The sequence below is a fragment of the Hemiscyllium ocellatum genome, chromosome 18, assembly GCF_020745735.1.
Source record: "Hemiscyllium ocellatum isolate sHemOce1 chromosome 18, sHemOce1.pat.X.cur, whole genome shotgun sequence".
Lineage (NCBI taxonomy): Eukaryota > Metazoa > Chordata > Chondrichthyes > Orectolobiformes > Hemiscylliidae > Hemiscyllium > Hemiscyllium ocellatum.
Window position 1 is genome coordinate 50,384,088 of NC_083418.1, and position 288,358 is coordinate 50,672,445.

Here is a 288,358-nt window from a genome sequence, read left to right on the forward strand (position 1 = left end):
TGTTAAACTTATTTTACACAGCTGAGTAAAAGGAAGAACATCGATGTAATGTAAAGATCTTCTCAGCAACTCTGGATAATTTCTCCTCCTGAAGAGTTTCTGCTAATAAACTCTACTAATCTAGTAGCGAACTGTGCCCATGTAATTTATGACCAGACTCTATGAATTTTTTAAAAAATGCTTAGAAAATGCCAATTTTATTTTGCTTTTCATTATTTAAATTAAGCTATTAACTTTGATTGTCAGTGTATTTTGATGTATTTAAGAGGGTTTTTTTGTACTCTTTCTGTAGAAATAAATCTGATCTGGTAATTTGTACTTTATATATTTGCCTAGCAATGTGATCCTTTCTGTCTTTGGAGGTGATAGAGGACTGTGGAGGACCTCCCAGTTAATAGTTTATTATGTTGGCAAGTTCATTGTTGTAAAGGCAAATACTAACCTGTGGAAGACAGGTAAGTGAAGTAGGGTCACAGCCAAGTTGAGAAAAGGTTTGTCTAGCTATGAGTCTCCAATCGAATGTTGAAGAAACGGCAAAAGCACAATATTTCTTGGCAATCGCTCTTCAACCCAACTCACATCAATTGCCTTGTTCTCCCAAAAAGCCTTTACAGAACTAAAATGTTTTCTGTTTGTCAGATCAATCTCCATGCTTTTAATTACTAGTTATTATGGCTGTTTCCTACCTGTTAAAGGGATCTTTGGCAGTAAGTATGTTCACTGTGTGGAATGAAATTCTAAACCCAATAATTACGAACAAGTTTTTGATTTCAGAGCTGGTGTAACAAGGTGTTAATGAGACCGAATGGATAACACTCTTATCCTTGTTCAGAGAGTCATGGGTTCAAGTTCACTTTAACTCTAACTTAATATAACTTAGAATTCCAAGTGCAGTGTACAGGGAATGCGGCACAAATCAAAGTTAGTTATTGAGTCAGTACAGTGCAGAAAATGGCCATTCAGTCCATTAACTCCATGGTTATGTTCAGGAGCAACATAGTCAGTCCCATTTTCTTTTTTTCCTAATGACTGGTAAGAGACATATTTTTACTTTTTTTTAGAACTATAAGCTGAAATTGATGTTGATTGCTACGTAACAAATACCAGGAGAATATTACAACGTGAAAATTAAGTTAAAAATCACACAATACCAGGTTATAGTCCAACAGGTTTAATTGGAAGCACACTAGCTTTCGGAGCACCACTCCTTCATCAGGGGATTGTGGAGGACTCAATTTAAGGCACAGAATTTATAGCGAAAGTTTACAGTGTGCTGTAACTGAAATTATACATTGAAAAATACCTTGATTGTCTGTTGAGTCTTTCATCTGTTCGAATACCATGATAGTTTCACTTCTTTCATGTGTAAATCACAAAACCTTTTAAAAAAATTGCATTCCCAGTTTAGCTGTAATAATTGGTGTTAGCTAGACAATATGTTGAAGGTGTTAGCCCCTGTGCTTTCTGTCCATGCCATGATGTTTAGATTGATTCTAACCTAAAAAGTGAGACATCAGAGTTTTACATGAATTCAATAATCAAACAGGCAAATTGGTCACTTTGGTGATCTCATTGGAATTTTACACATTTGGAAGACTTGAGCTAATGTGAGGCATGATTACTGGCACACTCTTCCCAGTTAAGTCATATTACCATAACCCTTGATATTCCCACGCAATTTCTTTTTGAAATCACAACTCTACTTTCGCCTTCCTTGTATTCAGTGAGTTCCAGGTTGTTAAAATTTCTTTGATTAAAAAGGTTCATCCCTTCTTCTCCTTTGCATTTCTTCCCCCAAACCTTAAACCTGTGTTCGATAGTTGTTTGACCATAACATGACAGCCTTCTTTCTCTGTGGGCGGCACGGTGGCACAGTGGTTAGCACTGCTGTCTCACAGCGACTGAGACCTGGGTTCAATTCCCGACTCAGGCGACTGACTGTGTGGAGTTTGCACGTTCTCCCTGTGTCTGCGTGGGTTTCCTCCCAAGTCCAAAGATGTGCCATGCTAAATTGCCCGTAGTGTTAGGTAAGGGGTAAATGTAGGGTATGGGTGGGTTGCGCTTCGGCGGGTCGGTGTGGACTTGTTTGGCCGAAGGGCCTGTTTCCACACTGTAAGTAATCTAATCTCTATCTTATTTAGGGCTATCATAATTTTGTGTATTCCCATCAATCTTTTTTACATCAAAGACAACAATTCCAGCTTTTCCAACTTAATGTATTAGCTAAAATTCCTTATACCTCTGAATCATTTTGTTGTCTTATGTTGACTAGTGATGTGCCACAAGGTTGGTGCTGGGTCCACTGCTTTTTGTCATCTATGTAAATGATTTGGATGTGAGCAAAGGAGGTATAGTTAGTAATTTTGCAGATGACACCAAAATTAAAGGTATAGTGGACACCAAAGAAGGTTACCTCAGAGTACAACAGGATCTTGATCAGATGGGCCAATGGGCTGAGGAGTGGCAGATGGAGTTTAATTTAGATAAATGTGAGGTGCTGCATTTTAGAAAGACAAATCAGGGCAGGATTTATACACTTAATGGTAAGGTCCTGGAAAGTGTTGCTGAACAAAGAGACCTTGGAGTGCAGGTTTATAGTTCTTTGAAAGTGGAGTTCCAGGTAGATAGGATAGTGAGAAAGGCATTTGGTATGCTTGCTTTTATTGAACAGATCATTGAGTATAGGAGTTGGGAGGTCATGTTGTGGCTATACAGGACATTGGTCAGGCCACATTTGGAATATTGCATGCAATTTTAGTTTCCCTCCTATAGGAAGGATATTGTGAAACTTGAAAGGGTTCAGAAACGACTTACGAGAATGTTCCCAGGGTTGGAGGGTTTGAGCTGTAGGGAGAGGCCAAGTAGACTGAGGCTATTTTCCCTGGAGCATTAGAGGCTGAAGGGTGACCTTACAGAGACTTATAAAATTATGAGGGGCATAGATAGGGTGGGGCAGTCCAGAACTAGAGGGTATAGGTTCAGGGTGCGACGGGCAAGATATAAAAGGGACCAAAGGGGCAACTTTTTCACACAGAGGGTGGTGTGAGTATGGAATGAGCTACCAGAGGAAGTGGTGCAGGCTGGTACAATTGCAACATTTAAAGGCATCTGGATATGTACATGAAGAGGAGGGGTTTAAAACAGATATGGGCCAAATGGTGGCAAATGGGACTACATTTACATGTATATAGGATATCTGGTCAGCATGGAAGAGTTGGAACGAAGGTTCTGCTTCCATGCTGTACAGCTCTTTGACTATGAGTCTACATTCTCAAGGATCTATTCATTCTTTCTAAAGTGTGGTGATCAGAACTAGATGCAGTACTGTAGTTGAGAGCCAACCAGCGCTTTGTTTAGGTTCATCATAACTTCTGTGACAAATATCTCTCTTTATGTATCACAAGATTTCATATGTTGTGCTGTCTCTCAAGATTTCTTGCCACATTCAAAGCTCCATTTGTCCTGTACATTCTTTAGGACGGTATAATTTAACCTATAATGCCTTTTCCTATCCTTTCTACCAAAGTGCATTATCATATAAATGTCTATGCATTCTGTTAGACTATTTATACCATGTTGCAGCTTCTTGTTCCATCCAAAAGACTGGATTCCTGATAATGCATTAGTCTTTCTTATTGATCCTTTGATAGTGCAGCACTCCCGCAGTGCTGCCCCTCCAACAGTGCAACATTCTCCCAATAGAGACCATGCAACCCGAAGACTGAACCTATGATAGTGCAATATTCCCTTTGTACTTCCTTTCCCACATACAGCCCTTCCTCAGTACTGACCCTCCACCAGTGTGATATTCATCAATACTGAACTCAAGTATCAACCTAAATTATGTGCAGAACTCTGTGGAATCGGAGTTGATCATATAACCTTCAGAATCAAAATCAACTGACCCCTGAATAATTGTTAGAGTGGAAACTTTGTTGCTGTTTCTATATTTTTCTTTCTAAGCTGTTCCCTGACAAAATTTTAATGAAAAGAAAACATTCCAAAGTCTCTGTTACATCATACTTGTTTTGTACACCAAATTGTTTCCAATGGTGGGAGGTTGGTAACAAGAGGTTACAAATTTAAGATAACTGGAGAAATAATCCAAGTAAAGATGAGGAAAACTTCTCATTTTGACTCCACCAAAACGTCTGCTGATTCTGACTCAACTCACAACAGAGCCTCTTCTGCTTATCAGTCCTGAGCTGGCTGAGCTAAACTGGCTTCTGGTCAAGCAGTGTCTTGATTTTAAAATGGCTTATTCTTCTTTTCAATCTCCTTCATGGCTTCTCGTAAGGTCTGAAAAGGTCATACTCATGGAATTTTACCTTAAAGACCTTGCCATAAGGTGCCTCAGCCTCAAAGTCACTAACCTGTATGTCTCTGCCTCTCTACCTTGTTTTCTTACTTCAAGATACTTATTAAAATCTACCAGGAAGTGAGATCCTAACATATTGTCACTGGACTAGTAATATAGATAATGTTCTCAGCTTTGAATCTCACCGCAGTGGAATTTGAATGCAATTTAAAAATCTGGAATTAAAAGATCAATGATAACTAGGAAAACATTATTGTAAAAACCCATTGTGTTCGCCAATGCCCTTTAGGAAAGGAAATTGTCACCCTTATTTGGTCTAACCTACATGTGACTCCAGACTTACTTTTAACTGGCTTGTGAAATGGCCTGGCAAGCCATTTAGTTGTATCAACTGCTAGAAAGTCTTAAGAAAGGAATGTAACTTGACAGACCATCTGGGCACTGCTGCCTCACAGTGCCAGGGGCCGGAGTTCGATTTCAGCCTCGGGCAACTGTCTGTGTGAAGTTTGAACATTGTCTGCATAGATTTCCTCCCACAATCCAAAGATTTGCAGGTTAGGTGAATTGACTGTGCTAAATTGTCCGTAGTGTTAAGGGATGTGTGGGTTAGGTGCATTAGTCAGGGTAAATGTCGAGTAATAGAGTAGGGGACTAGGTCTGGGTGGGATAAACTTCAGAAGGTCGGTGTGGGCTTGCTGGGCTGAAGGGCCCATTTCCACATTGTAGGGATTCTATGAAATATTACTGAAGGCTCTAGGATCAACATCAAACATAGCCCTGTTGCAAATGCACCTTACCAAACACCTTGGGACTGGTACCAAAAATGGGAGAGTTGCCTCATGGATTAGTCAAGTAGTAGTTTAAAAAGGTCATACTCATGGAATTATACCTTAAAGACAATATCCCAGACACCATCGCCATTCCTGTTAAAGTCCTGAATCACTGGAAGTTGGCACAGTGGCATACAGATTGAGATGGAGTTGTCTCGGAGTCATCAACATTGACTCCAGACCCCATGAAGTCTCATGATACTATGGACAAGGAAACCTCCTGATGACTACCATGTACTGACTCCCCTCAGCTGATGCTTGAGGACTCTTCAATTCTAAAAGAAAACTGAACGAACTGCAATAGTGTAAATCAGAAACAAGAGAGGAATCAGAAGTAATGTTTTGGGTTAACTCTGATTCCTCTCCACAGATGCTGCCAGCTTTGCTGAGTTTTTCCAGCAATTTCTGTTTTTGTTTCTGAATTTTAAGAGGATATAGCTGCTCGACTGGGTCTGCTGCAGTGGGTAAAGGAACCTAGAGGGAAAAGCATACTTGACCTCATTCTGCCTGCCACAGCTTCACCTGCCCAATAGTACTGGAAATATGCTTCAGAATTTGTTGTACAGTATCCCCCCCAGGTGATATGTTCCACGACCTAACACAGAAATCCAAATCCACGGAGAGGAGCAAAAATTTTCATTTCAATGGGAAATTTACCTTCCTGGCAGCCTCCTGTTCCCTGGTTCCAGAAGATTCCAAGTAGTTAGTTTGGCCCGAGGGAAACTGCAGGTAACTGAAGCTGCGGAAAACGATCCCGCAGATATTGCAGGGGTCGCTGCTGCCTGAACTGCTGTGCTCTTCCAGCACCACTAATCCAGAATCTGGTTTCCAGCATCTGCAGTCATTGTTTTTACCTCGTACTTCTAATGAAGCTTTTCTGGTGCAGCAACAACACTGACATCTACTGCACAATGTGAAAATTGCCCAGCTATGTCCTGTAAACAAATAACAAGACAAATCCAGCCTTGCCAATTACCGCCCCATCAGTCAGCTCTCAATCAGGGTGATCTGATCACAGTCTTCAAGATATTAACAGAAAAAAATGGAGTAGATTAAGATAAACTAATTTTAATGGTTAGGGATACTACAACTAAGTGGTACAGTCTGAGAATTAGGGCCAGAATGTTCAGGAGAGACGTTAGGAAGCACATCAACACACAAAGCATGGTAGATGCTTGGAACTCTTTTCCACAAATTTTACTGGATGTGGGACAGTTGTTAATTTTACAATTGTGATAGATCACTTTTTGATAAGCGAAGGTATTAAGGGATATGAAGTCAGGCCACAGATTCAGAGGGCATAGTCTCAGAATTAAGGGGCACCAGTTTAAAACTGTGATGAGGAGGAATTTCTTTACTGAGAGTTGTGAGTCTTTGGAATTCCTTGCCACAGATAGCTGTGGGGGTGAGCCCTTGGTGTACTTACTCAATAGGGGAATGAAGGGTAATGGGGAAAACACAGGAAGGTAAGTGTGAAGAGTGTTTGATCAGCCATGATCCTACTGAATGACGGAGCAGACTCAATAGACTGAATGTTTGCTTCTGCTCCTGTGCCTTATGGTTTTATAAGCCTGAAACAGTATGTTAATTGCACAATAGTTTAGGATATGTATAATTCAAATCATCCATAAAATGGGGTCTCATGGAATAAAAATATCACATTAGAAAAATAGAAAATTCTTTCCATGACCACTAGGTGTCTCAATTTAGTTTGTAGTCAATGAGATCGTTTTTTTAAAGCGTCGACAGTATGGTAATGCAGGAAACACAGTAGATAATTTGCACTTGGCAAATTCCCACAAACAGCAACGTGACAAAGGGAAGATAATTTGATTCTTCATTTTGTTTTGTTGTTGTATTATGTCTTGCAGTCAGTTTGTCAGTATACTTCTGAGAGACATGTTCATGACATCATCGCTGTCTTATTGCACAGGACCTGAGTATGAAATCCTCAGATCAACAATACTCTAGATCACTTGAGTTCCCCTCCAAGCCACTCACCACCTTGACTTGGAAGTACAGTATATCACCGTTCTATTCAGTGTCATTAGGTCATATCCTGAAACCCACTCCCCCACCACACACACACACACACACACAGGCATTGTGGTTCTACCTGCAGCACATGGACTCCAGTGGTTCAGGATGGAAGCTCACCACCTTCTCAAGGGCAACTGGGGACAGGTGATAAATGCTGGCTAGCCAGCAATGCCCATGTCCTATGAATGAATGAATAAAACAAAGCCACAACATACAATTGGAAACCTAATGCTCAGGTTATAATAGCTTATTGTTAGTTCAGGTACAATTTATAATAGTTGGCTGTAATAATGGACTCTTCAAAAATATTCACATCAAATTTATTAGGTTACACGGGATAACTTAAGCATTGCCACATCAGGTAAAGTACTTGTTGAAGGCAAACTTCACATCATGGTTCACAGTAGTGGCCATCTATTAAAATAAAACTCCAATATCTCAGTGGCAGGTGTATATATAAAACTACAGACTTTGTGGACAACAACTTTGGACATCAGTGAATTCAAACATCAGTTTTCTGTGAGGATAGACACTCATACAGGTCTGTAGATAAGGCATTGATCACCAAGAAGACAGAGCTAACTTATTTTTTGTGATTAGAATACATGTTCTTTCAAGATATGTTACTTAAAAATAAAAGAGCTGAAGTTGTAAATACAAGCAAATCTAAAGACTGCAGACCTTGTACTGAAGCACACAGAGACTAAACCTCCTTTTCTTTTTAAAAGGAAAGAGTTCAGAAAAGGTTTACAAGGATGTTGCCAGGGTTGGAAGATTTGAGCTATTTGAGCTGAACAGGCTGGGGCTGCTTTCCCTGGAGCGTCGGAGGCTGTGGGATGACCTTATAGAGGTTTATAAAATCATGAGGGGCATGGAAAGAATAAATAGATAAACTCTTTTCCCTGGGGAGGGGGAGTCCAGAATTAGAGGGCATAGATTTAGAGTGAAAGAGGAAAGATATAAAAGAGACCTAAGGGGCAACATTTTCACACAGAGGGTGGTCCATGTATGGAATGAGCTGCCAGAGGAAGAGGTGGAGGCTGGTACAACTGCAACATTTAAAAGGCATCTGGATGGGTGTATGAATAGGAAGGGTTTGGAGGGATATGGACCAGATGCTGGCAGTTGGGACTAGATTGCGTTGGGATATCTGGTCGGCATGAACAAGTTGGACTGAAGGGTCTGATTCCATGCTGTACATCTCTATGACTCTATGACTCTATGACATGGGGATGCTGATGTGACTTTTTGAAAAATAGCAGATAAATACTCTTGATTAGACCAAATTCAAAGTACTCTTAGAAGAAAATGTAGCTTAGAAACATTAAAAAGAAGTTTTCTACGTTATGAAGACTTATCCATGTCCAGATGTCAGTGACTCTACCATTTTTTTCCCCAAAATTGATGCAAAAATAACAACATGATGTCATCACTTTTTTTGATGCAAGTGCCAACTGTGTGCAGAAACACCATAAACCATCCTAACTTGGAACTATATTGCTATTCCTTATCTATTGCTGGGCTCAAATTTCTCGAATCCCTTCCTAACCACAGTGTGGGTGTTCCTGCACTCCAAGCACAGTATCAATTATACAGTCATAAAGTTATACCACATGGAAACATTCAGTCCAACTCATTCCCTCTGACCAGACATCCCAATATGATCTAGTCCCAATTGCAGCTATTGGCCCATATCCCTCTAAACTCTTCCTATTCATAGGACTGCAGATGCTGAAGATTAGTCAAGATTAGTCAAGATTGGAGGGCGGCACGGTGGCACAGTGGTTAGCACTGCTGTCTCACAGCGCCAGGGACCTGGGTTCAATTCCCGCCTCAGGCGACTGACTGTGTGGAGTTTGCACGTTCTCCCCGTGTCTGCGTGGGTTTCCTCCGGGTGCTCCGGTTTCCTCCCACAGTCCAAAGATGTGTGGGTCAGGTGAATTGGCCATGCTAAATTGCCCGTAGTGTTAGGTAAGGGGTATATGTAGGGGTATGGGTGGGTTGTCGCTTTGGCGGGTCGGTGTGGACTTGTTGGGCCGAAGGGCCTGTTTCCACACTGTAAGTAATCTAATCTAATTAGAGTGGTGCTGGAAATGCACAGCAGGTCTGGCAACATCCGAGGAGCAGGAAATTTCTAATGAAGGGCTCCTGCCTGAAATGTCAATTTTCCTGCTCCTTGGATGCTGCCTGACCTGCTGTGCATTTCCAGCACCATTCTAATCTTGACTCTTCCTATTCATATACCCATCCAGATAGCTTTTAAATGTTGTAATTGTATCTGCCCCCACCAATTCCTCTGTCAGGTTGTTCCATACACACAACACCCTTTGTGTGAAAAAGTTACCAGTTGGGTGCTTTTTAAAACTTTCCCCTTTCATCTTAAATCTATGCCCTCTCGTCTTGGACTCCTCCACTCTTGGAAAAAGACCTTGGCTATTCATCCTATCCATGCCTCTCATGATTTTATAAACCTCTGTATGGTCACCCCTCAGCCTTCAGTGCTTGAGAGTAAAAAAGCTCCAGCCTATTCAGCCTCTCCTGATATCTCAAACCCTCCAGTTAAAAGACATTTGGATAAGTTGCTGTGCTGTACGGCTCACCAATGGCCTCACCAATGTCCTGTACAGCCACAACATGACCTCCCAACTCCTACACTCAATGCACTGAGCATTGAAGGCAAGCTTGCCAAATGGCTTCTTCGCCACCCTGTCTGTTTGTGAGTCCACTTTCAAGGAACTATGAACCTGCACCTCGAGGTCTCTTTGTTCAACAACACTCTCTAGGGCTCTACCTTTAACATGTATAAGTCCGCCCTGGTTTGCCTTAGCAAAATGCAACACCTCACATTTATCTAAATTAAACTCCATCTGCCACTCCTTGGCCGATTGGCTCATCATTCAGAGAAGATCTCCCAGGAATATCCTCCCTAAGTATCACCATAATGTTATCCCAAACCAAAAATGCTACTTCCCATCTTTCTTGCCTCCCTTTCTATCCTTCCCATAGCATCTATAGCCTGGAACATTAAGCTGCCAATCCTATCCATCACTGAGCCACGTAAAAGCTATGATGTCCTCGTCCCATGCTGCCAACTATGCCCTAAGTTCACCTGCCTTACCTGTCAGGCATCTTGCACTGGAGTAAATGCAGTTTAATTTATCAGTCTTATCTTGTACTCTGCCAAGCTCTTGTCTGCCTTGATTATTAGACATACTCCCCTTATATTCTGGACACCCTCAGCTTTTTCTCACTATCACTTTGGTCCTCTCCCTCCATCTCTCCCCCACCCTCCATTAATCTAAAGTCTCCCGAGTAGCACTAGCAAATCTCCCCACAAGTATATTGGTCCTCTTCCAATTAAAGTGGAACCCCTCCCTCTTATACAGGTCATTTCTACCCATGAGGAGATTCCAATGGTCCAAAAATGTGAATCCTTGCCACCCCTTGTACTAGCTCCTCAGCCATGTATTCATCTGCTCTATCCTCCTAGTCCTGCTCTATCCTCCTAGTCCTACTCTCATTAGCACTTGGCATGGGTAATAGTCCAGATATTACTAACCTTGATGACCTACTTTTTAACCTCCTGCCTAGTTTTCTATATTCTCTCTGCAGAATCTCATCCCTTTCCCTATCTATATTGTTGGTATCAACGTGCACAATGACCTCCAACTGGTTACCCTTCCTTTTCAGCATTTTCTGCACCCTTTCTGAGACAGTATTGGCCCTGGTAACAGGGACATAACACACCATCTTGATATCTTGCTTCCAGCCACAAAAATGCCTAGTAATGCCCTGGGCTAGAGAGTCCCTTATTACTATTGATTGCTTGGGGTCTGACATACCCCTCATTACAGTCGAGCTAGTCATGAAGCTAGGTACCAGAAACCTAGCCGTCAGTGTTTTACATCCTAGAGATGCCATTGCTCTCTTTAGTTTCCAAAATGGCATACCTGTTTGAGATGGGGATAGCCACAGGAGACTCTTGCACTACTGGACTACCTCTCCTACCACTCCTGGCAGTCAACCAGCTACCTGATTGTATCTGTGGTATCTATACCTTCCTGAAACCACCATCCATCACACCCCTTGGTGTTGTAAACGCTTCATTGTCTCCAACAGCTGCTCCAACTGATCCTTGCATTCTGATAGGATTCGCAACCAAACATAGTCCCCAGGAACATTCAAATTCTCCATGAACTCCCACATCAGACAGCAAGAGCATATCACCCTACGAAAAGCCATTTTTGCCCCTTTAACAATCTACAGCCCCAGAAATGACCTAAAATCAAACACAACACACTTTGCTCAAAAACACTGTTAGCAGAACCTTTTTGCTCAAAACCGCTGCTCTGGATAACTTAATACCAATCTTTAATATTAAAAATCAGTGAAGAGGCAGATTTCAGTATTTTTTAAAGCCCTCAATTTACTCACTAGTATAGATTTATAAAACAAAAATCGATGTTTTATAAATCGTAAAACCAAACACTTAACTGATAACTCTCAAAAACCAAAGGTCGTCAAGCTTTTCCTGTAATTTCAGGTAGCTTTTTTTTAAAATCACTGAGACCTCAAGCTACACTTGAAGCTGAATGATTTGGAGCGACCCTCCGAAAGCTAGTGTGCTTCCAATTAAATCTGTTAGACTATAACCTGGTGTTGTGTGATTTTTAGCTTTGAACTTGGATGTTTAGACTTCCCAGGTCAGCTATGAAACTGCACTGCTTGTTTGTTATTTCAGTGAAACCTGATCTGGAGAGCCCTTGTGCAATTTCTCAGCTGTGAAACTGCACTTGTTAGCTGCGTCATAAAACGTCGATCTCTGGGCCTTCTGCTGTTCTCTCCCTTCTAGAAGACAGCGAATATCTTCTCTGGTGCATTTTGGGATGCGCAATAAATGTTGTACTAGCTAACAATACCCACATTGCATGAATGGATAAAATAAATCTGCTACTATAAACCTACAATTCTTGAAGGAACAGTTTTAAAGGGACCAAGACCAATTGAAGGGCATTTTTAAAATGAATAAGGAATGGAATGCAATAGGCCTCAATCCTAATGAAGGGCTTTTACCACTCTGATCTAGACTCTGATCTCCAGCATCTACAGTCCTCACTTTCGCCTGCATTTACATGGGGTTTAAAGTGGTGCAGTGCAAAACATCTAGAGTGGAATGATGGATAGCTAAAAATTTAGTGTCATTCTTCCTGAGTTGAAATTGTTAATACACCATATACAGTACTAGATTAGAGTGTGGTGCTGGAAAAGCACAGCAGGTCAGGCAGCATCCAAAGAGCAGGAAAGTCGACCTTTCGGGCAAAAGCCCTTCATCAGGAATAGAGGCAGGGTGCCTGCAGAGTGGAGAGATAAATGAGAGGGGGTGGGGGTGGGAGAACTACTTTACAGACCAAGCAATAGATAGATTTAATCCAAGAGCTCTGAAAATCTTGCTTGCTATTGATAAGGAAAGCCTTTACCAAATTAGCACATGCTTTTGTGGGCCTATCATGGGTGAGCAAATCTTTTTCCACACCTTTGATGATCTGAAAGACGCAGAAAAGATGCAGAAAATTCTTGAAAACCAGCTCAAGGAAAGGATTCACTTCAGGAAGAGAAGACTTCCAGCAAATGTCCTACAGATAGCAACATCAAAAATCTATTGACCAGTTTATCAGAAGACAACTTTGCAAATGGCATGATTGTGACTTTTCCAAGGAAGAACTATCAGAGAGGCTCATTGATTTAGTCATTGCTTCTACACCAATTGATCCATAACTTGAAAATATGAAGCCCTGGTGGCAGGCTAACAACAACTACATGCTTTTCGTGTAGCCAACACCTGCCAACAAAGTGCATCAAACCACCTGATGTTCAATTTCAGAAAATCTAGTACCAATGTACTAATCAATTCTCAGAACAAAAACAGGTAACCAACAAGATGGTACAACAACATAACACTGACAGTAAGAAAAGTATTAAGGTTCATCTAAACAAACAGATTGAGAAAGTTCATGGTCAACCAAGTGAAACGCAAATTTCAGAAGGTAATGAAGCTTTCCTTAAGTTATCCTCATATAAAGGTGATCAGAAGCTTTTTCAAAACATATTATCATATGTTCTGAAAAGACAGGATAATACCCCTAAAAACTAAAACTGACATGGAAGTTAGTGCCAAAATATGACAACTATGCAACCTCAAAGATGTGTATTTCAACAAATGGCATTCCGTGGTATAACTGACAAGAGACTATCTTGCAGATCACCAATTCCATGCATTGACAGAATCATGCTGCAGTGCCAGTCCACAAGCTCATTCCGGTTTGCCAAAATCTTTTTCTTGGTAATTACCAACAGTCCAGTAGTGGCAAGACTACCAGTAACCACAGATCTTGGTGTGGTCATAATTCATGAGATTCAAACCACATCTACTGGGGTGTAAAGGATCACACATGGCACAATCAAGTCAGTCAATGATCTAAACTTTCTGTCTCCTGTGTGGCATCATTGGCGATTTTAGCAATTGGCGATCTTAAGGTTGATGAAATCCATTTATTGATCCTTCAAGGAAGTGTATTGTGCAAACTCAGGAGATGCTTTGAATGAAACTGAACAGGGTGGAGCAAAATGATGTAATTTGGAAGGTTGACCACTATACAGATTGAAAGTGAGGATTGCAGATGCTGGACATCAGAGCTGAAAACGTGCTGCTGGAAAAGTGCAGCAGGTCAGGCAGCATCCAAGGAGCAGGAGGTGAAGGTGGCGGAAGAATTGTTCGATGTCTCGCCAGGTGTTGAACTCGTTAATCTGGAGGGATGGTGAAAATACGTCAGGGCTGGGAGCTAGGACCTGGACCTCCGTCCCCGCCCCCACTCCCAGCTCCAGCCCCACACCAGGTCCTAGATCCCAGCCTGCCGAATTTTCACCATCCCTTCTGAACTACCCTTCTCTGAGGATGAAAGATCAGTCCTCGCCAGAGGCCTCACCTTCATTCCCCTACGCTCTTGGATTAACGAGTTCTACACGTGGTGAGACATTGAACAATTCTTCTGCTGCCTTCGCCTCCGCGCCTACTTCTTCAACCAGGACTCCCGCCCACCCTCTGATGACTCCTTCTCCCGCCTCCAACACACCCCATCCACCTGGCCACCCCGTGCTGCCCTCTTACTTGCCCTCGATCTCTTCATAGCCAACTGCCTCCGTGACATTACCACCTCAACCTGTCCACCCCTCTCACCCACTCCAACCTCTCACCCTCACAACGTGCAGCCCTCCACTCCCTCTGTTCCAACCCCAACATCACTGTCAAACCGGCAGATAAAGGAGGTGCGGTAGTAATTTGGCGCACCGATTGTTACACCGCTGAGGCTAAATGCCAGCTCGTGGACACCTCCTCCTTGTGCCCCCTTGACCATGACCCCACCTCCCACCACCAAACCATTATCTCCCAGACCATCCATAACCTCATCACCTCAGGGGATCTCCCATTCACTACCTCCAACCTAATAGTCCCACAACTCCACACCACCCCTTTCTACCTCCTGCCCAAAATCCACAAACCTGACTGCCCTGGTTGACCCATTGTCTCAGACTGCTCCTGACCCACCGAACTCATCTTTGCATACCTTGACATGGTCCTGTCCCCCTTAGTCCAAGAACTCCCTACCTACGTTCGGGACACCACCCACACCCTCCACCTCCTCCATGATTTTCGCTTTCCCGGTCCCCAACGCCTTATCTTCACCATGGACATTCAGTCCAGCTACACCTCCATCCCCCATCACGAAGGACTCAAAGCCCTCTGCTTCTTCCTTTCCCGCCGTACCAATCAGTACCCTTCCACTGACACTCTCCTTTGACTGACTGAATTGGTCCTCACTCTGAACAACTTCTCTTTCCAATCCTCCCACTTCCTCCAAACCAAAGGAGTCGCTATGGGCACCTGCATGGACCCCAGCTATGCCTGCCTCTTCATCGGATATGTGGAACAGTCCATATTCCGCAGCTACACTGGCACAACCCTCCACCTTTTCCTCCATTACATCGATAACTGTATCGGTGTTGCCTCATGCTCCCACGAGGAGGTTGAACATCCTTCCACCTTCCACCCTGACCTCAAATTTACCTGGACCGTCTCAGACTCCTCCCTCCCCTTCCTAGACCTCTCCATTTCTATCTCGGGTGACCGAATCAACACGGACATTTACTATAAACCGACCGACTCCCACAGCTACCTGGACTACACCTCCTCCCACCCTGCCCCCTGTACAAACACCATCCTATATTCCCAATTCCTTCGTCTCCACCGCATCTGCTCCCAGGAGGACCAGTTCAAATACCGAACAAACCCAGATGGCCTCCTTCTTCAAAGATTGCAATTCCCCCCCAGACGTGATCGACGATGCTCTCCACCACATCTCCTCCACTTCCCGCTTCTCCACCCTTGAGCCCTGCCCCTCCAATTTCCACTAGGACAAAACCTACTGGTCCTCACCTACCACCCCACCAACCTCCATATACATCGTATCATCTGTCGTCATTTCCGCCACCTCCAAACGGGCTCCACCACCAGGGATATATTTCCCTCCCCTCCCCTATCAGCATTCCGAAAAGACCACTCCCTTCGTGACTCCCTCGTCACGTCCACACCCCCCACCAACCCAACCTCCACTCCTGGCACCTTCCCCTGCAATGCAAGAAATGCAAAACTTGCGCCCACACCTCCCCCCTTATTTCCCTCCAAGGCCCCAAGGGATACTTCCATATCCACCACAAATTCACCTGCACCTCCACACACATCATTTACTGCATCCACTGCACCCGATGTGGCCTCCTCTATATTGGGGAGACAGGTCACCTACTTGCGGAACGTTTCAGAAACACCTCTGGGACACCCGGACCAAGCAACCCAACCACCCCGTGGCTCAACACTTCAACTCCCTCTCCCACTCCACCAAGGACATGCAGGTCCTTGGACTCCTCCATCGCCAGACCATAGCAACACGACGGCTGGAGGAAGAGCGCCTCATCTTCTGCCTAGGAACCTTCCAACCACAAGGGATGAACTCAGATTTCTCCAGTTTCCTCATTTCCCCTCCCCCCACCCTGTCTCAGTCCCAACCCTTGAACTCAGCACCACCTTCCTAACCTGCAATCTGCTTCCTGACCTCTCAGCCCCAATCCCACTCCGGCTTATCACCCTCACCTTATCACCCTCACCTTTACCTCCTTCCACTTATCGCATTTCCAACCCCCCTCCCCCAAGTCCCTCCTCCCTACCTTTTATCTTAGCTTGCTTGGCACACTTTCCTCATTCCTGAAGATGAGCTCATGTCCGAAATGTCGATTGGATGCTGCCTGATCTGCTGCGCTTTCCCAGCAACACATTTTCAGCACTATACAGATTGACGTAGCTCCATCACATGTTTCAATAAAGATTACACCATGAGATTGCACCACTTGATCCAGGGTACTGCAATTTCTTACTTAAAAGATGTCTGCACAAAATGTTAAAGATGGAAGAATTCAATCCTAACTTTTCAGAGGCAAGAGTCTTTTCCAAGCCAGATGTGTAGCATGGATACTGGTCTATCAATTTATCAGAAGAATCGCAAGACATTAGGACACTGTAAGTCTGGCAGTTAATCATTGAGGCTACCAGTTAGCCAAGACATATTTCAGCAGCACATGGATGGAATTATTGAGAGCATGCCTGTGTGTCTTTGCATGGTTCTTGAGATTATGGTAATGGAAAAGACAAAGGCAGAGCATTATCTCAGTATTCACCTACTGATGACAATGCAATGACAAGGACTAGTATTTAATAATATAAAATGACTGGCCAATGTCAACCAGAGAAAGTTCTTTGGGTCCAACAATGAAGTTCATCCTGATCCAGGGCAGATGAAGTGTATTATACAAATGCCAATGTAATAGGATAAAAGGGAACTGCCTCAGGTTTGTAATTTTCTATGGTTATATGTTGTCTTAGCCAAAAAGATATGACACTGAGAGATTTCAAGAAGAATTACCTCAATGTGTGATAAGATGACAGATAGAAGCAGCCTGAGTGGGTGGGGTCAAACGCCCACAGAACCGAGATTTTTAGTTTTAGTTTTTCAGTAGCAGTTGCTGCTGGTGTCACTCATACAGCTAAAAGCTGGGAGTTCTCTTCCCTCTGCTAGAATTACATGTGAGACAATCTATTTTACTGAATTAGTCTTTGCCAAGAGTGTATTTATGGGATGTTACCATATTGGAACAGTTGCTGTTTAGTAGTTAAATAATCTATTATTCTGTTAAGTTTTCCAATAGAGTTGTTAGTCAAATTCTTCTTTCTTTTGTTGTATTTTAACTATAGTGTTTGAATAAAGTGTGCATTGTTTTCAGCCTGATGGATTGACCAATTGAATTGCATCCAGAGCAAAACACCTTTAAAATAAGAAAAAGGTTAGGCTATCTCCTTGACATATTTTGACAGGGTTTGGTCAGGTCCATAATTGAAGTGATTTATCAGCCAGATACCAGAATGATTTGCTTGACACTCAGAGCAGATTACCCAACCAACTAAGCAAAAGATATTCCTCTTGGTCTACATGTTGATGCCCATGAGAAATATATGTTTGACAGAACAAAAGGGGTAACACATCTAGTGTCTTCTAAATAGCACCATGTGTTCTTTGACAATCAACAACTGGATTGTCAGTTTAGTGCTTTCCTTAAGACAGCACCTCCAACAGGACAGCGCTCATTCAATGATGTCAGAAATAGCCTTTTTTTAAAAAGTTCTACATTCAAGTCCTATATGTAAATTTGTGATTCTGATAAGTGTTGCAAACCGAGTTATAGTTGTCACACTTCAAATAAAATTTTAACAAATGAATGTCCAATTGTACTTTATAATTTATTTATACAAGGTAAAAATTTATTTAACTGTTGACTGGTTTGTACAGAAGTTCAACTCTTTTCACAGGTGTCGCCCAATCAACATTTTCTGTTTTATTTCAGGCTCCTAGCATTTGCCATGTTCTGAGGAAGTGTCACTGGATCTGAAACATTAACTTGGAATAAGGGGGTGGCATAGTGGCACCATGGTTAGCACTGCTGCCTCACAGCGCCAGAGACATGGTTTCAATTCCTACCTCAGACAACTGTCTGTGTGCACATTCTCCCCGTGTCTGCGTGGGTTTCCTCTGGGTGCTCCGGTTTCCTCCCACAGTCCAAAGATGTGCGGGTCAGGTGAATTGGCCACGCTAACGGGGGAGAGGGGCCAGCAGGAGGTCATTGTCCACATTGCACAGGAGTTGGGAGATCATGTTGCGGCTGTACAGGACATTGGTTAGGCCACTGTTGGAATATTGCGTGCAATTCTGGTCTCCTTCCTATCGGAAAGATGTTACGAAACTTGAAAGGGTTCAGAAAAGGTTTACAAGGATGTTGCCAGGGTTGGAGGATGTGAGCTACAGGAAAAGGTTGAACAGGCTGGGGCTGTTTTCCCTGGAGCGTCAGAGGCTGAGGGGTGACCTTATAGAGGTTTAGAAAATTAAAGGGGCATGGATAGGATAAATAGACAAAGTCTTTTCCCTGGGATGGGGGAGTCCAGAACAAGAGGGCATAGGTTTAGGGTGAGTGGGGCAAGATAAAGAGACCTAAGGGGCAACTTTTTCACACAAAGGGTGGTACATGTATGGAATGAGCTGCCAGAGGATGTGGCGGAGGCTGGTACAATTGCAACATTTAAGAGGCATATGGATGGGTATATGAATAGGAAGGGTTTGGAGAGATATGGGCCGTGTGCTGGCAGGTGGGACTAGATTGGGTTGGGATATTTGGTCGACATGGACGGGTTGGACAGAAGGGTCTGTTTCCATGCTGTGCATCTCTATGACTCTATAAATTGCCCATAGTGTTAAGTGAAGGGGTAAATGCAGAGGAATGGGTCTGGGTGGGTTGCTCTTCGGAGAGTCAGTATGGACTTGTTGGGCCGAGGGGCCTGTTTCCACACTGTAAATAATCTAATCTAATTCCCTTCACAGATGCTGCTAGATCTACTGAACTTTCCCGTAGTAAAAAATGAGGTCTGCAGATGCTGGAGATCACAGCTGCAAATGTGTTGCTGGTCAAAGCACAGCAGGCCAGGCAGCATCTCAGGAATAGAGAATTCGACGTTTCGAGCATAAGCCTTGCAGCTGCTGAACTTTCCCAGCAACTTCTATTTTTGTTGCAGTAATTTATCTTGTTTAAAGTGGCATCAGGTTCTGTATGTTTATTTTTAATGCAATTTATAAAATTCTACTTGCTGAATTATTTTGAATAAAATGTGAATGTAATTAAAGTTGCCAAAATAAAGTTTAGGCTAAATACAAATTAAGGTTTTGGCTGTGGAGAGCCACGCCCCTCACTGAAGTGTTCGGTAATTGCCGGAATCACTCGGGTCAGGTTCGGCCTTACTCGGCCCGCCGGGAAGTTTCGGTCTCAATCGGGAGACTCGGGTCGTCAGGAAGCTTCGGCCTCACTCGGGAAATCGGGCTTGCAATAGGGTTCGGCCTCACTCGGGAGACTCGGGCCGGCGGGAAGGTTCGGCCTCACTCGGGCGTCTCGGGCCGGTGGGAGGATTCGACCTCACTTGGGGGACTCGGGCCGGCGGGAGGATTCGGCCTCACTCGGGCTTCTCGGGCCGGCGGGAGGATTCGGCCTTGCTCGGGTGACTGTGGCCAGTGGGAGAGGGTTCGGCCTCACTCGGGCCGGCGGAAGGGATCGGCCTCATTCGGGCGACTCGGGCCGGCGGGAGGGTTCGGCCTCAGTCTGCGACTCGGGCCGGCGGGAGGGTTCGGCTTCGCTCGGGCGACTCGAGCCGGCGGGAAGTTCGGCCTCAGTCGGCGGGACTCGGGCCGGCGGGAGGGTTCGGCCTCAGTCGGCGGGACTCGGGCCGGCGGGAGGGTTCGGCCTCACTCGGGCGACTCGAGCCGGCGGGAAGGTTCGGCCTTACTCGGGTGACTCGAGCCGGCGGGTAGGTTCGGCCTCACTCGGGCGACTCGAGCCGGCGGGAAGGTTCGGCCTCACTCGGGCTTACGGGAAGGTTCGGCAGTGGCCGGTCGCCGCTCGGCGAGAGGACGATGGAAGCGAAGGGAATCGGCATGGAGTCGCCTGAAGTGACGGCGGTTTCGGTGATGGGGGAAGAACAGATCGACATTGCCGAGCAACTGCCGAGTACGGACGAGGGCGGCTTCGCAGGCAAGTGCGGTTAGGGAGGGGGAGGGGAGGAGCGGCTGGATATAAATAAAAATTAAAAGTGCCGGCCGGGCTCTGCAGTTCATGAAACAATAAATAAAATTAAATGAAGCTGCAGAGGCAACAACCGGCCGTTTAGGCTCGGGAGGCGACATTAAAATCCGAGAGGAGCCGATCAGGCCCGAAGGGGCTCGGCTTAACAGCTGTCCACTCGATCCAAACGGAATTATTCTTGTTGTCTGTCTGTAGTTTAAAGGTGATGGAATCACCTAGCTGAACGAAAATAGATCATTGGCAGCAGGATGGGAGATATGGGGAAAGTGGTTGGGGAGTAAAGGTTTTGTGAGGAGGGAAGGTGTGTAAGTTGGAGCAGGGGGTAAGGGGGGGGTGCAGTGGGTTCTGGCTGTGATTCTGGGGTAAGGGTTGGGCTGCGGGAGATGATCGGGGTAGATGAGAATGTGAAATTTTGAAGCAAACAGAATGGTAATGATCTTATTGAATGGGGATGTAGTCTCGTGGGAGGGTGTGGGATAGGGAATATCAGGATCTGTGGATTGGGTTGGGCTGGGAGATTGAGGTTGAGTGGTTAGATCCCCCTGTGTTAAAAGGCTTATGCAAGTTCTTGCCTTGAGCTGTCATCATCCTTTTTTTTGAGGGACTGCTACACACACTAGGCTGATTGTATTGGTAGCAAAAAGCTTTGAAGTTGTCTGATGTCTATAATTCACTACCTCCCACAATTCTCAAAACTCACGACAGATTGAAGTTCCTTTGTTTTCTGGTTCAGAGTGTTTTCTTCACTCGTGACCCCGAATCGTTATTGCAAAATTTGCTGAATTGAATTTTTCCTGCCTTAACATTCCAAGGTGACCACCCAAACAACATTTAACTGGTAAAATAAAACAAAGAACAGAATTAAAATGTAAAACAGAGTTAACATTTTGAGTCCCAAAACATTCTGATGAAGGGTCGCAGCACTGGAAACATTAACTGTTTCTTTCCACAGATGCTGTCAGATCTGCTGACTTTCTGTAGAAATTTCTGTTATTGTGTGTTTCAACATTTAGCCAGACCTGTCACTGCTCAGCTTCTAAGATTGGCACTGAACTCTCTGACTGGTGAGGACGCTAAACACTGGACCAAGGAGTCACAGAAATTTGTTCAGATCAACAGCAATTTGAATACCTGGTCTGGCTTCACTGACTAACTGGAGTCACTGACCATTCACACAATCTTGACTGGTTGATTAGAAGTGACGAGAATGTTTTAACTGTATTTTACCACTATATAATCAATCTATTTTTCTGAACCAGAGAAATTGTGTGTTTGATGCATTCTCATGACAGAAAAGTATCCCAAATCTTATGGCTCTCAAATTGTTTTCATGTTAGTTCAATTTCTTTAGGTCATTAATGTCCTTTGAGAAAGATTAGCTACTATGCTTACCTGGTCTGAGCCTATATCTGACACAGCAGCCTGCTTGGGTTTTCACTGTCCAATGAGATGATTGAGCTCTCCACTTAGTTGTGTCAAACTCATAGTGATGACAACCATGCATAATCCTGACTAACAATTCAACACTAATGCCAAAGTTGGGAGGTCTGTCCCACGGATTAGTCATGTAACAGCTTGACATAGTTACTGTCACAGAATTGTCAATAGCCAATGCTCCAGTATCTTTCATCACCTTTCCTAGGTAATCCTGTCATACCAGCAGGGTTGACCCATCAGAGATGTTAGAACCCAGCATGACGGGAAAAAAAGTTTAAGTGTTTGCGACCATGTTCAACAAGAAGTGCTGAACGATGAACTGTCTCCACCTCCTCCTTAGTTTTCCATCATCACAGATGCCAGCCAATTTGATTCAGAAATGGTTGAATACACAAGGCCAGCAAAGCCTATAAGTTCCTGACCATGTCCTGACTCCAGGATAAACCATGTGCCAAGTCAAGCTATTCAGGACATCCACAACATTGGCATCTACTCAAAAATAGGAAAATTGTGGAAAGAATATACCTGGGTAAAAGAGGCAGAACAAATGTAGCTGGGTTAAAAAAAAGCAGGATGGTACGGTGGTTAGCACTACTCCCCATGTTTCACTGGGTTTCCTCCAGGTGCTCCAGTTTTCTCCCACAGTTCAAAGATGCGCTGGTTAAACGGATTGGCCACACTACACTGCCCTGCATTGTCAAGGGATATACTGGCTTGGTGGATTAGCCATGATATAGGGTTATGTGGATAGGGTGGGATGTTCTTCAGAGGGTCAGTGTAACTCAATGGGCCAAATAGCCTCTTTCCTCACTCCAGGGATTTCATGATTATATAAAATCTACTCTTGACTAATTACTATTATTGGTTTACTCTCAATCAGTAAAATAATGGAAGGTACATTTTTCCTCTCATCAAGTGACACTTATTTGGCAATATAGGGCAGCAGATGCATGGGAACACCAGAATCTGTAAGTTTGGCTTCAAACCACACGTTATCCTTTGTTGACACTCTTTGTCAGTGGGTCAAAATCCTGCAACCCCCTAACAGCACTGGATGTAGTTGCATCATATTGCCTGCAGACGTTCAAAGAATACAGTTCAAGAGCATATTAAATGTGTGTCCTTTAGTGATATCCAACATCACAAAAATGTATTAAAAATGGATTGTGCTGGCTGATCATTGTCACTGATTCCTAAGGTAAAAATCTACATCTGTTCTCGATTCTGAATTCATCTTGATCACAAATAGTCTCCGGCATTCACATTTCACGAAAGGTTGGAAATATCACAGAGAATGGAACATTTCATTTGTGTTTTGTTTAATGCACCCACCTTTTTGGGACTCTTCGGTAATTCTAAGCCCAGAGGTAGGTAAGTGCTAGGATATGGGGGCAGGTTGCTACTCTGTTTAGTTGATGTGTGGGGAACATAGCCTGTATGTTTCTTGTATAATTTAAGTGCTAATATTAAGTGCTAATACAATATAGATTAGGAAAGGGGAGAGGTATATGTCCTCCTACACCATTCATTAAATGTAAGCCAGTGAAGAAGACAAATGGTTTATTGACCTTCATAGTGAGAGGATTTGAGTACAGGAGCAGGGATGTCTTACTGCAATTGTGCAGAACTTTGATGAGATTACACCCGGAGTACTGGGTGCAGTTTTGGTCTCCTATTCTGAGGAAGAATGTTCTGGCTATGGAGGGAGTACACCAAAGGCTTACCAGACTGATCCATGAGACGACAGGACTGATATATGCAGAGAGACTAGATCAGATAGGACAATATTCACTGGAGTTGAGAAGAATACAGGGCAAACTTGTAAAACCTGTAAAATTCTAACAGGACTAGACAAGTTAAGTGCAGGAAAGATGTTTCTTATGTTCGGGGAGTCCAGAACAAGGGTTCATAGGCCATTTAGATCTGAGATGAGACATTTCTTCACCGAGGGAGTGGTGAGACTGTGGAATTCTTTGCCACAGGAAGCAGTTGAGGCCAAAATGCTAAATGTTTGCAAGAACAAGTTAAATATTGTTCTTAAGGCTAAAGGAATCAAAGGTTATGAATGGAAAGTAGGAATAGGTTGCTGTGTTAAATGTTCGAGTAAAAAGTGAGATCTGCAGATGCTGGAGATCAGAGCTGAAAATGTGTTGCTGGTTAAAGCGCAGCAGGTCAGGCAGCATCCAAGGAACAGGAAATTCGACGTTTCGGGCTAAAGCTAGCCCAAAACGTCGAATTTCCTGTTCCTTGCATGCTGCCTGACCTGCTGCGCTTTAACCAGCAACACATTTTCTGCGGTGTTAAATGACCAGCCTGATTCTATTGAATCAGTTTTGAAGAGCTATATGGCCTACTTCTGCTTCTGTATTGTATCAATGTTAAGATTCCCATGACTCCTGGCAACATGATATTCTCACAAGAAGGGGAGAAAGTCAGTTCAAGATGTGGGATGGGAAATGGAGAAGAACCTAGTTGTGGAAATCTCCCAATATTCCTGGGAGTGAGTTGGTCTTCTCTCTAGAGTGTGCTTGATGTTCTGATGGAATGGAATGGTTTGGGAAGTCCCAGGAGTTTGTCAGTAATACATGAGTTAGGGCATCCAGTATGTGTCAATGTTCTGCGGAAGTGGACAGGTTTGTGTAGCTCCTGGGAATATGTCAATATTTCAGTTGAAACTGACTTGACAGTACAGCAAGAAACAAGAAGCATTTCAAACTCTGAGATGGGATACACGGTGCACCATCAGTGTGGAATATTTAATGATTTCTGATACTTGGAAGAATTATGCACATTATTTTTACTGGTGGGGAAAACAGTTAATAGTTTATTTTCCCTGGTTTCTGGGTTCCAGAAGTGACAACGGTGACTGTGGGCAATATGACTGGACCTGCGGACAATGTTTTTACAACGTCTGTTGCGAATGCCTCCATATCAGAGCATGTACTGGTAAGTAGTTTCATTTACTCATATGTAGTCTTACATATCCCATTAGCCATGAGGACCATAAGCTACCATTTCTATTACCTCCAGTGAGATGTCATGACCAGCCATGTATTTCCTTCTCCTTCCTTGTCGGCATTCCACAGGGTCCATTCCCCAGGGACATCCTGGTCCATGCCTCCTCCACTCCCAACATCTTCCCTCAACCCCACAGCACCTTAAAAAGCAATCACAGAAGATGTAACACTTCTCTGTTTACCTGCTCCTTACTAAGGCCTCAGCAATATGTCCCAGGTGAAGCAGCGATTTACTCTGTTATGGACCCAGGCCAGACCCCCTCAAAACATTTCAAGAAAGTGGCCCAGACCCTCACTTTGCTGGTTCTTTTAAGTAGGTGTAATGCAGATATTACAGGAGTGATGCAGCTGGTCAACCACTTAGTTTTAAACAAAACAGAATTTGTTTACAATATTACCAAATGAAACGCGAACAAAAGAGTCATAGATTCCTAGAGATGTACAGCATAGAAACAGACCCTTCGGTCCAATCTGTCCATGTCGACCAGATATCCCAACCCAATCTAGTCCCACCTGCCAGCACCCGACCCATATCCCTCCTAACCCTACCTATACCCATCCAAATGCCTTTTAAATGTTACAATTGTACCTGCCTCCATCACTTCCTCTGGCAGCTCACTCCATACACATACCACCCTCTGTGTGAAAACGTTGACTGTTAGGTCTCTCTTATATCTTTTCCCTCTCACCTTAAACCTATGCCCTCTAGGCTGGGTGACTGCTTTGCAGAACACCTTTGTTTTGTCTGTAAAAATGATCCTGGGCTTCCAGTTGCCTGCCACTTCAACACACCACTGTGTTCCCATGCCAACGTATCTATCTGCTGCAGTGCTTCCGTGAGGCTCAGCATCTCATCTTTCACATGGGGATACTGCAGTGTTTAGGAATCAACATTAAATCAAATAACATTTGAGCTTGATTGTGTTCTATCATTTTTTTTTACCTACCCTAATCTCTGGTCTTGTGATGACATGGATTACTTTCAGCACACCATGCCCATTTTCTCCTCCTCTTAACTCTCATCACTTATTCAGATTCTCTTCTGTCCTGACTTACAATCAACAATTATTTATCTGTCTACCACTTTCATATCTCTCTTTTTCTATGTTTCCATCTATCCATTCAGTTTTTCACCTCTTACCCCTCCTCCTTCTGCATAAATACTACTTCTTCCAAGTTGCTATCAGTTCTGATGAAGACACTTGACCCAAAACGTTAATACTGTTTTCTCCCCACAAATACAGCCAAATATGCTAAGTTTATCTAGAAATTTTTGTTTTTGTGTCTTGCATATCCCATGTTTTTATATCAGTTTAAATCTATTGTGTATTGGAATAGTATATGTCACAATGATTCTATTTCTGACAGTTGGATTTCTGTCAATGTTAGCCATGGTTCAGAGATAGTACTGTTACTTCTGTTATCAGGAGGCTGTTGGTTCAAGTCTCACTTGAGAGACATAATCCAAAATTCAGACTGAAATTTTCAGTGTTGCCAGCAAGCGATGTTCACGTCCCACGTGTAAATCTTTTAGTGCGTATGGGGAGTCCTGCACCATCACAGGAGTCATACACAAGACTCTCAAAGGATCGATACTGAGGGAGCACTGCACTATCATAGGGTAATACTGCTGGAACATTAGACTCAGGTAGTACTGTGGGAATGCAGGACTTGGAGAGGCAATACTGAAGGAACACTGGACTCGAGCAGTATTTGAAGGAGTGCTGCAATGTCAGAGAGGGAGTATTGAATGAATGCTGTGCATTTTGAGTCAAGGTCTTTTTGATAGTTTGAACTGAAGTCTCATCTGCACTCTCAAAGGATGTAAAAATAATCTGGCACTATTTGAAGGAGAGCATAGGAGGTCTACCTAATGTCACAGTCAATATTTATTCCTTTACAAACTGCATTAAGAGCAAATTATTTGATCATTATTTCATTGCTGTTTATGGAATCTTGCTAGCCACAGATTGGTTAGAGACAAAACAAATTGCACTTGCTGGAATTAAAGACAGACCAGCAGGAGGCTGGAGGTGGCCATGTTTGCTATGTCATTGCAATTCTTGATTGGCTGTGAAATTGTTTTGGATGACATGAGTTTGTTAAAGGTATTAGATAAAATGAAGTTCTCTCTATTTAAATAATTGACTTGTTCACTTATAATTTCTTTATATACTGGTTTGGTCTCTATCTCCTCCTTGATATGACTACAAAGTTCTTGCTCCTATCTTGCTGCCTGCTTTATGGCTGATTCCCAGATTTAATTTTCATCTGCTCATCTCTCCTTCCCACCCGCAGAACTTTCACATTATTCGCATCTGGCTTAGGTGACTACGTTTCCACTCTTTTTGACATAGAACAAACAACTTTTTGTCCCAATGTTTTTCTATCGTTGTGAAGTGATTTAAATCCCTCCTATCTTAATCTTGACAGTCTGGATCCCAACAGTTTTCCAGTTACCTTGAACAGCATCACCAAAACAGGTTAACAGATTATTTATCTCATCAATGTGAGAGTGCTGTACATACTTTGGCTGTGTTTACCAAATTAGAGTTTACCAAATTAAGCTCTGGTGTACACTTTACATACTTCACAATTTCAGAATACAGTAATATGAATGCTTTTGAGAAACAGGAGAAGCGAATAAGATGAGGGGTGATTTGAACAAAGTGTTCAAAGTAGGAGGGATTTGACATGGTTGGCAAGCAGAAGTTGTTTCCAGTGATAGGAGGATCACTAACCAGATGTCATATATTTAAAATAACTTACAAAAGAACAAATTTCTTTTGATACACACTGAGTTGGTGTGACTTAGAGTGTACTGCCTGAGAACACAATAGACGAAAGTTCAATAATACTGTTTTGAAGGGAATTGGATAAATAGCTGAAGGAAAGAATTTTACTGTTCAGGGCAGCTAAGGAGACACAATAAATATCAATGATGATGATATTGTGAGAATAAAGAACTAGTGAAGAAATAAATAAGTGACAACAATCTAATTCATGCCAAAAATAGCAAACAGTGAAACTTTTTTAAAATGTAAAAGTTTGTTACCACATGGAACGTCTAGCCAGAAGTGGAGAAAAGCAATTTGGAAGTAATCTCTTGAAAGGCATTTGGATAAATATTTGAAAAATTTAAAATTTCAAAAGGTATCAAGTACAAATGGAGGAATTAATGACTTTTCTTTCTGCTGCAAAATTCTATGGCAGATGGCTGAAAATCTCTTGGAAATAGCCAAGAGGTAAAAAGGGATGTTGATATGAGACTAGGAAGAATTGTCCCAGGTGCAGTCAGGAGCCCCTGGGGAAGAGTACAGGGAACCTTGTTCTAGCCTGGGAGATCCTGATACTGATGCTGAATGTTTTACTGTCAGGCATCAATTATTCCAATACAGTGCAATGCAATTTTCATTAAAAGCCTAAAGGTCCAGTCTTAACAACCCAGACTTTGGACTGAGGACATGCTGTAAATCATAAAGAGTCACATTAGCATCCTCTCAGGCTCAGGACTTCGACATTTCTGGCTTTTCTTGACACTTAGACCATTAGATGTTAGCATTGGAGATTATATCCTTGAGGCTTCACAGAAAAGCATTCTTAAGAAAACATAGAAACCTGAACATCATGTCGGCTGAGGCCTATAAGACCATAGGACATGGAAGCGGAAGTAGGCTGTTAAAAACCATTGAGTCTGCTCTGCCATTCAGTGAGGTTATGGCTGCTGTGATAATCCTCAACTTCATTTTCCTGCTTTTCCCCATAACCCTTGATTGATTTACTGATTGTAAATCTGTCTATATCAACTTTGAATATACTTAATGATCCAGCCTCTTCGGCCCTTTGTGGTACACAATCCTACAGAATCACTACTGTCCTGAAGAAGGAATTTTTCCTCATCTCTGTCTTATATAGGCAGCTCCTTATTCTGTGATTATGCTGACTGGACCTAGACTCTCCCACAAGGGGAAATGACCTTTCTACATCTAATGTGTTGCTGGTTAAAGCACAGCAGGTCAGGCAGCATCCAAGGAATAGGAAATTCGACGTTTCGGGCCAGAGCCCTTCATCAGGAATGAGGAGAGGATGCCAGGCAGGCTAAGATAAAAGGTAGGGAGGAGGGACTTGGGGGAGGGGCTATGGAGATGTGATAGGTGGAAGGAGGTCAAGGTGAGGGTGATAGGCCGGAATGGGGTGGGGGCGGAGAGGTCAGGAAGAGGATTGCAGGTTAGGAGGGCGGTGCTGAGTTCAAGGGAATCGACTGAGACAAGGTCGGGGGAGGGGAAATGAGGAAACTGGAGAAATCTGAGTTCATCCCTTGAGGTTGGAGGGTTCCCAGGCGGAAGATGAGGCGCTCTTCCTCCAACCGTCGTGTTGTTATGTTCTGGCGATGGAGGAGTCCAAGGACCTGCATGTCTTCGGTGGAGTGGGAGGGAGAGTTAAAATGTTGAGCCACGGGGTGGTTGGGTTGGTTGGTCCGGGCGTCCCAGAGGTGTTCCCTGAAGCGTTCCGCAAGTAGGCGGCCCGTCTCCCCAATATAGAGGAGGCCACATCGGGTGCAGCGGATGCAATAGATGATGTGTGTGGAGTTGCAGGTGAATTTGTGGCGGATATGGAAGGATACCTTGGGGCCTTGGAGAGAAGTAAAGGAGGAGGTGTGGGCGCAAGTTTTGCATTTCCTGCGGTTGCAGGGGAAGGTGCTGGGAGTGGAGGTTGGGTTGGTGGGGGGTGTGGACCCGACGAGGGAGTCACGAAGGGAGTGGTCTTTGCGGAACGCTGATAGGGGAGGGGAGGGAAATATATCCCTGGTGGTGGGGTCCGTTTGGAGTTGGCGGAAATGACGGCGGATGATGCGCTGTATACGGAGGTTGGTGGGGTGGTAGGTGAGAACCAGTGGGGTTCTGTCTTGGTGGCGGTTGGAGGGGCGGGGCTCAAGGGCGGAGGAGCGGGAAGTGGAGGAGATGCGGTGGAGGGCATCGTCGATCACGTCTCGGGGGAATCTGCGGTCCTTGAAAAAGGAGGCCATCTGGGCTGTACGGTATTGGAACTGGTCCTCCTGGGAGCAGATGCGGCGGAGACGAAGGAATTGGGAATATGGGATGGATGCTCCCACGAGGAGGTTGAACAGTTCATCAACTTTACCAACACCTTCCATCCCGACCTCAAATTCACCTGGACTGTCTCAGACTCCTCCCTCCCCTGCCTAGACCTTTCCATTTCTATCTCGGGCGACCGACTCAACACAGACATCTACTATAAACCAACTGACTCCCACAGCTACCTGGACTACACCTCCTCCCACCCTGCCCCCTGTAAAAACTCCATCCCATATTCCCAATTCCTTTGTCTCCGCCGCATCTGCTCCCAGGAGGACAAGTTCCAATGCCGTACAGCCCAGATGGCCTCCTTTTTCAAGGACCGCAGATTCCCCCCAGACGTGATCGACGATGCCCTCCACCGCATCTCCCCCACTTCCCGCTCCTCCGCCCTTGAGCCCTGCCCCTCCAACCGCCACCAAGACAGAACCCCACTGGTTCTCACCTACCACCCCACCAACCTCCGTATACAGCGCATCATCTGCCGTCATTTCCGCCAACTCCAAACGGACCCCACCACCAGGGATATATTTCCCTCCCCTCCCCTATCAGCATTCCGCAAAGACCACTCCCTTCGTGACTCCCTCGTCCGGTCCACACCCCCCACCAACCCAACCTCCACTCCCGGCACCTTCCCCTGCAACCGCAGGAAATGTAAAACTTGTGCCCACACCTCCTCCCTTACTTCTCTCCAAGGCCCCAAGGGATCCTTCCATATCCGCCACAAATTCACCTGCACCTCCACACACATCATCTATTGCATCCGCTGCACCCGATGTGGCCTCCTCTATATTGGGGAGACGGGCTGCCTACTTGCGGAACGCTTCAGGGAACACCTCTGGGACGCCCGGACCAACCAACCCAACAACCCCGTGGCTCAACATTTTAACTGTCCCTCCCACTCCACCGAAGACATGCAGGTCCTTGGACTCCTCCATCGCCAGAACATAACAACACGACGGTTGGAGGAAGAGCGCCTCATCTTCCGCTTGGGAACCCTCCAACCACAAGGGATGAACTCAGATTTCTCCAGTTTCCTCATTTCCCCTTCCCCCGACCTTGTCTCAGTCGATTCCCTTGAACTCAGCACCGCCCTCCTAACCTGCAATCCTCTTCCTGACCTCTCCGCCCCCACCCCACTCCGGCCTATCACCCTCACCTTGACCTCCTTCCACCTATCACATCTCCATCGCCCCTCCCCCAAGTCCCTCCTCCCTACCTTTTATCTTAGCCTGCCTGGCACCCTCTCCTCATTCCTGATGAAGGGCTCTGGCCCAAAACGTCGAATTTCCTATTCCTTGGATGCTGCCTGACCTGCTGTGCTTTAACCAGCAACACATTTTCAGCTCTGATCTCCAGCATCTGCAGACCTCACTAAATACTCGAACCTTTCTACATCTACCCTGACAAGACTCCGTAAGATTCTTGAACAAAATCAGAAATTGATGGAGAAATTCAATAGGTCTGACAGCAGTTGTGGAGAGAAAGCAGGGTTGAAGTTTTGAGTTTTGAAATGATAGTAGCTAGGAAAGGGTGGTCTATGCTGAAGAAGGTGTGGGGAGAATATGAGTGAGCAGATATTTGGGGATGGAGCCCAGAAAGAGAGAGAGAGACACGTTGTAGGCAAAAAGATGAATGATAGTTTACCAGAGAGCAAGAAAAACTGATAATGGGGGACCATGCGTAGGTGAAATTGGGTTGGCTGTGTTGAAAGCAGTCCACGTTATCAGAGGGTCTTGGGTCTGAAAGTGGGTAAAGGAGATCTTCAAGCTCTAAAATTCTTTATTGTGACATTGGGACCTGAAGACTGCAGGGTCCCAAGAGGAAGATGAGATGCTATTGTTCCAGCTTGTGTGAAGCCTCACTGGAGCATTGCAGCAGACTTGTGACAGACATATTGCTCAAAGAACACTGTGATTTGTTGATGTGATATACAACTGGGGTCATTTCTACCCACCAAAGTGAACAACCTCAGACTTTCTCTCATTATGTTCCATCTGCCCAGTTGTTGCCCACTTACCTCACCTATCTATATATTTCTGCAGCCTCTTTGTAACATTGTCACCCACTTGTGCCTTCCCACCTATTTTTGTGTCATCCATAAATTTGGCTACAGTACATTTACTTTTGTCATCTAAATGATTAATATTGATAAATATTGTAAATAATTGTGCCCCTAGCATGATTCCTATGGCATTCCACTAGTTACAGATTGCTACTCTGTCATAGAAGGTAGGAGTAGAAGTAGGCCACTGGGCCTTCAAGCCTGCCCCACCATTCACTATGATCGTGACTGATCATCCAGCTCAATACCCTGTTCCTGCTTTCTCCCCATACCCTTTAACCCTAAAAACTATATTTGACTTGTTCTTGAAAACATTCACTGTTCCGGCCTCAACAACTCCAAAGATTCACCACTCTGTGGGCTTAAGTGTCTTACCCCATATCCTTAGACTGTGACCCCTGGTTCTGGACCTCCTGGTCACTGTTTTCCAAGTGTTTTGCTAATAAATCTTTTATATTTGGCTATAGCATTTTCCCTACTACTTAGGTCAAGCTAACTGACCTATAATTATATGCCTTTTTTCCCCTTTTTTTAATGTATGTAAGTTTTCTTGCTGAGCTGGGAAGTTCAATTTCAGATGTTTCATCACGATGCTAGGTAACATCATCAGTGAGCCTCTAGTGAAGAACTGGTGTTAGTGACCCGCTTTCTATTTATGTGTTAAGGTTTCCTCGGATTGGTGATGACATTTCCTGTTCCTTTTCTCAGAGGGTGGTAAATGGGGTCCAAGTCGATGTGTTTGTTGATAGAGTTCTGGTTGAAATGCCATGCTTTGAGGAATTCTTGTGCGTGTCTTTGTTTGGCTTGTCCTAGGATGGACATGTTGTCCCAGTCAAAGTGGTGTCCTTCCTCAAATGTGTGTGTGTGAGGATACTAGTGAGAGTGTGTCATGTCTTTTTGTGGCTAGAAAGACCCCATACAGACAACAAGCTAAACTAATGTCATTTACAAAATACCTTGCAAGAGCAGTAACAAACACTACATTGGACAAACAGGCAGAAAACTAGCTTTCAGTATCAGAGAGTCTTGAATATTGAGCAATCAGTGAACATTCCCACTTCTACCTGATAATGGAAGAAGGAAATTACTGAAGCAGCTGAAGATGGTTTACCCTAGGGCACTATCCTGAGGAGCTTTTGTAACAACCACAGTTATATTTTTTGTTCTCTGTATTACTACAGGCAGTGAAGAGTTTTCCCCTGATTTTTATTGCCTCCAATTTTCTTGGGCACTTTGTTGCCACCCTCAGTCAAATATGGCTTTGATATCAATGCCTGACACTTGCACCTCACCTCTGGAATTTAGTTCTTTGCTCTTGAGACAAGGCTGTAACGTAGTCAGGAGCTGAATGAACCTTTGCAAGTCAAAACTGAGTATCAGTAAGCAGGTTATTGCTGAGCAAGTACTGCTTGATTGTGTCAGTGATCCCTTCCCATCCTGATCAAGATTAGACTTGTAGCGCAGTATTTGACCAGGTAATATTTGCACAGCATTTTCACAGGACATGCGTGGGCGAACTTTCACATTGCCAGATAGATGCTAATATTTTATCTGCGCTGGAACATCTTGGCTAGGAAAATGGCTAGTTTTGGCACCCAGATCTTCAGTACCATGTTTGGAATATTCTCGGGGCTTGTAGCACTTTGCAGTATCCACTGCCTTTAACCAATTTTTAATTCACATGGAATGAATCAGATTGGTGAACACTTGACGCCTGTGATAGTGGGGGCTTCCAGCAGTGGTTGAGATGAATCATCCACTCTTCACTTCTGGCTGAAGGCCATAGAACCATAGAAACGTTATTCAGCCTATTGTGTCTGCACTGGCTGAATAAACGAGCTAGCCATTCTAATTTCACTTACTAGCACTGATCCAAGACCTTGGAGGTTACAGTGCTCCACATACAGATCTAGATTTCTTTGAAATGAGTTGAAGTTTCCACCCTCAGGCAGTGAGTTCCAGACATTCACCACCTCTCGGTGAAAATTTTTTCTTCTTGTGTATTCTCTAATCCTACTAGCAATCATCTTTAAATGTTTGTCCCTTAGTAATTGACAGTACTGCTAGGAAAAACAGGTCTTCCCTGTTCTCTCTATCAAAGCCCCTTGTTATTTTGTACACCTCGATTAAATCACCCTTCAGTCTGCTGTGTTTAAATGTAAACAAATCTATCCAGTTTTTACTCAGCCCACACCTCCCCCTTCATCTCCACCCAAGGCCCCAAAGGATCCCTCCATATCCAGCAGAGATTTTCCTGCACCTCCAAATACCTCATCTACGGTGTCCATTGCTCTCAATGTGGCATCCTGTACATTGGAGAGATAAGACGCCAAGCGGCGGAACGTTTCAGAGGACATCTCTAGGACACGTGCACCAATCAACTTCACCGTCCTGTGGCTGAACACTTCAACTCCCCTTCCCACTCCACTGAGCACATACATGTCCTGGGCCTCCTCCACTGCCAAATCCTAGCGGCCCGACACCTGGAGGAAGAACATCGTCTACCTTTGGACCCTTCAATCACATGGGGATCAATATTGATTTCATCAGTTTCCTCATCTCCCCTCCCCCCACCTTATCCCAGATCCAAACCTCCAACTTGGCACCGCCCTCTTGAACTATCCCACCTGTCCATCTTACTTCTCACCTATCCGCTCCACCCTCCACTCCAACCTATCACCATCACACCCCACCTTCAACTACCTATCATATTCCCAGCGACCTTACCTCCAGCCATACCCCACTTCCATTTACTTCTCAGCGTCCTTGGGACCCCCCCCTCCCAACATTCCTGATGAAGAGCTTATGCTCGAAACGTCAACTCTGCTGCTTCTCAGATGCTGCCTGACCGACTCTGCTTTTCTAGCGCCATGCTTTTTGACTGCAATTTTCAAATCCTGGCTGCTTTCTTGTAGAGCTGTGTGTAGTCTGTCTAGAGTAATTATATCCTTTGTACAATGTGCTGATCAGCCCTGTACACATCAATCCAGTTGTGGTCTGAACAGTTCCTTGTATAGTTTCAACTTTAAATCCCTGCTCTTGTATTTCGTACCTCATCTAATGAAGGAAAGCATCCCATATTTAGCCTTCACAACCTAGCTACCTCTGTGCGGCCATCTTCAAGGACTTGTGTAATGCAGCCCAAATTCTGTCACTTCTTGTACTCTTCTCAAAATCCTCCCTTTTGCTTTGTTTGCTCTCGCTAAATGTGTAACATTTCACTTATCCGGATTGAATTCCATTGTCAGTTTTCTACACGTTCAACCAAACCATTGATATCTGAATGTAGGTTTGCTCCCTGAGCTGAAAGTTTGTTTTCCAACGTTTCCTCACCATACTAGGTAACATCATCAGTGAGCCTCCAGGGAAGCATTGGTGGTATGGTCTGCTTTTTATTTATGTGTTTAGGGTTGGTGATTTCATTTCCTGTGGTGATGTAATTTCCTGTTCTTTTTCTCAGGGGGTGATAAATGGGATGCAAGTCAACATGTTTCTTGATAGAGTTCCGGTTGTAATGCCATGCTTCTAGGAATTCTCATACATATCTCTGTTTGGCTTGTCCTAGGATGGATGTGTTGTCCCAGTCGAAGTGGTGACCTTCCTTATCTGTATGTGAGGATACTAGTGAGTGTGGGTCATGTCATTTTGTGGCTAGTTGATGTTCATGTATTCTGGTGGCCAGTTCTCCACCTGTTTATCCAGTGTAGTGTTTGTTATAATTCTTGCAAGGTATTTTGTAAATGGCATTAGTTTAGCTTGTTGTCTGTGTGGGGTCTTTCAAGTTCTTTAGCTGCTGTTTTAGTCTGTTGGTGGGTTTGTGGGCTACCATGTTGCCAAGAGGTCTGAGTAGTCTGGCAGTCATTTCCAAAATGTCTTTGATGTAGGGGAGAGTGGCTAGGGTTTCTGGACGTGTTTTGTCTGCTTGTTTAGGTTTGTTGCTGAGAAATCGGCAGACTGTGTTAATTGGGTACCTGTTCTTTTTTAATACACTGTATAGGTGATTTTCCTCTGCTCTTCGTAGTTCTTCTGTGCTGCAGTATGTGGTGGCTCATTGAAATAATGTTCTAATGCAGCTTCGATTACGGATGTTGGGATGATTGCTTCTGTAGTTCAGTATTTGGTCCATATGTGTTATTTTCCTTTTTGAAGTTCCCCATTGGCAGTTTGTTTTACTGCGACATCTAGGAATGGCAGTCTATTGTTGTTTTCCTCCTCGTTTTAGTGAATTTTATGCCAGTAAGGGTATTATTGATGGTCTTGAAGGTTTCCTCTAATTTATTTGTTTCGTGAGCGGCACGGTGGCACAGTGGTTAGCACTGCTGCCTCACAGCGCCTGAGACCTGGGTTCAATTCCCGACTCAGGTGACTGACTGTGTGGAGTTTGCACGTTCTCCCCGTGTCTGCATGGGTTTCCTCCAGGTGCTCCGGTTTCCTCCCACAGTCCAAAGATGTGCGGGTCAGGTGAATTGGCCATGCTAAATTGCCCGTAGTGTTAGGTAAGGGGTAAATGTAGGGTTATAGGTGGGTTGCGCTTCGGCGGGTCGGTGTGGACTTGTTGGGCCGAAGGACCTGTTTCCACACTGTAAGTAATCTAATCTAATCTAATCTAATCTAAAAAAGAGGTGTCACCCATGTAGCATTCCCAAAGTTTGGGGTAGATGGTTGGCAGAGCTGTTTGTTCACCACAGGAAATGACATCACCAACCCAAGGAAATCTAAACACACAAATAAAAAGCAGCCCATACTACCAGTGCTTCCCCAGAGACTCACTGAAGATGTTACCTAGTATGGTGACAAAATGTCTGAAAACAAATCTTCCAGCTCAGCGAGCAAACTTACATCCAGAACCTCAACCTGAGCTACAAATCTTTTAAAACTCATTAATATCTCTCTGCAGTAAACAGTCATTTTTCAATATCAAGGCCAATTTCTGTGTTGTCTGTAAATTTCCCAACCATGCCTCCCACATCTAAGTCTCAGCATAAATATGTAGCACAGTCAGCAAGGGACCCAATCTTAGCATAGTGGAGCATCATTTGAAAAACATTCACTGACCATTTGCCTCTGTTTTCTGCCAATGAGCTAATTGTGGATTTGAATCGACTCATTCCACTCTATTCTGTGGAAGTGCACATTTCAGCCTTGTTTTTTTGTATTAGTTTGCTGGGTTCCCCATTGTTGAGAATATGTATATTTGGTTTAATAGTCCACCACCATTCACTGCTAAATGTGGGAGGATGTCAGAGCTTGGATGGGATCTGTTTCTTGTGACGTCAAGGCATTCCACTGATACTTGCATTACTTGGCATGGTTCAGCAGATTAACTGTTCATGTTTAGGAATATCTTTTGCTGGAATTCCCTCCTGTACCATTCATTGAACTAGGGTTATTTATGATTGGATGATAATGGTAATACAAGGCCATGAGGTTACAGATCGTGTTTGAATACAATTTTGGTACTGCCGATTGCTCTCAGTTCCCATGTGGATGTTCAGGTTTAATATTTTATGTAAAGTCTATCCTACTTAGCACTTTGATAATGCCATACAACTGAATGGAGGGTGTTCTCTGTGTGAAACATGGAACAAAGGAGCATAAATTGACCATTCTGCCTTTCGGGATTGCTGTGACATTTGAATATGATCATTGTTGATTATCCAACTCAATAATAGTCTTGTTTTTCTTCCATGTGCTTTGATCCTTCTTGAAATCATAAAATATTTTGGCCATAACTGCTTTCTATGGTTGCAGATTTTACTGGCTCATCACTGTCTGGGTGATAAAAGTTCTCCTTACCTCAGTCCTAAATGGTTTAGCTCATGTCCTTAGACAGTGACCCTGGTTCTGGACTCACTCGCGATTGGGAGCATCATTCCTGCATCTACCCTCTCTAGTCCTGTTAGAATTTTATTGGTTTCTATAATATTCTCTGCCTAAATCTTCTGCACGCTCGCGCATATAATCCTAACCAATTCAACCTCTCCTCACATGTCAGTCCTGACATCCCAGACATCAGGCTGGTAAACCTTTGCTGCACTTCCCCGATAGCAAGATCATTGTTCCTTATATAAGGAAGCCAAAACTGTACACTAGTGTAATCTGATCAAGGCCCTGTAAACTTGCAGTAAGACATCCTTGGTCCTGTACTCAAATCCTTGAGTGAAGAAAATACTTATTTCCTCAATAATGACTCTGCAGTTGCCGCTGCTTCTGATGCTGTCATGGGTAGGTAAATTGGCAAGAGTGATGTTATTGGATTTTCCCTTTTGTAACTTCCCTCAGCACCTGCTACAGGGCTATTTAATATCTACGTCCTTGAGAACTCAAGCCAATGTATTAAGATCTATTTTGAGCTAATCTTGGTGATACACATTTAACTTACCCACCCAGAGTACATTCTGTGTCCCTGGTATTTTTGTGGTTCTTCCACTAGGAGGAAAATTTGAAGAATATTGATTGGTCAACTGAAAGGGTGGTGTGGTAGGTGGTAAACAGCAATAAGGTTGTTTCTCCATACTTGCTGTAATGTATGAAACTTCAAGGCCTGGTGTCAATATTTAGGAGTCCCAACAGCAACTCCCTCCCGACTGTATGTCCACTTTGCCCTGTTCTGTTACGTCTGTCCTTCTGTTAGATTCGAACACTCACCCAGGGATGATGATAGTGATGTTGGTGTCTTTAAGGTATAATTCCATGAGCATGACCACATCAGGCTGTTATTTGACTAGTCTGTGAGATTTCCCTCTCAAACTTCGCACAGGCATCCAGAAGTATGCAGGGCTTTGCAGGATTAGACAAGGATGTTTGTTGCTGTGATTTCTGATGCGTAGACAGGGCCGAGTAGCCTATCCAGTTTTATTCATTTTTGCCATTTTAGTGTCTGACACAACTGAGTGACATGCTGTGCCATTTCAGAGGCAAGTTAAAAGGCAAGCATGTTGCTGTTGGTCTGTGTTCATGTGTGGGTCAGACTGGGTAAGGATGGCAGATTTCTTTCCCTGAAGCAGAACTTTAAACAGATGTTTTTAATAACAATTGGCAGTGTTTCTACATTTACAATAATATTTTATAATTTCAGATTTATTAATTGATTTTTATATTTCAGCTGATAGTGTTCAAACCACGGTCCCATTGACTACAGCCTCTGCAGTACTAGTCCAGTGCATTAGTATTATGACACTACTTCCCATTAGTTGGGACTGGTAGGTTTTAAGCAAATGAATAGGGGATGGGGAAGAAGAAACAAAATTAAGTTCTGTCATAAGATGGAGGGCAGGAGAAATGAAACACCAAGAGGCTTCTGAGTGCAAGACTAGAGAGTGTGGTAATGGGACAAGTAAAGAAACAATAGGAGTGTTTTGGAAAAGATGTGAATGGCTGAATCATGGGTGACCAAATGGCAGAGAAAGAGCAGGAAGACAATTCAGGTGTCCCCTGCAGTAACGTCCCTCCAAAATAGGTATACCATTTTGGATACTGTTCGGGGAAATGGCTCACCAGGGGAAGGCAGCAGTAGCCAGGTTCATGGCACTGTGGCTGGCTCTGCTGTTCAGAAGGGTGGGAAAAAGAGTGTGAAAGGGCTATACTCATAGGGGATTCAATTGTAAGGGGAGTAGATAGGCGGTTCTATGGTCGAAAACGAGACTCCCAAATGGTATGTTGCCTCCCAGGTGCAGGGTCAGGGATGTCTTGGATCAGCTGCAGAAAATTTTCAAGTGGGATAGTGAACAGCCAGTTATTGTGGTGCATATAGGCACCAATGATATAGGTAAAAAAATGGGATGAGGTTCTACAAGCAGAATTTAGGGAATTAGGAACCAAGTTAAAAAGTAGGACCTCAGAGGTAGTAATCTCAGGATTGCTACCAGTGCCATGTGCTAGTCAGGGTAGGAATGATGGAATAAGCTGAATGAATGAGTGGTTGAGAGATGGGCAGGAGGGAGTGGTTCAGATTTTTGGGACATTGGGACTGGTTCTGAGCGAGATGGGACTATTTCAAATTGGACGGTCTACAGACAGGAACCAGTGTCCTTAGGGGTGCTTCTGTTAACGCTGTTGGGGAAGGTTTAAGCTAATGTCATGGGGATGGGAACCAAATGAGGAGGTTAGTGGACAGGAAAGAGGGAGTAACTAAAGCTCATAAAGAAATAGATAATGTAGTCAGCGTGACAAAGGGGAAGAGTAGGCAGGGAGCAGATGATGAACGCAAAGGGACTGGTGGTCTGAGGTGCATTTGTTTTAATGCAAGAAGTATGGTAAGTGAGGCAGATTAACTCAGGGCTTGGATTAGTACCTGGGAGTATGATGTTATTGCTATTACTGAGATTTGGTTGAGGGAAGGGCATAATTGGCAGCTAATTATCCCAGGATATCGATGCTTCAGGCAGGACAGAGGGGGAGGTAAAAGGGGTATAGGAGTTGCACTACTGGTCAAAGAAGATATCACAGCTGTGCTGAAGGAGGGCACAATAGAAGACTCGAGCAGTGAGGCAATATGGGCAGAGCTCAGAAATAGGAAGGGTGCGGTAACAATGTTCGGGCTATACTACAGGTCTCCCAACAGCAAACGTGAGATAGAGGTACAAATATGTAAACAGATCATGGAAAGATGTAGGAGCAATAGAGTGATGGTGATAGGAGATTTTAATTTTCCCAACATTGACTGGGATTCACTTAGTGTTAGAGGTCTGGATGGAGCAGAATTTGTAAGGAGCATCCAAGAGGGTTTTCTTGAGCAGTATGTACATAAGTTTAGGGTGAGAGGGGAAAGATATAAAGGAGACCTAAGGGGCAACTTTTTCACGCAGAGGGTGGTACATGTATGGAATGAGGTGCCAGAGGATGTGGCGGAGGCTGGTACAATTGCAACATTTAAGAGGCATTTTGATGGGTATATGAATAGGAAGGGTTTGGAGGGATATGACCCGCGTGCTGGCAGTTGGGACTAGATTGGGTTGGGATATCTGGTCGGCATGGATGGGTTGGACCGTGCTGTTACATCTCAATGACTCAATGTAAATAGTCCATGCTGTTTCCATACTGTTACATCTCTATGACTCAATGTAAATAGTCCAACTTGGGAGGGGGGCCAAATTGGACCTGGTGTTGGGAAATGAGCCCGTCCAGGTGGTTGAAGTTTCAGTGGAGGATTACCTTGGGAATAGTGATCAAAATTCCATAAGTCTTAGAATACCCATGGACAAAGACAAGAGTGGTTCTAAAGGAAGAGTGCTAAACTGGGGGAACGTCAACTATACCAAAATTAAGCAGGAGCTTGGGAATGTGGCTTGGGAGCAGCTGTTTGAATGTAAGTACACATTCGACATGTGGGAGGCTTTTAAAGAGAGGTTGATTAGAGTTTAGGAGAAATATGTTCCTGTGAAAATGAGGGATAGAAATGGAAAGGTTAGGAACCATGGATCAAAGGTGAAATTGAGACTAGCTAAAAGGATAAAGGATGCATACATAAGGTCTAGGCGACTGAAGACAGATGAAGCTTTGGAAGAATATTGGGATTATAGGACCAATGTGAAATGAGAAATTAAGAGGGCTAAAAGGGATCATGAGATATCCTTAGCAAACAGGGTTAAGGAAAATCCCAAAGCCTTTTATTCATACATAAGGAGCAAGAGGGTAGCCAGAGAATGGGCTAGCCCACTCAAGAACAAAGGAGGAAAGTTATGTGTGGAGTCAGAGAAAATGGGTGAGATTCTTAATGAGTACTTTGCATTTGCATTCACTGAGGAAAGGGACATGGCGGATGTTGAGGTTAGGGATAGATGCTTGATTACTCTAGGTCAAGTCAGCATAAGGAGGAAGGAAGTGTTGAGTATTCTAAAAGGCATTAAGGTGGACAAGTCCCCAGGTCCGGATGGGATCTTTCCCAGGTTACTGAGGGAAGTGAGAGAGGAAATGGCTGGGGCTTTAACAGATATCTTTGCAGCATCCTTTGACACAGGTCAGATTGTAGAGGACTGGAGAATTGCTAATCTTGTCCCCTTGTTTAAGAAGGGTAGCAGGGATAATCAAGGTAATTACAGACCTTTGAGCTTGATGTCAGTGGTAGGGAAGCTGCTGGAGAAGCCACTGAGGGATAGGATATATTCATAAATGGAAAAAAATGGACTTATCAGTGATAGGCAACATGATTTTGTGCAGGGAAGGTCATGTCTTACAAATCTAATAGAATTCTTTGAGGAGATGACAAAGTTGATTGATGAGGGAAGAGATGTGGATGTCATTTACATGGACTTTAGTAAGGCGTTTGATAAGGTTCCCCATGATAGGCTGATGGAGAAGGTGAAGTTGCATGGGGTTTCTAGCTAGATGGATAGAGAACTGGCTGAGCAACAGGAGATAGAGAGTAGTAGTGGAAGGGAGTTTCTCAAAATGGAGACCTGTGACCAGTGGTGTTCCACAGGCATCTGTGCTGGGATGACTGTTGTTTGTGATATATAAACATAAATGATTTGGAGGAAGGTGTAGGTTGCCTGATTAGCAAGTTTGCAGATGACACTAAGATTGGTGGAGTAGCAGATAGTGAAGGGGACTGTCGGAGAATACAGCAGAATATAGATAGATTGAAGAGTTGGGCAGAGAAATGGCAGATGGAGTTCAATCTGGGCAAATGCAAGGTAATGCATTTCGGAAGATCCAATTCAACAGTGAACTATACAGTAAATGGAAACATCCTGGGGAAAATTGATGTACAGAGAGATCTGGGTGTTCAGGTCCATTGTTCCCTGAAGGTGGCAATGCAGGTCAATAGAGTGGTCAAGAAGGCATATGGCATGCTTTCCTTCATCGGATGGGGTATTGAGTACAAGAGTTTGCAGGTCACGTTACAGTTGTATAAGACTTTGGTTTGGCCACATTTAGAATGTTGTATGCAGTTCTGGTTGCCACATTGCCAAAAAGATGTGGATGCTTTGGAGAGGGTGCAGAGGAGGTTCACTAGGATGTTGCCTGCTATGGAGGGTGCTAGCTATAAAGAGAAATTGACTAGATTAGAATTATTTTCATTAGAAAGACGGAGGTTGAGGGGGGACCTGATTGAGGTCTACCAAATCATAAGAGGTATAGACTGGGTGGAGAGCAAGAAGCTTTTTCCCAGTGTAGAGTACTCGGTTACTAGGGATCTCAAGTTCAGAATGAGAGGGGAAAAGTTTAGGGGAGATATGGAAAGTTCTTCACGCAGTGGGTGGTGGGTGCCTGGAACGCATTGTCAGCAGAAATGGTAGGGGTGGGAACAGTAGCATAATTGAAGATGTATCTAGACAGATACATGAATAAGCAGGGAGTAAAAGGATACAGTTGCTTAGAAAATAGGTGGCAGGTTTCGATAGAGGATCTGGATTGGTGCAGGCTTGGAGGGCCGAAGGGCCTGTTCCTGTGTTGTAATTTTCTTTGTTCTTTTGTTCTTTGTTGATGCACAGATTTGCCCAAAAACAAAGAAAGGGGAAAGCAAAATAATAAATCTAAAACCAAAGGTGACAGATGTTTTTGATGAGTCAAATTTTGATACATCAAATTCATCGAAATTTATAAAATAGCAATCAAAAAGGTTACAGTTTCAGTAACACAACACCCATTTACTTTCAGCACTCACATGCTGTATCTGTTACTTTCAGTAGCTGACATTTTAAGTGATTTTCAATTTTAACATATGTAGTTTAATTATTTTTTATCCAGTTGCTGCAATGCAAGGGACAGAATTCCGTAGCGTTGCAGTTTGAGATTCCCTGCTCAAATGTTGTTTATTTTGATTTTTCTCAGTCGGGAAGAACTACACTTCAGATTGGAGAAGGACTCCCTACCGACAAAGCAACCCTAATAGTAGTTCACACGGATGGAAGCATTGTGGAAACTACTGGGCTGAAAACACCCAGTGCACCTATCACTCCAGGTAATGTCCTATGCTGCTCACTTCTCAGTAGAAGGAGTGCTTGCTGTGGGATTGATTTTCCAGGAGAACTGCATGGAAAGGTTAAAAATCATACACCAGGTTATAGTCCAACAAGTTTAATTGAAAGCACTAGCTTTCGGAGTGCTTTGACTTCATCAGGTGGTTGTGGATTTCACAATTGTAAGACACAGAATATATAGCAAAAGTCTACAGTGTGATGTAACTGAAATTATACATTAAAAAATACCATGAAAATACCAAATCATGCATGGAAAGGAGCACTCCTTGGAGATTATGATTTAAGATTAAATGTGATTGATTTCCTATTCATGGGCAGTACCTGTCTTTTTTTAAACAACTCAGATTTTATGTCTTCAAGATCACCTTGAACTACCTCTCTCTGACTCTGCAACTCATGCCCCCTTCATTACAAACTTAATAACCACTTGCATTTCTACATCAAAACATCCAGAGTTGCTTCACAAGAACATCATTGAACAAAACATTATTACCAAACACCACACAAATGATATTAAGAGTGTGCAAAACTTGATCAAATAGGTGGCTTTTAAGAAGTGGTTTTAATATTGGAGAGTTTAGAGGGTGAAATTCCGGACATTAGCGCCTTAGCAAATAATGGCATGATTCAAATCAACTGTGTGCAAATGGCCAAGTATCTCTGAGGATCATAGGGCTGGTAAAGGTAAGATATGGAGTAGCTACACCATAAAGTACCATAAATTAAGTTTTGGATCCACCAATTTTCACATATTTGTTTACAGCACTTTTTAACTTTTTTCCTGATTGTAAGCTTGCCATATGTTCTTCCTTGCTGTTTTAAAATGAAGATTTATCACATTCCTGTAAGGATATGATAATAAAAGGTACAAAACGTTATTTAGGCTACAATTAGAATACTGCATTTATGATGAGCTTGGGAACTTTTTTTATTAAAGGGAATTTTGTTTGACAAATCTGAGCTATTTTTGAGGATGTACATTTAGAACATAGAACATTACAGTGCAGTACAGGCCCTTCGGCCCTCGATGTTACATCGCCCTGTCATACTAATCTGAAGCCCATCCCACCTACACTATTCCATGTACGTCCATTTGCCTGTCCAATGATGATTTAAATGCACTTAAACTTGGTGCATCTACTACCATTGCAGGCAAAGCATTCCATACCCTTACTACTCTCTGAGTAAAGACATTACCTCTGACAACTGTCTTATACCTATCTCCCCTCACTTTAAAGTTGTGTCCCCTCATGTTTGCCATCCCCATACTTGGAAAAAGGTTCTCCCTGTCCACCCTATCTAACCCTCTGATAATCTTGTATGTCTGTATTAAGTTACCTCTCAACCTTCTTCTCTCTAATGCGAACAGCCTTAAGGCCCCTAGCCTTTCCTCGTAAGACATTCCTTCCATACCAGGCAATATCCTAGTAAATCTCCTCTGTACCCTTTCCAAAGCTTCCACATTCTTTTTATAATGCGGTGACCAGAACTGTACACAACACTCCAGGTGTAGCTGTACCAGAGCTTTGTACAGCTGCAGCATAACCTCCTGGTTCTGGAACTCAATCCCTCTATTAATAAAGGCCAAAACACTGTATACCTTCTTAACAACCCTGTCAACCTGGGTGGCAACTTTCAGGGATCTGTGTACATGGACACCAAGATCTCTCTGCTCATCTGCACTCCCAAGAATCCTACCATTAGCCCAGTACTTTGCATTCCGATTACTCCAGCCAAAGTGTATCACCTCACACTGGTCCACATTAAACTCCATTTGCCACCTCTCAGCCCAGCTCTGCATCCTATCTGTGTCTCTCTGCAACCTACTACGTCCTTCGTCACTATCCACAACTCCACAGACCTTAGTGTCATCCGCAAATTACTAACCCACCCTTCTAAGCCCTCATCCAGGTCATTTATAAAGATGACAAACCGCAGTGGACCCAACACCGACCCTTGCAGTACGCCACTACTAACTGGACACCAAGATGAACATGTTCCATCAACTACAACCCTCTGTTTTCTTTCATCAAGCCAATTACTGATCCAAACTCCCACAATCCCATTCCTCTGTATTTTGTATAATAGCCTGCTGTGGGGAACCTTATCGAATGCCTTGCTGAAATCCATATCCATCTCATCTACCTGTTTGGTCACTTTGTCAAAAAAGTCAATAAGATTCGTTAGGCATGACCTACCCTTCACAAAACTGTGCTGACTGTCCCTGATCAGATTATTCTTTTCAAGATGGTTATAAATTCTATCTCACATAACCTTTTCCAACACTTTATCAACAACTGAAGTGAGTTTATCACTGGTCTGTAATTACCAGGGTTGTCTCTACTACCCTTTTTGAACAAGGGAACCACATTTGCTATCCTCCAGTCCTTAGGCACTATTCCTGTAGATGATGATTTGAAGATCAATGCCAAAGGCTCGGCACTCTCTTCCTTTGCTTCCCAGAGGATCCTAGGATAGATCCCTTCTGGACCAAGGGACTTGTCTATTTTCTCACACTGCAGTATTTCTAATACCTCTTCCGTGTGAACCTCAATCTCTTCTAGTCGAGATGCAAGTATCTCTGTATCTTCCTCGCCAACATTTTCATTTTCTATAGTGAACACTGTCGCAAGATATTTATTTAGTGCTTCCCCTATCTCCTCTGACTCCACACACAATTCTCGTCATTCTTTTATTCCTGACATACCTATGAAAAGCCTTGGGGTTAATCCTGATCCTATCTGCCAACAACTTCTCATATCCCCTCCTGGCTCTTCTGAGCCCTCTTTTTGATCTTTCCTGACTTCCTTGTAACCCTCAAGCGCTGTAACTGAGTTTTCACATTTTGTCCTAACATAAGTCTTCTTCTTCTTCTTCTTCCTCTTCTTCCTCTTCTTCCTCTTCTTCCCCTTCTTCCCCTTCTTCTTCTTCTTCTTCTTCTTCTTCTTCTTCTTCTTCTTCTTCCTCTTCCTCACAGGTACATACTTATCTAGGACTTTTTCCTTGAATAAGCTCCACATTTTTATCGTGCTCAGCCCCTGCAGTTTCCTTCCCCATTCTACACTTCCTAAATCTTTCCAAATTGCATCGTAATTTCCCTTCCCCCAGCTGTAACTCCTGCTCAGTGGAGTACACCTATCCCTTTCCATCAGTAAACCTGACAGAATTATGATCGCTGTCTCCAAAGTGCTCATCTACTTCCAAATTTAATACCTGGCCAGGCTCGTTACCCAGTACTAAATCTAAAGTGGCTTCGCCCCTTGTAGGCCTATCTACATACTGTGTCAGGAAGCCCTCCTGCACACACTGGACAAAACTGACCCATCTATAGTACTCGTACTGTAGTGATCCCAGTCAATATTTGGATAGTTGAAGTCCCCCATGACAACTACCCTGCCTCTCTCACTCCTATCGAGAATCATCTTTGCTATCCTTTCCTCTACATCTCTGGGACTATTCGGAGGCCTATAGCAAACTCCCAGCATGGTGACTTCTCCTTTGCTGTTTCTAACCTCAGCCCAGACTACCTCAGTTAACGAGTCCCCAAACATCCTTTCTACAACTGTAATATTGTCACACCTCCCCCTCTTTTACCATCTTCTCTGTTCTTACTGAAACATCTGAATCCCGGAACCTGCAACAGCCATTCCTGTCCCTGTTTGATCCATGTCTCTGTAATGGCCACAATATCGAAGTCCCAGGAACCAACCCATGCTGCCAGTTCACCCACTTTATTTCGGATGCTCCTCGCATTGAAATACACACGCTTCAAACCAGGTTCTTGCTTGCCACTGTCAGATACTTGATTTGGGACCTCCCTACTCTCATCCTCTTCTGTACCTGTCCTACAATTTTGGTTCCCATCCCCCTGCTGTATTAGTTTAAATCCACCTTTAATAGCTTTAGCGAATTTCCCACCCAGGATATTGGTACCCCTCTGGTTTAGATGAAGACCATCTTGCTTGTAGAGGTCCCATCTATCCCAGAAAGAGCTCCAATTATCCAAAAACCTGAAACCCTCCCTCCTGCGCCATCCCTGTAGCCACGTGTTCAACTCCTTTCTCTCCCTATTCCTTACCTCACTAGCACGTGGCACGGGCAGCAAACCAGAGAAAACAACTCTGTTTGTCCTAGCTCTAAGCTTTCATCCTAGCTCCCTGAATTTCTGCTCAAGTCCCCAATGTGGACCACGACTTGGGGCTGCTCTTTCTCCCCCTGAAGGATCCCAAAAACACGATCAGGGACATCACGAACCCTGGCACCCAGGAGGCAATACACTAACCGTGAGTCTCTCTCGTCCCCACAGAACCTCCTATGTGTCCCCCTAACTATCGAGTCCCCAATGACTACTGCTCTGCTTCTCTTCCCCCTTCCCTTCTGAGCAGCAGGTGCCCCACTGCTTTCCCCTGGTAAGTCATCCCCCCCCCCCCCCCCACAGTATCCAAAATGGTTTATTTATTATTGAGGGGAATGGCCACAGGGGATCCCTGCACTGCCTGCCGGTTCCCTTTCTGTCCCCTGATTGTCACCCATCTTTCTTTTTCTTTTATCTGGCGAGTGACTACCTTTCTAAGTCCTGTCAATAACCCCCCTGCCTCCCGAATGATCCAAAGTTCATCCAACTCCAGCTCCAGTTCCCTAACGCGGTTTTCAAGGAGCTGGTGTTGGGTGCACTTCCCACAGATGTAGTCAGCAGGGACACTACTGGTGAGCCTTACTTCCCACTTTCTGCAGGAGGAACATTCCCACTGTTCTAACTCTCGAAGTGACTACTAAAAAAAAAATTAGGAAATAAACTATTTACCTTATCTTGTCAATCTGGCTCCCACAACTTTTTTTTAGGTTAGAGGAGGAGGATGGGTGGGAGACACTACCCGAGTAGTGTCGCGGGTAACACAACCACGCAAATATAACCTGTTCTACTTGCCCTTCCCAGAAGTCCTTTGCTCGCCCCTTCCTCGCTGGCCTGAATCTAAGAAATTTAAATATACTTACCGGCCTTCACGACAATCACCTCACACCAACGTCACCTCCTCCCGGCTCTCGCTGCTCCGAAGTAGGTGGATAAAAGAGCCAGCATTTCCAAGTGGCACTCAAAGTGCTATACAAAATAAGGAATGATGGAGTTAGAAATTTATATATTAGCATGGATGCAGCATTGGTTATTAGGGAGCGGAGAGTATGAATAGATGTTAATTGGTTTTAAGTTAGTCAGTAGTCAGTTGGCAGACTATAAGTGGTGGTGTCCTGCAAGGAAAAGTAACAGAGCTTCAACAGTTTACACTCTGTATCAATAATTTAGATGAAGTTATGGATCCATGTTTGCTGACAGTGCAAAACTAGGTTGAATGTACATTGTGATAAGGACAGAGAGGCTGTGGAGATATAGACAACTTGAGTGAGCAGGCAACAAGGCAGCAGATGGAGTATAACATGGGAAGTGTGAGGTTATTAACCTTATTAGTAAGAATGGAAAAGCAGACATTCTTTGAAAGATATGAAACTTTTAAATGTTTATAGTGAGAGACACTACTTTATGAGCTGCTAGGATCCCAACTGATATTACAGCTGAAATCTGTCTTGATTGATCAACAAAACAGAACATTATTACACATAAAGAAAGAAAAAGTAAAACAAAAAATAAATTGTGCTATATAAGTATAATACACTGTTTGAAAATTTTCAAAAATACTCAGCAAAATGAAATACTATCCCAACATAATCACTTTAGAGCTATTAATCAAAGTCCAGAGAAATTTTCCTTCCAAACTAAATCTGCAGCTTTGACTTAACGGCTTATTTCCAGTTCCTGTCCCAAGCTGTGAAGCATATTTCATGAATGCACAAACTTTGTCAGCTTTGAATAACCAATGCAGGTTACCAATCACTCATGATCTAGAAGTTTCACAATAGACTTTTAGACAGAGGTAATTTATCCCTTTAACTACTCTGAATAAACTGCTTTTCCAGGAGAAACTAAAGTTTTTTCTGACCCTAGTCAGGTGAGCATTGAACTGAACCCAAAAACGTCTATGGCAGCTAATGGCTTAAGTGTTTTCCCTCTCCTGTCAGAACAAAACCTAACATAAACAAACTTCCATTATCCCTTTCATGTCCTTTCAGTCATATCCTCTGACATACCCTTGTATAAAATCTTTGTTGCAGAAAGACTGGCCTAGTTAACAGTGCCCACATCCCATGAGTGAATTTAAAAAAAAAACCTGGTTGTTTCCTCTGGCTATAACATGGGAACAGAGTTTCACTCATTGAATTCAGGGGCATGGTTGAGATACTAAATTGCTTTCACCTGTCTTTGCCAAACTGCCACAGTTGTGGTGGAAGTGATTGTTGGGGTGCTGGCTGGGGTAAAGAGGAGATAAGGTTGATTAATCATCAGGACTCCATCCATGCTAAAATGCCATATGGATTCCTGAGTTTTATAGTGATCGCATCAAGTATAAAAGCTAGAACAATTTAAAACTGTAACTCAGTAATGGTAGCCCTCAGGTTTATGTCAGGAGACAGAGTGGAAAAAAAATCAAGCTCTTATTTCTTTAATATACCAAACTTTTATTTACAAAATATTTAAGGATAGTAGTTTTAAATGTCTCAACTTTTGACAGGTTGATGGTTCCAGTGAGCTTGACAATTTATGAACTTTTTGTGCATGTTCATGTTTACTTTTATTGATGCCAAAAAGAAGTTTACCACTCCCAAAGGTGTCCAGGAATTTTATCAAAACCTATGCCCTATTTTCTTGAAGGGGTATCCTGCAACACTCAAATATATGAAGCAGAGGTTGAACTCATCACTTAAAGTCCAAAAATCATGAGGAAAAAAAAAGCACTTACAGGCATGACCAATTAATCACTGCTTCAAGTTGAATAGAAAGAAAGGTTGAGGAACTGGTCTTCCAATTGTGGACCACTTCTTGCTGCTGATAGGCTTCTGAGTAAATGGGAGGGGGTGAAGAGCTGCCTTATTGTCCTCCAGGGATTGGGAGTGTGGTTGGAGGAATAGATTGCTGCATTGAGTCTTGGGGAGATTGGAGAATTGCAAGGAGAATTGGAAGACATGGAAGTCACAAGGGGGTTCTGTGGAGTTGGAGGGTAAGCCAGGGACATGGGGAGGGAGGACATGGGGCTGGGGGTATTGGAAGTGGGCTTTAGGGAATTGGGGGGAGGGTGCTGCAATGAGGCTGGAAGGGAGAGAAAGGGAGGCCTCAAGAGATGTGAAAGAGAAAGGCAGGCTGGAAAGTAGGGGAAGAGAGAGGTTGCACATAGAGAACTGTTTCAAATTTGTCAACAATGGAAGAATCGACTGATTAGGAGTTAGGAAAATTGAAATCAAAGAGGCAATAAATCACTTGCCATTGAATTTCTAACTTAGTCCTGAATATATGCAGTTTTTTCTCTGGGAAAAAATTGCAATGGATACTCTTGATAACTACTGCATCAATTGTTAATCTTAAATCTGACATGCAGTGAAAAGGATAGTAACTGTCTGTTTAGAATATTTGAGTTTTTTTTAATTTGTGTGGGAAATACATTAGCTGTGACCTCACTAGTCTGCAGAATTTTTTTGATGGAAATTTACAATATACTGTTATTATTTTTGCAGTCTTGGGTTCTGAAGTAGACATAAATTGGCTTTGGTTTTCAGTGTTGTGAAATTCTAATCTGTTTTGCTTCAAAGACGGATCAGAAATTTGTTTGGAACAGTGAGTTAAAGACTGGTTTCCTAAGAAATTATGTCGCTTTATCTAAATGACTCAATAAACACCCGGTGAAATAATTGTTGACTGGAGTGTTTGTGACACAGAAAAAGACAGATAACCAAGGGCCACAGGCAGATTGAGTTGAGAAGAAAACACTCATTTGAGCAGAAGGACAGTTTTTAGTTTGCAGGAGTCTTCAGATCATCAGACTTGGAAGAAGTCTTCAGCTAGTTGTCTCAGAGTAGTCCAATACAGATAAAAGCTATTTGAGTTAGTCTCCCAGTAACTCTCAGGGAAAGATAGTAACAAACATAATTTTTGGCGAAACTGCAGAAAGTTGCCAAAACAAAGCCCCTATGACCTTTTCAGTTCAGTAAGAAATTTTTACATAATGATGAGAATGATATCTCAATGGGGTTTATTGTCTGTAAAAGGTGTAGTCAGGAAAAAGAGGTTGAATCTTCTTTTTACTATTTATGATAAGATATTTCCATATATATATATATATATATAATAAAATTTATTATTTTCTTTTCAAAGTAAGCTTGTCTTTTTGTTACAAATAGATTTATAGCTTCGTGTGACTATATTAAGCAAGTAACCATGACGGTAACAAAATTACAGAAAGCAAAGATTGCATTCATCAGGATAATTTGCAAGAATACCAATGTAAAGGGAAAATCAGCATTTATATTGTAAGAATGGAGTGTGATGATTGGTTGGCAAATGCATTGCCATGGAGAATACACCAGTTAATGATGATTGACAGTTGACATGCAGGCTTTGTTTAAATTTTAAACCAGGCTGTAAAGTGCACAATATATGTACATGTTCTTTCTGTCTACAATGAACAGAGTCCATGTATTAATATATGAAGCTTTCTGTGCATGCAAACATACCCAAATGTAAATTTGACTGAAAATCCTAAATTTACTGTCAGTGTAATTATGCTCCTGTTTCAACTCAGCAACATTTGTGACAGGCATTCACTGATTCATCTCTCCGGGCAATGCATTGACCACTCAGTGTCAACCTGCCTATTTTAATATTTAACCAAAGCTTGTCAGTTAACTGTTGATCATAATAAACTGGTTTATTCTCCATGGTATTGCCTCTGTCACTTACCAACCAATAAACATTTTCCTGTCATACAGTATAAAATGGGATGTTTCCCTTACATTGGTATTCCTTATTGTAGATTGCACCTATTGGTGCAAGGGGGAAAATCTTTGACAAAATGTGCCGTTTTGCAGCAACAAGACCTATGGTGTATCAGGCCAGACTGCACTCTGGAATCTGATTTGTCCAGTAATACAATCAGCTGGATTCATGACATTGTGTTTTACATGATGGCATTTTGTGTAGAAGTCAGAGTACTGAGTACAGGAGTTGGGAGGTCATGTTGTCGCTGTACAGGACATTGGTTAGGCCACTTTTGGAATATTGCATGCAATTCTGGTCTCCTTTCTATCAGAAGGATTTTGTGAAACTTGAAAGGCTTCAGAAAAGATTTACAAAGATGTTGGCAGGGTTGGAGGATTTGAGCTATAGGGGGAGGTTGAATAGGCTGGGGCTGTTTTCCTGGAGCGTCGGAGGCTAGGGGTGACCTTATAGAGATTTATAAAATCATGAGGGGCATGGGTAGAATAAATAGACAAAGTCTTTTCCCTGGGGCTTAGGTTTAGTGTGAGAGGGGGAAGATATGAAAGAGAGCTAAGGGACAACGTTTTCACGCAGAGAATTGTCTGTGTTTGTGTGTCTGTCTGTCTGGAATGGGCTGCCAGAGGAAGAGGTGGAGACTAGTACAATTGCAACATTTAAAAGGCATCTGGATAGGTACATGAATAGGAAGGGTTTGGAGGGATACGAGCTGGGTGCTGGCAAGTTTGGATATCTGGTTCGCATGGATGAGTTGGACCGAAGGGTCTGTTTCCATGCTGCACATCTCTATGACTCTAAGTATGAGCCAGTTATTTTGAAAAAATCTCCTGCTACCTTTGTCAGTTTAAATACTGTGATATCTATTAAATCAATGCATTCCTTGTGTTTTACATTTAATGGGATTTATGCTCATTGAAGACATTGATGAATGCTTCTGATTCTGCTTCTTTGTAGTCCAAATACCGTGATTGTCAATGCTCATACATAATATCCTATGTGACTGTACCATCTAACATAAGAGTTAGTGAGAATAAAAAAGTAGTCCACTAAACAAAAAGGTAGTCCTCAAGGGGAGCCCTTTGGTTTTGGGTGGACATATTTTTTGCCCTGGTAGCTTAGCTATCAGCAAATATACAAAGTTCAGACCAGGACAAGTGATTCCACCCCCGGTTACCAGAACCAGCCATGACATGAGTAGTTGCTGATTGATATGGGCAGATGGCGTTGCAAAATCTGCTTGTAAAAAAGAAAATCCATTCACATTCCAACATTTGTGAAAATGGTAGGTGCCATATGAAAAGGTGAAACATCTGATTTTTGGCCTATTGCCAATTTTCTATTTTCACAGTGACAGAGGTTGTCTTTCATTGCGAAAATTCAGGCTGCTATGTCCAATGATCTGAGTGAATTCTTTCATTCCTGAGTCAATTGTGACATTTAAGAGGGAATTATATAAACTGTTATAATGCTGGCCAGATTTTAGAGTAGCTGGCTATGATATGGAGTGAGAAAAGACACACCGTGAGAGATTAAAGACCTCCCATGCTGTACTTTCCAGGACTGTATGATATACAGAAATTAACTTATTCTTAGGGATTCCATACAAGAGCTGATTGCTTCCTTTTAGAGTTTCTTTCATTATGAAACTGGCAGGCGTTGAAATGTTCTCTGAAACTTGTTATTTTCTGAGATCGCATTCTAATTTTTACTTGAATAGGCAATATTTTAATAATCGAAGAACAAGGATCCTTATATTTAATACTATTTCTGGTACTTTTCTTTAAAGGTCCACAGATAGCTTCAACTCCTCTGACATCAGGCCCGGACAAAGAGGGAACAAAATATAATTGGGACCCTTCTGTGTATGAAAATGAACTTCCAGTCAGATGTCGAAACACCAGTGGAATTTTGTTCAAAAACAAATTAGGTTCGGGTAAGAAAATCCAAATTTCCTAAGATGTTCTTCAGCTCGTGTAAAGACCTTTTGTAAACTAATGGATAATCAAAGATGGCTGTGCTTAGCTAATGATTTCTGGAGCTACCGGCAGAACAGAATCACAGCAAAACATAGAACAGAAAGAGGCCATTGGACTCATTGTGTCTGCACCAGCTCTTCAAGTGAGCATCATTACCTCCTGACAATTTCCTGTTTATTTCATTGGACACTTATTGGAATATAAATAATGTGCAAAAAACATTGGGAAAAGCAGAGAATTGACAGGCGATAATGATGTTCATTCCAACAGCTGTTGCAGTGCATTCCATACCTTAACTACTTGGTGTGTGAAAAAGTTTTTTTTGCATTATAAGAAGGTGGTTTGTTGTCAAGCAGTTTACATGTGCCTAGGTTCCAGTCCAGAACTCCTGATGACAATGTCTTAGCCAAAGGAAAACCAAATTTATGATATTTTTCACAGTGAGCTATTTCTACAACGTAACCTTAATGTTTTATATTTGGATCAGTTCATCAGCAGTTCTGTGATCTAAGCATGATACCTTGTGAACTAGCGTGGTTTGAAGATAGAGAGACTTGTATTGGTGGAGTTGGTTTAGATGGGAGGAAGTAGCTTGGATGGGAAAATCAGCTCTGGAAGAGCAGCTTTGGTGGAGGTGGTCAGTTTGCGGATCTGACTGCTAAGTGATGATATCGGGCCACTAAGAAGAAGCATTGGATTGGTGAGTAGATTCTGACATTTTAGAGGCCCTTGTCCACCATAATGACTGTTGTTGGATCTGTGGATATCAGTGAGCATCAAGGATAGTCTATGACTCCAGAAGTTGGAACAGAGAAAAACTGCGTTTGAATTCCTTTGTCACTATCTGTCTCTTCCAGGGAATTATGGACCATATTGACAGAAACAAAAAAAAAGGAGGCCATCTGGCTCATTGTCCCATCTCTAGTTCGTTAAAAGAGCCGGTTCCATTTCTCGGACTCCTGCAATTTTTCCCTTCATACACTTGCTTAATTTCCATTTGAAAATTGTTCCTGAATTGGTTTTCATCATGCTCTCAGGTGGTGGATTCGTTTGTCACAACTCACTGTTTAACTGCATTTTTATCTTTGGTCTAGCTATTTGGCTAATCATCCTTTTTGTGTCCTTTGGTTACCAATTCTCCAGCCACTGGAAAACTTCTCCTTATTTACCCTACCAAAACAAAAACTCATAATTTTAAGTACCACCAACAAATTTCCCCTCAACCTTTCAGCTCTAACGGTTTCAATTCCAGCTTCTGTAGTCTCTCCATGTAACTGCACTCCCTCATTGGCTAGTATATTAAATGCAGTCAATACGGCTTTGTGAGAGGCAGGTCATGCCTCACGGACCTTATCGACTTCTTTGAGAATGTGACTAGAAAAGTTGATAAGGGTCAAGCTGTGGATGTAGTGCATATGGACATCAGCAAGGCATTTGATAAGGATCCCCATGGTAGGCTCATTCAAAAGGTCAAGAGGAATGGGATACAGGGGAACTGAGCTGTCTGGATACAGAATTGGCTGGCCAACAGAAGACAGCGAGTGGTAGTAGAAGGAAAATATTCTGCCTGGAGGTCAGTGGTGAGTGGTGATCCGCAGGGCGCTGTCCTTGGGCCTCTACTGTTTGTAATTTTTATTAATGACTTGGACGAGGGGATTGAAGGATGGGTCAGCAAGTTTGCAGATGACACAAAGGTTGGAGGTGTCGTTGACAGTATAGAGGGCTGTTGTAGGCTGCAGTGGGATATTGGGAGGATGCAGAGATGGGCTGAGAGGTGGCAGATGGAGTTCAATCTGGATAAATGCGAGGTGATGCATTTTGGAAGGTTGAATTTGAAAGCTGAGTACAGGATTAAGGATAGGATTCTTGGCAGTGTGGAGGAACAGAGGGATCTTGGTGTGCAGGTACATAGATCCCTTAAAATGGCCACTCAAGTGGACAGGGTTGTTAAGAAAGCATCTGGTGTTTTGGCTTTCATTAACAGGGGGATTGAGTTTAAGAGTCATGAGATCTTGTTGCAGCTCTATAAAACTTTGGTTAGACCGCACTTGGGGAATACTGTGTCCAGTTCTGGTCACCCTATTATAGGAAAGATGTGGATGAGGAGGTTTACCAGGATGCTGCCTGGACTGGAGAGCTTATCTTATGAAGAGAGGTTGACTGAACTTGGACTTTTTTCGTTGGAGAAAAGGAGGAGGAGAGGGGACCTAATTGAGGTATACAAGATAGTGAGAGGCATAGATAGAGTCGATAGCCAGAGACTATTTCCCAGAGCAGAAATGGCTAACACGTGGGGTCATAGTTTTAAGCTGGTTGGAGGAAAATATAGAGGGGATGTCAGAGGCGGGTTCTTTACACAGAGTTGTGAGAGCATGGAATGCATTGCCAGCAGCAGTTGTGGAAGCAAGGTCATTGGGGACATTTAAGAGACTGCTGGACATGCATATGGTCACAGAAATTTGAGGGTGCATACATGAGGATCAGTGGTTGGCACAACATCGTGGGCTGAAGGGCCTGATCTGTGCTGTACTGTTCTATGTTCTATATCTAGTTAAATCACCTTACATCCAACCTAAAATGTAGTGCCCAGAACTGCTGGGTTTAACTATTGTTTTATAAGGCTTTAATTTAAATAGCTTGCTTTTGTAAGGTAGAACCTGAAATGTCATATGCAAGCAAATCATTGCCTTTCTGAAAATCTCTATTTTTACATAATCTTTCCTGCTTATGTCTGATGCCCAGCTCATTGTGATTCACAGGACGTTTTGTTATCCTAAATGTATCTTGTAGATTAGAAATCGTAATCAAATTTGTTTGTTGGAAACCAGATTGGCCACAGAAAATACAGTGTTGCAGAGGTAGGATGAGGGTGGATCTTGTGGAATTCTCTTCTGAAGGGTGGACCAAATGGCTTTCTTCCATGCTCTGGGTATTCTGATTATATAAGTGTCCGAATTGAGATACGTCTCCTTCAGCCTTTACTCTAGTAGCTAGGGAAGATAGTGAGAGTGACCTGTGGTTTTATTTCCAGGAGGACGGGGTCGTTGCATTAAACATGGAGAGAATTGGTACACTCCCACGGAGTTTGAAGGAATGGCTGGGCGAGCCAGTAGCAAAGATTGGAAAAGAAGCATACGGTATGCTGGACGACCCCTCCAGTGTCTGATACAAGTAAGGATCTTTTATTAATTGCAAATATCAATAGTAATGGTTTTTGGTAATCGTTGCTGCTTTAAACCATTCTGTATGTTTAATGTTCTGTTTATCTTAGTCAGAAGCTATCAAGAGGATAGAGCTCAGTATTATTCCTGTTGTGCTCAATTTGCAAATTATTGAAAAACAAGGCATTGCAAAACAGACAACACAAAAGATGAGAGATAAGAGAAACAGCTTTGTAATGCTGGCTGCTAATGACATGTAGCTTAAAACTGACAAATGCTTTTACAATCTGCATGCTTTCAAAGAATTAAGGATACTTGAGGAACAGATGGAGGCTATTTGAACCTTTGTGTCCATGCTGACTGTTTAACAGAGCTATCATGCTTTGTCTCAACCACTCCATTTTGTTTGCAACGCTGAGAGCTTTATACTAAAGTACCTATCCCATGACCTTTGAAAATAACTCATTGAATCAGTTTTTAAAATAGTTTCAGGTGGAATGTTCCAGATCTGACAACTCTTAAATGGGGAAAAAAAAACTATTCCATCTTCCTTTTTAAATGTTTTTTCAATGATATCAAATCCATGAGCTATGGTCAATAACTAACCCACCACAAGCAATAGCTTTTCTCTATCAACTCTTTCAAGAACTTTCATCATCTTAAAAAGCTCTTCTCCTTCTTTCTTTGAAGGAGATGACTCCTAATTTTTCAATCCCTCCTCATGATTGATGTTCCTTATTCTCCACAAAGTCTGAGTAAATATCTATTCTTTTGGTCTTTTCACCTTTGCTTATCTGAGCATTGGAATGACTGGGAGTTGGCATCAAATTCCCAGTGGTCAAAGAAAACATTGTGAGAAATTTTAAAGTAATATTTTAAACAAATTGGCCCCATAATTTGTCATCGGCAGCCACAAGGTGGAGAGAAAACTGCAGCTACAGTAAGGTGCCATCTCATCAAATTCAAATCTTAAATCAAACAAAAGGCAGGACACCTTTAACTGGCTGGGAGTTTGGCAATGGCTTTGATTTAAATTTTATTCAGAAAGAATAACATTAGTCTGAGTGCGATTACTGTGACTGGAGTTCAATTACTTAATTAAATACAGGGTTGGAGACCAAATATTTTTATGCAGTTCTACCTTAAAAGCCTTTGGGAAGCTGCTTGATAATTCAGCTGACTGGAGAATTGTGCAATGTACAAATGAGCTCAACAGGAAAGGAATGCTTCAGGCTATGGCTCCGATTCTGTAATCCACTAATTTCATCGCAGCTGCAGAAGAGCCAAAGCTGATAGTTTTAGTGTTCCTAACTTAGGGGAGATTCAACCAATATTTGTTACCTCGTGTTAGTAATTGTGTAGACAAGTGGACAGTCATCTGATGATGATTTGGAGATGCGGTATTGGACTGGGGTGTACAAAGTTAAAAATCACACAACATCAGGTTTTAGTCCAACAGGTTATGAATTTATGTAAAACTCTGTTATCTCACTTTTTACATTAGAATCAATCTAAACATCAGGTCATAGACAGAGAACACAGGGGGCTAACACCTTCAACATATTGTCTAGCTATCACCATTGTTAACAGCTAACCCGAGAATGCAACTTAAAAAAAGGGCTTTGTGATTTACACATGAAAGAAGTGAAACTATCACTGTATTTTTACAGATGAAAGGCTTAGACAATCAATTTTTCAATGTATAATTTAAGTTACATCACACTGCAAATTTTTGCTATAAATTCTGTGTTACAATCGAGCCCTCCACAATCACCTGATGAAGGAGCGTCGCTCCGAAAGATAGTGTGCTTCCAATTAAACTTGTTGGATTATAACCTGGTGTTGTGTGATTTTTAACGTCATCTGGTGAGGTCAGGATCAGATTTTGCCGTGAGGCTTCCACTTCCTGTAACTTAAACTATTATCCCTTCCTGCCAATGCTGAACATCTATAAAAGAGATTAAAACCAATTTGGTACAATTGGCAGCCCATTGTGCTCTTTACAACTTTAACAGTGTGTACTTCATGGCTGTTTGAGGTGCCTGCCACAGGCAGGGAGGAACTTCAAGTGTGGGTCTAGCCTGTTGGATGATACCTAGCCAGATTGATTCCAGACACCACTGAAGAAAGGGAAAACAAAATTTTCATAAATATTGCAGAAGACAAACATGACGTTGAAGCTTTTTGTTTTGTACTTATTAAGACCTAGATGTAAGAAACCAAACTTGGAAAGTGAACACCATAATGCAGCTCGAGAAAAAGATACTAATTGGTTGGACCATGGTTGGTATGGAGCAACAGAAACTATTAATTGTCAGTCTTAGCTGAAAAAACATCATGCCAGGCAGGTCGATTCAGATTGATCAGGGAGTTGAGGTGGTGAATCTAGCATGGATTGATAGTTGCAATGATTTTTTTCCTCAATGATAAAGGTGTAATGAATGGAATAATTCCTTTTACCTGTATACAACTGGGTCCTGTGTGCTCATACATATAGCTTCTAGCATGTGAAATACACCACACTGTTAATCTGACTGGTTTCCAGTGCAATTCTTAACATGGAATTATTTAGGAAATTCCAATAGCAGAGTAACATTTAATGTTTGACATTGTGTTCTGAGGTTTACAAGCATAGTAAGTCTTGAGTACATTTTGCATTCTGTCCACTACGAATAGTCAAAAAGATGTGTTGTTTGATACAGTCCACTAATCATTGGCATGTATGGCCTATATACCTGGCATTGGGCTGGCCCAGAAACTTCTGTATCATTTTACTCATTTGTTTGTTATGCAAAACATTTTTCAGATTTAAGGCAGTATTTTGTTTGTGGAGAAATTGTATCTCTTTGTTTCTGTAAAGAAGACATGGCAATCCATATCTAACTTCAGATAATTCTCATATAACATTGCCCTGTTTGCGGCCTAATCCTATTCTCCATGTTACTGCTTCCAACATGATTTTCTGTACCATTTCTGGCTGTCACCTCTCCCCCTCCAAGAACCCTGGCAATTGCTCCATTATTTCCTCTACCTTAGCATGTTTACCATTACCATTCAAGATGCATGTTTACACAGATGGATGTCACTTGTCCTTTCTCTATTCAGTCTCTCTCAAACTATTCTTGGACTACACTCTCTAGTTTCAAGCTACTATACTGACATGACCCTGTTCATTTTCCACTCTTCATTCTATCAAAGCTATTCTTGATTTTAGAAACTTTTACTAAATCTTCTGTATACTCGTGTATATCAGAGTGTATGCTGACAAATCTAGTTTCATCCATGACATTGCCAATATTGATTGTTCTTTGCAAAATTTGTGGAAGCCTTGGATTCACTTACTCTGACTTCACACTTTCAGAGGACAGTAATTGCGAATAAGATTTCATTGTGTAGGTCTTATAAGCTTGGACACATTTAAACTAACAGAAATTTGTACTTAACATAAAACAAAAATCAGGGGCATTTTCAAACCATGTTTAACACTGAGTCAAACGTGAGACATTAGAATATATGCACAGAAACTCGATCAAAGGGAGTGGCTGTAAGGAATTTCTTAAAGGAGCAAAGAGACTATGGAATGGAGAGGTTGGGGGAGGTAAGATATTCCACTAAATTCAGCCTGTAATAGTTATAAGCAGAAGCTCATTTAATCTAGAAGAGTAGAAGTTCTGATCAGTACAACATTTGACATGTGTTGAATCGTAGCTGGACCCTAACCTCTTCGCAGACCAGGATTGTTTCTGTTCCCATCTGTATTGATATTGTTGTAATTCTGTTTTCTAGGATGGCATCCTAAATCCTCATGCAGCGTCATGCACCTGTGCTGCTTGTTGTGATGACATGTCTTTGGTAAGTTACTAGGCAGGAATTAATGATTGTGAAGGTGCTTTTCACATTTAGTTATTGGCAATTCAATTTCACGATTTTATGATTACAACCTCCATTGTTCCAAATCTCTGAACTACTGAGAAAGAATATGTGTTAATTTTATGTTTCCAGTTACAAAACCATGACAAAATGCAAATCAAAGACAAAAGCTGGGATTTATCTAGCCCTTTAAAGCTGGTTCATAAGCTTGGAAATTTTTTTAATAAACAGGGCATTCCGTTAGTCTCTGAAGTGTTCCCACCTCTGGATTAATTTCTTGAGCATTGGTAGTGAATGGAATCAGCTGCCCCCTGTGGAGGTTTGGTTATAGAGTCATAGAGAGGTACAGCTTGAAAACAGACCCTTCGGTTCAAATCGTCCATGCCACCGACCAGATATCCTACATTAATCTAGTCCCATTTGACAGCACTTAGCCCATATGCCTGTAAACCCTTTCTATTCATATACACATCTAGATGCCTTTTGACTGTTGCAATTGTACCAGCCTCCACTACTTCCTGTGGCAGCTCATTCCACACATGCACCATCTCCTGCGTGAAAACATTGCCCCTTAAGTCCCTTTTAAATTTTATCCCTCTCACCCTAAACCAATGCCCTCTAGTTCTGGACTCCCCCACTCCAGGGAAAACCTCGTCTATTTACCCTATCCATGCCCCACATGATTTAATAAACCTCTATAAGATCACCCCTCAGCCTCCAATACTCCAGAGAAAATAGCCCCAGTCTATTCAGCCTCTCCCTATAGCTCAAACCCTCCAACCCTGGCAATATCCTTGTAACTTTTTTCTTAGCCTTTCAAGTTTCACAACATCTTTCTTATAGGAGGGAGACCAGAATTAAACACACAATTCAAGTAAGGCAAGTAAAGCCTTAATTAACAGCCATGCTCATAAAAGACAAATTTCCTGGCATTGAATAGTCTTTGGAGATCGCTTGAGAGCGGACAGTTGAAGCTACAAACAAGCAAGACCTTTTCGTCATTTTCTGGCAATAATTCTTAAGTGTCACAATGCAGAAGGCATGAGCTGCAGTCATTTCTTAAAGATTCATGGATCTCATGCAGTACTCTCTGCAATAGCAACCATTTATTTCTCACTGAAGGTTCCTGCACTGTGTTACAATCATTCATGCTGCTGGTGATTGTGCAACGCCCTCAATATTTTAGATTAGATTAAATTACTTACAGTGTAGAAACAGGCCCCTCGGCCCAACAAGTCCACACCGACCCGCCGAAGCGCAACCCACCCATACCCCTACACTTACCTAACACTAGCAGCAATTTAACATGGCCAATTCACCTGACCTGCACATCTTTGGACTGTGGGAGGAAACCGGAGCACCCGGAGGAAACCCACGCAGACACAGGGAGAATGTGCACACTCCACACAGTCAGTCGCCTGAGGTGGGAATTGAAGACACATCACAGGCCACATTGAATGCACCTTCTTTCTCGGATTGTATCTACCAGGTCTGTAGTGATTGTATCAATGTCAGTTAGGTGGACCTCGTAGAATATGAGTTCTCTGACTGAGGCGGTTAATCTGGTCCAAACAGGAAGTCCTGGCTGACAGATAAGAAAATGACTGTCAGACATCCTGGTCACTCAGAGCTGGCTCTGAGGAGACTGGATCCGTGTCAAGGACTCTCCATGTGTAAATAAAGGATGACTTGATGACAAGATACCAGCCTCTGTGGAGTTACTTAAATATTCTCTGCCTTAAGTCTTAGTGAAACCTTTGTAATAGATGCACCCAGAAGGGCGCACCTGTACTTTGAGTTCACATTTAGAGCTCAATGATGGCTAAAATGGAAAGTGGGTGCAAGCTATAATCAATTTCCTTTACTTTTTACACATAGACTGGTCCAGTCAGACTGTTCGTCCCTTACAAAAGACGCAAAAAGGAAAGTGAACAAAGTACGACCCCAGTCAAAAAGGAATCTCCCAAGAACATTACTTTACTGCCAGCAACAACTGGAACAACCTGTATGTCATAAGATTTCATGCATATATGACTGTCATCTTAAATTCAGAGATTGGGGTTTGTGGATGGGAAATGAATTGGCGGGGTGATGGAGTTCTTCTAGACTGTAAAATAATTTTCAGTGGAGAGTACAGTATGGGAGAGACAGTTGGATTGTCAACTTTTATCTAACTATAGCCCAGTCAGGGTGAATAGAGGTTGATAATTACAGCATTCATTGGCTGTCCAGCAGTTTTCTACTTTGATGATCAGAGGAGTGCAACTTCAGATTATTTAGAGCTCCAGAGAAATGCATAATGGAATACTCTGTACAGAATGATGCTACGTTATGGATTTCAATATTTGTTAACAGTTAATTTGCTTTACTGTCTGTTTCCTTTCCTTTCATTGCCTTGCTATTTAAAGGTGAGAGCTCACGATGCAGTGCAGATTTTTTTTGTGACTACCTCCCATCAGACCCTAGTCCCATATTGATCAGAGGGAGGGACACTGAGAAGTCTTGTTGTGTTCTTGGGTGGTTCTTACTTTGCTCTTGGTCCACTGATAGCTCATTTTTGAAATTGTCATTCTCATTTTCAAGTGTCTCTAAGGCCTTACCTGGATCTGCCTTTGTGATTCCCTGCGGCTGTAAAAACCTCTTGAAATTTCTGTACTCCTCCAATTCCAGCCTCTTGAGCATCTCAAGTTTTCATCCCTCCATTGTTGCTTGCCATGCCTTCATCTGCCTGAGCCCTAAGCTTTGGAATTTTCTCCTTAAACGTCTCTGTCTATCTACCACTCCCTCTTCCCTTTAAGACTCTCCTTAAAACCGACCATTTTGAATGAACTTTTTCTCATCAGCCTGAATATTTTCTTATGAGACAGAGTCCTAAATTTTGATCAAATTTTTTTGGTGAGACACTTGTCACATTTTACATTCTACATTAAAAGGTGCTATAAATGCAGGTTGTATTATTGTGTACAGATCAAGATGAGAATTTCACTTTTCAGTCAATAGATTAAGTGCAATTTATTGGAATTTCCATTTTCATCCCAGTTGGAACTGACTAACTCAACAATGGCAAACTTCAACTCCATGTGAATCATAACATGGTAAAACAGGTTGTTGGAACTCACTGTGTGTGTCCTGCTTGAGTGTAGCCTTGTGGGAGCAATAATGAAGGTTATCCGTGATTGTCGAAGCCTGTCTTTGCTTATTGTTATTGTTGGGATAGGACACATGGAAATTATCAGATCTATGTCAGCCTGTATTGAATTATTATTAACACACTTAACAACTGAGGGAGTTGGAGGTTGAATTCTTACAATTTATTGAGATTGATGAAAGTTCTATACTTTGGTGAAAAAAACGGTTTGTTTTTCAGTTACAGTGACACCCGCTGGGCAAATCACTCCTTCCGGGACTCTGGCGTTTGAACGAACATCTACAGCAGATGCTACTGCCATTATTTCAGACAGTGCGGCACAGGGGGATGTCTTCACAAATACAACAGGTAAGTACAGTCACCAGTAATGTCACTTAATAATTTGCGAGAAAGCTGCACAGCCTAAAATGCTGGTTGTTCAAACCAAATGTTCTTCATGCTCAGCTTGGTTTGCAGTTTGAAAATGTAATGCTGGAAAAGCACAGCAGGTCAGGCAGCATCCAAGGGACAGGAGAATCGAAGTTTCGGGCATGAGCCCTTCTTCAGGAATATATTCCTGAAGAAGAGCTCATGCCCGAAACATCGGATTCTCCTGCTCCTTGGATGCTGCCTGACCTGCGCTTTTCCAGCAACACATTTTCAGCTCTGATCTCCAGCATCTGCAGTCCTCACTTTCTCCTTGGTTTCCAGTTTACCCTGTCCACTGGCCAGTATTTCCAGATGAGGTTCCAGCTATAGCTTTTTCTTTGGAGTAGCGATAGCATTTATTGTCCTTGGATTCCTGATCCATCAAGTGCTTTACTGAGGTTTGAAATTATGGTCTCAGGATAGCTTGTTTGGAACAGTAGACGCTAGAATATGGTGCACCTAAAAAATTTGTTTCTGCTGTTTCAGTGTAAACATTAATACCCTTTGAGCAAATGTCGTTCTTGTTCACAACTTTGTATAAATTTAAATTTCAATTATTTACACAATGTCCTCGTTACACACAAGCTGACTGAGATTCAAGTCAAATTCTGGATTGTTCATTTACCCTTAACCCTAAATGTGACTTTTTCTTAAGGTTTTCCTTAACTCTCTCTCAAGTTGCTTTGGTGCAAAAGCCACTGCATGTTGTCCGACTACCTCCCTGTTAATTCCTCATTCCTGTCACCATGCCCTGAAAGCTGTGATTAGCCCTGAACTCAGACTTCACATGGCACTTCCAAAGCTTGCTGTTTGCCATGTGACATCAGTAATGAGAGTGAGCTGACCATTTGACCTTGGAAGATATCATGACTAAGGTATTATCTGGTGTCCATAGAAGAACTTCCAAGCAATAGTTACTGGCTAATGATCAACAGGAAAGCTGATATTTTTCTTAAATCTTTGGTATATTGGGGCACACGTGCCACATCTGGAAGGGTTGGGGAATTCTGAGCAATCCAGCAGTGGACTTTGGAGACTTACTGCTCTGTGCAGTTTTCTCCTGTACTTAGAGTGTGTTGTATTATAACACAGATCTGAGAAAGGCTGTATACCTTTTAAGACAGCTAGATGTGATGGTCTGATGTGCGACGTCTCCATCTTATTCTCTGCATACTTCATTCGTTTGATCTTTACATACTGGTTGTTGGCAGGTAGTCTGTTAGCAAGTAGCTAGCTAGTCAGTCTGTCAATCAATTATATATATAATATAGCACTAATCTAAGTAAGCATATAATCCAGACTCTGGGTGTTGTGGTAGTGGCCCTACCTCTGAGTCAGAAAGTCTGGGTTTAAGTCCTGCCTGCTCCAGAAGTGTGTGGTAACAACTCTGAACAGGTTGATTAGAAAATATCCATATCCCTGTCTGAGACTTGTATTAGCGTAGTTACTTGTTCAGTTGGTTGACAATATCCAAGCTTGGACTGATGAGTAGCAAGTAGCATTCATACCACACAAGTGTGAGACAATGTCCATCTCCAATAAGAGAGAATCTAACCATTTGATTTTACATTCAATAGCATTACCATTGTTGAATCCCCCACTGCCAAAATCCCAAGGGTTACTATTTACCAGAGTGTGAACTGGTCCAGCCAAATAAATACTGTGGCTACAACAACAGGTCAGAGGTGGGGAATCATGCGGAGATAACCCATTTCCCAACTCCCCAAAGCTTGTACACCATCTATAAAATACATGACAGGAGTGTTACCTAGATGTGTGCAGCTCCAGCAACATTCAAGAAACCTGATATTGTCTGGGACAACACAGACAACTTGGTTGGCATCACATCCACAAGCATTCACTACCTCCACTACTGATGCTCAGCTGCAGTATGTGCCATTTACAAGATGTATTGCAGAAACTCACCAAGGCTCCTTTGACAACACCTTTTAAACTCAACAACCACAACAATCTAGGAAGACAAGAGCATCTCTGGCTTCAAGCTTGTTGGCAAGATATTCATCTTTCTGACTTGGAAATGTATGGTCGTTGCTTCACTGTTGCTGGGTCAAAATCCTGGAACACTACCCTATAAGCAGTATTATCAGTCTACCAACACTAAAAGGACAGCAGCAGTTCAAGAAGGCAGCTCACCACCATCAACACCACCTCGAGGACACTTAGGGTGGGCAATAAATGTGGGCTCAGCCAGCAAAGCCTACATCAGCTAAATGTATAAAATAACTAAATTAAACCTCCAGATGTGTGGCTCAATATGAACCTGGTTTTTTGTGGCTAACATATAGAAAACCATGAAACAGGTAATCACATCATTGTTGCAGTCATGTTTGCAAAGTGATGCTCCAAGCTAGTGATGGCAAGTTTGTACTGAAGTGGCAGTTACAAAACTTATCTTCCTAATGTTTTTCATCTGTCTGAGCTCATAGCTGAAGCTACATTTAAACAACTAAATTTAAAAGATATAGCTGTACTGAGGCTGGAAACAGTTTTTAAAAATAGGACTTCTAAAGGGCATTTTTGAAAAGGTCAACTTCAACCAAATGCAATGAACCCAAGAACAAAATTCAGCAAAATACAAATAAAAGATAAAAAAAATTTGAACATTAAAAAGGCCTTACCTGTGTCAAAAATTTGGTTATTTCCATCATTGACAAAGTTCAGAATCACACTGTTTGTTGGTGCAGCTGTGTCCAGACAAGATTCCTCCACAAAAGAACTTAGTCTCAAGTTCTCAAGCTCTGAACATTTTCCAAGTCTGATGCCAAGAATTTTTCCAAAGAGTTGCAGGAGCTGACAATTTATAGAATACCTTTCAGTGCATCTCTTTTACCCATTAGCCAGGATATATTCCAAGAATTTATGGATTGTATCTTCGAAAATCTTATCAGGTTATCTGTATCATAGATAACATTACAATACTCGGGAAAACAGCATAAGCATGACACACCTTCATCATTTCCTGGAAGCAGCATGCTCTCGTTTTCAATGCAAAAGATGTAATATTAATATGAACCAAATTAACTACTTTGGATCAGAATAATCTTCAAATAACATAGACCTGGTCCTACAAAATAGAAGACATCCAAAAGATACCTATATCATTAGACAAAGGGGCCTAGTTTTATCAACATTTTATCTCCATTTATTCTTTGAGGTTTCCTCTGGAAATATGCAACATGCATAGGCAGGAAGATTGCCAATACATATTTCAATCTCTCAAGAACACTTCTTCATTCAACAAATATATTCTTCAATATTGTGATCCCGCCAAGCTTACCATGTTGAAAGTAGATGTATTCCAGAAAGACCTCTGAGTGTGTCTATTATAGGATGACAAGCCTAGCCAAGACAAGCATTTGGCCTTAAAGCCCTTATGACTACTCCACCACAGAAAGGGAAACTTACTTTAATTTTTGAAATGCAAAAGTTCCACCTCTACTTGTTTGGCAAGCATTTCATTGTTCGTACCAATGTAAACCATTGGAAATGATACAATGAGTGCATTTCAAAAACAACAATCTGTGAAGATACAAGGATATGTTTTGAAATAAAGTACAAACTTGTCTCACAGATTCCTACTTCTCTTCGTGAATTTCCAAATCCAGTTGCAAACAAAGATCATCAGCCTCTATATTGAGATACATATATATATTATAATGCATACTGACCATGGAGACACAGACCACATGTTGCAGAAAAGAAACAACAGATTGACGCTTGAATTTGTCTACTGACCTGGCATTAATAAGGACACAGTCAGCTGATCAATTTGTGTAATATGTGTCAATTCCCATCAACCTGAACAGTTCAGAGAATCTCTTGTTCCATGTGTAATTCCTTCTAAATTGTGGGTTAAGAGTGCAACTGATGTTTTCCATATCCAAGGATACAATTACATTCTGGTGACTGACTGTTCAAGGGCACCGTTTTAAGACAAATGCAGAAAGTAGAGTAGTTAGTAATCCACCATAAATGGTAATTAAAGAGATGTACCACTAAATTTGCGCACCATTTGAATATGTATCCTGAAGTTTCTACAGTGAAACAATTGCAGCTAGGACTTTGCTGGAGATACCTTTGGCAAAATGCTCTCGAGGAAGCTGCTGATGAGTAGAAAATAACAGGTTGAGAAGTAAATATTGTATTTCCTTAAAACTGAATTGGCTGAGGCTGAAGGTGTGAACGTGTTGTAGATGGGTTGGATGCATGAGAATAGGTAGATTGACAGAGGTGGATGGGTTAATTGTTCAGTGAAGATGAGCTGATTGGAGTGGACCTGATGATTTGGGCAGTCTTTTTTTACAGTTTGTGCGAAGATTTGTAGCTCAGGTGCTTGTTGTAGTGGTTCTGTTCGTCGAGCTGGAAGTTTTTGTTGCAAACGTTTCGTCCCCTGGCTAGGAGACATCATTAGTGCTCTGGAGCCTCCTGCGAAGCGCTTCTTTGATGTTTCTTCCGGCATTTATAGTGGTCTGTCCTTGCCGCTTCCGGGTGTCAGTTTCAGCTGTCCGCTGTAGTGATTGGTATATTGGGTCCAGGTCGATGTGTTTGTTGATGGAGTTTGTGGATGAATGCCATGCCTCTAGGAATTCCCTGGCTGTTCTCTGTCTGGCTTGCCCTATGATAGTAGTGTTTTCCCAGTCGAATTCATGTTGCTTGTTGTCTGAGTGTGTGGCTACTAGGGATAGCTGGTCGTGTCGTTTCGTGGCTAGTTGGTGTTCATGTATGCGGATTGTTAGCTGTCTTCCTGTTTGTCCTATATAGTGTTTTGTGCAGTCCTTGCATGGTATTTTATAAACTACATTAGTTTTGCTCATGTTGGGTATTGGCTCCTTTGTTCTAGTAAGTTGTTGTCTGAGCGTGGCTGTTGGTTTGTGTGCCGTTATGAGAAACATCAAAGAAGCGCTTCGCAGGAGGCTCCAGAGCACTGATGATGTCTCCTAGCCAGGGGACGAAACGTTTGCAACAAAAACTTCCACTACAGTCTTTTTTTACATTCTCCTTTGTAGTTACATCTCTGTATTTTGTTCACTGTTCCTTTCTCATATCTATGCTGATTGTGAGATGTCTGAGGAAATGAAAAATATAAGCTTCAAGTATTATTTAAAGTTAAATTATCAGTGTAAAGTATGAGTTCAAATTTATGAACGACAAGTTTAAGATTGATGTCAAAAAATTCAATTGTAGTGCAGGCAGGCGCCACAGAATCTTTTGGTGAAACAGTACGAGGATTGTAGGTTCTCCCCACAATCACCCACCCAGGTGGTCCTCACCTGTGACTGTTTTAAGTGATGCAGGAAGCTCTTTTTTTAATGCCAGCAGGACAAATGGAAGGGAAATGAAAACAATTCAGAACTCTCAAAAGCATTTTTCAATTCACAGGCTGGTTCATTCCAATCCCTGTGTAGGATATAACCTGTGGCAGTTATATAGTTACCTCCAATTTGAATAGATTTAAATAAATTTAAAGTCCAACTCATTTATGTATTTTTTGTCATTTACATATGTGATTTGGATGCGAGCATAAGAGGTACAGGTAGTAAGTTTGCAGATGACACCAAAATTGGAGGTGTAGTGGACAGCGAAGAGGGTTACCTCAGATTACAACAGGATCTGGACCAGATGGGCCAATGGGCTGAGAAGTGGCAGATGGAGTTTAATTCATTTAAACGCAAGGTGCTGCATTTTGGGAAAGCAAATCAGAACAGGACTTATACACTTAATGGTAAGGTCCTAGGGAATGTTGCTGAACAAAGAGACCTTGGAGTGCAGGTTCATAGTTCCTTGAAAGTGGAGTTGCAGGTAGATAGAATAGTGAAGAAGGCGTTTGGTATACTTTCCTTTATTGGTCATAGTATTGAGTACAGGTTTTGGGAGGTCATTTGCGGCTGTACAGGACATCGGTTAGGCCACTGTCGGAATATTGCGTGCAATTCTGGTCTCCTTCCTATCGGAAAGATGTTGTGAAACTTGAAAGGGTTCAGAAAAGATTTACAAAGATGTTGCCAGGGTTGGAGGATTTGAGCTATAGGGAGAGGCTGAACAGGCTGGGGCTGTTTTTCCTGGAGCATCGGAGTCTGAGGGGTGACCTTATAGAGGTTTACAAAATTATGAGGGGCATGGATAGGATAAATAGATAGTCTTTTCCCTGGGGCCGGGGAGTCCAGAACTAGAAGGCATAGGTTTAGGGTGAGAAGGAAAAGATATAAAAGAGATGTAAGGGGCAACTTTTTCACACAGAGGATGGTACGTGTATGGAATGAGCTGTCAGAGGAAATGGTGGAGGCTGGTACAATTGCAACATTTAAGAGGCATTTGGATGTGTATATGAATAGGAAGGGTTTTTGAGGGATATGGGCTGGGTACTGGCAGGTGGGACTAGATTGGGTTGGGATATCTGGTCAGCATGGACGGGTTGGGCCAAAGGGTCTGTTTCCATGCTGTACATCTCTATGACTCTATTATCTGATCCTTGGGACTGTAGAAGTCCTACAGTTGTCATCTGTCTGCGAACAGCTTCAAACCTGCCATTTCCCTCAAGTGTAAGCTCTCTGACGGAATTTGAAATATGTGATCGTATAGTTTGAAATAAATATTCAATATTAAAAATTCCAGAGAATTGTACAAAACTCATGTTGCATATGAGAATAGAGAGATGCAAACAAATATTGAGTTTGTTCTTGCATGGTAATTTGATGATTAGCAATGCTGTAATCGGTGATGATATAAACAATGATAGTACTTGGAACATTACAGCACATGGATGACAGTGGTGGAAGGAGTGAATTTTGAAGCTAGCTGATTGCTTTGACCTGGATGGTGTTTGGGTTCATGTGTTGTTCAGGTAAGTGGAGAATATTTAATCACAATCCTGACTTGTGCCTTGTAGATAGTTGAGAGTTTTTGGGAAGACCGGAGGTGGGTTACTCCTACAGAATCCCAACCTCTGGCCATCTGGATTGTCATGACCTCTACTACAGAGTCAAATAAATCATTGCTCCATGGAGATTGCCTAGAGTTACTCAGGTTTATGATCATTCAAACAAATTCCAGTTTCCTTTCCTATAGGTAATAATGCATTAGAAAGCAAGGAATATTGTGTCATTCCAACAAGCAAGATTAGAAACTAAAATATGAACAACAGATAATACAAATAATAATATTTCTGCCTCATCTATTTTTCTCTGTTGTATGCAAATAGATTTGTGTGAGGAATTTTTTGTAAAACTTTTGAATGCAGAATAAAAGTCACAGTTGTATTAAATTCGTATTTTTAAAGAGGTTACATAGAATTTATATCGTGGAACAAGGAAGGCAATAGCCTAGTGGTATTACCACTGGACTGTTAATCCAGGGGACCCACCAGAAACCACCATGTGGTTCATTAATGTCCTTTAGGGAAGGAAACTGCCATCTTTATCTGGTCTGGTATGTGACTCTGGACCCACAACAATGTGGTTGACACTTAACTGCCCCCTGGGTAATTAGGGATGGGCAGTAAATGCTGGTTTAGCCAGTGACACCCACATTCTGTGAATGAATAAATAAATGAAGTAAATCAGCCATTTGGCTCAACAGTCTGTGTTTAACCTCAATTGGATAGTGCTGCTAACCCCATGAGCTCATCCCATTCCCTATTTCCTTAATTGTGCCATCTATTGAACTGATAATTACATATCTAAGGGGTCTTGTGGGGCACTGGTAATGTCCTTACCCTGGGCCAAAATGTTTTGAGTCCCACCAACATTGGAGCTGAGACATAAAAATATCCAAACAGGTTGATTGAAGTGTTTAAAAATGTATATAAAAATATTTTAATCACTGCAGTGAATTTATATAAGAGCTTTGCCTTCTTTGCCCATGTGACTAACTGCTTCAGTAAGTTTGATCAGCCTCAATATAATTTCCATTAGGCTGGAGAGAGTGGCAGGCAGTGAACAGATCAGCAGGCCTTTCAAGAATTTATCTTTCATGGGCTAAGTCTGAAGTGGGTGTGAGATTGCAGTTAATCCCCACTTTACCAATAAACAGCAGTTTTTTCCCCACAAACTCAGAGTTCACAGCCTCAAGGAAGCAAGTGAAGTCATCTAAATTGTTTACTGGCACCATTTGCAGTGATAATTGCTCCTCGTCTTCTGTTAATTTTCAGTCTAAAGTTAGTAATTGTAAATGTTTTCTAATTAACATGGATGAAAGAAACCATATGCGCATTCAAGATTTTATAGAGCAAATTGCAATCTATGGGGGTTGGAATAAGTGACTCTCGATAAGTTTGCTGTAAATTGTACATTCTCTTCCCCTTGCTGGCAAATGATTTGTGTGCTCAGTGATGCATTTCAATTTCTGCTGAATAGAGTAAGTGCCATGTGATTTTAAGTTATACATACAAGATCATAGCCTCAGATTGCCTGCTTTGCCTAGTTAGATAATTCCAGACTGGAAAACCATAGGATGCAACAGCTGACCTTAATCACTCAGCCCGTGAGAGAGGAAGAATCTCAGCCCTTTGTGTTTTGCTGTCGTCCCTCTGTCTGTATCTATCTATCTATCTCTCTCTCTCTCATGCACACACGCGCACACACACACCTCACTCACTTTAATATCCACTTCTTTCCTCATCCCCTCTAATTTTCTCTGCCCTTTACTATCCTTACTTGCACTTACTCTTATCACCTCAAACTTTTTCCCTGTTCTCTCTTTTCCCACTCTCCTTTTCTACGCTACTCTTTTCCACACTGTCTTCCCTCTATCTCTCCTTCCCGTCTCTCTTTCTTCCCCCACCTGTCACTTTCCTCTTTCTTCTTTCCCGTCTCTCTTTCCTCTCTGCCTTGCTGTCTTTGCTTCTCTCCTTGCACACTCTCAAACCTTTTGCCACTATCTCCCTGCTCCCATCTCTTTTTTTGTCACCCCCTTCAATTTCTACATAGGAATAGGGGTAAGCCTTTCTGCCCCTTTAGTGAGATCATGGTTAATCTGTGTTCTAATTCTATCCAGCAATTGCTGCTTATGGAAGTGTTACAAACCTCTCCTGCCCTTTGGGGTGCTTCCTAACATCCTGGCCCTAATGTTTAGACTATGCACCATAGTTCTCGAATCACCAACAGTGGAAATAGTTTATCTTTCAAGATTTCAATAAGATCACCTCTTAATCTTCTAAATTCTAGAGAAAACAGGTCTAATTAGTACAATCTCTCTAACAATTCCTGGAGTCCAGGTATAATTCTTGTAAACATACATTGTATTCCATCCAAGGCCATTGTATCTATCTTCAGGTTTGGTGCCCAGATCTGCTCTCAGTACTCTGTGTTGTCTAACCAGGATTTTGTATAATTGCAGCGTAACTGCAGGGTCAGAAGTCACATGATACCAAGTTATAGTCCAACGGGTTTATTTGAAATCATTAGCTTTCCAAGCGCTCTTCCTTTATCAGGTGAAGCATTTCTGCCAACTTAATCTTTTGTTTTACTCATTACCAGATTTACCCTGTTTTACTATGAACAGTCTTGGAGTCCTCTCATTGAAGTCAGCTTTACCTAAATCTAAAAGCCTGGCAGATATTCTGTCATTAGCCTGAATTCTGCAGCTTTCACCCCACAGTACTGGAGGGTTATCTTGAGCATACTGATTTCAGCATGTCAAGAAATAGATTATTCTTGTGGGTAGCTCTGGATCAACACTTGTGCGCATATATGTCCAGGTTCCCCTGATCTGCACTCATTTTAGATTGTACTCTTTGTTCCATATTTTCTTCCTACCAAAGTTAATCATTGCAATTCCTCCAAATTGAACTTCATCTATGACTTGGAGAAAGTGAGGACTGCAGATGCTGAAGGTCAGAGTCGAAAAGTGTGGCACTGAAAAAGCACAGCAGGTCAGGCAGCATCCAAGGGGCAGGAGAATTGGCATTTTGGGCATAAGCCCTTCATCAGGAATGTCGGCTCATGCTGCCTGACCTGTTGTGCTTTTCCAGCGGCACACTTTCCGAGCTTCAACTGTGACCTGAATGCCCGTTTGACCAACTTGTCTCTGTTCTTTTGAAATTCTACACCACTCTCCTCGCAGTTTACAATGCTTCCAACCTTTGTATCATCTGCAAATTTTGAACAATGAACAAGATACTGGAAATCTTGAAATAAAAGCAAAATGCTGAAAATACTCCACTAGCCAAGTAGTCTCCGTGGAGGGTGAAAGAGCATGAAAATTTCAGGCCAGTGACCTTTTATCAGTACCGAAGAATGTTAAAAATGAAGAGATTTTAGGTTAGTGCATAACCATAGAAAAGGAAATGAGAACAAGAACAAAGGGGAATATTTGTAATTGTATGGAGGGCAATAGAGATTAACTGATGAATAAATGAAATATTATGAGAATATTTTAAAGAGTTTTTTCTTTACAATGACCACATTATGTACATTTACCTGTGCTTCATGTTGTTACTGGGGTAAGATTTCACATACTTCTGAAGATGTCACCTCTGACCTTCACGGCAATAAGAACATTAATGTACTTCAAGTGTACTGTTGCTTAGTGATAGAAATTATACTAGTTGAACAATTAGCACAACCCAAAATATCTTAGTATAATTTAGCATTAAATATAATTATTTATAATGTTTTGTCATAATGTCAAGGAGTTGTTAGTATGGTTGTACTGTTGGTAAGGCTGCGCTGTCTCTGACAGTCAGAGCTCTGACATGCTTTGCTGATAAATCTAGAGCATTTCTCATCTGCGAAGTCCCAGATTTTTGCACTGCACAAATGCACAAGCAGAGAGTCAGAATAAAAAGCAAAGATATTCAGCTCCTTTCAAGAGTGAAGCAAGTAAATATTCATGCCAGAGAGTTGAGGTTGATTGTTTAAAAAAAGAGAAGCCTTGTTTGGTCCACAAATGGAAGGCAACCTGTTGTTCTTACCTTTTCTGGACTGCATGTAACTGCAGACTCACAGCAATGTGACTGACCCTTAACTACCCCTAAAATGACCTAGTAAGCCATTCAGTCATATCAAAACTGCTACAAAGCCTACAGAAAGGAGTGAAACTAGGTGGAGTAACAAGTATCGACTCAAGCACTGGGAAACAATCCAACCCTGTTGACACTGCCAAGTCCTCCTTCCTAACATCTGAGGACTTGTAGCACAAAATTGTCAAGCAACAGCCTGCCATATTCACGCTTTGGCAATCTTATCTTACAATGACCTACACCATCCCCACCACTCCTGTGTATGTTCTACTCCCCACCTCCAGGCTAATGATGAATCAATATGCCTCAATGTTAAATGCCATTTGGTGAAAGCGCTGAGGGTGGTATGGAAGATTTCACTGTTTATCACCCAGATTGACTTGGAAGCACAACTGCTGACGTCGCCCTTAAACTGGGCCTGTTGAGGCAGCGAAGGCAACAAACACGAGGGAAGAACTTGCGTCATCTTGTCCTCAACAATGTACCAGCCACATTTAGGTTTGTCCATGACAGTACTAATAGGAGCAACTACCACACAGTCCTCTTGGAGTCAAAGATTCATCCTCACATTGAGGACAAAGTCTGTTATGTTGTGTGCCACCATCACCAACTAAATTGGTATACTTGGAAAAGATCTAGCAACTCAAAACTTGGGCATATACAAGACATTGAGGGCCATTAGCAGTAGAATTGTATTCAACCTCAACCTCTAACTCCACTCTAACATCACAATCAAACCAGAATATCAAACCTGATTCAATGGAGAATGCAGGGCATACTAGCAGCAACTCCAGGCATACCTGAAACTGAGGTTTCAACATGGGTGAAGGTACAACACAACAACTTGCCTGCCAAGCAGTAGCTGCAGCATTCAATAGTCACAGCTAAATGATAGCACAAGCAATGGATCAGATTGAAGCTCTGCAGGACTGCTACATTAAGTTGTGCATGGTGATGAGCAGTTAAAGCAACTAACAGGAGAAAAAGACTCCATAAATATTCCTTCATCTCAACAATGGAGGAGCCTAGCACATCAGTGCAAAAGACAATCCTGAAGCATTCTCATCTATCTTCGGCCAAAAGTGCTGAGTGAATGATCCATTTTGGCTTCCTTCTGAGGTCCTGCCATTAGAGACACTGGGCTCGTTAATTCACTCAAAGTAATATCAAGAATTGTTTGAAGGCCCTGGAATACAAAGGCTATGGGCCCGAAAACATTCTGGCAAAAGTACTGAAGACTTGTGCTTCAGAACTTGCTGGGCTTTTAGCTAAGCTGTTCCAGTATAACCACAGTACCAGCATCTATACAACAATTTGGAAAATTATTCAAGTTTGTCCAATACTCAAAAAGCAGGATAAATTCAGCGAAACCTGTTACTGCCCCGTTGATCTACTCTTGACAAAGCGATGGAAGATGACATTGATAGTGCTATCAAGCAGTTCTTGCAAAGTAGTAGTCTGCTCAGTAGTGCTTAGCTTGACTTCTGCCAGAGCAACTTAGGTCCTTACCTCATTACTGCCTCGGTCCAAATATTTAAAACAGCTGAACTCCAGAGCAATATTTCTTCTCAGCTCTGCGTTCACATACACACTTCAGTGTTTCATACATGCTGACACAGATATAGCATTAACTTCCAGTTCAAAAAATCGCTGCCTCATACAGACCTTGGATGTTCATGTAGAAGGAAAACAAATTAGAGGGAATGCTACCCCAAAGCTAAGGTGATCATTTCTGCTCTTAATATCAAAGCAGGCCTTTGGCATCAAGGAGCCCTATCAAAGTTGGATTCAATAGGAATCCAGGGGTGGAGACAGGGGAGTATTGTGGGTAGTGGTCATAGTGGGGTTGTTAGTAATTGAAAGTTCTTCGTTATTTGCAATCATACCTAGCACGAGGATTTGTGCCCGAGGCCCAGGCAGCTTCAGCTATGTCATCAGTTCCCTTATCCATGAGGTTAGAAATGGGGATGTTTGGTAATGACTGAACATTGTTCAGCACCATTTGCAATTCTTCAAATACTGAAGCAGTCAGTAGTCCATGTGCAGTCAGATCAGGACAACATCCAGGCTTGAACTGAAATGTTGCAAGTAATATTCATGCCACAAGTGACTGTCAGTGATCGTCTTATACCAGAGAAAATCTAACCATTGCTTCTTGACATTTAATTACATTGCTATTGCTGAATCCCCCACTATCAACATCCTGAGATTATCATTGACCAGAAACTGAACTGAACCGGTTATATGAATGCTCTGGCTCCAAGAATAGATCAGATGGTAGGAATTCTTCGGTGAGTAACTCTACTCTGCCCTCATCTGCTTGTCCTCATCTGCAAGACACAAGTCATGAGTTTGATCGAATACTTTCCATTCAAACAATATCGCTGGGTAAAAAATCCTCAAACTCCCTTCCTAACAATATTCTGTGGATTTCCCTGTATCCTGAGAATTGCAGTGGTTCAAAAAGACAGCTCAGTATCACCTGCTCCATGGCAACTAGGGACAGGCAACAAGTGCTGGTCTAGCCAGCGATGCCCATATCCCATCAGCAAATTTATAAAAATAACTTGGAATATTTCCATGGTTAAGGGGAAATGTGCCTGTGAATTGGAATAACTGAACAGCTTTTTCAATAAGCACAACATACCAAATAGTTTTGTTCTGTGTTGCATCATTGTGTGATTCTGTACAATTAACTCCACAGTTGAATTACTGACTTGTCTCCTTATAATGGCGGCATGGTGGCTCAGTGGTAAGCACTGTGCCTCACAGCACCAAGGTCCCAGGTTCATTTCTGGTCTCTGGTGACTGTGTGGAGTTTCACATTCTCTCCATGTCAGCGTGGGTTTCCTTTGGGTGCTCTGGTTTCCTCCCACAGCACCAAAGATGTGCAGACCAGGTGAATTGGCCATACTAAATTGTACATGGTGTTAGGTGCATTAGTCAGAGGGAAATGGGTCTGGTGGGTTACTCCTTGGAGGGTCGGTGTGGACTTGTTGGGCTGAAGGGCCTGTTTCCACACTGTACGAATCTAATCTAATCTAATCAAACACTAAAAGCCCTGTATATTAACAGTGTTCTCTATTTTAGCTTTGGAAGGTAGTTGTTTGTTTAATGTCTTTAATTTTACTTGTTGTGTGATTTTTCTTAATAAGCTTACAGTTTTTAAGAATCTAAATCATTGATGCCAACCACACTAAAGCTGCTTCCAGCATAGCTAGCCTTACCTGGAGCAACACCACCAGAAGACGTGTTTTAATCTGGCTATAAGCTGGTGGTGGTCTCTGATTATCTGTGCACCTGCAAGGAATGCCTAGTGAGGCCGGCAGCTACAGAAAAAGTGTAATTCACTTGTGACATCTCTCCATTAGAGACATTTTCTTTTCATCTGTATCTGCCCATCCTATTCTTCCTCCCCTGTGTTTGTTTTAAGTTTCTAAATTCTTGAAGCCATCGACTTGAAACATTAACTGTGTTTCTGTCTCCATGTTTGCTTCTTGACCTATTGAGTACTTCCAACATGTTCGGTTTCTATTTTAGATTCTCAGCAAATATTATATATGGTTTGTTACAGAGAAGGCATTGCTGCTAAATATTAGCAGGTTGTAATTGCTGGCTAACTGGACACAGCAAGTTAATCAGAAGTACTTTCACTCCATCTCTTCATTGTCAGCTTCTTAAAGTATTTGGTGTTTTGTTCTCCCATACATGAAATGAAAGGCTGATTTGCAGAATATTCATCTTTCACAATCAATGCATTCTGTTCTTTATCTTCAGAGGATGGCATTCACCAGACACAGCCCTGCCGAGACTGGTGGTGGGATACAGCAAATAAAACCCCTTACCCCCTACAAGCGCATGAGGCTCACCGCCAGGGAGGCCGTACAGGGCTGGGGGTTCCTGAAGTCTGTGGAGACAATGGAGCTCAAGGTAGGAAGAGCGACTGGTAATGTAAGTTCAAAGTGATGGTGACTTACACTTTTGCTGAGTTCACCACAGAATGCCTAAGTTCTTACATTGTACAGATAATGTACATAGGGTGTTTGTACTGACATTGTGAGGTGAAAATCTATTCGTGGAGCTCATGGATCACTATCTCTTTGCACAGGGAGACCACAAACCCAGGTGGAAACCAATACAACAGTACCCTCACGCTCATCTCCACAGTCTGTATCACCGACATCACTGGGAGCAGCTGCCAGCCCAGACACGCACACATCAAAGAGTATTAGTGAATTTGAGGAGGGAACACAAGGTGAGTCATGGATAAGGAAGGAACAGAGGTGGTGGATGAAGAAGGGCAGAGCGTTGTATGCAAGGGTTTAAGATGGATTTAGATCTGTTGAATGATTGCAAATTTATCCCCGCTGAGCAGTTGTGGCTACAAGTCATTCAGTCCAGGACAGTCAGGCTGTTGTGCTCAGTTTTGAGACCATGTAATGACTTCACGTCTTTGAATAATTATTCCAAGAGTTTCAATGTAGCCATCGCCATCTTCTTTCTTTGCTTTCTATAGTGTTAAGCTCACTCCCTGCCCTTGCAGTGCCAACTCCTTCCACCCCAACCAAAACCATCTCATCTACAGCCTTGAATGGATTAGAGGTAGCTGAGCAGCGCAGCTGGCTGTACCTAGAAGAGATGGTCACCTCATTGATGGCCACAGCTCAGCAGCTAAAGACACTGATAGAGCAAGCAAAGCAAGCCAGCATCGCTTCAAAAGATGGCGCGATTGCACAAGCCAAACTGCAAGCAGATCGTGAAAGGAAAGGGGTAAGTGGCATTAATCTCATGCCAATAAGATATATGGTACAGCAGCTGGGATACTCTGTGTAAAAACATCAACGTTGATATCAGTCAGACCATGGGACTGCATCAAGTGGCCGGACAATACAAAGGTATAGAGGCCTAGATCTTATTCACAACCTGGTCTCAATCAAGGACACCAGTTCATGATTTGGGAACAAATTCCATGATCCAATTTCTGTTCCTGTCCCAAACTGACTGGGAGCTGATGTTTGAAGACAGTTTGTTGTTTCCTCCCTTTCCTTGATCCCCACTTAGCCAGCTCCTCCCTCCTCCCTTCTGCTGTTCCCTGCTGCATGACTCCATTCCACTCACTAGTTACTTGCTTAGGGAATAAGCCACCTCAGTTTGTTCAACTCTGAGCCCATGTTTGATTCACTAGTAAGAGTGCTGACTTTCATCTTTTCAGCATCTTCTCTGCTCTGCTACACCTCCAGTACTGCTAAAACTCTTCACCCTGTTGTCATTCCTTTGAGACATGACCTTGTAAGGTCTTCTCTTCTTGCTCCTGCATTGTTACCTCTCGTGTCCCCAAGGATCTATCCATTGCTCCCTCACATTCTCATCTCCATACTGCCCCTTGGCAACGTTCTACAAAAGTACAACATTAATTTTCACATGTATGGATAAGCAATCATTTCCTTAAATTAAACTTTGTAAAGATTGAAGTTATTGTTTTCAATTCCCATTCCAAATTCTTGTTCCCGAATCCGTCCCTCTTCTTGACAACAGTCTCCAATTCAGCTCGTCTTTTTGCATTCTCACTGTTCCATCTGATCCCGATTTGAGCCGCTGGCCTCTCATTCATTCTTATCATTATTAAAACTATACACTTCTAATTCTGTAACATGCCTTTATTCACCCTTTTCCTCAGCTCCTTTGCTGCTGAGACCCTCATTCATTTCTGTTAATTCTAGACCCAATTATTTCAGTACATTCCTGGTTGATCTGAAACATTCTATCCTCCATAAACTTGAGGTTGTCTCAAGTTGACTGTGTCTTAACTCACACAGTGTCCTATTACCTGACACTCCTGTGTTCACTAACTCACTTTGGTCTCCTGATTTTTAAATTCACTGCCTAGGTTTCAAATCCCTCTGTAATGTTTCTATAATCCTGTCCAGCCCCAAGATGTACCTCTGTTCCTCTAATTCTGGCTTCCTATGTAATCTAATTTTAATCAACCCACCATTGGGAGCTGTCACTTCAGGTCCTTGAGTGCTACTTCTGGAATTCCACTCCACTTCACCATCTGGCTTTCCTATGTTAAGACACTCCTCAAAACCTACTTCTTTGACCAGGCTTTTAGTCATCTGACGTAATATCTCCTTTTGCAGCTCAGTGCCATACTTTTTGTTTTAAAATACTTGTGTTAAGCACTTTGGAAGATTTCATTACATTAAAGATACAGCTACTTCCACTAGCCTCCTATACACTGTGCACCATAATTTCCATACTGTCCAGAACTGATTGCCTGCCAAGGCCCATTAACTTGTTGATGATATTCAATGTTCAAATATAAAATGCTCCTTTGTCTCCTACCCTAGCCTCCTGTGAATCCCCTACTCTATGCTGTCTTCAATGACAAAGCTTTAACTTCATTGACCTTAATTTCTCAATTCACTCCATCTTCACAGCATATCTTTCTTCTTCCCTACCAACTCTTGTCTTGGTAATCTTTGACAGCTGCACCTCTCTGGCCTCCTCTTCCTGTCTGACAAGCTAAATAATAGAGAAAGTTTCTTCCCATCAGAAATTTTAGTGCAAAAAAAATCAGATGCAAATTCAAGTTTCATTTTCCATACTTTTGCACAAAAATTATTGAGAGAGGATTTTAGCCTTCTAGTCCCCATGATCATGAGGCTGAGCAGGTGATGCTCACAAAGTGTGTGAATTAATGTGGGTTTTGCTTGAAGAGAGATATTTAAAATCATTTTGAAGCCGAGGCTGAAATTGATTTTAAGTTTTGATTAAAAATTGGAAATGTTAAATGTTAAATGAGGTTAAGGTGCATTTCACTGACAAATAGTTTGTTTCCTGTTAAACGTAGAACCTAAACCAGTACCAGAGCCAGGTGCCATTTCATTCAGCTGAGGATGTGGATGGTAAAACTGAGATCATCATTAAGGTGAGAGGTGAATTATCACGTTTTCCTGATTTACGGCTACCTGACAAAAACAGTGGATTAGGTGTCATGTGATGTCTGCTGTTAGCTGTTACAGAAACTCAGATGTGTAGTCACACTGTTGCTACTGGGATCACATCTTGTCATAAAAGTGTTTGACTACAATTCAAAAATAGCACAATATTAGCTTGAGTGACACCCTGTGGTTGTGAAAGGACCTGGTGAAGTTGTTGTTTTACATAATTTGACAACATTTTAAATTGTTTTATTGTAATAATGGTGATAATTATCTACATCTGCTTTTCCAGAGCTACTGCCTAAATTAGCTCCATATTGCCAAACATTTTACATCATTGTAGGTATCAGATATAAAGGCTTGCAAACGTGGTAATCCAAAGCATAGTCAGTAAAACTTTGGTCATTTGCGTATATCATGAATAGCTGGGGCCCTTATGATCCTCCACTAGTCACTTTCTGCCACTTAGAAATGACCCATATATTCCCACTCTCTGTTCCCTCTCTTTCAAATAATTCTCAATCCATGCTAACATATTACCCCCATCCTATTTGGTTTAATTTTGCCCCTAATCTCTTACGAAGGACCTTATCAAAAGCCTTTTGCAAATCCAAGTACAGCAAATCTAAATACCTTAGCCAATGGTTACACATATAGATCTTCACAGAATATGTTTGGTACTGCCCCTTTTAACTGCACCATAGAGGATTTCTGTATTCCATTTTTGCACCACCTCACAGAGTCATAGGGTTTTACAATGTGGGAAGAGGCCGATTTTCCAATCATCTCCATGCTAGTCATCAAGCACCAATGTACTCTACACCCTCTCTATAGCAATCTCATCCATCCTATAATGTGGCAACCAGAACTACATGCAGTACTCCAGCTGTGTCCTAACTAATATCTTATACAGCTCCATCATAACACCCCTGCTTTGACTAATAAAGGCAAGGATCCCATATATTTTCTAACCAACTTATTCACAAAACCTGTTGCCTCCAAGGACCTGTGGGCATGCATACCAAGGTCCATTTGATTTTCTGTACTTCTTAGGTTCCCAGCATTCATTGCCTATTACCTTGTCATGTCAGTCCTACAAAAATACATCACCTCATACCTTTCCAGATTAAAATTCAGTTGCCACCATTCTGCTCATCTGTATTGTCCTATAGTCCAAGGCTATCGCCATTGCTATTTACTACGCCACCTGTTTTTGTGGCTTCTACAAGCATATTTGTTAAACCTCCTACGTTCGTGTTTAGATAATTAAGGTACACTATAAGCAGCAAGGGACCAGCATCAAATTCTGCAGTATGTCACTGGATGATAGCTTCCAGTGAACAACGTTTCACCATCACTGTCTGCCTCCTAACACCAATGAATTTTGGATCCAGATTGCCAAATTGTCCTGGATACCAGGGCTCTTACATTCTTAATTAGTCTCCCTTGTGAGACCTTGTTAAAAGCAGTATGAAGCCCATATGGACCAAATCAACTGTAATACCCTCATCTATGTACCATGACAACTCATTGAGAAACTCACATTTGTGAGATTTGATTGTTCCCTGAAAAAGTCATGCTGACTAAGCTTGATTAACCTTTTTGTCTCTCCAAGTAGAGATCAATCCTCGCCCTCAGATTCTTTTTCCAAAGATTTCCTTCCCACTAATGTTAGACTCACTGGCCCGTGGGTCCATGGTATCATAGCTAACCTGAAGGTCCTCCACCAACCTGGCCTGGCATTATGAAGTGACATCCTGATCATCAAGGTCCACAGGGAGGCCTTAGAGAGTGGTGGCCATTTCCAACACCTCAGGTGTGTCCTGTCGACTAAAGGAGCAGATGAAGAGATCCAGCATCATCTCCAGTGTGCTAACGCAGCCTTTGGCTGCCTGAGGAAAAGATATTTGAGGACAACAACTTCAGATTGGACACCAAGATGGTGCTATGCAGAGCTGTGGTGGTTCCCACCTTCTTATATGGCTCCACGACATGGACTGTATACAGCAGACATCTCAAGATGATGGAGCACTATCACTGATGCTACCTGTGCAGGATCCTGTGAATCTGCTGGGAAGAAAGACACTTCAACACCAGTGTCCTTGACCACATCAACATCCCCGGCATTGAGGCACTGACTAACCTTTTTTTTAGATTACCTACAGTGTGGAAACAGGCCCTTCGGCCCAACAAGTCCACACCGACCCGCCAAAGCGCAACCCACCCATACCCCTACATTAACCCTGATTGGCTAATATGGACTGGGCACATCATTTGCATGACCGACACGAGATTCTCCAAGCAGATGCTCTACTCTCAGCTTTGAAATGGCAAGCACTCCCCAGGTGGACAGAGGAAGCCTTCAGTGACACCCTCAAGGCTTGACTGGCAAAGTATGGCATTCCCACTGACACCTGGAAATCACCAGCCCAAGACCATCCAATATGAGGGAGGAGTATTCGGGAAGGGGTCAAGCACCTCGAGATTTGCCATCGGGTAAAAGTGGAGACCGGATGTAAACAGCGAAAGGAGCATGCTGCCTCACCAATGCCCCACCCAGCCCTTCCTGCAACCATCTTCTGTCCCAAGTGTTACAGAGCCTGCGGTAGCAGCATCAGTCTGTACAGCCACCTATGGATTTGCCCTGAGAGCGGAAGAGAGTCATCCTTGTCTGCGAGGGACCACCAATGAATGAATGAGCTAAACTGAACCTTATGGTACTGTAGAAAAAGGCAACGAACAGTCTAAAGTTTAAAAAAAATGTACTACAGAAATGTAATAAAGCAATTGACTTACTGGCCTGTAGTTTCCTAATTTATCCTTACCATTCTTCTGCACTGATGGTAGCACATTAACTGTCTTCCTACCCTCTGGCACCTCTCCTGTGACCAGAGGGGATTTGAAAATTAATGTCAGGCCCCTGCAATGTTCTTCCTTGCCTCCCACAGCAGCCTGGGATTCATTTCATCAGGACCTGAGGACTTATCCAATTTTAAGCTCATCCAAAACTCCTTCCCCTCAATTGTAATTTGCTTATTTATCACAGTCCTCCTTTTTAATTTCTGTACATACATTGTCTTTCTGTACAGTGAATATAAATGCAAGATACTGATTCAAATCCTCACTTAAATCTTCTGGCTTCACACACAGTATTACTTAATCCTCTGTTAAATGACTTTTGATTTTCTTTTATTTATCCGCCATTATTTTGTCATGCCACCTCTTCGCTTTCCTAATTTCTTTTTAAGTGACTGCCTACACCTTCTGTATGTCTCTAGGATGTTAGGAGTTTTGAGTTTTTGGTATGTACCATAAACTTCACTTCTTTTCCTTCTCCAATCCTGTGTATCCACTACAACAAAAACAGAAATTGCTGGAGAAACTCAGCAGTTTCTGTTTTTATTTCAGATCACCACCATCCACAGTTTCTAGCTTTATCTAATTGTATATCCACTGGCTGACAGGATATTTCCATACTCTGTCTTTGTTTCTCTTATTTCTTTTTTCTTTACCCCTCTGAACTTTGTTATGGACTTGGCCAGACCACTCAAAACATTCTGAAGCAGGCAGCCCAGGCCATAACTTTGCTATTTGTTTCAGTAAGTGTACAGGGAGGATTACCCAGAGTAAGTTAGCGAGGTTGAATATCAGGTTTTAAAACAGTCAAAAATTTATTCACAATATTACGGAATGTAACACAAAAAAACAGAATATAGAGTGCTCACAGAGCTCAATCTTTCCAAACTAGACCTAATTATGCTGTTCTGAAAATACGCAACAGTCCCAATGAACAAACCCCTTTAAACACAGAGCAAAAATGAAACAAAGGCTTACAGGTCGAATGCTAGAAGGGCAGATGGAGAGAGAGTCTAGCAGCCGGTTTCCACACAGTCCATCGCTGCACTGACTCAAACAAGATTTCAGCTTTCAGGACTGACCAGTCCCCTTTCATTATACATGTTACTTCTAAAACATGAAAGCTGTGGCCCAAAGTCTCATCTGTTTACATATAAACAAAAAGGCCACCCTATACCCTTTTCATCTCTGTATCAACCCAGCTGTTCAGGGCCCGGCCTGTGTACAACCCCTCTGAAAAAAATCCTTGAGAAAAGGAACAGCTTTTAGGAAAAGGACTGGCTTTGTGACAACTTCCTCAACTTAGCCAGGTTTTGTCTTGTCATCAACCTCACTTCTGTTGAAGACACTGTTTTGCTGCTTCATCCTGCTCTCTGTCTCTTTTGTCATCTGAGGAACCTCGGCTTTGTTAAACGCAGCTTTTCTCCTTTGTTGAAATATATCTTGCTTCTAACAAAGTATCTTTTCTTTAAAGGCAACCCATTGTTTGATTACATTTCAGTGTTACATTTTCTTTGCTTTAGATTGCTCTTTGCCCTTTTCCATGGCTAACCTGAACCTTATGATGCCACAGACACCACTTCCCTGTTAAGAAAATATGTCACTCCATTATCTGCAGCAAGTAAGCCTGGGCTTCCATTATTGTCAGTTGGAAATGTACTTTAATTAGTTTCAGGAATTGGGTTGCTGAGAGCTGCTTTTAATTTCTGGTCAATGTTTAGAACATAGAACATAGAACATAGAAGGATACAGCGCAGTACAGGCCCTTCGGCCCTCGATGTTGCGCCGACCGAATCCTACCTAACCTATACTAGCCCAATAACTTCCAAATGCCTATCCAATGCCCGCTTAAATGACCATAAAGAAGGAGAGTTCACCACTGATACGGGCAGGGCATTCCATGAACTCACAACCCGCTGTGTGAAGAATCTACCCCTAACATCTGTCCTATACCTACCACCCCTTAATTTAAAGCTATGTCCCCTAGTAACACCTGACTCCATTAGCGGTAAAAGGTTCTTAGTATCTACCCTATCTAAACCCCTAATCATCTTATACACTTCTATCAGATCTCCCCTAAACCTTCTCTTCTCCAATGAGAACAGCCCCAAGTGCCTCAGCCTTTCCTCATAAGATTTTCCTACCATTCCAGGCAACATCCTGGTAAACCTCCTCTGCACTCGTTCTAAAGCTTCCACATCCTTCCTATAGTATGGCGACCAAAACTGCACACAATACTCCAGATGAGGCCTCACCAGAGTCTTATACAACTGCAACATGACCTCAGGACTCCGGAACTCAATTCCTCTGCCAATAAAGCCCAGTACACCATATGCCTTCCTCACAGCACTATTTACCTGGGTGGCAACTTTCAGAGATCTGTGTACATGGACACCAAGATCCCTCTGCTCATCCACACTACCAAGTAGCCTACCATTAGCCCAGTAATCCATCATCTTGTTATTCCTACCAAAGTGAACGACTTCGCACTTAGCTACATTGAATTCCATTTGCCACATTTCCGCCCAGCTCTGCAACTTATCTATATCCCGCTGTAACCTACCACTTCCTTCCTCACTATCCACAACTCCACCGACTTTTGTGTCATCCGCAAACTTGCTTACCCAGCTTTCAAGTCCTTCCTCTAGATCATTTATAAAGATAACAAAAAGCAATGGTCCCAAAACAGATCCTTGTGGTACACCGCTAGTAACTGCGCTCCAAGATGAACATAATCCATCAACTACTACCCTCTGTCTCCTTCCAGCCAGCCAATTCCTAATCCAAACCTCTAATGTATCCTCAATGCCATACCTCCGAAGTTTTAGCATTAGCCTACCATGGGGAACCTTATCGAACGCCTTACTAAAATCCATATACACAACATCTACTGCTTTACCCTCATCCACTTCCTTAGTCACCTTCTCAAAGAACTCAATAAGGTTTGTGAGGCACGACCTGCCCTTCACAAAACCATGCTGGCTATCCCTGATCACGTTATTCCTACCCAGATGTTCATAAATTTTATCCCTTACCATTCTCTCTAAGACTTTGCCCACCACTGAAGTCAGACTCACTGGCCTATAGTTACTAGGGCTATCCCTACTCCCTTTCTTGAACAATGGGACCACATTCGCTATCCTCCAGTCCTCTGGTACTATTCCCGTTGACAATGACGACATAGAAATGCCATACAAATTTGCATATCTATAACTCCTTTCACAGCCTCGGGTGGGAGGAGGGGGGTATAGTCACTGTAGTAATGTAGGAAATGTAGCAAAAATGAAATTGATGATAAAACAGTTTTTCTTCGTGATTTTGAATGAGGGATAGTGCACTGGGGACATCTTGGTCTTTTGAGTGCGCTGGAGAAAATAGCGACTGGGTTTAAGCTCTTGTCCAAAATATACCAATTCCAACAGTCTTGCAGTCCTTCAGTGCTCTTCCCTGAGGGCCAGCAATTGTTGCTCTGAGTTTGTCCATACTGTCAGCAGAAGAGGACTGAGAACTGAGAAGAAACAAATCCAAAAGTAGGCGTCAGCCAGTGTCGAATTATTCTTGCAGTGCAAATGGTTCACAGGATATTAGCTTTATCCTAACTTGTTCAAATATCCACAGCCCTTACAGTCATCTTTAAATCACCCTTTCAATGTTTCATTCAGTGTTCAAACCGTAAGAGGAAGCTAGGGTCATGTCTCCAAGAAGAAGAAATAGAATGGTAAGTTTACGGTTCAAGGGATTGGAAGTTTTTTTTAGGCTCTCCTGGAATATAAATACTGGCTCACTTGACTCAAACATTCTGTTCCTGTGCTGTAAATTCTGTGTGATGCTGTGTGAAATCCACTTTGTTGTTGAGGAGGTTTTAGCAAAATAGGCTTCTGCAAATTTGTCATCCCAAGAATTCAAATCAAAGCAACTTTTGAGAGTTCAGTGAATGAATCTGTGGGCTTGTTCTGACTGATGCTTCGTACTGTTCTGTTCACTCGTAAACATTTACTGGTGTATAAATAACACCATGATGTTTACCGATTATTTTCTGAAGACGCTGGCTTGATATTCATAGTTTGTATCTCTTGAATATTGAATTACTGTTCCCTTTTTTTATATTTTAAAGTTTATCAAAACTCAAATAATGGTTTGGAGCCAAGCATGGAATGCAAAGATTCCAAGGAACAACCGTTACTCATCTTTTTCCTAACCATAATTCTTTATAGCAAACCTGTGTGAACTGTGGGCGGGAGGCAATGAATGAGTGTACTGGATGTCACAAGATTCATTACTGTTCAACATTTTGTCAACGAAAGGTGAGAAATAAAGAACTTGTATTTCGAAAGCATATTTTACATTTTCAGGAGGTCCCAATGTATTTTGCTTCCAATTAAATACTTTTGAATTGGAGTCAGTGTTGTAATGTAGGAATGTCAGAGGCTAAACAACACACAGCAGGCTCCCACAAATGCTAATGAGTGAATAATCGACTTTTAGTGATATTGATTGAGGGATAAATACTTGCCTGAAAAGTGAAGAGAATTCATTAGTTTTTCTTTCAATAGTGCTATGGTGTCCTATAAATCTGTTTAAGATGGCAGGCAGGGCTTAGTTTAATATCTTATCTAAAAGACAACACCCCAGATCATGCAGCAGTGTGTTCCGCTAGTGCAGCATTCCTTCCATAGTGCCCTTCCAACAGTATAGTATTTCCTCAGCACTGATCATCTGATAATGCAGCACTCTCTCAGCACCGGCTCTCCAATAATATTGACACACCAGCAGTGCATCACTCTTTAAATACTGAGCCTCCAACTGTTTAGCATTTGGTCAGTACTGCCATCCTACAGTGTAGCACTCCCTCAGTACTGCCCCTCTGATGGTTCAGCGCACTCTCAGTATTGTTATTCAGTTTTGCCCTATGGCAGTTCGATGCTCCTTCATATTGAATTGTAGGCTTTATCCTGGATTATGTGTTCAGGTCTTTGGAGTGAGACTTGAACAATGTTGTTCTGATGCAGGGGAGAATGATATGCATTGAGCTCTGATAGTTACTTTGTTATATAGCTTTTTTTGTTTAGTCTAATACCCATTGGAACAACATCAGCATTAATTACTCAATGTTAATTGAGTATCAGCATTAATTACTCAGTACAGTGTTGGGCTACATTGAGAGTCTGCCCCATCAAGCACTCATACAGAACGTACAGTTTAGGGTTGGGTATAGAATAAAGCTCCCTACTATACTGTCCTGTTAATGTACCAAGGACCTAACTCAGAAGACCGACTTCTATCCAGGATGACCATTTTCCTGTTTGGTATGACAGCTCTACTCTGTTTGACAACTGATGATTGACAATTAGTTCTGAACTGAAGAGAGATTTGCATTGTAGGCTGGTAGAAACTGTGCTGAAATTCTCAGTTGTATAATTTTGGCTTCGGAGGATGGAGGAGGTGAATGATCAGTGTCTGACCCAAGTAATCCATCTAGGTTTTCAGATTCCAGCACTTATAATTTTTCTAATAATGGACTATGTGGCTTTGCATAATTCAGTGCAGGAAAAGCAATAAATAAGTAATATGAGCTTCAGGTCAGATCTGTCAGATTACTGATTGTGCCCATTCATCTGTGCATAAAAATGATTTTGTTTGCCATCTTGTTTTTCTAGGACTGGAAGGACCATCAACACGTGTGTGGGCAACCAACAGCACTCACTGTACAGGCAGAGGAGGTGCAGGTGACAGATGTCGATGTGGAGAAAGTCAAAGTTTGAGGGTCCTGAAAAGAATTCAGCATATTGACTCGAGTGACTAGGATAGTGAAAACATAGATTCAAGCTTCAAGAACATAATGTTCTTATTTTGGAGGCCTGACTTTTTATTGTTTGAGTACATTGCATTACAAGAAAATGTTGATACCTGCTCATGAGCTATTGATGAGTACCTTGAGAGGCAGGTTAAGGGTTACTTAAATATTACACAGACCCACTTTTCATCAAACTGCAGAAAAAGCCCTGTGGAAATATTGCAAAATGTGCCACAATTAGGTCTTTGACTTGTTACTCAGCCATCGTTGCCTGTCCTTGATTTGTTTTCTCTGTTTAGCCTTACACGGAGTCTGAGGTACTGGTCTTTTTATATATGTCTATCAGACACACAGACAGAGGCACACATCTTCATTCACTTATGCTCTCAGAAACCCTCCTACACACACTTATTCCCTTGCACACCTTCTCAGGCATCTTCATGCCTTCTCAGTTCTTAATACCCTCCCACACACTGTCATCTGGTTGAAGCGAAGTAGCCAGGAGAAGGGGAGCAACCTTATTCAGATGAAGGCTGATTTGGGGATTGAGAGGAGGGGTAGGCCTCTAGTTCTGCATTTTAAAAAAAATTAATTTCACTGCTGAGGAAAGTTGCTATCAAGGATATACCTGATGAACTCTAGTTCATACTGTTGTCTCAACCAATGAGGGCTGCATCCTCCTGTTGTCACTTTCTGACCTCTAACCTAAAGATTGACTATATGTATCCCAATCTAGTAGATTACTTCTAGAAGGTTTCATGGCAGGGAAAAGGCATGCCCTTGATGCAGTGATTGATGAAGAGCTTCTGGCTTTGAGCTAGCAGTGTCTCCTTGTACATGAGGCAGTATTCAGACAACTTAAATGAATGGAAATCATCAGTATGTGTAACCAGGTGGACCATGGTTTTGTAATAGCCTAGTTGTTAATAAGTTTACACCATCACTGTGATCTTGGATTGGAGAGATGACAGGTTGTATGTCAAAAACAAATATAGCAACATTTGATGTTACTTTTGTGTTAATAGAACAATTTGAATTTTGCAGTAAACTATATTATTAATCCAGTAATGCTAATGGCTGAGTAAATCAAGTAATAAAGAAATATTGTAAGTTAGTGACACACAAATGTATCATAACGAGGCAGAAACTGATCAGATGGGGGTTCTGAGAAGGTTTAATGAAATCAGGAGCAGTTTTCTTGGAAGCTTAATCATTGTTGATTAAATGATTGCTGTATCTACAATGTTGCACTTGGAACACTTACAAAAATGCTTGTATGCATGTGTGGATTATTCTTGGTAGTCCAGGCATTAACTGCATCATCGTTTTTCTTAAACTTGGAAACTGTGTTTCTGGATTGCTTCTTGTGAGGAGCGGCAAAATTTGTAATGAATGGAATGTCTCCAAGAGATTAAAGCAGAATTTCTCCTTTCTGGGAAAGTGAACCTTTTTTGCCATTGGAAATGAATACTTGTAAATAAAGGTGTAAATTGCTGTGAGGGGTTTGTACATCTGGAGAAAAATGGGGGTGACTGTAATGATGCCCTTCCCACCAAGTGTTAATTTTGATAAAAGGGGCATATTTGATGTACTTTATGCAATTTCCATTGCCATTATCAAGTTATTCTTGTATTTTGTAAGTTTTGTGTATTTTTAATTTTGACAAAGCATGCTTGTATACATGTTCAATAAACAATGATAGTATTTTATAGAAACTTCCTTAGTGACAAATATTTTCTTCCCTGATTATCTAGGAGTTGCTTCCGGTGTCTGGAGAGGAGGCAGTGAATTGTGTGAAATAACTATGTTTACTGAATTAGAATTTATGAATTTTGTATCCAAAGTACTTTCCCTATGAATTCCAGGTCACAGAACAATCCCAAATAATTTGTTCTGGAAGCCTGGGCCCTGTCCCACTAACATAGGAAAATTAGAATTAAAGCCAAGAGCATAAAACACGAAAATAATGATCACAGAATGATTGACCAAGGTTAAGAGTCCCCACTGTATGCAAAATTAAAGGGTGATCTAACTGAGGCATTTGAGATACTAATTGGGTAAAACAACGAAACTGCTTTCTCTGGCTGGAGTTCTGAACAGGGCAAAACCTTAAAACTAGACACAGGTTATTTGCATGATATTAGGCAGCATTCTTTCACACAATGGATGGTAAAACTCTGCAATTCTCTTCTTGTGATAAACTTAGTTGGTGGGGTCAGTTGAAAATTTCAAAGCTCAGACTGATAGATTTTTGTTGGATGTGCATTAAGGCTTACTGAACCAAGGTCAGGGGATGGAGTTGAAATACAAATCTGACAGGATTAGATTAGATTAGATTATCTACAGTGTGGAAACGGGCCCTTCAGCCCAACAAGTCCACTCTGACCCTCCGAAGAGCAACCCACCCTGACCCATTCCCCTACATTTACCCATTCACCTAACACTACAGGCAATTTGGCATGCCCAATTCTCCTAACCTGCACATTTTTGGACTGTGCACTGAATTGAAAGGCTTCCTCCAGTTTCCACGTGTGAAATCTTTGATAAAACTCTCTAAAATTATGAAGAGATTTGATGGAGTGGATTTTTTCCATTTGTTGGCAATACCAAAATTAAGCGTCTTAAATATAACGTGGTCAGTTGTAAATCTAGTGGGGAAATCAGGAGAAACTTCTTTCCCTAGAGAATGTGGAATTCAGTATTGCAGGGAGTAGTTTGGATGAATACCCAAGATGCATTTAAGGGAAGCTGGATAAACACATGAAGAAAGGAACAGAAGGTTATGCTGATAAGCCCCATCCCACCTTTCTTCTTATCACCTTATGAAGAGCATAAATATTGGGATGGGCCATTTGGACCAAGCTACCTGTAGCGGAACTAAAAATATCAGGTAAACATCATGTTATGAAATTTCTTCAAAATGAGTTAAGTCTGTTGTATGTTTTATTTTTAAAAAGACAGCTATCTCTTGCTTAGGGAGATCCACCAAGTTTTCCTGGGTCTGCTCAGTTTTTATTGGTTTAAAACAGGTAACTTTGGTGTAAGTTTCTGAATTGGTCAGAAATGCAGAGAGCTGAACTTGCTGTCTGCATAGCTGACTCAGCATCGTTTCATTTTTCAATAATTCCACTACACACAGTACAGAAATGTTTATTGATACAACCTTTACAGAATTATTATTATTAATCATACATTATCTGCACTCAGAGGGCAGCAGGACTTTACGCCGTGCAATGTAGAACCTCACAACCACCTGATAAAGAATCAGCGCTCCGAAAGCTAGTGCCTCCAAATAAACCAGTTGGACTATAACCTGGTGTTGTGTGATTTTTAATCTTGTCCACCCCAGTCCAACACTGGCACCTCCACATCATGATTTAGACTGCTAATCCTTCTTGGAGATTGAAGGCAAGGCGGATAGATCCATGCATGTGTGTGCTGCTCAAAGCACCAATAAATGTAATTTGTGGTACCTGAACGGAGGTCCAACTGCCTTACTCCTGTATTGCATAGTACTGCCAGATAAAGTTCAATAACCTCACCAGGCCTGACACATTACATGTCTAATCTTCTTGCCCACCTGGGCAGCAACACAACCTTCAATCCTCATTGTAGCTACAGCAAAAGATTTCATTTACAACTTGATAGTAGCTCTGGACAAATTAAACACAGACTGTGTAGGAGCTGTCAGTGATCACAAATGCTTGATAATCATGAAGAAAGTTAGAGTCCGTCCAAAAATTAAAAGTCAAATTTGAGATTGTCAATCAAATAGCCATTTCTTAGCTTTCACTGTATTTTGTATGGTGTTTATTTAAAGTTACAAAGTGAATTACGTTACATGTGGTTAACAAAGCAAAATTGAACCCTAACATTTCAATTGGAGTGTGTAATATTCACGTGACCATCTGTGTCAACAACACTTACCAGGCCCATCAGTCATATCACATTGTAGTGAGGGATAGTCAGTCATATATTATTGATGTGATGGATTGTGATACATACCACACTGTCATGAGAGACAGTCACTCATATCACACTATTCTGAGGGACAAAAGGTCATATTACACTGTAGTGAAGGATGATCACTCATGTCAAATACAGTAAGGATGACCTATCGTGTCATACAGTAATGCAGTGGCAAACTCATTATGTGAAAAGTTTTTTTGTAACATCTGTTAAGTTCCAAATGGCCTAGAAAATCTGGCTGAACTAAAACCCTAACACTGGCTGCAACACCTTGATTTCATTGGGTGAGTATTATAAACACTTGTTCATCCTTTTGTCTGAATACTATGAAAACCATCAAACCTTTTAGGTGAGTTGTAACTCAGTGAATGGGCATCTTGCCTCTCTTTCAGAAGGGTGTGGTTTCAAGTCAGTCCAAAGACTTGGGTCCCATAATCCAGGAACTCCCAAGGTTGTACTGAGGAGTGCTACACTGTTGGAGACAATGCTGAGGGAGTTTGTATTTCAGAGATGGAAGTACTATGGAGTACTGCCCTGCCAGTGGTGCTGTCTTTCAGGTGAGACAACAAACTGAGTTTCTCAGTGCTTTCAGGTGGAAGCAAAAGATCCCATGGCTACTGTTGAAGAGTCAATACTTCTTCCACAACTACCAGCTTTAAAACAGATTATCTTGTGATAATAACAGTACTGTTTGTAGGTGCTTGCTGTGTGCTCAGAGATTGCCACATGTCCTACATTTGAACAGTGAACAGCTTTTGGCATCCTGAGATTATAAAAGGTGCTACATAAATACAACTTCTTGCAAATTAAAGAGACCTTGAATTCCACTTAGTTTCCTGCATGGATTGCATGCAGGTGTTGGTCATTGTGCCTGTTGGGACTGATTTGTTTTTCCTTCTGTTAATCTCAAAATGTGGAGATTCCTGACAGTTATGGTTAGTAGAAGATTGAATGTCACAGCAGGAAACAATTTTAATCATCTATATAAAACAAGCTACCAACACTATTTCATATATAAATCACTTCAATAATAGAATTTCATGTCAGCAACAGGGGTGCAGAACCTTTCTGAAGAAGTTCCTGAATTCCATGTTGAAGATGGTGTAAATGATTGGATTAACAGCACTGTTGACATATCCAAGCCACGTTACGAAGTTGAGAAGATGAGGTGAAATGTGGCAGGTCTCACAAGTTGCTCTTGTTATATGGACCACAAAAAACGGAGTCCAACAAAAGAGAAAAGCACCTGAAATGAGAAGGAGAATCACTGAAGACAAGGAAAGAAGCGTGTCTGTTGGAATTGTCTTTTTGGAGGGTGGGAAAATTGCCCTTGTCATTGCTAACAATAAATTAAGCATGAGATTTGCAAAGACAGCAATATCTGATTAGGATAAGTCTTCCCAATGTAGGTGTTGGGACTGCAATGGAGGTTGCCAGCTAATATTTTGGGTTTGTGAATTCTGAGGTAGCAATGACTGTTCTCGTATCATGCTCACAGGTCTTTTCCTTTTGCTCTCACCACACACTGAGGGGTCACAACAATTTGAGCCTCATAATGTGATTGCAGTGGGAAAAAGTTTGGGAAACACTGGATTAGGGATCAATCAATAGATGTCTGTGCTGTGTATTGTCTCTGTTATTATACTAAATTGTAAATGTTTCCTGTTAAATTCATGAAGAGGCTGAAAGTTAGAACAACTCAGGTTAAGGGTGGAGTCTCCAAAGGAATTTGTGGAACTCCATTCTGATCCTCACATTTCACAGATTTGTCAATCTTGTTGGAATCAGTGGGTGATTTTATTGGAACTCGCTATCTGTGAGTATGATGGAAGTGGAGAAGATTAATGATTTCATAAGTAAATTGGATAGGCACCTCAAGAAAATAAATCTGGACAATTATGCAGTAGAGTAGAGGGCCCTTATGGAATAATGGTCATGTCCCTACCTCTGGGCTCTTGAGTCCTGGGTTCAAGTTCAGAGTTGTGTAATTCTGCAACATTCACAGAATTGTGTTTTCTACATCTAAGTATAAATACATATCAAGAAAGAGAAGAGAAACAATTGAGCCCTGTAGAACATGCTAATAAAGTCACAAAATCACCCCTAAATCATTCTACTTTCCTTGCTGTCACAAGAGTTTTGGATCCAACTTAATGTTTTTTTAAAAGTCATTTGTGGGTGTCACTGGCTGGCCAATATTTCTTGCCGTTCCCGAGTTGCCTTTGAGAAGGTGGTGGTGAGCTGCTGCCTTTGAGAAGGTGGTGGTGAGGGGCTTGAACCACCGCAGTCCATCATTGGTTCTTGGATTACATAAATTTTGAACTTTCTGATTAATCTGTTACATGGAACCTTATTATCAAAAACTCAGCTTAAAATCTGTGTTGACTGCATCAAATATCATTGCCCTCAACATTCCTTAAAAAGTTAATTCCTCAAAAAAATTCAGTGACAGTTAGATTCAAAGTTACCATAACAAATCTACACTGATTATTCTGGATGAACCCATGCCCTCTAAATGACAATTTATACACTCAGAAGTTTTTCAACTAATTTGCCTGACAATGGGGTTAGGCTGATTGGTCTCTAATCATACCTCTATCATTACTCTCCCTTTTAAAACAACATGCTCCAATTATCAAGCACCACAGCTGTGTGAAAATCCTGCAGCCAGGGATCTTGAGCAGTTCCCTGCTATTTTTTTAGGTGTTTGATATTCCAAGATTTGTGACCTTGTGTAATCAAGCGGATTTGCAGGAAAACACATTTAACACCAAAATATTTTCTGAGGACACTCCAAAAATTCATAATTTTCATTTTTCATTCTGAAAAATTGACAGAGTGTATTGACATGATCTCAACACGCACAAACATAGAACCTTGAATTACAGAAAGAAGCTATTCAGTCCATTGTGGTTGTGCTGAATATCTCACAGATATCCAGTTAATTCCATTAAACTACAATTCTTTCCCTGCAAACCAGGAGGTTTCCCTTGCAAGGATTTGTCCTATTCCTTTTTGAAAGTTATATTGAATTTTCAGCATCCTTCTCTGCAGTAGCATTCAGGATCACAACAGGAAAACTTTCCTCATCACCTACCAAGTGTTAGTTGGTAACATTTGGAGCATGTGTGATTCATGATCAAGCTGTGAGACATTCATTCCCACCTTCTCAATTTCAGAAGGTTGCAACAGTATGTCTGCTCAGTGCATTTCCATCGGTAAATTCAGTTTACCAAATCCAGGCTGGTTTTATTTGTCATTGAATAGGGATCAATCCTCATACAGTTGATGAAATGAACAAATAGCAGATTCAGGGGAAACTGGTCCAGTTTCTGCTTCTCATCCTTTAAACAAGTGAGACTGACATCAATTAGAGCTGAGAAAGTGAAAAGAAGACATTAATATCAAGGTAGAGAATCTTTTGAGGGAGAACCTTCTGGCCTATTGGACTGAATACTGAATTTAACAATTTTAGACCATAATTTAAATTTGTGTTCTTTTGATGGTTCACTTTATTCTACTTCTTAATCTCCTTACTTTGTATTCAATCAGTGACTACCTTGCCTGTCATACCTCCATACAAGCATCACGCATCGTTTGTTTCTTGCCCCATTACCACTCTTACGGTTTGTATGGTGGTCATAGGCAAGAAAGAAAGTGGAGTGAAGGGAAATGGGATCGGAAATCTCTCATCTCCTTTCAGCTGCTAGGGTTCCCGAGACCTGGAAAAATCAACTCCCTCAGATTCAGTTTAAAACAGAGATGAATATGAACATTGAACATGAAGCCTCATTAACATATTTATAAGAACAATCTACCTCCTGCATAGGTTTGTTGTCTATTCCTTCTCCCTTCTACTTGTAACAAAACTGAAACTAATGTCCCACTGGATCCAAATTACCCTTTTTGAGGGAGTAAAATTATTTCCAATCAATCTAGATTTTTTAAATATAAACTAATTTTATAATTCATTTTTCAGGGGATAATATTGGGTTCAATTCTAAAATCAGAATGCTTCAATACGACATCTCTTTGAATTACAAATTTGAAATTGCATAGCACAGCAAGGATGCTATTTGGTCCACTGTGCCTGTATTGACTCTTTGTAGGAACTATTCATTGAGCCCTGCTTGCATGTACTTTACCCCACAGTCCAACAAGTTCATGTTAATTTTTCCTCTATTGCTCTTTCAGACAGCACATTTCAGATTAGAAACATTTTTGCATAATAATGTTATTTCTGTTCCTCCTGATATTTTTACCAATCATTTTGTATTTATATATTCTGGTTATTGATCCTCCTGCTACTGGGAACAATTTCTCCTTCTTTATTTTATCAAAGTCCTTCCTTATTTTGAAGACATCCTTTAAATCTCCCATTAAATCTTCCCTGTTATCAAGAAAACAATCCTAAATTCTTCACATAAACCAAGTCTACCCTTCCAAGATCCATTCCAAAGCCACTGATATCCTTCCTAAAGTGTAACCTTAGAATTGAACACAATACTCCACTGAGGCTTCCTTACTTTTGTACTCAATGCGTAGGCTTAGAAAGTCAACAAGTTCAACAGCTTTTTATAAAAATATGTACATTCACCCTAAGCTTCTCTGTTCCTCCGCCCACTTTAACATGTTGCCATTAGTTTATATTCCACGTCCTCATCCTTCTTTCCAAAAGGTATCACTTCAAACATCTCTATTTCACCTGAGATATATCTACCAGTTTCACCAATCTACCTAACTCACTGAAGCCTCTAAATATCTTCTTCTGTTTTGGACATTTCTGGCTTCCGAGTTCAAACTTTGAACTTATGGTCTGTTTACCCAAGTTCAGGTTATCATTCTATAATCAAACAATAGTGTTCCAATACTAATCCCTGTCAAATGCCGCTGTATATTTCCTTTAAGTTTGAACTACGATTGTTCACCACTATTTTCTTCTTTCTGTCTCAGACAATTTTGTATCCATATTGCCAGTGTCTCTTCAATCCCAAAGATCTTAACTTTGTTAACACATCCATTATATTGTATTTTGTCAAACACCATTTGAAAATCCATATGCACAACATCACACACACTAAACAAAAAAACTCAAAGAAGTGTGGATACTAGAAATCTGAAACAAAAACAAAAATTGCTTGCAAAACTCAGCAGATCTAACAGCATCTGTGGAGAGAAAGCAAAGTTAACATTTGGATCCAGTGACCATCTTTCAGAACCCAACTACACTATCCTCATGCACTGTCCCTTTATGTTATCAAAAGGTTCAATCAAGTCAATCAGGCATGACTTTTCATTACTGACTATCATCTATTAATCCTGTAATCTTTTAACTCCTAATCAGTACTTCAATAGGGAACATAATATTCTAAAATAACCCTGCTCTTCCTACCATTGTCAACATGAATCTGGAGTGCTAGATTAACTCATAAATGAGAGGATGGGGAAGCAAAGTTAAGGAAAATCAGCCAAAATCTTCTTGAGTGATGATGCAGACTTATTCTAATCGTGATAAAATGAATGAGGAACAAATCTATCCTAAGATTTTACCTAATATTGGCAATCGTCATCTTTGCAAATGTTGGGATTTACCAAAATGTCATGGCATTTTTGCAAAACCAATATTAATGGAATGATTTATTTTAAGTTTGGTGTCCATAGATTAGAAGCTATTACAATGTATGAAGAGGGATTGATACAAAATTTTAGGGATTACTGAACAAATAATACTACATGAGAGGTTTTAAATGCCATTTATAAAATAAATGGTACAAGTAGAAAACTTAATGCAATGTAAGCGATATTAAGTCACTCTGGCTTCAATTTATAAAAAAAATTCCAACTAAATATTAAATATACAAAGGTCATGGAGTACATTTCTAGCTCCCACATTTTCTGTGTTGGAATCCCAGTGTCAGCCACTGAGTGTGGGAAAGACAATATTAGACCTTTGACTTCCAGTAGCTCAGCTCAGACTTGTAAAGAGAAGGAGAAGAACCTGATTGAAAATTTGAAGAGATTACAAAACTAACAGACAGGGAAATATCTATGTATATTATTTATATCAACTTCCAGAATGTATTTGATAATATTCCTCCGAAAACTGAGTTAGTTAAGTTTGTTGCTCGAGGAAGTGAAGGCAACTTATTGGCTTGGTTAAGAAACTTGACTGTGTGACACAAGGCAGAGTGCAGACAGTCCAATTGGCAGGATGTGACTGTGGGTGTTCCGAAAAGATCTGTGCTGGTGATTTAAATATTCATCTAGATAATGGAATAGAAAGCCACATATGCAAGCAATGGAGATGGAAGTGTAAAATTCCAAAGAGATATTGATAAAGTGAATGGAGAAATGGATTTTAATATATGCAAATGTGAGTTCATTCACTTTAGACTTCAAGAAGGACAAAGCAGGCTACTTGCTAAATAGTGAAAAGCTAGAAACAGAGTAGTTCCGAAGAGACTCTGGAATCCAGGTAAATTATATCAAAATGCTGGCCTTTATATCTAGAGGACCAGAAAATCAGGTATACGGGTTATGCTACAGTTATACAAAGCCCTGGTTAGAATCCATTTGGATTACTGTGAACAATTCTGAGCATCACACTCAGAACTATATTAACCTTGGATGGAATGCAGTGTAGATTTATCAGAGCACCAGCTGCACTCCAAGAAATAACTTGAGAAGAGATTATACAAATAGGTAAATACTCCCAAGATTTTAGAAATTTAATAGTTGATATAATCAAGTTTTTCATTATTTTCAAGATATTGAGGGGCTCTGATACAATAGATAAATCAAGGGAATGTTTCCACTGATTGGAGTGTCAAAGACTATAAACTTGGAGTCATGGACTCACTATGCTACAGAGAAGGCTATTTGGTCCACTGAGTACATGTGAGCACAATCCAATGCCCCAATCTATTCCTACATATTATCTAATCAATGAGTTCAAAGGTGTTATTACATGACTGGACGTGAACCCAAGCCTCCTGGTCTAGAGATAGGGACACTACCACTGCACTACTTGAGCCCCATTCCATGCTATCCCTGAAGCCTGCTAATTTATTTCTCTCAGGTACCTATACAATTTTCATTGGAAATTGTTGATTGCCTCCAACAATTCTGTGGGCAGCAAGTTTCAGATACATCGCCTGAAAATCATCTAAAATTAGAAACAATTCTACAGACACAGTGGTTGAAGTTTGAGGATTCTTACGTGAATGACAAATGATGCTAGATCAATGTTAAATTTAATACTAAGATTGATTGATTTTTGCGATTCAAAAGGTATTAAAAGATATTGAGGCAAATGTGGATTTTGAGTTAGGTTGCAGATCAGGTACAGACTGATCTCAGACTGGAGTCTCAGATGAAGCACACAAACACACTCAGGCAAGGCTTAAACAACGTAATGGTCTATAAAGTGAAGCCGAGTAGATTTGCTGACAGAAATGCATTCCTTCCCTGTGAGCTTATTGCAGTTTATGCTCATTTTGGACAGAAAGTCAGTGAAATTATATTACCTGCCCCGAAACCCTTGAGTCTACCTGTACACACTGTCACTGCTGCAGACATCAGATCGGCTTTTCTGTGAGTGAACCCATGGAGAGTGACTGGCTTGATGAGAGTCCCTGACCATGCACTCAGATCCTTCCCGGTTGTTAGTAATAACACACATCAGCTCCAGCCTTCCAGATTGCCTTTGTCCGCTACTATTCATCTCCTATCACAACATGATCACATCTGAATAACAAGGACACCTACATCAGGTTCCTACTTATTGACTTTAGCTCTGCCTTCACAGCATAATTCCAACTAAACTCATCTCCAAACTCCAAGACCTAGGAGTCCACTCCCCCCCCCCCACCCCCCCACCCACCTCTTCAACTGCATCCTCAACTTCCTGACTCACAGACTGCAATCAGTAAGGACCGGTGACAACACCTCCTCCTCAACATTGGTGTTTCTAATTACTCAGCCTCTTACACTTTATACACTCACGACTGTGTGACCAAATTCTACTCGAACTCCACTTACAAATTTGCTGATTACACCACTGTAGTGGATCGAATCTTAAACAAAGATGAGATATTGTTCAGGAAAGAGATTCACAACTTAGTGGTATGATGTAGAGACAATAATCTCTCCCTCAATGTCAGTAGAATGAAGGAACTGGTCATCGATTGCAGGAAGCGGTGTGGAGGACATAACGCTGTCTGTATCAGTGGTGCTGATATAGAAATAATCAAGAGCTTTATGTTCCTAGGAATAAATATCACCAACAATCTGTCCTGGTCCAGTCATGTTGACGATACAGTCAAAAAACACATCAACTCCTCTAATTCCTCAGAAGGCTAAGAAAATTTGGCATGTTCACAATGACTATGACTAATTTTTATATTTGCACCATAGAAAGCATCCTATCTGGATGTGTTACAACTTGATATTGCAATTGCTATGCCCAAGAATGCAAGAAATTACAGAGAGTTATGAACACAGCCCAGTCCATCATGAAAGCCAGCCTTTCTTTCATTGACTCCATATGTACTTCTTGCTGCTTTGGGAAAGCTGCCAACATAATCAAAGATCCGTCCCACCCCGGTTACACACTCTCCTCCACCTTCTTCCATTGGGCAGAAGATATAAAAGTTTGAAAACACGTACTAACAGATTCAAGAACAGCTTCTTCTCTGCTGTCATCAGACTTTTGAACGGCCCTCTCATTTATTAAAATTGATCTTTCTCTGCAGCTGTAACGCTATATTCTGCATTCTGTTCCATTACCCTGATATATATAAGATATGATTTGTCTGGATAATACACAAAACAATACTTTTCACTGTATCTTGGTACTTGACAATAATCAATCAAATCCAATTTTATAAAAATGTAAGGACAATCCTGGAAGATTGAACAGCCTTCTCCTTTTCCAGTGTTGCGGGATTGATCAACTTTCTAAATACCTAATTTCTAAAACAATTCATGTTGCTGCAGAGTTTCACAGGTAAGTGAACCAAAGCAAAACTGAGAAGTGAATGTGGGAGACGTGATCACAATATAACACAGTTTGAGTTAATGATTCAGAATTACACATAATACAATCACCAAGTTAATGGATTAGGGAAAACAGCCAACTCTGTGGGAACGGCAATGCAATGAAAGGAGATAAAACAGTACAAAATACTTTCAGACAAATATACTAATGTTAAAAGGGGAGATCAATATAGAGTTCAAGTGTAATATCTGAACAAACTAACCATGTCTGAAATACAATTTATAAGCAAAAAGATACCCTCGCTCCCTTTGATAGCCTATTCAATCTATCCCACTCTCCTAATTTCCAAGTCCCTTAACATCCCATCCAGTCGATTACTACATTTCCCATGCCCTCTAGCATTTAATAGCCTACATTGTTGATTAAGTAACTTCCCTGTCACCCCTGTCCCTCTTCAGGGATGGATGAAGTCAGTGAATTTCTCTTTTTAATAACAATCTACAATGACATTCCCTCAGAAAATAAAATTACTGGAACAATATAATCAAACCTTCAAATGTGTTCTGAAACAGGTAACTAGGGAAATTAAAATAAGTCATTTCAATAAAAAGCTAGTATCAGTGATGGTGACTGTGGAAATATTGCATTTTTATTTTAAAAACTCGACTGGTTCATGAGAGTTCTTTACAGAAGGAATTATGTCAACCTTAACCTGGTCTGGCCTACACGTGACTCCAGATACTCAACAATGCGGTTGACTCTTAATTGTACTTTGATCTGGTCTAGGAAACCACTCAGTTGTATTCAGAAAGGTGGCTCACCATCACTTCTCCAAGAGTAAATACATATGAACAATAATTTCTGCTTTTCCTGATACCCATAGTCTGTAAATGCTTGGGGGCAAGGGAGGGATCTTACCTGCTTATTTGGACCTGATTATGCTCCCGTGTAACAATCAGAGACTGACAACGTGGATGCAATCTTTGCTAACGTGCCATTTTTCTCCTTCATAATTTCTCTGTGTGATGTGGGCATTGCTGGCTAGACAAGTATTTAAGGCACACTCCTAATTTCTCCTAAATTTCTGGATGTAGGTTTGCTCACTGAGCTGGAAAGTTAATTTTCAGATGTTTTGTCACCATACTAGGTAACATCTTCAGTGAGCCTCCAGATGAAGCCCTGATGTTAGATCCCGCTTTCTATTGATATGTTGGGCTTCCTTTGATTGGTGATGTCATTTCCTATTCTTTTTCTCAGGGGGTGGTAAATAGGATCAAAGTCAACGGGTTTGTTGATAGAGTTCCGGTTAGAATGCCACGCTTCTAGGAATTCTCATGCGTGTCTCTGTTTGGCTTGTCCTAGGATGGATGTATTGTCCCAGTCGAAGTGGTATCCTTCCTCATCCGTATGTAAGGATACTAGTGAGAGTGGGTCTTTTTTTTGTGGCTGGTTGACAACAAGCAAAAGCATACAGACAACAGCAAAACTAATGTAATTTACAAAATACCTTGCAAGAAGTGTAACAAACACTACATTGGACAAACAGACAGAAACTACATGAACATCAACTAGGATCCCATTTATCACCCCTGAGAAAAATAACAGGAAATCACCATAGGAAATGATGTCACCATAGGAAATGACATAACCAGCCCAAGGAAACCCAACATATAAATAGAAAGCGGGCTACACCACCAGTGCTTCATCCAGAGGCTCACTGAAGATGTTACCTCATATGGTGACGAAATGTCTGAAAATGAACTTTCCAGCTCAGCGAGAAAACCTACATCCAGGACTTCTGCCTGAGCTACAAATCTTCTCAAAACTCACTTCTCCTAAAGCGGTGGTGAGTTGCCTTTTTCAACTGTTGCACCCATGACATCTAGGAAGGGAGGTCCAACAACAGTAAAAGAGTGACGATATTGTTCCAAATCAGGATGGTGTGCAATCTGGAGTGGAAATTAGAGTCAATAATATGATACTCACTATATACCAGTAGTTTTGATAACTTATTAAACTCTCAGAGGTAGATTTCTATCACTGATACCTAGACAGTGATCTGGTTGACATCTCATCCAAAAAACAACAACTAAAAAAGTGTTGTTTTAACTGAACATCTTACTCTGTGCATTTCTTTGATACGACAGCTGTTCCACTGCTAGATCTTATTGTAATCTTTTCAGAAAGCTGTTTACAGGGCAGCATGGTGGCTCAGTGGTTAGCACTGCTGCCTCACAGCACCAGGGACCCAGGTTTGATTCCAGCCTCAGGCGACTGTCTGTGTGGAGTTTGTACATTCTTTCCATACCTGTCTGGGTTTGCTCCAGTTTCATCCCATAGTCCAAAGATGTGCAGGTCAGGTGAATTAGCCAGGCTAAATTGCCTATCATGTTAGGTGCATTCGTCAGAGGGAAATGGGCCTGGGTGGGTTACTCTTCGGAGGGTCGGTGTGGATTTGTTGGGCCAAAGGGCCTGTTCCACACTATAGGGAATTTAATCTACATGTCAAAGTGAGAGCGCCCTTGAGACAATTCACCCTAATTGTGCGTTTGGTGTCACAACCCAAATCTAATCAACATTATACTACTACCTGACGATTTGCCATGAATCATCGTAAAGTGTGGAAGCAGGCCATTCAGCCGATCAAGTCCACACCAGGTTTTCAAAGAGCATCCCACCAGACCCACACCACCCCTGTAATCCTGCATTTCCTCTGGCTAATCCACCTAGCCTGCACACCTTTGGACAGTGGGAGGAAACCAGAGCACCTAGAGGAAACCCGAATGGGGAGAATATGCAAACTCCACACAGACAGTCGCCTAAAATTGGAACTGAATGCAGGTCCCTGGCACTGTGAGGCAGCAGTGCTAACCACTGAGTCACTGTGTCACTCATGCACAGACAAGAATCCAAACTGCTCTTACACCTACTTGCCTTTTCACAGTTGGTCTCTGGAGATCGGTCTCTGACAGACTCAGTGCGACAAACATGTAATAAATAATGTAATTGTTCACAGTTCATACCATTACAAAAACTGAATTGTTAAAGGGGGTTAGCAAGGATTTGATCTTAACTTAGCATTATGCTGGCAGAGATAAGCTGCTGCATTGTCCTTTGGAAGCTAAATATGGAATGATGTGTGATGTTCAGGAATTCTACACTCATGAGCCACACAAAATGCTATATTTTATCACAGAACCATTCATTTAAGTTACAAATTTAAATGCCCTCCAGAATTACAATCAAGCTAACATTCTGTTTTACCACTTTCAATCATTAATATCCTGTAGTTTTGTGTTTAGAATGCTGGTTAATGAGATTAACCCAGCTCAAGCTAATGCTGCCTGGTATCTTGAGAAAGATCACCTCATGTGACAGAGTGACAAACAGTCATGTGATTTATTCTTGGTTAAACTCCTGGTCTTATTGATTTAATTTGAACAGTACACCAGGGGGTCAGTCCTTATCTTCTCATTCCAATACGCTGCTGCTCTCAGCCAGCTTGTCCCATGACAATGAAGCAGATTTCTCCAGTTTGCAGTAAAGAACCATTCCCCAGTTGTTCTGCAATATCTGCTAATACCTGAGCTACAGATGAAACCAGCAACCTCAATCACAGCCAGAATGCATCAATGTTTGTCGGTTCAACATGTTCTGTGGGAGGAATGGTCGAATTTATTGGCTGGGTGGAATGGTTTGTTTCCACCTTCTTATCAAGGAGCTAAGTATAGAAATAACAATATCCAAATGTAAAACAAACAAAAAGAGAGAGATTGCTGGAAAAGCTCAGCAGGTCTGACAGCATCTGTGAAGATAAATCCAGAGTTAACTTTCATTTCTTGCCATAAATGCTGCCATACCTAATGCGCTTTTCCAGCAATCTCTTTTTTTGTTGCTGATTTACAGCATCCATAGTTCTTTCGATTTTTAATATACAAATGTGACCCTCCCCCAATGATTTTCAAATCAGTTTCCTGTCTGTAACTAAGACTGCCTAATTCCACCTGACTCAGCACATTTGTTGCTGAAACTCTTAGTTCACCTAACTCTCAGTTATCCAAAGCTCTGTGCTGTAATTCACAGCGACCTTCATTTACCCATTACCTGCTTACTGAACTACATTGGCAACATCTTAATTTCAAAATTCTCATGCATGGTTTTAATCCTTCCACAGTCTCACTCCTCCCTACCTCTGTAATCTTCCTCGGCCCAACACCTGTGTCCTCTTCCAGGTTGCCGCATGCCCATTCCCGATTTTATTAGCTCTATTATTTGCAGACTTGCTTCCAGCTGCCTGGATTCTAAGTTCCGGAATTCCTACTCTCTCTCTGTCACTCTGTCCTTCTTTAACACTCTTCTTAATTTGATGAAGTTTTTCACTAATATCTCCTTCCTTGGTGATAATGTTTGTTGATGACACCCCTGCAAAATTTTGAGAAATGGTTTAGTGTATTAAAGGCACTATGACAATGCCAGTGGCTGGTGTGATCTGTTCTTGCAATTTTTCTACAGGATGGGGAATCTGACACTGGCTGTCAGCTATATCCTTTGAAGTTCCTCCTCCAGCATGTTCACAATTGGGAATTTCACCTGGTGAGCAGGGTTGGGAGTAAGTGCAGTCCAGAGAAGCAAATACCATTCAATGCTTCATGGGCAATGATTTTCTAAAATTGCAGCACTCATAGATAACATAGAAACATAGAAAAACAGGAGCAGAAATGGTTCTTTCCATAAGACCATAAGATTTAGGAGCTGAATTCAGCCATTCAGCTCGGGTCTGATATGTTTCTCAACCTCATTCTTCTGCCTTCTCCCTGTAACCCTTGATTCTCTGTCTTAATTATACTCAATGACTTGGCCTCCACAGCCTTCTACAGCAATACATTACACAGATTACCTACCTTTGGCTGAAGATATTCCTCCCAATCTCAGTTCTCTTTACTCTGGAGCTGTGACCTCATCTCTCTTATTAGTTGCAACATCTTCTCCATGTCCACTATCTGCAGACCTCTCAATATTCTGTAACGTCTTTTAAGATTGCTTATCATTCATTATGATGTTGGCTGATAATCCAACTCAATAGCCTGTTCTTGCTTTTCCCCCATATCCTTTGGTCCCTTTCGTCCAAGTGCTATATTCAATCCTTCTTGAAATTACACAATGCTTTGGCCTTGATTGCTTTCTGGGGTAGCAAAGTCCACAGGCTCACCGCTCTCTGGGTGGAGAAAATTCTCATCTCAGTCCTAAATGGTTTAGACTGTGGCCCCTGTTTGTAGACTGCCCCGACATCAGTGACATCCTTCCTGCATCTACCCCCTGTTTCATTATGTTGGAGTTTTATAGGTATCTATGAGATCCCCACCCCCACATTCTTCTAAACTCCAGCAAATATAATCCCAAATGATTCAAACTCTCCTCACACCACAGTCCTGCCAACCCAGGATTCAGCCTGGTAAACACTCACCGCATACCCTCTATAGCAGGAACATTCTTCCTCAGATGAGGACACCAAAGCTGCACACAGTATTCCAGATGGTCTCAACAAAGGCCTGTAAAATTTGAGCATGACATCTGTGTTCCTGTACTTGAATCCTCTTGCAATGAAGACCCACATAACATTTGCTTCCTGTGCTGTCTGCTGCACCTGCATGCTTACCTTCAGTGACTAGTGTACAAAGACACCTAGATCTCATTGCACATTCCCTTCTCTCCAATCATAGCCATTCAAATAATCATCTGCATTTCTGTTTTGGCTACCACTTTTGTTTCCTGCCTGTCAACCGGTTTTCTATCCATCTCATTCCCAGGTGCTTTCATTTTACATACTTATCTCTTATAAGGGACTTTGTTGAAAGGCTCCTGGAAGTCCAAGTAAATCACATCCACTTACTCCCCCTCCTCAACTCTACTAGTTACATTCTTGAAGAATTCCAGCAGATTTGCCAAGCATGATATCTCTTTTATAAATCCATGACGACCGTCTGACCTTGCCACTGTTTCTAAGTGCTATTAAATCTTTTAAAATGGACTCTAGCATTTTTCTCACTAATGGCATCAGGATGACTGGTCTATAATTCTCAGTTTTCTCTCCATTTCCCTTTTTAAAATAGAAGGATTACATTAGCTACCCACCAGTCTATAAGAACTGTTAGAATATTGCGTGCAATTCTGGTCTCCTTCCTATCGGAAAGATGTTGAGAAACTTGAAAGGGTTCAGAAAAGATTTACAAGGATGTTGCCAGGGTTGGAGGATCTGAGCTACAGGGAGACGCTGAACAGGCTGGGGCTGTTTTCCCTGGAGCGTGGAGGCTGTGGGGTGACTTTATAGAGGTTTACAAAATTATGAGGGGCATGGATAGGATAAATAGGCAAAGTCTTTTCCCTCGGGTTGGGGAGTCCAGAACTAGAGGGCATAGGTTTAGGGTGAGAGGGGAAAGATATAAAAGAGACCTGTGGGGCAACTTTTTCACACAGAGGGTGGTATGTGTATGGAATGAGCTGCCAGAGGATGTGATGGAGGCTGGTACAATTGCAACATTTAAGAGGCATTTGGATGGGTATATGAATAGGAAGGGTTTGGAGGGATATGGGCCAGGTGCTGGCAGGTGGGACTAGATTGGGTTGGGATATCTGGTCAACATGGATGTGTTGGACCGAAGGGTCTGTTTCCATGCTGTACATCTCTGTGACTCTATGACTCTAACTGCTCTGATAGAATCTAGGAAGATGCTCACCAGTGTAATCACGTTTCTAGGGACACTTCCTTACATACTCTGGAAAATAAATTACCAGGAAGTGGAGATTTATTAGCTTTCAATTCCATCGATTTTCCCACACCATTTCCCGAACAATGTTAATTTCTTTCAGTTCCTTTGTTGCACTAAACTCTGCGTTTCCCAACATTTCTGGTCGGTTATTTGTATTCTCCTTTGTGAACTCAGAACCAAACTGTGAATATAGTTGGTCAACCACTTCTTTGACTTCTGTTATAAATTCCCCCATTTCTGATTGTAAGGGACCTACATTTATCTTCACCAATCCTTTTCTCTTCACATACCAACAGAAATTTTTACAATCAGTTTTTATGTTTCCCACAAGCTTACTCATGTCCTCCCATTCTTCGTCAATCTCTTTGTCCTCCTATGCTGAATTCTAAACTGCTTCCACTCCTCAGATCAGGGGTTTTTTCTGACTAATTTGCATGCCTCTTCCTTGGATTTAATGCTATCTTTAATTTCCCTTATAAGACGTAGTTTGGCTACTTTCTGGTTTTACTTTTGCACTAGACAGGAATTAAACAATTGTTGCAGTTTACCAATGTGCTCTTTGAATGCTTGCCCTTATCTTTTCACTGCCATCCCTTTAAGCAATGTTTCTTAATCTATTATAGCCAACTTATTTCTCATACTATCATAGTTTGCTCTATTTAGTTTCAGGACGCTAGTCTGCGAATCAACTATGTGACTCTCCAACTTGATTCAAGATTCTTGAATATTATGGTCTCTCATCCCCAATGGGCCTTGCACAACTAGATTATCAATTAGACCTTTCTGATTATGCAACACCCAGAGTAGCCTATTCTCCAGCTGGTTCTTCTATGTACTGATACTGAATGAACCTTCCTCTGCAGTAAAGAATTCCACAGATTATTTACCTCTGAATAAATTCATCTTCATCTGTTTTAAATGTCCAGCCACTTACTCTGAGATTTTGCTCTCTGGTCTGAGACTCTTCCACAAGGGGAAACAACCTCCTTGAATCTACCCTGTCAAGTCCCCTAACAATCTTGATTTGGAGGAACTGGTCTTGGCATGGGGGTGTACAAAGTTAAAAATCACACTACATCAGGTTATAGTCCAACAAGTTTATTTGGAAGCACCAGCTTTCGAAGCGCTGCTCCTTCATCAAGTGGTTGTGGAGTATGAGATCGTTCGACCTTAAGGGATGAAGGAGCAGTGCTCTGAAAGCTAGTGCTTCCAAATAAACCTGTTGGACTATAACCTGGTGTTGTGCGATTTTTAACCTAAGAATCTTGCATGTTTCAATAAGGTTGCCCCTCATTTTTCTAAATTCTAATGAGTACAGGCCAAACTTACTTAAATTCTCCTCATAGACAGTCCCTCGACACCCGGTATTAACCTAGCGAACATTCTATGGACCTGCTTCCAATGCCAGTGTATTTTTCTTTGTATTAGAGCCCAAAACTGTTCAAAGTTTTCCAGTTGTGATCTAGGAGTGGTCTAACTAAGCAGAACCTCCTGATTTATATTCTGCAATTTCTTTGAAAGAAAGGCCAACATTCCATTTGCTTTCCCTATTGCCCATTGAACTTGGATGCCAGCTTTTTGTGATTCTTGGTTGAGGGCTTCCAAATCTCTCTGTTCTATAAAATAAAACAACGGACTGCAGATTCTGGAATTTTGAAACAAAAGCAGAACTTTCAGATCTGCTGAGGATTCCCAAACAACTTTTATTTCTGATTCCTTTGTTCTATAGCTTTCTGCGGTCTTTCTCCATTTAAATAATATTCTAGCTCCTTTATTCTTTCTGACAAAACAAAAACTCACATATTCCAACTGCCAAGTTTTTGTCTACTTGCTTAACTGTCTATGGCCCTCTGCAGACTCTTTGTCTCATCCTCACCACTTAACTTTCTACCTATTTTTGCATCATTTGCAAACTTGGCTATAATACATTTACTTTCCTCATCCAAGTCACTCATACATATTGTAAATAATTGTGGTCCCAGCACTGGTACATGTGCACTCCACTAGTTACTGGTTGCCATTCTCAAAATGCCCTTCATCCCAAATCTCTGCCTTCTGTTCGATAGCGAATCCTCTATCCAAGCTAATATACAACCTCTAACACATAGAATCTTCTCTTATTAATCGCCTTATGTATGGTTCCTCCTCAAACACCTTCTGAAAATCCAAATATATTACATTCAATGCTGTCCCTTTATCTCACCTGCTTGTTATCTCAAAGAATTCTGGTAAATTTGTCAGGCATGATTTCCCTTTAATGAAGTGATGCTAACTCAACTTGATCATATCAAGCGAGAGTGTGGTGCTGGAAAAGCACAGCAGCATCCGAGGAGCAGGAAAATCGATGCCTCGGGCAATAGCTCTTCTTGCATTTCTAAATATTTTGCTATTAATAATGTTAAGCCAACTGGTCTGCAATTACCTGTTTTTTTGTCTCTGTCCCTTTTTAAGTAAAGATATTACGTTGGCACTTGACACTTTTGCAGAATCTAAGGATTCTTGCAAGATTACTGCCAGTTATCCACTATCTCCTAAATATCTTAGGATGTATCCCCAGCAAATTTCAGCCTTATTAGTTTTCCTCACAGCTTCTTGTTGTGCTCCCTCAATACGACATTTTCACAGTGGATTTGATGGGTGAATTTTACACTCTGCTGTTTGAATGTAAAATCCATTGGGTGAATATCCCGTTGTCTATTTTCCCATCCATGACTGCTACAAAAATCTACGTTGGGCTGTGGGGTGAGGATTTACAGGAGATGTGTCAGACAACCTTGGGCCTATTCAAATTATTAAATGTCTAATACATTAAACGCCACTGCCAATATTTTATTGGCAGTGGGGGATGGCCCACACCTTGCGAGAAGCCTGACAGTTTTTGCTACGCACGCTGACATCAAACCTCCTTTGTGGAGCCGCTAAGCCCACTGGAGCCATCCTTTTTTAATCTCCCTCTTTGGCTTCTTGAATCTAGCCCCTCAGCGCTTCCTCACTGAGACATCTGATTCCAGATAGATCTGGGCTCCCAAGCACTGGGGACTATCTGTGGTCCCACTTGTGACCAGCCCACCTGGTGGCACTGTGGAACTACAGAATGCTGGCCATCTGATTGGCCCGGTGCTTTCTGAGGCAGGACTGCTACAAAGTTGGCGCACAAGTCTCGCCTTAAAGCAATCTATGCTGCTCCCAGTGCAACATTGCAGCCATTGGGATGGTGGGCAGGATTCTCCCAAAATTCCAGCTGGGAGGGGGAAGGAAAAGTCATGCCCATTATGCAACGCTGTCATAGGACATAAACTTATGAGTTAAAGCTTTGCAACCTGCCTGACCAATATATGGGCCCAACAGTCATAAACTACCTCATAGGGTTTGGATTGATGGTCCTGACAAAATATGTCTCATTGTAATCAGCACACAGTACGAAGACTGGTTTCTCTGGACTTACATCCCAAACTGCTAACGGCTAGTCCTAATGCCCTCAACATGCTGCTGCTGAATATAGCATGTATTGTGTTTGCTGGGATTATTGCATCAGATACAAGATTAGTCTGGATGCTCAAACACTCACGTCGCTGACTATCTATGACGTGTGGACTCTGTTCACTCCAGATTAAACCTGACATGTCACCTCATCGCCTTAAGCTATTCAGTAACAGAAATAAAATATTAATCTCACCCCTCACTGAGGGACGGAATGGTTTGTCTACACCAAGTTAAGTTGCTATATCCGTAAAATATTAACTAAACACTGAAGCAGGAATTAATAGGTTAAAGCACTTACTTCCTTCAAGTTCACAGAAGACAGAAAGAAGGACAATGTTTTTTTTCTCACTGGGAGGCATGAATCTTTGGAACTGTGTGCCTCAAAACGTAGTGGAAACTTTGATTCTTTCAGAGTAAAGGTAGATAGATTCTTGAATAAGCAAAGGACAGACGGTGAGTTCAGGGGTTGGTTAAAACATGGTATAATGATCTTATTGAATGGTGAAGCAGGCTGGAAGACAAAGTAGAAAATGTGTTGCTGGAAAAGCGCAGCAGGTCAAGCAGCAGCCAAGGAGCAGAAGAGTCAACATTTCGGGCATGCGTCGATTCTCCTGCTCCTTGGATGCTGCCTGGCCTGCTGCGCTTTTCCAGCAACACATTTTCTGCTCTGATCTCCAGCACCTGCAGTCCTCACTTTCTCCTGGAAGACAAAGTGGCCTACTCTGGCTCCTAATTGATATATATATACGTAATGTATAAGTAGGGTTTATCAGGAAACTGAGTGACCAAGTAATATGTCCAGTTACCACCTTCAGTTCATTTAAACACAAATGTTACTGTAAATGAAAAATCTTCCAATGAGATTCTAACTTTCAGCAGCTTCCTAAATGAGAGAAATCAGATGACAATATTAAAATCAAATGATACAAATATTGATACACTAGAACTATTACAATAGGTTTAATAAATTAATGGCTAAACTGTAGCAGAAGTATTATGTCCAACTCTGGGCACAACACTTTACACATGAAGTGGCCTTTGAAAGGCTGTACAGGAGATTTACTGAAATGCTTCCGTGGATGAGGGACTTCAGTTATTCTGAAAGATGGGAGAAGACGGTGTCGTTCTCTTCAAAGCAGAGGGAGTAAAAGAGAAAATTAACAAAGCTGTTCAAAATCATGCAGGGCTTTGATGGATTAACTAAGGATAAACTGTGACCAAAGGCAGGAGGGTCAGTAACTTGAGGGTACATATTTAAAATTATAGTCAAAAGAATCAAGGGGAGATAAAGGGAATATTTTTCAGGCAGTAGCTTCTTGTGACCTAGATTGCACTGCCTGAAAGATTGGTTCCATATTAACTTTCAAAAGGAACTTGAAGAAATAATCAAAGGTAAATTCTGCAGGGTTATGGAGGTAGAATTGGAGGGGTTGCAAGTTGGACTGACTGGATAACTTCACCAAAGAGTCAGCATAGGTATGATGGGTTGAATGGCGTGCTTCTACGCAGGTGAGATTCTTAATTTAAAGCTTCATTGGAACTGACTGGAACTTCCAGTTGTTTCGAAGCAGGGCTGAATTTAAACAGAATCAATGGAACAAAACATGAATTGGTGACAGCAAGTTGAGAAGGTTTGTAGCTCAGGTTGAGGTTCTGGATGTAAGTTTGCTTGCTGAGCTAGAAAGCTTGTTTTCAGACGTTTCATCACCATCTGAGGTAACACCATCAGTGAGCCTCTGGTGAAGCGCTGGTGTTATGTCGCGCTTTCTATTTATGTGTTTAGGTTTCCTTGGGTTGGTGATGTCATTTCCTGTGTTAGTGATATCATTTCCCATTCCTAGTTACCTAGTATGGTGATGAAATATCTGAAAATGAACCTTTCAGCTCAGCAAGCAAACTTACATTCATGAACTGGCGACAGAATCAGATACAACATACACAGTGTCTGACACTCACCTACAACAATGGGTAACACTTTCATTGCTTTGCGCTCTCTTCCATTAATCTTTGCACGCTTCCTCCTGTTCACTGGGCGTGAGCGAACGTACTTGACTTCTGAAAATGTTACAGTCTGAATGGACCGGTCCACAAACTGTCTTGATAAATCACAGTCTGACTTTGGAAAGAGATGCAGTTCTTCACGTTTGACATGTGTCGGACTTCGGTCTATTAGTGGAGGAGGACTCTGCGGCTCAGTGGGGTCTCCATTAATTTTCCTGAAACCATGCAAGCTATGCTTTAGCTTGCGTTTCCGTGCTTCCTCCCACCGCTTGAGGCCCCGGAACATACCACAATATAAAAGCAGCATAATTGGGCAGGGGAGAAAGAAGGAGCAAACAGAAGAATAAATTATATAATTATTGTCCTCCAATTGACAGACGGTCTGATCTCTGTCAGGAACATTGTTCAGGCCAAAGACAATTGGTGAGGCAACGGCAAATGCCAAGATCCAGGTCATGGAGATCAAGATGATCTGCCGGAGATCCACGTGTTTCCTGTTGTAATTCAGTGGGATCAACACAGCAATAAACCTGAGAGAGAGGAGAAACAGTAACAGTCCCGATGAGTAAAGCTGGCGCTAAACAGGGTCCACATAAATACAGCATGAGATAATGAGGGCATGAGAAAAAGGCACTACATTAATCACAAATGACTTCAATCTTCATTTAGATTGCAAAAGTCAGATTGCCAGAGGAAACTATAAAGAAGAATTTATGGATTGTATATGGGACAATTTCCTCAAACTGTATCCAAACAGTTTAGGTCTGGTAATGTATTATGAGGCAGGTTTAATAAATAATCTCAGAGTAAAAGATCCCCCAGGAAAGATGGTAGAATTTAGCACTCAAATTGAGAGAGAATAACTTGGGCTTTGTAATGATAATTACAAAGGAATGAGGTCAGAGTTTTCTGGAATGGACAGGGCAAGAAGTTTACCAGCAAAGTCTGTCAAGGAACAACAGCAGGTAGTCAAGGAAATAGTTCATGGTTCACAGCAAAAATGCATTTCAGTGAAGAAAAAGATTCTAGGAAGGGGATAAGCCAACCATAACTAATCAATGAAGTGAAAGAAAAATGTATACAATGGGCAAAGATTAGTGGTAAGATAACTAGAGGAAGTTTAAAAACTAACAAAAGATGACCAAAAGAAAAAGAGAGAACAAGCAAACTTTGAGGATAAACTTGCAAGTAACATCAAGACTGATAATTTCTTTGAATACGTATAAAGGAAAAAGAAGGGTCAAAATAAACATAGGCATCTCACAGAATGTGGCTAGGGAAATAATAATAGGAACCAGGAAATGGAAGAGGTATTGAATAAATACTTTGAAAATTGATCCAAAGTAAAAACATGAATAGCTTTCCAAAATTATTGAATAATCACTGGGCAAAAAGGGTATAGGAAATAAATACAACCATAACTAGAGAAAGAGAGAATCATCTCAAAAACAACAGAGATAAGGAGGAATTTGTTCTCTCAGAGGGTAGTGAATGTGTGGAACTCTTTATCAGACAGTGTTATAGAGGCTGGGTCATTGAGTATATTCAAGGCTGAGATAGACCAATTTTTGTTCAATAAGGGAATCAAGGGTTTTGGGAAAAGGCGGGAATGGGGAATTGAGGCTTATCAGATTAGCAATGATCTCATTGAATGATAGAGCAGACAGAATGGCCTACATCTATTCTTGTAACTTATGGAGTTATGCTCTGTTCCTCTTGTTGGTGGACCTTCTGTATCTCTTTTCGTTTCCTAACTTTATACAGTCTTCTAGTCCACCGAAGACTATAATACAATGCAGCCAATAGACTTTTCGGCATGCTGTATTCTCAGCTGTGGGCTTTTCTGTGATTCTTCAGTATTACTAGAGGTGTCCATGCTGAAGTCCAGTGACGGGATTGGTCTCAAAGTTCTTCACCCACTGCTCCCTCTTGTGGATGGGATTCCCTTCCAGCTTTCCGCATCTTCTGCAGTCAGATTGGTAGGTTAGCCTCATCCTTCATCTGTGGCACTTCACTGCTCCTGGGCTTCTCATCAGCTGCTCCCTTGATGCTGGCCATTGTTTCTCTGGATGTGATGAACACTCACCATCATGTCTGGGTTGTTGATTGAAGGTGGGCCACACCCATGTTAGTGAACATCAGCAACCTTTTAAGTATCTACAATGTATACAAAAGAATGGCAGGAGAGGACATCACTAGAACCCTATACACCCGAGTTGCAGACCCATGTTATCTGATGTTATGACATAACTCATTATGTGGTGGTGACTCAGCTGCCTCATGGCGCCTGGGAGCCGGATTTGATTCCAGCCTTGGTGACTGTGTGGTGTTTGCGTATTCTCCCTATGTGTGCTTAGGTTTTTTTTGGTGCTTAGGGTTCCCCACAATCCAAAGATGTGCAGGTTGGGTGGATTGGCCATGCTAAGTTGTCCGTGTTATGCAAGCTAGGTGGGATAGCAATGGTAATGTGGGGAAGGGTGGGGATGGAGGGAATGCTTTTTGGAAGGTTGGTGCAGACTCAATGGGCTGAATGGCCTCTATCTGCATGATAGGGATTCTATGATTCTATACTCAGTGCTAATATTAGTGTAAAGGTACACTTGATTCTTTACTCCACAGGACACTGTTGTTGTCAAATCTCAGGAGGACAAAATACTTATTCAGAATTAAAAGAAAAATTATTTCATTTCATGCTCTTTAAAATATATTCACTGTAAAAATATTGGAGATGGGACAGTAACCTGTTAGAACAGGTTAGATGGTTAAAAAGTGCTGAAACGTCCAGCAATATGTCCAGTCAAAGTTGGCAACTAACCTGCCAAACATAGCAATTTGTCAGGGAACACCACACAGTCACCAAGGCTGGAATCAAATCCGGCTCCCAGGCGCCATGAGGCAGCTGAGTCACCACCACATAATGAGTTATGTCATAACATCAGATAACATGGGTCTGCAACTCGGGTGTATAGGGTTCTAGTGATGTCCTCTCCTGCCATTCTTTTGTATACATTGTAGATACTTAAAAGGTTGCTGATGTTCACTAACATGGGTGTGGCCCACCTTCAATCAACAACCCAGACATGATGGTGAGTGTTCATCACATCCAGAGAAACAATGGCCAGCATCAAGGGAGCCTGAGTGTTGTCCAGATACTATTGCATGGACTGCTTTAGTATCTGAAGAGTGCGAAATGCTTCTGAATATTTTTAATTTCAATCATGTCAGAGCCAGACATTTCACAGTGGCTCACTGGTTCGCACTGCTGCCTCACAGTGGTAGGGACCCAGGGTTGATTCCAGCCTCAGGCAACTGTGTGGAGTTTGCACATTCTCCCTGTGTCTGCGTGGATTTCCTCCAGGTGCTCCAGTTTCGTCCCACAGTCCAAAGATGTGCAGGTTAGGTGAATCAGCCATGCCAAATTGCCCACAGTGTTCAGGGATGTGTAGGCTAGGTGCCTTCATTAGGGGAAATGTAGAGTAATAGGGTCGGGGAATGGGTCTGGGTGGACTTGTTGGGCCAAATGGCCTGTTTCTATCCTGTAGGATTCTATGATTTGCAATTACAGCACTAATGACCTAAGGGTAGAAGAGTGGTGTGAGCCCATCCCTGACAAATTGCTATGTTTGGCAGGTTAGTTGCCAACTTTGACTGGACATATTGCTGGACGTTTCAGCACTTTTTAACCATCTAACCTGTTCTAACAGGTTACTGTCCCATCTCCAATATTTTTACAGTGAATATATTTTAAAGAGCATGAAATGAAATAATTTTTCTTTTAATTCTGAATAAGTATTTTGTCCTCCTGAGATTTGACAACAACAGTGTCCTGAAGCTAAATCTTTGATTCCGAGACATCAGGGCACTCCTGGAGAGGTGACAACTTTGGAACCTCCAAGACATTATTTATCCTTCAGTGTGATTCTGCTGTCAATACCTTGTCTGATCTCTGTCAGATCCCGATATTTTTGTGAGGCAAGCCATTGCTTTTTTCTAGTTCAAAGTCCATCTTAGGATACAATGATTTAAAATTTGGAAAGTACTTACCTGTCCACACTGATGGAACACAGATTGAAAATTGAAGCTGTGCACAGCATCACATCCACAGTCATTAGATAATCACAAAGACCTGGGCCAAGTGTCCAGACTCCACCCTGAAACTGAAAACAAAACTTCCTCACAACCGTATCCAACCAATGTAAATAACATTAATGAGATATACTTTATAGAGCACATTTAACAATATGCAATGACCCAAGTATTTCACAGGAACAGACACGACACTGCGACAGACAAGATGATATTAGGTATGACGAGCAACTGCTTATGAGGTTTTGCTAGTGTTTTAAAGGATGGAAGCGAAGTAGAGAAATGGAGAGGCGTAGGGAGAGAATTTTAGAGCCTGAGCCTCAGACTCCTAAAGACATGGTCACAATCGTGGAGCAATTCGAATTAGGAGTGCACAAGAAGTCTGAATTAAAGGAGCAGTGAGACCAAAGGGAGTATGCAAGGGGCCTTCATAGTGATTTAGACAAGAAGAATGAATGGGCAATACATGGCAGATGCAGTAGAACATGGTTAAATGTGAGGTTATACACTTTAGTGTGATAAACAGAAAGGCAGAGTATTATTTAAATGGAGATATATTAGGATAATGAAAATAGACAGGCAGGTGCAGCAAGCAGTTAGAAGGTAAATGGTATATGGCCCAGCATTGCAAGAAGATTTGAGTTCAGAAGTAAATATAACTTACTTCAGTTATACAGGACCTTGGTGAGAGTACACCTGGAGCATTGCATGCAGTTTTGGTCCCCCAACCTAAGAAATGTTACACTTGCCATAAAGGAAGTGCATCAGGGGCTGATATCAGAGAAGGCAGGACTGACATTGAGGAGCAGTTAGTTTGACTGAGCATGTATTCACCAGAGATTAGAAGAATGGGAGGAAATCCAATTGGAATGTATAAAATTCAAACAGAGCTCGACAGACGCAGGGAGGATGTTTTCTCCAGGTTGGGAACAGGAGTCACAGTTTCAGGATAGAGAGTAGGCCATTTAAGGCTGAAATGAAGATGTTTATTCACTCAAAAAGTAGTGAAACTGTGGAATTCTTTACCACAGAAAGCTGTGGAGGCCAAGTCATTCAATATATTCAAGAAAAAAAGGAGATACTTCTTAGACATTAAAGTAATCAAGTTTATGGAGAGAAAGCAGGAGATGGTACTGAGGCAGAGGATCAGACATGATTGTACTAAATGGCAGAGAAGGCTCAAAAGGCAGAGTGGCCTACCCCTGTTTTTCATTTCTATGTTTATATCTTTGAGGATTGAGATCTGGAAGATAAGCCAGAAATAGTGAAGGGCAAAGATACCAAGGAATTTGAATGAGGATTCTAATGTTAATGTACCTAACCAGGAGCCATTGTAACTTACTAAGGGGTGATAACAGAATACGATTTGCTGTAAGTTAATACGTGGGCTTCTCTGATTATTATTGTGGTCTGTGTGGTACTAAATTAAGTCCCATGAAACTGTTGTCTTTCTGGCAAAGATCAAAGTGGCTGCAGTGATAACGGATTTCATCAGTTATAATCTTCCAAAATTTTCCTGGTTCTGGAAAGGTCCCAACTGTTCGGAAAGTCCCAAAATTCTAACGGCTGGTAATCAAGGGAAGGAGGGAAGCATGGAAAAAGGTTAGTTTAACTTCCGTCAGTGGGAGGTATGCTTGAATCCTTTTTCACGTTCTTACGATCTGTTTTTATATTTCTTGCGACAGGTTGGTAATTTTTAAATTCAAATTTATTCTCCTTTGTTTTAATTTAGTTATCCTCTGAGATTTTCACATTCTTTTAGCCAACCGCTATTCCTCACACCCTTATTTTCAATTCAGTCCAGATGGGGTAGATTTTATGGCTGATGAAATACCCACCCTCATGACCTAAAAACTAGTTGGCATCTCCCCAGCATGAAGTCAGGCCTTCCTGCAGCAATAATACACCAGCGGTGGCCTCCATTAGTGAGACGTTTGCCCCTCAGAGTCAGAGAATCCTGCCCTAGGGAGCTACGTCTGGCTAAAAGGGAGTAACGGCCACTGGTAGAACTACATCTGCAGGACTAAAAATATCATCATGAGTTACACCCAATCCAAGGCAAGGAGATAACATTTCAAAGGTGAGGAATGTCCCCCCCCCCCCACCTTGTGAGTTCAGGGGACCCTCCAGAAGAAACCTTTGATGCAGTTCCACATAGTAGACTGATTAGTGAAGTTAGACCACATGGGATCCAGGGAGAGTTTGCCTATTGGATACAAAATTGGTTTGACAGTAGGAGACAGTGAATGGTGGAGGTGGGCTGTTTTTTGGGCTGGATGTCTGTGACAAGTAGTGTTCCACAGGGATTGGTGCTGGTTTCACTGTTGTTTGTCATGTATATAAATGATTTGGATGAGAATTTAGGAGGCATGATTGGTAAGATTGTGGATGATGGGATAGTTGACAGTGAAGAAGATTATCTACAATTACAAAGGAATCATGATCATTTGGGCCAATGGACTGAGGTGTGGCAGATGGTGTTTAATTTGGATAAATGTGAGGTATTGCATTTTGGTAAAATGAGTAAGAGCAGGACTTATACAGTTAATGGTAGGGCCCAGGGTTCTGTTGTCAAACAGAGAACTAGAGGTTTTTTGATAGTTGCATCACAGGTAGACAAGGCATTTAGCACACTTCCTTCATTGTTCAGACCAATGATATAGGAGTTGGGACGTCATGCTGAGGTGGTACAGAATGTTGGTTATGCCACTTTTAGTACTGTGTACAGTTAGTGGTCACCCTTCTACAGGATGGATATTATTAAATGGGAGAGGGTTTAGAAAATATTGACCAGGATGTTGCCAGGACTGGAGAGTGAGTTATAAGGAGACATTGGAAAGGCTGGAACTTTTTCCACTGGAGTGAAGGAGGTTGAGAAGTGACCCTACAAAGGTTTATAGAATCATGAGGGACTTGGATAAGGTGAATAGCAAAGGTCTTTTCCCTAGGATAGAGGAGTTCAAAACTAACGGGCATACTTTTAAGGTGAGGGGAACAAGATTTAAACGTGACCTGAGGAGCAACTTTTTCACACAAAAGGTGGTTCGTACGTGGAATGAACTGCCAGAGGAAGTGAAAGATACAGTGACAACATTTAAAAGATTTTTGGATCGGTACATGAATAGGAAAGGTTTAGAGGAATATGGCTGAAAATGTGTTGCTGGAAAAGTGCACAGGTCAGGCAGCATCCAAGGAACAGGAAATTTGACGTTTCGGGCATAAGCCCTTCATCAGGCTTATTCTGTTCCTTGGATGCTGCCTGGCCTGCTGCGCTTTTCCAGCAACACATTTTCAGCTCTGATCTCCAGCATCTGCAGACCTCACTTTCTCCTCCTTAGAGGAATATGGGCCAAATATGGGATTAGTTTAGTTTGGGAAATTTGGTTGGCATGGGTGAGTTGGATCAAAGCTGTAAGACTCTGACTCTATGCTTATTCTACCATCTCTGTGCTTATTGCCTTGTCGGCTACACTTCCACCCATCCCGTAGATGGGACACAGATCAGGAGTAAGTCAGCAGACAAGGGGCAGCCTTTGTTTTACATTCCTCTCCTTTCAAACCTGTCAGAGGAGGGCCATAAATATTGATCCCAGAGGAAACTTCCTTTGTTAGCCACGGATGATTCATCCTCCTTGTCAACTACTTCTTTCTCAACAAAAGATATCTTTGCTGATAATTATGAACCATTTCCTTCAACGTTCGTCACATTCTCTGCCTTATTTTTTAAATCTATTTTCCAAGGTTACTTTGGCCAAGGCTGTCTTCATGCCTTTGTCATTTCCTTTAAGTTTAAGACATTACTTTCAAACAGAGGAGTTTCCAAATCCGTAGGCACCTTCACTAAGTAAAGGGAATAATCTTGGGCAGGTCAAAAATGGGAAAATCTCTAAAGATTTTTGACATTCTACAAGACTTGTGAGAAAAGTCATCAGTTAATATATCAGCTTAGCATTTGTTGTCAGCAGTTTCCACATTCTCAGCTTTTAATCAATCAACTTAGGGTTAATTTTGGAGCTTACATTCACTTGAATATTTGATTTAAGTCAGGGGATGTGTTGCGTACTGTGTCACGGGAACAGTACATTAAGGCTTGCTTGTGATATGATGCATGTCTTGGATTAGTCTCTGGGATCCAGGCACCAACAAAAATGTAAGTGATGCCATCTGGAGGGATGGGCACTGTCACAGAGACCAATTAACAGTCACGGGATTAAAAGGGGTTGGTGGCAGCATGAATACAAAAATTGGCTGTGGAATAGAAACAAGCAGAAGTCATGAATGATCATTTTTTTCAGACTGGAAGGAAATGTACTAAGATGTCCACCAGGAATTGGTGGGGGGGAGGAGGGGGAGCATCTATTGGGACCACTGTTCTTCTTGATGTATATTAATGATTTAGATAGTAACAGATTTCAGGGGAATATAGACAGACTGGAGAAATGGGACACAGATGGCAGATGAAATTTAAAACAGAGAAGTGTGAAGTGATTCATTTCAGTCGGAAGATGAGGAGTGACAGCATAAAGTACATGGTAGAAATGTAAAAGAGGGTGCAAGAACATTGCGTTGTATTGCACAAACCTTTGAAGGTGACAGGACTAGTTCAGAAATTTTTAAAAAGACACTTTATTAATTGAGAAATTAAGTTCGAAAGTTAAATAGAGCAATTAGTTTCAAGAGCAAGGATGTTAGATATTTAAAATATAAACAGTGGGTGCTGGAGAAACTCAGCAGGTCAGGCACCATCTGTAGAGAGAAAGCAGAGTTCAATATGACTCTTCGTCAGACTCGAAGCTATGTAATTGTGATGGAATTGATGCAATGAAGAAGAAGGGGTGGGTGGAGGGAGGGCACATCGCGTTGAAGAACAGGGAGACTGGAAATCAAAGATCTTTACAGGGTAAAAGCTTAGTCCATGCAAACATATGAAATAGGAGCAGGAGGACACCATTCTGCCCCACAAGTCTGCTCCACCATTTTATAAGACCAGTTCTGATGAAGAGTCAGAGAGATGTACAGAATAGAAACATACCCTTTGGTCCAACTTGTCCATGCCAACCAGATGTCCCAACCTAACCTAGTCCCATTTTCCAGTACTTGGCCCTTATATCTCTAAACCCATCCTATTTGTGTACACATCTAGATGCCTTTTAAATGTTGTAATTGTACCAGCCTCCACCACTTCCTCTTGCAGCTCATTCCATACACACAGAACCCTCTGCATGAAAAAGGATTGTGCATGTGATAGGTCCCTTAGATCCCTTTTATATATCTTTCCCTCTCACCCTAAATCTATGCCCTCTACTTCTGGACTCCCCACCCCAGGGAAAAGACCTTGTTTATTTATCCTACGCATATCCCTCATGATTTTATAAACCTCTATAAGGTCACCCCTCAGTCTCCGAAACTCCAGGGAAAACAGCCCCAGCCTATTCAGCCTCTTCTTCTTGCTCAAGCTCTCCATCCCTGGCAACATCCTTGTCAATCTTTTCTGAATCCTTTCAAGTTTCACAACACCCTTTCAATAGGGGGGAGACCAGAATTGCACACAATTTTCTAAAAGTGGCCTAACCAATGTTCTGTACAGCCGCAACATGACCTCCAAATTCCTATACTCAATGCTCTGTCCAATAAAGGAAAGCATACTAAATGCCTTCTTCACTATCCTATCTACCTGTGACTCCACTTTCAAGGAACTATGAACCTGCACTCCCTAGGACCTCACCATCAAGTGTGTAAGTCCTTCTCTGACTTGCTTTTCCAAAATGTAGCTCCTCACATTTATCTAAATTGAACTCCATGTGTCACTCCTCAGCCCATTGGCCCATCTGATCAAATACCTGTTGTGCACTGATGTAGCCGTCTTCGCTATCCACTACACCTCCAATTTTGGTGTTATCTGCAAACTTCTTTACTATACCTCCTATGTTGACATCCAAATCATTAATATAAATGATGAAAAGAAGTGGACCCAGCACCAATCCTTGTGGCACACCACTGGTCATAGGCCTCCAGTCCGAAAAGCAATCTTCCACCACGAGTTCTGTATCCAATTGGCTAGTTCTCCCTGTATTCCATGAGATCTAACCTTTCTAACCAGTCTACCATGTCAAACACCTAACTGAAGTCCACATAGATAACATCCGCCACTCTGCACTAATCAATCCTCTTTGTTACTTCATCAAAAAACTCAATCAAGTTTGTGGGACATGATTTCCCACGCACAAAGCCATGTTGACTATCCCCAATCAGACCTTGCCTTTCCAAATGCATATAAGTCCTGTCCCTCAGGATTGTCTCCACTGGATTTGAGACATTAACTCTGATTTCTCTCCACAGATGTTGCCTTGTCTGTAGATTTTCTCCAGCAATTTCTGTTTTTACTTCAAGTTTCCAGCATCAGCAGTTCTTTGTATCTAATAGGATCATGGATGATTTGATTATAGCCTAATATCTACTTTCCTATCTACCTCCTATACCCTTTGAGTTCCTTTTTACCAAGAATCAATCTATCTATCTATCTATCTATCTCAATCTGAAAAGTATTCAATGATTCACTTTCCAGCACACTCTGAAGAAGAGAATTCCAAGGCCTAATGATGCTTTGAGAATGAAAACTTCTCATCCTCTCAGTGGGAGATCCCTTACTTTTAAACTGTGCCCCTTAGCTCTAGGCTCTGGTGAACAGCTACGGTCCTTTCCCCAGGGTAAGGGTGTTCAAAACTAGGAGGTGTATGTTTAAGATGAGAGGAGAAAGATTTGAAAGGGTCCTGAGGGGCAACGTTTTAATACAAGGGTGATTTTTATGTGCAATGAACTGGCAGAGGAAGTGGTAGATGCAAATACAATTACATCATTTAAAAGACATTTGGATAAGTACATGAGCAGGAAAGGTTTAGAAGGATATAGGCCAAACACAGGCAATGGGACTAGTTTAGTTATTCAGCATAGATTAGTAGAACCAAAGGGTCTGTTTCTGTGCTGCATGACTCTATGTCATGAAACAAAAGACAAAGAAAGTGAGAATGGCTGTACAGAAGACAAGGTACAGATACACAGCAGACAATAAGGATGGAACAAGACATGCTCTGACAGAAAGCAAAATAATACAAGACAACCTCAAATGGTATTGAGGTGGGACAGTGTTGGTGGAATATCAAATGGAGTCCAGAATTGTTGAATTCAGTGTTAAATTTAGAAGGCTATAAAGTGCCTCAACAGAAATTGAGGTGCTGTTCCTCATTGGACTTCTATTGGGCTTCACTGGAACACTGCGGCAGACCTAGGACAGAAATGTGAGTACAAGAGCACGACCAGAGCAATCGTAAGGTTGGCATCATGCTTGTGGAGTTGTCGGGGGTGGGGGGGGGGCACATTTTGAGTGATGAATATAGTAGACTAGACTGAAAGAAGTTCAAACCGATCACTGCTCCACCTGAAGGATGGAGAAGGTAAACAGGCACATGTTACACATTAAATGATTTTGTGGGAACGTGGCAAGAGTGGGAATGAAGTGCTGGGGGTGATGGAGCATTGGATCTGGCCATCACATAAGGAATTGTCCTTAAGGAATGCTGAGAGGGGAGGGAAGATATATTTGGGTTGTGATATCATATTGAAGGTGTTAGAAATGACTGAGGATGGTCCTTTGTTGTAGATCTTATTAGCTGGAATATGTTATTCAATTCCAGGCACACCTCGGGAATAACATCAACATCTTACAGAAGGTACAGAGGAGAGTTAACGCAGTTGTCCCAGTAATACGGGACTTCAATTATATGGAAAGAATGGAAAGCTCTTGCCAGCAGAGAAGGCTAACAGGAGATTTAACAAAGGCATTCAAAAATCATAAAGCTTTCTCATTGAGTAAATAGGAAGAAACACTTTCCATTGGCAGAGGGTCAATAACCCGATGGTTTAGATTTATGGTAAAAGGCAAAAGAAACAAAAAAAAAGAAATATTTTTATGTAATGCATAAATAAGTTGGTTACTAAGGCAGAGACTGATAAGTCATTGGTAACTGATCTCCTGCCTCCTCAGTGCCTGTCCACTATCTCAAAGGCACAAGTCAAGAGTATGATTGAATACTGTCCACTTGACTGAATGGGTCCAGTGTCAACAATACTCAAGAAATTTGACACAATCATAGTTTGCTAGATCCCCATCTACCACCTTCAACATTCACACTCTCCAACGCAATGCCAGTAGTGGATCATCTATAAGATATACAGCACTGACTCATGAAGGCTCCTTCAAAGTTATTATCCAAACCCATGACATACCCCACCAAGGAGGATGAGAATAGCAGCTGTGTGGGTCATATTTTCCTGTCACTGAGTGTGTTAGATCCCAGTTCCTACAAGTGAGGAACTCAGAGCTGAGATCCTATAACTGAGGGAGTCAGAAGGAGAAAGTGAGGTTGCAGATGCTGGAGATCAGAGTTGAGAGTGTGGTGCTGGAAAAGCATAGCTGGACATGCAGCACCTGAGGAGCAGGAGAATCGATGTTTCGAGCAAAGCCCTTTATCAGGAATGAGGCTTAAGGGTTGGGGCTGAGATATAAATGGGAGGGGGTGTGGAGTTGGAGGGAAGGTTGTTGAGAAAGCGATAGGTGGATGAAGGTGAGGGAGGAGGAGGTGGGTCAGAGGGAGAGGAATGGACGTGTCCGGAGGGCAGTGTCGAGTCAGAGGCTTGGGACTGGGATACTGTGGTGGGAGGGAAAATGAGGAAGCTGTTGAAATCCACATTTATCACATGTGATTGCAAGGTCCCAACATGGAATATGAGGCGTTCCTCCTCCAGACGTCAGGTGGTAACAGTTTGGCAGTGGAGGAGGCCCAGGACCTGCATGTCCTTGATGGAGTGTGGCGGGGTGGGGGGGAGTTGAAGTGTTCAGCCACAGCGCAGTGGGGTTGGTGGGTGCAGGTGTCCCAGAGACGTTCGCTAAAACGATCCACAAGAAGACGTCCTGTCTCCCTGATGTAGAGGAGACCACACCAGGTGCAATGGATGCAGTACACGACATTGGTAGAGGTACAGGTAAATTTCTGATGGATGTGGAAGGATCCCTTGGGGCCTTAGATGGAGGTGAGGGGACTGGTGTGGGCACAGGTTTTGCACTTCCTGTGGTGGCAGGGAAAGGTGCCTGGAGTGAGGTGTGGGCTGGCGGGGGGTATAGACCTGATGAGAGCGTCACGGAGGGAATGGTCCTTTCGGAACACTGAGGGAGGGAAATACATCTCTGATGGTGGGGTTCTTTTGGAGGTGGCAGAGGATGATGCATTGTATGCGGAGGTTGATGGGATAGAAGGTGAGGACCAGGGAAGATCTGTCTTTGTTGCGTTGGAAGGGGCGGGGTTCACGGACAGTGGTGTGGGAAGTGGAGAAGATGCGCTAGATCATGGCCTCCTTGTTCCATGATTGCAACTTCCCTTCCCACGTGGTTGACAATGCCCTTCAGTGTATCTCCTCCACTTCACGCATGACCACCCATGAATCCCACTCCTCCCAACGCAACAAGGATAGAACACCCCCCAATCCTCACCTTTCACCCCACCAACCTCCACATACAACATATCATCCTCCGCCACTTCCGCCACCTCCAAATGGACCCCACCACCAGAGATATATTTCCCTCCCCATCCCTAACAGCGTTCCAAAAAGACTACTCCCTCCGCTACTCCCTCATCAGGTTCACACTCACCACCAGCCCACTGCCAAACCATTACCACCCGACCCCAGGAGGAGAAACCCCCCCATATTCCACCTTGGACCCTGCAACCACACAGGATAAATGTGGACTTTAACAGCTTCCCCATTTCCCCTGCCTCCACATTACCACAGTCCCAAGTCTGCAATTTGGTACCACCCTGCAGACCTGTCCATCACTGCCGCCCCGACCTATCAACTTCTCCCTCACCTTCATCCACCTATTGCTTTCCCAGTTACTTCCCCACAACCCCACCCCCTCCCATTTATCTCTCAGAACCAACTCAAGCCTCATTCCTGGTGAAGGGCTTATGCCCGAAACGTAGATTCTCCTGCTCCTCTGATGCTGCCTGACCTGCTATGCTTTTTAGCACTACACTCTTGGGACTGAGGGAGTCAGTGCCCCTGATCCTATAACTGAGAGGGTCAGAGGCCCTGATCCTATAACTGAGAGGGTCAGTGCCCCTGATCCTATAACTGAGGGAATCAGAGCCCCTGATCCTATAACTGAGAGGGTCAGAGCCGCTGATCCTATAACTGAGAGGGTCAGTGCCGCTGATCTTATAACTGAGAGGGTCAGAGCCCCTGATCCTATGACTGAGAGGGTCAGTGCCCCTGATCCTATAACTGAGAGGGTCAGAGCCCCTGATCCTATGACTGAGAGGGTCAGAGCCCCTGATCCTATGACTGAGAGGGTCAGTGCCCCTGATCCTATGACTGAGAGGGTCAGTGCCCCTGATCCTATAACTGAGAGGGTCAGTGCCCCTGATTCTATAACTGAGGGAATCAGAGCCCCTGATCCTATGACTGAGGGAGTCAGTGCCCCTGATCCTATAACTGAGAGGGTCAGAGCTGCTGATCCTATAACTGAGAGGGTCAGTGCCCCTGATCCTATAACTGAGAGGGTCAGTGCCCCTGATCCTATAACTGAGAGGGTCAGTGCCCCCGATCCTATAACTGAGAGGGTCAGTGCTCCCGATCCTATAACTGAGAGGGTCAGAGCCCCTGATCTTATAACTGAGGGAGTCAGTGTCCCTGATCATATGTTCCAGAGAAAACTGTCCTAGCCTATCCTTATAACTGAAACCTTTCATTTCCAGCAACATGCTGGTAAACCTCTTCTGAACCGTCTCCTATGACAGAGCAACCAGAACAGGACACAGTACTCCAGAAGGGAATTCACCAATGTCCTGTACAGCCTCAACATGACATCTCAACTTCTACACTCAAACGATTGAGCAATGAAGGCAAATGCCTTCTTAACCAGCCCATCTACCTGTAACACAAAGATCTATGTACCTGAACCCCTAGGTCTTTCAGTTCTCCAACCCTACCCAAAGCCTGACCATTAATTGCAGAAGTCCTGCCCTGGTTTGGTGTGTGTGTGGGGAGGGGTGTGTGTGTGGGAAGGGATGTGTGTGGGAAGGGATGTGTGGGGAGAAGGGGTGCGTGGGGGAGGAGGGGTGTGTGTTTGGGGGAGGGATGTGGGGGTGTGTGTGTGGGGGGGTGTGTGGGGGTGTGTGTGTGGGGGGGTATGGGGGGTGTGTGGGGGAGGTGTGTGGGGGGGAGTGGGGGAGGTGTGGGGGAGGTGTGGGGGAGGTGTGGGGATGGTGTGGGGGGTGTGGGGGGAGGTGTGGGGGGAGGTGTGGGAGAGGGGGTGGGGTGTGTGTGGGGGTGTGCGGTGTGGTGGAGTGTGAGTATGTGTATGTGTGGGTGGGAGTGTGTGTGCGTGCGTGTGTGTGTTGGGGGTGTATGTGGGGGTGAAGGTGTGTGTGGGTGAGGGGAATGTGAGTGAGGGGTGGGGGTGGCACATGGAGGGGTGTGCGTGGAGGGGGTTGGGGGTACGTGGGGTGAGTGGGTGGGGGAGGGGACTGTGTGGGGGGAGGGGAGTGCATGGGGGGAGGGGAGTGCGTGGGGTGTGTGTGTGAGGGGTGTGTGTGTGAGGGGGGTGTGTGTGAGGGGTGTGTGTGAGGGGGGTGAGTGAGTGTGTGTTGGGGGGTGAGTGTGGGGGGAGTGAGTGTGTGTGTTGGGGGGTGAGTGTGTGTGCTGGGGGGGTGAGTGTGTGTGTGTTGGGGGGGTGTTGGGGGGAGTGTGTGTGTTGGGGGGGGTGAGTGTGTGTGCTGGGTGGGTGAGTGTGTGTGTTGGGGGGTGAGTGTGTGTTGGGGGAGTGTATGTGGGGGTGAGTGTGTGTGTTAGGGGGTGAGTGTGGGGGGAGTGAGTGTGTGTTGGGGGGTGAGTGTGTGGGTGAGTGAATGCGTTGGGGGGGGGGTGTAGGGGGTTGCTGTGGGACTGTGCCCCCTCTCCCTGTTACCTGTGAGTACACATAGAGCGGGAGGACGAGCACAGCGAGCAGGAGGTCAGACACCGCCAAGCTGACGATGAAGAAGTTGGTGGTTGTTCGGAGCGGCTTCTCGGTCCAAACGCTGAGACAGACCAGTAAGTTCCCGGCGGTGATCAGGAGGATCAGGAAAGTGCCGAGAATCAGAGCGGCAAAATCATGTCCCTGTGACTGCGAGCCCGGCTCGGTCTCATTGCTACTCACATTGCTCATCTCTGCACCTCCCGGGATCCCAGAGAGTGAGGGCTGTGCCGGCATCTCCCTGCCCCGGGGTCCCCTCCCAAAACCCCCCTCACATCTCACCGCCTCCCGGACACCAGAGAGCCGTCCCGACCCCGAGACACAAAACCTAGTGCAGGGAGCCCCAAATCCTGCCCAGAGACAGCCCCTCCCCAAACACAACTCAGGAACAACCCCCCAATATAGTCCGGAGACCCCCCCTCCCAAAACACAGCTCAGGACCCCCCCTCCCCAAATATAGCCCGGGGACCCTCAAAACACAGTCCGGAGACACCCCCCCCCTCCCAAACAGCTCAGGGACAACCCCCTCCCAAAACACTGCCCGGAGACACCCCCCTCCCCAAACACAGCCTAGGAACCCCCCACCCCCCCGCCAAATATAGCCCCGGTTCCCCCCAAAACGCAGCCCGGAGACACCCCCTCTCCCCAAACACAGCTCAGGGACAACACCCCCCTCCCCAAACACAGCTCAGGGACAACCACCCCCTCCCCAAACACAGCCCAGGGACCACCCCCCCCCCAAACACAGCTCCGGGACAACCACCCCCTCCCCAAACACAGCCCAGGGACCACCCCCCCCCAAACACAGCTCCGGGACAACCACCCCCTCCCCAAACACAGCCCAGGGACCACCCCCTCTACCAAAATCCTGCCCAGAGACCCCCCCTCCCTAAACCCACTCCTTAAACAGAGGGGCGCCCAGAACGAACCCTAGAAACCCAACTCTTGCTCCTTAAGGCACAGACCCCCCCCCCCCCCCCCCCGCAAACACGTCACTGAGACATTAAACCTGGGCAGAGGGCCACAAATAAACCCGACCCGGTTTTAACCCCAAATTACCCCACTTCACCCCCGCCTCCCCAATCCCGAAACAGATACTAAACAAATCTCCATACACATAGAGTCTTTCCAAACCCACTGCAGAGACTGGAACCTCGGCAATTGAGGATGAGGACCCAGTCTCAGCCCAGTGACCCCCAAATATATCCCTCAGACCCCCAACCCCCAGAGATAGCCCTCTCTCCGAGCTACAACTCCGACCCCGAGAGCAGGCACTCAAAACCTTTCCCGCATCTCCATCGCAATCCTCTGCCCGGTACCAGGAGCTGGCTAGTCGCTGGGAGAAGTTTTCCGGGAGCTAGGAGCGGGTAGCAGTTTCCAGTGTCCTGCTCGCTGTCGGTATCGGTTCGGTTCCTTTCCTCGGGCTGGGTAATACTGAACTGCTGGGTCACAGCGCTCCGCCTGTACTCCGTTAATGCTCCGAGACTGGAGAGGGTGCTCGAAATCCTGCTCCGGCTTACAGCAGGCAGCCCTGCACAGAAACACACTCACACTGTAAATATAGCGATAATCTCTAGGTGTGCGTATGTGCAATATCCTCTCAGGCAGCGGGAACAGCCCAGAGTTACTACTTGGAAGAAAAGCTTGTTTTTTGGACAATATTTATTCCCCGATCAACATCTGACTTTTATCGCATTTCTGCTCATGGGATCTTGCTGCGTGAATATTGATTGACTTGGAGGTGGGACCGGTGTTGAACTGGGGTGGACAAAGTTAAAAATCAGGCGAAAGTGAGGACTGCAGATTAGAGAGTGATGCTGGAAACGCACAGCATGTCAGGCGGCATCGGAGGAGCAGGGGAATCGACGTTTCTGACAAAATCCCTTCATCAGGTGGTTGTGGATATAGGAGCAGCGCTCTGAAAACTGGTGCTTCCAAAAAAACCTGTTCAACTATAACCTGGTGTGTGATTTTTAACTTTGAAAATTGATTGGTGTTTCGTGCATTATAATGTACTTAATTGACTTTAAGGCAGTCAGCAGTTGGGGAATCCCTACAGAAATGCAAGTTGTTCTTCTTAAGCTAGAGATAGTCTTAAAGGTTTATGAGGGGGTATCCAACTGCAAATGTTAGTGAGACTGTTCATCTGCAGTACATGATGGATAGCTGAGGTACTGGGTCTACAGTAGTTTGGCATTCGTTAGAGCAATGAGTAGCAATATTGAGAATGCTGTGATCTTGATGATGAGGGACTTGTGTAAATCCAATGAAAAGCCAAGGTTATGAGACTAAACTAAGTTGCTTGATCAAAGAGCTAGCAGGGCACAATAGGCTGAATGGCCTCCTTTGTACAATAAATTCTGCAAGATCGCACAGAGGGTGGTATGTGTATGGAATGAGCTGCCAGAGGAAGTGGTGGAGGCTGGTACAATTACAACATTTAAAAGGCATTTGGATGGGTATATGAATAAGAAGGGTTTGGAGGGATATGGGTCGGGTGTTGGCAGGTGGGACTAGATTGGGTTGGGATATCTGGCCAGCATGGACGGGTTGGACTGAAGGGTCTGTTTCCATGCTGTACATCTCTATGACTCTATGATTAAGAGTTGGGACCCATTGCAAGCTGGACAGATTGTACCTGCACAGAGCAGTAAAAAATGAGGTCTGCAGATGCTGGAGATCACAGCTGCAAATGTGTTGCTGGTCAAAGCACAGCAGGTTAGGCAGCATCTCAGGAATAGAGAATTCGACGTTTCGAGCATAAGCCCTTCATCAGGAATAAGAGAGAGAGCCAAGCAGGCTGAGATAAAAGGTAGGGAGGAGGGACTAGGGGGAGGGGCGATGGAGGTGGGATAGGTGGAAGGAGGTCAAGGTGAGGGTGATAGGCCGGAGTGGGGTGGGGGCGGAGAGCAGCAATGTATTAGTGGCACTGGGGAGGAGGGTTAAAATGAATTAGCCCAGTATTGGGAACCAGAAGGTACCGGTAATATTATAAAAGACAACCCAGGTGCACACAACATTGTGGGATTCATATAAGTGGAAGTAGGCAGCTGTGGATGCTGGAAATCTGAAATAAAGCTGGAAAAATCAGTAAAGTTGTGGATAGTGTAGAAGGTTTTCAAAGGATACAAATCAGTTACAGACATGGGTAGAGAAATGGCGATGAAAGTTTAATCTGGGAGAGTGTGAGATGCTGCATTTGAGAAATCAAATGTTAATGTAAAGTATTGAGGTTACCATGAAGAACTCTTCTTCTCAACTTCTTCCCTGGCCTGAGGTCTGGTGGTCCTCAGATTAAATCACTGCCAGTCACATCTCTCTAATAAGAGAGCAGCCCCTATGGTCTGGTAAGACAATGGCACCACAATGCACACACAACAGTTAATGGCAGGACCCTGAACAACATTGATGTACAGAGGGATCTTGGGATTCAATCCATAGCTCCCTGAAAGTGGCCATGTGAGTAGTTAGGGTGGTTAAGAAGGCATATGATATGCTTGTCTTTATTGGTCAGAGAAGTGAGTACAAGAGTCAAAATGTCAGGTTGTAGCTTTATAAGACTTTGGTTAGGCCACACTTAGAGTATTGCCATCAATTCTGGTCGCCACATTACAGGAAGGATGTGGAGGCTTTGGAGAGATTGCAGAAGAGGTTTACTAGGATGCTGCCTAGATTAGAGAGTATAAGCTATGAGGAGAGGTGAGAAAAACTTGGGTTGTTTTCTCTGAGGCTGAGGGGAGACTAGATTAAAGTTAATAAAACAATGGGATGCATAGATGGGATTGACAGTCAGCATCTTTTTCTCAGAGTTAAAATGTCTAATACTAGAGGGCATGCATTTAAGATGAGAGGGGAAAGTTAAAAGGAGATATGAGGGGGATGTTTTTAACCCAGAGAGTAGTAGAAGTGTGGACTACACTGCCGGGGTGGTATAGAGGCAGATGCGATAGGGATGTTTAGGACACTTTTAGATACAGTCATGAACATCCAATGAATGGAGGGAAATGGATCATGGGCAGGCAGAAGGGATTAGTTCAATTTGGCGTCACATTCGGCACAACATCGTGGGCCAAAAGGTCCTTTCCTGTGCTGTATGGTTTTATGTTTATGGAAAACCTGCTGGGAAAATTCAGCAGCTCTGGTAATACCTGTAGAGAAAGATAGAGTTAATGTTTCAAGTCCAACTTAACTCATCTTCAGAACTGAAAGGGGTTGGAAAATGTGGTTTGTGTGCTATTGATAGAGGAAGAGGAGGAGTGACTGGAATAGAAGGTAAGCAGAGCAAAAGATAAAAGCATCGCTAATGGTAGTGAAGGAGAGAGAGATGTAAATGAAGGTGTGAAAAGAAGATACTGCTGAGAGCAAAGTCAAATTATACAAAAAATATCATTGTGGACTTCAGGAGTGGGTGGTTAGGGTACAGTGAGCAGGGGTGTCATGCTCTGATGTTGAGGAATTCAATATTAAGATTTAGATGCTGTAAATGCCTAAATATAAAAATGTTAGTGCTAAAGAAGGGTTACTTGACACAAAACATTAATTCTGATTTCTCTTCACAGACACTGCCAGACCAGTGGAACTTTTCCAGCAATTTCTGTTTTTGTTTCTGATTTACAGCACCTGCAGTTCTTTCAGTTTTTAAATAAAAAATGAGTTGTTCTTTTTCCAACTGGAGTTGCGTTTCATTGGAAAACCATGGCACACCAGAAATGTTTGCAAGGGAGTAAGACATTGAGCAACTAGAAGGTCAGGGGTAATTCCTACAGACAAAGCAGAACTGCTCTGCAAAGCGGTCACCCAGTCTGCCTATGCAGTCTCACCAAAGCAAAGGAGTGTTGTGAGCAGCAAATGCAGTAGACGAGATTGAAAGAAGGAAGTGAGGTCTGCAGATGCTGGAGATCAGAGCTGGAAATGTGTTGCTGGAAAAGCGCAGCAGGTCAGGCAGCATCCAAGGAACAGGAAAATCGACGTTTCGGGTATAAGCCCTTCTTCAGGAATGAGGAAAGTGTGTCCAGCAGGCTAAGATAAAAGGTAGGGAGGAGGGACTTGGGGGAGGGGCGATGGAGATGCGAGAGGTGGAAGGAGGTCAAGGTGAGGGTGATAGGCCGGAGTGGGGTGGGGGCGGAGAGGTCAGGAAGAAGATCGCAGGTTAGGAAGGCGGTGCCGAGTTCGAGGGATTTGACTGAGACAAGGTGGGGGGAAGGGAAATGAGGAAACTGGAGAAATCTGAGTTCATCCCTTGTGGCGGAACCGCCTCCAACCTCATAGTCCCACAACCCGCACCGCCCGTTTCTACCTCCTGCCCAAAATCCACAAGCCTGACTGCTCCGGCCGACCCATTGTCTCAGCCTGCTCCTGCCCCACCGAGCTCATCTCTGCATATCTCGACACGGTCCTGTCCCCCTTAATCCAAGAACTCCCCACCTACGTTCGGGACACCACCCACGCCCTCCACCTCCTCCATGATTTTCGCTTCCCCGGTCCCCAACGCCTTATCTTCACCATGGACATCCAGTCCCTGTACACCTCCATCCCCCATCACAAAGGACTCAAAGCCCTCCGCTTCTTCCTTTCCCACCGTACCAACCAGTACCCTTCCACTGACACCCTCCTTCGACTGACTGAACTGGTCCTCACCCTGAACAACTTCTCTTTCCAATCCTCCCACTTCCTCCAAACCAAAGGAGTTGCCATGGGCACCCGCATGGGCCCGAACTCTGCCTGCCTCTTTGTAGGATATGTGGAACAGTCCATCTTCTGCAACTACACTGGCACCACACCCCACCTTTTCCTCCGCTACATCGATGACTATATCAGCGCTGCCTTGTGCTCCCACGAGAGGTTGAACGGTTCATCCACTTTACCAACACCTTCCACCCTGACCTCAAATTCACCTGGACCGTCTCAGACTCCTCCCTCCCCTTCCTAGACCTTTCCATTTCTATCTCGGGCGACCGAATCAACATGGATATCTACTATAAACCGACTGACTCCCACAGCTACCTAGACTACACCTCCTCCCACCCTGCCCTCTGTAAAAACGCCATCCCATATTCCCAATTCCTTCATCTCCACCGCATCTGCTCCCAGGTGGACCAGTTCCAATACCGTACAGCCCAGATGGCCTCCTTCTTCAAGGACCGCAGATTCCCCCCAGACGTGATCAACGATGCCCTCCACCGCATCTCCTCCACTTCCCGCTCCTCTGCCCTTGAGCCCCGCCCCTCCAACCGCCACCAGGACAGAACCCCACTGGTTCTCACCTACCACCCCACCAACCTCCGTGTACAGTGTATCATCCGCCGTCATTTCCGCTACATCCAAACGGACCCCAGCACCAGGGGTATATTTCCCTCCCCTCCCCTATCAGCGTTCCAAAAAGACCACTCCCTCCGTGACTCCCTAGTCAGGTCCACACCCCCCACTAACCCAACCTCCACTCCCGGCACCTTCCCCTGCAACCGCAAGAAATGCAAAACTTGCGCCCACACCTCCTCCCTAACTTCTCTCCAAGGCCCCAAGGATCCTTCCATATCCACCACAAATTCACCTGCACCTCCACACACATCATCCATTGCATCCGCTGCACCCGATGTGGCCTCCTCTATATTGGGGAGACAGGCCGCCTACTTGCGGAACGTTTCAGAGAACACCTCTGGGACACCCGGACCAACCAACCCAACCACCCCGTGGCTCAACACTTTAACTCCCCCTCCCACTCCACCAAGGACATGCAGGTCCTTGGACTCCTCCATCGCCAGAACATAACAACACGACAGTTGGAGGAAGAGCACCTCATCTTCCGCTTGGGAACCCTCCAACCACAAGAGATGAACTCAGATTTCTCCAGTTTCCTCATTTCCCTTCCCCCCACCTTGTCTCAGTCAAATCTCTCGAATTCGGCACCGCCTTCCTAACCTGCAATCATCTTCCTGACCTCTCCGCCCCCACCCCACTCCGGCCTATCACCCTCACCTTGACCTCCTTCCACCTATCGCATCTCCATTGCCCCTCCCCCAAGTCCCTCCTCCCTACCTTTTATCTTAGCCTGCTGGACACACTTTCCTCATTCCTGAAGAAGGGCTTATACCCGAAACGTCGAATTTCCTGTTCCTTGGATGCTGCCTGACCTGCTGTGCTTTTCCAGCAACACATTTTCAGCTAGATTGAAAGAAACACAATTAAAACAATTCTTCACCCGGCAAGAGTGTTTTGAGCCTTCAACAGTGAAGATGAGAAGAGGTGAATGGACAAATGTTAAACCTTTAGTGGTTGCACTGTCAGTGTCATACGGGTGTGAGGAAGCATTAGGAATGATGGAGAAGTGGACCCAAGGGTATCCCGGAGGGAATGGTCTTGCGAAATGCTGACAGTGGTGGAAAGGATGATGCTTCGTGCTGGGGCTGGTGAAAATTGCAGAAGGTTCTCCTTAGAATGTGGAAACTGGTTGGTTGAAAAGTCAGGAAAAAGGGAATCTTGAAATGCATGTAACGCCAGGGTAGGAAATTGGTAATAGGGAGGGTCAGATTCGAGGAAATGTAACAAAGCCTAAATTCGTTACTTCACAGCCTTCTGGATTCAACACTTAGTTGAACAATTTCAGCCATGGATTCTGACCTCATTTATTTTTGGAATGCACCAGTCTTAATCTTGTTTCTCTTGCTTCTGGCAAATGCAGGCAAATGGGACCAGTTCAGTTGGGGAAACTTGATCGACACAGATGAGTTGGACTGAAAAGTTTGTTTCCAGGCTGTATGAATCTATGAGTCTATGGCTAGTGCTGCTTATCGCTCTGCCATTTGCACTTATTCTGGACAAATGCTCAAATAAAAGCAACATAATGCAGATGCTGTAAATCTGAAAGAAGTGTCATGCTGGACTTGAAGAAACTTTGTTTTATTTTCCCTGGATTCCACAGACTCAATGAGTTTCTCCAGCACTCTCTGTTCTTTAGCTGGAAAACCGTTTGCTTTTCACTGGAACCATCACCACTCTCTTTGATTTTTGTTCCAAGTCAGCTTTGTCATTTAATGTATCCAAGACTTTTACCGTAACCCCTTTTTGTTCTTCTTCCTCCTGAATACTTTTAAAAGTAATCCACCATCGATCATAGAGTCAATTGTTTCTGTCTCGACAGATGCTGATTTTTCCAGCACTTTCTGTTTTGATTCTTGAATGAGATTTACTGTGCAAGAATGCAAATATGTGAAGTGTGGTAAACAAGGTTAGTGAACTGCAGGCACAAGTAGCCAAAGGTGAACTTAATGTTGCACTAATACTAGAGAGCTGGCTCAAAAAAGGGTATTTAATATTCAGGGTAAATAGGAAATGGGGGGAGGTGGCAGTATCAATAAAAGAGAATATTGCAGATGTTAGAGAGAGACAGAGGGGTCAAGAACATAATCTATTTGGCTGGCCCTCAGAAACCATAAAGGAATCACTGCATTACTGAGCATATTTTATAGGCCACCGTCTGGAGAGAAAGTTGAAGAGGACCAAGTGTGCAGGGTAATTACAGAGATGTAAATGAATGATAAAGAAGAGGTTGGCAACAATGTAAGTGGCAGACAACAAAGTCCTCGAATGTTCAAAGGACTTTTCAAACAATCATTATGTTATGAGAAAGGAAGCGATCCTTGAGAGTAACATAGATTGAGTGTCATTGTTAATCGTCGTTTCTGAAAATTTAGGTTGGCTGTGGAAAATATGAAGCACAATCCAGAATTATTTAAGTGGAGCATGGCAGATTTCAGTGCAGTGAGAAAGATGTGGCAGCCCACAAATGGGAATGAAGATTGGTAGGAAAACTGTAAGTGAGTATTGGGCTACCTTTAAAGAGGAGACACTTTGGTACTACCATGGAATTGTGGATGATAAAGAGGTTAAAGAGCAAGTTGAAGCAGAAAATGGGTGCACCTGACAGATACAAGTGAGTAATACAATTGGGAATCAGGATCAGTAAAGAAGATTCAGAAGGAAATTCATAAAACACACAAGAGAAGCAAAAAAAAAACCATTAGAACATTCTAACAACTGCCATAAAAGGGAATTTGAACATCTATTGTATACTTATAAATGGTAAAATAATAACAAAAGAAGGGATGGAGTTGATAGGATCCTAAAATGAGCTCTGTGCAAATTGGCAGGGACTTGGCTGAAGTAAGGCATAAAATATGTTGCACCTGTCTTTACCAGAGAAGAAGCTGCCCCAGTCATAGTGAAACAGGAGGTAGCAAGCGGAAAGTACTGTGGTTATTGGAATCTGAATTAAGGACACTCGAAAAACTCATCAGATGTATGGAGAGAAACAACATTAGTGTTTCAGGTCAATGACCTCTTTATAATTAATTGAGACACATGTTGGAATAAAAATTGAAAGAAAGAGTAATAGATAGGATGGATATACTAAATGAAGATTAGATTTCCTACAGTGTGGAAACAGGCCTTTTGGCCCAACAAGCCCACACCGACCTTCCGAAGAGTAACCTGCCCAGATCCGCTCCCCTACCCTGCATTTACCCCTGACTAATGCACCTAACATTATGAGCAATTTAGCATGGCCAATTCACCTAACCTGTATATCTTTGGACTGTGGGAGGAAACCCACAGAGAGAAACACAGGGAGAATGTGCAAACTCCACACAGACAGTCGTCGAAGGTTGGAATCAAACTTGGGTCCCTGATGCTGTGAGTCCTTCAGCAGGAATGAGGAGAGGGTGCCAGGCAGGTTAAGATAAGGGAGGAGGTACTTGGGGGAGGGGCGATGGAGATGTGATAGGTGGAAGGAGGTCAAGGTGAGGGTGATAGGCCGGAGTGGGGTGGGGGCGGAGAGGTTAGGAAGAAGATTGCAGGTTAGGAGGGCGGTGCTGAGTTGAGGGAACCGACTGAGACAAGGTGGGGGGAGGGGAAATGAGGAAACTGGAGAAATCCGAGTTCATCCCTTGTGGTTGGAGGGTTCCCAGGCGGAAGATGAGGCGTTCTTCCTCCAACCGTCGTGTTGTTATGTTCTGCCGGTGGAGGAGTCCAAGGACCTGCATGTCCTCGGTGGAGTGGGAGGGAGAGTTAAAGTGTTGAGCCACGGGGTGGTTGGGTTGGTTGGTCCGGGCGTCACTGAGGTGTTCTCTGAAGCGTTCCGCAAGTAAGCGGCCCGTCTCCCCAATGTAGAGGAGGCCACATCGGGTGCAGCGGATGCAATAGATGATGTGTGTGGAGGTACAGGTGAACTTGTGGCAGATATGGAAGGATCCCTTGGGGCTTTGGAGGGATGTGAGGGAGGAGGTGTGGGCGCAAGTTTTACATTTCCTGCGGTTGCAGGGGAAGGTGCCGGGAGTGGAGGTTGGGTTGGTGGGGGGTGTGGACCTGACAAGGGAGTCACGAAGGGCGTGGTCTTTGCGGAACGCTGATAGGGGAGGGGAGGGAAATATATCCCTGGTGGTGGGGTCCGTTTGGAGGTGGCGGAAATGACGGCGGATGATACGCTGTATGCGGAGGTTGGTGGGGTGGTAGGTGAGAACCAGTGGGGTTCTGTCTTGGTGGCGGTTGGAGGGGCGGGGCTCAAGGGCGGAGGAGTGGGAAGTGGAGGAGATGCGGTGGAGGGCATCGTCGACCACGTTTGGGGGGAATCTGCGGTCCTTGAAGAAGGAGGCCATCTGGGCTGTGCGGTGTTGGAACTGGTCCTCCTGGGAGCAGATGCGGCGGAGACGAAGGAATTGGGAATATGGGATGGAGTTTTTACAGGGGGCAGGGTGGGAGGAGGTGTAGTCCAGATAGCTGTGGGAGTCAGTCGGTTTATAGTAGATGTCTGTGTTGAGTCGGTCGCTCGAGATAGAAATGGAAAGGTCTAGGCAGGGGAGGGAGGAGTCTGAGACAGTCCAGGTGAATTTGAGGTCGGGATGGAAGGTGTTAGTAAAGTTGATGAACTGTTCAACTTCCTCGTGGGAGCACGAGGCAGCGCCGATACAGTCATCGATGTAGCGGAGGAAAAGGTGGGGTGTGGTGCCAGTGTAGTTGCGGAAGATGGACTGTTCCACATGTCCTACGAAGAGACAGGCATAGCTGGGGCCCATGCGGGTGCCCCATGGCAACTCCTTTAGTTTGGAGGAAGTGGGTGGATTGCAAAGAGAAGTTATTCAGGGTGAGGACCATTTCAGTCAGTCGAAGGAGGGTGTCAGTGGAAGGGTACTGGTTGGTGCGGCGGGAAAGGAAGAAGCGGAGGGCTTTGAGTCCTTCGTGATGGGGGATGGAGGTGTGCAGGGACTGGATGTCCATCGTGAAAATACGGCGTTGGGGACCGGGGAAGCGAAAATCCTGGAGGAGGTGGAGGGCGTGGGTGGTGTCCCGAACGTAGGTGGGGAGTTCTTGGACTAAAGGGGACAGAACTGTGTCAAGGTATGCGGAGATGAGTTCAGTGGGGCAGGAGCAGGCTGAGACAATAGGTCGGCCGGGGCATTCAGGTTTTCACGATGGACCTCCAGTCCCTGTAAAAGAATGCCCCGGCCGACCCATTGTCTCAGCCTGCTCCTGCCCCACTGAACTCATCTCCGCATACCTTGACACAGTTCTGTCCCCTTTAGTCCAAGAACTCCCCACCTACGTTCGGGACACCACCCACGCCCTCCACCTCCTCCAGGATTTTCGCTTCCCCGGTCCCCAACGCCTTATCTTCACCATGGACATCCAGTCCCTGTACACCTCCATCCCCCATCACGAAGGACTCAAAGCCCTCCGCTTCTTCCTTTCCCACCGCACCAACCAGTACCCTTCCACTGACACCCTCCTTCGACTGACTGAAATGGTCCTCACCCTGAATAACTTCTCTTTTCAATCCTCCCACTTCCTCCAAACTAAAGGAGTTGCCATGGGCACCTGCATGGGCCCCAGCTATGCCTGTCTCTTCGTAGGACATGTGGAACAGTCCATCTTCCGCAACTACACTGGCACCACCCCCCACCTTTTCCTCCGCTACATCGATGACTGTATCGGCGCTGCCTCGTGCTCCCACGAGGAAGTTGAACAGTTCATCAACTTTACTAACACCTTCCATCCCGACCTCAAATTCACCTGGACTGTCTCAGACTCCTCCCTCCCCTTCCTAGACCTTTCCATTTCTATCTCGAGCGACCGACTCAACACAGACATCTACTATAAACCGACTGACTCCCACAGCTATCTGGACTACACCTCCTCCCACCCTGCCCCCTGTAAAAACTCCATCCCATATTCCCAATTCCTTCGTCTCCGCCGCATCTGCTCCCAGGAGGACCAGTTCCAACACCGCACAGCCCAGATGGCCTCCTTCTTCAAGGACCGCAGATTCCCCCCAAACGTGGTCGACGATGCCCTCCACCGCATCTCCTCCACTCTCCGCTCCTCCGCCCTTGAGCCCCGCCCCTCCAACCGCCACCAAGACAGAACCCCACTGGTTCTCACCTACCACCCCACCAACCTCCGTATACAGCGTATCATCCGCCGTCATTTCCGCCACCTCCAAACGGACCCCACCACCAGGGATATATTTCCCTCCCCTCCCCTATCAGTGTTCCGCAAAGACCACTCCCTTCGTGACTCCCTTGTCAGGTCCACACCCACCACCAAACCAACCTCCACTCCCGGAACCTTCCCCTGCAACCGCAGGAAATGTAAAACTTGCGCCCACACCTCCTCCCTCACATCCCTCCAAGGTCCCACGGGATCCTTCCATATCCGCCACAAGTTCACCTGTACCTCCAATCACATCATCTATTGCATCCGCTGCACCCGATGTGGCCTCCTCTACATTGGGGAGACGGGCCGCTTACTTGCGGAACGCTTCAGAGAACACCTCAGTGACGCCCGGACCAACCAACCCAACCACCCCGTGGCTCAACACTTTAACTCTCCCTCCCACTCCACCGAGGACATGCAGGTCCTTGGACTCCTCCACCGGCAAAACATAACAACACGACGGTTGGAGGAAGAACGCCTCATCTTCCGCCTGGGAACCCTCCAACCACAAGGGATGAACTCGGATTTCTCCAGTTTCCTCATTTCCCCTCCCCCCACCTTGTCTCAGTCGGTTCCCTCAACTCAGCACCGCCCTCCTAACCTGCAATCTTCTTTCTAACCTCTCCGCCCCCACCCCACTCCGGCCTATCACCCTCACCTTGACCTCCTTCCACCTATCACATCTCCATCGCCCCTCCCCCAAGTCCCTCCTCCCTACCTTTTATCTTAACCTGCCTGGCACCCTCTCCTCATTCCTGATGAAGGGCTTATGCCCGAAACGTCGAATTTCCTATTCCTTGGATGCTGCCTGACCTGCTGTGCTTTAACCAGCAACGCATTTTCAGCTGTGATCTCCAGCATCTGCAGACCTCATATTTTACTCCCTGATGCTGTGAGGCAGGAATGCTAATCACTAAGCCACCATGAAGATAAGTCATGAGAACCAGGTACGATGTATCTAAGGATACTGAGGGAAATATGACAAAAAAATTGCAGAGTCCCTGGCCACAATTGTTCAATATTCCTCCGATTCTGGGGTGTGTTAGGACGGAATTCGTCCAAGCGTGTTCTTTTAAGGAGTGACCACACTTACCCAATTATTTGATATAAAGCAGGTACGTTTATTTAGCTGCAGAAACTTAGCTGTTACAGCGAAGCACGAAAGATCGAGTGGTTCGCTGGAGAAAATGTACAAGTTCTTGAATGTACAAGATCACGTTGCATGAATTGAGATTAGAAAATAGTATAACTAACGGAGCTTATCGATAGAATTTCAGAACTTGTACATTTTCTCCAGCAAACCACTCGATCTTTCGTGCTTCGCTGTAACAGCTAAGTTTCTGCAGCTAAATAAACGTACCTGCTTTATATCAAATAATTGGGTAAGTGTGGTCACTCCTTAAAAGAACACGCTTGGACGAATTCCGTCCTAACAGGTGGTGCCAGAGATTTCTAGAATTACAATGTTACACTTGTTCAAAACAGAAATAAGGAAGCCACAAATAGTGACCATGCAGCTTAATCTCTGTGGTGGGGAAGCCTTTATAAATTATAATCAGGACAACAGTCAATAAGGCAAGCAAGAGTTAATTAATGAAAGTCAAAATGGATTTAATACAAACAAACAATCAACTTGCTTGAGCTTCCTGATGAGGTAACGGGATGAGGCCAATAATGCTTATGTGGTGTACATGGGCTCGCAAAAGACATATGATAAAATGCTACACGGCAATCTTGTGAGTAGAGTTAGTGTTCATGGAATAAAAGGGACAGTGATGAAAACACAGGTGAAAAATGATCTAAACGATAATGAATGGTTCTTTTTTGGACTGGTGGAATGTTTATTGTAGTCTTTGCCAAGGTTTTGATGTTACCTGTATTCTCTCTGATATGTATTAGATCGCAGTGCACTAAATCAAAAGTTGTGGCTAACTCAATAATTGAAAATATTGAGAACTGTAACATGGAGAGTAAACATCAAAAGAAATGGGCAAACAAGTGACCAGATGGAATTTAATGCAAGGAAAAATGAAGTGATTCAAAATAAAAACAGGAAGTGCTAGTGGAACAAATCAGATTTAGGGGCCTCTACAGAGAGGAATAAAAATAAAGTTAACATTTCAAGTCCAATATAACTCTTCATCAGAACGCATGAACTGATTCCCTTCGGTAGGAAGAACAGAGTGTAGAAAGGAATAATTCTAAAAAGAGCAGCGATGGAAAATCTGAGCTGTATATGTGTAGAAATCATTGGAGGCAGCAAGTCCAAAAAGCAGCTTGCAGGACCTTGGACTCTATAAATAGCAGCACAGAGTTCAAAAGCAAGGAAGTTGTGATAAACTTGTGAGAAATACCAAAATTAAAAGACAACATAGTGGGTGCTATAAATATGAACTAAAAATACACAATAGCGGAAATATTCAGCATCTGTGGAAAGAGAAATATAGTACAATGCAAATGAATATATTAATACTGATGATGGACATGCTGATGTAAGAAGATCAAACTGGAAGCCTCCTCTGTGATAAGTATCTCAAATGTTTTTAATTTTAATTTTATATATCCAGCATTTGCGTTTTTTGAAAACGAGGAAAGCAGTTCACCAGTAACTTCAGGTGATTTGTGTGCATGGTCCACTGGAACCTGGTCCTCAGAAATATAGTACTTCTATTGAAGAATTTCATAATGAATATAACACAACTGCTAGATGAGCAGATCTAGACTGTCTGATCAATGAGAAAGATTTGGAATGAATAGTGATGAAATAGTATTCCAACATTAGTTTGAAAGAGCAAAAGTGAATTAATGTACTGTCTCACACATCACAAGATGGGTTATCAATTGACAATGGTTCTTTGTCTAGTGTTACTGGAATGGATCAATGGACTACCAAAGTAAGGCTGACCAAAAAGAAGATATACAGATGTTTCTAGGCTTGGTAGTGCAGATTTCATGTGGCTGTTCCAAATTGTAGTTATTAATACTCACTGATCACAAGCTGCTAATTCTTACAGATCTTAGAGTCATAGAGATGTATAGCATAGAAACAGAACTTTCGGTCCAACTCGTCCATGCCTAACCTAGTCTCGTCCCATTTGCCAGTACTTAGCCTATATCCCTCTACAACCCTTTCTATTCATATATCCATCCAGATCCCTTTTAAATGTTGTAATTGTACCAATCTCCACCACTTTTCTGAACCTGTTCAAGCTTCATAACGTCCTTATGATAGGAAGGAGACCAGAATTGTACACAATATTCTAAAAGTGGCCTAACCAATGTCCTGTACAACCACAACATGGCCTCCCAACTCCTATACTCAATGCTCTGACTGATAAAGAAATGAATACCAAATGCCTTCTTCACTACCCTATCTACCTGAGACTCAGTTATTTTGATGTGTTATTTATTCATCAAGAAGGGACCATTACATTGGAATAGTAGGAGGCCATTTGGCTCCTCAAGGCTCTTCCACCATTCAATGTGATATGTGACCTTATTCCATATAAAGGTAAAGTGGTATCGTCCTAATGAACAATAGGCTTGCTCTCTCATTAGAGAGAGATGACTGGTGGTAGTTTAACCTGAGGGTGACCACTCTTCAGGCGAGGGGAGAGGTTGAGAAGGAGAGTCCTTCACAGTAATCTACGCTAATGTGGGAATTGAACCCATGCTGTTGACACCATTCTACATCACAAACCAGGCATCTGTGGTGATCCTGCACACAAAGGACTTTACAATGTTCCATTTCCACTTACCAGTGAAGAAACAGATTTGTGATATTTTATGATATCATGTAGACAATTGTTAAGGTCATATCTGAGATAGAAAGCTATCCTGATAACCCATCAATTTTATTTTTGCAATTTGGTTACAATGGTGGTCAGTCACTAAATATAATCACAAGAGGCTGCTAGCGTACCTTTAACAAAACAAAACAAGTTTTTTTTACACCAATGAAAAGAAGTACTAAGACAATTTTGAAAGCTCTTACTTCAAACAATATAATAAAAGATTCCATACCTCTCCCAGCAATATCCTTTGAAAATACTCAACCCGAATGAAATATCACTCATATCTTCATTTTATAATTTCTTACACAGTTGACAAAGGGTAAACATTTCCTTTTGGGAACTTTCTGCACATTCCCCAAAGGTGGTTCTGTCTGTTACTGTCTCTCCCTGAGACATACAGTCACAGACTAACTTACTGATTTTTCTCACTGAACTCTCAAAAAAGAAGCTAAGATCCGAGATTGTCCTGCATTTCACAGCTTTGTAATCCATCACCATTGTGATGTTATGCTTCCTTGTTATTTTTATTGTCAAAATGGAAAATTTCACTTTTCCACATTATATTCCATTTGCTGGATCTTTGACACCTCACTCTTTTTATATCTTTTTGCAGCCTCCTGATATCCTCTTCACAGCTTATATTTCTATCTATCTTTGTGTCATCAGCAAATTTAGCTATCATACTTTCAGTTACTTTGTCCAAGTCATTTATAGAAACTGTAAAACATTGAGGTCTCAGAAGTTAAGTGGCAACTCACTTATTACATCTTGCCAAACAGGGAATGACTCATTTATGCCTCATCTCTTTTCTTGTTATTTAGTAGATCTTTTCTTTCTAGCATATTACCACTATCCAATGTATTTTATTTTCTTATTTTGATGCAATAGTTTATAAAATGCATTTAGAAAACCTAAGTAAATGACTTTCACTTCCTAAGTAAGCCTTTTTCCACAGGACCTGTTAGGTCTTCAAATAACTGTAATACATTGGTTAAACATGATTTCTCCTTCACAAAACTGAGTCAACTCTGTTTGATTATAAATTAATTGCTATAATATCATCAATAACAGTTTCTGGCATTTTTCCTCTGACAGATATTAAACTAACTCTGACAGGTACTAAACTAACTCTACCAGGTATTAAACTAACTCTGAGAGATATTAAACTGACTCTGACAGACATTAAACCGACTCTGACAGATATTAAACCAACTCTGACAGGTACTAAACTAACTCTGATAGATATTAAACTAACTCTGATAAATATTAAACTAGCTCTGATAGATATTAAACCAACTCTGACAGGTACTAAACTAACTCTAACAGATATTAAACTATCTCTGATAAATATTAAACTAGCTCTGACAGATATTAAACTAGCCCTGACAGCTACGAAACTAACTCTGATAGATATTAAACTGACTCTGACAGGTATTAAACTAACTGACAGGTATTAAACTAACTGACAGGTATTAAACTAGCTCTGATAGATATTAAACTAGCTCTGATAAATATTAAACTAACTCTGACAGATATTAAACTGACTCTGACAGGTATTAAACTAACTCTGACAAGTATTAAACCAAGCGAAAGTGAGGACTGCAGATGCTAGAGAGCAGAGTCAAGATTAGAATGGTGCTTGAAAAGCACAGCAGATCAGGCAGCATCCGAGGAGCAGGAAAATCGACGTTTCAGGCAGGAGCCCTTCATCAGGAATAATGCAGAGAGCCTCTGGGGTGGAGAGATAAATGGGAGAGGGTTGGGGGTGGGGAGAAGATAGCTAAGAGTGCTATAGGTGATAGGTCAGAGAGGAGGCTGGAGTGGATAGGTGGGAAGGAAGATTGGCAGGTAGGACAGGTCATGAGGATGGTGCTGAGCTGGCAGGTTGGAACTGGGGTAAGGTGGGGGGAGGGGAAATGAGGAAATTGCTGAAATCCACATTGATGCCCTGGGATTGAAGTGTTCTGAGGCAGAAGATGAGGCATTCCTCCTACAGGTGTTGGGTGGTGAGGGAGTGGCAGTGGAGGAGGCCCAGGACCTGCATGTCCTTGGCCAGGTGGGAGGGGGAATTGAAATATTCGACCACGGGGCGGTGGGTTTGACTGGTTCAGGTGTCCCGGTGATGTTCCCTAAAGCACTCTGCGAGAAGGCGTCCAGTCTTCCCAATGTAAAGGAGACCACATCGGGAGCAACGGATACAATAAATGACATTTGTGGATGTGCAGGTGAAACTTTGATGGGTGTGGAAGGTTCCTTTGGGGCCTTGGATGGAGGTGAGGGAGGAGGTGTGGGTGCAGGTTTTGCAATTCCTGTGATGGCAGGGAAAGGTGCCAGGAAGAGGGTGCGTTGTTGGGGGGGGGCATGGACCCGACCAGGTAGTCATAGAGGGAATGCTCATTATGGAAAGCGGATAGGGATGGGGAGGGAAATATATCCCTGGTGGTGGGGTTCATTTGTAGGTGGCGGAAATGTTGGCGGATGATGCATTTTATGCGGAGGTTGGTGGTGGAAGGTGAGGACCAGGGGGTTTCTGTCCTTGTTGCAGTTGGAGGGGTGGGGTTTGAGGGTGGAGGTGCGGGACATGGGTGAGATGCACTGAAGAGCATCTTCAACCATGTGGGAGGGAAAATTATTGTCTTTAAAGAAGGAGGCCATCTGGTGTGTTCTGTGGTGGAACTGGTCCTCCTGGGAGCAGATACTGCGGAGGCGGAGGAATTGGGAATATGGAGTAGCATTTTTGCCGGAGGCAGAATGGGAAGCAATGTAATCCAGGTAGCTGTGGGAGTCGGTGGATTTGTAAAAAAATATCAGTGTTGAGTTGGATGGAGGTGTAGAGGGATTGAATGTCCATGGTGAAGATGAGGCATTGGGCGCTGGGAAAACAGAAATATTGGAAGAGGTGGAGGGCGTGAGTGGTGTCTCGAACATATGTGGGGAGTTCCTGGAACAGGGGGAATAGGACAGTATTGAGGTAGGTGGAAATGAGTTCTGTGGGCCAGGTGCAAGCTGAGACAATGGGTCGGCCAGGATGGTCAGGCTTGTGGATCTTGGAAAGGAGGTAGAATCGGGCGGTGCGGGGTTCCCGGACTGAGGTTGGAAGCTGTGGATGGGTGATCTCCTGAGGTGATGAGGTTGTGTATGGTTTGGGAGATGATGGTTTGGTGATGGGGGTTGGGGTCATGGTCGAGGGGACGGTAGGAGGAGGTGTCTTCGAGTTAGCGTCTGGCTTCGACGGTGTAGAGGTCAGTGCACCAAACTACCACTGCATCCCCTTTATCCACTGGTTTGATGGTGAGGTTGTGTTTGGAGCAGAAGGAGTGGAAGGCTGCGCGTTGTGAGGGTGAGAGGTTGGAGTGGGGCTGGGAGGTAGACAGGTTGAGGTGGTTAATGTCTCAGCAGCAGTTGGAAAGAGATTGAGGGCGGGTAATAGGTCAGGAATCCTGATTGAAAAAGTAAGCTCCGAGGCAGAGGCGGAAGAAGTGTTCAATGTCACGATGCGTATTGAATTTGTTGATGTGTGGACACAGGAGGATGAAAGTAAGGCCGTCGCTGAGGACTGATCATTTGTCCTCAGTGAGGGAGAAGTCTGAGGGGATGGTGAAAACTCGGCAGGGCTGGGAGCTCGGTTCTGATGTGGGTGTGGAGCTGGGAGTGGGGTATTAAACTAACTCTGACAGATATTACATTAAATCTGACAGATATTAAATTAACTCTGACAAGTATTAAACTAACTCTCGCAGGTATTAAACTGACTCTGACAAGTATTAAACTAGCTCTGACAAATAGTAACCTAACTCTGACAAGTATTAAATTAACTGTGACAGATATTAAACTAACTCTCACAAGTATTAAACTAACTCTGACAGATATTAAACTGACTCTCTACAGATATTAAACTAACTCTGACAGATATTAAACTGACTCTGACAAGTATTAAACTAGCTCTGACAGATAGTAAACTAACTCTGACAAGTATTAAATTAACTGTGACAGATATTAAACTAGCTCTGACAGATATTAAACTGACTCTGACAGATATTAAACTAGTGCTGACAAGTATTAAATTAACTGTGACAGGTATTAAACTGACTCTGACAGGTATTAAACTAACTCTGACAGATATTAAACTAACTGGATTGTACCTGGTTCTTTCTGCTTCTGTCTCTTGTTGAATAAAAAAGTTACATTGACTATTTTCCAACTAAACAGCATATTTCTCAAAGCTAAGCAAAAAATTCAAGCCAATGCATCAACTACTTCACTAGCCACTTTTTTGAGATCCTAAAATGAAGTTCATCAGGAGCCACAGACTTCTCAGCCTACAATTTGTTCAATACTACTTCCCCAGTCACTGAAATTTTCTTGATTTCCTCTTTCCTTTCCACTTCCCAGTTTCAGCTATTTCTGAGATTTTACCTGTATCCTCTATAGTGAAGACGGATGGAAAGCACTTGTTAATTTATCTGTCATCGGCCTGGACAATCACAAAGGCCAACCTCCCATCTATCGAATCCATCTGCCAGCCCCACTGTCCAGGAAAGGCCACTAGCATTCTCAAAGATCCATCCCACCCTGGCAATGTTTTTCTATAACCTTGACCATCGGGGAGAAGGTACAGAAGCCCGAACACATGCACTAGCCAGTTTTGAAACAGTGTCTACCCTATTGTTGAGAGAATCCTGAATGGACTCACAAACTCTTAACATTTGCCTGTCCCTGTGTTTCTGTTTTTGCCACTGTTTACCTATTATTATTTATCTATACTATTTAACTCTGTGATCTGCTTGTATTGCTTGCAGTACAAAGCTTTTCACTGTGCCTTGGTACACATGACAATAAATTAAATTAAATTCAATCCAATCCAATCTTTATTTTCCATTAGCAATTCCCCAGACTCATTTTCTATAAGACCAAAAGACACTTTATTGAAAATAAACTTTTAGTTTTGAGGTATCTTTGTAAACTCATACTATTTGTCTTTACATTCTTAGCTAGCTTTCTCTCATACTTTGATATTTCTCTTCTTCTTCATCTTCTAATTTTACTTTGTCATTTTTGACTTGACAACAAAGCATATTGGAATAAAATAACTGAATACAGTTCACATGTTAATCTGTATCATTGAATTCCAGTCGCTAGTAACTAAAAGAACAGAGCATTTGGATTATTGAGTCTTACCCTCATTCATTGAATGAAAGTCAGAACATACAGACTAGCGTAGAGCCCTCCAGGTGATGGAGACTACCGCATCATTGCTAACATCTACTGTCGCTGCTGATGCTGTTTTTCTTCATTTTGCAAAACATTAGCGAGACCCCATCTGGCATATTTCATTCACATCTTGAGCGCTATTCACATCTGGAGTATTACAGATTGAACCCGGTTATTCCTCTGAGACCAATCTTTAATATTATATTCACATCTAAAATTATAGAATCAAAGAAACCCTTCAGGGTGGAAAGAGGCCATTTGGCCCATCGAGTCTGCACTGACCCTCCAAGGAGCATCCTATCCAGACCCAATCCCTCATGCTGTTGGGAATGGCATGGCGGCTCAGTACTTAGCCGCCTCACAGCACCAGGGACCTGGGTTCGATTCCGGCCTAGGGTGACTATATGGAGTTTGCACATTCTTCCCGTGTCTGAGTGGGTTCCTCCCACGTTCCAAAGGATGTGCATGTCAGGTGAATTGATCATGCTAACTTACCTATAGGTGTTAGGTTCATTAGTCAGGAGTAAACGTAGGGAAATGACTCTGAGTGGGTTACTCTTTGGAGAGTCAGTGTGGATTTGTTGGACTGAAGGGTTTGTTTCCACATTGTAGGAAATCTAATCGAATCCTGTAACCTGCATTTACCATGGCTAATCCACCTAACAGTCTAGAACAAGAGGCAGAACTTTTAGATTTGAGTCTTTCGCAGTTCATTTCTTCCTCAGTTCAGGTATTTAGTCTGCTGACTGATGTTGGATTATTCCTTCGATCAATTTTTCATTTCCAAACTATTAAAAAACTTGTTTTAATTGCATTGCATTGACCCTAAAGGGAGGTGCCAAATTGTTGCTTAGATCTTGATTTTTTCTGTTTGTGTGAAAGAAGATTGAAAGAAAAGTCCTGTCAATGCCTTGAAATTCCACATAAATTAATGAACTAACAAACTCAGAATATAGGTGGGGCAATGAGATTTACATAGAATTATGCAGCATTTCCAACCAGACTATTAAGCCCAATTCTTCACATGAACCTCCTCCCACCCTCCTTCATCTCACCCACTCATGTTAATTTTCTCAACTTTTCTCTCTCTCATGTTCATCTGGCTTCCTCTTATGGAAATGACAAGGAAGTTAGTTAACCCCTAATCCAACCCCATCTTCTCTCACCCATGGGAGATCTGAGAAGACTCCCACCTTCTATTTGCATTTGATACCTTAATGCAGGGTGGAAATGAAAACAACGCCTGCAATTATCAAGCTTAGAGACAGTGGAGTCAGATACAGAAATACACTAGCATGTATGTCTTCGAAGAAGCTGTTTTTGTTGGGGAGACAGAGATGAAACAAAGACTGCAGAACTGAAACCAGCTGGAAAAAGTGCTCCATCAAGAAGAAAAAGTACCTGCTGATAATACAGAATGAAAAGAAACATTAGAACTCTAAATTCAGTTATTCAAAAAATAACTGAAACATTCACTACTGCTGATGAACCAAGACAACAACTAAACAACCGTGTCGAAATCACGACCCCTCAAGAGGTCGAGGTTCTAAAGCCTTACCCCATCAAGGTCATCCAAAGGACTTTAACCCTTTGTTCCTATAAGTTTCCTTTTATACTGGACTCTATCCATTTTTATATGAAAGTGAGCGCTGCAGATGCTGGAAATTAGACTCAAGAGTGTGGTGCTGGAAAAGCAAAGCAGGCCAGGCAACATCCAAGGAGCAGGAGAATCGACATTTCAGGCAAAAACCCTTCATTCCTGATGAAAGGCTTTTGCCCGAAAGGTCAATTTTCTTGCTCCTTGGATGCTGCCTGACCTGCTATGCTTTTCCAGCACCACACTCATGACTCTATCCATTTTTAACTTTGTATGTAATTGTGTGTCTCCCAAGGGGCATAATGTTAAGGTCAAAACATTAGAGTGGATTTGAGGAAAAAGTTTTTCACCCAAAGTATGGGAATCTGGAATGCTCTGCCTAGGAGGGAAAACCTCATACTTTTAAACAGTACTTGGATGAGCATTTGAAATATCGCAACAGTTAAGGCTATGGGCTAAGCCCTGGAAAGTGTGACCCGTGTAGATGTACAATATTTTTGTTTGGTTCAATGGACCAAAGGGTCTCTTCTGTGCTGTACGGTTCAATGTGTTTGATGTGTTTTTGTTTCACAACTTGTAATTGTTTTTACTGCTACAGTGGATCCTGTTACCTTATTTGTACTGTGTACTAAAATGAACATAAATCATTGTTGTGGCAATGATGTTGGAAAGAAGAGAACTGATTCACCCTTCCTCACCTGGTTACAAATAAGGTCTCAATTAGGTCACCTCTTCATGATTTTAAATAGTTTCAGCTCTTACTTTGTTTTATTCCCTAATTATTTCTATGTCTCTTTCTCTTTGTCTGCATGGCTATTGCAGCAGGATCTGATCTTCTTAGTTAAGATCACAGTTGATCTGATTGTAGTCTCAAAACTATTTCCTGTTCAGAGAATCCCTAGTTTTCAAAGACACTCCAAAGATCATCCCACCCAGACCCATTCCCCTATCCCTGTAACCCTGCATTTCCCATGGCTAACCTATATATCCGTGAACACTATGGGCAATTTAGCATTGCCAATCAACCTAACTAGTACATCTTTGGACCGTGGGAGGAAACCGGGGCACCCAGTGGGTTCCACACAGACACGGGGAGAACATGCAAACTCTACATGGAGTTGCCTGAGGGTGGAATCAAACCCAGATGCCTGGGTTCCTATATGTGCTTAGTAAAGAAACAATGTCCAGATTGGAACTAGCCTCTCTGGACAAGAAGAATGCTGACTAGGGATCCAGTCTACAAACCCCGAATGAGGTGAGGCAGCAGTGCTAACCACTGAGCCATCATACTACCTTATACACTGACCCCTTTTTGCAGCTTTGATATCAAGAATCTATCTAACTCACTCTTTCAAATATTCAATAGACCTGTCTTCACTGCTCTCTGGGGAAGAGAGTTCCACAGACCAGTGACCTCTAAGAGAAAATAAATTGCCTCATTGTCTCACTTTTGAATAGGAGATCTCTTATACCATGGGGCAGGTATAGGGGATAGGAGCAGGTAGATAGGAAAGGAAAAGTGCAGGTAAGTGTATGGTACAGGGGAAGGTACATAGGAGAATGGAGTATTCGGGATGCCTGGTCAGCATTCTTCTTGCCAGAGAGGCTAGTTCCATTCTGGGCATTGTTTCTTCACCATGGGGTTAATTATAGATGTGCTACTGTTAAAGCTTCCTCTTGTGCCTTTTGTTAATCTTTAACAAGTACATGAAGGAAAGTGTCAATGAATAAAATTAACCAGCCTCTGAGATATTTGCTTCTGGGAAAGCAATAATGTCTGTTCAAGTTTCATTGATTCATTTCAGAAATTGAGTATTAAATGAAGAAATGTGGTTTGCTCTGTAATTGACATTTGATTACAGTTTAACTTTTGAATCATATAGAATCCTTACAGTGTGGAATAAGGCTATTTGGCCCATTCACACAGAACTCCCCCATACAGCATCCCATTCAGACTACCCTCCTTCCCGAAATCCTGCATTTCTCACAGCTGGTGGCACAGTGGCTCAGTGGTTAGCACTGCTGCCTCACAGCACCAGGGTCCCAGGTTCAATTCCAGCCTCGGGTGACTGTCTGTGTGGAGTTTGCATGTTCTCCCTGTGCCTGGGTGGGATTCCTCCAGGTGCTCCGGTTTCCTCCCACAGTCCAAAGGTGTGCAGGTTAGGTGAATTGACCATGCTAAATTGCCCATAGTGTTAGGTGCATTAGTCAGAGGGAAATGGAACTGGGTGGTTTACTCTTCGGAGGGTCTGTGTGGACTTGTTGGGCTGAAGGGCCTGTTTCTGCACTGTAGGGAATCTAATCTAATCCACCTAGGTTGCACATCCCTGAACACTACAGCCTAATCTACCTAACTTGCACACCTTTGAACTGTGGGAGGAAACTGGAGCAGCTAGCAGACACAGACAGAATGTGCAAACTCCACACAGACAGTCCACCTGAGGGTAGAATTGAGGTCCCTGGCATTGTGAGGCAGCAGTGTTAACCACTGAGCCACAATGCCTCATATGACTAATAAGTCTAAAGCCCAAGGCTTGTATGTTAAATTTTCTGACTCACTGGGTATAGGTGTGTGGCCGGGGCATAGCAGTTAGTCAGGGATTAGTTAGAGTAATTAGCTGGATGGCTGGTTTACAGTGGATGAGGGACAGCAATAGTGTGGGTTCAATTCCTGCACTGGTTGAAGTAACCATGGTGGACTTGCCGTCTCAACCTCTCCTCTGGTGTAGTGACCCTCAGGTTAAAGTTCCACAGTTGTTTTTGTCCAATGAAAGAGCAGCCTTATGGTTGGGTGAGAGCATGGTGACTTTACCTTTGCCTATGTTGATCAATTTGAAATGACATCCTTATATGTAATCTCATAATGTAGAGAAGTGGATGAAGATGGTTGAATGTAGGATATTAAGGAGCTCCTGCAGTGATGTCCTGGGGCTGAGATAATTGAAGTTCAATAACCACAACCATCTTTCTTTATGTCAGGTTTGGCTCTGACTTTTAAAAACCTTCCTTCCAATTCCCATTGAACTTCAATTTTGGCAAGGCTCTTTGGTAAACAGTTTGAAATGCTGCCTTGATGTAAAGGCATTTACCTTCAGTCTGAAATTTAGATCTTTTGACCATGTTTGGACCAAGGCGAGAATGAGGTCAGGAGCCAAATGGTAGAACATAATTTTGAGCACCATTGAGCAGGTTATTGCTGAGTAAATGCTGCTTGATGGCATTGTCAACAACATCTCCCAGCATCTTGCTCATGATTAAGAAAATTAGATTTGTCCTGCTTTTGGTGGTTAGGTCATTTCTGGGCAAACTTTCACATTGCCAAATTGATGCCAAAGTTGTACATGTGCTCGAGCTTCTTGGCTAGGAGTGCTGGAGCACAAGTGTTCAGGATGATGTTTTCACTTGAGACCTTCCTCACTGGGGTTATGTGCTAAAGTCCAGCCCTACTATTCCTGGGACCATCACAAAATTAAAAATTTCATAAAAGAATGCAAAATGTACCAATTTATCTGTTTTTTTAGATCTAGATTGATGAAAGCACAGACCAAATTTCTGTACTTAACAAAAATTACAATTATTATAAATAAATACTTTATAGCCATAGGTAGGCAATTATGAACACTGGACGTATAACTCTATCAGTTAATATTTAACCCTTTTAAATAACTCCTCTTGCACACATACAGACAGACACAAAACTCTAGATAGAGCGATAGATTGGGAAGGCCATCAACAGGGTTTGCTGAGATGATGCTTTCAGCTTCTCAGGACTTGAGCTTCTCAATCTACCTTCTCTAGGTACTTCCAATTCTTTGCATGAGCTACAGAGTTGAAAATGTGTTGCTGGAAAAGCGCAGCAGGTCAGGCAGCATCCAAGGAGCAGGTAAATCGACGTTTCGGGCATGAGCCCTTCTTCAGGAATGAGGAGAGTGTGCCAAGCAAGCTAAGATAAAAGGTAGGGAGGAGGGACTTGGGGGAGGGGTGTTGGAAATGCGATAGGTGGAAGGAGGTTAAGGTGAGGGTGATAGGCCGGAGTGGGGGAGGGGGCGGAGAGGTCAGGAAGAAGATTGCAGGTGGAAGGTGGTGCTGAGTTCGAGGGTGGGGCTGAGACAAGGTGGGGGGACGGGAAATGAGAAAACTGGAGAAATCTGAGTTCATCCCTTGTGGTTGGAGGGTTCCTAGGCGGAAGATGAGGCGCTCTTCCTCCAGCCGTCGTGTTGTTATGGTCTGGCAATGGAGGAGTTCAAGGACCTGCATATCCTTGGCGGAGTGGGAGGGGGAGTTGAAGTGTTGAGCCACGGGGTGGTTGGATTGGTTGGGCCGGGTGTCCCAGAGGTGTTCTCTGAAACGTTCCTCAAGTAGGCGGTTTGTCTCCCCAATATAGAGGAGGCCACATCAGGTACAGCGGATGCAGTAAATGATGTGTGTGGAGGTGCAGGTGAATTTGTGGCAGATATGGAAGGATTCCTTGGGGCCTTTGAGGGAATAAGGGGGGAGGTGTGGGTGCAGGTTTTGCATTTCTTGCGGTTGCAGAGGAAGGTGCCGGGAGTGGAGGTTGGGTTGGTGGGGGGTGTGGACCTGACAAGGGAGTCACGGAGGGAGTGGTCTTTTTGGAATGCTGATAGGGGAGGGGAGGGAAATATATCCCTGGTGGTGGGGGTCCATTTGGAGGTTGCGGAAATGACGACGGATGTTACGCTGTATATGGAGGTTGGTGGGGTGGTAGGTGAGGACCAGTGGGGTTCTGTCCTGGTGGCGATTGGAGGGGTGGGGCTCAAGGGCAGAGGAGTGGGAAGTGGCAGAGATGCGGTGGAGAGCATCGTCGATCATGTCTGGAGGGAAATTGCGGTCTTTGAAGAAGGAGGCCATCTGGGTTGTTCGGTATTGGAACTGATCCTCCTGAGAGCAGATGCGGCTGAGACGAAGGAATTGGGAATATGGGATGGCGTTTTTACAGGGGGCAGGGTGGGAGGAGGTGTAGTCTAGGTAGCTGTGGGAGTTGGTTGGTTTATAGTAAAGGTCCGTGTTGATTCGGTCACCCGAGATGGAAATGGAGAGGTCTAGGAAGGGGAGGGAGGAGTCTGAGACCAGGAGGTTGAACAGTTCATCTACTTTACCAATACCTTCCACCCCGACCTCAAATTTACCTGGACTGTCTCAGATTCCTCCCTCCCCTTCCTAGACCTCTCCATTTCCATCTCGGGTGACTGAATCAACACAAGTTACAAGTCAGGTCTTTGATGGAATACTCCCAAGTGCCTCAATGAGTGCAGCCCCAACAACACTCAAGAATCTCAATTCCATCCAAGACAAAGGAGCCCATCTGATTGGCATCTTCAAAATGTAGTCTTGCACCATTGACATTCGGCACTGTAGTGTGTCCCATCTACAAGATGCAGTACAACAATACACGTCAGCTCCTTTGACAACACTTTCTAAATCTATGACCAATTTTGATGCTATCTCCTCTGATGTTGTACATCATTACAAAATAAAAGATGGAAGCATTTATAACAATCTTCAGCCAGAAGTGTCAAGTGGATGATCTATCTCACCCTCCTCCTGAAGTCACCAACATCACTGATGCCAGTGTTCAGCCAATCAATTCACTCCATATGATATCAATAAAAACATCCAAAGGCACAGGATACTGCAAAGACAATGGGCCTTATACCATTCCAGCAATTGTTCTGAAGGCCTGTCCTGCAGAATTAGCTACCATCTAGAAGACAAGAGTGGCTGATACGTAGGAACACTACCTCCTTCAAGCTCCCCTTCAAGGCACACACTATATAGATTTGGAAATATATTGCTGTCCCTTCACTGTTGTTGAGTCAAATTCTGGAACTTCCTGCCAAACAACACTGTGGGTGCACCTCCACCAGATGGACTTCAGTAGTTCAAGAAGCAGCTCAATACCACTTCCTCAAGGGCAATTATGGATGGACAATAAATATCCATTAATTAGCAAGTAGCAATGTTCACATTCTCAAGAATGAATAAACAAAGGGCATCAGATCACATCAGCTGGAGCCTGGGTCTGCAAAATTTTATCCTCTGTAAATAGTTATGTCTAAATAAACAGCTGTAAAAGTTACATTATTACAGGAAATACCAGTTCCTCATGTGTAGTGGAAAGGAAAATATATCCTCTCAATATCATCTTTGTGGGTATTCTTGTTCAAAACACTCTAGCTAATCAGAGGATTGAAACTATTACATTAGCTGCCATGATTTATGATTTATGGCATATGATGCTAATAAAGAAGCTGCATCTTCTCCAGTTGATGTGTTAACAAATGGAGTAGAAATAGTTTGTAATTCTGAATTCATAACTTAGCATTAGCAATGATTTTTGAAGGCAAAAATTATGTCGTACCGTCCCCTGAAGAAATTCAGCTAGTAAATCAAATCAGTGTAGAATTCTTGGAACAACTTGCTCTAACTTATTCACAGTAAGAAACACAAATAAAAAAATGTCTCCATTAATAAGGAAGGTTTTTTTGCAGAAGAAGAAAATACTTTACACATATAATTAGTTCAATCTGAGCAAGTATAAAAGGCCACAACAAAAGTTTGAAATGAAACACTGGAAAAAATCAATGGCCAGAAAGCAAAGTTTAGTCAGCTGAACTGGTTCAACTTAGGAATGTGTTACCTCCCTGCCCCTCCAATCGCCACCAGGACAGAACCCCACTGGTCCTCACCTACCACCCTACCAACCTCCATATACATCATATCATCCGTCGTCATTTCCGCCACCTGATGTGGCCACCTCTATATTGGGGAGACAGGCCGCCAACTTGAGGAACGTTTCAGACAACACCTCTGGGACACCCGGACCAACCAACCCAACCAACCCGTGGCTCAACACCTCAAAGATGTGCGGGTCAGGTGAATTGGCCATGCTAAATTGCCCGTAGTGTTAGGTAGGGGGTAAATGTAGGGGTATGGGTGGATTGCGCTTTGGCGGGTCGGTGTCGACTTGTTGGGCTGAAGGGCCTGTTTGCACACTGTAAGTAATCTAATCTAAAAACGCATTTTCAGCTCAGATCTCCAGCATCTGCAGTCCTCACTTTCTGCTAGATGAGCTACAGAGTGCCTGGGTAACACTTGTAAAGTCTCTGACATATTCGTAAAGAGCCAAGGCTTACAGCAACTAGTGAAGTCAAATAAATTGGCTTTTGTTTTCCAGGTCTGAGGTGTTTTATTATCACATAGAGAAAGACAGCTCCTTCCTTTCTGGAAACCCGATGGCTTCTGACCAAGCATTCACCACCCACAAGCTTTTCAAGGCCTCGGAGCCAATCACATCTTTATCAGTGGCAGAAGGCCATCATCATTGACAACTAGTCACCTTTCCACAGACCAATCAGCTACTTGGTGAAAGTGGGCACATCAGATGTTGGAGATTAGAGTCAAGATTAGAGTGCTGCTGGAAAAGCACAGCAGGTCAGGCAGCATCCGAGGAGCAGGAAAATCTATGTTTTGGGCAAAAGCCCTTCATCAGGAATCAGCTCTCCCTGATGAAGGGCTTTTGCCCGAAACGGCGATTTTCCTGCTCCTCGGATGCTGCTTTTGCTGACAGCTGAAGTCCCATTCATGCATACCGCCTGGTTCCAGCTGGTCTACAACTAGACTTCCCCCCCCCCGCTTGAACAAGCAGCTGTCTAAGCAGCAATTACATTGAGTATCAGGTAACTTGCTTTAATAAGTACAGCAATCCTTTCCACTCCACTTCCAATCCTTTCCTTTCCTCCAATCCTTTAAAACTGGACTTTTCTCATGTCAGTCCACAAACAAAAATACAGAGAAAATAAGAAGATATGGTCTTGATAACCCATTATCCCTGTCTAGTAAAATATGGAGGTGCCAGTGTTGGATTGGGGTGGACAAAGCCAGAAGTCACACAATACCAAGTTATAGTCCAAAAGGTTAACTTAAAATCACAAGCTTTTTGAGCACTGCCCCTTTGTCAGGTGAAGTCCGGTGACATCATAACCTGGTGTCATGTGACTTCTGACTCTATCTAGTATATTCAACCATTTCTTTGTATAGGTCAGCAGAGCTTTTAAGTGTCGTAACATTGCCAGGTTCCCTTACCCAAAGGACATTGAGTGAACCAGATAGGTTTTACAACAGTTTCACGATTGTTATTTCTGAGACTTGCTTTTTAATCCCAGATTCATTTGACTAACCAAATTTAAATTACTTATTTTCATCTATGTCTCCTTTGGCTGCGTCAGTATCACAGACTGTATTTTGCACTGTCCCTTACATAATGAATGTGATACTAACCAGATAACCTGTCTTGTTTTGTGATGTTCTATAAGAGATTGATATTGGCTAATAGAGTGGGGAGAATCCCTGCTCGCTTTCCATGCTGCCATGATAGGATTTACATTTATGCCAAGCTACTGGAAGGTTGAGTTTCATATTCTCTGTAATATAATATGATTTGTAGAGCCTGAGACCAATACTACAATGAGAACAGTTTCATCCCAATCTACACTCCACTAAGTGGTGTGTAGAGAATGGAGAGACAGTATCGAATTACTGTACAGAGGAGGCCTGAATTGTTCACTTACTCATGGCGCAACCATCTCATTGCTGTTTAAAGGAGCTCACAGATCTCTTGGTAGTTTTGAATGAAAATCACTTACTCAGAGAGATCCAGTAATACATATGATTGATTATTCTTTCGCCAACAGGTGTGAAACTTTGTAAGTGGATTAATCAGAAAAATAGATTTTATTTTAACTCACTGAGTTACTTTTAGAATTAATGAGGGAATGTGGTGGGAATTAATTATCAGGCTTCTGGGAATTGCTTCAAGGAATACAGGAATTGTAGTTAGCAGAGCCTATCACCGTTTTGGTCATCAGAGCATCCATGTTTGAGTGAAGGTTCTATTTCAATCTGTTCATTGTGTTAGTTTCACTGCATCAATTAGCATGCAGTAAATCTGAAAATCAAAGTTGTTTTAAAAATTGTTCTCACCAATATTCAAATGGGCGAATGTTGACTGGGGCTGGCTAACTGACTGATTAGGGGCATTTGATTCAGAACATCTATTTTTAGCATTTGCTTAAAGACAGGATATGCTGTAGATTTATAGAACTTTAGTTAGGCTACACGTGGAATATTCGGGTAAAAAATGGCTTATGCCCGAAATGTCGAATTTCCTATTCCTTAGATGCTGCCTAACCTGCTGTGCTTTAACCAGCAACACATTTTCTACACGTGGAATATTGTGTACAATTCTAGTCACCTCACTACCAGAAGGATGTGGATGCATTGGAGAAGGGACCGAAAAGGTTTACCAGGGTATTGCCTGGTATGGGGGATTTTAGCTGTGAAGAAGGGTCAGATATTTTACACCGGAATGCAACAGGTTGAAGGGTGACCTGAGTGAAGTTTCTAAGATTATGAATGGTGTGGATAGAGTGGGAAGTATGAGGCTTTTTCCCCAGGGAGGAGGAGTCATGTTACAAGGGGACACAGGTTCAAGATGCAGTGGCGGGGGGGGGAGGTGGGGGTGGGGGGGGGCGCGATGTTTAAAAGAGATGTACGAGGCAAGTTGTTCACACAAAGGATGGTGAGTGCCTGGACATCCTGCCAGAGGAGCTGGTGGGAGCAGACACAATAGCAGCAGTCAAGATGCACATGGATGAGTACAGGAATAGAGAAGGAATAGAGGGATATGGGGCCTGTAATTGAAGACAGTTTTAGCATGGAAATGTGGTAACGCAGGCTTGGTGGGCCAAAGGGCTGTGTTATTCTTTGTTCTTTGTGGAGTTCAAACTGTAGAAATGAGCTTGCAAACTGTCTCTGGAATAATCTTCAGGAGCGAAGGTAAACAGATTAGATTCATTCATAATGTAGTTTGATATTTTTGTTTAGGAATATTTCCAGGGATAGTTGGATTCTGTATTGGGACTACGTTCCTTGATTATTATCACCTTCTTTCTGCACTGATGAAACACTGAACTGAGGCTCTTTCTCAACTGGACATAACTAGATCTCATGCACTATGTTTGAAGAAGAACATTGCTCAGCGAGTCATGAGTACAAGGAATGCCCTGCCAATAGCAGTGGTGCACTCTCCCTCTTTATGGGCATTTAAACAGGCATTGGATAGGCATATGGAGGATAGTGGGCTAGTGTAGGTTAGGTGGGGCTTGGATCGGCGCAACATTGAGGGCCAAAGGGCCTGTACTGCGATGTATTTTTCTATATTCTACGTAACATGCTGTTTTCTGCTGGACCTATACATATCTTTCAATCAAAATCTGAAAACAGATTATCTGGTCAACATACTGTCTGTTAGGTCTTGCCGTTTACAAAATGGCTATCATGTTTCCAACATTATTTGATTGACAGTAATTTAAAAGGTTTCCCCGCCTTTCCAAATTCAGAGGTCTGGATAGCTGGGATATATGTATTTAAAATTGTGACCAAAATAATGTTGGATTAATTTAATCTGGTGTATGTTTTTATAGAATGATAAAAATAAATAATGTTGAGTGAGAGTTCCTATGAACTTTATTAAATCGGGAAACTGCTTCACATCTTTGTGTGAAGGTAAATGTAAGGCAAAGGTGGTATCTTTAACTGAGAAGATATATTAACTGTGAAGACACATTAACTATGATTTTAGCTGTTAGATCTCATTAGCATTAAAAGCAAGTTTCCTTTCAGTTTAAACGTGCTTACAATGCAATCATTAATCTTCATTGGAAGAGATTAAAAGAGCTTCAGGTGGAGATTATGGTTAGCTGTAGATTCTGCACATGTTTCTCAGAGCTATTAAAAACTCATGACATAACCATCTTCACCATATCTTATATCCCGGGCAAATCAAATTCAAATGATTTGAGCCAAAAGCAGAAATGGTTGGAAGCACTCAACTGATCTGGCAGCATCTGTGGAAAGAAATCAGAGTTAACATTTCAAGTTCAATGACCTTTCCTCAGAACGGATGATTTAAAATTTCACTTGCTAATGGTATCTATTTCTGATATGTAAACCAGGTTATTAGACTAATCCTAGATCTGTACACACACACAATCTATAGCTGTTTTGTGATTACCCTGTTGACTTCCACATTCTGGCTTCACTTCATGCAACAGCATCTCCCACCCTATCACATACCTCCCTTAAAGATCCTCTTCCCTTCCATTCCTTTTTAACATCTACTCTGCCACTCCAATGTTATTCTGGCCAACCTCTCAACTCCATCCTTCTATAAATGGCATAATTTGCAAAACTCTGCCCATTTCCTCCAAGATACCAACACATCGAGTTAGACCCCATCTACCACCCCCTAAGAAAAGGAACAGGAAGTGAATTCACCACAGGAAATAACATCACCACAGGAAATGACATCACCAACCCAAAGAAACCTAAACATATAAATAGAAAGCAGGAACTTTCAGCATTGTATTGCATGAGGTCCACTGAAGGTGTTACCTAGTAAGGTAACGAAATGTCTGGAAATGAACCTTTCAGCTCAGTGAGCCAACCTATATCCAATACCAATCTGTGCATTCTAATTCTCATACTTAGGCATTCCTGATTGCAATTGCTTCACCATTGGTTAGTACTGAGGAAGTATTGCATAGTCAGAGGACAGTACTGAGGGAGTATTGCGCTGTCACTTGGACAGCACTGAGGAAATATTATATCGTCAGAGGGATAGTACTGAGGGAGTATTGTGCTGTCACGGGGACAGGACTGAGGGAGTATTGCACTGTCCCAGGGACAGTATTGAGGGAGTATTGCACTGTCCCAGGGACAGTACTGAGGGAGTATTGCATTGTCAAAGGGGCAGTACTGAGGAGGTATTGCACTGTCAGAACTGAGAAAGTGTTGTATTGTCAGACAGACAATACTGAGGAAGCAAAAGATAGAGCTCCTCACTCATTGGAGAGAGATGACTGATGGCGGTCTAACCTGGGGGTCACCACATCTCAGGTGAGTTGAGAGATTCAGAGAGAGCATCCTTCATGATAACCTCAACCAGTGCAGAAATTGAATCCATGCTGGCATCACTCTGCCAACCAACCAACTGAGCTAACCAATCCCTGACTAAGGATGTCTGAACTCACAAAGGGGCAGTATTGGAGGAGTATTGTTCTTTGAAATGGGCAGTACTGAAGGAGTATTGTACTGTTGGAGGGCAGTATTGAGGGAAACTGTACTGTCTGAGGGGCAGGACTGAGAGAATACTGTATGGTCAGGGGGCAGTACTGAGGGAGTATTGTACTGTCAGAGGGGCAGTACTGATGCAGTACTGTACTATGTGAGGGGCGGTACTGAGGAAGTATTGTACATCCAGGGGCAGTACTGAAGGAGTATTATATTGTATTGTACCAGTAGAGGGACCTTACTGAGGGAGCATTGTGCTGTCAGGTAGTGAATGCTAAGAAAGAGCCTCAATATCAGAGGTGCCACCAATAGGATGAAACATTAAATGCCCTTCTGCCCTCTCAGGTGGTTGCTAAAGATCCTATGGCCTTAGTTTGAAAAAGAGTAAGATCGTCCATCTTTGTGTACTTGCCAAAATTTATGCTTTAGCTATTATCAGTAAAACAAGTGTTCTGGTAATTACCACATTGCTGTTTGTGGGAGTTTGCTGTGCAAACATACAATTGGGTGTTGTATCTTCCTGCACTTTGACAGTATACTTCAATAGCAGCTTATTGGCTATTTTTGGGAGAGCCAGAGGTTGTGAAAATCATTGCAAAAATGGATAACTTTAATTTTTTTTTTCATTTACTGTCTTACTGAGGGCTCCATCTCAGCATTTGTGTGATTATCAGTGGAAAGGTCATTCCATATGTCACTGTCTGAGAATAGGAGATTAGTAAATTGAGCTGTAGCTTTGCTAGACATGAGCAACTGAAGAGAAAGCACAGCTGCTCACTGTCCATGTGTCCTTCAGGTTTGCGGTCATTCAAGTAAAGCTGCTTAAAATGTGTCAGCATCTTGCACTGACTGTATGTTCTACGACTGTTGTAATCAAGTTACAGTCCAACATTCATTGAGAAACAGAGACTGTACATTTTGGGGCTTGATTTTTCCACTGCGTACATCTGCATTGCTTTTATTTTCATGCAGTGTTATCCACATCTGCTTGAACAGGGAGCCAAACAAACCTAAAAAAAAGCTGCAATGCTGGAGATCTGAAACAAGAAGAGTAATTGCTGGAGAAACTCAGCAGGTCTGGCAGCATGTGTAGAGAGAAAGCAGTGTTAATGTTTTGAGTCTGGTGAAGGGTTGAACACTTATAGACATTTGCTTAAAATTCTATATTCAGTCAATAAGACAAATTTAGATGTGCTTAAAATAACAAGAGCAAAATGACATCCAAAAAAGAAAATGGCAATAGTCTAGCCACTTGTTTCAGAACTGAAAGTCTTTGAAGATCTGCTCTGGGCGGAGGGGAAAGTATAAGGTAGTAGAAAGATGGTTTAATCGAGACACATATCATAATACGCACAAGATGCTGCAACACCTGTTGAGTTTTTCCAGCAATTTTTATTATTGTTTAGAATCTGTCTTGTTTAATCTGGTCCATCCATTTAAACCCTGAATGTTAATTAAAGCCGATACTTTGTGGAAGTTGCAGTGTGCAAGAAAGTTAATCATACCTTGAGTCGTGTTTATTACAGTTGATAGTCCCGATGTGACAAGGCATTTGTACAGAACCTGATCTTTGAATATGTCAACCAGCATTGCGAGAATGGGCAAGAGCGCCCAATGGAATATCTGAGCTTCACACCAAGCAAAACAAGATACAAAACAAGCCATTCCATCAGGTAAGGATTCCTGATGAAGGGCTTTTGCCCGAAACGTCGATTTCGCTGCACTTTGGATGCTGCCTGAACTGCTGTGCTCTTCCAGCACCACTGATCCAGAAGCCATTCCATCAGCTACTGCTGCTTGTGGGTCCACCTAGAGGCGATCAGCAGTCATAGTAAGTGATGCATGTCTGCCTTATGCCATCCTCTCACATCCATTGCACCTCATCTGCCCATCTATGAAATCTATTATTTGACCAAGCCTAGATTGACCCCTCTTTCTAATGCCCTCTACTGTGTCCTTTAGAGCAGATCGCTGCAGTTTTTTTCATTCTAAAAAATGGACTGTGTATTGACATTTTTTTTCTGGATGTTACGTTTTTCAGAATCATTTTGCTCTTGAAACTTCAAGCACATCTTACCTTACTTTCTAATTATTGCATGTTGAGCATATGTCTGAAAGAATATGAACTGGGTAGGGGATGATATGAGGGCCATGTGGCTAGAGGATAGCTGCTGTGCTTGGAACACTGGTTAGAGCCTGGATTGGGGGCAGGGCCACGCTGCTTGGGAAGTGAGTGGTGAGCCTGAGCCAGAAGCAAGACAAGTGCCCGCGATTGCAGTCCCTGTTCTTTCTTCCGAGGACACTTCAAAGGGGAGTTATGAATCAATCAACATTGCTTTGGTCTGGGGTCCCCTAGGCCAGACAGTGTAAGATGCTAGATTCTTACACTGGTATAAGAAAGGCATAAATGAACTGAACTACAATTGATAATAGGTTTCACAGTTACCGTTACTAAGACTAGCTTTATGTAACAAAATTTATTAATGGAATTTAAATTCTGTCAACTGGCATTGTAGAATGTGAACCTGTATTCTCATAGAACGAGCCTGGATCACAGGACTACTGGTCCTATGACACTGTCACTATGTCATTAACATCCCCTAATTGACCAGGAGGCAACGTTAGTATCTGAGACAAAGGCAGGCAGAAGACACTTTGGGGTCTGCGGCTATCATATTGTTTCGAACGGACAGGGTGTGGAAGTGGAATGAGGTGGACAATGGTTTTTCACAACAACGTACAGTCCAGTGCACTTACTGGAACTAGTTAGTTTCACAGAGAAGGTTTGTAGTGTACAGGTTTGAAAGGGCCTCGAACAATGTAAGTAACACTTCCGACCTGATGCTTGTTGTCAATCAATGGAACTAGGTAAAAACAATGACTGCAGATGCTGGAAACCAGATTCTGGATCGGTGGTGCTGGAAGAGCACAGCAGTTCAGGCGGCATCCAACGAGCAGCGAAATCGACGTTTCGGGCAAAAGCCCTTAATCTTTGTCTGTAATGTCACATACTTTATCTGCTAGGAACCCTACATGGTGGTAGCTTTGTCAGACTCTGAAGATCAGTTGTCATTTTCTGAATTCCTGTTTTCTAACGTGGATGGCCTTTGTTGAGGTTTGTAGTATTAGATTCTTATTGGACTTCAAGCTCAACATTTGGTTCATCCAAATGTATAACTGAATGACACCTTTGATGCATTAGATATGCATACTTTTCCTATGGTAACCAATAGCACTTCTGAGATGTATAACAATTAAGATCTCTGTTGATTATCATTTCTCTGTGTCATTATTCTTTCTCTGTCTTGGTCTTGCACCCATACATCTTTCTCCTTCCTTCACCATTGGTAGTTTCCAGGGGCAATACTCCCAACTACAACTAGAAACCTCTTAGCTTTGATAAGCCTTTTTTCTATCATGACCTCACTGATGTTCATGGATTACAAGTCCTAGAAATTTGGATAAAATGCAAAGTTATGTTTTGAACTTCCTTCCCATCAACAACTCTGATGGTCCTAATTCATGTAGCAATGGAGTAGATCTATAGTTTAGGAATTCTGTTTGGAAAACTTCAATCCACTTTAACAATGCTTTATTAGTTCTGTTTTCTCTTCTAGCTTCACCATTGGACTGAGGATGTTTTGGGAATTTATAAATCTGCAGTTTTCTGCAAAGTGCATGAAGTAAGTATTGGATCATTAGTGGGAACAGTTTGGTCAAGAATGCTTTGTGTTGCAAAGATCTCTGTTAAAGCTCCTGTTTCAGTAATTGCTACATGTAAATGTTTGGGTTTTTGATCCATTTTGAAAAATAATCAATGACAATGAAGGGCGGCCTGGTGGCTCAGTGGTTAGCACTGCTGCCTCACAGCACCAGGGACCCGGGCTCAATTCCCACCTCAGGCAACTGTCTGTGTGGAGTTTGCACATTCTCCCCGTGTCTGCATGGGTTTCCTCCCACAGTCCAAAGATGTACAGTTTAGGTGAATTGCCCATAGTGTTAGGGGACTGGGTCTGGGTGGATTGCTCTTTGGATGGTTGGTGTTGACCTTTTGGGCCGAAAGGCCTGTTTCCACACTGTAGGGAATCTAATCAAAGTAGGATTAAATAGATCCATCCCCTGCTCTTATTAGATATTTGTCAAGATAAATGTGTCTTGTTTGCCCTATGTATTGCATGTTCTTGGTAAGTAGCAATTGTCTAGGAGAAAGTGAGGACTGCAGATGTTGGAGATCAGAGTTGAAGAGTGTGATGCTGGAAAAGCACAGCAAGTCAGGCAGCATCTGAGGAGCATAACCCTTTCATGAGGAATGAGGCTTGTGGGCCAATTATCAATTATTTGTTCTATAGACCTCGATAAACATGGCCACCACACAAATGACATAAATGAAAGCAAACTGCTGGAAATCTGACTGAACCGATGCTCTGCATTTCATGATAACTGTGTTTACCTGATAAATTTTCTCCATAATGTCGCTAGCTGGTTGAGACTGGAATCATCAGCCTTTTGTTATATACTAGATAAGTTGTACTCAGTAATAAAGCATATCCTGTGCTAAAAGAAAGTTTTCATCCCTGTACCACTGGGACACTGAAGTGGTGGACATTATGTTGACTATCAGCAGAAATAGATGCATTCTCAACTTGTAGGAAACATTAATGGATCCACTGGTTGTTGTGAAGCACAGTGCGCTTGGTGGTTAGCCTTTAGCATTTACACAGAGGTACGGACTACAAACAAATGCTGTCAACACTTTGTCTGCTCCAATTTTAACTCCTTCTCCAACTGACTGACTAAATGTGAGATGAACACTTTTTATACAGGAATGTTGCATGTCATAATGACACCTAGTGCTTTAAAGGTGCACTGCTTGCCTAATCTGTGATTCAGACAATAATACAACACTGATGTTTCACAGAAACACAGGCTGAAAGCAGTGTTTGTAACATAATAGCTGATTAATGCTTGCTCAGACATGACCATCAAATAGAATGTCTTTCAAGAGTTGATGTCCAAAGGTTTGGTAGACAATATCTATTTTATACAACAAGAGATGGATATTAGCATTCTTTGAGACACAATACTCTCAGAACAGGCTAAACGATAAAATGAAACTGTCTGCATGGAGGCAAAATAAAGTTTAGAAAACAAGAAGAGCTCATTGGAAAATATATCAAGGTGCAGTAGGTAAAGTTAACTTTGAGAGTGCATGATTATAGGTTTGGTAATAGTTGGGGTAGTTTCCATGTACCAGCCTGACAAATCTTCTCTGATCTGTTTCCAAAGCATTTATATCACTTCTTAAATAACTATTAATTGTTAATTTCCAGGCCAATACATAGAAACATGTACATCACTATATACAGAAGTACATACATAACTAAATTAAACTGAAGTAACTAAATTATAAGCTCAGCAGATCTGGAAGCATTTGTGAAGAGAAATCAGAGTTAATGTAATGACTCCGGTGACCTTCTTCAAAACTCAGTTCTAGGAAGCCTCACTGGACCCAAGTGTTAAGTCTGATTTCTTTTCACAAATGTTGCCAGACCTGCTAAGCTTTTCCAGCAACATCTGTTTTTCTTTCTGATTTACAGAATTCCCAGTTTTTTTCAGTTTTTAGCTAAATAACAAGGTTTTCTTGAGCAAAAGAAAGATTTCATTCATAGCTCCATGTGATACTATGAAAATAGAAGTTTAACACTCTAGTTCCTAGAGGCAGTTGGAGAGGTCACAAGGTCACCAGGGAGCAGTGGAACCTGTCAGGATATGTTAATATACAGTATAAATTACTTTTAGGTTGGGCGTGGTTCAGTTCCTGCCTGAATGCAGTTGGAAAGGTCAAGGGATTACATATTTGGGCAGTTACTTTACCCGAAACACTACTTGGGTAGTGTCTCCCACCCATCATCCTCCTCTAACCAAAAATAAAAGGTTCTGTACATCATTTGGTAAGGTGACAAGTGTTTTCTTTCATGTTTCATTTTTTCAGTGATCTAGTTGGGAATTTAGAATATTGGGAATGGAGGTTAGGGCAGTTGAATGTTCCGCCTGCAGTATGTGGAAGTGCTGACTTCATTTGTGGGAAGTGCACCCAACTCCACTTCTTCAAGAACCATGTTAGGGAACTGGAGCTGGATGTACTTCAGATCATCCAGAAGGTGGAGGGTGTTATTGAGAGGAGATACAGGGAGGTAGTTACTCCATAGAACATAGAACATAGAACAATACAACACAGAACAGGCCCTTCGGCCCACGATGTTGTGCCGAACATCTATCCTAGATTAAGCACCCATCCATGTACCTATCCAATTGCCGCTTAAAGGTCGCCAATGATTCTGACTCTACCACTCTCACGGGCAGCGCATTCCATGCCCCCACCACTCTCTGGGTAAAGAACCCACCCCTGACATCTCCCCTATACCTTCCACCCTTCACCTTAAATTTATGTCCCCTTGTAACACACTTCACATCCACGTGAAGAAGGTAGATGGGTTACTGTCAGGGGTAGGAAAGGGAACCAGCAGGCAATGCAGGGGTCTCCTGTAGTGGTTCTCCTCAACAACAAGTATGCAGTTTTGGAACAATTCGGAGGCCTATGGAAAACTCCCAAAAAGCTGACCTCTCCTTTCCTGTTTCTAACCTCAGTGGATGAGTCCTCAAATGGGGCACAGGTCTCAGGCACAAAATCTGTCCCTTTTGGCCAGAGGGGAAGGGGGAAGAGGAGCAGAGCTTTAGTCATTGGGAATACCACAGTTAGTGTGACAGATAGGAGGTTGTGTGGGAATGAGAGAGACTCACGATTGTTGTGTTGCCTTCCAGGTGCCAGGGTTCGTGAGGTCTCTAATTGTGTTTTTGGGCTCCTTGAAGGGGAGGGGGATCAGCCCTAAGTCGTGGTCCACATAGGCACCAACAACATAGGTAGGAGGAAAGTGGGGATCTAAGATAGCAATTCAGGGAGCTAGGGTGGAAGCTTAGAGCTAGAACAGGCAGAATTGTTATCTCTTGTTTGTTGCCCATGCCACATGCTAGTGAAGTGATGAACAGTGAGAAGGTGGAGCTGAACACATGGCTGCAGCAATGGTGCAGGAGGGAGAGTTTTGGATTCTTGGATAATTGGAGCTCTTTCTGGAGAAGGAGGGACCTCTACAAACAGGATGATCTTCACTTGAACCAGAGGGGCAATAATATCCTGCGGGGGGCGGGGGGAGGAATTTGCTAATGTTCTTTGGGGGGTGAGTTTAAACTAATGCAGCAGGGAGATGGGAACGTAAATTGTAGTTCCACTTTACAGGAGGTTCAGGGTAGTGAGGTTAGGGATATGTTTACAAGATCGCAAGAAGGCACTGGCAGGCAAGAAGTTGGTTTGAAGTGTGTCTACTTCAGTGCCAGGAGCTTCCGGAATAAGGCGGCTGAACTTGCAGCATGGGTTGGTACTTGGGATTTCGATGTTGTGGCCTTTCCGAGACATGGCTAGAGGAGGGACAGGAATGGTTATTGCAGATTCTGGGACACAGATATTTTAGTGAGAACAGAGAAGATGGTAAAAGAGGGAGGGGGGTGTGGCATTGTTAGTCAAGGGTAGCTGAAATAACGTTTGAGGACTCATCTGCTGAGGTTAGAAACAGGAAAGGAGAGGTCACCTTTTTGGGAGTTTTCTATAGGCCTCCGAATTATTCCAGGGAAGTAGAGGAAAGGATAGCAAAGATAATTCTCTATAGGAGCACGAGTAACAGGGTAGTTGCTATGGGGGACTTGAACTTCCCCAATACTGACTGGGAATACTATAATTCAAGTACTTTAGATGGGTCAGTTTTGATCAATGTGTGCAGGAGGGTTTTCTGATACAGTATGCAGACAGGCCAACAAGGGGCGATGCAATATTGGATTTGGCACTGTGGAATGAATCTGGCCAGGTGTTAGATTTGGAGGTAGGTGAGCACTTTGGTGATAGTGACCACAATTTGGTTATACACAGTTATAAATCACACAACACCAGGTTATAGTCCAACAGGTTTAATTGGAAGCACACTAGCTTTCGGAGCGACGCTCCTTCATCAGGTGATAGTGGAGGGCTCGATCGTAACACAGAATTTATAGCAAAAATGTGCAGTGTGATGTAACTGACATTATACATTGAAAAATTGATTGTCTGTTAAGCCTGTGTTCTCTAACATAGGGGGCTAACACCTTCAACATATTGTCTAGCTATCACCATTGTTAGCAGCTAACCCGAGAATGCAACTTTAAAAAGAAGGGTTTTGTGATTCACACATGAAAGAAGTGAGACTATCACTGTATTCTAACAGATGAAAGGCTTAACAGACAATCAATTTTTCAATGTATAATTTCAGTTACATCACACTGCAAATTTTTGCTATAAATTCTGTGTTATGATCGAGCCCTCCACTATCACCTGATGAAGGAGCATCGCTCCGAAAGCTAGTGCTTCCAATTAAACCTGTTGGACTATAACCTGGTGTTGTGTGATTTTTAACTTTGTACACCCCAGTCCAACACCGGCCAAATCATGGTAATTTGGTTATGCTTATAATAGCAATGGGCTGGGGTAGGTATATATCACAGGGAAAGAGGTACAACTGGGGGTAAGGCAATTATGATGTGATTAGGCAAGATTTAGGATGCATAGGATGGGGAAGGAAACTGCAGGGGATGGACACACTTGAAATGTGGAGCTTATTCAAGGAACAGCTTCTGCGGGACCTTGATAAGTATATACCTACAAGGAAGTAGTTGTCGAGAGAGGGAGCCATGGTTTACTAAAGAAGTTGAAGCTCTTGTCAAGAGGAAGGGGAAGGCTTATGTGAATATGAAGCATGAAGGCTCAGTTAAGAGCTTGAGAGGTTAGCCAACAAGTATCTAAAGAGAGGGCTAAGAAGAGCCAGGAGGGGACATGAGAAGCTGTTGATGGATAGGATCAAGGAAAACCTTAAGGCCTTCTATAGGTATATCAGGAATAAAACAATGACTAGAATAAGATTAGGGCCAATCAAAGACAGTAGTGGGAAGCTGGGGTGGAATCTGAGGACATAGGGGAAGCGTTCAATGAATACTTTTTATTTGTATTCACATTGGAAAAAACAATGTTAGTGAGAATATAGAGATACAGGCTATTGGATTAGATGGGATTGCGGTTGACAAAGAGGATTCTTTGGGAAGCCAGGGAGGAGACTGCAGAACCTTTGGCTTTGATCTTTGTCATCATTGTCGACAGGAGTAGTGCTAGGAGACTGGAGGATAGCAAATGTTGTTTCCTTGTTTAAGAAGGGGTGTCAGGACAACCCTGGTAATTATACACCAGTGAGCCTTACTTTGGTTGTGGCTAAGGTGTTGGAGAAGGTTATAAGAGATAGGATTTATAATCATTGGGAAAGGAATAATTTGATTAAGGATAGTCAACATGGTTTTGTGAAGGGTTGGTCATGCTTAACTAACCTTATTGAGGTCTTTGAGACTGTAACAAAACAGGTGGATGAAAGTAAGGTAGTTGATGTGATGTATATGGACTTCAGTAGGGCATTTGATAAGGTTCCACATGTAGGCTATTGCACAAAATACAGAGTTTTGGGATGAAAGGTGATTTAGTGGTTTGGATCTGAAATTGGTTAGCTGGCAGAAGTCAGAGTGTGGTGGTTGATGGGAAATGTTCATCCTGGAGCTCAGTTACCAGTGACCACCGCAAGGATCTGTTTTGGGGCCACTGCTGTTTGTCATCTTTATAAATGATCTGGATGTGGGCGAAGAAGGATGGGTTAGTAAATTTGCGGATGACGATAAGGTAGGCAGAGCTGTAGATAGTGCCAAAGGATATTATGGGTTACAGAGGGACATAGGTAGGATGCAGAACTGGGCTGAGAAGTGGCAAATGGAGTTTAATGCGGGAAAGTATGAGGTAGTTCACTTCGGAAGGAGTAACTGGAATGTAGAGTACTGGAGTAATGGTAAAATTCTTGGCAGAGAGATCTCGGTGTTGGGGTGCATAAATCCCTGAAAGTTGCTACCAGGTTAATAGGTTGTTAAGAAGGCCTATGATGTGTTGGCATTTATTGGTAGTGGGATTGAGTTTTGGCACCATGAGTTCATGATTCAGCTGTACAAGACACGGTAAGGAGTATTGTGTACAGTTCTGGTCCACCACATTATAGGAAGGATGTGGAAGCATTGGAAAAGGTTCAGAGGAGATTTACTAGGATGTTGCCTAGTATGGAAGGAAGGTCTTACCAGGAAAGACTGAGGGAACCGAAGCTGTGTTATTGGAGAGAAGAACATTGAGAGGTGACTTAATTGAAACGTATAAGATAATCAGAGGGTTAGATAGGGTGGACAGTGAGAGCCTTTTTCCTTGGATGGTGCAGACTAACGTATGGGGACATAGCTTTAAATTGAGGGGTGATAGATTTAAGACAGATATCAGGGGTAGTTTCTTTACTTAGAGAGTAGGTGGGGTGTGGAACAACCTACCTGCAACAGTAGTAGACTTGCTAACATTAAGGGCATTTAAATGTCCATTGAACATAGATATGAATAATAATGGATCGGTTTTGTTTTGATGGGCATCAGATTAATTTCACAGGTTGGCCCCCGAAGGGCCTGTACTGCGCTGTAACATTCTAAGTTCTACTTCTTTCCAAAATGGCCAACATTTTGCAATAAAAACTTTCTACTTGTTTGAAGGACATTATTCAAGGCTGTGATGCTTTAATGGTAGCACAGTGGGAACAATTTACAGCATCTTTCATTTTCGCTGCCAGTTGTAAATACTTTTCTGGTGCCACTTTTTAAATAGCCCTGCGCTTAAGGAGTTGTATTATCACTAAACAATGTTTTTTCCTTCACTTCTCAGAATCGCTCTGTTCTGCTTTTGGATATTGACTTGTCTTATCAGATGTATTGTTTTTCTTTAGACTGAGATTTTGCTTAGACTGCAATACTTGTGATGGGGAGTCATCAGTAAGACCTACTTCGATACAGTCACATATTAATTCTGTTTTTAGCTTTTCATATTGCATATTCGTTATGCAAAGGTCATTAATAAAAGCATCTACTAGTTCCTTAGGTTTTTGGACCCTTCTGTTGAATTTGTCTCTTTTTAGAACCTCGTTGCTTCTCAGGTTGAGATAATTATTTAAGGCTTTTAAGATTCTTTCAATGTAACTGATATTTCATTAATGCCTTATCTCGCAATAACATCATGTGCTCCTCCTCCAGTGGAATAAAGCCATCTGTTGTCATATTGTACTTCAGGTTTGTGTCTAATTTTAAAACAATTCTATACCTCAAAGAATTTTGTCTCCAAATTCCCACCTCTGAGTTTGATTTGGTCCTTTCAAGTATGTGAATCTCTCCAGCAGCATAAACTCAGGATCCACGGCTTTCTTGAGTTTTCTAATTTACTTGGAGTTTTAAGGAAATTTTCCATATTGAAACTTTTTCTGCACAGTTCAGCCTCACCTTAACTCCCATTGTGATCCTGCCTTCCCTAAAAGAATCTTTCTACCAGGCTAGGGATTTCACTTTAAATCATGCAATCTAATTTAATAATCTCATCGCTCCTTGTTCTCAAACCATTTGATATGTGCAGGTGCCTATTGAGTTCACCGTCCTTTTTACTTATGGACCCACATGTGAAATGTATCAACATCAGATTTGTTTGAAGCTGTCATTTCTAGGGAACAAAATTTCCCAGGGCTGCTTGTCCAGTGTGCTGTTAAAATAATATTTTATCCTGTTTAAAGAGCTTTGGTCGTTGTTTGGTTTTCTGAATTGAAGCCTGTGATTGCTGGATTGGAACGTTCTTCACACCAGACAATGTGATACAGCCTGAATGCTTTTGGTCATTGGTTTATGAGTCTGTGTAGCCTCCATTGGAGGAGGTTTGTGGAGCAGGCTTAGAGTCGTTCACCGCTTCTTTGGATTTACGCAGATGTTTTGCTCGTTTCTTTCCGGTCTGATTTTTCAACCTGCTTAAAAGTTTATTTTCCAAGTTCACAGTTACCTAACACAATTACATCACCATTCACAATGTTTGACTAGTCCAGCTAGAATAGGCTACTGAGCCTTCAACAGGTTTGAATAATAACTAGTTTATTACATAGCAAGAACTATATACAGTTTTACTGAAGCAGAGTAACTCTGTTGAAGTCACATTGCTTCTCTGAGTGTCTCCTTCACATGATCTTTTACAACATTGTAGTGAGAGATGTTCCTCTCACTGTTCCAGATATTAAGCCTTTCAAATATTTAAATTACAATTACAACTTGGTTTATAGTATCAGATAGGTAAAAACAATGACTGCAGATGCTAGAAACCAGATTCTGGATAAGTGGTGCTGGAAGAGCACAGCAGTTCAGGCAGCATCCAACGAGTAGCGAAATCGACGTTTCAGGCAAAAGCCCTTCATCAGCAATAAAGGCAGTGAGCTGCAAGCATGGAGAGATAAGCTAGAGGGGGCTAGGGTGGGGAGAGAGTAGCATAGAGTACAATGGGTGAGTGGGGGAGGAAATGAAGGTGATAGGTCAGGGAGGAGAGGGTGGAGTGGATAGGTGGAAAAGAAGATAGGCAGGTCGGACAAGTCATGGGGACAGTGCTGAACTGGAAGTTTGAAACTAGGATGAGGTGGGGGAAGTGGAAATGAGGAAGCTGTTGAAGTCCACATTGATGCCCTGGGGTTGAAGTGTTCCGAGGTGGAAGATGAGGCGTTATTCCTCCAGGCGTCTGGCGGTGAGGGAGCAGTGGTGAAGGAGGCCCAGGACCTCCATGTCCTCGGCAGAGTGGGAGGGGGAGTTGAAATGTTGGGCCACGGGGCGGTGTGGTTGATTGGTGCGGGTGTCCTGGAGATGTTCCCTAAAGCGCTCAGCTAGGAGGCGCCCAGTCTCCCCAATGTAGAGGAGACCGCATCGGGAGCAACAGATACAATAAATGCTATTAGTGGATGTGCAGGTAAAGCTTTGATGGATGTGGAAGACTCCTTTAGGGCCTTGGATAGAGGTGAGGGAGGAGGTATGGGCACAGGTTTTACAGTTCCTGCGGTGGCATGGGAAACTGCCAGGATGGGAGGGTGGGTCGTAGGGGGGAGTGGACTGACCAGGTAGTCCGGAAGGCGGAAAGGGATGGGGAGGGAAATATATCCCTAGTGGTGGGGTCTTTTTGGAGGTGGCGGAAATGTCGGCGGATGATTTGGTTTATGCGAAGGTTTGTAGGGTGGAAGGTGAGCACCAGGGGCTGTCTGTCCTTGTTACGGTTGGAGGGGTGTGGTCTGAGGGCGGAGGTGTGAGATGTGGACGAGATGCGTTGGAGGGCATCTTTAACCACGTGGGAAGGGAAATTGCGGTCTCTAATGAAGGAGGCCATCTGGTGTGTTCTATGGTGGAACTGGTCCTCCTGGGAGCAGATACGGTGGAGGCAGAGGAATTAGGAATACGGGATGATACTTTTGCAAGAGATAGGGTGGGAAGAGGTGTAATCCAGGTAGCTGTGGGAGTCAGTGGGTTTGTAAAAAATGTCAGTGTCAAGTCGGTCATCATTAATGGAGATGGAGAGGTCCAGGAAGGAGAGGGAGGTGTCAGAGATGGTCCAGGGTGGAATGTGTTGGTGAAGTTGATGAATTGCTCAACCTCCTCGCGGGAGCACGAGGTGGCGCCAATGCAGTCATCAATGTAGCGGAGGAAGAGGTGGGGAGTGGTGCCGGTGTAATTACGGAAGATCAACTGTTCTACGTAGCCAACTAAGAGACAGGCATAGCTGGGGCCCATACGTGTGCCCATGGCTACCCTTTTGGTCTGGAGGAAGTGGGAGGATTCAAAGGAGAAATTGTTAAGGGTGAGGACCAGTTCGGCCAAACGAATGAGAGTGTCGGTGGAAGGGTATTGTTGGGGACGTCTGGAGAGGAAAAAAACGGAGGGCTTGGAGGCCCTGATCATGGCGGATGGAGGTGTAAAGGGATTGGATATCCATGGTGAAGATGAGGCGTTGTGGGCTGGGGAAACGGAAGTCTTGGAGGAGGTGGAGGGCCTGGGTGGTGTCTTGAACGTATGTGGGGAGTTCCTGGACTAGGGGGGATAGGACAGTGTCGAGGTAGGTAGAGATGAGTTCAGTGGGGCAGGAACATGCTGAGACAATGGGTCGGCCAGGATGGTCAGGCTTGTGGATCTTGAGAAGGAGGTATAGTATCAGATACCCATCATACTGACTTGAAACGATGGTCAGAATGTTATGCTTCTCGCAGAAAGGAGATAGCAGACGGGGAGGAGTGCATGAGATGAAATGCCATGCCAGTGATGTCATGCTCATCATATGCTTACCCACGAAGGCCTACATAATGGTCCTCTTCAGCCACTGCTGGGATTCTCCCAATGGCAATGGAGGCATCTTGCTGGGCCTGCCATTGTGGTCCCAGTGAGTCTCTGGATCTACCTCATTGTCTGGGCTTTATTACTTGGTGTCTTCTGCAGAGACTGCTGCAATACGAGTTGAGTTAACTGCACCTGGTATGCTTCAAGGACAAGACAGCTTCTGGTCATTTGATTAGCTGCCAGGTCTCTGAGGTGGATCTTCTCCCACATTTGACCCTCTAGTTAATAAAGGTCCTAACAACCATCAATTGGCTGCAGGGTGAGCTGGGAAGATTCAGGTGGATCTGCCATTAACTTTTAAGTTGAGGGTGCTGGTCCTTCATTGGCTGTGCATCAAAATCCTGGAACTCTCTTCCTAATAAAGTGCTCTACACCACATGGATGACAGGTTTAATAAGGCACCTTCTTGAATAGTTAATTTTGAAACAGTTATGGAGAGGGACAAAACTGGTCCATAGGTTCAAGTTTTAAGTTGGGGCAAGGTGAACTTTGATGGAATTAGACAGGGGCGTACAGGGCTTGATTGGAGTAGCTTGTTTGCCAGTAAAGGGACCTCCAGCAAATGGAAGGCCTTGAAAAGTGAGATAGCCAGAGTTCAAGGTCTATATGTTCCTGTGAGGGTGAAGGGCAAAGTTGGCAGGAATAGGGATCTTTAATGACAAGAGATATTGAGGGTTTGACCAGAAAATGAATGAGGTGTGGCTCAGGTCCAGGCAGCTAGGTTCAATAGAATCCCTGGAGGTATATAGGGGATACACAAGTTTACTGAAGAAAGAAATCGGAAGGGCACAAAGGGTGCATGAGATAGCCTTGGCTGGGAGGGTTAGGGTGAATCCAAAAATGAAAAAGATTAATTAGGGAGAGAATAGGGCCCCTCAAGGACCAAAGTGGACATCTATGTGAAGAACCGCAGGAGGAGGGCAAGATTCTCAATGAACATTTCTCCTCTGTTTTTACCATGGAGAAAGACATGAGACTTGAGAAGTTGGGGAAGTTAGTGGTGGTATCGTGGGGACAGTCCATATCACAGTAGAGGAGGTGTTGGATGTACTTGAATGTACGAAGATGGATAAATCTCTTGGCCCTGACCAGATATATCCAAGAACACTGCAAGAGGCTAGGGAAGAAATTGCAGTGACCCTGGCTAATATTCTTGCATTATCACAAGCCATAGGTGAGGTCCCAGAAGACTGTAAGGTAGTGAATGTTTTGCCATTATTCAAGAAGATCTGCAAAGAAAAGCCTGGGAACTTTAGACCAGTGAGCTCAACATCTGCAGTGGGTAAGTTACTTGAGAATATTCTGAGATAAGATATACATTTATTTGGAATGACAGGGTTTGATTTGGAGTAGTCAGCATGGCTTTGTGAGTGGGAGATCATGCCTCGCAAATTTATTAGAGTCCTTTGATGAAGTGACCAGGAAGGTTGACAAGGGTAGAGCAATAGAGGTAATTGGTATGAATTTCAGTAAGACCTTTGATAAGGTTCTGCATGGTAGGCTGCTCTAGAAGTAAAATCGCATGGAATCCAGAGCGAGCTAGCAAATTGGATACAAAATTGGCTTGATGGTAGGAAGCAGAGGGTAATGGTGGAAGGATACTTGTCAGACTGGAGGCCTGTGACTAGTCTTGTGCCTCAGGGATTGGCACTGGGCCCATTGCTATTTGTTATCTATATCAATGATTTGGATGAGAATGTCCAAGGCATGATTAGTAAGTTTGCTGATGACACTACAAGAGGCAGTTTTGTGGACAGTGAAGAAGATTATCAGAAATTGCAGCAGGACCTTAATCAGCTGGGGAAGTGGGCTGAGAAATGGCAAACGGAGTTTAATATAGATAAGTGTGAGGTCTTGCATTTTGGAATGTCAAATCAAAGGAGGAGTTTCATGGTGAATGGTAGGGAGTGTAGTGGAACAGAGAGACCTTGGAATTCAAGTTCATAGTTCTCTGAAAGTGGAGTCACAATTACGCAGGGCAATGAAGAAGACTTTTGGCACTTCATCAGATAGGGCACTGAGTGAAGAAGTTGGGAAGTTATGTTGCAGTTATACGGGAGTTTAGTGAGACTACACTTGGAGTATTGTGTTCAGTTTTGGTCACCTTGCTGTAGGAAGGATGTTACTAAACTGAAAAGAGTGCAGAAGAAATTTACAAGGATGTTGCCTGGACTCAATGGTTTGAGTTATAGGGAAAGGTTGGACAAGCTAAGACTTTTGTCCTTAGAGCATAGGAGACTGAAGGATGACCTTTTAGAGGTGTATAAGCTCATGAGAGGCATGGATAAGGTGAATACACTCAGTGTTTTTCCCAGGGTTGGAGAATCGAGGACCAGAGGGCATCAGTTTAAGTTTAGAGGGGAAAGAATAGATGGAAACATGAGGGGCAACGTTTTACACTAGGGGGTGGTATGCATATGGAATGAGCTGTCAGAGGAAGTGGTTGAGGCGGGTACATTAACAACAATTAAAAGATATTTGGACAAATACATGGACAGGAAACGATTAGATGGATATGGGTCAAGTGCAAGGAAATGGGGTTAGCATGGTCAGCATGGACCAGTTTGGGCCAAAGGGCCTGTCTCTATGACTCTATGACACCATAATGAAGCACTTAGGTTGAAAATTAACTGCTGGTTTGTCATTTCCTAATTGTGAAAACCTAATGTGTGGCCAGTTATTTTACTCACTTCTTTCTTATATTCACCAGATCCTGAAAAGACAAGTTTTGAGTCTATTATCCTGTGGGTGAAAGCCTTTCTGAAAATAGTTTTAAAAAAATCACACAACAACTGGTTATAATCCAATAGGTTTTTCTGGAAGCACTAGCTTTCGGAGCGCTGCTCCTTCATCGGGTGGTTATGGAATTTAATCATAGGAACAGAATTTGCGATAAATTCTGGTGTTGTGTGATTTTTAACTTCGTACACCCCAGTTCAACACCGGCATCTTCAAATCATTTCTGAAAATAAACTTTTGTTTCAGTTGACACATGATTGTGGGGCAATAGGTTTTCTGGATCCTCAAAGCGGTTTGTTTTTAGTGATAATTAGAGTAGGAGGATTTTGACACTGAAATAAAGGCTTGTCAGTCAAACTGACATCCACTTTCCATACCTGAGACCTACTATCTCTCAGAGAGACCACACTAGTTTAATATAATGGTTTTCAAAAAAATGTGCAATCTGTCCTTTCGCCTACATACCATTTAAAGGGAATTTATGAGCACAATGCTTTGATTCATTTCAATGATGTATTGAGATGTTACACAAGTACAAGTCTTTTTTTTGTTTCCTTGTCATAAGCTCCTCAACCAAATACATCATCAAGTAAATATCTGAGTATGTCATCTGTAACAAAAGCTTGTTCATACAGTCTTAGAATCTTAGAGATGCACAGCATGGAAATAGACCCTTTGGTGCAAGCCATCCAAATACCCTAAACTAATCTAGTCGCATTTGCCAGCACTTGGCCTATATCCCTTTAAACTGTTCCTATTCATATACCCATCCAGATTCTTTTTAAATGTTGTAATTGTACCAGCCTCCACCACTTCCTCTAGCAGCTCATTCCATACATGCACCACCCTCTGTTTGAAAAGGTTGTCCCTTAGGTCCCCTTTAAAAATTTCCCCTCATAAACAGCATCTTTTAGATTCTACATATGGAGCAAATCTCTAATTACAAATACTGTTGTGGCACTAGTAACATTAGGGTCAGGCTTTCAACTTTTACACTCACTGCACACAACCTGGAACAGGACTACTCTGGATGAAGGAGCAGTGCTCTAAACACTAGTGTTTCCAAATAAACCTGTTGAACTATAACCTGGCGTTGTGTGGATTTTAACTCTGGATGTTATGATGTGCCATGTGCTCCTTAATCACCGCCCCTTAGTTGGCATCATGGTGGCTCACTGGTCAGCACTGTTGTCTTGCAGTACCAGGGACACAGGGTTTGATTCCAACCTTGGGTGACTGTCTCTGTAGAGTTTGATTGTTCTCTTTGTGTCCGCATGGGTTTTCGCTGGGTACTCCAGATTCCTCCTAGAGTCTAAAGGTGTGTGGTTTAGGTGGACTGACCATACTAAATTGTCCATAGCGTGTAGAGATGTACAGGCTAGGTGGATGAACCATGGTAAACATGGGGTTATGAGGACATGGTAGGGGGCTAGATCTAGGTGTGATCCTCTTTGGAAGCTTTGTACAGAGTCAATGGGCTGTACAACCACTTTATGCGCAGTTGAGTTTTCAAGTCTGAGTATCTCTTGGACACTGCAGACTCACCCAAAGTTGTTCTGTTCAGGATATCTTTGGGACCCAGTGAACTCCTTGACCAGTGTATGCAAAATTAATTTACCCAGTTACCCCTGCCTGTATCAGGGAATGGACCACACAGCACGAGGCAACAGTCAGTTGACAACAAAGGCGAAAATTAAATTTTACAATTATAACAACTCTACTTAATTGAGTAATTTTTAAACCTATAATTGTAACCTTTTTACTGAATAATGTCATGATTTTTACTTGTAACCACTTGACTTGTTAGGCATTTGAATATTTCTGAGGTATTCATAGCTTATGCCAGTTTGTCAAATTCTTTGGTTCACTCCTCCCTCTTTTCCTCCCTCACTCACCCTCCCTCACCTTCCCTCACCCTCCCTCTTTCCTCCCTTCATTCCCTCCTCTCCATTCAGAAGTCTAATAACAGCGGGAACACATTGTTGGTACGTGTGTTTAAGCTTTTGTATATTCTGCCTGGCAGAAGAGGTTTGAAGAGGTTATAACCGAGGTAAGAGGAGTCTTTGATTAGGATAGTGGTCTTTCTGAGGCAGTGAGCAGTGTAGATGGAATCAATAAATGGAAGGTTGGCTGGCATGATGGACTGGGCTTTGTTCATATGTCTCTCTAGTTTCTTATAATCCTGGATAGAGCAGTTGCCATATCTGTAATTGGTTTTGTCACCTTGAAATCCTGTTAATGATTTTCAATAGCTTGCTAACAGTGAACCCTTTGTGTCTGCTTTGGGGCCTAGATGTCTGGTTTGGCACAGAATATGCACCTGGTCTTTTGTTTTGCTGAGGCGTGTCTGCCCCAGTGGTGATCTGTTTGTCAGGAAATGTTGAACTGCCCTTTAACACTTATTAATGTGTTCTCAGTTGTTTTTAGTTGTTGGGGCTCAAATCTTACAGGGGCCTGTCTCCAGGCAGAATCGTCTCTGTGTGGTTGTATGTCTTGGACTGAGGTATTCCCAGCGTATCTCGCTTTCTGACCAGTTTCTGGGCCCTGTTCATTTCAGTCATTGCACTTGAATTTCTGGCTTTATGGTTGTTGTAGCCAGTTCATATGAATGATTTTATTTTACTTGAGCAATTGCAGTAGGAATTCTGAGATCATCTATATCTCTGACAGGTGACAGGCTCCTTCAGCACACTATTCAAGATCTTACATCAATCTTAGATCAAGTAGAAGAGGTGACAGGATTAGAGTGGTGTTGGAAATGCACAGCTGGTCAGGAAAATCGACGTTTCGGGGCAGGAGCCCTTCATTAAGAATTCCTGACTCTCATCTGCAGTCCTCACTTTTGCCTGGAAGAGGTGACAACCAAGAGAAAATCTAATAGAATGATGAAGCCATCAACCTATTGTGAGGGTCACCGCTGACGTCAACAGTTGAAAAAAAGTGTACTGTTTCAGAAACATTATCATGAAGCAAGAAATGTGTATTGCATAACCCCAGCCTCAGTGACAGAAACTTCTCTTTAACTGGTGTGATATTCTCGACATTGCACCCTCCAACAAGTTAATCTGGTAGAATGTGAAAAGCAAAATTGGGAAGTATGTTTGCTATGACACAATGATGAGCCAATGGATTACATCTCTGGTAATTTGAGTTAGTGCTTGATTAATATGCAATTAGGTACCAGACCCTGTCAAATAGCAAGTGGCAATTACTCCAACAGCTCCTGAAAGAAGGCAATGATCTGATGTCTTACGATCAGGGTCTAAAGTTTCTGATGAAGTATCAAGAGATAGTTCAGAAAAGTGATTTATGTGATGCCATGATCCCCTTCACCTCACTGGTATGTCAGATGCAGTAGCTACCTTTACTGGTGACTGTATGTACCATAAACATGTCAGGTGTTGATTCACAAGAAAGCATCAGATCTGCAGAACTTCACAACAGTAATAAATAAATATTAAAGAGGACACATTCCTGCTATTAATAAAGGTGGAAACACACCTTCCGTAGGACACATGTCATCCCAGATTACTTAACACTAAGCAACCCAATGGAAGAAGTGACATCTAAAGAGTCAGCCAAGTGACCAAGGTAACCAGTCACATGTTGAGCAGAATTAGCATTAGAACTATTAACGGCTAAGGTGAACTACGTAGCATCTTACATCTGCTCCAATGGGAGTTGTTAGGTTAGATTCTAAATTATTGTCTCACTTTGTTTTATTAATACTAAATGCCAGATATAATTGGTTGTTATGATGTTCACAGTCACATCACTGGACCCACCTCCATTTATAAGCAGTTTCTGAGACATCACCATGCCAACATATCCCACTGATTTTTTAGGTGTGAGTCATCTGTTAACAACCTGTCACAGCACCAACTCCTCAAATATATGTAAATGTAATCTTGTACAAAGAACAAATGTTTGTTTGCTGGATAGAGTCAAACTCCAGTGTTTGTTTCTTTCTTCATATGTCACTGCACAGAACCAACCTGCTTTAGTGACTGTATGTATATAAAGATTTTCTTGAATAAAGTGTATTTTTAAAATTTAAAAAAATCTCCTCCATTTCAGTAGCTGGCTTTGCTGAATGATAACTGAAAGAGCTTGGAGATTAGAGTTTGTTTCTACACAATATTGTGAAGCCATCTCTTAAAGTGGTGGGTTACTTAGAATTGTTTATGCCTCAACCTTTCATGTTATCCATAGCAAGAATATTGTCCCCTGTTGCTTAATCTGTGTCTCAGTTTGGAAGCCCTGCAATATTTAATGTTCTCTGGGTATTGGAATGTAATAAACGCACAGCCTGATGACAGACAATCATTTATCAGCTAACCATTAGCTGAACTTACAGCTAAAATTCAGGGTGCGGACTGGCATTTCAGCTGGTTCAAACCACTCCTGAAATATTCCAATCTCTGTGTCAATAGTTCCCAAGGGAAATTTGCTGCTGTGAGAAGGACATTCACTAAATTGCCAATATCTTGATATTACATAGTTCAACAATCCAGGTCCAATGAAATTGCACATCACTTCTGAAATTTCAAGTCATCAGTTGTACAATGGGCCAGGAACTAATGTTTTTGTAAAGTACTAAGCAATAACCTTTTAGATAAGTGTATTTGATACTCTTCTGCTACTTGCAAACTGGAGGTAGCATGGAGTCTGATTATTTGGAAATGTTATGTCAATTCTTGTTATCCCTTTGGACCTGCCAGATGAAGTGGGAAATGGCTGGGAGCTAGGAAGGTGGCTGGAGTAGCACAGGATTGGTAAATAGGCCAGACCTGCACCACATACATGAACACAGAGAGTGCTCGCACCTGATGACCAGTTTATGACCGGCAATGGAGAGGGAATGGTGCTCCCATCTGCCTGGTTTCTGCCTCATCACTTAGGCAATATGCTCCTCCCCAGTTTTGGCACATGCCCCAGCCCATCCCAACCATATACTCAGCAGTTTTAGATAATCCGTCCTGATGGCAAAGAACATGGCCTCGCTCTTGCCTCGATTTACCTCGGCACCTGAGTCAAGTTGAACTGATTGCAGATGCTCATGAGGCTTGCACTGACAGCAGATCCGAGCAGAAAACAGTGACATCATCCAGGAAGAACTTGACCTGCAAGTCTCTGCCGCCTGGAATTGTCATTCCTCTCAACCTCATATCTTTCTGATGTATAGAGCTTTTTGTTAAATCTAAGCCAGGAGAGAGTGGGCAGTTCTGCCTGACTCCAGATCTCGAGTCCAACTCGTCCATGCACCCAAACATCCCAATTTAACCTGGTCCCATTTGAGAGCCTTTGGCCCATTTGCCTCTAAACTATTTCTATTCATTTACCCATCTAGATGCCTTTTAAATGTCACAATTGTACCAACCTTCACCACCTCCGCTGGCAGCTCGTTCCATACACGCACCACCCTTTATGTGAAAAAGCGCCGCTCAGGTCTCTTTTAAATCTTTCCACTCTCACCTTAAACCTATGCCCTCTAGTTTTAGAATCCCCTACCCTGGGATAAAGACCTTGGCCATTCACCTTATTTATGCCCCTCAGGATTTCATAAACCTTTATAAAGTCACCCCGCAGCCTCCGATGTTTCAGGGAAAAAAATGCCCCAATCTATTCAACCTTTCCCTATAGCTCAAGCTCTCAAGCCCAGCAACATCCTTGTACATCTTTTCTAAACTCTTTCAAGTTTAACAATATCTTTCCTACAGCAGTGAGATCAGGTTATATGTATTATCCTAAAAGCAACATCATTTTGTAAATGTACATGTCCTGTACAGCGGCTACGTGACCTCCCAACTCCTATACTCAATGCACTGACCAATGAAGACAAGCGGGCCAAACACCGTCATCACCATTCTGTCTATTTGCGACTTCGCTTTCAAGGAACTATGCACCTGCACACATAGGTCTCTTTGTTTGACAACACTCCCCAGGACCCTAGCATTAACTGTATATGTCCTGCACTGATTTACCTTGCCAAAATGCAACACCTCACATTTATCTAAATTAAATGCCCCCATCTGCCGCTCCTCAGCCTATTGGCCCATCTGATCAAGGTCCCATTGTCCTCTGAGATACCTTCTTCGCTGTTTTCTGTTCTAAAACTCTAAGAGCTATCGTCAACTCAACTACTTTTAGGTACACAAAGCAGGAACTCAAAAGGGAAGGTTTGAGGTGAGGGAAGGGAGTTGGTAGGATGTGTGATAATTTGACAAACAAGATGTCGCAGTCATATCATCAATAGTTTGCTTATCTACATAGCAGGATGGGGGTGAACTGGAATTTGGGTCCTGAATATTCCCAATGACGTTGGATGAGATCGTCCCCATTACAGGTGCTAGATGAGGCTGAGGGTTGTTTCCGGCATCAAGTTTAGAATCCTCTAGGTCTTTGTCCCCTGTTAACTCTACTGTATTGGGTGCCATGTTGACTTGCAGAGAGAGGACATTATGTCACTGATTTTAATGCACTTTGTTTGAGTGATGTACCTAGACCAGCTGAATAGTTGAAGGCATTTGGATGCAGTGAGAGGGAAGTGAAACAAAATCAGAGATTTCTGGAGAAATTCAGCAAGTCTGTCAGCATTTGTGGAGAGAATGTAGAATTAGTGTTCCGTGTCCAGTGACCCTCCTCTAGAACACAGGAGAAGAGATTGAGGCTGACTATATTATCTAGTATTTGAGGGTGAGCTGGAATACCTGGATGCAAAAGAGTCACAGATTCAGAGAGTCATAGGGTTATACAGCATGGAAACAGACCCTTTGGTCCAACCAGTCCATGCCGACCATAATCCCAAACTAAACACATCCCACCTGCCTGTGCTTGGCCCATTTCCCTCCAAGCATTTCTTATTCATGTACCTTTCCAAATTGCTTTTAAACATTGTAACTATACCCGCATCCACCACTTCATCTAGAAGTTCATTCCACGTGCTAACCACTAAAAATATTGCCCCCATGTCTTTTTTTTTAAATTTCTCCTCTCATCTTAAAAATATGCCTCCTAGTCTCAAAATCTCCCACCCTATGGAAAAGACACATGCCATTCATCTTATCTATACCCTTCATGACTTTATAAGGCTGGGGAAGTGATGGAGATGTCATGCATTGTGCAGTGTGAGAGTGTAGGAGAGATGCTTTCACCGATCCTGACTATTCATTTGAAATTGTTAACTTCCTTGTGGTACTACCACCTGACCTTTAGGTTTAGGCATTGAGAATTGAACTCCCTGCAACAGCTTCTAACCCCTTTAGGAGTGGCCCCTGAGAGCTCCTTTCCCCTTTGGAAAATTAAGGTGTCTGTCTCTTCAGTGCCACATCTGTGACCAGGCATTTAACTTCTTCGGTTTGAAACTATTCCAGTGATATTCAGCTCAACCTCAGCTAAAGAGGCGCAGGTTGCCTTTACAAAAAGTAGACTAACTTCTGAGTGCAGAGGCAGTCATCCATGTGTCAGATTCTTGACCCTTCACTCATGTACAGTCATGTACAATTGAAAAACCTATGGGCCACCTATTTTCATTGGAACTGCCATCACTTGGGGACACCACCATCTGCAAGTTCCCCTCCGAGCCACTTACCACCCTGGCTTGGAAATATATCACTGTTCCTTCACAGTTGTTGGGTCAAAATCCTGGAATTCCCTCCCTACTGGCATTGTGGGTCAACCCACAGCAAGTGGACTGTGGCGATTCAAGAAGGCAGCCCACCACCACATTCTCAAGGGAAAATAGGGATGGGTTTTCAATGCTGGCCAGCCAGTAATGCCCAAGTCCCACAAATTAATAAAAAAACAACAAATTCTGCAGATGGACATCAAAATTGGGCAGCATGGTGGCTCAGTGGTTATCACTGCTGCCTCTCAGCACCAGGGTCCCAGGTTTGATTCCTGCCTCAGGCAACTGTCTGTGTGGAGTTTGCACATTCTCCCCGTGTCTGCATGGGTTTCCTCCGGGTGCTCCGGCTTCCTCCCACAGTCCAAAGATGCGCAGGTCAGGTGAATTGGCCATGCTAAATTGCCCATAGTGTTAGGTGCATTAGTCAGAGGGAAATGGGTCCGGGTGGGTTACTCTTTGGAGGGTGGATGTGGACTTGTTGGGCTGAAGGTCCTGTTTCCACACTGTAGGGACATCAAATCAAGAACAAATCAGTTTTTAGCCATCTCCCAGAATCCCAAGAATGCAGTAATACAAAAGGAAACCTTTCATCCCGCATTCTCGTTTAATATCCCTTGATGTGAAAAACCTCCAACCAACTTTGATTTCGTTCTTGTGATGGTGACCTCAGTCTGTGTCCCTTGATACTAATTCACTGACTAGTGTAACCAGTTTCACTGTCCACCATTTTATATTGAAAACGTTGTGATCTCTTCAGACTTTTGCCTAGTTTTAGAAAAATGTTTTACATTACTTTCACAAAACCATTTATTTGCATTTATAGATTGCCTTACCATAAAAATATCCTGAGGTCTTGAACAGCAATGTGATTGAAAAAATGCACCGCTAAAGGAGATATTGGGAGGAGTGGCCAGTGCGGTGGGTTTTAAGGAGCTCCTTAAAGAGAGATTTATGAAGGAAATTCCAGTGTTTCAGGCCTAGGAGTTGGACTGTCAATTTTGGGGGAGGATGTGTGTGAAGTCAGAGTCAGAGGAATGGAGTGAGTGAGGAGGATTGCAGATCTGGATGAGGGAATTGAACTTGAAACATGAGAATTTTAAGGGTTGTTTGCCTGGGAGCTCAGGTGCTAACTCCCTCTGCTGTCATTAGCAGCAGAAAGAATCAAGACATTGGGCTTAAGGTGACAATGGCAAGTAACATTCACACCATACAAATGCCAGGCAAAGAGCATTTCCATAAGAGATAATCTAACCATTGCCCCTTGAAATTCATTTGTTATCATCAGTAAATCCCCTACTATCCTTGGGCTTACCATTTACCAGAAAGTCAACTGGACTCGCCACATAAGCACAATGGCTCCAAGACTACCTCAGAGGCTAGGAATACTGCATTGAGTAACTTACTTTCTGACTCCCCAAAGCCTCCCCCAAACCCCACCATCTACAAGACATAAGTTAGGAATGTGATGGAATACTCCCAATTTGCCTGCATGGATGCAGCCAGCTCCAATGATACTCATGAAGCTTGATACCATCCAGGCCAAAGCAGCCTGCTTGATTGGTACCACATTCACAAGCATCCATTCCCTTCATCAGATGCACTGCAGAGATTCACCCAAAATCCTTAGGCAGCACCTTCCAAACCCACAACCAATTCCATCCAGAAGGGCAAGAGCACCAGATACATAGGAACACCACCATCTGCAAGTTCCACTCCAAACCACTCACCATCCTCTCTTGGAAATATTTCACCATTATTTCATTGCCGTTGGGTCAAAATCCTGGAATTCCCTCCCTCAGGACATTGTGGGCAACAACAACATGTGGACTGCAGTGGTTCAAGGAGGCAGCTCACCACCGTCCTCCAAGGGTAAAGAAGGATGGGCAGTAAATACTAGTCAGCCAGTGACACCCATATCCCATGAATGAATTAAAAAACCTTCTGTGAATTGCTACTTGTGCTGGCCACCTGCTTTGCGATGTAGAATGATACTAACAGCATGGTTTAATTCTTGCAGTAACTGAGGTTACCATAAGGACTCTGCTTCTCAATCTCTCCCCTTGCCTGAAGGTTAAACCACCACTAGTTGTCTCCCTTTAATCAGAGAGCAGCTCAATGGTCTGGTAAGACCATGGTAACATTTTCTTCCTAACTGTCTACAATCTCTCAGATCATGGGTTGTCTAACAGAATCAGAATCTAAATGCTATAAGACTGCTGGAGATAAATTCCTGCTCTCAGAGAGTGCATTTCTCTCCTTGAGATCTGTTGGCCATTTATTTCTTCATGGAAAAGAAACAAGATGCTTGATATAAAACATGATTATTTTGAAGTTTTTATTGATTGGCAAAATAACAAAGGTACATAAAAGGAAAGGTTCACTGATGCCCTTTATAGGAGAACAATACACTTTGTCTGGATGTAAGTTTGGTCGCTAAGCTGGAGGGTTCGTTTTCAGATGTTTCATTTCCATACTAGTTAACATCATCAGTGAGCCTCCTGTGAAGCACTGGTGGTATGGCTCACTTCGTATTTATGTGCTTAAGTTTCCTTGTGTTGATAATGTCATTTCCTGTGGTGATGTCATTTCCTGTTCTTTTTCTCAGGGGATGATAAATGAGATCCAAGTCAAGGTGTTTGTTGATAGAATTCCAGTTGGACTGCCATGCTTCTAGGAATTCTAGTGTATGTTTCTGTTTGGCTTGTCCTAGGATGAATGTCTTGTCCCAGTCAAAGTCCTTCCTCATCTGCATGTAAAGATACTAGTGAGAGTGGGTCATGTCATTTTGTGGCTAATTGATGTTCATGCATTCTGGTGGCTAGTTTTCTGCCTGTATGTCCAATGTAGAGTTTACTACAGTTCTTGCAAGGTATTTTGTAAATGACATTAGTTTTGCTTGTTGTCTGTATAGGATCCTTCAAGTTCATTAGCTGCTGTTTTAGTGTATTGGTAGATTTGTGGGCTACCATGATGCCAAGAGGTCTGAGTAGTCTGGCAGTATTTCTGAGATGTCTTTGATGTAGGGGAGAGTGGCTACACTTTCTGAATGCTTTTTGTCTGCTTGTTTGGGTTTGTTGCTGAGAAATTGGTGGAGTGTATTCATTAGGTATCCATTTGTTTGAATACACTGTATAGGTGATTTTCCTCTGCTCATCATAGTTCATCTGTGCTGCAGTGTGTGGTGGCTCATTGAAATAATATTCTAATGCAGCTTTGATTGTGGTGTTGGATTGATTGCTTCTGTAGTTAAGTATTTGGTCTGTACATGTTGTTTTCCTGTAAACACTGGTTTCAAGTTCCCCATTGGCTGTTCGCTCTATTGCTACATCTAGGAATGGCAGTTTGCTGTTGTTTTCCTCCTCTTTAGTGAATTTTATGCCAATAAGGGTATTATTGATGGTCTTGAAGGTTTCCTCTAATTTGATTCGTTTAGTGATGTCAAAGGTACCATCCACGTAGTGGTTCCAAAGTTTGGGTTAGATGGTTAACAGAGCTGCTTGTTTGAGTCTCTGCGTTACTGCCTCTGCTAAGAACTCTGATATTGGAGATCCCATGGGTATTCTGTTGGTTTGTCTGTAGGTTTTTTTTTGTTGAAGGTGAAGTGTGTGGTTAGGCATTGGTCCACTAGCTTGACGATATTGTCCTTGCTGATGAAGTTGATGGTGTCTGGTGCATGTGTCTTTGGTTCTTCTAATAGTGTAATCAGTGTTTCCTTGGCCAGGTTGATGTTGATGGATATGAACAGGGCTGTTACGTCAAAAGAGACCATTATTTCATCCACTTCTATCTTGGTGTCTTTGGTCTTCAGGAATTCTTGGATGGAGTTGCGTGGATCTTCTACTAAGTGTTTTAGTCTTTAGTGTAGCTCCTTGGGTAATCTGTAAGTTGGTATTCTGGTTAGCGAGACTATAGTTCTGAGGGGGCCTCCTGATTTGTGAATTTTGGATAATCCGTAGAAGTGTGGTGTGTTGGATATATCTGGTTTCATTTTTTGGAAGTTGGTCTTATTTATTTCTCCAGATCTCTGAAGTTTTTTGAGTAGGGCTGTGATTCGGTTCTTTAGTTGTGGGGTTGGGTCTATCGCCACTTGTTGGTAAGTATTGGTACCTGCAAGCAGTACGTTCGCTTTCTCAATGTAGTCTCTTTGATTTAAAATGACTGTCAAACGTTCTTTGTCTGTAGTAGGATAACTATTTTTATTTTTATAGTCCTTCTAGTGCATTCCTTTCTTGTGTATTGAGTTTGTTTCCTTCTTTTTTTCCTGCTTAATGTTGGTGTGATTGTCTGTCTGATGGTTTGCTGGGTTTCTTCTGTGAGTTGGTTGTCTTTAAGTGTTGTTTCTAATGCTGCTAAGAAATCTTAGAAAATTAATGTCATTTTCAAAGTACCTTGCAACTACTCAGGAATCATAGAACCTTAGAATCCCTACACTGCAGAAGGAGGAGCACTCCAGTACTTGCAGACAAGCACTCCAGAATAGTGATTGTTTACTGCAGCCGGCACAACCAAGCTCTGTGAAATGTTGAGATCTTCGAAGGGGCAGGGGTGAGGAGCAGAACCTGTCCTTCATAACAGACCAAATAACCTGTTTTTGTGATGTTCACTGAGAGATAAGTGATGGCCAGTCCACCATGCTGGATTTCTAAGGATTTCTATGCTCTTGTTCTGTTGGTGACCCATGGCATCCCTGCATTTGTCTATGAGAGCAAATGGAGCATTCATTTTGTTGTCTCATTCCAAAGACAGCCCCACAGAAATAGCAGTTCTTTTTCAGTAATCCTGCTGCCTCAATGCAGTGCTCCATCAGTGCTTCCCTGCCATTCCAAGTATGCAGCTCTCCCTCAGGACATCTGAAATTGCTACGTTCTCTCAATATTGTGCCTCCAACAATTCAACTTGAGAACTGAGCCCTGGGCGATGCATTACTTCCTCAGTATTGACTCTACAACCATACCGTGTTCCCAAGGTACTGCACTTTCATAATGTAGTGTATGCTCTTCGATAGTGCAGCACTCCCTCATCACTGTCTTGTTGACAATGCAGCACTCTCTTTACTGCTGTGAGGATGGGTGCAATTGTGGCAGGAAAGAATTACATCAGGAGTGGGGGCACACATCAGCACTAGTACTCTGGAGGTTTCCATTGTTATGGACAACGCAGGACTCCCTCAAAACATTTCAAGAAAGTAGCGCGGACCCTAACTTTGCTAGTTGTTTTAAGCGGGTATAAAGTGGAATATTTCAGGAGTGATGCAGCTGGGTCAACCACTTTGTTTTAAACAAACAGAATTTATTTGCAAGATTACTGAATGAAACACGAACAAAAGAGAACAGAATGTACAATAACTTGACCTATCCAAAAACCCAAGAGATTATCCCAACATAATGATGCTGTTCCAAATATTTATAACAATCCCCATGAACACCCCTTGGCAAAAAAAGGAAAAAGACCAACACAGGTTCTTACAGGAGAGATCTCAGAGAGAGGAAGGATCAGCATGGACCTGCTACTTTGCGTCCAGCAGCTTCACAACTGGCTGCCTGCTAAAACCAAACCAAACCAGAGGGAAGCCTAGCTGGGAGAACTGGCCACTCCCTTTTCATTGTACAAGTGTCTTTTTTCACTTGAAAGCTTCTTCAAGTAGAATAATCCCATACATTTCGGAACCAGTGTCTTTCCAACCTCCTGAAACCAAAACCAAGGACAACATAACCTTGTTAAAGGAGCAGCATTATCACACCATGTGTTTGGTTGTGGGGCTAGGGATGCAATCAGGGCAATGGGTCAGATTTGGAACTAGGGTCCATGACTTCTATCCCTACTCCTGGTGTCGGAGCAGTTGAAAGCAAGCTATGAGACTTAAGTACAGAGGTTTTCATTTTGCAAGGCCAAAGAAAATAGTAATGGTAAAAGTAATGAAACCAGTGTTGTGTGTAGATGAGATAAGACTGTTGTCTGAATTCAAAATGAATAAAACGGGAGATGAGTAAGAAAGGAAAAAAGGCAATAAACATTAAACACAACTGGGTCAAATGTTACAAAACAAAATTGTCAAACTCTGTATTGAAGGCTAAAATGTGCCAAGAGGAGAAGATGAGCAACTTGTTCTTGACTTTGCATTGAGGTTCACCGAAGCAGGACAAGTGTAGAAAGGTCAGTGTGAGAGTGAAATCTCTGAATGAATTAGACTGCAGAAATTTGGACGGGGGGTTGGAAAGGGGCATCAGCTGTGAAGGCGCGTTATCGGTATTGAAGAGAAAATGGAAAAAATAAATCTAGATCAGTCACTCAATTTAAATTCTGAGAGTAGGGAAAGCAAATAGAAGGTTATTATGAGGAAAATCATCTTCATACTAAAGATGATCAAGGGTTGGAATTGACCCCCACAGAGGAGAAATGGAGACAAGATAATGGATAAATAACAAAGGGCTCAAAGGTTTCTCCTTTAGTTCTGTGTATAATCAGTTGCAATGAGCATGAATATCTTCACTGTTATCTATCTAATGGACCATAGAGCTATAGAGGTATATGGCATGGAAACAGGCCCTTTGGCTCAATTTCTCCATGCCAACCAGGTTTCCTGAACTGAGCTAGTCCCATTTGTTGGCATTTGTCCCATATCCCTCTAAACCTTTTCCCATCACTATCCAAATGTCTTTTAAATGCTGTAATTGTACCCATCTCTCCGGTTTCCTCTGGCAGCTCAGATGCACCACCCTCTGTGTAAAAAGGTTGCCCCTCGGGTCCCTTTTGAATATAGCCCCTCTCCCCTTAAAACTATGTCTTCTAATTTTGAACTTCCCTACCCTGGGGAAAAGACCTTGGTTATTCACCTTATCTGTGCTCCTCTTGATTTTATAAACCTCTTTAAGGTCACCCCTCAACCTCCTACCCTCCAGGGTAAAAGGTGTCAGCCTGTCCAGCATCTCCTTATAACTGAAACCTTCCAGACATGGTAACATTTTTGTAAATTTTTTTGCACCCTTTCCAGTTTAATAGCATCTTTCTTATAGCAGGGTGAACTGAATTGTATGGAGTACTCCAAATGTGGCCTCACCAATGTCTAATATAGCTGTAAAACGCCATTCTAACTGCAGTACCCAATACTCTGACTGATGAAGGCACGCATGCTAACTGCCTTTTTCACCAACCTGCCTACCTGTGACACCACTTTCAAAGAACAATGTATCTGCACTCCTAGGTCCTGCAATTTGACAGCACTCCTCAGGGCCCTCCTATTAACTGTGTAAATCCTGTCCTGGTTTGTCTTACCAAAATGCACCTCACATTTATCTGAATTAAACTCTATTGGCCATTCTTCAGCCTGTTGGCCCAGTTAAGTGGGCGGCACGGTGGTACAGTGGTTAGCACTGCTGCCTCACAGCGCCTGAGACCCGGGTTCAATTCCCGCCTCAAGCGACTGACTGTGTGGAGTTTGCACGTTCTCCCCGTGTCTGCGTGGGTTTTCTCCGGGTGCTCCGGTTTCCTCCCACAGGTATGGGTGGGTTGCGCTTCGGCGGGTCGGTGTGGACTTGTTGGGCCGAAGGGCCTGTTTCCACACTGTAAGTCTAATCTAATCTAATCTTAATCAAGATGCCGTTGTTCATTGACCACTCTACCACCTACTTTGGTGTCATCTGCAAACTCACTAACCATGTTAGCTCTATTCTAATCCAGATTGTTTATATCAATGACAAACAACAGTGGAGCCAGCACCAATCCTTCGGTACAGCATGGTCACAGGCCTCCGGTCTGAACAGTAAATCTCTACCATCACCCTCAGTCTCCCATAGTCAAGCCAATATTGTATCCAATCGGTTAGTTCTCCCTGGATCCCATGTAATCTGATCTTACTAACCAGTCTACTATGTGGTACCTTGACAAAGACCTTGCTAAAGTCCATGTCGACAATGTCTACCACACTGACCAGACTGAGGTTTAGGAGGGTTAAGGATGAATGGGAGATGAGCATATGATGGAAACGCAGAGAAGGCCAGCATCAATTCATCAACTCTGAGCCAAGGTTCCTTGAGCAGCCAGCTGACTCAAATGTTATCACTGTGGATCTCACCTGCATCCACCAGTTCACACAGAATACAATCACAGTACACTTCATGCACAGCCATCTCTATTTTACCGAATTATTTAGTTAAATATTTTAAAAGTGATTATTTTTTTAACTGCTGCAACAACATCTCCTGATCTAAACCACTTGGCCAATCAAATGATACATGGAAGAAATACCTCCAGGTCTGCTCTTCTCTTCATGAAGCTGCTGTTGCTGCACTCCCTTATGCCATTTGAGAAGCTTCTGACCCCTGCATTTAGAGTTAGAATACAGAACAATACAACGCAAAGCGGGGCCTTCAGCCCTCGATGTTGCGCCGACCTGTGAACTATTCTCAGCTCATCCCCCTACACTATCCCATCATCATCCATGTGTTTATCCAAGGATTGTTTAAATCTCCCTAATGTGGCTGAGTTGACTACATTGGAAAGTAGGGCATTCCATGCCCTTACCACTCTGAGTAAAGAACCTGCCTCTGATATCTGTGTTAAATCTATCACCCCTCCATTATAGTTATGCCCCTTCATACAAGCTGACGTCATCATCCTAGGCAAAAGACTTTCACTGTCTACCCTCTCTAATCCTCTGATCATCTTATATGTCCTATCAAATCCACTCTTAGCCTTCTTCTTTCCAATGAGAACAGACCCAAGTCTCTCATCCTGCATTGAACTCCATTTGCCACCTCGCAGCCCAATTTTGCAGTTTATCCAAATCCCCTTGCAACCTGTAACCTTCTTCCAAACTGTCCACTATCCACCCATTTTAGTGTCATCTGCAAATTTAATGATCCATCAACTTATGCCTGCATCTAAGTCATTTTTAAAAATGACAAACAGCAGTGGTCCCAAAACAGATCCTTGTGGCACACCACTCATAACCAGACTCCAGGTGGAATATTTTCCATCAACCACCACTCATGCCTACTTTCAGAAAGCCAGTTTCCAATCCAAATATATCTCATTCTTCTCCTCTACAATATTCTCCTTATCCTGAGTGAAAACTATGAGAAATATTTGTTTAGCACCTTTCCGACCTTCACAGGGTCCACACTCAACTTCCTACTTCTAACTTTGACTGGCCCTGAAGACATGCAGGTCCTGGGCCTCCTCCACCGCTGCCCTCTCACCACCCGACGCCTGGAAGAAGAATGCCTCATCTTCCACCTCGGATCACTTCAACCCCAGGGCATCAATGTGGACTTCACCAGTTTCCTCACTTCCCCTTCCCCCACCTCACCCTAGTTCCAATCTTCCAGCTCAGCACTGTCCTCATGACCTGTCCTACCCACCTATCTTCCTTTCCACCTATCCACTCCACCCTCCCCTCTGACCTATCAACGCCATCCCCACCCCCGTTCACCTATTGTACTCTTTGCTACCTTCCCCCACCCTCCTCTCTGATGTATCACCTCCATCTCCACCCCCTTCACCTATTGTACTGTATGCTACTTTCTCCCCAGCAACCCCCCCCCCCAATTTATCTCTCCACAGTGGAGGCTTCCTGCCTCTGTTCCTGATGAAACGCTTTTGCCCGAAACATCAATTTTCCTGCTCCTCGGATGCTGCCTGACCTGCTGTGCTCTTCCAGCACCACTCTGATCTAAACCCTATTCTACCCTAGTCATCCTTTTATTCCTCACATACCTATAGAAAGCTTTAGGGTTCTTCTTTATTTTATTTGCTAAAGACTGCTCGTGTCCTCTCTTTGCTCTTCTTAACTCTCTCTTTAAATCCTTCCTAGCTGATCTGTAACTCTCCATCACCTCATCTGAACTATCTTGTCTCATCAACACATAAGCCTTCTTTTTCCACTTAACAAGAGATGCAAATTCTATAGTAGGCCACAGTTCCCTTACCTTGTCACTTCCTCCCTGCCTGACAGGGACATACCTATCAAGGACATGCAATATCTGTTCCTTAAACCAGGTCCACATTTCCATTGTCTGCATCCACTGCATTTTGCTACCCCATTCTATGCATCCTAATTGATGCCTAATTGCATTATAATTGCCCTTGCCCCATCGATATGTCTTGATCTGCGGCATGTACCTATCCCTTTCCATCGCTAAACTAAATGTAACTGAATTATGGTCACTCTCTCCAAAGTGCTCACCTAAAACTAAATCAAACACCTGGTCTAGTTCATTACCAAGCACCAGATCCAGTGTGGCCTCCCCTCTTGTTGGCCCTTCGACATACTGTGTCAGGAAGCCCTCCTGTACACATTGGACAAAAACTGATCCATCCGACGTACTAGAGGTATAGTATTTCCAGTTAATATTGGGGAAGTTAGAGTCCCCCATAATGACCATCCTGTTCCTTTCACTCCTACCCAGAATAATTTTGCCAATCCTCTCCACCACCTCCCTGGAACTCTGTGGACGCCTATAAAAACCTCAGCCCACACTACCTCGTCAAAAGTTCTTTCAGCCACCGTTATACAATCTTTGACTAACAAGGCCACACCTCCCCCCTTTTACCACTTTTCCTGTTCTTAATGAAATATCTAAACCCTGGAACCTGCAACATCCATTCCTCACCCTGCTCTATCCATGTCTCCGAAATGGCTACAACATCAAAGTCCCAGGTACCTATCCATGCTGCAAGCTCACCTACCTTATTTTGGATACTTCTGGCATTGAAGTAGACACACTTCAAACCAGCTTGCTGTCTGCCAGCACATTCCTGTGGCTGTGAAATCCTGTCCATTCCCTCCCTAATCTCATCCTCCTGTGCACTGGAACTACACCTCAAGTTCCCAACCCCCTACTGACCTCCTTTAAACCCAACCAAATAGCACCAGCAAATTTCCCACCAGGATATTAGTACTCCTCTGGTTCAAGTGAGGACTGTCCTGTTTGTACAGGTCCCACCTTCCTCAGTTATCCAAGTACCTGAAACCCTCCCTCCTGCACCATCCTTGCAACCACATGTTCAGCTGATATCTCTCCCTATTCCTTGCCTCACTATCACGTGGAACGGGTAACAAACCAGAGATAACAACTCTGTTTGTTCTAGCTCTCAGCTTCCATCCTAGCTCCCTGAAATCCTGCCATACATCCCTATCCCTCTTTCTACCTATGTCTTTGGTACCTACGTGGACCATGACTTGATGCTGGTCACCTTCCCCCTTCAGGACCCCAAAGACACGATCCAAGACATCACGGACCCTGGCACCTGGGAGGCAACACACCAACCATGAGTCACGTTCATTTCCAACAAACCTTCTATCTGACCCTCTAACTATTGAGTCCCCAATGACTAACACTCTCCTCCTTTCCCTCCTGCCCTTCTGTGCAACAGGGACCAGCTCTGTGCCAGAGACCTGGGCCCACTGCATACTTCTGGTAAGTTGTCCCCCTCAACAGTATCCAAACCGGTGTGCATGTTTTTCAGGGGAACGACCGCAGGGGACCCTTCCACTGACTGTACTTTTCCCCCTTCAAACAGTCACCCAGCTTTCTTCATGCCTAGGAGTAACTACTTCCCTGTAATTCTTATCTATCACAGCCTCTGCCTCCTGAATGATCCCAAGTTCATCCAGCTCCTGCTCCAGTTCTCTAACACGATCTTGGAGGAGCGAGAGTTGGGTGCACTTCCTGCCGATGTACTTGGATGGGACACTAATGGCAATCCTCACCTCAAACATCTTGCAGGAGGAATATTCCTCTCTCTGCACTGCCACCCCTGCTAGTCTACTTATCACAAAGTAAAAAAAGAGTCCAAGCTCCCGCCCTTTAAGTTGCTGCTGCTGCTGAGTAACAGAAATGGAAGATTTCCGCACTTGAGGTAAGTTTTTAAAGGTTCAAATCAGTGACTCACCGCTCCCGGGCAGGCCCCTGGTCCAACCTCCCACCCTTCGAGCTGCTGTAGCTGCTGCTGAAAAACAGAAATAGAGTTATAGAGATACACAGCATGAAAACAGACCCTATGGTCCAACTCATCCATGCTCACCAGATATCCTAAACTAATCTAGTCCCATTACCAGCATTTGGCCCATATCCTCTAAACCCTTCTAAACCCTATTCATATACCATCAAGATGCCTTTTAAATGCTGTAATTGTACCAGCCTCCAACACTTTCACCGGCAGCTCATTCCATACACGCACCATCCTCTGTGTAAATAAGTTGCCCCTTAGGTCCCTTTTAAATTTTTCCCCTCTCACCCCAATCCTATGCCCTCTAGTTGTGGTCTCCCCTACTCCAGGGAAAAGACCTTGTCTATTTATCCTATCCATGCTCCTCATGATTTTATAAACCTTTGTAAGGTCACCCCTCAGCCTCTGACGTTCCAGGGAAAACAGCCCCAGCCTTTTCAGCCTCTCCCTATAGCTCAAACTGTCCAACCTTGGCAACATGCTTATAAATCTTTTCTGAACCCTTTCAAGTTTCACAACATCCTTCCTATAGGAGGGAACCAGCTGACAATTCCACACAATGTTCCAAAAGTGACCTAACCAATGGTCAGGACAGCCACAGCATGATCTTCAACTCCTATACTCTCAATGCTCCGACTGATAAAGGAAAGCATACCAAACGTCTTCTTCACTATCCTGTTGACCTGCAACTCCACTTTCAAGGAGCTATGAACCCACCCTTTTTGAAGCTGCTCACCCCACTCTCTCATGCTCTTTCAGAAGCATGAGTCCTCCTCTTCTGCTCTATGAGCAAAATTAATAAAAATAATAAAATTAATAAAAATTGCTCAGCAAAAACTGTTGGGAGTAGTTCATAATCTCCCTAGGCATATCTGCTCTGTAAAGCACAATTTAATTCTATAAACAATGCGTGCTTTAAGAAAGGTACTACTATAATTCTGGGTAATTTTAATTTTCATATGGATTTGATAAATCAAATTGGCAAAAGTAGCTTTGAGGTTTGATTTATGGTATACTCTACACCGTTTCTTAGAACAGTACATTCTGGTGTCAACCAGGGGACAAGCGCTGCGGAATCTGGTAATACATAATGAGACCGGATTAATCAATGATCACACAGTAAAGGATCTTTGAGGCATGGTGACAGTGTAATGCTCCTATTCAAGAAATAAGAGACTGAAAGCAGAAAATGAAGCTGTTGTCTGCTGTTGGGTAAATGCTAGAATTCATTGTTAAAGAAGTAATAGCAGGACATTTGGAAAATACAATCTAGTGGAATCAGGATGGATTTACGGAATAGAAATGGTGGTTAGTAAAGCTCTTTGAGGATATAACACGCAGGGTGGGATGAATGGAACCAGTAAATGAAGTGTGTTGGATTTGGTTGAAGTGTTCCAGAAATGATCATTTCACAAGATAACAGCTCATGGTATAGAAAATGTTACAAATGTTTGGTTGATGGACACGATGCGTTATGATAATCAAGGTGAATGAGTCATTTTTTTGGTTGGCAAACTCTAACTAGAAGATTATCACAGGAATCAATGTTGGGACTACAATTTATTAATGACAAAGGATGAAGGGATCAAGTATATTGAAATCAAATTTACTAATGATACAGAAATGAGTTGGAAAGCAACTGGTAAGGAGGTCATAAAGCATCTACAAAGGGATATAATAGGTTGAATGCGTGGTAAAAAGTTGATAGATGGAGTATAACATGGGAAATTGTGAAGCTGTCTTTGTTGGTGAAAGGAATATAAACAAGACTGGATGGAAACAAGACAGCTACAATTCCTGACATGAAAGTTAAAGAGGTTACCTGATATCTCCAATGCATTTCCTGCTCATCTCACCCTCCATCTTGGATAGCAGTCATTCATATCTCAGGGCATGTTCTGTGGGGCGACATGGTGGCTCAGTGTTAGCACTGCTGACACACAGCACCATGGACCTTGGTTCTATCCCAGTCTTGGGTGACAGTCTGTGTGATGTTTGCATGTTCTTCCCATGCCTGCATGGGTTTCTGTCGGGTGCCCCAGAATCCTCCCACAATCTAATGATGTGCAGGTTAGGTTTATTGGACATGCTAAATTTCCCCTTAGTGCCCGGGGATGTGTAGGCTAGGTAGATTAACCATAATAAGTGCAGGGTTATGAGGATAGGGTGGGATGCTGTTTGCGGGAATGGTAGCTCCTCGATGGGCTGAATAGCCTCTATCTGCATTGTGATTCTTTTGGCAATAACTGCACACAGCCTCTCATTCATGGACATTGGCACTAGACACATATCAGCCACGCTACACCCTCAGGGCACATCTCTGAGACACAGGCAGGACCTACACCTCAAAGCACTGGCATTTCTCATTGGAATCCTGCTGCCAGTACACTGTGTGTTCATGGAATGGGTATCCATCTCATGGATTAGTTTCAGATACAACTCAGGCTCTTCACTTGCTCTCTTAGCACCCACTCATTTTGCACTTGCTTGGATGCTTAGAGCTTCTCTGCCTTGTCTTGCCATTTTAAGCATTGTTCCCCCAGCCAGAGCTTAAAGAACCACTACTTTTTATTTTTACTTGTATTTTAGTGCAGATACAAAGCTAGGCAGCTTGTCTTGGTGGTCAGCAGTGATCAGTTGAGAGGTTGGACATGTTGCTTTACATCAATCTCATGCCTCACCTTGTGCCAGCAACTTATGTGGCAAACACAATGTGCTTCAAGCAAAGTTGACCATATCTCAAAGTTTAAGAGGAGTAGTCCACAGTCAAGGCAAGCAAGTCACCCTCAGTCACCATTCCGGCACAGAAAGTCAAGGACAGCATCTGTCCATAGGCTAAGATATAGAGTCATGGAGTCATGGTCAGTCAGACACTGATGCATCCTCTGGGGGGTCTGTGGCTTCTTTACAGGTGGAGGAGGAGATGTCTCGCAGATCTGCCATCTTGATGGCCGAGACCTTGCAGATTCACTGATATCTGGAAAGACAAATGAGAGAATGTGTCACTAAAAGACATAAAAGTTCAGGTATGTTAAAGGTACATTCATGGTGGCAGTAATGAGAGAGACATGGGCATATTATCGCAGAAATGGTTGTGGTCCTCACTGACAAGGCCAGGGTCTTCTCATAGAGGGTGAAGAGCCAAATGTCTGGTACCCTGGCTGTTGTCTTGGCTCTCTCTACAAAGGTGTGAAGCATTTTCTCTTGGAATAAAGCAAAAGGAAGAATTCAGTGAGTTGGTGCAGGTGTAGGAAAGTGAGCTGTCCCAAATAGATAAGTAGGCATCTCAGAAAGCATGGAGGGTTCATATTGAGGGGGGGATTGGCTAGGGGAGAGCGAATACAGGAGATATTGACAGAGGTGAGAGTGGTACACAGTGAGTCTCAATGGGAAGTGAGTGAAGTAGAAAAGAGAGAGTGAATGTGAGGTAGGAGGGACAACATGATGGCAGTTTCCCTGATAGAGCAGGTACAATCATTGACCTTCTCCCTGCATTGCTGAGTGCTCCTCTAGTCCATGGAAACAGCACCAACCTGGATGACTACCTGAGGTCAGGCTGGCTGTCTCCTCCGCCAGTCCTGAATAAAGAGGACAGCTCTTATCTGCACTGGATAGCATCACAGATCATTTGGCAATAACCTTAAATTGAATAGTGATCAGTTTTCACACCCTATGGATAGTTAACGTTTTGGACCAACTTTGGAACTGTCAAGCCAACATGTGGTGAAACCTGGCAACAACATGGTCTAGCAGCTTCCATTATCATTTATCCCACCACATATTAAATCTGTTTCCTTCCTTATCAATTGTGTCCTTGTTTCTTTCTATTCAGGATTGGGATCTTTGAGTTTCCGTGACACAGATAATTCATAGTTTTGCTTAAGAGAACAATGATGCATAATGCACTGTGTTAAACAAAAAAGTCATTGCCCATTCATAATCATTGGACTCAAGTTGTTCCTTATGTTGGGTTTCTCACCAAATTGTAATGTAATGGTCAAAAGTAAGGTAATCATGTCCAATTTTTGATGGTTTACATTCCAGAAATCAAAAGATTAAAAAAAAGCAAAGAGGGAAATTATAAAGGGTTTACAAGAAAACATGAACTGGGGGAATTGATTGGACTGCAATGTGACAATATTAATGATCCAAAATAAGCAGTGTAATACATTTCTCAATAGACCCTGTTAATAGAATTACTCAGTGACATGGCAATAGTAATAATTTAAGTAAACTTAAGCTGTTATAATAACAAATTTGACTAGTCTCCATCTGTGTTCAAACTAACACACTGTATTTAAGAGACAGCCAAAAAATTTAGGAACCATTTAACAGACTGTCTTTCCTTCAAGGCTATTCATCACCAGGGAGCAGGTGATTATGAGAAATCGAGCAGCAAGTGCAGGAGAGTGTGAGATATCGGGATAGTAAACACAGGAGAGTATGAAATGTCAGAACAGTAATCATAGAACCCCTACAGTGTGGAAGCAAGCCATTCAGCCTATTGAGTCCACACTGACCGTCTGATGAGCACCCCACCCAGACTCACACTCCTACCCTGACTCACACCCCTACCCTATCTCTGTAACTCTGTATTTCCCTTGGCTAATCCATCTAGCCTGCACATTCCTGGACACTGGGCAATTTAGCATGACTAATCCATCTAGCTTGCACATCTCTGGACCATGGGAGGCAACTGGAGCACATGGAGGAAACCCCTACACACACAGGGAGAATATGCAAACTCCACATAGCCAGTCACCCGAGGGTGCAATCAAGCCTGGGTCCCTGGCGCTGTGAGGCAGCATTGCTAACCACCGAGCCACTATATCACCGTAATCACAGGAGAGTGTGAGGTATTGAGACAGTAATCATGGAAGCGTGTGAGATATGGGGCAGTTACCACAGGAGAGTGACAGCCGTTGGGACAGTAATCACGGGTAATGATGAGAAATAAGATTCCTGAGCACTGGACCCCTCTGTCTTGTTTCACAGTAAGCAGTCCAGGAACTGTGCAACTTGTTATTGGAACATGTGTTTATACAATAGAGAGAGGAAGACAGCCTGGGATTTGCATTTTAAAAATGCATTGGTTCCACATGCTGTCACGCACTAACTTTTTTTTAATTTCAGAGGAGTGATGATTAGTTTCACTGCCCGAGCTGGACTCTGCATCTTAGTACTTGGTACAATTGTAGGAGCAGATGTTTTGCCATCGTTGAACAGGTAACATATGCTAGGTAAAAGCCAGGAGTGACCTTATTCTAAGACACAGATTGTGAAAACAGTAAATACTATTGTCCCAACTAGACTTTGTACAGGCTTCATTCCATCATTAGCGCTGCCCCATGCTTTGTGCCTCAGCATTGTCGTTTTCTTTACCCCCAAAGTCTTATCATTTTTACCCTTAAATATAGTTGTACCATTCACTTAAATATTCCCAGCTGTCACAGATTGCACCTTCTTACTGTTGGGAAGGTAAGTTTCCTCTGAATTACTTATTGGATTTATTAGTGACCATCTTATATTATGGTCCCAAATTCTCATTCTTGTAGATGAGGATGCTGAAGCCTTTCTTCAGGATTCCAAAATGCTGCCAGATAAAAACATAGTTTGACCATATGTCTAAATTAAACTCCAGCTCCCTCTAGTGGAGGAGCAAGATTTTCCAAAATTCATTTACCTCGAACCGTGCTGTACACATTATCGGAGCAAAACCACTATAAATGCCAGAGGAAACAACACAGAAGCGCTTCACAGCAGGTTCCCGAGCACTGAGGATGTCACCTAGACAGGGGACGAAACGTCTGCAACACAAATTCCCAGCTCGGTGAACAGAACCACAACAAAGTATTCAACCTTTAAAAAGAAAATAATTTAATTGTTGTTAATCCACAAATTGTGAACAAACAGACTTATAATGGTTGAAAATTCTTACTGGCTGTTTTAATTGCCTTGTAATATTATTTTATTGTTCTTTTATTTACCACCTGTGTTCTATGTCAAGTGTTAATGAGGTCTCTGAATTTGAAGGCATAGATATATTCTCTCATGAAGGAAAGCAAGTTTCTGGGAGGGAATTGCATAGTGGAATCAGACTCTGCAGCCACAACATCTTGTGTATTTTTCTATATCCATTGGCTCATCGAATGTATCTTATCCAAAAACCCATTGAATCAATTCCCTTGGAAACCAGTGGATAGATGGTGTGGAAAGTGTTGAGGATTTCATGAAGATCCAGAGTTCATACACTTACATTCAGGTTCCAATTCTTAGGTTTTGTTGAATTTTACTGTGCATGAATTTGCTGGTGTGTTTCCTACATAACAACAATTGCTAAACTATATAGATGTACAATCAATTTGTCACACAGAAACATGTCATTAGTCTCAACTAGACATTATCAGGGTTCATCTCACATGAACATTTCCCCATTTTCATCTCACCCTATAAAAATATCTTTTAGTTTGTTCTCCATCATAATCTATTGTTCACCTTAATCATTGTCAAAGGTCACAAGTTGCACTTTCTCACTAATTTCTACATAAAGATATTTCAGCACAATATTGGTTAATGAGTGTGATCTTATGACCATTATGGAGACAAGGTTAGAAGGAGGTTAAAGCTGGGAATGGAAGTATGTGTTTTCTAGAAGGATAGACAGGAGGTAAGGCTAGTAGAGTACCATTGCTAATGCAGAATGGAATAAGTATGATAGCAAGGAACAATAGAATCAAACAGCACAGAAACAGACTCTTTGAGCTAACTTTTCCATGCTGATCAGATATCCTAAATTAATCTAGTCTCATTTGCCAGCATTTGACCCATATCCCTCCAAACTCTTCCTATTCCGCTACCCATTCAGGTGCCTTTTAAATGCTGTAAATTGTACCAGCCTCCAGCACTTCCTCTGGCAGCTCTAGTTTTGGACTCCCCTACCCTGGCCAAACAAACTCTTGGCTATTCACTCTATCCTTCCCCTTCATGAGTTTATAAATTTCGATACGGTCACTCCTCAGCCTCTGATGCTCCAAGGAAAGTAGCCCCAGCCAATCCTAAAAGCTCAAATATTACAAACCCAGCCACATCCTTGTAAATCTTTTCTACACCTTTTCAAATTTCACAATATCCTTCCTATAGCAGGGAAACCAAAATTGAACACAGTATTCCAGAAGTGGCCTAACCAATGTCTTGTAGAGTCGCAATATGACATTTCAACTCCTATACTCAATGCAATGACCAATAAAGGCAAGTCTACCAAATACCTTCTTCACTACCCTGTCTACCTGTGACTCTACCTACAAGGAACTATGAACCAAGGTCTCTTTGTTTGGCAACACTCACTAGGACCTTACCAGTAAGTATATAAGTCCTGTAATGATTTGCCTTACCAAAATGCGATACCTCATATTTATCTAAATTAAACTCCAACTACCACTACTTGGCCTATTCGCCCATCTGATTAAGGTTCTGTTGTACAGAGATAACCTTCTTCACTGTACACTACACTCTAATTTTGATGTAATCTGCAAACTTACTAACCATGACTCCAATATTTGCATCCAAGTCATTTATAGAAATGACAAAAAGCAGTGTACCCAGCCCTGATCTTTGTGGAACCTCACTGGTCACAGGCCTACAGTCCGACAAGCAATCTTCCACCACCACCCTCTGTCTTCCAACTTCAAGCCAGTTCTGTATCCAAATGGAATCTCCCTGGAATCCATGTGATCTAACTTTGCTAACCAGTTTACCATGTGGAACCTTGTTGAACACTTTGCTGAAGTCCATATCCACAATGTCCCCCACTCTGCTTTCATCAGTTATCTTTGTTACTTCTTCCAAAAGCTTAATCAAGTTAGTGAGACATGATGTCCTAGGCACAGAGCCATGTTCACTATCTCTAATCACTTCCAACAACCTGCAATCACTAACATCAGACTCACCGACCTACAGTTCCCTGTCTTTTCTTTACTACCTTTCTTAAATAATGGCGCCACATCAGCTACCCTCCAATCTTCCGCCAACCTCATATTGGTTAGGCCACTGTTGGAATACTGCATGCAATTCTGGTTTCCTTGTTGTGAAACTTGAAAGGGTTCAGAAAAGATTTACAAGGATGCTGCCAGGGTTGGAGGATTTGAGCGAGAAGGAGAGGCTGAACAGGCTGGGGCTGTTTTCCCTGAAGCGTCAGAGGCTGGGGGGTGGCCTTATAGAGGTTTATAAAGTTATGAGGGGCATGGGTAGGGTAAAAAGACAAAGTCTTTTCCCTGGGGTCAGGGAGTCCGGAACTAGAGGGCATAGGTTTAAGGTAGAGGGGAAAGATATACAAGAGACCTAAGGGGCAGAGACCTAAGGGGCACAGAGGGTGATACGTATATAGAATGAGCTGCCAGAGGAAGTGAGGCTAGTACAATGGGTATATGAATAGGAAGAGTTTGGAGGGATATGGGCTGGGTGCTGGCAGGTGGGACTAGATTGGGTTGGGATATCTGGTCGGCATGGTCGGTTCGGACCAAAGGGTCTGTTTCCGTGCTGTACATCTCTATGACTCGCCCATGGCTATCGATGATACAAATGTCTCAGCAAAGGGCCCAGCAATCATTTCCCTAGCTTCCCACAAAGTTCTGAGACATACCTGATTAGGTCCTGGGGGTTTATCCATCTTTATACATTTTAAGATGTCCAGCACCTCTCTAATATGGACACATTTCAAGATATTGCTGTTTATTTCTCCAAGTTCTCTAGCTTCCACATCCTTCTCGGGACAGTAAATAATAACACAAAATACACATTTGGTATCTTGCCCATTTCCTGCGGTTCCACATGTAGATAGCCGAGTTGATCTTTAAGGGGTCCTATTCTGTCCCTGGTTCCTCTTTTGCCTTTAATGTATTTGTAGAATCTCTTTGCATTCTCCTTGACTCTATTTGCCAGAACTATCTCACGTTCTTTTTTGTCCTCCTGATTTCCCTCGAGTATAATAGAGTCATAGAGATGTACAGCACGGAAACAGACCCTTCGGTCCAGCTTGTATGTTCCGACCAGATATCCTCAGTTAATCTAGCCCCATTTGCCAGCATTTGGCCCTTCCTATTCATATAGCTAATCTTGGATCAGAAGATGTAATACCATAGGAGTGGAGGTAAGAAATAAAAGAGAAAAAGATTTTAGTAAGAATAGTCTCTAGGCCTCTTAACAGTAGCTATTTGGTAGGACAGAGAATAAATGAAGAGATAATGAAGGCATGTAACAAAGGCAGGACATTAATCATGGGTAAATTTGATTTTCATATAGATTGTTGCATTGGGAGAGGAAGCCATAATAAAGAATTCATAGAGTTCATTCTTAAAACAATGTGTTGTAGATTCAATCAGGGATCAGGCTATTTTAGATCTGGTGATGTTTAATGAGACAGGTTTAATAAATGATGTCAGAGTAAAAAAATTGCCTTGGAAATGCTGATGATAACATGATAGAATTTGGCATTTAATTTGAGTGGAAGGAACTTGTGTTGGAAGTGACTGTGTTCAACTTTAATAAGGTTAATTGCAAAGAAATTACGGCAGAACTAGCTGGAGTGAACTGGGAAAGGAGTTTAGCAGCAATGACAGAAAGTAGAAAAGACCAAAGAAAATAGGTCATGGCTCACAGCAAAGATATATTCCAGTGAGGAAGAAAGAGTCTGGGAAAGGGCACATTAGTCATGGCAAACCTGGGAAGTTAAGACTAGCATCAAATTGAAGAAAAGGCATATAATCTGGCAAAGATTAATGATAATTCATAGGATTGGGCAAGTTTAAATAACCAACAAAATTTGACCAAAGGAAAGGAGAAAATAGACTTTGAAGATAAACTTGCCAGTAATGTCAAGATGGAAGGCAAGAGTTTCTTGAAATATGTAAAAACCAAGAGACAAGCCAAAGTAAACGTAAGCACCTTAGCAAATGAGGCTGCGGAAATAATAATGGATAACCAAAAAGTGACAGAGGAATTGAATAAATAGTTTGCATCCGTCTTCACAGTAGAAGACACTAATAACATGCCAAAATTGCAAAATAATCAAGAGCAAAATGAGGAAAGGAATTATATACAATAACTTTCACTTTCACGAGATGCAGAGTATCATGGATAGCAAGTATGGAGAGGCAGTCACACTGCAGACACAGACCCCACAGGAAGGAAGGGAATGGGTGACCACCAGGCAGAGCTGGAGGGCTAGGCAGGCAGTGCAGGAATCTCCTGTGGCTATTCTCCTGCAAAACAGATGTACTGATTTGGATACTGTTGTGGGGAATGTCCTCTTGGGGGATACCAGCAGCAGCCAAATTCATATCATCTTGGTTGGATCTGCTGCAGAGGGAAGGAGAAATAGGCATTGAAATACTATAATTATGGGGTATTCAATCATAGGGGGAATGGATAGGCGCAAACGAGAGTCCAGGATGATGTGTTGCCTCCCTGATGCTAGGGTCCTGAATGTCTCTGAGTAAATGCAGAACATTCTGGAGGGGGATTATGAGCACCCAGTGGTTGTGGTACACATTGGGACTAATGATATAGGTTAAAAAAGAAGGGTTGAGGTCCTAAAAGCAGAATATGGAGAACTAAGAATAAATTTGAAATGTAGGATCTCAAAGCTGGTTATCTCAGGATTGCTACCAGTGCCCCGAATTTGTCAGAGCAGAAACAGCAGAATATATAGGTTGAACATGTGGCTGAAAATATAGTGAGAAGGGAAACCTTTCAGATTCATGGGTCAGTGGTACATACTGGATGAGTTACACTTGGGCAGGACCAGGACTGATGTCCTTGGGGTGTATTTGGGAGAATGGTTGGGGAGGGTTTAAACTGATGTGGCAGGGGGATTAGAACCAGAGGAGTGGGGGAGTCGATGCAGAAATTGAGTGAAAAGTGGAAACCAAGGTAAACATGACTAGGAACAAGAACAGGAGAAAGTGAGGAGTGCAGATACTGGAGATCAGAGTCAAAAAGTGTGGCACTGGAAAAGCACAGCCGGTCAGGCAGCATCCGAGGAGCAGGAGAGTCGACATTTTGGGCATTAGCCCTTCATCAGGAATGTGGGGTGGCCCAAGGGGACTGAGAGATAAAAAGGAGGGGGTGTGGGGCTGGAGGGGGGGAGGTTGCTGGGAAGGCAATAGGTGGATGCAGGTGGGGAGTGATGGTGATAGGTCAGAGTGGAGGGTGGAGCGGACACATGGGAAGGAAGATGGACAGGTGGGAGAAGCTCAAGGGGGTGGTGCCGAGTTGGAGGGTTGGATCTGAGGTAAGGTGGGGGGACGGGAGAAGAGGAAACTGGTGAAATTAACATTGATGCCATATTGTTGAAGTGCCCCAAGGTGGAAGTTAAGGCGCTCTTCCTTTAGAGCGTTGGGTGGCTAGGATTTGGTGGTGGAAAAGACCCAGGACTTGCATTTCCTTAGTGGAGTTGGAGGGGGAGTTGAAGTGGTCAGCCACAGGGCAGAAGGGTTGTTTGGTTCATGTGTCCCAGAGATGTTCTCTGAAACATTCTGCAAATTGGCGTCCTGTTTCTCAATGTAAAGGAGACCACATCGAAAGCAACAGACACAGTAGGTGAGGTGTTTGGAGGTGCAGGGAAATCTCTGCCAGATGTGGAAGGATCCTTTGGGTCCTTGGATGGAGGTGAGGGGGTTGGTGTGGGTGTAGGTTTTACACCTTTTGCGGTGACAAGGGAAGGTGCTGGGAGTGGAGGGTGGGTTGGTGGGCTCTGCAGAATACTTAAAAGGGTGGTGAAGGAAATATATCTCTGCTAGTGGGGTCCATTTGGAGGCAGTGGAAATGTCGGCAGTTGATGCGTTGAATCCGGAGGTTGGTGGTGTGGAAGGTGAGGGCCAAAAGGATTCTATCCTTGTTTCGGTTGGAGGACTGAGGTTCAAGGGCAGAGATGTGGGAAGTGGAGAAGATGCCCTGGAGGACATCATCAACCACATGGGAGGGGAAATTGAGGTCCTTGAAATAGGAGGCCATCTGGAATGTTTTGGAGTGGAATTGCTCCTCCTGGGAGCAGAGGCGGCGGAGGTGAAGGAATTGGGAGTTAAAGGATAGCATTTTTACAGGAGAGTGGGTGGGAGGAGGTGTAGTCCAGGTAGCTGTGGGAATCAGTGAGTTTGAAGTAGATGTCCATGTTGTGTCGGTCACTGGAAATGGAGATGGTGAGCCCCAACCCCTCTCCTATTTATCTTGCAGCCCCCTTTGTGCCTCCCCCACCACCACCACACCCGCCACATTCCTGATGAAGGGCTTATGCCGGAAATGTCAACTCTCCTGCTTCTCGGATATTGCTTGACCCGCAGTGCTTTTCCAGCGCCACACGTTTTGACTAAGAACAAGAATAGGCAAGGAAACACTGCTGAAAAGAGCAGGGCAGGTGGTCTGAAGTGCATGTATTTCAATGTGAGAAATATAATAGGCAAGGTAGATGAACTTAAAGCTTTGGTTAGTATTTGGAACAATGACCATAATGTGATTACAGACACGTGGCCGAAAGGGGGACAGGACTGGCATCTGAATGTCCCAGGATGTAGATGTTTCAGGTGTGATAGAAAGGGAGGTAAAATGGGTGGGGGAGTTACATTACTGGTAAAGGAGTATCTCACAGCTGTACTGAGGGAGGAAACATCAGAGAACTCATGTAGCGTAGCAATATGGGTGGAACTCAGAAATAGGAAAGATGAAATCATGATGCTGGAGGTACACTACAGGCCTCCCAAAAGCCAGTGGAAGATATGTAGACAGGTTTTGGAAAGATGTAAACACAGCAGGGTTGTTGTGGTGGGTTGATTTTAACTTCCCCTGTATCGACTGGGATTTACTTCAAGATTGGGACTTGAATAGAGTAGAATTTGTGAGGACTATTCAGGAAGGTTTCTTAACACAGTATTTAAACAGAGCTGAAAATGTGTTGCTGGAAAAGCGCAGCAGGTCAGGCAGCATCCAAGGAGCAGGAGATTCAACGTTTCGGGCATAAGCCCTTCTTCAGGAAGAAGGGCTTATGCCCGAAACGTCGAATCTCCTGCTCCTTGGATGCTGCCTGACCTGCTGCACTTTTCCAGCAACACATTTTCAGCTCTGATCTCCAGCATCTGCAGACCTCACTTTCTCCACAGTATTTAAACAGTCCAACCTAGGAAGGGGTTATACTGGACCTGGTTTTGCGAAATGAGCCTGGCCAGGTGAGTGAATTTTCAGTGGGGGAGCATTTCAGGAGTTGTGACCATAATCCCATGAGTTTTAAGTTATTCATGGACAGGGATAACAGTAGTCATTGGATGAAGGTGTTAAATTGAGGGAAGGTGAACTACAACAACATTAGGTAGGAACTGGAGAAGTTTGACTGGAGGTAGTAGTTTGAAAATAAATCCATATTGGACATTTGGGAGTATTTCAGGCTGTTGCTAAGAGTTCAGGAATAGCACATTCCTGTGAGAATGAAGGATAGGTATGGCAAGTTATGTGAACCTTAGATGACCAGAGTTATTATGACCTTGGTCAAAAAGAGAAAGGAAGCACACGTAAGGTCTAGGAGATTGGGAACTGACGAAACCCTTGAAATATATAAGGAAAGCAGGGAAGACTAAAATGGGTCAAAAAAGTCATTAACAAACAGGATTAAGGATAATCCCAAGGCTTTTTATATACATAAAAAGCAAGAGGGCAGCCAGTGAAAGGGTTGGCCCACTCAAAGACAAAGGAAGGCACCTATGTGTGGAGCCAGAAGATGTGGGTAAATGAATATTTTGTGTCGGTATTCACTAAAGTGAAGGAATTGGAGGAGGATATTCTCAGGGAAGGGAGTGTGGAATTTCTAAGCCAAGTTGCAATTAAAAAAGAGAAAGTGTTATACATCTTAAAAAGTATTAAGGTAGATAGGTCCCTAGATTTTGATGGGATCTATCCCAAAATATTGAGGGAGGCAAGAGAACAAATTGCTGAAGCATTGACAGATGTTTTGATATCCTCTTTGGCCACAGGTGAGGTGCCAGAGGACTGGAGAATAACCAATGTCATTCATTAAGAAGGGTAGCAGGGATAATCCCGTATGTTACAGATCTGTGAATTGCACATTGGTGAGGGGAAAGTATCGAAAAAGATTCTCAGGCACAAGATCAATGCATATTTAGAAGCAAATGGACTTAATAGCGATAAGCAGCATGGACTTCTGTAAAGCCTTTGACAAGGTCCTTCGTGGCAGACTGGTAGAAAAGGTGAAGTCACATGGTACCATGTGTGAGCTAGCAAGATGGATACAGAACTGTCTTAGTCATAAGAGACAGAGGGTACTGGTGGAAGGATGCTTTTCAGAATGGAGGGTTGTGACTAGTGGTGCTCAACAGGGATCAGTGCTGAGGTCTCTGCTGTCAAATGATTTTGAAGAAAATGTAGCTGGTCTAATTAGAAATTTTGCAGACAACACAAAGATTGGTGGATAGTGAGGAGGATAGTCAAGGGATACAGCAGGATATAGATCAGTTGAAGACATGGGCAGAAAAATGGCAGATGGAGTTTAATCCAGACAAATTTGAAGTAATGTATTTTGGAAGGTCAAGTACAGGTGGAAATTATACAGTGAATGGTAGAACCCTTAGGAATATGCAGAGGGTTATGGGTATGCAGGTCCACAGATTGTTGAAGGTGGTAGTGCAGGTAGATAAAGCAGTAATAAAGTCCTATGGTATGCTTGCTGTCATTGGAAGAGGTATTGTGTATAAGGATAGATAAGTTATGCTGTAGCAGTATAAAACTTTAGTTAGGCCATGCTTGCAATATTGTGCAGTCCTGGTCACCACGTTACCAGAACGGTGTGGATGCTTTGGAGAGGGTACAGGAAAGATTTACCAGGATGTTGCCTTGTATGAGGGATTTTAGCTGTGAAGAAATAGAAATTGAATAGACTTGAATTTTTTTCACTGGAATGTAGGAGGTTGAGGGCATGTAAGTTTATAAGATTGTGAATGGCATGGATAGAGCGAAAAGCATGAAGCTTCTTCCCAAGGTGGAGGGGTCAATTACAAGGGGACACAGGTTCAAAGTGCAGGGACAGGAAGTTTAAAAGAGACGTACAAGGCACGTTTTCACATAAAGGAGTTGAGTGCCTGGACGCGCTGCCAGAGGAGGTGGTGGAAGCAAACACAATAGCAACATTCAAGAAGCATCTGGACAGATACATGAATAGAAAGGGATTAGAAGGATAGGGATCCTGTAAGTGAAGACAGTTTTAATATGGAAGGGCAAAATGTATCAGCGCAGGCTTGGAGGGCTGTCTGCTTTTCCAAATGCTTTGTGAATTATGAGGGTAAAGGTGATAAGTGGGAGAGGAGGATGGAGTGGATAGGTGGGAAGGAACAAAGACAGGTAGGACAGGTCATGAAGTGCTGAGTTGGAAGGTTGGAAATGGGATAAGGTGGGGGGAGGGGAACTGAGGAAACTGGTGAAATCCACTTTGATGCCATGTGTTTGGATGGTCCCAAGGCGGAAGATGATGCGTTCTTCCTCCAGGCATTGGGTGGTTAGGGTGTGGTGATGGAGGAGGCCCAGGACCTGCATGCCCTTGGTAGAATGGGAGATGGAGTTGAAGTGTTCGGTGACAGGGTGGCGGGGTTGGTTGGTGCAGGTGTCCCAAGGATGTTCTCTGAAGCGTTAGCAATAAGACGTCCTGTCTCCCCACATCTTCCTCCCCACCTATCCACTCCACCCTCCTCTCCAACTATCACCATTAACCCCAACTCTGTCATCAATGTGGATTTCACCAGTTGCCTCATTTCCACTTCCCCCCACCTTATCCCAGTTCCAACCTTCCAATTCAGCACCGCCCTCATGACCTGTCCTACCTGTCCATCTTCCTTCCCACCTATCCGCTCCACCCTCCCCTCCAACCTATCACCTTTGCCCCCACCTCTGTCTACCTATCACACTCTCAGCTTCCTTCCCCCCAGCCCTACCACCCTTTCATTTATCTCTCCACCCCCTCAGCTCACAGCCTCATTCCTGATGAAGGGCTCTTGCCTGAAACATCAATTCTCCTGTAATAATCATGTATTGAATCTTTTAGTACTACATTACCAATACCCAATTCTTATGGGAGCTAAGATAAACATTGCTGCTTTGGTGCAATTGCCCTGTTGTTGGCAGAAGTTCATTAGCTGGCAGCAAGTCATGATGACAGCACAATGTTGAGCAGCAGTTGCCACTTATAAAAGGATGCAAGTTCCTGGTAGCAGATTCACAGCATCCTCATTGAAGATCAGTGAGACGACAACCAGGAATTTCAAAGCATTCAGGAAACTAACAGGACTAATTTCTGTGAGTAAATAGAGTCATAGACTCATAGGAATGTACAATACAGAAACAGACTCTTTGGTCCAACTTGTCCATGCCGACCAGATATCCTAACCTAATCTAGTCCCATTTGCCAGCACTTGGCCTATATCTCTCTAAACCCTTCTTTTTCATATACCCATCAATTTGCCTTTTAAGTGCTGTAATTGTACCAGCCTCCACTGCTTCCTCTGGCAGCTCATTCCATACATGTTCCTCCCTCTACGTGAAAACATTGCCCCTTAGGTCCCTTTTATATCTTTCCCCTCTCACCTTAAACCTATGCCCTCTAGTTCTGGACTCCCCCACCCCAGGGAAGAGGCTTTATCTATTTATCCTATCCATGTCCCTCATGATATTATAAACATCTATAAGGTCACCACTCAGCCTCCGATGCTCCAGGGAAAACAGCCCCAGCCTATTCAGCCTCTTCTTATAGCTGGTAACATCCTTGTAAATCTTTTCTGAACCCTTTCAACTTTCACAATATCCTTCCAAAAGGAAGGAGACCAGAATTGCACGCAACAGTGGCCTAACCAATGTCCCATACAGCTGTAACATGATCTCCCAACTCCTATACTCAATGATCTGACTAATAAAAGAAAGCATACCAAAGGCCTTCTTCACTATCCTACCTACCTGCGACTGTACTTTCAAGGAACTGTGAAGCTGCACTCCAAGGTCTCTTTGATCAGCAACACTCCCCAGGACCTTAACATTAAGTGAATAAGTCCTGCAAAGATTTGATTTCCCAAACTGTAACACCTCGCATTTATCTAACTTAAACTCCATCTGCCACTTCTCAGCCCATTGGCCCATCTGGTCAAGATCCCATTGTACTTTGAGATAACCTTCTTCGCTGTCCACTACACCTCTAATTTTGGTGTCATCTGTGAACTTACTAACTATACCTCCTATGTTCACCTCCAAATCATTTATATAAATGACGAAAAGCAGTGGACCCAGCACCGATCCTTGTGGCACTCCACTGATCACAGGCTTCCAGTCTGAAAAACAGCCCTCCACTACCACCCTCTGTCTTCTACCTTTGAGCCTGTTCTATATCCAAATGGCTAGTTCTCCCTGTAGTCCATGAGATTTAACCTTTCCTAACCAGTCTCTCATGTGGAACTGAGTTGAACACCTTACTGAAGTCCATCAGGATTCCCTCCAACAACTACCCACCACCGACGTCAGGCTCACTGGTCTATAGTTCCCTGGCTTGTCCTTACCACCTTTATTAAACAGTGGCACCACGTTAACCAATCTCCAATCTTCCGGCACCTCACCTCTGACTTTTGATGATCAAATATCTCAGCAAGAGGCCCAGCAATCACTTCCCTAGCTTCCCACAGAGTTCTAGGGTACACCTCATCAGGTCCTGGGGATTTATCCACTTTTATGCTTTTGAAGATATTAATCACTTCTCCTCTGTAATATGGACATTTTTCAAGATGTCGCCATCTATTTCCCCACATTCTATGGAGATCAGAGTCAATGAAGGATTTATGACTTCCATGTCCTTCTTCACAGTAAACACTGATGCAAAAGATTCATTTAGTATCTCTCCCGTCTCCTGCAGCTCCACACAAAGGCTGCCTTGCTGACCTTTGAGGGGGAAGAGAGTGGTGCTGCAAAAGCACAGCAGGTCAGGCAGCGGCTGAGGAGCAGGAGAATCAATGTTTCAGACATAAGCCCTTCATTGACTCTGATCTCCACAATGAAAATGGAAAGAAAAGTATGAATAATGCATAAGGAAGATTGCATCCTTATGATACATTACTTCTTCAAATTTTCAAATGCCCAACAACTTTTAATGAGTGCATTGATCGTGAACAGGTTGACCACCATTTTCAGTTTATTGGGTGGTCCGGAATAGATACTACCTGACAGCAGTTCACTGCAAAACCATTTTAAAGCTTGTGTGCTCAGTGGGGAGCGAGCCATTTTATATTGTTATACCATTATCCACACTCAAATGGTCTTGCAAGACATTTAGTATGTATTGTTAAATTTGAGATTGTCAAATGTTAAACAAAAAAAACACATTGCATTGTTGAATTTTCATTCAGCACAAATGGAGGCAGGGTTACCATACCCAGTTGAACTATGTTTGGAAGCTAAATATTAATGACCCAGCTCAGAAACCAAACATTAATCATTCCAACACATCAAACATAGTGCTTGAAAGATACAGGAGAATGTGAAAGACTACGTGACCAATGAGCAGGGAGAGAATTACCACTACCTCTGTATACCAGAAAGAGTGTGTGAGTCAGAAATCCGGCCAGAAATACCTGGATAGCAGTCAAGGATTCTGAAGTATGCAACCAACCCATATTAGATCATTACTGATCATGAGGATTGTGTAGTTAAGTGACAGCAATCAGCAGCAAGACTAACAAGTTGTCAACTAAGAGCAACAGAAAGCAGGTGAGTGACCAGGATAAGTTGTCAAACCTTCTTAACATTACATTGAATTTAAATTATTAATTTTATTAACTTCAATCTTATCTGTTTGCATAATTGTTGATTTGTCATTCTTGATTGAATGTTTATTCTTAAATTAGCCACATATAGCTCTTATGGAAGCTAACATAAGGATTGTCGTGTCAGGTACCAAGTACCTTGCTGGATCATAAACCCACAACGTGGTGGTATATCAGGTATGTGATGGCTGAATGGCCTCAGACAATGTGCCCATTGTGCCCCTTCAATAGTAACCTAAGCTTTAGGGCAATTTTCAGCACCCAGTCCTGAACCTTAGAATATGCTTGTTGGCAAGACTTGGTTTAAAATGACTCCACACACTTGAAGACCAGTACATTTCAGGGAGAGCAAGGGTGTTTTTCCCAGGTGATTGCCCTTGTATATTGTATCTGCAAACAGCCCATGGGATACAGAATTCATAGCCAGCACAGTTTGACCACCTTCCTGAGTAAAGTTACAGCTTCCTCCAATTGGGAAATAAAATTCATTTACCTTCATCCATGGATTCCATGGTAGATGTTTTCAACATGGACTTCAGTAAAGCCTTTGACAGGGTGCCTCATGGCAGACTGGTACAAAAGGTGAAGTGACATGATATTGGGGTGAGCTGGCAAGATGGATACAGAACTGGTTTAGTCATATGGAACTGAGGGTAGCAGTGGAAGGAGACTTTTCAGAATGGAGGGATTCACAGAGATCAGTGTGTGACCTCGGCTGTTCACAGTCTGCATTAATGATTTGGAAGAAAACATGGCTTGTCGAACTAGTAAGTTTACAGACAATACAAAGATTGGTAGAGTTGTGGATAGTGAGGCTGATTGTCTGAGGATACAGCAGGATATAGATTAGTTGCAGGCATGGGCAGAAAAATGGCAGATGGAGATTAATCCGGGCAAATGTGAGGTGATGCATTTTGGAAGGTGGAGTATAGGTGGGAATTATGCAGTGAATGGCAGCATCCTAAGGAGTATCGATATGCAGAGGGATCTGGGTGTGCGGGTGCACAGATTACTGAAGGTGACAGCGCAGGGAGATAAGGTAGTAAAAAAGGGCTATGAGATAGAGTCATAGAGATGTACAGCATGGAAACAGACCCTTCAGTCCAACCGTTCCATGCCGGCCAGATATCCATACCCAATCTAGTCCCACCTGCCAGCACCCAGCCCATATCCCTCCAAACCCTTCCTATTCATATACCCATCCAAATGCCTCTTAAATGTTGCAATTGTACCAGCCTCCACCACTTCCTCTGGCAGCTCATTCCACACATGTACCACTCTCTGTGTGAAAAAGCTGCCCCGTAGGTCTCTTTTATATTTTTCCCCTCTCACCCGAAATCTATGCCTTCTAGGCATAGAGAAAAGACTTTGCCTATTTATCCTATCCATGCCTCTCATAATTTTGTAAACCTCTGTAAGGTCACCCCTCAGCCTCCGACGCTCCAGGGAAAACAGCCCCAGCCTGTTCAGCCTCTCCCTGTAGCTCAGATCCTCCAACCCTGGCAACATCCTTGTAAATCTTTTCTGAACCCTTTCAAGTTTCACAACATCTTTCCAATAGGAAGGAGACCAAAATTGCACATAATATTCCAACAGTGGCCTAACCAATGTCCAGTACAGCCGCAACATGACCACCCAACTCCTGTACTCAATACTCTGACCAATAAAAGAAAGCATACCAAAAGCCTTCTTCACTATCCTATCTACCTGCGACTCCACTTTCAAGGAGCTATGAACCTGCACTGCAAGGTCTCTTTGTTCACCAATACTCCCTAGGACCTTATCATTAAGTGTATAAGTCCTGCTAAGATTTGCTTTCCCAAAGTGCAGCACCTCGCATTTATCTGAATTAAACTCCATCTGCCACTTCTCAGCCCATTACCTCAGCCCTGTTGTAATCTGAGGTAACCCTCTTCACTGTCCACTACACCTCCAATTTTGGTATTATCTGCAAACTTACTAACAGTACCTTTTATGCTCGCATCCAAATCATTTATATAAATGACAAAAAATAGAGGGCCCAGCACCAATCCTTGTGGCACTCCACTGGTCACAGGCCTCCAGTCTGAAAACAAACCCTGCACCTCCACCCTCTGTCTTCTACGTTTGAGCCAGTTCTGTATCCAAATGGCTTGCCTTTATTGGAAGGGGGATTGAGCATAAGGATAGAGACATTAATCTGCAGCATTAGCGAACTTTAGTTAGGCCACACTTGGACAGTTGTGTACAATTCTCTTCATCACACCACCAGAAGGATGTAGATGCTTTGGAGAGGGTACAGAAAAGGTTGACCAGAATGTTGCTTGGTATGGATGATTGTTGCTATGAAGAATAGTTGGATAGACTGGGTTTGTTTTAACTGGAATGAAGGGGGTTTAGGAGTGACCTGATAAAATGATTGTGGGTGGCATGGATAGAATGGAAAGCATGAGGCTTTTTTCCAGAGTGGAAGAGTCAATTACTAGGGAACTCAGCTTCAAGGTGTGAGTGGGGAAGTTTAAAAGAGATGAGTGAGACACATCTTTCATGCAAAGGGTGGTGTGTGTGTGGAACGAGCTGCCAGAGATGGTGGTGGAAGCGGATGCAAAAACTGAATTCAGGAAGCACCTGGACAAATACATGGATAGGAAGGGAACAGAGAGAAACAGATCCTGTACTTGAAGACAATTTAATGTGGAAGGGCAAAATGTATCAACACAGGCTGAAGGGTCTGTTCCTGTGCTGTATTGTTCTTTGTTGTTCTGTAAAAACAAAGTGAATTTATTAATGTTAATGTATAACATGTGAATAGAGAGACTTACACAGAGTGAAAAATCGTGCTGTCCATGGGGGTGGCACGCTGGCTCAGTGGTTAGCACTGCTGTCTCACAGCACCAGGGTCCCAGATTCGATTCCAGCCTCGGGCGACTGTCTGTGTGGAATTTGCCCGTTCTCCACATGTCTGCATGGGTTTTCTCTGGGTGATCCGGTTTCCTCCCACAGTCCAAAGATGTGCAGCTCAGGTGAATTGGCCATGCTAAATTGCCCATAGTATTAGGTGCATTAGTCAGAGGGAAGTGGGTCTGGGTGGGTTACTCTTCAGAGGGTTGGTGTGGACTGGTTGGGCCAAAGGGCCTGTTGCACACCGTAGGGAATCTAATCTAATATAAATATAATTTAAACCATATCAGAGGAAAATTAGAGTTTATGGTTCTCCTGTGTTCTGTGTTGTCTCTTACAGGGACTTAGTGAGAATAGAAGATATCATCTGATTCTGTATTAAAAATAGAGCAGGTTTATTGGGAGAAAGTTGTACAGTCTACTTTATTTCTTGCAGTAAACTGTAACTCAAGCATGTCTTTCCCCAAGAGAACCAAGTTCTCACCTTGAACTAGACATACTCACCTGGTCTCTGTGTCACTGCATTCATCATCAATCAACCTTGGAGAATTTTATGAAGTATTTTATAATAGTCACCATTTCTGCATTACACCCAATTTTTGCCACTCAGTCATTACATTACAGACCAAGGCCAACAACAGATGGACAACAAATGCATTAAGCACACCCTTGATAAAGAAATAACAGTGTGATAGTCAAGTGAGTATGGAATGAAACTGATCCATTGAGATATTGATTGGTGCTAGACCCTTCAGTCATTCCCTAACTGTGTGGAATTTGATTCCCTACCTGGTCATCAAAAACAGGTAGAAATAGGATAAAAGTGATTTTAAATTTTTCAAAATTTTGTCTTGGCAACAGAGAGAAAAGACACAGTGATGGACTCTTCACCAGTGAAGAACTGAAAATGTGTTGCTGGAAAAGCGCAGCAGGTCAGGCAGCATCCAAGGAACAGGAGATTCGACGTTTCGGGCATAAGCCCTTCTGCAGACCTCACTTTCTCCTCTTCACCAGTGAACTCTCAAAAATCCTATCCATCTCAAAAGCCAGAAAAAGTTTGAATGACATCATAGCCCAACAACAGTAAGAACCATATAAGTAAGACTGAACGAATGAGATGTTGGTTGATCTGTCTAGACACTGTAATAAAATGTGTAGGTAAAGTTGCCGTAGTCCTTGTAGACCATTGAGCTGCCATCTCAAAAGCAAGAGACAATTGGTGATGGTTTAATTTAAGGGATATCACACTGCAAGTGAGCAGAGAGGTCGTGAAGGGACATCCTTCATGGTATCTTCAGCCAGAGCAGGAATGGAACCCATACTGCTAGTATTGCAAACTGAATGCCCAACCAACAGATCTAACTGAATCCAACAGCTAACTGCTTTGTTACAAAGGATTCAACCTGTCAAAATAAAGTGATTTTACTATGAATTGTTTATAAACTGCAAACAGAGATTTACTCAGAGTGAAATACCTTGTTGTCCAATTTAAAAAATGTAATATTATGTAATCACTTAATCTTATTGAAATATTATTTAAACCATGTCAGAGGAAAGGTTTTCAGCTTATTGTTCTCCAATGTTCTGTGTCATTTTCGACTGGGGACTCTGTGACTCTGTGATACCATCTGATTCCTTACCATCTGGGAGGGTGTTACACAGTAGAATTGAGTTTTGCAGTCACAATGTTTTCCATATCCATTGGCACAAAGATGCCCTTCTAATATAAACACATTAAACCAATCCCTAGAGAAGCAGAGCTGAGTACATGATGACGCATATGTTGAGGGTTTCACAGGGATCTAGAATCCCTATTGTGCAAATTTTAATGCAATTTTCAGAGTGACTGCTGTTTGAATAATAGCTCCTGTGTTTCCTGCATTGTACCAAATCCCACACTCTGTGGAATTATGGCAAATATATACCAGAGAAATAAAGATTTAGGCTAAAAGAGACAGTGTCATTGATTATTAACACATCTGCATGTCATCTCACTGTGTTTAATTTAACTCTATAGGCATGTCCTTTTATGTCTTTCTCCCTCGTATTCTTTTTCACTTTCCATTTATATGTATCTGTACTGTTCATGTGAACTACTCTGAATGGTAGCAAGTTGCACTTTCTCACTCCTGACTTTGTCTCCTTTGAAATAAAAACCAGCTTTTGAATTACTCTTCCTATTATTTGCTGAATTTGGATGCTAGTTTTCAAAAATAGAATGTTTTGAAAACGTTGAGTGACTTTCACCCTATCTCTTGTGCACTCAACTGTTCCAGCTTACTCCATACATCACAGGAAAGGACAACTAGGAATGGGTGAAAAAAAGCACTTGATTGATCAAGTCATCAATGGTGGGTAGAATGCAACAAAAGGAATAGTGGTGATAATATGCTGTCTTGGAACAGAAGCCATCGAAAGAACAGACCATCCACCAGAGGCTTCAGAGAATCACAGACTACGATTTTCATGAGGTGAGAAACATAATTTTAATTTTAGATACTGAATGAACAAAATATTGACTGGTGTGTCTTGACACTGTCATTCAGAGTATTTGGCCAATTGGCAGACATATATTCATGTCCAGAACCCTGATTAACTTAGCACATGGTGGAATAACTTGCAACTTTGTTGCAAAAGATGCAACCTGTCAAAAAGGAAGTGATTTTATTCATATTAATACATACAGTGGGAACATGAAGACTCATTCAGTGTGAAAATTCTTACTGCTCACTAAAATCACCTTGATTTTTTTAAAACCATGGGTTTAAACCATGGAAATGGATTATTACTGTCCTATGTTCTGTGTCATCTTTGACTGGGGGACTCTGAGAATCAATGAAACCTCTGATTCCTTACTGAAAATGCAGAATGTTTTCCGGGAGGGTGTTATACCGTAGGACTGAATTTTGGTTTTTTGGTATTTTACCATATCCTTGGCACAAAGGGTGCCCCTTTACCATAAACTCTTTGAAGCAAATCTCTGGCAAAACAGTCTTGGATATGTGGGGAACAGGATTTAACAAAGATCTAGGATCCCTGCACCTTTGCGTAGATTCTGATTCATATGCAATTTCTAGAGAATGTGCTGTTTGAATAATCCTGCATTTACTGAATTATGCTAATTGTTAAACTTTGTAGAATTACAGCAAATGTACAGCAGATAAACAAATGTATTTGTCACAACTAGACTGTGTCAGTATTCATTCCCAAACTGTCATTTTTTATCTCGCTCTATCAACATTACATCTTACTTATTTTTCCCTCATAATCTTATTCAGTGTTCCTGTAGATGCATTTGTATCATTCATCTTAACTGCTGCCAACGATAGCACCTTGCACCTTCTTGCTGCTCCCTACGTCAAGATGTTTCTCATTAAATTAGTTTGGATTTTAAGGACTGTCTTAACTCTGTAAAACACTCGCCTCCAATAATTCGAGCTCCTCCACATGTGAAAATTTGGACTCTATGTCTAGTCCAAGAAACCCCTTTTATAACTGTGATAAATTTTATCAGGTTTTTCTTACTCACATTTTCTCTGTAGGAAAGGCCCACCAATCTTTCCTGATTTAGAATCATCCTTGTGAATTTTCTTTCCCACTTCTCCACTGTCTCTTCCACATTTTTGTTCATCTCAGATCAAAACTATTCACAATGTTCCAAGTAGAGTCAATAAACTTGACATGTCATTCAATGGTTGTAAAGCATCTTGAGCTTTGGAAGTTGGCACTGCTCCGTTGACACTACTCATGTCTTTGAGGTAGAAACTCTGAATGGCTATGCAAGAACCTAGCCTCTTGTGTAGACTAATCTGCATATACTATATCCAAAGTAAATTTTTTCCCCCTTTTTAACAATTATAAAGGTTAATCTTTCAATGAATTCCTGACAGGCAGGAGCTGTCATCTAACATTTTATGACAATTTTAGGCCAAAATTAATTTTATTCATGTCTACTACTCTGCCCTCATCAACCCTCTTTGTTACTTCTTCAAAAAACTCAATCAAGATCCTGAGACATGATTTCCTACATACAAACCGTGTTGACTATCCCTAATCAATCCTTGCCTTTCCAAATATATGTAAATCCTGCCCCTCAGGATTCCCTTCAACAATTTGCCCACCACTGATGTCAGGCTCATTGGTCTATAGTTCCCTGGCTTTTCCTTACCACCTTTCTAAAGTAGTGGTACCACGTTAGCCAACCTCCATTCTTCTGGCACTTTACCTTTGACTATCGATGATACAAATATCTCAGCAAGGGGTCCAGCAATCACTTCCTTAGCTTCCCACAGAGTTTGAGGGCACACTTGATCGGGTCCAGGGGCTTTATCCACTTTTTTGCATTTCAAAACATCCAGTATATCCTCCTCTGTAATATAGACATTTTCTAAGATGTCACCACCTATTTCCCTGCATTCTATATCTTACACTTCCTTCTCCACAGTAAACACTGATGCAATATACTCATTTAGTACCTCCCCCATCACCAGTGGTTCCACACATGGACTGCTTTGCTGAGGCTTGAGAGGCTCTATTCTCTCCCTAGTTGCCCTTTTGTCCTTAATGTATTTTAAAAATTCCTTTGGATTCTCCTTAACCCTATTTGCCAAAGCTATCTCATGTCCTCTTTTTGCCCTCTTGATTTCCCTCTTATGTACATGCCTACTGCCTTTATACTCTTGAAGGATTCATTCGATCCCTCCTGTCTGTACCTGACATGTGCTTCCTTCTTTTTCTTAACCAAAACCTCAATTCATTGAAGATCAAACAATCAGGAGGAGACATAATAGAATCCAAAAGAACTGTGGATGATATATATCAGAAGCATAAACAGAAAATGCTGGAAAAGCTCAGCAGGTCTGGCAGCATCTGTAGAGACAAATCAGAGATAACGTTTCGGGTCAAGTGACCCTTCATCAGAACTCAGCTCAATTCTGAGGAATGGTCACTCAACCCAAAACGTTAACTCTATTTTCTCTCCACAAATGCTACCAGACCTGCTGAGATTTTCCAGCAATTTCTATTTTTCTTGTTGGAGTGGACTTTACTTCTTTTTGATAAATGTTCAAAGTCTATTAATCCTGAATATCTTTTAAAAAAACAACTATCAGCCTTCTTTTTTAATTTAAACATAAAGACAGGGGTCAAAGGCTGCTCTCTGTTGAAGCTGACCTGTCATTAAGCAACTTAAAATTCTAAAACGCCAAAAAGAAATTTCTTAACAAAGAGGGATTACCCATGCGCAGAGATCAGTTGGTTCTGATGGTTTATCTCTCCAATTTGGCACCAGACTAGAGGGGAGCCTATGTACAATCATCATGCTGTATTTGGCAAAACTGCTACTATAGATCGGTATTTCTCATAGCAACGCTGCAAAAGTGATCAGAACTTAAAGTAGCTATGACAGTGCAAAATAATGGGAAAGAGAATCAAAGAAGGGAAAATAATTGGAGTAAAGCAAAGGAAAACAAGTCAAAGACGAAACTAACAAGCCTAGACCCTGTGACAAGATCTCTGAAAATCTTACTTGTTGTCAACAAGAAAATACTTAAAAATTAACTTCATCAAGAAGAACACAAGGATTCAGAAAAGATCTGGAAAATACTCAAAGCCCAGCTCAAGATAAGATTTTGCTTGCAGTTTATCAGATTGCAACTCATGTCAAATCCCAGATGTCTATCCTTGCCCCATTGTTGTCAGTGTCCACCAATTGGTTTCTCGTACTCTGGACTAGTGGATAATGTCATTTTCCACTGTCAACCTGGAAACTGATGACACAGTGATTACCTTCTACTAGATGTTCCATCACTGATACTTGATCCACTTGGTTTCCTCACTTTCAAGAACTGAGTCCCAACAGTGTCATCCTTCATGTTGGACTGGACAAATGCATAGCAACTTCAAAAAGAGGAGATGGATTAGGTTATTCAGCCCTTCAAGCCTGCTCTGCTATTCGATATGATCATTGTTGATTATCCAGCTCAGTGCCCTATTCCATTTTCTCCACATACCTTTTGAGTTTGTTAGCCCTAAACATTATATGTAACTCCTTCTTGAAAATGTCCAATGTTTTGGCCTGCACCACCTCCAGTGGCAGAGAATTCCACAGATTCACAACTCTCTGGATGAAGAAATATCTTCTCATCTCACTCCTAAAGGACCTAACACATGTCCTTAAAGTGTAAACCCTGATTCTGGACTTTGTGGTCACCAGGAACATACTTACAGTATTTACCCTGGGTTTTCCTGTCAGAATTTGATATGTTTTTGATCTGACACTTGAAGAAATACATCCACGTTATCCAAAGCCACGTCATATTTGAAACAAGGAAGCATCTATATCAACATGATATTCAATCCATTTCTTCAATGAAAAGGGCAACAAAAGTATGAATAATGCATGAGGAAGATAACATCCTTGTGATGAATTACTTCTCTAAATTTTTCCAATGTTCGATAGCTTTTAATGAGTGTATTGATCGTGAACAGGTTGACCACCATTTTCAATTTATTTGGTGGTCCAGAATAGATACTGTCTGACCACAGTTCACTGTAAAACCATTTCAAAGCTTGTGTGCTAAGTGGGGAGTGAGCCATTTTATATTGTTATATCACCGTTCACACCCAAATGGTCTCGCAAGACATTTGGTACATATTATCAAATCCAAGATCATCAAATGTCAAGCAAAACAACACATTTCATTGGTGAATTTTCAGTCAGCACAAATGGAGGTGGGGTTACCATACCCAGCTGAACTTTTGTTTGGAAAGTAAATTTGAACGGCCCAGCTCAGAAACCATCATTAACCATTCCAACATATTGAACATGGTGCTTGAAGGACACAGGAGAATATAAAAGACTATGTGACCAATGAGCAGGGAGAGAATTATCACGACCTCTGTATACCAGAGAGAGAATGTGAATCAGAAATCCTGTCACAAATACCTGGATAGCAGTCAAGGTTTCTGAAATATGTAACCAACCCATATTAGATCATTACTGATCATGAGGATTGTGTGGTTAAGTGACAGAAATCAGCAGCAAGACTAACAAGTTGTTAACCAAAAGTAACTGAGACTAGGTGACCGACCAGGAATGAGTTGTGAAAATGTCATAGCATTGCATTGCACTTAAATTATTCATTTTGTTAACTTCATTTTTATCTGTTTGCATAATTATTGATTTGTCATTATTGATTTAGTGTTATTACTAAATTAGCCACATATAAGTATCATCTTGTCAGTTACAAGTACCTTGCTGGTTGCATAAACCCACAACATGGTGGTAAATCAGGTGCGTGATGGCTGAATGGCCTCAGACAGTGACCTTTCCCACTGTGCCCCTGCAACAGGAGCAAAGCTTCAGGGCAATCTTCAGCACACAGTCCTGAACCTTAAAATATGCTTGTTGGCAATACTTGTTTAAAGATGACTCCACACACTTGAAGACCAGTACATTTCAGGGAGAGCAAGGGCGTCTTTCCCAGGTGATGGTTCACCAGGTGTGTAAGTATCTACAAACAGCCCATATGGCACAGAGTTCATGTAGAGAAGAGTTTGACCATGTTCCTGCATGAAATTACAGCTTCCAGTAATTTGGAAAAAAGATTTGCCAAAATTAATTTACTTCTACCCATGTTGAATTACTTCTTTGGACTTGCTCTATCCCTCTCATGCCTAACTCCGTCAGAGTCATAATGTCTACAAAAAATCAGCCTGGCCAAAGAAACCCTGACCATAATACTAAATGAACCAAGGACACGAACACCGGACAGCACCAACTCCATCAGCAAGGACGACATCCTCAGGACAGTAGACCTGTGTCTCACTATCCACTTCACCTTCAATGATAAGACCTACAAACAAATCCACAAAACACCCATGGCATCTCCAATATCAGGCTTCTTAGCAGAAGCAGTATTGCAGAGACTCAAACAAACATCCCTCCCTACGATCCAACCCAAACTTTGGGTCCGTTACATCGATGGCACTTTTGTCATCACAAAATGGATCAAATGAGTGGAAACTTACAACATCATCAACAACATCCTTACTGGCATAAATTTCACAAAAGAGGAGGAGAACAACAACAGACTCCCCTTCCCAGATATCATATTGGAGCAAACAGTTCATGGAAAACTGCAGACCAGTGTCTACAGGAAAGCAGCACACACAAACCAGACACTTAACTACTGGAGCAATTATCCCAACACCTACACATGGAGCTGCGACAGGACATTATTTAAATGGGCTACAACACACTACAGCACCCAGTAACTACAAGTGACAAAAGAAAAATACTTATACATTGTATTCAATAACAATGGGTACCCAATAAACATAGTGATGGAACATTACAGTGCAGTACATGCCCTTTGGCCCTCGACATTGCACCAACTTTTGAAACCAATCTGAAGTCCATCTAACTTACACTATTTCATTTTCATCCACATGTTTATCCGATGACCATTTAAATGCCCTTAAATTTGATGAGTCTACAGCTGTTGCAAGCAATGCATTCCATGCCCCTACTACTTTCTGAATAAAGAACCTACCTCTGACCAATATCTATCACCTCTCAATTTAAAGCTATGTCTCCTCATGGTAGCCATCACTACCGGAGGAAAAAGGCTTTCACTGTCCACCCTATCTAATCTTCTGGCATTTTATATGCCTCTATAAAGTCACCTCTCAACCTTCTTCTCTCTCATGAAAACAGCCTCAAGTCCCTCAGCCTTCCCCCATAAGCCCTTCCCTCTACCAGGCAATATCCTGGTAAATCTCCTCTGCAGAGTAAAAAATGAGGTCTGCAGATGCTGGAGATCACAGCTGCAAATGTGTTGCTGGTCAAAGCACAGCAGGCCAGGCAGCATCTCAGGAATAGAGAATTCGACGTTTCGAGCATAAGCCCTTCATCAGGAATAAGAGAGAGAGAGCCAAGCAGGCTAAGATAAAAGGTAGGGAGGAGGGACTAGGGGGAGGGGCGATGGAGGTGGGATAGGTGGAAGGAGGTCAAGGTGAGGGTGATAGGCCGGAGTGGGGTGGGGGCGGAGAGGTCAGGAAGAGGATTGCAGGTTAGGAGGGCGGTGCTGAGTTGAGGGAACCGACTGAGACAAGGTGGGGGGAGGGGAAATGAGGAAACTGGAGAAATCTGAATTCATACCTTGTGGTTGGAGGGTTCCCAGGCGGAAGATGAGGCGCTCCTCCTCCAGCCGTCGTGTTGTTGTGTTCTGCCGGTGGAGGAGTCCAAGGACCTGCATGTCCTCGGTGGAGTGGGAGGGAGAGTTAAAGTGTTGAGCCACGGGGTGATTGGGTTGGTTGGTTCGGGTGGCCCGGAGGTGTTCTCTGAAGCGTTCCGCAAGTAGGCGGCCTGTCTCCCCAATATAGAGGAGGCCACATCGGGTGCAGCGGATGCAATAGATGATGTGTGTGGAGGTACAGGTGAACTTGTGGCGGATATGGAAGGATCCCTTGGGGCCTTGGAGGGAAGTGAGTGTGGAGGTGTGGGCGCAAGTTTTACATTTCCTGCGGTTGCAGGGGAAGGTGCCTCTGCACCCTTTCCAATGCTGCTTCTTTCTTCCTGTAATGCAGTTACCAGAACTGTGTGCAATACTCCAAGTGCGGCCACACCAGAGTTTTGTACAGTTGCAATGTGACCTCATGGCACCGAAACTCAATCCCTCTACCAATAAAAGCTCACACATTGTACACCTTCTTAACAATCCTATCAACCTGGGTGGCAACTTTCAGGGACCATTGTACATCGATACCGAGATCTCTCTGCTCATCTAAACTACCAAGAATCTGACCATTAGCCCAGAACTCTGTATTCCTGTTACTCCTTCCAAAGTGAACCACCTCACACTTTTCCACATTAAACTCCATTTGCCAAGTCTCAGCCCAGTTCTGCAGCTTATCGATGTCCCTCTGTAACCTACAACATCCTTCAGCACTATCCACAACTCCACCAACCTTAGTGTTATCTGCACATTTACTAATCCATCCTTCTACGCCCTCATCCAGGTCATTTATAAAAATGACAAACAGCAGTGGCCCCAAAACAGATCTTGTGGTACACCAATAGTAACTGAACTCCAGGATGAATGTTTCCCACCAATAACCACCCCCTGTCTTCTTACAGCTAGCCAATTTCTGATCCAAACCACCAAATTACTCTCAATCCCATGCCTCCATATTTTCTGCAATAGCTTACTGTGGGGAACCTTACTGAAATCCATATACACCACATCAACTGCTTTACCCTCCTCCATCTATTTGGTCACCTTCTCACCTACCCTTCACAAAACCGTTTTGACTATCCCTCATCAAATTATTCCTTTTTGGATGATTATAAATCCTATCTCTTATAATCCTTTCCAATGCTTTACCCACAACAGAAGTAAGGCTCACTGGTCTATAAGTACCAAGTTTGTGTCTACTCCCCTTTTTGAATAAGGGGACAGCATTTGCTATCCTCCAGTCTTCTGGCACTATTCCTGTATACAATGATGACATAAAGATCAAAGCCAAAGACTCTGCAAACTCCTCCCTGGCTTCCCAGAGAATCCTGTGATAAATTCAATCTGCCCAGGGGACTTCTCTATTTTCACACTTTCCAGTATTGCTAACACCTCCTGCTTGTGAACCTCAATCCCATTCAGTTTAATAGCCTGTATCTTAGTATTCTCCTTGACAACATTGTCTTTTTCCGTGTGAATACTGATGAAAAATATTCATTTGTGCTTCCCTATCTCCTCCGACTCCATGCACAACATTCTACTACTGTCCTTGACTGGCCCTAATCTTACTCTAGTCATTCCTTTATTCCTGATCTACATACACGCAGCCAAAGGGATAGTTAAATGAGTATTTAAATATATTGTCCAAATGTCAGGGTCAATACACAATTCAGTGACCCAGTCTCCAGCAAATTCAACAAACTGCGAGAAAAACAACCGACCAGGGACTTATACATTCTCTTCTAATATCTAGTGATAGGTGAGAGCCATTAGTGAGTGACTGAGGCATTAGTTAGTCCGTCCTGACACTCTTGTCATTCAGAGTCTGACCAAATGAGAAATGCCCAATACATGGTCATGATTTGGAGCTGCTGGTGTTGGACTGGGGTGTACAACCTCAAGGTGAATACTATGTATTGGGTTAAAAATCACACAACACCAGGTTGTAGTCCAATGGTTTAATTGGAAGCATACTAGCTTTCGGAGCGACGCTCCTTCATCACCTGAAGGAGTGTGCTTCCAATTTAACCTTTTGGACTATAACCTGGTGTTGTGTGATTTTTAACCCAATACATAGTATTCACCTTGAGGTTTTCTGATTATCTCAGGACACAAGGGAAAGAGGAATAGCTGGTAGCTTTGTTGCAAAAGATTCAACCTGTCAAAAGAAACTGATTTTATTGATAATAATCCATAAAATCTGAATGCACAGATTTTGAATGAAAGGCTTTTAACCACATCGAAATGCTGTTCCAACTATGTCAACAGAAATGTTTTGAGTTCATTGTTCTCTGGTGTACTGTGTTGTTTAGTGGGGACTCTGTATGAACAGAAGTTACCTTCCAATTCCCTACTTAATGTTGAAATTGCAGAATGGGATTGAAATTTGCAGTTGCAATATTTTTGCACATTTTCCTGTTTCCATTTGTACACAGAGTCTTCCAAAATCCATCAAACCAATTCTGTGGCAAACTGGCAGGGACGTTATTTAGTAAGTAAAGAGTTGAGGATTTCACAGGGTTCCAGTATTCCTATATTATTCACTGATTCTAATGCTTATGAAATTCTTGAAATCTTGCTGTGCACAAATTGGCAGCATGTATTACATGAAGAACTTCTCAGCTGTAAAGCACTTTGGGGCTGTGACAGGTGCTATTGAAATATAAGATATTTCATACGAGCAGCCCCTGACACTGATATACCATCAGTGTTATAAAATCAATCATCTGCCAATGAAAGGTTCTATCACATCCTCACTTTGTCCCACCTTTGAATAATTGTTTTTCTCCTCTGGTGCAGTGTTGTATTCAATATCACTGAATTTAGCTCCACACAAATGTAGCTGAACTCCATCTGAACCAGATACACTGGATGAGCACATGGATGATGATGGGATAGTGTTGGGGATGAGCTGAGAATAGTTCATGGGTTGGCGCAACATCGAGGGCTGAAGGGCCTGTTCTGCGCTGTATTGTTCTATGTTCTAAACATTGACAATTTTTCCAACATAATTTCCTAATCAGCCAAATTGTGAACTAATTATGTTCAATATTTTCAATGATGAAAAGGATCCTGAAACTAAGAAATTGACAGAGGATGAAGTGAACATGGTTTGAACCAATTGGTTCCACAGATATTTTTTCAACAAAAGGTATAGTTTCTAAACTACATACACTTAAATTAGTATCTCTAAAACATTCTCCTCATATTGCATGTTGATGATATTCCTTTGTAGGTTGAAGGAAAATGCTTGTACTAGATTTTTAACTTGATATTTAACAGAAATTCAAGTAGGCTGGATTCTAAATGTTAACCATAACCTCATTGTATTTGATACCCCTATGTTTAAAGCCCAAGATGCCATCCCTTACCAACCCCTATTTAACCTGCTGTCTACCTTCTGTAACTTGTGCATATAAAGATAGATTAGGAGAAAGTGAGGACTGCAGATGCTGGAGATCCAAGGATCCAAGGATGACCTGCTGTGTTTTTCCAGCAACACATTTTTCAGCATATAAAGATAGAGGCATAGTGGTCATGTCACTGGACCAGTGATCCTGAGGCCTAGGTAAATGCTCTGGGCACATAGGTTCAAACCTCACCAATAAATGAAAGCATGGGGATTTTGGGCAACACCAGAGGCTCTGGAGTTCATTCCCATTTCAGGACCTGATGGTCACGGAAGGTACAATCATATGTGATTGATCACATTGATTATCAACTTGGAAATCCTTGCAATGCATCTGTGAGAGTTTGTAAGAATGGTAATGTTCCCTTGTTGAACAGTCTTGATGTGGAGCTGTGCTCCTCAAGCTAGATGTCAGTGACATGTTCCAGGAAAACTAGTTATGGAAATGCACAAGAGCACGTGTCACACAGACAGAGGAGAAAATATAAGAAGAAACAAAGGAGGCAAATTCCATTATCAGAAAACTTGCTATGCACCTGCACCCACTTTAGAATTGCATACTGCCTCTGCTAATTCTTCCTGCCAAAATGTATCACTTCTTTGCATTAAATCTTATCTTCTACATCTTGTTCCTGTTCCGTAGAAGTTAACATTTTCCTTTGTACAGTTCACAGTACCAATTTCAAGTCATCTGTAACTTGAAATTATACCCTACACATCCACGTCTATGTTGTTAATTTTTATGACAAGAAATACAGGGCTCCTAACACTGACCCCTTGGGAAACTGGGTTTGGATCCCACTCTAGACAATGTAGATTGTCTACAATCACTCATTCTTTGTAATTTTCTGAATTGTAATGTCGGTCACATGTGACTTTAATTTTACAGTCCATTTATGTTCACATTTAAATGGGAAGCTTCTGTATGTCAAGATGTTTTTCTTGCGACTGAACTCAAATGGAATAAATATGAAATGATTCTTTGCTTCATTTGTTTGTTTCTGATTTAAGCCAAGAACTGAATGAAGAACATTCAAACTAATATCAAACTAAGTATATGATGTGGAAGTAGCAGTGTCAGACTGGGAGAGACAAAGTTAGAAGTCACATGACACCAAGTTATAGTCCATCAGGTTTATTTGAAATCACAAGTTTTCAGAGAGCTGCTCCTTTGTCAGGTGGTGACAAAGGAGCAGCGCTCTGAAGGCTTTGGGATTTCATATAAACCTGTTAGGCTATAACCTGGTGTTGTGTGACTTCAAGTTAAAGATAGATACTGAGCCACATGAGACAGTATAAGGTCAAATGGCCAAGCACTTTTAATGAGATTAGATTCCCTACAGTGTGGAAACAAGCCCTTCGGCCCAACAAGTCCACACTGACCCTCTGAAGAGTAGCACACCCAGACCCATTTCCCTCTGACTAATGCACCTAACACTATGAGCAATTTAACATGGCCAATTCACCTGACCTGCACAGCTTTGGACTGTGGGAGGAAGCCAGAGCACCCAGTGAAACCCACGCAGACACAGGGAGAATGTGCAAACTCCACACAGGCAGTTGCCCAAGGCTGGAATCAAACCTGGGACTCTAGTGCTGAGAGGCAGCAGTGCTAACCACTGAGCCATCATGCTGCCTATAAGAGATAGGTTTTAAAGAGCATCTTTAGTAGGCACAGGTTGCTTAAAGAACAGAGAAAGTTGTGTTTGCAATTCTTAATTAAATACACAGGCAATTGAAGGTAGCATTTATGGGTAGGAAGTGATCCATTGCAGGAGATAATTTGAGAAGGATCAACGGAACCAATCAAGGATTTTCCCACAAGGAAAACAGCAGAGGAGATATGTTGGATGAGGATGGTGTGTTTGACAATGACAAAGGCAGCTGGGAGGTTGAAGTGGTAAATGGATAATTCGTCATGGACACACATTGGTCTGAGGATGTTTTGATATGCTTCTCTACCAGGAAAAATTGAGCATGCAATCAGGCATTGATGGATGCTATAGTTTCCAAATGAATCATGATCACAGATGATTATGTTTGAGTCAAATATTCAAAAGTGATCACAGTTTGTCAATTTCAATATGTATGGATATAGGTGTGAAATGCAGCTTCCTTCAAGTTATGATGTAGGCAAAAGTAAACAAATTATTACTGAGTATTGTCATTATTTCCCCAGTAGACTCTCTTAACCATTCCATGCCAACTGACATGCCTCCTTCTGTCTGATCATTCTCTGGTGACTTTGTGCTGACTCTGCAAGGTGACTTCCATGATCACCTCTGCCAAGGTGACTAACACTTTGGAAAAACAAGGGACACACAGTCAGTGGAAGTAATAAATAAATAGTCAATAATGCAAATCTAGCAATATTGGCGAAAGAACTGTAGAATGATATTTAAAAGTGTATGAGAAAATGAAAGTGAGCAGTTCACCCAAAGCTCCTTCTTTAGCAATTTACAAATCCCCAACATCAACAACTTAAAGGACAAAAACAGTAGGTGCATGGCAACACTACCTGCATATTGGCCATGTTGATAACATGACTGGACTAGTAGTCCCTAGCCCCAGGCTAAGGATCTGGGATAGGTTTGAATCTAATTATGGCAGCTGGTGAAATTTCAATAACCTGGAGTTAAAAGGTAACCCTAATGGTGACCATTGTCAGTTGTCATAAAACCCCACTTGCTTCATGAATGAACTCTAGGTGACCATAAGATCACATAATGCCCATCGAGCCTGCTCTGTCGTTTGATCACAGCTGATAGGTTTCTCAACTCTACTCTCCTCCCTTCTACCCATAATCCATGTTCCTATTAGTAATCAGGAACCTATCTATTTCTGCCTTTAATAGACTCAATAACCTGGCCTCTATAGCCCTCTATGGCAACAAGTTCTACAGATTCACCACTCTCTGGCTAAAGACATTCCTCCTCAGTTCTCAAGGACCATCCCTTCACTTGGAAACTATGCCCTCAGGTCCTAGTCTCTTCCACAAGTCCACTCTATCCAGACCTCTCTGTATTCTCTAAGTTTTAATGAGATCCCACTCCCTCAAAATTTCATCAAGTACAGGCCCAGAGGCCTCAACTGCTCCTCTTATGACAAGCCCTTCATCCTTAGCACCATCCTTGTGAAGCTCCTCTGGACCCCTTCCAAGGCCAGCACATCCTTCCTTACAAATGGGACTCAAAACTGCTTCAAATGCAGTCAAACCAGAACCTTGTATAGCCTCAGCAGTAATTTCCTGCTCTTGTATTGAAATGAACAAAATATATTGTCCTTACTCAGTCTTGCTTGCGTGTGATTCCAAACCCTTAGCAATGTGGTTGATTCTTAACTGCCCTCTGATTTTGCCCAAGCAAGCCACTCAGTTCAAAGGACAATTAGGGATGGGCAATGAACGCTGGTCTGGCTGTGACATAGAATTCTGTTGAATAAATGTAATTCCTCCACACATCTCACACCATTCTGACTTGGAACTATATCACCATTCCTTTAATGTCATTGGGTCAAAATCCTAGAACTTATTCCTAACAGCCATTACAAAGTTGGCCAGTGAACTCCTTACTGCTTAGACTGCAACCCAAAATGACAATGAAAATGTGCATCCTTGACTCAATGTGCTGCGAGCTGTGCCCTATGAAGATAAATTCATCAGGCTGACAGGAATCTTCATAACTCACAGTATGGGCCTGACCAGTTCCAGACTGTGCTACTGCCTCAAACAAAAACAGTAAACGCAGCAAAGTTTGCATCGAAAGGGCAAGATGGGGAAAAAGATAAACATGTATTGGGAATAAAAAATATTTAAAGAAATATTACTGAGATCCAAGATGGTGGGGATCCAGTAGGTCTGCCCTTCTGAGCTCTGCAACAGAATCCAGACAAAGTGGTGCATTCACCCTCCCTTTCTCACCCACTGTGGTAAAAATCTGCAATTTTGGATCCCTAGAATTTCTGTACGTCAGTTTAATTGATTCAGAAAAATGACTTAAGGGAAAAGGACAGCAAGGATTTCATGGACACGCCCATGACTGCAGCCCATGACAACACACACAATCCAAAAATCTGCACATTTTTGGATTGTGGGAGGAAACCAGAGCACTTGGAGGAAACCCACGTAGACACAGGAGAATGTGCAATCTCAACACAGACAGGTGCCTGAGGCAGGAATTGAACCTGGGTCTCTGGTGCTGTGAGGCAGCAGTGCTAACCACTGTGCCACCGTGCCACCAATATTGCTAAGGGTCAAAGTATGAATGGGATGGGTTGAGTGCCCACTTTTAATTTTCTTGTTGTAAGACATGTGTAACTTTTTTTACTTTAATTTGCCTGCGTTTGGGGCATGGCTTCAGCTAGAAGGAGCCACGGATGGGTTAATGTGTAGTATGAGTGCCCCCTGTGGGCAAGAGTGAAGGTCTCCTCTTATTTGTTTTATATGTTGGTTGTTTGTAGAAGTAGTTGTTGGAAGTGTTGATTTGGTAGTTTTTGTAGTTGCATTTGCAAGTTTATATAAACCGTTTACAGTTTTCACTCAGTGTGTTTTGAGTGGGGTTCTTCTTCCCGGTGGGTCACGGCCTGTTTCAGATGGCTATGGCATACCATTTTCTTAAATGGTGCACCTGGAATATTAAGGGCAGTCATTCACCGATTAAGACAATAAAAATCCTTTCAAACCTTAGAAAAGAAAGGATCGATGTAGCTTTACTGCAAGAAACATATTTAACTGATAAGGAGCACTTAAAGTTACAGCAGGGTTGGTTCAGCTGGGTGTTTTTTGCATCCTTTAATTCAAAAAGTAGAACAGTTGCTGTACTCATCCAGAAGAATCTCCCACTTCATCTGTTAGACCAAATTAAGGACCAATATGAGATCTTTAAAGCTTTAATATATGGAGAGGTGTATGGGATTTTGAATGTATGTTGCCCCCACTCCCCGCGCCCCCCACCGGCACACCCCCTCAAATTTTCAACGGATGCACTTTCCAGATTGATGGCCCTTGGAGTGCATCATACCATTGTAGGGGGAGACTTTAACTGACCTATGGACCCCAAGGTGGACATAATGCTTAGCGGTCTCACGGGTATATCCCCACAATCTAGGCAACTGGTGTACATGAAAAGGGAAATGGGGCTAGTGGAGATGTCTTCACCCTGAAGGTAGGGGCTTCACCTTTTTCTCTAACCCACACAAGTGCTACACTAGGATTGACATGCTTTTTGCCCCATCGACCTTTTTGAATTCAGTGCTGTCCTGCAAAATTGGGAATATAGCCATTTCTGATCTTGTGGCAGTGTACATGGACGTTAAGGCCGATGGTGATGGGACAGGCTCGTGGCATTGGCACATAGATCCTATCCTCCTGAGGGATAGCAAGTTTACTCAGTATTTTTCACGGGAGTTTAAAATATTTTGGGATATTAATTCGGGTCCGACCAGTAACCTGTTGGTGCTCTGGGAGACTGCCAAGACCCATGCAAGGGGTTGGATTACTTCTTACTCAGTGACCTGGAAGCAGCAGAGGGGAGAGCAGCAGTGTAAGCTTGAGGCCCGGCTGAAGGCAGCTGAGACAACATACTTTAACAGACCATCTGTAACCAAGTTGCAGTGGATTACAGCCCTCAGGGCTGCTCTGGATGCTGCGCTCACCCAGACAGCACAGAGGGAGATTTCCTTTGCGAAACAGCGATTATTTGAGTATGGTAATAAACTGGGTAGATATCTGGTGTGCCTGGCCAGAAAGAAGGGTGCCCCTCATATCCCAAGAGTGTGCTGGTATTCTCACTTGCGATTCCAAAAAAATTAAAGCTGCATTCAGGAAGTTCTACACTGAGTTGCACCGGTTGGAGGGCTGTGAGGATAGATTGACGAAGATTGAGTGCTTTTTTAAGACCTTGGACGTCCCAGGTATAACTTCAAAGCAGGTGCCTCTTTTGAATGTCCCTCTGACAAACCAAGAGATACAGGAGGCAGTGACGCAACTCTAGAGCTGTAAACGGCCCAGCCCAGACAGATTTCAGAGCGAGTTTTTATAAGGAATTCATAGACATACTGGCCGGGCCAATGTTGGATATGTACAATTATTCCTGCAGTCAGGACTGCCTTCCGTCCTCTCTGGGAGAAGCAAATATCTCCCTTATTCTCAAGAGAGGGAAAGTCCCAGAGGATTGTATCTTGTACAGGCCCAGATCATTATTAAACGTGGATTTTAAAATTTTGTCGAAAATACAGGCGTTGAGTCTGGAGAAGGTCTTGCCCTTCATTGTGAAGGAGGACCAGCTAGGTTTTATTAGGGGTTGTAGGTCCTCTAATAACATTTGACGAGTATTCAATTTGGTTCAGAAATACCAGCAAGGGTCAATTCAGGGCTTGGTAGTCTCCCTAGATGCAGAGAAAGCCTTTGACTGGGTGGAGCGGCTGTACCTCTTTTATGTCTTGGAACGGTTTGGTCTTGGAGGGGTCTTTGCCAGGTGGGTGTTAGTGTTATATAGTGACCCTAAGGCAGCAGTTCTCACTAATGGAATAAGGTCTGACAATTTTAGCATTGGTAGAGGCAGCCTACAAGGGTGCCCCCTTTCACCGCTGCTGTTTACATTGGTGATTGAGCCATTGGCAGAGGCTATCTGGAGGGACCCCAATATAATTGCCCCAGAGGTAGGATCAGGAAGACATAACATCACCCTTTATGCAGATGACATTCTTCTTTTTCTAACTAACCCGACAATATCTGTGCCCTGTTTAATACAAATTCTTTCTCGGGGTAAAAAATCAATTTTATGAAGTAGGAGGCTTTGCCTGGGGACGGTCTTGTCAGAGTACCTGATCTTTGGGGTGGAATCTGATTCCCTTTCAGGTGGCCACAGGGAGGTTTCCTGTATTTAGGCATTTTATAGCTCCGGCCTTTGATCAATTATATAAAGCTAACTTTGTGCAGATGCTAGAGAAGATCAGACAGGATCTTCAGCACTGGGAGGATCTTCCGATATCCTGGTTGGGTAGAATTGCTCTGGTAAAAATGAATGTTCTTCTTCGTTTATTATATCCCATATGAATGCTCCCTTTGATGCTGCCCAGGCAAGTGCTATGGAGGCTTAAAAGTTGGCTCAGTTCTTTTATCTGGCATCAGAGGTGACCTCTTATTAAGCTCCTGCAGGGGATGGGGTGGGGGGTGTGGACTTTCCAGATTTTCAGAAATGTCAGTTAAGTTCCCAATTATCCTATGTGGCTGATTGGGCTTGCCAGGAACTGTGGTCAATTTAGCTGGACATCAAGGTCTCCCAGTCAAAATGGCCCTTCATTAATTTGTTGTTTATGGACAAGATGAGGACTGTAATGGAGCATTGCAGAAATCCGATTGTACTCAACACAGTTAAAGCATGGAAAATGATGCAACAAAGCGAGGGCAATTTACAAAAAACTTCCCCTTTTACTGCCATAGTAGGAATGTGAGGATTCCAGCCAGGATCGATGGATTCTGGCTTTAGGCTCTGGAAGTCTACAGGAATCTCCTGTTTAGAAGGTCTATTTGATGGGGAGGTCTTTCGAGCAGTTAAGCCAGAAGTATGAACTATCTAGGAGGGACCTCTTTCGTTATTTTCAGATTAGGGACTTTGTCCAGAGAAAGACTACATTAATGGTTAGTCCCTGTAAGTCAGTTGTGGACAGGAGAGTACTTCGGTCCATGGGTAGTCTCTCGGTGAGCACCCTCTGTCGTTTATTAGGAGGTAGTGGATCGAAGGACGTTGAGCAGCTGTGCGAAATCTAGACTCAAGAATTGGGGGTGGAGATCTTGTCAGAGGCGTGGGAGGATATTTGGGAGAATGTAAGGAAGGTTTTGATTTGCAATAGGATGCAGGCTATGCAAGTGAAGGTACTCCACAGGGCTCATTTGGCACCGGAGCAGCTGGCGAAATTTATGACAGGAGCATCCCCAGTATGCTCTAAATGTAAAACAGACATTGGTACTCTTACTCATTGGCTTATGGTATTGCCATAAACTTTGTAGGTATTGGGGCGCTATAGCGTGTGTTTTGGAAGGGACCTTGGGAACCAAGGTCAAGGTAGATCCGATGTCCCTCCTCTTGGGTTTGCCGAGATTCCCCTCTTTAGACACACATGGGAAGAAACTGTTTAATATTCCTCCATATTGTGCAAAGAAGAACATCCTGATGAGCTGGATGCCGGAAAATTCCCCCCAGGGCTCTCGGAGTAGTGTAGATGAGTTATGGAGCACATCCCCCAGGCTTTCTTACAAATAAGGTGCACCAGAAAACGGAACTCTTTTATAGGACATGGTGGCCCTTTTTGAATTATGTAGACGCAGACTTGACGGCTATGTTGGTCAGGACCTTTGTGCACCCATGAGGGCTATGTCTGGGGGTCCCTGGGAGGAAGAATTCCAAACAAATACCGGTAAGCCAACTGATGCTCCTGGTGATGGGGAGCTTTGGTGGGATTGCGCTGAGTGTTGTAACTTAATTTAATTTAATTTACCTTGGTTCAATTCAGTTTAATTTAGTTTATTATTTTTATTTAGTTATTTATTGAATTGTAGGTTATTTTTCTCTTTATTCTTTTTTTCCTCTAATTTGTTTGTGGAATAGAGTAATAGTTTGTTTACTGTTATTGTATTATACAGTTTTTTTGTAGTAAATTCCTAATTTTGTAAAAAATTCAAAACCTTTTTCTCAATAAAAATATTTACAAAAAAAGGAAAATTACTATCCAGTCAATATGGTAGAAGTGCAATATTGCAGTTCACCCTACCCTTTCAACTCTCCACCATATTCCTTTCCCGTCAAGATCATCTTACTGAGGTTTGCTGGGAATATATCTCATTGTGACTGTTTGGCAGAAACCAGCCTTGCCGCACACATGTCTTCGGGTTACACCCCCTCCCTCCTCGAGGCTCAGGGCACAACTCTTCCGACTCTTTTCAGGGTCTGCTCTCACCTCGCCCTTCCTTCCGGCACCCCCACCCTCACACACTGTCAAGAACTCTCACCCACTGCGTACTCTCACCTTCATCCAGGTCCTATTGGTCTCCCAAGTTCACTGACCTCCACTCTGTCCACTCACCCACAATCAGCGAAATCCATCAACACAAGTACCTAAGGAGATTGGTGAGGGTTTTGAGGGAGATTGGTGAGGGTTTTGAGGGTAAGTGGTGTGGATACAGCAGAGTGTGAGATGAGTATGGGATAGATTGAGAGAGGTTAGGAAGAGGGCAGGGGTGCAGCAAGAAGTGAAATGCAAGGGCTGAGGTATGAAGGAGTGGAGAGCGGCGGGGTGTGGAACAGCAGGAGTAGAATGGGAAGAATGGCCAAGAGAGGAGCAGGGATGATTCTGGAGGGGGAACTAGAGAGCTCAGGATTCTTGACCCAGTGCTACCCAAGGTGGCTGAGCAGAGCTGCTGGAAGACTGCAGATAGCTCCTGGGGAGACTGGAGGTGGCATTACTGCCCCACTGCAGCAGCCCTAGGATTTCACAGTCAGAATTCTACTGCATTTACTCCACATCAGTCCCACGGAGCCCCTTGCCCTGCTCTCCCTTGACCTCTCTCCCACTCTGTCGCCCCTCCTAACCCCCCCCCCCCCCACACCCCAACTTCTGACCTCTGGGTGAATCCTCAACAATCCCAGGAATTTATTGGAAGGCAGGTTGCTGGACTACTTTGAGACCTCAAAATACCTCTTCGATCATTGGTATCTGACTATTGTCCCTCCGTTTGAGGATAATGTCTGCTCAAAGTCTTGGGTGTGTATCATCGCACAACTGAACAGGCTGATTCTTGACCTATAATCTTTGAGAACATTGGGTGGGACACTGAAAACGGTAATGGAGTCCTGAGTGGAGGACTTACCCATATTTTTAAACATTCCATTTAAATGTTTCTGCCTCATTGTTAAGGTGTTTGAACACAGAGTATCATGTGGCTTTAATGGACAAGCTGTTGCCATTTTGAGCATCTTGTAATAGGCTCCTCCCAGGCACTAATATCAATACTATTTTACCTCATGGAAAACTTTTGTAGCCTTTTCTTTGTCTCCTTCTGGAACACTGGCCTTTTTTTTTAAGTTTAGAAAATTTGATCTGGTGGGGGAGAGACTTATCAATCATCGACACACTGTATGCAGTCCATCACCGATGATTTTGCAGGGGGTTTTGCCTGAATGCTCGTGAGCTGGCTTCACAAAGGAGGCAAGTGTTTGTTTGACAGTGCTCTGATTGCATCCACAGAAATCAGTGAAGGCAATTGCTGGTGGAATTTCTCTCAGGCTGTTCCATTACTGATTGCCAATCCAGCACAGGAGTATAGCAATGACAACTGCTCTGCACATGAGCCTTTTGTTAATTTACAGAGGTCTTTATTGACAATAATTTGGTGCTAGAGAAAGCTGAGTTAGTTCATCTGATCAAACAATGATCTCCCTATTAATACTGGATTAGAGTGGTGCTGGAAAAGCACAGCAGGTCAGGCAGCATCCGAGGAGCAGGAAAATCGATGTTTTAGGCAAAAGCTCTTCATCAGGAATACTGGCTTTTGAGAGTGTCACATCTCACTGAGGTAGCCTGCAGTAAACCAAACCCCACTATTCCAGGTTATAGTCCAACAGGTTTAATTTGAAGCACACTAGCTTTCGGAGCGTTGCTCCTTCATCAGGTGGTTGTGGAGGATACAATTGTAAGGCACAGAATTTATATCAAAAGTTTACACTGTGATGGAACTGCAATTATACATTGAAAAATACCTTGATTGTCTGTTGAGTCTTTCATCTGTTTGAACACCATGATAGTTTCACTTCTTTCATGTGTAAATCACAAAACCTTTTTTTAAAAGTTGCATTCTCAGGTTAACTGTAACAATTTGTGATTAGCTAGACAATGTCTGAGTTGAAGAAGTTTTCCTCCTTTCCTCCTCTCTCTACAAGAGATTCCTGATGAAGGGCTTTTGCCCAAAACGTTGATTTCGCTGTACTTTGGATGCTGCCTGAACTGCTGTGCTCTTTCAGCACCATTAATCCAGAATATGTTAAGAGAACACAGGGGGCTAACACCTTCAACATATTGTCTAGCTAACACCAATTGTTACAGTTAACCCGAGAATGCAACTTTTAAAAAAAGGTTTTGTGATTTACATATGAAAGAAGTGAAACTATCATGGTGTTCGAACAGATGAAAGACTCAACAGACAATCAAGGCATTTTTCAATGTATAATTTCAGTTATATCATACTGTAAACTTTTGCTATAAATTCTGTGTTCTACAATTGTATCCTCCACAACCACCTGATGAAGGAGCGTCGCTCCGAAAGCTAGTGTGCTTCCAATTAAACCTGTTGGACTATAACCTGGTGTTGTGTGATTTTTAACTTTGTACACCCCAGTCCAACACCGGCATCTCCAAATCATGCCCACTATTCCCAGCATTGTCACAAAAGTTAAAGGTTTTAAAAAGCTTGCAGTGTTTTTCAATTTACCTGCCTTTTCAATTGAGGTTGACAGAAAGCAGAGACCAGGTTTTTAATGTAAGACTTTAGCTACAAGTAAGCAATTGTAACCATCAGCACAGAGACAGTTATACATACACACCCTCTCAGGATTAAAGGATGGGTGTTATGGGCAGAAGGAAAGACTGGGAAGACAAAAACACAAATTGCTGTGAAACTCAGCAGGTCTGACAGCCTCTGTCAGAAGAAAGCAGAGATAACATTTCAAACAAATGCTGTCAGTCCTGATGAAGAGTTACCGGACTAAAACCATTAACTCTGCTTTCTTCCCACAGATGTTGCCAGACCTGCTCAACTTCACTAGCACCTTCTGCTTTTGGTTCAGATCTCCAGCAGCCACAGTTCTTTATTTTACTTTGTTTCATTTAAGACTGGGTAGGCAATTCAATGTTCATGTTTACAGGATCACTAAGAGGATTCTTGTATTTCTTGTCCTGGTCAGAACACTGCCTCACTGGTTTGCAGGATGCACAGACTCATACTGACAGAAAGCTCTCTGACTTATAAATTAAAAGTTAAAGCTGACTGCAACTGCTGAAGGAAAAATAAGCTAGATTTCTTAATGTTTTAAACAGGTTTTGCTGCATTAAAAGGAGTCAGTTTCTGGGCTGGTGGTGATCTGATGACTTCTCAGTATCTTCTTCACAAACCAAGCTGTTTAGTGACCTGAGAACCATTGACAGAAGTTGTTGGTGAACACACAGCCTTTGTCACAGCTAACTGAGTCACCAGTCCATGGACCAGTCAGCTGCTCGTTACAGCCAACCCATCATTTTTATACAAGTCCTCAGCTCCAGCTCATCTACAAATTTCACTTCAACTACTGCTGGAACAAGCAGCTGTGCGAGTAGTGTTTACAAAGAGTGCTGGGTTATTTGCTCTCAAAACACGCTGCAGTTCTCCAGTAATCCTTGATTTTAAAGCGATTCTTTTCTCATTTTGACTACACAACGAAAAATACAGAAAAATACAAAGAGGCAGTCTTTACAGGACAGGAACACGATATGAACATATAAATCAGTCCTTGCTTGCTCTGCTATTTCATCGGATCATAGCTGTTCTGATTTTAATTTCAAGTCCACATTTCCATCTACTCCTGATAACTTTTCACCCCCTGCTTAACAAGAAACTCCCTAAAAGATATTCAAGGACTCTGTTTCACAACTTTTTCAAGAAGAGAATTCCAAAGAATCATGATCCTCTTGAGTGAAGTATTTTGTCTGATCTCTCGTGTTAAAAGACTGGCTCAAGGGAAATGGCATCTATATAAGTCAGGCAGCTGGCATCTAAACAGGGCCAGGACTGAATGCCTTGCAGGGTGTTTTGCTAGTGCTGTTGAGGAAGTTTTAAACTAATTCATCAAGTGTGTTCGATAGAGGTCAGAATAATAGAAAGTAATTCAAAAACGAATGAAACTCTGGGCGAGGTAACACTAGAATAGAGAATAGCAAATTATTATTGGTGGAGTCAGAGTAAGAGAGAAAGTAGTAAAGTGAGAACTCACAATGTGTAGTTAACAGGACTGGGGAGCTACAAGGTGCAGGTTGTCATATGAAATTAATGGTGTTGTAAGATAACAGAGGGAAGGCCAGGTCTGGGTTTTAGATATGTCTCGTTACAAGATAGTCTGAAGAGACAGAAAAGGGAAGAAAGGAGGAGTAGTTGAAGAGGGCTTAAGGGTAAGGACAGCATTGCAGTTCTGGAGTAAGAGGTTTCAGAGAGGTCACGGATGGAATTAATTTGGCTAAACTAAAGAATATAACTACATTGCTCAATGCAATCTATGGATCACCACCGAATGAGAATGATATACAAGAACAAATTTACAAAGAAATTCTAAAGAGGGGTCAACTTCACAGGATAGTTATAGGGGGGTTGTTAATTATCTGAGTATAGACTGGGATAAAACCCAAGTAAGAGACTGCAAGAGTCAAGTGTTTCTAGACTGTGCTTAGGAGAATTAATGTGAAGCCCTTCAATCCCAGAGGAGACTTGTGTCCCTTTGGGATAAGGCTCCGCTCTCTGACAGCGAGCGGTAGCTGTCCAGTCTCAGTAGTGCCACTCAGAGCTGTGGCCACTGCTGAGATAGTGTTCAGTTCCTAATGATGTTCAGTAGTTGGAGCTGGTAAGTGAAGAGATTTCGCTGGCACCAGTTTGCCATGCCTGAGGTGAGAAGTGATGAAGGCCAGGATTGGGATGTTGAGTGGAGAGTAAGCAGAGCCAGATATTATTGTGGGGATGATAGGGGTAATCCCAAAGAGGAGGCATGACCTCAGCCTGCAACTGGTCTAGCTCATTCACAAGGTCTCACCAAGAGAATGAGCAATCCTGTACCACTCTTTCCTGTGATGCTGGTAAATTATTAGAGGCAGTTGGGGGGAGGGTTTAAGTGGCAATTCATTGATCGAGGTGGTGGTTGGGTGAGCTGGGTGGGAGTGCTGACGTGCTCCTTAGAAGTTCCACCCTTGGAAACAATGTACTGAGTCTTTGGTGAGAGATCAGAGACTTTGACCAGAAGAACATATCAGGAACTGTATACTTCAGTTTTGCCAACTGTTTGGAGAAACATTCACAACTACTTGAAGTGCGGCTGTATCTTATTAGCCTTTAACCAGCAGTCGGTGTCGTGTCAAAGTGGAATGCAAAACACGTAATCAGCTTTTATGACTTTCCATCGTGGGGAATTAGACAGTGACTGAATAAGCAGATCAGCAATAAAGTGATAAGGACGAAGCAAAGGTTAGGACAACAGGCACTAATATCTGCTTCCTTCAGTTTATTTTGATTCGGATTCTGGAGCTCCAAGCTGGTAATGGACAGAAGCAGTTGAGGCTGGGATAGCTTGGGCCCAGTGAAGCTTTATTTACCATTTTTAGTGAAATCCCTCAGCGTCCATGAGAGAATGGATTCAAGCCGTATGTGTTGTGGCCCTTGCACCTTGCTGTTCATTCTGTTTGCTGTCCTTCAGATGAATGCTACTGCTGTTGCTAATGAACTCTGCTCTTTCGGCAATGGTAAGCTATAGTTCACATAAAATGTTTACAGTTGTTTTGCTTGTCCATACTTAATTGTAAGTTAAAAGTTCTTTTTGTCTTTCTTTAGCTTGTTGTGTTTCAGAAAATCCAATGCGTGTCGATGAGAATAATCAAGCAGGAGTGGTGATCAATAATATAACAATAAATAGACCTCCTATTACAATAGCAGATCCGTCAGAGGTGCCCGATGTTGCTGTCAATGGGAACAAACTGGTGCTCACAAAAACAATTGATTATGAGGTAATCTCAAGAAATCACTCACAGGCTCATAGGAGCTCCAGGCAGACACAGAGAGATAAGCGATCCAGACAAACATGGGGAGACGGGCGCTCTATACAGTCACAGGGAGACAGGAGCTCCAGACAGACACAGGGAGACAGGCGCTCCAGACAGACAGGGGGAGACAAGAGCTCTGGGCAGACACAGGGAGACAGGAGCTCCAAACAGACACGGGGAGACAGGAGCTCCAAACAGACAGGGGGAGACAGGAGCTCCGGGGGTTGCAGCAAACAGGAGCTCCAGACAGACATGGGGAGACAGGGGCTCTAGACAGACATGGAGAGACAGGAGATCCAGATAGACACAGGGAAACAGGGGCTCTAGGCAGAAACATGGAGAAAGGAGATCCAGATAGACATGGGGAGACAGGAGTTCAAGACAGTCACAGGGAGACAGGAGATCCAGACAGACATGGAGAGACAAAAACTCCAGGCAGACAGAAGAAGACAGGAGCTGCAGACAGAGGGAGGTAGGAGCTTCAGACAAACATGGGGATACAGGAGCTCTAGATAGGACATGGGGAAACAGGCACTCCAGACAGACACAGGGAGACAGGAGATCCAAACAGAGAATGAGACAGAAGCTCCAGAGAGACATGGGGAGAGAAGAGCTCAAGACAGTTACTGGGAGACAAGAGCTCCAGACAGTCGCAGGGGGATTTAGGTTCCAATTAATCCTAGTCAGAAAGAAGTTCCAGACAGCTTTGGAGTGACAAGTGCTCCTGACAATCAAGTGGAGGTAGATGTTCCTGGCTATTGCAGGGAGACAGAAGCACCAGACAGTCATAGGGATACATTCGTAGAGACAGGAGATGCTGATATTTGCAATAAATTCAGGGTTGGCTCAGTCATAACTTTAAAGCAGCTGAATGGCTAGAAACAATGAAAGACTCCTGACTGTCATTGAATTTATTCGTTAGTGAGATTGATAGATTTCTAGATATGAAAGTCATTAAAGGGCAAGGAAAGAGTGCAAGATACTGGCATTGAGATAGAAGATCAGTCCGGATCATATTGAATTATGGGGTAGTCGGTCAAATGGCTTACTTCTAAAATTAACTTCTGTGTTCTTATGACCAGGTGTCTGGATCAGTAAAATGTCATGAACTGATAGAGACAATGATCAAAAACTGAATAGAGTGCTGTCCTTATATACAGAGAACTAGATTACAAAAAAATAGAGATCCTGGTTCAGCGATACAAAGCCTTAAATAGTCTGAAGTGGACGTGCTGATGTTGGACTGGGGTGGACAAGGTTAAAAATCCCACAACATCAGGTTATAGTCCAACGGGTTTATATGGAAGTGCAAGCTACCTGAAAGCTTGTATTTCAAAATAAACCTGTTGGACTATAACCTGGTGTTGTGCAATTTTTAACTTTAAGTAAACTGGATCTGGCGTATTGTAAGCAATTCTGGGGATTTCAGAATATGTATTGACCTTGAAAAGTACTTACCAGAATGATACTCAACTCCAAGAGTTAAAGTATAAAGGGCCATTACACAAATTAGACATCTATTCCCTGAAATTTAGAAGGTTTAGGGATGATTTAATCTATGTTTTGAAGACGTTGTAAGAAACAGGGAGGGTAACTAAATGCAAAAGTATTTGTTGGTCAAGATGTTCAGGATGAGGCGATACATTCTATAAATAGAAGTACAGATTTCTGAAGTGATTTTTAAAAAACCTTAATATTGAAAAGGAAATTTTGGCACTCTCTCCTGTAAGAGGCATTTGCTACTGGATCAACTGTTAATTTTACATTTGAACTTGATTTTGTTTTGTTAGCTTATGGTATTATGCGATATGTAGGCATGGAAATGGAGTTAAGTCATAAATCAACCATTGAAAGGTAGAATAGCTTTGATGGACTAAATGTTCCCCTCTTATGCCCCATGATCCTGACCTGTTGCTGTGAGATTATGATGCCCAGTTCTTCATTTTCCAGCCAGGCAGGAAAAAGCCCCAAATCCTCACAGACTTTCACGTATTTCGATAAGAACATTTTTCATTCTTCTAACCTGCATAAAATATAGGCCCCTTCTATTAAATTTCTCCTCCAATGATAGCCCTCTCATCCCAGGATCCATCTGATGAAATTTTGTTGCATTTCTTTTTGAGCAACTTTATCTTCCTTTAGGTAAGAGGAACCAAACCTGTACTCAGTACTCCAGGTTTAGTCTCACCGGGGCTCTGTGTAATAAGTTAACAAGCGATGATCTCTGCACACAACATTGTTGCACGAGTCTGCATCACTGCTCATCATGCAGTAGGTTTTCTGCCACCATCCTCTTGCAAGGTGGGGTTTACTGGGCCGGCTGATCTGATGGATTAGAGAAAAACCACTAGCTAGTCTAACAAGAGGAAGCTTTTGTTTCAAATAAGATATAGTTTTTTACATTTAAGCAATTTTGTAAGTTGATTACAGAGACTAAGAGCAGAAGCTTGCTGTTTGCTCTTATACCTGAGAGATCCCCATCAGGTCCACATGATACGATCACAGTGTGGAGTCCTTAAAGCACTTCTCAGTATTAATCCTTTAAAACCCTTTTACAACATAATAGCAGCAATAAAAACAGAAGTTGCTAGAACTCAGCAAATCTGGCAGCATCTGTGAAGAGACATCACAGTTAACATTTTTGGTCCAGTGACCCTTCCTCAGAACTGATAACAGCAGCAAGATTTTCTTATGCCTTTACAGTAACCCACTTGTAATAAATGCTAACATAGCCTTTACATTCCTAGCAGTTTTTAAGAAAAATTAGGGTCTGGTACATTCTCAACCAATGCCAACCCCTCACTCAGCACTGTAAGGATGGACTGTACAACTGTAATGTGTGAAAGAATTCCTTCACACCACCTCTTCCCAGTCAGCATTATCTACTGACGCCTTCCTGTTCTCCCACTTCATGCCCCTTTCCTGCACACCCTGCACGCAGAGTGGCACCTCGTGCCATGTCCCCACCTCCCCACAGCCTTTCACTGAAAAATGGGCACCTCCTGAATATCTAGACCATTGTGTTTTGGAATGTAAGGCATTGAATGAGCTACAAGGGACTTTTGACTCAACTCACATGTGGCAAAAGAAGCATTCAGAGGGATTTACACAAAAGCTCATTTGAGGGTTCTGAGACAAGGGACTGGGGTTTATGTTTATTGGTGAGGCGCAGGAAACAAAATGACAAATAGCTGGTCTGCTTACTCCTAGCTCACTCATCTCATTGAGTCAAGTCAATGAGTGGCTGTCCAGTGGGAAGGTGGCCAATTGGCAGTGTGAATAGTGGCTCTGTGGCCAGCTAGGAATCTTGGCCAGATCATCATGTGTCAGGCGGATTATACAGGACTTTAGATTAGAGTGGTGCTGGAAAAGCACAGCAGTTCAGGCAGCATCCGAGGAGCAGGAAAATCGACGTTTCAGGCAAAAGCCCTTCATCAGATGAAGCCCTGATGAAGGGCTTTTGCCCGAAACGTCGATTTTCCTGCTCCTCGGATGCTGCCTGAACTGCTGTGCTTTTCCAGCACCACTCTAATCTAGACTCTGGTTTCCAGCATCTGCAATCATTGTTTTTACCGACTAGATTACACAGGATGTTGGTCATGGCTGCACATTTGAAGGCTCTCCACTTTCTGAATCGGTCTTTATTTATTATGGGAATCTGAAAAAAGTCAATGTGAACTCAAAAATCAGCCAAAAAGGTGCTGCCTTTAAAATCTGCAGATACCTCCCATCATTGTGCCAACTTGTCATACCCACCATAAAAAAAATACAAACTTAGTTCCATCCAACATTCTGAAAAATGAAGTGAACAATGAAACAAATTGCAAAAGAGTGATTTTTTTTTAAGAAATTCACTACTTTTTGTTCCTTTCAAAGTGTTGGGCAACTTTCTGATTTCTTTGTCTATTTGCTTTCTGTATTCTCTGAGACTGGCATCTGCTAGGAGAAAGTGAGGACTGCAGATGCTGGAGATTGTCAACCTGATGGCATTGTGCCAGATTTTACATTTGTGGAAAGGGTAGGGGTAGGCCGATAGGGCACACAATTTATGGGCATAAAGCACAGACCTATATTCATCGTCATGTCATGTATGCTTTCAGTGTAAAAACATTGGCCTCAGTGGTCATCCAATGTGTTACGATTATTGGTTTTTTGAATGATGTATAAAGTCAAGAATGATATAATGGCACTGTTTTATCTGTTTAGTCTGACATTGCTTTGTATGTTGTTGTCTGACAGAATCTGATGAGTCCTGTATTAATATTCACACTAAACTGTGGAGATCCACCAGTAAGTAAAATGGTTCCATTAGTGATTGAAAATCTTGTAGAATTTTGTGCAAAATGAAATATAATGAATCAGAGCAATATGATGGTTTGCAAAATAATCTTTGAATGATAGAGCACTATGAGACGTCAATCAGCACATCTTTGCCAGTGATTTGATAGAGCTGCTCAGTTACACAATGGTACCATTCCCCCTTTTCCTATGGTAAATATCTTTGACAAGTCTTTCGTCAATTGCCTTTTGGAAGTTACTATTGAATCTGCTTCCACCACCCTTTCACGTAATACTGTACTGGTAACAAGCAAATAAGATTATCTCTCCTCTGTCAATGACCAAACCTATCTTACCCGGTTACTCTCCACAGGAAGCAAAATTGATGGATAATCTTGAATATGCTAACAATCAATTAGGATTGTCAGTCAGGGTCACAGTGTGGTGCACTCATGTTTACCAGGGGCAACACATATTAGCAAACACCATGGTGGCTCAGTGAATAATACTGCTGCTTCCCAGCACCAGAGACACAGGTTTGATTCCAACCTTGGCCAACTGCTGTGTGGTATTTGCCTGTTCTCTCTGTGTCTGTGTGGGTTTCCTCCAGATGTTCAAGTTTCCTCCCACAGTCCAAAGATGTGCAGATTAAGTGGATTGGCCATGGGAAAGAACATGTGCACACACTATGCCTGTTTGAACTCAACAAAATAGCAGCTGTATATTAGTTCATTTCTTGGGGCAATGCCCTGACCAATTCAGTCTGGCTGGTTTAAAATTTATCAAAACCTCTAACTGTCAACTAGCATTCTCTATGGCAACATTTCTACCAATCAGGTTCTACTTGACAACCAAACAGCAGTCTCCTTGCATGCAGTGTAAATAATGGGGTTTTTCCTTGAAATTGTATTCTTGCAAAATATCCTGACGAGTGCAAGGTGAAAAGCCTCAAACATTTATGTCCATTTTTAGCAATACTCAGGTGGAGTACTGAGAAATGATTATTTGTATATCTTCCAAAACAGTTTAAAATTGTGAATACTTCTTTCAAACTTCCTCTTAATCAGCTCTACTCTGAGGAAAACAATCCCTGCTCCTCCACTATCTTCATACAGATTCCCTGATCCCCATAGAAAACCATTTGTGCAATTTCTCCTAGTCGCTGAATTTTCAAGGACAATAGTAAAGTTTTGTGCCCAGAATTGAGCAAAACACTCTTTTTGTATTTTTACTCTATGCCTTTATATGTAAAACAAAAGACCCTGCATGTGTTTTTAAACAGTCTTTCCTACTTGCTCTATGACCCCAACTGATTTGTATAGCTATTCCTCCCAGTCTCTTAGTTACTAAACACCGTTTAAGACCATATCGGAATGATGTACATTGCATATCGCCATCTATATAACAAGCTTTACTTATCTAGTTAATGTCAAATATTTCAAAGATTATTAACAAACAACAGATTGAAAACTGAAGCCTTTATTTGTTTGATGTGTTTTCTAATTAATTCTCATTAAAAGGAATCACTACCATTATTTATTGAGATCCGCAATGTAAATGACAATCCTCCCAAGTTCCCGCAGAAGGTATTGAATTACAACATTAACGAGGTAAGATAACAATTTCATTTATTTTCCCATTCACTGCGGTGACATATTACAATCATTGTAATGTATAATATGGTGGACAGTGTTGCACTCATTCTATGCTGAAAATATGCCACCCATTCTACAGAATCATAGAATAACAAGTTACATAAGAAGGTGGTTCAGTTGCTAGCACTGCTGCCTCACAGTGCCAGGGACCTGGGTTTGGTTCCAACCTCGGGCGACTGTCTGTGTGGAGTCTGCACATTTTCCCAATGTCTGTGTGGGTTTTATCTGGGTGCTCCGGTTTCCTCCTAAATTCCAAAGATGTGCAGGTTAGGTGAATTGGCTGTGCTAAATTGCCCATAGCGTTCAGGGATGTGTTGGTTAAGTACATTAGTCAGGGGTAAATATAGGATAGGGAGAATGGGTCTGGGTGTGTTACTCTTCAGAGGGTTGGTGTGGACTTGTTGGGCCTACTGGCCTCTTTCCACACTGTAGGGATTCTATACAAGATCAATCAGTGCATTCCATTCATGCTAGATGTCTGTAAGAGCCTTGCTTTTTCCTGTCACCATTCTGAAAGTCACAATTGAATCTGTGTCCACTTTCTCTCAGGCAGTGCATTGCAGGTTTGACTATCCATCGTGTAACAAAGAATTTGTCATCATTGTTTTATTTTGTCAGTTACATTAAATTGCTGAACTCTGGTTCAAAATTCCTCTACAAATGGAATCAGTTTCTATTTGTTATAGCCCTTATGATTGTGAAGAACTCTATCAAATTTCTATCCAACCTTTTTTTCTTTATAAGCAGCTCTAAAGCCTGTATTCTAGTCACATAACTGAAATTTCTCTTTGCTAGAGCCAATCTTGTAAATCATCCGTCTGGATATGCCTTCACATCCATCCAAAAGTGTGAGATCCAGAATTGGAAACAAAATTCCAGTTGATACTGAACCAGTGATTTGTAAAAGTTCACTGTAATTTTCTTGTTTCTGTACTCTATGTATCTATTTATAAAGCACGTGATCCAGTACGTTTAAAAGCAAATTACGTACATTTTATTTGCCACTTTCTTTAATTTGCCATCATCTTCAGTGATTTGAGCACATGTGCCCCCAGGTCCCTCTGATCTGCCATCCCGTTTAGATTTGTCCCTTTTTTATTGTGTGGTTTTATGCTATGTGGTGGAGATTGGATTCAAGATAGGATGGTATAGGAGAAGGTAAGGCCAAGAACTATCTTCAGGCTCCGCCTCTTCAGGACAGTTTATTGCACATCAACACTACATAGAATGAATACCACTTTTTAATCAAGTGTGCAAGATTAGCAATTTTCAGTCCTTTGACATCATCCTGAGATCCAAGGAGGTTTGGAAAAGTATGGACAGTTCAATGTTGGTAAACGCATTTGCGGCCTAAGCCAAACTCAGATATTAGACATTTGCATTTGCAAATGCAAGAATTGTAACTTTGAAGAGTGCTGGCAATTAGGTGAGGAAAAAGAATTGTAATATGTGTACCTCCCAAAAATCTAATTTTGTTTGTCTTTCACATTTACCATCTAATGAACTTCAGTGTTTAGACTCCAAATTCCATCCATATTTAAGCAGGAATGTACAAGCATTCCACTGGAGAGATGCTTGATTAGTTCATTCAGGTAACTAGGTTGAACTATTTTTTCTATACCTGAGGCAGAGCTAATTCAGAACATTTAAAAAGAGGCATATCAGTGTAACTTAGCATGAAATACAACTCTGAACAAAGGGAGGGAGTTGGCCAAGTAAGGGAGCTGGATGAAGAGGGGAGGGAAGTGCTATATTTTACTGGAGTAAAGTGAAAATCGCCTGAGTGTTTTGAACTCCTCGGGATAGTCTTCTGAGATTAGAGAATGTGGCTGTAGCTGAAGCAGGTCAGGGGAACCAGAAGGCAGGCTTGCAGGAATATCATTATTTGCAGCTGAAAATGTGTTGCTGGAAAAGCGCAGCAGGTCAGGCAGCATGCAAGGAACAGGAGATTCGACGTTTCGGGCATAAGCCCTTCTTCAGGATTTGCAGTTGTCCAATTTGAGGTATTTTCAGTTTATTTGGATGAAATTGACGGCTGCAGGGTGGTTCAGCTAACTGACCATGGTACAGGAAGCTATTCAAGCAGACAGAGCAGAAGGAATGTAGTGCTACTGGGGAAAGTACACTGAGGGGGATTGACACTGTTCCTTACAGCTAGATTGCCCAGTTGCCAGCCAGTGCCAGGTTAAAGGACATCTACTTAGAGTGAGTGAAGAATTTGCAGTCGGAGAGGGAGAGTCCAGTTATAGTCCGTGTAGAGACCAATGACATAGGAAGGAAAACGGAGGGAGCTTTGCATAGTCAGTACGAGGAATTAAAAAGCAAAACCACAAAGGCAATAATCTTTGGATTATTATCTGAGTCATATGAAAACTGGCTTCCTCCACTGCCAAATCCAAACCACCCGATCCATTCTGCCAAGGACTTGCAAATTCTGGGCCTCCTCTATCACCAAATCACAAGTCACCCGACACCTGGAGGAAGAACGTCTCATCTTCCATCTTAGGGCCACGAACCACACAGCATCAAAGTCAATTTCACCAGTTTCCTCATCTCTCCACCCCCACCTCATTCCAGATCCAACCCTCCAACTCAGCTCCGCCCTCCTGAACTGTTCTGTCCATCTTCCTTCCCACCTATCCAACCCACCCTCCACTCTGGCCTATCACTGTCACCCCTCCCCCACCCCCCACCCCCACCCCCACCACCCAGCTACCTTCCCCCAGTTCTATCCTCCCCCCTCCTCTTTACTTCTCAACCCCCTTCCAACCCCAAATTCCTGATGAAGGGCTTATGCCCAAAACGCTGACTTTCCTGGTCCTTGGATGCTGCCTGACATGCTGTGCTTTTCCAGCACCACCCTTTTCGACTCTAATCTCCAGCACTTGCAGTCCTCACTTTCTCCATATGAAAATTGACATAGGTCAAATAAGGTTAGAGAAATGAATACGTGGCTCAGTGACCGGTGCAATATAAATAAGTTTCAACTAAGGGGCTGTGGCACCACTCCAGTCTGAAGTGGGGGCTGTATCGATGGGTTGGCCTCTACTTGTATGGTCTGGTTCTAGCATCCCAGGAATAAGTAGGAAAACAAAAAGCTCTGTATATGAATTTATATAGCATTTGGGAAAAAATACAGGTGAATTGATAACACAAATCAAAATAAGTAAGCACAAACTGATAGCCCTTAAAGAGAAATGACTGCAGGACAAAGTAGATCAGCACCTGAGTATTGAGGAAGCTAGACAAAGGTAGAATATAGTTCTGTTTATTTCTGATGGTATTAGCGCAATGGGAATGAAACCTGAGTTTTAAGAAACCTGAGTGTAGAATGACCAATGATAAAGACAAGAAGTCATTTATTGTACGGGTCCCCTGACTGTTATCACATGGTACGGCAGATTATAAAGGAATAAATAATGAGAGATTATTATAATGGTATGATGAATAATCAAGAGAGACATTAATATTTGTATAGATTGGAAAAAAATCAAGATGATCAAAACTAGACTGGGTAAGAAGTTCATAGAAAATGTTTTGGAAAGTTTTTTAGGACAACACTTTTTGATGCAGAGAGTAGTCTATACAAGGCCTGGGATTGCACAAGATAGAATTAATTAATAAAGGTACTCCTCAGCATAAGTGATCATTATATAATTGAACTTTGCATTCAGTTTGAGAAAGAGAGGAGTGGTTCCAAGACTAGCACTATAAACTTAAATAAGAGCATTTATGAAGGCATGAATCAGAGCTATATAAAAATGAGTAAGCAAATTAGGTGAAATGTTAGGTTAATTGAGATACAATGGCAGACTTTTGATGAGATAGTTCAGAATAAACAGAAAATATCTATTTCAATGATAAATAAAAATTCAAAGGAAGAATCTGCTAACCATGTTTGTTAAAATAAAAGTTAAGGATGGAATTACACTTAAAGAAAAAGCGTATGACTAAAAGCTGACTAGCAGACCAGGAGCTTGGACAGAATATCTTTTAAAAAGCAAAACATGGCTAAAAGATTAATAATGAGGCAAACATCACAGTGTGAATGAAAGCTAGTTTGAAATGTAAAAATTGATCGTAATAGTTTCTATAGATATTGTTCCTAAAAGAAAAAAAATTGACAAAGTGAGTGTTGTCCTCTCAAATGTGAATCTGGAGAATTAATTATGGAAAATAAAGAGATGACTCGAATGAAATAGGTATTTTACGTAGGGTTCACTACAGAGGATACAAGATCCCAGAAGTTGTTGTAAAACAAAAATGGAACAGAAGGAACTCAAGAAATTTAGAACTTAAGATGAACTTCAGATGTCAAACTAGTTTGCTCTTAATTTAAAGGCCAGCTGCTTTCTATTTGTGCACATGTTTACTATACCTTGTTCACTCTCCTAAAGCTCTTCCCTGTCAATACAGTCTGGGTAAAAGAGGTAGCAATTGATCCCGATGAAGAACAAGTTTACTACAGTTTGGATCAAAACACAGTAAGTGTCAATTCCCAGCTCATGGACCACATGCATTAGATTATATATGTAACATTGCAACATCACTGAACTCAATTAATCTGTCTGTATTGTGCCTTCTTTAGAATGGAGCAAAATACTTCAAATTACAGAGTGATACTACACCCGAGATTATTCTCCAAAAGCCATTAGATTATGAGAAGACCAAGAGCTTACAATTGATTTTACACGCAATGGTGAGATTTCAATGTACATTTCACAATGATGCTTTGGAGGGATTGTGAGATTCTATGGAATCTGTATGTTTGGAATTTAATTATTATGTAGTGTTTGCTTTGGTTCAGTGGCTAGCACACTTACCTCAGAGTCAGTAATTTGTAGATGCAAGTTCCATCTCAGCAATTTGATCACATGATCTGAAATGATATTTCCTGTGCAACACTGAAGGGAATGCAACAATTTCAGAGGATCAGTATGAAGGTACTGCTGCATTGTCGAAGGGACACCAGTGAGGGAGAACTGTACTTCTGAAGTGCAGTACTGAGGGAGTGCTACCTATTCAAAGGGTCAGTGCTGAGGGAGTACTCCTCTTTTGTAATCATAGAGCTGCATTATCAGAGGGTCAGTACTGTGGGAACGACACTTTAGAGACAGTACTCAGGGAGCACTGCACTATCACAGGAGCAATGCTGAGGAAACACTGCACTGTTTGTAGGGGAGCACCAAGTGAGTGTTATCTATTTGGAGAGTCAGTACTCAGAGATTGCTGCAATGTCAGAGGATCAGTACTGGGGGAATGCTAGACTTATTGGAAGGGCAATACTGAGGGGGAGCACTGCTCTTTTAAGGGTCAGTGCTGAAGGAGTGCCAAACTGTAAGATGGGGAGTACTGAGACTGCACTGCATTGTCAGAGTCAGTCATGAGGGAGCAGTGCATGGTGGAAGGACAGTACTGAATAAATACTGCCACGTCTGAGGGTCAATGGCAAGGAACTGCTGAACCCTCAGAGGGACAGTACTGCATCAATTGAGAAGCAGTGCTGAGGGGGGACTCAGTGAATCAAAAATGAGACAATGTTGAACCAGGGTAGTACTGCCAAAAGGAAGGACTGAGGGTCTGCTGCATTGCTGGCCAGGCAGTACTGCTGTATGCAAATTAGCCTCCATGTTTCTTATATCACAGTGATGCTTATGATTCAAAAGTATTTCCTGCATCAAAAGGTGACAATTGTGAAAATGTTCTTTAATTCTCTGTCTAAGCCCTGAACTTACATATTTCCTTCATGCTCCATTTTGTCCATGGGAACCACCTTCTGAACTCTTGACCCTATTCTCATTGATCTGCTGATTACCCAACTTCCTCTCCTGGCCCCTATATTGGATTATTTTGCAAGCAGTTCCCTTCAGGTATTGTCCCTCTCCCTTTTAAATCTGCTATCACCAAATCTCATGTCAAAGAAACTGTCCTTGTTCTCACCAACCGTGCAAATAACCATTTTGTTTTGAACCTCCCTTTCCTCTCAACAGACCTTGACAATGGTTTGTTTCATTTTTACCTCTTCAAATCCAAATCTAGAATTGCTTGCAATGGCTTTTTTTTCATGTTCCATGCTATTATCTCTGTGCTTTCCCCAGCCTGCAAGATCAATCTTCATTCCCATTTATTTCTCATTTACATGTTGCTCCATGGCCACATTATTTGTTAATTTTCACATGTATGCTGATGGCACCAAGTTAATTATCCAACAACCAGGGGCAGCAGACATAGCCTTTAGTTAAATGTTGGGAAGTCTGAAGCCATTGTTGCTCGATCCCACTCAAAACTACTGACTCCATCCTTCTCTCCAGAAACAGTCTGAGATGAAGCCAATTTGTCACAACCTTGTTGCCATATTTACCATAAAAGGTTTCAACTTCATATTCACAAAGACTGTCTATTTCTAGCTTCATAACATTGCTTGACATCATCAGTGTATTAGCCCATCTGTTTTTAAAACCCTCATTCCTTCCACTATTATTTCTGGGCTCACCTGTTCCTATGTACTGCTGGCTGTTTTCCCAATTCTATCTGTGTCAACTTGAAGTAATTTAAAACTCTGCTCTCTGAATCATATTAAGTCCTGCTATCCTATCACTCTGCTGCTTGTTGACTTGCAAAAAATCCTTATTATAAAATTTTTATCCTAGCTCTCAACTTTCTTTTTCCTCCACAACTCTGTAATCCTCGCCAACTCCTTAATGCTGCACTTATTGAATTCTGACCTTTTAACATTCCAGATTGGAAACACTGGACCACTGGTGGTCATGCCTTCAGCTGTCTGTGTCCTGAACTCTGGTATTCCCTCCATAAACTATTCTGTCTCTCTATCTCTCCTGTCTCTTTTAGAGTGATAGAGTCACAGAGATGCACAGCACGGAAACAGACCCTTCAGTCCAACCCGTCCATGCCGACCAGATATCCCAACCCAATCTAGTCCCACCTGCCAGCACCTGGCCTATATCCCTCCAAACCCTTCCTACTCATATACCTACCCAATGCCTCTTAAATGTTGTAATTGTACCAGCCCCCACCACTTCCTTTGGCAGCTCATTCCATACATGTACCACCCTCTGCGTGAAAGAGTTGCCTCTTCGGTGTCTTTTATATCTTTTCCCTCTCACCCTAAACCTATGCCCTCTAGTTCTGGACCCACCGACCCCAGGGAAAAGACTTGGCCTATTTACCCTATCCATGCCCCTCATAATTTTGTAAATCTCTATAAGGTCACCCCTCAGCCTTCGACGGTCCAGGGAAAACAGCCCCAGCCTGGTCAGCCTCTCCTTATAGCACAAATCCTCCAATCCTGGCAACATCCTTGTAAATCTTTTCTGAGCCCTTTCAAGTTTCACATCATCTTTCTGACAGGAAGGAGACCAGAAATGCACGCAATATTCCAACAGTGGTCTAACCAATGTCCTGTACAGCCGCAACATGACCTCCCAACACCTGTACTCAATACTCTGACAAAGAAAGGAAAGCATACCAAACACCTTCTTCACTATCCTATCTACCCGCAACTCCACTTTCGAGGAGCTATGGACCTGCACTCCAAGGTCTCTTTGTTCAGTAACACTTCCTAAGACCTTACCATTAAGTGCTTAAGTCCTGCTAAGATTTGCTTTCCCAAAATGCAGCACCTTGCATTTATCTGAATTAAACTCCATCTGCCACTTCTCAGCCCATTGGCCCATCTGGTCCTGATCCTGTTGTAATCTGAGGTAACCCTCTTCGCTGTCCACTACACCTCTAATTTTGGTGTCATCAGCAAACCTGCTAACTGTACCTCTAATGCTCACATCCAAATCATTTATAGAAATGACAAAATGCACAGGACCCAGCACCTTGTGGCACTCCATACAATTTAAAACTTGTGTGACTCCAAGTTATAGTTTTATTTAAATACTGCTCTTGTAAAGTGCCACAGGGTGTTTCATTACATTAACAATGGCTGACATTGATATAATGCTTGTATTTTTCTAAAGTACTTTGTCTGCAAAAGCTGTTCTGAATTGCAGGTCTTTTTATCTTCTCACTGTTTCAGGAAACTCAAGGTGGTCCTCCGAACGATACACTGACCATTAACATTAATGTCCTGGATGAAGATAACAAGCCGCCAGAGTTTGAACCCTGTTCTGAAGTTCTCGGTTCCACTGCCAGCATCTGCCTTAATGCAGTTTACATGGGAAATATCACACAAGGCAAGACTGAGGTATCAGTTAATCAGGACTTCCTAAACTTCATTTTCCAGCTCACATTTCCCTCATCACTTGAAGCTCTTTCTCTTGTTTATTGCAGACTGGCCCATTGCAGCTGGAACCTCAGCAGATTCAAGCTGTTGATGGTGATAAAGAAATCAAAGCCGTGATTCAATACAGAATAGTAAATGGTGAGTTGGCATAAAAGGTACCGTAGTCAATTGTTTTATAGATTTAATACGTTATCTGCAATAATTGGTTTAATTATAAAGGGGGAGCAGAAGCACAAAGTTTTGAGAGTGTATGTACATACATTTTTGAAGGTAACAGGTTAAGAAGTCTGTTTAAAAAGCATATGATTTGGAGATGCCAGTGTTGGACTGGGGTGTATAAAGTTAAAAATCACACAACAGCAGGTTATCGTCCAAAAGGTTTAATTGGAAGCAGTGGCTTTCGGAGCACCGCTCCTTAATCATACAACCACCTGATGAAGGAGCGTCACTCCGAAAGCTAGTGTGCTTCCAATTAAACCTGTTGGACTATAACCTGGTGTTGTGTGATTTTTTAACTTTTAAAAGCATATGGAATGCTTAGCCTTATTAGTACAAAAACAATGTAAAAAAGCACAAAGTTACAAACACTGGTGGAGTCACAGCCCGAAACCTCTGTAGAATTTAATAGTGTCCATTTATTAGCATTCTTCATGAGAGGCATAATATAGAGCAGAGACTGTCTGCTGAGGCTGTATAAGTTTCTGGTCAAACCCTGGAATGTTCGAATATGGTGAGCAGTGTTTGGCCCATATCGAAGGAAGGATGTGCTGATTTTGGAGGGGGCCCAGAGGAGGTTTACAAGACTGATCCCGGGGATGAAAGCAGTTGAGGACTTTTGGTCTGTACTCAATGATGTTTAGAAGTTTGGGGGGGGGGGATAGCGATCTGATTGAAACTTATAGAAATCTGAGAGGCCTAGATAGATTGGGTGAGGAGAAGATGCTTCCACTGGTAGGGGAGACTAGAACCCAAGAGCACAGCCTTAGAGAGAAGGGATGACTCTTCAGAACTGAAATGAGGAGGAATTTCTTCAGCCAGATGGTGGTGAACACATTGCTGCAGAGGGCTGTGGAGGCCATGCCATTGAGTGTATTTCATGATTAGTAAAGGGATCAAAGATTCTAGGGAGAAGGCAGGACAATGGGATTGAGAAACATATCAGCCATGAACAAATGGTGGAGCAGACTTAATGGACTCAATAGTCTAATTCTGCTCCTGTAACCTATGGTCTTATTTTCCCCTCAGGCAGGGGGCTGTGTGGGAGGAGGTGGGGGGGGGGGGAGGGGAGGGGGGGGGGAGTGTGTGGACCCTGTGACCTTTCCACCTCCACTTTGATTATAATTTGGGAGGAATGGCCTTCCTGCCCCGTTGCTAATTGAAACCCTTGACTGGGCCTCTTAAGGACCTCACCCCATCATTGCTGGCATTCAATTGGTGGCAGGTGGGAGTTTCCCAAACAGGGAAGGCAAAAAGCAAACTCTGACAGGTTTTGGACTTGAATATCAGTCATTGGTCTCTTATGCTCTATGCTCTGTCCTAAACTTTGCTGCACATTTACTAACTCCCTCTTCTGTTTGAGTCTGAAAGGGTTAATACTGAATCATAGATTCTAGATGGGGCCAAACCAGCGATTTGCACAGACTTTAAGTTATCTGTCTGCTATTGTATTCTAAAGGTTTATCGATCCAATGGAGCTGATCTGATGGGTACTCTCCCAGCTTCCTGTACAGTGATTATTGTTGGATAATTTGTTGCTCTCTGTCAATCAGGAAACAATTACTCTTGCTGCTGTTGGCGGTACGGTGGCTCAGTGGTTAGCACTGCTGCCACACAACACCAGGGACCTGGGTTCGAATCCCACCTCAGGTGACTGTTTGTGTGGAGTTTGTACATTCTCCCTGTGTCTGCATGGGTTTGCTCTGGTTTCCTCCCGCAATCCAAAGATGTGCAAGTCAGGTGAACTGGCCATGCTAAATTGCCCATAATGTTAGGTGCATTAGTCAAGGGTAAAAATAGGGTAGGGGAATGTGTCTGGGTGGGTTACTCTTCGGAGGGTCTGTGTGGACTTGTTGGGCCGAAGAGCCTGTTTCCATACTGTAGGGAATCTAATCTAGCCTCTATCTATCGAGAGGTCTGAGCCCTTTCATTTAACAATGTCTAATGTTGCTGTTGACCTGTTAACGAATAAATCGTCTTTTGAGTTTTATTTTCATTCACTGATTTTCATTTTATAGATTATGAGAATACTTTTAAAATTGATCAAAACACTGGAGAGATAACCATGATTAAGCCTGTAACCAGCCAAAATCCGGTTGTACTGACAGTCATGGTATGTACACCAGCCCTTATGTCTTCAAGATAAAAGAACACATTTTTCTGATTACTAGATCGGCAATAACATAATGTGAAAGTTAATCCCTTTGATTCATTATCATTCAAATAAATCACTGTATACCAGGACCTCTCAAATTGGGGATTGGGACACCTGATGGGGTGACTACCTATAATTGTGGGGTCCTGAGCTCCGAAGCAGTGCCAACAATCGTGGAGGAGCAACTGAGAAACAATTGTGTTCCTGCTCCAAAAAAGTCCAATTCTCACAGTCACCCACTTCCCCACACACTCTCTCACAAATTGCCAACCTTCACCTCCACATCCTGCTCTCAGTTTATACTGAAGAATCACGACAATTTTTTTAGACTTGAAATGGGGTCAAAGTGTGAAAATGTTTAGGATGTGCTGCTGTGCACTTTCTTTCTAAAATTCCTTTGAAGAACATTTTCAAATCCTTGACTAACTTTTCTTTGCGCCAAGGATTGCATTCAAAGCCATTCATTAGATGCGAAAGGTCTAGCATTTTACTGAAGGAGCATTCTGTAAAAATTCCATGTGATCAAGAGTCAATCCCATTCCAATCACACTGTATGTCCCAGGATTTCCTATCTGATGGGAGAATTTGGACCATGGTAAATTTTGGAAAGTTCTATTCCCAAAGCAAAGCTTAGGATGCCGAGACTAGGGATTGTGAAACTGGGTGTGCTGGTTAAAGTTTTCGGATACATGTTCCCAAATTCTTTTAGTGACCAAAAATTTGCATGTCAACCTCTACACCTGGTTTTCAATGTGTATTTCTTTTGTGCATTGGATAGAGTGGAGCAAATCTGCCCCAATATCTGTCTAAAATAACAGACATGGACAGCTGTGCTAGATCAGTAAACATGCCCCGGTCCATCCACAACAGAGTTGTAAAAACTGAAAGAACTGCGCATGCAGTAAATCAGAAACAGGTGTTGGGACGCCGTGTTTACTGTGATTCACAATAGATGCCTAGCCCATTGATGCGTGTAAAAAGTGAGGTCTGCAGATGCTGGAGATCAGAGCTGAAAATGTGTTGCTGGTTAAAGCACAGCAGGTTAGGCAGCATCCAAGGAACAGGAAATTCGACGTTTCCGGCCAGAGCCCTTCATCAGGTTTCCTGATGAAGGGCTCTGGCCGGAAACGTCGAATTTCCTGTTCCTTGGATGCTGCCTAACCTGCTGTGCTTTAACCAGCAACACATTTTTAGCCCATTGATGCTCCTGGTTAAAATGAAGAAAATAGGCACACAGCTATTAGCAGGAAAAATATTCCAGAAAAAGTTTCCTCAACCCCTTTAGGTGACCAAATCATCCAGGAGATCACAAGGAGCAAGAAGGCTCACCCTGGCCCCACAAATCTGCTCTAACCCTTTGAGATCCCATTGATTCTCAGAGACTCCAGTAACAGGGGGACCCCACCATAATAAATCCCTCTGACTTTCAGAGGCCCTCTAAATTTGGGGGTTCCATTGACTTTTAGAGGCCCTAAGAGACCTCATTTAACCAAAGAGTCTTTACAGACTCACTGATCCTGAGAATGTACATTGGCTCTGAGAGACCCCACTGATCCTGAGAAACCCTACTGACCGCTAGAGACCCCCATTAACTGCAAGATCCTGGGTAACCCCATTGGTGCTGAGAGAACCCACTAACCTCTAGAGACTCCATTGACCCAATGCATTGGGTGTGACTGCCTATGATATAATCATATGTTTTTATTTCTCAGGCTTATCAGGAGAATGACCACTACAAATACTCCACGACCACTGTTACTCTGAACGTTTTGAAAGAAAACAAATGCCCACCACAGTTTACAAAGGCGGACTATAATGGAAATGTACAAGAAAATGCAGAAACTGGAAGTATTGTCTTTGAACAAAGTTCATCCACAAAACCTCTTGCAGTTAGGGCTGAGGATTGTGACTTTCCTGAAGTAAGTGAAAAAAAGAAGCAGTGGGTTTGTTTGGGAACACACACAGACTTAACTGTATGATTAATCTGTACAGCATAGCACAGTCTGTGCAATGCTGCCCATTCCTGAGACAGCCCCACTTTCTGTTCAACAACAACCCACTGCATTCATCAATACCCTTCTCTGTCCATTCAAACTCATCTCTGTTCATCCATACCCCCCTCATTAGTAACCCTTTATATTTATCAATACCTGTGTCCATTCATCAGTACCCCCTCTGCTTTACTTTATCATTCTTTGATTATCAATATTCCAATCTCTGTTCATTTATACACAGTGCTGCTCATTGAAACCCTTCTTAATTCATCAATATTCTTACTATTAACACACCTCAGTTCACCAATATCAATCTGATTCATTAACACCCCTCTCTGTTCATTCTATGCCTTTCTCTATTCAAGAATTACCCCTCTCTTGATTCAATGCTCATTACTATTCATCCCTAATACCTTCTTTGTTCTTCAATATCCCTGACTGTTTACCAATACACAATTTACTGTTCTGCATCCATTGATACCTCTCTCTGACCATCAATAATCTCTCTCCATTCATAAACACTTCTCTCTCCTCCATCAATACCTCCTCACCATGTATCAATATCATTTCCATTCATCACTCTTCATCAGATTGCCACTCTGTACAACAGGATATCACTGTAATCTTCTCCTCCTCCTGATCGTAATCCTGACGCTGTTCTCAATTATAATCCTGATCAATTTGACCTGATTTCAGTAGAATGGAATATTAGATCAAGAATGGTTTATGTCTGTCTATGTATCTTGATTTGTGCAATTTTGGAATTTGATATTGCCTATTACTTATCTTGTTTAATTATCCTTTCTATTTTGTAGAAAACAAACCCTTCAACAAAATATAAAATTACACCAAGTGACGATTTCACCATAAACAGAGATGGATTTATCTTTACCAAGACTAAACTGGTTGCATCCAGACTGTATGATCTATTGGTAAGACTTCTTGCTGTTCAATTATAGATTTCTTACAGTATACAATAACTGTTCGTTAACCTAATCAACAAAGTAGCATAATGCCATGTAGATCCTATTAGGTCATTGAAGGTGCCTGATTTTTCCATTCCCAATTTATGGGATGTGGACCCTGCTGGAAAGCCCAATCCTAATTACCTTGAGAAAGTAGTGGTGAGCCACCTTCTTGAACCACGGCAGTCCAGGTTCACGCACAGTGCAGCTAAAAATAGAATTTCAAGATTTTAATCTAGCAACAGAGAAGGAGCAGCAACATTCAACACTAGATAGTGTATGGCTTGGATGGGAACTTCCAGGTTATAGTGCTTCCATGCATCTGTATTCCTTCCTCTACTTCTCTGTGGTAGAGGTCTCAGATTTGGAAGGTGTTTTTGGAGAAGCATTGGTGAATTCCTGAGATGCATCTTGTAAATTGCTGCCCATGAGTGTCAGTGGCGAATGTTCAGAGTGTTAGACAGTGTGTCAATCAAGTGGACTGCTTTGTCATGAATGGAATTGAGTATCTTTACTGTTATTGAAAGTGCACACATCCAGATAAGTGGAGAGTATTCCATCAAACTCCTGCTCAGTGGCAAGTAGGCACTGAACTGGACTTAATTTGTTAGGAGGTTGAATTACCCTCTGCAGAATTGCCAACTTCTGACCTGCTGTCATTGCCACCTATCAACTTAAACTTCGATGTTGATCAGACTTGCTGCATATGGAAATGGAGAACTGAAAAAAAGATATGAAAGAGTAATGTTCTGCACCAATCATAAATGAACAAACCCAGTTCTTGTCTTATCACTGAATGAAGGCTGTTGATGAAGCAGATTGCTGGACCTTGGAATTACCCTGAGCAACTCCTCTAATGAGGTTCTATCAATAACTTAATTCTCCAACAACCACAAACTTCTTCCTTTGTAGTAGGTTTGACTCAAACTAGTGCAGAATATTTCACCCAATTCCCTTGATGCCACCTTTGCAGCTTTGATGTGAAGAGCAGTCACACTCAGCCCCCCTCTGTAGCTTAGCATTATTGTTCATGTTTGAAGCAAAACTGAAGTGGAGTTGCCACTCGAAACTGTCCCAATGCTTGGTGCCTCAGATATTGTAGGCAAATCTTGGTTAAATATTAACTTTGATTTCATTCACTCAGTAAATAAAACTGTTTCACTCTGAGCCTATTACACTGGTTGTAATAAGTAAAAAAGTTGAGGGAAGTCATACTCACAGTAAGTGGGGTGGAGTGGAAAAGGCAAGAAATCTGATAGGACAATAGGAGCAGGACATTGTGTGATGGCAGTAGAACAGGTGGTGGCAACTTGGCAGATGCTGTAAAACTGGCAACACAAGCTCATGGTTGTTTGGCACACTGTTAGCTCTGCATTTCAATTCAGTGTATGGAATAGTGGGATTTGAATATTTCCAAAGACTCTATCTAAATAATGCAATGTTTCATTACATTATTTAGATAGAGGTACCAGGAATCTAGTAAACCTTGGGTAAAGGAGATTCTGCCAATACAAAGCAAAGTATGTTAGCACTTGCTTGCTGATAGGAGTGCATATTCCTGCGCGAGAACATAAAACATAATCTCTGTCTGAAATCTTCTCTGTCTTCCTTCTGGTTGCACTCCGTACTCCACTCTCTCTCTCCTTGCTTCTTCCCTTCGTCCACCTCACCAAAATTATACACAAGTATTGATAAATCACTGATTAGGTCTCAACTGGAGTTATGCCCTGTTGCGGACATCACACAGCGAAGATCTCAGGGAAGGCACTGAGGAGATGTGAGACTTCAGGGATGTGGATAGACTGGAGACGCTGTATTTGTTCACCGTGGAGAAGAATTTTAATAGAGGTGTTAACAAGTCTTCCCAATTCCCTTGGAAAACCTATTAACTCTGACCAACCACTTTAATTAACTGAAACAACAGGGGTGGAGTGACAATGTTACTGTATCAGTAAACAAGAGACCCAGGCTAATGCTCTGGCAACATGAGTTCAAATCCCACCAGAGCAGTTGGTGGAATTTGAATTCATTTAATTAGTCTGGAATATAAAGATAGTCTAAGTAATGGTGACCATGGCAACTATCATTGATTATTTAAAAAACCTATCTGCTTCACTGATGTCCTTGAGAGAGGGAATCTGCCATCCTTACAAGATCTGGCCTTCAGCAATGTGGTTGATTCTTAACTGACTTTTGAAATGTCTGAATACAATTTGGGATAGGGAGGAAAGTCTGGCTTTGCCGGTGACACTGACTTCCATTTGAAGAAGTAAAAATAAACATTAATCTTACAAAAAAGCAAAATGAAAATGGATATCTTTCTGTCCTCATAACATAATCCTTTTAACTTGTGCATTGCTCTAATGAATTTCTCTATGGTTACTATATCCTTCAAGATATAACATCCAATTTAAGCACACTGACAAAGATCGGAAAGCAGAGATTCTTTATTCCATTGGCATCAAGATTTTACAAACATGAAAGGAGATTAAACAAGGAAAACAGAGTATTAACATACAGTTCAAGTTTGGGGGATAAAATTCTTTGTCTGTTCCTCCCTATGCCATGATGTGGAGATGCTGGTGTTGGACTGGGGTGAACAAAGTAAGAAGTCACATGACACCAGGTTATAGTCCAACAGGTTTATTTCAAATCACAGGCTTTTACAGCGCTGCTAAGTGAAGTCGCCTGACAAAGGAGAAGCGCTCCAAAAGTCTGTGATTTTAAATAAACCTGAAGGACTACAATCTGCCGTTGTGTGACTTCTCACTTTCTCCCTATGTCCACTGGGCCTCCACCGCTTGACTGCTTGAGCTCCCCTTCCTGGTGTCCTCCCTCACTGTCACCACTGTATACCCTGCTATACTGATGCATGATGTCTAGAGCTGTACACAGCTACTCAAGATAGAGTTAAACCAGAACTATGCACAACTGTGCAATCTATACTTCATCCCCTTTGAGATGATAATTAACAATCAGAAATCAAAACAGAAATTGCTGGAAAGCTCAGCAGGTCTGGTAGCATCTGTGAAGAGAAATGAAGGTTAATATTTCAATTCCAGTGGCCCTTCCTCAGAACTGATGGTAGCTAGGAAATGTCGGTTTATATGCAAAGGATAGGGTGGAGGAAGGGGGTAGGGAGTAAATAATAGGTGGGGATAGAGTCCAAAGAGAGAGAACAGTTGGATAGACAAAGGAGTGGATAATGATCTGGCTAGGAGGGTGAATAGCTGTTAAATTCAAAACAGTAGGTAGTATATAATTGCAGACTATGTGATAACAAAGTCTGGTATGTGGGTTTGGGGGCTAGGATACTGGAGAGTTCAGGCCCTAAAATAGTTGATCTCAATATTGAGTCCAGAAGGCTGGGAAATGAGGTGTTTATCTTCCAGGTTGCGTTGATTTGTCGGAGCACTGCAGCAAGCTGGAGTCAGAGATGCTGGCTAGGGAGCAGGGTGATGTATTAAAGTGGCAGGCAATTGGAATTCAGGGTCTGTTTTCCAGGCAGAGCCCAGATTGTTCACACAAAGCATTCACACAGTCTACGCTTTGTTTCCCCAATGTAGAGGAGACCACATTCTAAGCAGCGAATGCAATAGACTAGATTGTGTGAAGTGCAGGTAAAGTGTGGCTTCACCTGGAAGGTATGTTTGGGCCCTTGGATACTGAGGAGGGAGGAGGTAAATGGGCAGGTGTTACACTTTCAGCAGTTGCAGGGGAAGGTGCTGTGGGGTTGTGGGAGCAGGTGTTGGGAGTGAAGGAAGCATGGATCAGGATGTCCCAGAGGGAACGGTCCCTGCGAAAGGTGGACAGGGGAGGAGAGGGATAATTGTGTCTAGTGGTGGCATCTCGCTGGAGGTGACAGAAATGGCAGCTGATGATCTTCTGGATATGGATACTAATGGGATGGTCGATAAGGACAAAGCGAACCTTGTCGCTGTTGCAGGAGAGAAGCGAAGGGGTAAGAACAGAATTGTGGGAGAGGGGTCAGACTCAGTTGAGGGCCCTGGCAGCAACAGTGCTGGGAATCCTCAGTTGAGGAAGAAGGTGGACATATCAGAGGCTTTCTTGTTGAAGTTGGCCTTATCGGAACATATGTGATGGAGACAGAGGAACTGGGAGAATGGAATGGAGTCTTCATAGGAAGCAGGGTACGAGGATAAGTAGTCTGGGTAGCTGTGGGAATCAATGGGTTTGAAGTGGATATTAGTGGCCACTCTATTGTCAGAAATGTAAACAGAGATGTCTAGGAAGGGAAGGGAGGAGTCAGAGTTAGACCAGTTGGAAGTGAGGGCAAGGTGAAAATTGGAAGCAAAATAATGAACTTTTCCAATTCTGAACGAGAGAGAGAAGCACACTGATGATATCATCAATATATTGGAGACAGACTTGTGGGTGGGGGCTGGAATAGGTCTGGAATGAGGAATGTCCTATTAACAATCGATTTGTCTGTTCATTTATTTTTTGGATTGGCCACCAGTTTTCGTTAATTACGGTGGATGGATCCTTCAATCTCTCTCCTTCTCTGCAGTTTCTAGCTTTTCACATTTCGAAAGTAATCTATTTTTCTCTGATCCAAGCAGCCCTTAGTCAAGCTGACAATTTCTTTTTGCAACATTCTGTTCCTTGCTGCACTATGTAATGCACCTCCTGACTTAGAGCTATGATCGTGTATCACAGAGCTCAAACATTATGGGCATTATCACCTTACTAACTGCAGCTTATCACAATGAAAGTGTTACTCATTTCAGCTGATTTGTAGAATGATGATCTGTTACTTTGTGATGCCTGGTATTAATGTGTGATCTCTACCTGTTGTACTTGGACAGATAACAGCAACTGATGACGAACATGGACAAACTGCTACAACGACAGTCCGAGTGCAAGTCACCAGCAATGACGGTAAAAATGTTTTGCTATTTTCAAGCATCTGGCATTTTAGATTGAAGTGGATTGATCTGATAGGCTGTGAAATGTACAACTTGATGAGATTGCTGTAATTCTTCATTGTTTTGTCAGATCAGTTACAGTTATGATTAAACATTTACAATCTTTAATACTTCTCTAGGGACAGGTCAAGATGTAAGTAAGAAGAGTGATGTTCTGAGTTTGTATTCCTGGGAAAAGTCCTAACCTTCTGGGAATGATTGAAAGTTGTTATAGATTAATCAACTTAACATTGGTGATTGAAAAAATAATGGAATCCTTTCTGTAATCCCACTCTCTCATTTGAGAGAGAGAGAGACAGAGAGAGAGATGACTGATGGAGGTTTAACCTGAGGGTCAGCATGTCTCAGGTGAGGGCTAAGGTTGAGAAACTGGGATCTTCATGTTGATTTCAGTTAGTGTAGGAACTGAACCCATGCTATTGGTATCACTCTGTATCTGAGGCCAGTTATCTGACCAACTGATCCAAACAACAATGGATTTGGATGGGGAATGATGGGAGAATGATGTGGATGTTTGGCCACATGGTCTGCTTCAGTTCCATACATTCTCTGTAATACCATATAATGTCCATATGTTTTGCCTGTCATTGTTCTCACAATCAAAGTAAAATGGATGGGTAGAAAGTCACGGGTAAACTCCCACTGGGAATTCCAACACTGCTGCTCAAAGGTAGCAGTGTATACCATCTACAAGATGCACTGCAGTGACACAGCAATATCCTTTTGATAGTACTTTCCAAAACCCTGCCTTTTGCCACTTCAAAGGACAAGGGCAGCAGGCAGATGGGGCACTACCATCACTTGAATGTTCCTATCCAGCTCAGCACACAAACACATTTAGAGTGGCCACAGCAAAACCAGGTGTGAAAAGAACTTGCTCGGACAATGTAAACTATCTAGTAACTGCTACAGAATCTAATGTTAGTTAAAAGATAAAAGTACTGTGGATGTTGGAGATTTGAAACAAAAACAGTCAGTGTTGGACACAATCTGCAAGTCTGGCAGGATCTGTGGAGGAAGAAATAGATCCAACGTTTCAAGTTCAAAATGACTTACTTCTTCTAATCCCACCTTTGTTGTGTATTCATTATACCCTCTGACCTTCTGTCCAGTACAGAGTGATTTATGCATGGTAAAGGATTCATTTTATCCTCTTACACTCTCACATCAATGAATTTTGGGTACAGCGCGATATTGAACTCTTCTAACATCACCATTGTCTCCATGCCCACCAAATTGGACAGGGGTCCTCTGTCCACTTTCTAGACCTTTCACCTTCTACAGAGTAGATCCAATGTGTTTTCCTTTGTCTTCAACTAAGGAATCCCCTCCCATTGTGGTTAAAAGGACCCTCACCTATGTTTGCCCATTTCCTGCACTTCTGTTCTCGCTCCTTTGCCTCGATCCCAGAACAAAGACAAGATTCCTCTTTTCCTTGCTTTCCATTCCATTAGGCTCTGCATTCAAAAGATTGTCCACATGCACCACATCCAGCAGGCTACTGCCACCAAACACACTTCTCCTCCACTGTCAGAATTCCACAGGGACTTTTGCCTCAGTGACACAGGGTCCACTCCTCCATGGCTCCTCACACTTCTTCACTCCCCATGGCACCTTCCTATGTGATCACAGAAGATGCAACACTTGCCCATTCACCTCCTCTCTCCTCACTGTCCAAGACCCAAAACGCACCTTCCTGATGTAGCGCCAGGTTTATTTGTACTTCAAAAGAGAAAATGCTGGAAAATCTCAGCAGGTCTGGCAGCATCTGTGAGGAGAGAAAAGAGCTGACGTTTCGAGTCTAACTGACTCTTTATCAAAGCTGACAGTAATTTGCTTTTATTTGTACTTCTTTCAATTCAGTCTGCTGCTGTGTTCACTGCTCTCAGTAAGGTCTATTCTACATGGGCGAGACAAAACTGACTGGGTAACCACTTTGTGGAACACATCTTTTGAGAATAAGAACAGAAAATCATAAGACATAGGAGCAGACATAGGCCATTCAGTCTGAATCTACTCCACCATTCAAATAGATCATGGCTGATCTAATAATCCTCAACTCAACTTTCCTGTCTTTTTTCCATAACCCTTGATTCCCTTACTGATTAAAACAAAACCTCTCCATCTTAGCCTTGAATATACTGAACAACCCAATCTCTGAAGCCCTCTACAATAGAGAATTCCACAGATGCACTCCCCTCTGAGAGAGGAGATTCCTCTTCATCTCTGTCTTAATTGGGCTACTGTCTATTCTGAGATTGTGCCCTCTGGTCCTCGACTCTCTCTCTCAAGGGGGAGCAACCTTTCCATACCTAACTTGTTAAGTCACATATGTTTCAATAATCACCCTAATCTTCCTGTTGCTTGCCATGAAAATATACCATTGTGCTCTCATGCTAACATTTGGAAATAGACCAGGTATAGCACGACACAAGCTGGAGGAACAGAAACTCATTTACTGCTTAGACATTTTAGGACTCAATATTGAGCTCAACAACTTCAGACAATGAACACTGTATTCCGTTTTGATTATACCCTCTTCTTCCCCTCTCTCCCAACCACCATGTCCCTATCCTCCTAATCTAGAGCCTAGTGCCTGGTTTGCATGGGTCACCTCAGCAGAGCACCTACTTTCCACCATTCATACTTTTGATTAACATCTATTTTGCATTTCTATCACTCTTCTAGTACTATTAGCACTCTCTTTGTCTTTTGCTCTGGGCATCTTCACCATCTGTTCCATCTGTTCCATTTGCTCCTCATCCCCTTTCATCATAGAGTTATAGAATCATAAGTGATGTACAGCATAGAAACAGACCCTTCGGTCCAACCTGTCCATGCCAACCAGATATCCCAATCCAATCTAGCCCCACCTGCCAGTACCTGGCCCATATCCCTCTAAACTCTTCCTATTCATATTCCCATCCAGATGTCTTTTAAATGTTGCAATTGTACCAGCCTCCACCACTTCCTCTGGCATCTCATTCCATACACATACCCTCTGCATGAAAAAAGTTGCCCCTTAGATCTCTTTTATATCTTTCCCCTCTCACCCTAAACCTTTGCCCCCTAGTTCTGGATTCCCCCACCCCAGGGAAAAGACTTTGTCTATTTACCCTATCCATGCCCCTTATGATTTTGGAAACCTCTATAAGGTCACCCCTCAGCCTCTGACACTCCAGAGAAAACAGCCCCAGTCTATTCAACCTCTCCCTTTATCTCAAATCCTCCAACTCTGGCAACATCTTTGTAAACCTTTTCTGAACCCTTTCAAATTTCACAACACCTTTCCAATAGGAAGGAGACCAGAATTGATTGTCAACAGAATAAAACACATTTTTCAGACTCCTTCATTCTGAGGAAGAGCCATATTGCATTTGAAACCTGAATTCTGTTTCTCTCTCCACATATGCTGCCACATGTGCTCAATTTCTCAAGCACTTCCTTCTGGGCGAAGGATACTTGATGTTTCTAATCATGGGGTAAGATGAATGGGAGATAAATGATTATTTCTCTCACTGTGTAGTTGTTTATTATTTGCTGTAGAATGTGGAAATAGATGGGGAGTACCCTTTATCATAGTGTTGATGTGAGTTAGGGCTTGACATTGTATCACATCCAAAAACATTGTTGTCTGAAACTTTATGAGTAAACATTGCAAATTGTCTTAATTAATCTTGAAAATCACTGTAAATAAGTTTATTTTAATATTCATTCATGGGATGAAGGCATCACTGGCTTTATTGCTTGACACCAATTACTAAAGTCAACAACATTGCAATAGTTCTGGGCTCACATGTGGGCAAAGCCAGATAAAGCATAGCAGATTTATTTGTCTGGGTGGAAGGAATTTAGTGGATCAGATAAGTTTTTGTAACTATCAACAGTGGTTACATGATTGATTTTCAGCCAGCTTTTTAAAATTGATTTTAAATTTCCCCATCTGCCATAATAAGCCTTGAACTTCTGTTCCTGGAACACTTTCATGGAATTGCTGGATTATTAGTCCAGAGACATTATCACTATACTATTTCCTCCCATTCCTTAGCTGCTTAACAGTTGCACAGACATTGGCAAAAAAATGATCTTTTCATGGCTGTGAATGCCTTTCTCACAGCTGATTCTGGGAGACTGGCCATATTGGAAGTTATTTAATGGGTTCCCAAAAGATGAGAAGGAAAGGGATTACCTAAATCCACCAAGAGCCAAAATCCAACTGGATGTCACCTGAAATTCCAAGCATTAGCTCTGTTCTCCGTCTCACAGTACTGTCCAGAGTGGCATTCAAACACAGGACCTTCTGACTCCAAGGCAAGAAGACTATCATTGGAGGCAAGAAGGGATGGAACAAGAGGCAAAACTCCTGTCTGCAGCACTTGTGGCAACATGTAATATGGAGTCCCATTGAAATATTGGTCTTGTGTGTGGAAATTACTGGCTTCCCGAGGAAGTGTGGTTGCCCCTTCTTCGATCAGGAGAAAGTGAGGACTGCAAATGCTGGAGATCAGAGTTGAGAGTGTGTGGTGCTGGAAAAGCCAGTCATGCAGCATCCAAGGAGCAGATTATTGATTCCTGATGAAGGGCGTATGCCTGAAACGTCGATTCTCCTGTTCCTCGGATGCTGCATGACCTGCCGTGCTTTTCCAGCACCACACACTCTCGACACTTCTTCAATCAGTGTTGATTTTATAACTCAGCAACTTGCTGAAATGTTAAGGGCATGGAGAGTCATCAGCAGTTTTTGAAATACCAAGCAAGTGGCACTGTAGTGCAGGGAAGGGTCTAGAACCCTTGACATGATCCCACCAATTTCTGGACTTTACTCAGGTGAATTGCTGGTGAATGGGAAAGCCCCACAGAGCCGTTGAATGGCTCACTTAAATAGGGAAATAGATAATTGATTGAACCTTTACCTCTGAATTCTAGATATAACAGATTTCCCAAGCTATGTGAAGCTCACCAGAGTCAATACATTGAGAACAAAACAGGCAGACATTGAGCGATGAAGCTAACAAACTGAAAAGCCTCTAAAAGAGTGAGAATGAAAGATTTCATTTAAATAGTGACTTTCATGACTGATAGATGTCTCAAAGGCATTTTAATGAAGCGATGTCACTGTTGTAAAATAGATAACATAGCAGCCAAATTGTACAAAAGGAAGATCCCACCAACAGAAAAGTAATAATGATCAAAGCATCTGTTTTTGTGATTTTGATTAAGTGATAAATATAATCATGTTATCACAGATAACGTCTCTTACTCTTCTTTGAAATAATCCCATGGGTTCTTCTAAATGAACCCATTCAAGCAGACAAACTTTGGTTTGATGTTTCACCTAGAAGGTGACACCAAAGTTGTAGTAGTCAGTATTGTGCTGGAGGCTCTGTATTTATTGATTCTTGTGCAAAGCTCTGGGATGGGACTTGAACCCAGAGAATTGTAATTCAGAGGCTAGTGTTGGCCACCAAACCAATCATAACTGGCACTAAAGTGGTGGAACGAAACCACATAGCTGTAGACCAAACTGTGTGAAAGGCCATCTGAAAGTTTGATCTCACTGCTTTAAAAGTGAGTTCCATGTTTTGAAAATTATTTTGCCTAATTTTAACCTTCATTTACTTTGATCTGAATATCCTGCTGTTAGCCTTCTTTGAGCAGCTGTATCCTGCCTTTTTGATGAGAAGCAAGAAAAGCTGTTGCAGTAGCATTAAAATCACCAGGAACACTAGCACAGTCTTCACTTCAGCTCCTCCCCAGGGCAGAAGGGATAGATACAGAGACCTAGATCTAAGGAGGTGAAACCCCCAAACATTAGGTCCACTGGCGTGTGACTGCCAGAGCCTCAGGAAGTTCAAGTTCTCCTGGAATGAGATCTTCTCACCTGTGGAATACTGTAGATGGCTGTACATTTCCAATGGCCAGAAAGCTGACCTGTCTGTTTCTGTGCCTCACCCTGGAACTCTGCATTAATTTCTATCGCAGGAAGAGAAAGCTGCGAATGAGTGTGAGAATTGGATTATGTACAGAGGGTGGAATTTCACAGTAGAGGATGTTGAATAGAAGGCATAGAAGTGAGGTTAGTCAGGGTGAGCCTGAGTGTTGGCTGTTCTCGTGAAGGTGAGGGGATGTCCAGACAGAGAGTAATGAATCGAGCTTCAGGGTATGTTGTTCGGGGGATTGCTGTGCAAGGAAATACTGGGAATGTCAGATTGTGGGGCTTGGCATCTGGAAGAGTTATGTCATTCATCTATCCTGCCCTCATGAAGTCTGGCATTTGCTTGCTGCAAAGGGAGGAGGGAACACATGCTGCTGATATCCGCAGCTACTTCCATTCGCATCTGTTTAGTTTGTGAAGCTGTTCTTTATTTTTTGAATTTGGAAAACAACACTTCACTGCAGTCTCCCAAAGCAGCACCTCAGTTTCAGGGGGAGAGAGAGAGAGAGAGTGAGACTGGGGAGATGGCTCTCTCCTGTCACATTTTCATCTCGTGGTTGTTGCAGCCTCAGGAATCAGTTAACAGTTCTGCCAATCTGACCCCTGTGGCTGTTCCTTTTCGTAGAAATCCTTTCATTGACAGATCTGTATTACCATCACATGTTGACGCAATGATTAATTGGGAAACTCAGAATCATGATGCTTGCATAAGAGCAATGGAAAAGCTCACTCAATGATAAACAGATTCCTGTTCACTACCATAATCACCTCCGTAAGCCCTCACCACTGTGTGTAAGTCTGTTCAGCTAAAATTCTGCCCTTGGCATCCAGAGTCAAGTGTCACTCACATTGGCTCGAAGAGCCCAGTGAAGGGTATTAGTGACAAAAACAGAAATTGCTGGGAAAGCTCAGTATCTGTGGAGAGAAATCAGAGCTGATGCTTTGGATTGAGTGTCCATTAGATGTCATGGCCATTTTCATGTGAGTCAGCTCATAAATCAACACCGACAGGTATGATCTAAACTCCCGACCTTTGTACCATACTGCGCAATAAGTTTAATCTGTATGCAGTTTAATTTGCTCTGGATTAATCATTTACAAAACAGAACAGCAAAGTAATGAATATTCACTTCCTTCTCATGCACATTGGTAATCTTTATTTTCATTGCACTAGGGAATTGCTGTGTTCTAAAATGCGCTATCTGAAAGGGTAGTGGAAGCAGATTTAAACTAACTTTAAAAGGGAAACAAACAGAGAATACTGGAGAAACTCAGCAGGTCTGGCAGCACACGTGGAGAGAGAAACAAGAGATAACTTTCTGAATCTGATACGGCTGTTCTTCAGACTCTTTAGCCATAAAAGGAACCGACATAAATACTTAATATCACAGCATCAGAGCAATGGGGGGGGGGGGGGGGGGGGGGGGGGGGGGGGGGGTTCAGAAATGTCCATCTGATTCCTCAATCCAAGAATTCCCTGCTGCTATGGTTGATAGGGCCCTTAGCCGTATCTGACCCATTTCCTGCATTTGTGCCCTAGCCCGTTCCCTTCCCTCCCACAACATTAATAGGGTGATCCTCACTTCCTATTCCTACAGCTTACTTACCGAAGGATCATAAGCCACTATTACTGTCACCTGCGGCAGGATGTCACCATCGGACACATATTCGCCCCCTCCCCTTCCTCATCAGCATTTCACAGGGACCATTCTCTTGGGAGACCATGATCCACTCCTCCTCCATTCCCCACAGTCCCATAGCACCTTCCCATGAAGTCACAGACGATGCAACATTTGTCTGTTTACCATCTCCCTCCTCACTATCCAAGGTCCCAGATACACCTTCCAGGTGAAGCAGCAATTTACCTGCACTTCACTCAATCCAGTCACTGTGTTCACTGCTCATAATATGGTCCCATCTACATTGGAGAGACAAAACATAGACTGGGTGATTGCTCTGTATTACACCTACGTTCTGTCTGTATGAATGATCCAAAGCTTCCAGTTGCCTGCCACTTCAACCCATCACTGTCTCCATTGATACTGCCAGACCTGTTGACCTTTTCCAGCTCTTTCTGCTTTTGTTTCTGTGTTTGGGAAGTTTGGTGGAATTGTTGCCCAGTATTCCCCAGCTCTAGCGGAATTTCCAGTGGTATTTGACAAGATGTTACAAACAAGGATATTGTTCATGATGTAAGGGTAATGTACTAGCCTACAGAGAAGATTAGCTGGCTGGCAGGAAACAAAAGTCTGCATAAAAGAGTCATAGAGTCAGAGAGATGTACAGCACGGTAACAGACCTTTCTATCCAACCCGTCCATGCCGACCAGATATCCCAACCCAATCTAGTCCCACCTGTCAGCACCCGGCCCATATCCCTCCAAACCCTTCTTATTCATATACCCATCCCGATGCCTTTTAAATTTTGCAATTGTACCAGCCTCCATCACTTCCTCTGGCAGCTCATTCCATACATGTACCACCCTCTGTGTGAAAAAGTTGCCCCTTAGGTTTCTTTTATATTCTTCCCCTTCCACCCTACCCACCCTAAATCTCTGCCCTTGAGTTCGGGACTCCCCCACCCCAGTGAAATGACCTTGTCTATTTACCCTATCCATGCCCCTCATGATTTTATAAACTTCTATAAGATCACCCTCAGCCTCTGATGCTCCAGTGAAAACAGCCCCAGTCTATTCAACTTAAATCCTCCATCCCTGGCAACATCCTTGTCAATCTTTTCAGAACCCTTCCAAGTTTCACAACATCCTTCCAATATGAAGATCAGAATTGTGTGCAATATTCCAAATGTGGCCTAACCAATGTCCAATACAGCCGCAACATGACCTCCCAACTCCTGTACATAAAACTATGACCAAGAAAGGAAAGCATACCAAACACCTGCTTCACTATCCTATCTATTTGTGACTCCACTTTCAAGGAACGATGAACCTGCATTCCAAGGTCACTTTGTTCAGCAACACTCCCTAGGACCTTACCATTCAATGTGTAAGTCCTGCCCTGATTTGCCTTTCCAAAATGCAGCACCTCACATTTATTTGAATTAAACTCCATCTGCCACTCCTCAGCCCATGGGCCCATCTGATCAAGATCCCATTGTAATCCAAGGTAACGTTCTTCACTATCCATTACATCTCTAATTTTGGTGGCATCTGCAAAATTACTAACTATACCTCTTATGCTCATATCCAAATCACTTATATAAATGATGAAAAGTAGGGGACCCACCATCAATCCTTGTGGCACTCCACTGGTCACAGGCCTCCAGTCTGAAAAACAACCCTTCACCAATACCCTCTGTCTACCTTTGAGCCAATTCTGTATCTAAATGGCTAGTTCTCCCTGTATTCCATGAGATCTAACATTGTTAACTAGTCTCCCATGGGGAAGCTTGTGGAATGCCTTACTGAAGTCCATACAGATCACGTCCAC

The 288,358-nt window shown here is 42.7% G+C and overlaps 2 protein-coding genes across 2 annotated transcripts; one reads left to right on the top strand and one right to left on the bottom strand.

Moving 5' to 3' along the window:
• Positions 1 to 20,236: 20,236 nt before the first annotated feature.
• deaf1 (DEAF1 transcription factor) lies at positions 20,237 to 93,736 on the top strand. The gene is made up of 14 exons (XM_060838530.1): positions 20,237 to 20,418; positions 24,758 to 24,852; positions 43,860 to 43,989; positions 54,673 to 54,819; positions 57,894 to 58,033; positions 61,810 to 61,875; positions 63,772 to 63,898; positions 65,261 to 65,389; positions 80,205 to 80,357; positions 80,536 to 80,682; positions 80,944 to 81,197; positions 83,281 to 83,358; positions 90,442 to 90,531; positions 91,885 to 93,736. The coding sequence occupies exons 1-14, from the start codon at positions 20,301 to 20,303 to the stop codon at positions 91,987 to 91,989; spliced, it is 1,779 nt and encodes a 592-aa protein (XP_060694513.1). The 5' UTR covers positions 20,237 to 20,300; the 3' UTR covers positions 91,990 to 93,736.
• Positions 93,737 to 97,033: 3,297 nt separating this feature from the next.
• Positions 97,034 to 133,584, bottom strand: LOC132824225 (D(4) dopamine receptor-like). Its single transcript, XM_060838531.1, has 4 exons — positions 133,345 to 133,584; positions 121,284 to 121,396; positions 117,195 to 117,769; positions 97,034 to 97,236 (listed from the first exon to the last, which is right to left on the bottom strand). Exons 1-4 carry the CDS (start codon positions 133,582 to 133,584, stop codon positions 97,034 to 97,036), a joined length of 1,131 nt encoding a protein of 376 aa, XP_060694514.1.
• Positions 133,585 to 288,358: the final 154,774 nt, after the last annotated feature.

Excerpts from the sequence above, each read along its gene's own strand:
- LOC132824225 (XM_060838531.1), bottom strand. The coding sequence starts at position 133,584 with ATGAGCAATGTGAGTAGCAATGAGACCGAGCCGGGCTCGCAGTCACAG. Across the intron at positions 121,397-133,344 it reads CGCTCTATGTGTACTCACAG|TTTCAGGGTGGAGTCTGGAC; the intron begins GTAACAGGGAGA and ends TTTTGTTTTCAG. Across the intron at positions 97,237-117,194 it reads AGTGTTACCCATTGTTGTAG|GTGCTTTTCTCTTTTGTTGG; the intron begins GTGAGTGTCAGA and ends TTCTCATTTCAG.
- deaf1 (XM_060838530.1), top strand. The coding sequence starts at position 20,301 with ATGGAAGCGAAGGGAATCGGCATGGAGTCGCCTGAAGTGACGGCGGTT. Across the intron at positions 80,683-80,943 it reads ATTTGAGGAGGGAACACAAG|TGTTAAGCTCACTCCCTGCC; the intron begins GTGAGTCATGGA and ends TGCTTTCTATAG. Across the intron at positions 81,198-83,280 it reads CAGATCGTGAAAGGAAAGGG|AACCTAAACCAGTACCAGAG; the intron begins GTAAGTGGCATT and ends TGTTAAACGTAG.